Raw genomic sequence first — 288,358 nt, 5'->3', positions numbered from 1 at the left:
ATTTTTCACCTCGAACGAGGAACAAATACCGCATAATGTTCAAGTATCGCATAACTGGAACAAGTATCGCATAACTATTGATCAAGCCCTCTTCGGGCTTGATCAATAGTTTGGAATTCCACTGGAAGGCTCTTCATTATTTCAGTATCTTTTTCAGAAGCCAACACAAGGCTAATTCTGGACAAATATTTGTGCATATATATCGCTGTCCTCCCGTAGCCAGCTCGAGCTTCAAAAATAAGCCTGCTTTATTTATTGTAATCCTGAATTACTTCTGACACACGTCGTAACGCGGCTCTACACCGGCCATACGAGAAACATCACCCATATCAGGACGGCGTTCCAAGTCCCGGGAGGCAGTCGATAACAGACCCAGAAAAGCCGCCTGGCGCTAACTTATTTCGTGCTTTTGGAGTTGTGTGCAGCCTTGGTCAAAGGTAGCATGAAAGCGCCGTGGTGAGCTATTTCTAATAGACTGGGCACCACACAGAAGCGGCAGTGATTGATTGACTGCACATGTTTCGAATATCGATGAGCGTAACGTCGACGATAAACGAAGAGTATGCTGCGATAGTGTCCGCTCAGCGCCCAATCTTTGACAGATGATGATTTTATACGGCACAGTTGGAGGCTGTGGGGTTGATTGTTTGTTGGCCTGGGCTTCCATATGCCAATCGATGAAAGGCAACGTGCAACGGAAGATTGTGGCTTCACTACCTTTGCTTGTATAAGCGGAAGATGTCTTTACACTCACAGAAGAGGTTACTTAGAAGGGTTCGGTGACAGCGTGGATTTAGAAGGCCCGTGACATACGCTGGGCGTCTATTATTCACCTTTAGATCCGTCCGTCCTTCAGTAATTTGTGGCCACGTCACTGAAGTGAGAGCTAATGCTGGTAAGAAACGCTCCTCTGCACAGAGGCGCTTTCACAATACGGCTGAAAATTCGCAGGAAAAACGAATTTTTATTATTCGTGTTACTCCCCTGTTTCGCGTTCGCATCTGGTCCCATAAACGCGTTCTCGATCTACTCGAAGCATCGTATCTGGCTCCACACGGGTACGTTATACCTTAGCAGGCACACCATATTTGTCGTTTCTGTCGTTGTCAGCGCTTCCCGGGGCTCCTCTTCGTCCTCATAATCATCTGCATAGTCCACAGCTCTCTCAACAATGTAGGCATCGGACAGCGTTCCGGTAACGGGAACATCGGCCTCGTACAGAGTCAACTTGCCGTCCACGACCCCGTTCAGCAGGTAGTGGGAGCTAAGCGTTAGGAAGGTGACCTTAACAGCTGGCTGTAGCGGATTTTGCCTTGTGTCCTCTCTGTCAACACTTTGAGATATCCGGAGTCTCCCGAAAAACGTTTCGAGATAAAGGGGGGCCAGTACGTGCCTCCTATCACAGGTAAATTCACGGCGAAAAAGTTTCGACTTTACTGATATTTCGAGATATCCCAGTTAACGAGAGATTACTGTATATATACATGGAACGAGGGATTTCGAAAGAACACACATCAAAGATTCAGTCCTTATTGCCAGTGCTATTCGGCTTCTTGAATGTGCTTTATAACGCTGAAAGAGGTGATTGTCATTTTCGCGTGATACCCCGCACGGGGCACCTTGAGCAATCTTGGTGACGGTACTGGCGATACCGCGGACCCCGAGCCCCCAAACATAAGCTGGATCCAACCGTGGTGATGTGTTTTTAAGGTGAAGGGTAGAAACCTCTAACGGTGGCCGTCGGAGCCCAGGTCAAGCTCCGGCGGATGGGCTCCCTGTCTGTCTACCAGGCAGGGAGCTCCGGGACCTCTTTGGCTACCAGGGTAAGGTCAAAGAAGAAAGTACCCCCGTCTCCCTGCTTTTATACTATGCTATATGGCATTTTCTAAACCCCCCCCCAAACGTGATCGGCCCCCGAAAAGGGGCCGCACCGAAGTTTCCTTTCCACCACTTCCTAACTTGAGTCCTCCGAAACCGAACAACTATCCTCGGTTCATCGTGATGGAATCTGTAGACCAATCAAAACCTCTTGCTTCACAGTCTGTATTTCTCATTTCAAAGTTTCTTGACGGTATTGTTGGAAGGTCGTATAAGGCCAAAAAACAACGAACCGGTGAAATTCTTGTCGAGGTCAGTAGCCAGGATCAGGCCAATAAACTTCTTGCTCAAACCAGCATCGCCGATCTGCCAATCCGAGTCACGCCCCACCGCAGCTTAAACAGCTCCCAGGGCGTGATTTCCGAGTATGACCTGCTAAATGAATCTGAAGCTGACCTGCTGGAGGGCCTTCGTAGTCAGGGCGTAACAGCAGTCAGGCGGATAACCATCCGCAGAGACGATAAACAAATACCGACAAAGCACCTCATCCTAACCTTTGACAAGTCCATCCTTCCAGAATTCATCAACGCAGGTTACATCCGATGTTCAGTCCGGCCGTACATCCCGAACCCGCGGCGCTGTTTCAAGTGCCAACGGTTCGGGCACGGCACAAACTCCTGTCGCGGCCGACTTACCTGCGCAAAATGCGCCCAGCACGACCACCCGTCTGACAACTGTAACGTTCAACAACTTCTTTGCGTAAACTGCCAGGGCCCACATGCGGCCTACTCCAGAAAATGTGAAAAGTTCCAATTAGAAAAGAAAATCATTAACATCAAGGTCACTGAAAACATCACCTTCCCAGAGGCGCGGAAGAGGTTCGCCTCTTTCCCTCTGGGGAGGTATGCCGACGCAGCTCGCCGGGGGGCGGAGCGGCGTCTGGTTTCGGCGGGGACCCAGTACCGCGAGTCGGACTTGGTCCCGCCCCCGCCCCCCCCTGGGTTGCCTCTGGCAGCCCAACCCGCCTCCGCACCGCTCGCTGAGCCAGCAGCGGCTGTGGTGGCATCCACGTCCAGTGGGGATGCTGCTGCACCCACCGTTTCCCCCTCTCCACCGGCCCGAAGCACACGCGAGGGCCCGGACGAGATGGAGACGGAGGCAGTCGCAGCGACCCCCTCTCTCTCCTCACTGCCTGTGCCATCTGGGGTGCTCCCCACGCCTTCGGCACTGGCAGTGCAGGCAAAGAACACCCGAAAGGGTACCATGTCAAGGGGGCCCAGTCCGCTGGGCACCCCCTTGCCTTCAGATGACGACATGGACGTCGAGCCCTTCCGGCTTTCATCGCAGCGGAAGGAACGGGCTGCGACGTCCAGGTCAGTAGAGAAGGTAAGAAAACCCCTTCCAAGAGTGCAAGCCCCGAAAGACCCTACATAAATAGTCACACTCCAGTAGCTCTGAACACATAATAATGGGAAGAGAAAATATTGTTCAATGGAACTGCAGAGGCCTTCTGAATAATCTTGACGACGTGCATGAGATTCTGCATGCCAATCAGCCAAGTATAATGTGTGTCCAGGAAACACATCTGAATTTCAAACACACAAATTTCTTGAATAGTTACATGGTATACAGAAAAGACAGGGATGGCTGCACACACTCTTCTGGCGGTGTTGCCATAATCACCCGCAAATCCTTAGCATGCCACCCTGTCACCTTGAACACCGTCCTTGAGGCTGTAGCCGTCCGCACAATAATATTTAATAGATTGATAACGGTATGCTCCATATACATTCCTCCTGATGTTTCACTTTTAAGCTCTGACTTCGAGGCGCTGGTTGACCAGCTGCCCGAACCATACATCCTGACAGGCGACCTTAATGCTCACAACGCTCTTTGGGGCTCTTCTCGCACGGATGCCCGAGGTCGCCTTATAGAGAAATTCCTTACATCTTCAGGAGCATGCCTTTTCAACAATAAACAGCCTACATACCATAACATAGGACACAACACATACTCATGTCTTGACTTGTCGATTGGCTCCGCAGTTCTCTTTCCTCTTCTCGAGTGGGGTGTGGGCACTGACCCATACGGTAGTGACCACTTCCCCACCTCACTCACATACATAGGTAAAGGCCCATGCAGTCCATCTTCCCATAATAGGTTCAATGAAGCACGAGCTAACTGGAATACATTTACAGAGACATCCAAACTACACCACACATCCATAGGACACCTACACGTCGAAGAAGCTACCCAACTCCTCACGGCGCACATCCTCGACGCCGCCGAAAAGTCCATTCCCCACGCCTCTGGTGCCCCGCGCAACCAGCGGAGGCCGTGGTGGAATGAGGACTGTAGGCGGGCGCGAGAGGCCCAGAACAAGGCGTGGGGTATCCTGCGCAGGTACCCTACGTCGGGAAACCTTTTATTGTTCAAAAGGGCTAAGGCGATGGGAAAACGTGTGCGCCGTGAGGCAAAACGAGAGAGTTGGCGCTCATTCGTAACATCCATAAACTCTTACACTGACTCTCGCAAAGTCTGGACACGAATACGCAAACTAAAAGGACAACAGACACACAGCCTGCCCCTGGTCAGTACAACAGGGGACAAACTGGAAGACCAGGCTAACACACTCGCACAACACTTCCAACACGTGTCCAGTTCAGCACACTACACTAGCACTTTCATGAAACACAAACAATTGGCTGAAAAGAAGTCTTTACGTGATAATGATAAGTCAACCTCCTCTTATAACTCGGAGTTTTCACTCAATGAGCTGAGGACCACTCTGAGCACTTGTAAACCCTCAGCTCCAGGCCCAGACAACATCACATATACAATGATACAGCACCTACACTCAGACACTCTTCTAACACTCCTCCACCTATATAACAAGATTTGGCTTTCGGGGCACATTCCTCGCTCTTGGAGGGAGGCCATAGTAGTGGCTATCCTAAAGGAAGGGAAGGACCCTTCCTCTCCATCCAGTTACCGGCCCATTGCTTTGACAAGCTGCCTGTGCAAGCTCCTCGAGAAGATGATAAACCGTAGGCTCGTGTACTTTCTTGAGTGCAATGGTCTTCTCGATTGCTGCCAGGCAGGCTTCCGGGCGGGGCGATGCACAAATGATCAACTGGTTTCTCTAGAGGCCTACATAAAGGATGCATTCATTCATAAGTAGAGACCGGAAGTTTAGGCACTAAAAAAACGGGTTTTAGGCGCCTATTGAAGGCGCTCAAAATTGAAATTTAGGCATATATAGGCACTAAGTACTACCATATAGGCATATATAGGCTCGAATAATATTTACTCAGGCGGCGTATTTCAGTGCAATTTTTCGGTTTAGAGTAAACACAGGCTACAAACATCGGTATTTTGAAAATGCAATTTTATTTTCTTCATAAAACACTCAAGGGTGACGATTTCAAGATATCTAGGGTGACGCAACACTGTGCGAAAGGCTGTGGAAGCAGTGGCAAACAAGCACCATCTCCAGGTTTTCGGGCTTGAAGTTGTGCCTTCTGTCAGTCAATATCGTCTTGTACGCAGAGAAAGAACGCTCCACATCCACTGAGGTTAGCGGAGCGTACTTGTACTTTGGCACGTTGGATGCTTTGATTCCATCTGGAATCGCGGTATGTCCGCCGCTCAAAACCTCAGACAGTTCCGTCAGCGTCGAAAATCCGGGATTTCTGTCCAACACAGACTTAAGCTTCTCTATAGCTCTGTCAGCAACCGGTCCCCTGGGAGCACTAGCGAACCTTTCCTGTGCGTCCAAAATCAGCTGAATATTTTCAGTCAGCGTTGTGCCCGAACTTTCAAGTTTCTGTATTGTTGTTGCCAAGAACGTGAAATGGGCACACAAATAGGCCAAGTCACATGCAAGTGTAACATCATGTAGAACCTTCTGGGCCCTTCTCACGGCGACACTCTCATCTTCAGCAAAGCTGCTTACAACAGCCTTGACACCGTTTAAGTGTTGGTTGTAGTATTCCACTGCCGTCAGCCAAGTTCCCCAGCGGGTAACAACAGGCTCCGGTGGAAGAGGTACACCCGGCAGCTGCTCCCTGAAAGCACGAACGCGGGAAGGAGCCTTGAGGAACACCGCCTTCCCTACAGCTATCAGTTCGTTGACCGAACTGAACGACTTTCGTAGCTCTTCACACACCCGATGAATCCCGTGAGCAAGACAAGTGACGTGCAATAGTTCTGGGTAAAAAACCTTGAGAAGTGCACCAGCCTTAAGCATATAAGCTGCTGCATCTGTGTAGAGCAGCAGTACTCGGTCGTCGTGGGCTCCGGAGGGGTACAGAAGCTTCAATGACGAGTTCACGAAGCGGGCGATGGTCTCTCCGCTAGTTTTTTCTAGCTCTTTTGAGCAAACCAGGAAGGGTGTTGTTTTCTCTTCTGCGTCAAGCTTTCCGACTACAAAGTGACCGAGTACTCGTCCGGTGACATCTGTCGTCTCGTCCACAGAAATCCAAATGTGGAATTCACCGATTTCTCTTCTAATTTCTTGTAGCGTCTTCTCGTACAGTGGTCGCAGGTACTCCTTGCGAAGAGTCGACTCTGATGGTACCTTTTGTTTGCAGTACTTTTGCAAGAAATTCTTGAAAGTCTTGTTTTCGATTTTCGCCCAAGGGATGTTAGCAGCGACTAATGCTTCGCACAGGTCAGCGCTGAATTCACTTTTTTTTCCTTGAGCAATACTTTCAGCCAGGAACGATTGTCTTGATGTCGACGGCTGGTTGCGCAGAGCATTGGCTTGATGCAGTGCTGTTCTTTCATGCTGCTGCAAGTGGAACTTTTTTTCACAGGGTACCTGCGCGAAGAAAACAGTAACGAAAACTAAGATATTGCGTAAGGCACGTGAAACGTTGCTAGTGTACTTTTGCTTTTAGTCATGTAGAGTTGTAAACCTGACAATAGCTCAAGGAATGGCGAAGTTGGCCAGCTGCGCAATAGCAGGTAACCGTTTTTAAAATCATGATGCTTATACAACAATCCGACCAACACTGTGCCGGAAATTTTCAATAAGGAAGCCAGTTCCCGAATTAGGTTGCAAACATTGCACAACAATGAATAGCAGTTACCGTAAAAAGTTCTTAAAACGCACATTATTGGCAAGTTCTGAGCATTCAGAATAAATTTAGCGTAAGCACTGTTGGAGGCGTCACGTTTACGGTTGGTCCAGTGTTCACGTCAAGTGCATGATATCGTTAATTAAGATCAAGTGGAAAGTATTGTATTCTCACCTGCTTTCCGCAGGGTTGGCAGAATACTGTTTCTCCGTCGACGGTGTAGCACTGCGATCCACTGGTCCATTGCCGGATAAGGACACTTTTCGGCGTCTTAATCTTCGGCATTCGTCGGCAGGCTTCGGACGGATTACGGAGAGAGCAGAAACGCCAACTACGCTGACGTGCTGGCTGTAGTGATAGGGTCAATAGGTTTTCTCTTAATCTTGCCACAAGCTAGCCTCGCGCTGCCTCTCTAGGGCACGCTCTAGCCTCGCCCGCGTGCAATCTGCGCTGCAATATTCTCGACACCAAACAAATCCGACCTTTTTTTTTGGGGGGGGGGGGAGGGATTCGCGAGCAATTTGTAATTGTTTTGCATTGTTTAGAAAGGCTTTTCGAAATCCCGTCCGAGGTAAATAAGTGGGAAAGGGTTCAGATTTATTTGCAATTTTTTAAGCAGAAGGAAAGGCGTGAAAGTTAATGTTGCGCATCTTGCCGAGAGAGTAGCTGTGCTTTCCCGCAGTACCGTCCTGGCCTTGAGAGGTAGGGCTTCCATTGGCCGGCTCCCTCGCAGGCTGGCGCTTGCGCGCTATCGTTGGGGGCGCTAGCAGACGACGCGCCGACGGAACCCGCAAGAATCTTTTTATGCCGCTAGCATTCAATAAAAACCCTTAAAAATGCTAAATACAACGTTTTCAATTGCTCTCTTGTTTTCTTCCAAACAAGCCAGTGCGAACCCATTTCCAACGCCAGCGCGCCTCGTCATTTTCATTACTTCATACCCCCATTCACAAACATACTGTTTTCTATACTCGCTGCACGCCGACTGGTTGGGGGACAACGCGTACTCTTTATTTTCACCTTGCATGCCTTGCAGACTAAATTCGACGAGACCATTCCTCAAAACACGTGTTCTCCTGTCTGTGACAAAACAATTTATGCCACTGTTAGCACTGTATTATTGCGCGAACAATATATAGGGCATTTCGGGTAATATTTCCGTCGCTACGCGTCACTCTGTCAAACAGCCAGCGACATAAACCCAAAAACGGTAAAGTGAGATAGCGCTTAGAGATCGCCGGCTGCGTGAGTGACGAGAGCGACGGTGCTAAGAATACTTTAACAGGAGTGCGACTGAGCGGCAGCTGCCTCTGCAGACGTGCCCGTCAGTCACGGGGAGTCTCGGCGGGTCTCTGTGACTCCTGCCACTGATTGCCCGCGTTGTATAATTATCGAGCACGCAGCCAGTTTAGGGTGGCAAACGAGGAAGAAATGAAAAATACTGCGGCTAATGGCGATACTGGCAGACTACAAAAGGAAAGACAGGCAGCCAAAGCCGCTGCTAGAGCGAGAAAACGAGACCGCTGAGATTATTAGAACGCTAAGCATGGTTGGCATAGTGTAGGAAGAAGATGATGATATTTTTGTGGTTATACGCTTTACTGAGTGGGGTGAAAGAAACTCTGCGTGGCGGATGTCTGAAGAGAAAGGAATGAGCATCGGGCGAGGCCTCAAGTTAGCAATGGAGAGAGACAAGATGCTCATGCATTCCCATCAGTCCAACAATAGATTTCCTTTTTTTCCATCGAGATATACGACTGATTGAGGCAAAGTCTGTACTCGACAGCACAAAAAGGCATTTATAGGCGCTTAAAAGCTTGTATAGGCACGAACCTCAAAATAGGCACGTATAGGCACAATCAACTATTGCTTAAAATGTTCCCCTTCCTTTAGTTCATGCTTATATGTTAAATAGGCTCGATACGGACTGGAATAAAAAATAGGCATTTTGCCTAAAGTTCCGGTCTCTATTCATAAGCAATACTGTATGACAGTATTTTTTGACATTGAAAAGGCATATGATACAGCATGGCGCTACGGCATTCTTAGAGACCTAAAAGCTTTTGGTATCTCGGGTAACATGCTGAACACTCTTTGTAGTTACATGTCTTCACGAACATTTCGTGTCAGGGTCGGTTCGGCACTTTCAAATGTTCACGTGCAGGAGAATGGCGTGCCTCAAGGTGGCGTATTGAGCTGCACCTTGTTTATAGCTAAGATGAACTCTCTCCGAAAGGCACTGCCGCCAACCATATCCTGCTTGATGTATGTAGATGACGTTCAAATATCTTTCAAATCGTGTAACATATCCATTTGTGAACGTCAGGTCCAGCTTGGGGTAAATAAACTTTCTCGCTGGGCAGATGAAAATGGATTTAAACTTAATCCTTCTAAAAGTACCTGCGTTGTATTCTCAAAAAGGCGGGGCATCCTGCCCGATCCCGACGTAAAACTCTTTGGTGACTCGATTCCAGTAAAAAGAGAACCCAAGTTTTTGGGTGTGGTGTTTGACGAGAAACTCTCATTCATACCCCACATAAAACGACTTAAACAAAAATGCCTAAAAACAATGAATATTCTAAAAGTCCTGTCTCACCAATCGTACGGTGCAGACAAACAACTCCTGCTTCGACTTTATGCCGCGTTGGTAGGGTCACGGTTGGACTACGGAAGCGTTGTGTATGGGTCAGCCACAAAAACAGCACTTAAAATGCTCGACCCAGTGCTTCACTTAGGGCTTCGCCTGTCTTGTGGGGCGTTCCGTACCAGTCCTGTCCACAGTCTTTATGCAGAGTGCGACAAATGGTGCTTAGCGTACCAGCGAACTTATGTTGACCTCCTATATGCCTCCAAAATCTCATCAATGAATAACCATCCCTTTAAACCGGTTTTTAATGATACGTCCACAACTAAACTCTTTTTAAACCGCCCATCTATTGCTGTTCCTTTCTCGCAGAGAGTGAGGGACGAGATGACTATTCATGACGTCTCCCTCTTAGACACATTCAAATCATCTCACACTGATCTTGTAGCACCATGGCATCTTCGTCCTGTGGCATGTGACTTGTCTTTCGTACAATACAACAAGAACAGGACACCAAGAAGTGGGATTTTGCAGCATTTCATGCATCTACAGAATAAATACAGGGCTGCAGAGTTTTTCAGCGATGCATCTAAAACGTCCACTGCGGTGTCTTGTGCTGCGCATGGGCCTAATTTTGAAGCATGTAAAACAATGAATGTTAATACAAGTATTTTTACAGCAGAGGCATATGGCATATTTCTAGTTGTAAGTCACATAGTTGAACATCATATTCCTACATCCGTCATTTATACAGATTCGTTGAGCGTCGTCCGTGCATTATCATCCGGAAAGTCATCAAAAAACCATGTCATTAATCTTATCTTCAAAACGATTATGGTAGCTTATTCTTCAAACCTTGGGTTGACTGTGTGTTGGGTGCCAGGCCACTCTGGCATTGGCGGTAATGAAGTGGCGGATGAAATGGCCGCCAATGCTGCACTCCGAAACACAGTCGACATGGCAACACTACCTTACACAGACCTCAAGCCACACATTAGACAACAACTCCGTAAAACTTGGCAAGCAGACTGGAGCGAACAGACAGACAACAAACTACACGTAATAAAACCACACTTGGGACAATACATTACTGACTCACACAACAGGCACATTGAAGTTACCTTAGCTAGGTTACGGATAGGCCATACGCATGTAACGCACTCGCACCTGCTCACGGGATCTCCAAGACCCCTGTGTAGCAGGTGTGGGGAGGGCCTATCCGTAGTCCACATACTCATACAATGCAAGGCACTTGACACAACACGACACAAACACTTCAGAGAACTCTACAGACAACATATTCCCCTACACCCATCTCTGTTTCTAGGTGACGATGCCATGGTTTCTGTGAAACGCGTTTTTAAATATTTGTCAGATGTTAAGTTTTTAAACCTCATTTCCTATCATGCGTGATCATATCTGGCCCTATACACCAGCCATCACTATTATCTTTATTGATCTTACTATGTCCAGTTTACACATTTTATACATAGCTTTTGTGGTAATCACTTGTTTTCATTAAATAACTTCTCTGGCGCTCTTTGCCCTCGTCGGCCTTGCGCCATTAAACACCAACCATCATCATCATCATTTTCGCGTGATACGGGAATAAAGAAATGAAAGTCGAAAAAAATCCGCCGTGATCGGAAGCGGCATAGAACCCACGACTTCCGCATAACGCGTGCGGTGGGCTTCCAACTGCGCTATCCTGGCGGTAGATATTCTCTAGACTTCAGCGGGTGCTTATATTTAGGGAGGTTCGGAGACCGTTCAAATAGCACCGCCCATCGACAGCCGCGGGAGACGTGGAGCGTGTTTCGTTATCCGCTGGGGCCGCAGGAATAACGAAAGAGGAACGCGTAATCTATCCTGTGGAACCTTTCATTATTGTTGCCGTTTGATTTTTTTTTTAAATGCCGTCAGGTAGCGCGGGCAACAGCAGGCGGCGGTTTTCTGCAGTTGATGTAGTATTGTATTTGCTATCGGAAAAACCAAGTATCGGTAATTCTTTTAATTTAAGCATCGGTAATTCTTTTAACAATTGGAATCCATTTCGTCGGGGCAAAGAGGTCTTTTGGGTGAACCGAACTTGTATTTTGTCGTCATGGCCCCTTTAAGCGAGTTCTGCAGGAACAGAAGGAGGCAGGCAGATGGGGTCTCTTTCCCATATAAGACGGGTGCGAAAGCATCGGCATAAGCGTCCAAACCCTGAAAGGACGCGTGGGTGAGAGTGAACACTTCTATGCTCGTCATCGAAGTCGAGAGGCCGGGAAGAAAAGAAAGCGAGACTGACGCATGGAAGCGACAACAAAGGGTTCGGGTGGGGCAACATTAGGCCTGCGAAGCAGTCCTTGGGTCTGGAGTTGAGAAGGCAGCGCACGTTCTTATCCCATACAGGTCCTTTCAATTGCCCGGGGGTATTTAGGGGGAGCGCTGTTTGGGGCTTCCTTGCGTCCAAGTTTTTGGGGTTCATTCGTTATTCTCTTTGCTCACATCCAATGGGAGGCCCATTCTGAACTTCGCGAAACTTCTACCACTTGAGATGTTGTTGTAAGGGTACACTAAACCTAGACGTTTTCTTTTTATAGGTAAGGGTAGTGTGCTACGAGCGTTACTTGAGGAGAAAAGTTTTGGAGGAGACTGGGGAGTACGTTTGAGTACGTTTGAGCTATGGCTAAGGTGTTGCACTGCTGAGCCCACAGACGCAGGTTTTTATTTTTATGTTTTATTGTCGCTTTCAACATGTTATACAAAAACTTTTAAAAAAACATTTTGGTCCCATAGCTTGGCCGGATACTGTCGGGACTAACGGTTAGACATAACGCATAACTCAGCAATCGGTACTAATAGTGACAAACAAAACAGGTACAAATACATATAGTTACTTACACAATGCAGTTTCGGGAGCAAAGAAAAGCACATAGAATATTCATCAAACTGCACCACTTTCCTGTGGCATAAAACGCTTCATGGCCCAAGAAAAGTTGTGCCCATGAAATTTATTAGCCGCCGGCCGTATACATTTTTAGGAACCGGTAAATTAGCGGAATTGTTCGTCATACCTCTTGTACTAAGCGGCGGTTACTTAAAAATGGTTAGTAGTAGAGGGTCGTCATGTTTTATTATTCTGTGTATTATATCCGCAACGCCTATTACGGGAACAGAGTCCAGCAGAACTACGTTTACCTGTTGAAACAGCAGTTTACTAGTATCACCATCATGAAAATGGACTGAGTTTCAATGAACGTTGTATTGACGTTCCCTTGAGTTAAAAAAAGGTCAATTAAACTCCTACTTAGTCAATAAACCTTTTATTGCACGAACCCAACCAACATTTTATTGCTTTTAAGACGTTGAGTTCCGATGTACTTCATATAGCGCTTATAATTGAGTGAGCCACACTTCCTATCTTACAAACTACGGTCAATAGAAATTAATAAACGTTTTATTGCAAAAACGCAGCAAAGATTTTGTTGCCTTCAATGTATTGAGTTTTATTAGACCCCGTATTGCCTTTCTATAAGGTAAATCGAACTCCTAATTTGTGCGGATGCTACGCGGAAACTTTTTAGAGCTGCATCACTTTCTTGGTCCGTGGCAAAATCACGCTGACGCGGCGCGAGGGACAAAGGCTCTGTTTACTTTCTTGTCTGACTCGGGATTAATCGAGTTTCTTTAACCTTGGGATCTTCAGATTTTCTTCTCCTAGTGCACTAAATGTTTCTACGTTCCGAACTGATCTTATTTTCTTCTCCCTATTATTCATTGTTGCTGCGTACTTCTTCCCCTTTTGTTTTTAATTTTTTCGCCTCACTATGTTCACCCACATCTGAAGTAGCAAGCCCCGCCGTTTATGGGGCTAACCTCTTGAGTGTCCATTAAAGCTTTCTTCCTCTCTCTTTCTCTCTCTCTCATTTGTAGACTGTGGTCATTAGCAGAGTTTGGGTTTGGGCTAGTTGGTAGAGGTAATCCATGACTTCGTGTAGCGCAAAAAACTTACAAGAACCGAAGGAGGCCACGGCAACAAGCGCTACGGTGCTTTGTCATTAGCCAGGCAATAAACTTTTTATTACGGACACGCAGCAAGCATCTCATTACCTTAATTATGCGGAGTTTCAGTTGTCTCTGTATTGCGTTTCTGTAGCTTACCCACGGAGGTCTGCAGTTTATCGGTGCATGTATATGGGGTGCTATTGCGCCCCGTGCGCATGAACCGCAGTCGCTGGATAAACGGCCGTCGCTTTGTCGTGGGAGCACTTGGGAGCGGGAGCGCCTCCCCGCACGGGGCACCTTGAGCAATCTTGGTGACGGTACTGGCGATACCGCGGACCCCGAGTCCCCAAACATGAGCTGGATCCAACCGTGGCGATGTGTTTAAAGGTGGAGGGTTAGAAACCACGAACGGTGGCCGTCGGAGGCCAGGTCAAGCTCCGGCGGATGGGCTCCCTTGTCTGTTCACCAGGCACGGAGCTCCGGGACCTCTTTGACCATCAGGGTAAAGTCAAAGAAGAAAGTACCCCCGTCCCCTGCTTCTATACTATGATATATGACAATTTCTAAACACCCCCCAGACCTGATCGGCCCCCGAAAAGGGGCCGCACCGAAGTTTCATTCCCACCTCTTGCAACAACTGTCTTTTCAACAAACGTGAATAACTATTCTCGTTTTCTTGTGATCGAGTCTGCTGACCCAACGAGACCCGTCGCTTCACTGTCGGTATTCCTGGTCTCGAAAATTCTGCAAAGCACATTAGGTCAAAGTATGAGGCCAAAAAGCTCAGGACAGGAGAAATTCTTGTCGAACTCAACACTGAAAAACAATCCCGCACACTTCTTGCCCAAACTCGCATCCATGACCTGGACATCAGGATCACGCCCCACCGGAGCCTGAACAGCTCCCAGGGTGTGATTTCAGAGTCGGATCTCCTTACAGAAACAGATTCCGACCTTCTTGAAGGGTTAAAGGACCAGGGCGTCACAGCCGTGCGCCGCATCACGATGCCCAGGGACGATAAGATAATCCCCACCAAGCACATTATCCTGACCTTCGACCGATCGACACTTCCGCAATATATAAATCCAGGCTACATCCGATGCTCTATTCGCCCGTACACCCCGAACCCGCGCCGCTGCTTTAAGTGCCAGCGGTTCGGGCACAGTACAACCTCTTGCCGCGGCAAAACAACCTGTGCAAAATGCGCAGCGCAGGACCACCCCACCGACCTCTGATAACCTCACTTGCGCAAACTGCAGGGGCCCACATGCGGCCTACTCCAGGAAGTGCGAGAAATTTCATCTTGAAAAGAAAATAATCAACGTGAAAGTGACAGAGAACATCACCTACCCAGAGGCGCGGAAGAGGGTCGCCTCTTTCCCTCTGGGGAGGTACGCCGACGCAGCTCGGCGGGGGGCGGAGCGGCGTCTGGTTTCGGCGGGGACCCAGTACCGCGAGTCGGACTTGGTCCCCCCCCCCCCCCCGACCCCTGGGTTGCCTCAGGCAGCCCAACCCGCCTCCGCACCGCTCGCTGAGCAAGCAGCGGCTGTGGGGGCAACCACGCCTGCTGGCAGCGATGCTGCATCCTCCACTTCCGATCCAGCGTCCCAAACCACAGGCGAGGGCGCAGACGCGATGGAGACGGAGGAACCAGCGGCAGCTCCCACCCCCACCGCACCGCCTGCGCCATCCGAGGCATTCCTTAAACCCTCGGTGGTTGTGGGTCAGTCAAAGCGCGCCCAAAAGGGTGTGCGGTACAAGGGGCCTGATCAGTCAGGCACTCCGAGGACATTGTTGAGAAATAAAGAAGCGCAGGCAGGGGGCGACAGGAGGAGTATAAGAGGAGGAAGAGGAGGATCGGGGGTGCACACCGCCTCGCAAATCGACTCCATCACCGTATCGGAAGCCAGACGCTGGTCCTCTTTCGCTACACATTTTCTGGTGCCGTGAAACCCGGGAACCGGCGCACGAGCGAATCTAGGTTCGACGGCGCAGCGGCTCCGAGGCACGCGAGGCTTGGATACCTTCGCACTGCTTTATCCTGGAAGCCTTGCCCTCGGCCGCCGCCCCTTTCGGCTCGTGCCCAAGCCCGCCCTTGTTCCTTTGGTATTCGCAACCCCAGCGTCTTGCTTCATCGACTGGTGCCATGGACGCTCTTCGTATTCGCCGAGATGTCCTGCGAGCGACCGTCTCCGGGACCATGACAGTCCTCGACGCCTTGCTGCGGAGCCAGGCAGCAACGGCCCTTGACAGACAAAATGTCCTCGACCTTATTTTGCATGACCAGGTGAGCCTTCACCAACTCGACGCTCAAGTTCAGGAGAACGTGAAGGATGAAGAATTTGATGCTGACGTTTTGGAAGCCATCGATTACGACGAGCGTATTTGTGCCCTGAGAACGCGTGTACGCTTCTCTGCAAGCCAAGACTCTGCCGCAAGCCCCGTCCTTCAACCTCAGGCGTCCCTGTTCACCACCCGCATCGCAACCTCGACTATTTGCTCGCTCCCCAGGGAGGCCCGGCGGCCAATGGTCCCGGGTGACGTGCCGCCCGTCCGTGAAATGACTGGCACGCGGGTAGAAGAACAGGACAACGGCGACGGAGGCGCTTCGGCCTTTCAGAACGCCAAGCAGGACACCGAGGTTCTCAGCCAGGGAGAGAGGCTCCAGCAACTGCGCAGTCCTGCTGCTTCCGTGACTGCAGTTTCGGTTAAGCCCCCGCACGGGGCACCTTGAGTATTCATGGTGACGGTGAGTAGCGACACCGCGGACCCCGAGCTCCCAACATAAGCCGTGTCCAACCGTGGCGACGTGTTTAAAGGTGAAGGGTAGAAGTCGTAAACGGTGGCCGTCGGAGCCTTGGTCAAGCTCCGGCCGATGGCCTCCCTGCCTGTCTACCAGGCAGGGAGCTCCGGGACCTCTTTGACTACCAGGGTAAGGTCAAAGGAGAAAGTACCCCCGTCTCCCTGCTTTTATACTATGCTTTATGGTATTGTCTAAAACCCCCTCCAACCGTGATCGGCCCCCTAAAAGGGGCCGCACCGAAGTATCGTTTCCCCCATTGCCATCTTTGACATTTCCTGAACCAGATAATTTTTCTCGATTTCTTGTGATGGAATCGCTCAATCCAACCCACCCTCTTGCATCTCAGTCAGTCTTCTTGATCGCCAAGTATCTTGAAGCCATAGTAGAAAAATCGTATAAATGCAAAAAACAAAGGTCTGGTGAACTCTTAATTGAAATAAATGACAAGCAGCAGTCTGCAAAGCTTCTAGCTCAGACTAGACTGGCTGATCTTGACATCCGGGTCACACCGCATCGGAGCCTCAACAGCTCGCAGGGTGTGATATCCGAGACAGACCTCCTGAACGAAACCGATGCGGATCTCCTTGCCGGCTTGAAGGATCAGGGCGTCACTGCCGTGAGACGCATCACTATCCGTAGAGACGACAAGGAGATTCCCACCAAGCACATCATCTTGACCTTTGACCGCGCAGTTCTCCCACAACATATATATGCAGGTTTTATCCGGTGCTCAATACGTCCGTACATCCCGAACCCGCGGCGCTGTTTTAAGTGCCAGCGGTTCGGCAACGGTACGAACTCTTGCCGTGGCCGAACGACGTGTGCGAAATGCGCGGCGCACGATCATCCTAGTGACAACTGCCAATCCGATACCCTCACTTGTGTAAACTGCGGGGGACCGCATGCAGCGTACTCCCGCAAGTGCGAAAAGTTCCAACTGGAAAAAAAGATAATCAACATCAAGGTAACCGAGAACATCACCTTCCCGGAGGCGAGAAAGAGGTTCGCCTCTTTCCCTGCGGGGAGGTACGCCGACGCGGCTCGCCGGGGGGCGGAGCGGCGTCTGGTGTCCACAGGGACCCAGTTCAGCGAGTCTGACCTGGTCCCGCCCCCGCCCCCCGCTGGGTTGCCTCACGCAGCCCAACCCGGCACCACGCCGCTTGCTGAGGCAGCAGCGGTTGTGGCGCAAACCACTCCTGTCGGGACCGGTGCCGCTCCCGCCTCTGTCTCCCCGTCCTCCAGTGCGTTGGAGGGTACCGAGGTGATGGACACCACGGGCCCCGCACCGGCTCCCACCGCCACCGCACCGCCCGTGCCACCTCTGGCGCCCCGGACGCCCTCGGCGGTGGCGGCTCAAACGAAGGGCTCCCGATCGGGGACCAAGTCCAGGGGGCCCGGTCCGTCGGGCACCCCTCGGACATCCGACGACGAGATGGATGTCGGGCCGTTCCTGCCTGCAACGCAGCGCAAGGAACGCGTGCCGACGCCAAAGCCTCCCGACAAGCCAAAAAAGGCGAGAGTCACAGCCCCGAAAGACGACACATAAACAAACACACACACTCCAGTAGCTCTCACACTAAATAATGGGAAGAGAAAACATAATTCAATGGAACTGTAGAGGCCTTCTCAAAAATCTTGACGATGTATACGAAATACTGCATGTTAATCAGCCAAGTGTAATGTGTGTTCAGGAAACACATTTGAATTCCAAGCACACAAATTTCTTGAATAGTTACATGGTCTTCAGAAAGGACAGGGATGGCTGCACACACTCTTCTGGCGGTGTGGCCATAATTGCCCGTAAATCCTTAGCCTGCCACCCTGTCACTCTGAACACTGTCCTTGAGGCTGTAGCAATTCGAACAATAATATTTAATAGGTTGATAACGGTATGCTCCATCTACATTCCTCCTGATCATGCACTTTCGAGCTCTGATTTCGAGGCGCTGGTCGACCAGCTTCCCGAACCGTACATACTAACAGGCGACCTTAATGCGCATAACTCTCTTTGGGGCTCTTCCCGTACGGATGCCCGGGGTCGCCTGATAGAGAAGTTTCTTACATCCTCCGGAGCATGCCTTTTCAACAAAAAACAGCCTACATACCATAACTTAGGACACAATACATACTCGCATCTTGACTTGGCTATTTGGTTCCGCAGTTCTCTTTCCATGTCTTGAGTGGGGTGTGGGCACGGACCCATATGGTAGTGACCATTTCCCCACTTCATTAACGTATATAGGTACAGGCCCGAGCAGTCCATCTTCCCATAACAGGTTTAATGAATCAAAAGCAAACTGGAGCACATTCACACAAACATCTCAACTACACCACACATCCATAAAACACCTACACGTTGAGGAAGCCGCCCAACTCGTCACGGCGCACATCCTCGACGCTGCTGAAAAGTCCATTCCCCAGGCCTCCAGTGGGTCCCGCACCCCAAGGAGGCCCTGGTGGAACGAGGACTGCAGGCGGGCGCGAGAGGCCCAGAACAAGGCGTGGGGTGTACCCCACGTCACATAACCTCATTTCTTTTAAACGGGCAAAGGCTTTTGGGAAGCGAGTGCGTCGTGAGGCGAAAAGGGAGAGTTGGCGCACCTTCCTCACTTCCATGAACTCATACACTGACACACACATAGTCTGGACACGAATACGAAAACTAAAAGGACAACAGACACACAGCCTGCCCCTGGTTAGTACAACAGGGGACACACTGGAAGACCAGGCTAACACACTTGCGCAACACTTCGAACACGTGTCCAGTTCAGCACACTACACCAACACTTTCATTAAACACAAAGCATCATGTGAGAAGAAGTCCTTGCGAGACACTAATAAGTCGAACTCCTCCTATAACACCCCCTTTTCACTTCATGAGCTGAAGGTCGCACTCGGTACTTGTAAACCTTCAGCTCCTGGTGCAGACAGGATTTCATACACAATGATACAACACTTACATGCAGACACGCTTGAAACACTTCTTCACCTCTACAATAAAATATTTCTTTCGGGGCACTTCCCACGCTCTTGGAGGGAGGCCATAGTAGTGACTTTCCTAAAGGAAGGGAAGGACCCTTCATCTCCCGCCAGTTATCGCCCCATTGCCCTGACAAGCTGCCTGTGTAAGCTCTTCGAGAAGATGATAAACAGGAGACTCGTGTACTTCTTAGAGTACAATGGTCTTCTCGAGAGCTTCCAGGCAGGCTTTAGGGTGGGGCGATCTACGAACGATCAACTCGTGGCGTTAGAGTCGTATATTAAAGATGCCTACCTCCATAAGCAGTACGGTATGACAGTATTCTTTGATCTTGAAAAGGCGTACGACACTGCTTGGCGGTACGGCATCCTCAGCGATTTGAAGTCCTTTGGTATGTCGGGTAACATGTGGAACACGCTTGCCAGTTACCTCTCTGAAAGAACGTTTCGCGTGCGAGTTGGAACTGCACTCTCTAGAGTTCATGTGCAGGAAAACGGTGTTCCGCAAGGTGGAGTTTTGAGTTGCACTTTGTTTATTGTAAAAATGAACTCTCTTCGGAAGGATCTGCCACCAACCATTTCCTGCTCAATCTATGTAGACGACGTGCAATTATCCTTTAAGTCTTGTAACCTGTCTATCTGCGAGCGCCAAGTCCAGCTTGGTGTTAACAAGCTAGCTGGCTGGGCAGATAGCAATGGTTTTAAATTTAATCCTGGAAAGTGCACTTGTGTTTTGTTTTCCAAGAGGCGTGGCATCCGGCCGGATCCAGACATTCAACTCAATGGTGTCTCGATTCCTGTAAGAAAGGAACACAAGTTCTTAGGTATTATCTTTGACGAAAAGCTGACATTCATCCCACACCTAAAACAACTAAAACATAAATGCTTAAAAACAATGAAAATCTTGAAGGTTCTGTCGCACATCTCTTTTGGTGCTGACAAACAACTTCTCTTACGTGTTTTTACCAGCTTGATATGTTCACGATTGGACTATGGTAGCGTTGTTTATGGGTCAGCAAGTAAAACATCCCTCAAAATGCTGGATCCAGTGCTTCATCTAGGGCTCCGCTTGTCATGTGGTGCCTTCCGAACTAGTCCGGTCGAAAGCCTGTATGTTGAGTGCAAAAAATGGAACCTACAACGTCAGCGAGCCTACACAGACCTCCTTTATGCTTTTAAAATTTCATCCATGCCTCACATGGAGGAAAGAAAAGGTTAGGAGAGGCCCTGACGTCACATTTGTGAAGCCGAGGCCCGCCATGACTTGAGCCCACTGAGCCCAGCACTCTATCCCATCATCCTTTGCTATCTCCGGTTTGATTTGACTAACATGGCGTCGCCCTGCCCTCCCGCTTCGCAGCGAAAACAAGCTTCGTCGCTAATTCCTCGGTGCGATGTCATGTTCTAAGCTGTTGATTTCGCCTTCAATTTGCCCATTCTAACCCTCACCCAAAGTTTCAATCGAAAAACAGCCTTCGTTTTTTAGATAGAAGGACGATTTTCAGCTCTTAAGCCTGGCAAAGTAGCGTTTGTCGTCGTCATAGCAACAGGCTCGCCGGATGGCGAACGCATACGAGTTAAGGCCGCCTCCGACGGCGGAGTTTTCAAACTGGCCTAATCTAAAAACGTTTGTCGTAGCGACTGTACTGGTTTGCAAGCGTAGCGAGGCAGCCACGTACCAAGCGCCTTAAAATTTTGTCCGTTCTATTTGCCCAAATTAGGCCGCCGCAGTTGTAAACAAGTAAGCAACATTGTCCATGGGCTCAAGAAAAATGACGCCACTTCCTCCACACTTTTCGCAATGCATTGGGATGCTCGGGGCCTCTCCTGAGTTTCTTTCCTCCATGATGCCTCACCATCCTTTTAAATCAGTTTTTCATGATACCTCCATGACTGAACTCCTTTTAAATCGACCATCGTTCTCTGCGCCCTTCTCTTACAGAGTTAGAGAGGAAGCGTCAGAGCTTGCTGTCTCCTTTTTAGATACCATCCAAAGTTCTGTAACAGATTTCATAGCACCATGGCATCTCCGCCCTGTCTCATGCGACACATCATTTACACATGTAGATAAAAACCGAGCTCCCACATGTGCAATTCTGCAGCACTTCTTGTATTTGCAGGAGAAGTATCATTATTCTGAATTTTATACGGACGCCTCTAAAACTTCCACCTCGGTGTCCTGCGCGGCGCATGGGCCCGGGCTTAGTGTCACTAGAACTCTTAGCAGTAATACAAGTATCTTTACGGCAGAAGCTTATGGTGTACTTCTGGTTGTTAATCATATCCTTCAAAGCCACATCCCACAATCCATTATATATACAGATTCTCTCAGTGTTGTGCGGGCGTTTTCGTCTACAAAGTCTTCAAAAAATCACGTTATAAATTTAATAGTCAAGGGTGTTATGTCTGTGTATGTACGCAAATTTGAACTTGTTCTTTGCTGGGTCCCTGGCCACTGTGGTATAGCCGGGAACGAAGCAGCGGATCGAATGGCTGCTGCTGCTACACTCTCAAATGCAGTAGACAGAACCACATTACCCTACACCGACGTGAAACCACACATCAGACAACACCTTCGCACAACATGGCAAGCGCACTGGAATCAACAGACTGGCAACAAACTACACATTATAAAGCCACTCCTGGGAGCAGACACCACTGATACTCACAACAGACACAACGAAGTTACCCTGGCTCGATTACGGATGGGCCACACGCATGCAACACATTCCCACCTGCTCACGGGATCTCCAAGACCCCTGTGTAGCAGGTGCGGGGAGGGCCTATCCGTAGTCCACATACTAATAACATGCAAGGCACTTCACACAACACGACACAAACACTTCAGAGAACTCTACAGACAACATATCCCACTACATCCATCGCTATTTCTAGGTGACGATGCCAGTGTTTCTATGAAACGTGTGTTTGATTATTTGTCAGATGTTAAGTTTTTAAACCTTATATCATATCACGCATAATCAAATCTGGCCCTATACACCAGCCATCAGCATTACCTTTAATTGATTTCACTATGTCCGATTTACATGTTTTTATACCTACCTTTTTGTGGTAATCACTTCGCTTCATTATACAACTTCTTCTCTGGCGCTCTTTGCCCTCGTTGGCCTTGCACCATTAAACACCAACCATCATCATCAGTTTCGGGGAAGCCTCAAGGACCCTCCCGGGACCTCGGCATCGCTGACGCAGCTATCGTTTCTGAGAGAGCCGAGCGGCCCTGCCGTGAATCTAGCCTAGCCAAAGAGACTTCTGCTTTGGAGATGTCGAAGTGGCCCCAGACGGACGCTGGTATCACAGACGCGATTCTCACTTCGGAGACGTCAGTACAGCCCTTCCGCAACCCTCGCTTCGACGACTTTACTACCGCTCTGGAGACGTCGGACCAGTTCTGCCACAGCACTAGACTCGATGATGCGCCTCTTCTTTTGGAAACCTGTCGAGCTTCCCTGTTGCGACCTTTACGTCGGTTTCGAGTCAAATATGTTTTCATTCTGTTCAGCAACAAAGACGCGGTTCGTGCAGAAGATGGACTCGCGTCAGGGGATAATGAAGCGCCTGCTCCTTCGACGCTCCATGAGCGAGCTTCGACGCCGGAAGCGAGCTTCGGCCGCGCTCGTCAAGGCCCGGTGGGGAGGTATCCTCGTGGCGAAGCAGAACAGATGCTTCTATGGTGACGACCCCTTCTTCAGCAAGCGCAACTCGATTCGGGACGAGCCTTTGTACCTTGTTGGGCACGGCGAGAGCGAAGTCCTATTGTTCGCAGAGATAACGGATACGCGGATCGAACACACGTATTTCCTCATGGAAGCAGTATCAAACGTGGAGGCGACGGCAATGCCACCCCGCTACCGTGACGCTCTCTGGAAATTTGGCAGTATACATCATCTGTTTCCTTTCGATCCTCGCGGCTGCCTTCTGGCCGAAAACCGTGAGCACAGCTTGTTATCCCGGGTGACCATACGAACATTTGTAGTCTTCACTTTAAGATATGTCACTTGACCCAACAACCCAGCAAGCGCTCGTTGCCCGTGCCGCTGCCAGCTAGCGCCTAACGAACTTGGCGGCGGCGGGAGTGTGTTGAGAAATAAAGAAGCGCAGGCAGGGGGCGACAGGAGGAGTAGAAGAGGAGGAATAGGAGGATCGGGGGTGCACACCGCCTCGCAAATCGACTCCATCACCGTATCGGAAGCCAGACGCTGGTCCTCTTTCGCTACAGACATCAGACGACGAAACGGATGTCGGACCGTTCTTGTCTGCGGTGCACCGCAAGGAACGTGTCCCGACGCCAAAGCCTCCCGACAAGCCCAAAAAGACGCGAGTCACAGCCCCGAAAGACGACACATAAACATACACACTCCAGTAGCTCTCACACTAAATAATGGGAAGAGAAAACATAATTCAATGGAACTGTAGAGGCCTCCTTAAAAATCTTGACGATGTGTACGAAATACTGCACTCCAATCAGCGAAGTGTCATGTGTATACAAGAAACACATTTAAATTCCAAACATACAAACTTTTTGAATAGTTACCTGGTAATTAGGAAGGACAGGGACGATGGTGCTACATATTCCGGTGGTGTGGCCATCATTGCCCGAAAGTCCCTGGCGTGTCACACTATCCAATTACAGACCGTCCTTGAGGCTGTTGCCATTCGTACCATAATCTTCAATAGGCTAATAACACTATGCTCCGTTTACATCCCCCCTGATTTCCAGCTCTCGAGCTCGGATTTCGAGGGCCTTGTAGATCAGCTACCTGCACCATTTATCCTTTTAGGCGACCTCAATGCACACAATGTACTCTGGGGCTCTTCTCGCACGAATGCCCGAGGTCGCCTTATAGAAAAATTTCTAACATCCTCAGGAGCATGCCTATTCAATAAAAACAAGCCTACATGCCATAATATAGGACACAACACATATTCGCACCTCGACTTGGCTAGTGGTTCCGCAGTTCTTTTTCCATCTCTTGAGTGGGATGTTGGCACTAACCCTTATGGTAGTGACCACTTCCCAACCACATTGGCACACCTTCTTGACATCCATTAATTCATACACGGACACACACAAAGTCTGGACACATATACGCAAGCTGAAAGGACAAGAGACACACAGCCTGCCCCTGGTTAGCATAACAGGGGACACACTCCAAGACCAGGCCAACACACTTGCACAACACTTTGAACACGTGTCCAGCTCAGCACACTACACAAACACTTTCATGAAGCACAAAACGTCTGCGGAGAAGAAATCACTGCGTGATAGCAACAAGTCGCACACTTCTTACAATTCTCTTTTTTCAATTCATGAGCTGAAGTCAGCCCTGGCAACATGTAAGCCTTCAGCTCCAGGTGCAGACAAAATCACATACACCATGATACAACACCTACACTCAGACACCATTGAAACACTTCTACATCTATACAATAACATATGGCTTTCGGGGCACATTCCTCGCTCTTGGAGGGAGGCCATAGTAGTGGCTTTCCTGAAGGAAGGGAAGGACCCTTCCTCTCCCGCTAGCTATCGGCCCATCGCCCATACAAGCTGCCTGTGCAAGCTCCTCGAAAGGATGATAAACAAGAGACTTGTGTACTTTCTTGAGTACAACGGTCTTCTCGAGGGCTGCCAGGCAGGCTTCAGGGCGGGGCGATCTACAAATGACCAACTTGTCGCCCTTGAATCATACATAAAGGACGCTTTCATTCACAAACAGTTTTGCACAACGGTGTTTTTTGACCTTGAGAAGGCATATGACACCGCCTGGCGTTACGGGATCCTCAGTGACCTGAAGTCATTTGGTGTCTCAGGGAACATGATGAACATTATTGATGGTTATCTGTCCCAAAGAACTTTTCGTGTGAGAGTTGGTAGCGCACTATCAAGGGTTCATGTACAAGAAAACAGCGTTCCGCAAGGTGGAGTTTTAAGCTGCACTCTTTTCATAGTTAAAATGAACTCCCTTGGGAAGGCATTGCCACGTAAAATTTCTTATTCCATGTATGTAGATGACGACCAGGTATCTTTTAAATCAAGCAATGTGTCCATCTCTGAGCGTCAAGTCCAGCTCGCTGTCAAAAAACTTGCCAGTTGGGCAGACAAGAATGGGTTTAAACTTAATCCAGAAAAAAGCACCTGTGTTGTCTTCTCCAGGAAGCGTGGGATCCATCCGGACCCAGACATTACAGTTAATAGCGTTTCGCTTCCTGTGAGGAAGGAACACAAGTTTCTAGGAGTGGTGTTGGATGAAAAACTTACATTCATCCCTCACATTAAGCAATTGAAACATAAATGTTTAAAGGCTCTCAACATTCTTAAAATCTTGTCACACCAGTCCTATGGAACGGACAAGCAACTCCTCTTACGCATTTTTACAAGCCTAGTGGGGTCCCGATTGGACTATGGCAGCGTCATGTATGGGTCTGCCACAAAAACGGCACTGAAAATGCTCGACCCAGTGCTACATCTGGGTCTTCGCCTTGCATGTGGTGCTTTTCGCACTAGCCCAGTCGAGAGCCTCTACGCCGAGTGTTATAAATGGACCCTATATCACCAGAGGATTTACATGGATTTGTTGTATGCCTCGAAAATCATGGCCCTGACTAACCACCCTTTTAATTCCACCATTAATAACACATCCTCACAACAACTGTTCTTAAATCGTCTATCCATCTCTCTGCCTTTTTGACTTAGGGTAAGAGAGGAAGCCTCTGAGCATGAGGTACCCTTTTTAGAAATTCACAAGTCACCCATCACTGATTTTATACCACCATGGAATCTGCGCCCTGTGCTCTGTGACCTGTCTTTTACGCATCTTGATAAGAACAGGGCACCAAGAATTGCGATTCAGCAGCATTTCATGTATCTGCAGGATAAATACAGGGCTGCAGAGTTTTTCAGTGATGCTTCCAAAACGTTCACTGCGGTGTCTTGTGCTGCTCATGGACCCAATTTTGAAGGAGGTAGAACCATGAATGCAAAGACAAGTATTTTTTCGGCAGAAGCATATGGCATATTTCTGGCTGTAAATCACATAGTTGAACATAATATTCCTAAATCCATCATCTATACAAATTCGCTGAGCGTCGTCCGTGCATTAACATCCGGAAAGTCAGCGAAAAACCATGTAGTCAACCTTGTCTTCAAATCAATTATGCTGGCGTATTCTTCAAACCTTGAGGTGACTGTGTGTTGGGCGCCAGGCCACTCTGGCATCGGCGTAAATGAACCGGCGGATGAAATGGCCGTCAATGCTGCACTCCGAAACACAGTAAACATAACAACACTACCTTACACAGACCTCAAATCACACATCAGACAACACCTCCGCACAACATGGCAGGCACACTGGAATCAACAGACTGACAACAAACTACACGTTATAAAGCCACTCTTGGGAGCGTACACCACCGACAAACACAACAGGCGCAACGAAGTTACCCTGGCTCGATTACGGATAGGCCATACGCATGGAACACATTCCCACCTGCTCACGGGATCTCCAAGACCCCTGTGTAGCAGGTGTGGAGAGGGCCTATCCGTAGTCCACATACTCGTACAATGCAAGGCACTTGACACAAGACGACACAAACACTTCAGAGAACTCTACAGACAACATATCCCACTCCATCCATCGCTGTTTCTAGGTGACGATGCCAGTGTTTCTGTGAAACGTGTGTTTGAGTATTTGTCAGACGTTAAGTTTTTAAACCTCATTTCCTATCACGCATAATCAAATCTGGCCCTATACACCAGCCATCACCATTATCTTTAACTGATTTTACTATGTTCGGTTGACAGTTTTTTTTACCTACCTTTTTGTGGTAAGCACTTCACTTAATTAAATAAACTTTTCTCTGGCGCTCTTTGCCCTTAGTCGGCCTTGCGCCATAAAAGCCCAACCATCATCAAGACAAACTGCGTAGCAGGGCCGCACACCAAAGTTTCTTTGGTCCCTTTTGTTCCTTACCTAAAATTATGACTTCCTTTCTCTCTTATAATCTAACATTTGTTTTTATATTTCCATATCATTGCGCCATTTTTTCTCGAAATAACTACTGGTATTAAGTATTATGAAATAACTACTGAAATGAAATAGCTCCCGAAATATTATGTAATATCTAATGATATAAATAACTACTGATAACTACTAAAGTTACTACTGATACTACCGTACTAAGTCCCACCTGCATGCTTGGCTAATCGGTCTAAACAATGAGTAATGGAAGGCAAACATAGCAATTTGCATATTTCTCGTACTAACACTTCTCCATCAATTTTTTTGTTTGAACCATTCGCAATAAGAATGAGTTACACGCCGCAGATACCTTGAAATACAGAACTCCAGTTAACCTAGAACTTCCCCACCGCATACTTATTAGCAACGCTAACCAAATACTAGGTTACTGAATTCGTGGTTTCTTGAAAGTGTCATCGTCACTGAAATTGTTGCGCTGCAAAACTATGATACCGTACACACTCTTTATAACAAAATCCTCGAGAAAAAAAGTGGCTTCGGTATAAGCAGCACTTCGATAAAAGCGGCGTCATTTCCTCTCAGTGCGATACAATGGGGAATATGAGGCAGTACGAATAAACGGAAATTTTGAATAAAGCAATATCGTTGTAACCGAGGCTCACTGTACGTTGCCAGCTTGAACACGCACGTGCAGCATGGGACAAGTGCAGGGATAAATCTTGTAGCTGGACTCGAATTTGTCGAAATATTTCGGTTAGTTTCACTATGCTCCGCTACAATAGAACAGCGAGTATTCCTAGTATACAAAAGTATAATATTGTCCTCCCTGTCAGGTCTGTTCTCCGCCGAATCCTCCCATCAACTTTTGTATGAGTTGTATTATCAGACTGCGAAACGCAACAAATTTATCACTCGGCCACAACACTGATTTCATCGCTTCGACCGCAGTAACAAAGTTGAAGTTGACGTTTGCGACACTATTTCCGTCTTTTTCGCCCCGATATAGTTGAGAACAGAATCTCCGTTCCGACGTCGCTGTGCTGACGACAGCAACCTTCAAAATGTTTCAGTTAACATCGCACAACCGGGAGCTTTTTATTATATATTCGGATTTCCACGTGGATATTCATTATATTATCTAGAAAACAATGTGTGATCGCATCTTGATGACATTCTTTTGTTTTGTTTGCTTGTATTTCCGCACTGTTCCCCTCTTAAAGAGGCCATGTAGGCAAAACGCAAGTTTGGTTAATTCGAAAGATTGCCTCGTTGTAATCATACCGACCCCACTTGACCCCACTTTTAACGTAAACATCGCTAAAATAATATATATATATATATATATATATATATATATATATATATATATATATATATATATATATATATATATATATATATATATATATATATATATATATATTACGAAAAAAAAATGTAATGGCCGTGCGGCTCAATAGCTCATTTCCCGCACTAGAACATATGACGGACTATGCACAGCTGCGCGATTGGCTAACGCCAGCAAGGGCAAACCCAAGTTAAGCAGGGCTTATAAGCTTGCAGCACGGCTATTTCCGCTTAAACGCAATGCATACTCATTTTATAGCAGTAAGAATGAACGGGTTGACTATTGAAGTTAGGCGTAAAAATAGTACACCTATACATAGATGTAGTAGGACATACTGATGTAGTAGGACATCGCTCCTCTCCAGGCCAGTACCAATTTTTTCATGTATCACGGCCTAATAAAGTCGCTCCAGCGTATACAATGGCGCTCCACGACAGACCTTGTTTGTGTTGTTTTCTCTTTTCGCGCGCCACCACCCTACAGTTACTTTTTCTATGGGCCTTCTTCAGCTCGGTTGGTGTTGTCACTCATTAACAACGCATTCTAAACGTTATTAGCGGATGACAAGTAACCAAAACCCAGTTCCACCCAATGTGAAATCTGCTGATACAGCGGATCGAGCTGCGGGTTGTTTACGAATATTACGTTTAGTTTCGGCTTCTTTCTTGCGAGTAATATTAGAGTCTTCTTCGCGGCTAATTGTGATACAATTTGTTCAGGCCGTTCAGAATTCTCCGTAAAAGTATTTCCTCCTCCACCCCCTCCTCTGGTTAAAAAGTAATAAACTCAATTTTCAGAGTACGGAAAACGCATTAAAGGAGTCCAATAATGCGTGTGAATGCCACCTTGCTTTTGATGTATTGCCAAGCTCTCACTTGGAGTGCGTGGCCGAACTCTGTACACTTCGAGAAACAAAGTAGGGCGGGATGCGTCTTGGCAATGCTTTTAGCACCACCCGCGAAGGGCTGTGAGCATATTCTTGTACCGCCTTTTGGCGTCCATTCGGTGCCGTGAATGTCGCCAAAAAAAGATTACTGCTGATAAAATAATAGCGGCGGAAACCTTAATACCTTGTGTTATGCAAAAACAAATATCGCGGTCGGCGATGTGCATGAAACACTGGAAGAAACGTTTTAGTTTTACGGCCCTTGGCGTCTGCTCTAGACGTAAACGGTAATCGTACTCGCAATTTTACTCCTTGCACTAAAAAACATGCCATGGGTTTCTTGCTCGCTTGACTATTCGTACTGCAGAAATCCATTTCTCGCGACGCTCCTTCTCCCACGGCTGCCTGGGAAACCTGTACAAAATGATGCCAGTCTGCCCTTCGCGTTTGTGGCAGTCCTTTACGCAGCAGTAGCGGCGCTGCCAAATTCTTTCGTGCTGGATTTTGATCTTTTCGGACACTGCAACTTGTCATTATAACTAAGTTTCTTTAAAAACTTACGCAACACAGCATCGAACCGCACGCAGCGCGTGTTTTCACGTGCGCTGAGCGGCCGGTAGCGACATCCACTGACCCAAAGTTGCTAAGCGGTGGTGAGAGGCGGCGCTGCAGTCGCGGGCAAACTTCAGTGTCCGGTGCCTATAACGCATATCTGAATATTAGGAGGATGTGGCTGTGGTAAATGTACCGAAATATCCCTCCAGATCTGAACAAACATACGGCTACTGTATTTTTACCGCACACGTGACTCGTTTTGCTCAATAAGCCTCCAACTGGTATAAAACCAGCACGCGCCTATACACACGGTAGGCTACTTGGAATTCAACCTGCATTTTTTGCGCCCCATAGTGCATGTCGGCATACATTCATGCCACACCAACGTAAGGTGATGTGATACAAAAGTTTCGAGCGTTCGGCAAGGTTGCAAACAGTGTTTTACCTTACATACTATTACAGGGAATCCTAACGCCTAGTGCCAGAGACGATAGTTCCGAGGGCCTGCAATGTGTTTTGGTCTTGCATTTTCGCTGTTGCCGGTTATTAGCAGCTGGCTGTTCCCTTTGTTCGAAAGATTGCTGAACACAGAAGCTGACGCCTAGCACCGACTCTTTGCGCTCAATACAGGGCCGGCTTGGTAAGACACGGGGCGACGCCGGCAATGTTTCTTCCGGGGAAGTATGAAATACTATGCTTTAGATCACGCCTTGGGCTAGTGTATGTGATTTTATGTCTTTTTTATGATAAAAAGTTACGCACACGAAAATCTGGCGCGGACAAGCATTGAAAGTCAACCGAGCGCAAACAAACAGCTGGGAGAGCGAGCCCCAGCGAAGCAGACGACGAATTCAAGAATCCCTAAGCCGAGGTCACGGATACGCGCTTCGCAGCGCCGGCCGTGGTCGCGCTCACCGCCAATAATTGGGGTTTTATGTGGGGTAGCAGCGCTTGGGTTAGAAATTAGGAGGCACTCCTTAGCGAAGCACTGCAGAATAGCGTACACCGCACGGGCACTTCAACGTAATCGGTGGTCACCTCGCACAGACGATTTTCAAGGCAACAACTTTACATGGCCCGTTCTGAGAAAATTCGTTGTCAATGTTGTGGGCGTGCCTGCAATCGTATCAAAGATCCCATCGGCTGACATGTCAACACACCCACCCACGATGGTTATCCTAATGAATGCGGCGTTAGCGAACCCACCCACAATACGCATAAATCAGCCTACCCAAGACAACAGACAAAACAGGGCTATCCTAGCAATTTAATTCAATTAGAATTCAGATTATCATTATAATTAATTAGAATTAGAGCCCAGCCTTCATTCATCTTTCTACCATGCGAAATTCCTCGGGAAAATTCGCATAGTAATTTAATTAAGTCTGCTTACTTGCTTACTTTTTTTTTTATTGCGAAAGTTTGCTCTGCAGCATAAAACGGTGGAGGCAAGTGTGTTTAAATGTTACTTACTTACTTACTGACTTACTTATTACTTACTGATTACGTACTTACCTAATAATTACTTACTTAATTACTTGCTTACTTACTTACTTATTACTTACCTATTACTTACTTACTTACTTAAGGGGAAATTAAGTCTGTTTACGTGAATCGAAGACGAAAGCCTGACGATACCTTTTAAAGATTTTTTAATGCTGCATTGTGTTCGCGTCTCTTTCTTCGCGTTCGTTTCCTTGTCTTCAGGCGTGAGTTACTCCGACAGCCGCACTGAATACACTTCGCGCCACGACTACCACAGAATCGAGTTTTTCGTGGCAGTAGTGCGCTTGTGCTACTCACGTGCCATCACGTTCACCTGTCAGGTGATATGACGTGAGCGTCGCATGCGCACTAGGCTGACTCTAGTTTCACATCTGTCAGCATGCTGATATAGTATGGCAACACGTTGACCTCTTACTCTCGAAACCAGGGTTCAAATCCCATACGAACTGAAATTTCTTTTTCACTCTTTACAGCGGCTTCCATTTTTCGTACCGGCCGATCAACAATGCCAACACTGTAGGTTTGTCACATATTGGGGCTTTTATTCGCCTAAGTATGCACGCCGGTCCGGAATCATAATGAATCCAGTTAACTATTATGCGCAAATGCACTACGTCTTGCTCCTTTACAGAACCCCCGTGAGAATTGGGAAACGGGACGACCAGCTTGCTCCAATTCCGCTCTGTCCTTCTACCTTTAGAAGATTGCTTTGCGTCCTGCTGTATTGAGAACCGACCGGCTGTTTTTGACAAGCGCCTCTCTCGATAAACGATGGCCTTCGGGTGCACTGCGGGCGAAACGCCTATACAATGAACGGGCTGATGCACCCCTAAGCCTCCTTCGCCAAGGAAGATAAGGCATGTCGCATCGGTATTCTCGCAGTCATATTGTAAAAAATGAATAAAACGAAAATTCCGAGACAAAAAAAAATTGCACAGGGATATTCTAAACGACCTTTACTCCTCCGATGTTTCTGATTACGTTCCGGGGCTTACCCCTGCGATGACCCACTATTTTAGTTCATTACATGTTTCGTCTTCATGTTAAGCTCCAAGTTATGTTCGTCTTATTTGGCTAAAGGTACTTGAAACCGTGTTCGGCACAGTTGAACCTCGTTGTAATAAGCACTGATATAGCGAATTATCGGCTAAAGCGAACTAAATACAGACTTTGGTTGGTCACACTTAATTTCAACGACACTTATTCTTTCATAACGAAACTGAAACCGGGATAGCCGCGCGCAATATCGGATATAACGAATAAATATTCGACACGGAGTCTGAGAAGCTACTTGAAAAAAAACCCCGTCGTCCGAAAGTGCACAAGTATAAAGGCCGTTTTGTTCGCGAACACTGGGGAAAACTTCATCCTGTAGCCACCAGACGAAGATCACATCCTTCATCAAATAAATAAGGACGCAGGCCTGTATTGTCAGGTGAACTTCGTTCTGTTGTAATTTCACGTACTCATGTTCTGGTTTATTGAGGTTTAAATGAAACAAGCAGAAAAATAGGGGTTACCTTGTGTACAGTAAATTAGAAGCCTAAAAAATGCATTTTTCTAACAAGTATTTTTGCCCGAGCCAGATTTTCAATTTCCCCGAGCTGACTTTTGCCCCTACTGTTACAACGAATACCGAATATAACGATGTAATTTTCGGTCCCAATACTACTTCGTTAGAGCGACTTTCGCTATTCAAAAAAGGGCTATGGACTAGATGTATGAATTGGACTAGAAGTGTTTCTTCCTGCTAGGCTGCGTGAAAGAAACTTCTTAAAACCAAACAAAGGGTTTGCTAAGGAAGCTTTGTACTCAGGGTAGAGTCCCTACCATCTGTTGTCGAAACTACTGAAATTTGACTTTCCCTTTCTTTGTGTTGTTTCGGTAGTTTGTTCTTCTCACTTTCTGCAATTTTTATTCTGCAACTTTTCTGCTAAACCGTAGTCCGGCCTGCGCGTAGACATTCTGAATATGAATCAGGGGAAGAGTAGTTCTCGGTACTCTTCGGAGTCCCGTGGGGCACCTTTAGGCGCGTTACGAACCTCGACCGGCAAGCGGGCTCGTTATTTAACTTGTACGCTCAGTGTCAACAATCATGCCTACCCAGAAGGAAGGTCGAACCTTCGGGGAAGGGTGCAGCAGAAAGTAACCCCTCGTATTCGCTGTTGTCGGTAAAAGAAACAATAAAAAATTAAGGGATGCTTGGAAAGGCGAGAGCCCAGTTTTTTTATTATGTTGTCCTGCTGTCGAACGTGAGGCTGAAGTTTGCAGCCGCGCCCGTCAGAATTTGACCAGCCCTCTGGACAGCTCGCTCCGAAGCTCATTCTGCTCCCTAGCCATCGCCTTTTCCCGGCGCGCGCGGCGGCTCCCTTCCTTAGTGCCGTTCTCCTACCTTTCTCTGGCCCTGCCGTTTCAATTTCCTGGCGAGCAATGTCAGGCTCGCCTTTCCCGCCCACACTGTCCTGCAATGATGTGCGAGTGTCCACACCATTCGCAGACTCGATCAGCGCTTAGAGCGTCGTATGCGAAACTGGGACTGCATTCGTGCACCTCTTCGAACCTGTTGTTCCCAGAATGTTGCACATCAAATCGCGAAAACGTGTCCCGTGCGCTGATGGACTTTTTAAAGGACACGGGACTCTCGGAGGGGCTATGATGCTGCCAGTGCGGTGGGTGCATGCTGCGCGGCTTGTTAACCATCATTTTATTCTCCCTTTCTATCTTCTTTTTCTGTACATCCTCTTTTCTGTCGATCCTCCTCCTAGACTCAGGCTTGATTGATGTGCCCTCAACGCGAGAGGCAGTTATCGCCTGAGTCGACTTTCGTTTCTTTTCCAATAGAGCAACTCTCTTCCGGCTCATGCAACCTCCGCTTTTTTGGGATCACTTATTTTCTGCACCTCGAAACGTGCATGCTTAGGATTTAAGGATTTCTCCCTAAAGTCTAAAGGATTGATTGCGGGTTGAACACGGCCAAGCTACACCTGGGCTATGGGGCACGCAGTAGAGGAGGGCTCCGTATTAATTTTGACCACCTGGGGATCTTTAACGAGCGCCCAAATCTTGACACGCGGGAGTTTTAGCTTTTTACCTCCATCAGAAAAACGGCCGCCGCGGCCGGGAACAGAACTCGCGTCCTTGGGCTCACTAACACAGCGCCATAGCCACTGAGCCATCGCGGCGGGTGAAAAAAAAAAAAAAGAGTATTACAGCTACCCGTTGCGGAAATTCAAGCACGGCGCCGAGCGTCCCGCGCAACACAATACCGGCCATTCAACCGGCTCATTTGATAACGTGCCTGCATGAGCCTGAGTCCCGGTATGAGCCTGTCCGCACGTGTGGGGTCTCGTAACGTTGTGCTTACTAAACGGCGTTCCCGCCTGCAAGCGCGACAGTGCTCTAGAGTTCCGCGCTGCTTGTCTTTTTAAATTCGCAACGGGTCGGCTGAAAGTGTCGGGAAAGTTCGAGTAAGTTGCCAAGGGCCGAACGACAGCGGAAATGAGGCATAGGACAGTGCATCATTGTCGTCGTCTTTGTCGTCGTCGTCGTCAACGTCGGAATCATCATCATCATCGTAACCGTCATCATCAATATCTTTCTACCCCTCTTCCTCCTCCTCCTTCTTCTGCTTCTTCTTCTTCTTCTTCTTATTCGTCGTCGTCGTCGTCGTCGACATCGTCATCGTCGCAATCATTGTCGTCATCATCGTCATCACCAATAAACAACGAAGAGCAACAGCGGGACAGCATCGACAACACAACATCATCATAATCGCTGCAACACATTGGTGTAATTCTTTGCACACTTTTTTATGGCGGTATGAACGAACGCTGGCGGTGAGGTCACATCGAGGGGCGAATAATACATCTCTTGAGCCTTTAGAGGGTTTTGTTATTTATTTTACAATACTGGAGCTTCTTTTGAGTCCAGGTATGAGAGAGTATTTACAATTAAAAAAAAATTACGCCCACCTCCCCTCGCGGGAACCCTGGTGTGATGCGACGCTGAGGAGGGTTCAAGCGCAAGCGGAGAGCAACCGTCGACCGAAAGGCCGCCGGAGAGCGGCACACCAGTTATATGCGCAGCGCGCCCGAAGGAGAGGAGACCGCGGAAGAGAGAGTACTGCACATGCGCCGGCGCCAGTGTGTCTGCCGCGGCTATGACGCAACACAATCCAACACTATCCACTTTAATCCAATCCAATCTAATCCAATCCAAATCCAATCAAATCTAATCCAATCCAATCCAATCCAATCCAATCCAATCCAATCCAAGCCAAGCCAAGCCAAGCCAAGCCATTCGAATCCAATCCAATGCCCCTCGCGAGAGAGGGGCATCGGAGAGGAGAGGGGGTGAGCGGCGGAGAGGGCAGCTCGCGCGGCGAGGAGAATGGGGGAGGGGCGGACGACAACGCCGACGACGCTACATGGACAAGGCGAGTGAATGAGATGCAGTCGCATCTAAAAACACGATATGGAGAGATTAAAAAGATGCACTATTCAGAAATAGCTTTCAATCTTGCCAGGAACACTTCAACATTGGGGGCTATCAACAACTCTTCGGTAAATGATTCCAGGATGCTGTGATCCTTGGGAAACAAGAAAACTTCAACGTATCAATATTTGCAGGAGCAGTTCGAGCGGTTTCATATTAGCTTCACTGTTAAATTGGTGGGTTAGTTTGGATTTGTGTGGGCGACGTGTCACGGCCACTGGTGCTGATCCATGTCTCGACGAGTTTTGGAGTCTGTAGCAATAAGGATAAACTGTCGTTTGAGTTATACGTAATGGTCATAGTCAACGTCACCTTCAGGATTACAAACAGCGTCTTATGACGATTGAACTTGATTTGAAGGTTTCTTAAGCACGCAATACAGTAAGTAAGATTAATTTGTGTTTAGTGTTATTGCTTTTGGTGCTCAGACTACTGGTTCCCCTAACCGTGACTTCATTTCTTTCCGATTCCAGGTAAGTCATCCCTGTACATTTTCCTGAGGACACAACGGTCATGGGACAGTTGGATTACGTTTTTAAGTAAGTTTTCCAATCACGTACACAGAATACCAGTTTTGTGCCAGATAACCGGACAACCTCCTAGCAATATGCATAGGTACAAATGTTAATGCTCTGACAAGTTCTGGTAAGCTTCAACGCCAGGAACCGATTTCGTCGCGTGTGCTTAAGCATCGCAAGGCTCGTTGACTTGACTTTCATACCTTTGAGCAAAATGCGTTGACCTTGAATTGCAGCAACGTGCGCCAGTGGTTACACAAGTGATTCTGCTTGTGTGCCTGTGATCGTTATTGATGTTTGGTAAGAAACCTTATGTTGGTTTGTCTACAAGTAATTTATTCTATCAAATTCAAATGCCATTTTCTTTGCGATCTGAGAATTTAATTTTTAAGGACCAGCGGTTTAATATACGGACCGTTTGAAGCGTATGAGGCAACACTTTAATGTTTCAACTATGATCAAGGCGCGCTCCAAAATTTCCCAACATTTACCCGCATGCCGGTAAATTTAAATTTTGAAATCTCCTTTCGTGGTCCCCCTCCTTTCCCGCGCACACACGCACGCAAGTATACGTTACAATAATTTCCCCTTTTCCTGCCAGTTGCCCCGTGAGCATCAGCCACGGCTGGAAAGAAACGACAGATGAGGATGGTGGCACGGAACAGCTGGCCAGCCGCCAGGCATCCACTCTCACTGGCCTGCAGAGCCGCTTACCCATTAATCTTGCTTTGCGGCCCGGAAAAGGCGCTAATTGGGACTCCCTTCCGAGGCAGCGGGGCAACGAGCGGAATCCATTTGGTCAGCCTTTACGGCTCGCATTCAATATTTCTTTCAGTATCCTCGCTCTCGGGGCTCACCACACTGGCGAAGCGTACGTGATGTCGCTGCATGGGGCAACTGAGGCTGCACCTGCATGGTTGCAGTGGTTGCGCGCAAGGAACGGCACACATGCTATGGCGGCGCATAGTAAAAGGGGAATGACCCTTGCTCGTACTCAAACGTACTCGGCGGGCAGTGTTCTTTGTGTTGTGCTTTTTTGCATGAGGATTATAGGGGCGCTTCGAAGTTTTCCACTTTGTTTCTACCGCGCTGTCGGCGAAAAAGAACAAACAATTAACAAACAAACAAACAAACAATAGAGGTGGTCGCGTGTCCAGTGTGAACCGGGTTGTGTGGAAATACATGTACCAAAATTTTTCTGCTCTTAGTTACGTTCCTTTTATTTGGTGGTGCTATTACAAAAAAAAATTACACCATCTTCCCGCAGGGGAGATTGTGTAATTTTGCGTAATTTTGCTGTTTTGTAATTTAGCGTTTTGCGTGGATGGACGGACGGCGGACGACGTACGACGGAGCCAAGCGCAAGATATGCTTTGCATCTAAAACGTTTTGGGCGGGAGCTAATGGTGCATATGGCACAAAAAACGTATTTCATCCCGCTGTAAAGAATAATTTTTCAGCGCACGGGAGAACGCGACGAAAGGAGAACGCAGGACCAGCGCTTGTCCTGTGTTCTTTCGTCGCGGTCTCTCAAGTAGTAACGTTTTCCTGTACGTTAACCATATAGCCAACATTGACGCTCTGACAATCCATCCCACTGTTCATTAGGTTGTGGACGGTAAGACGTGTGGTATGAACGCTTTCTTCTGATCTTAATGAGTTGTGTAAAGAGCAGAAACATCATCGCGTTCCTTGTATTGGATAAAGATCTAGAAGGACATCGAAACCCTTTTTTTGGTAGCTAAGTAACTAAAAAGGGGATCACGGCCTTTGTTTGTGGAGGTTAAAGCAGCTTTGAGATTGTGCAGTTAGGACCGCAGGGTAGCTGAAAACGTGGCGTGTCACATTGCTCCCTAGCTCTGCAATAACACCTCCCGGACAGTCGGGACGCTGTATTTGAGTTGCACGCAAAAGAATGCACGCAAAATAGGTTTAAGAACACAGACAGACAGACAGACAAGAAACTTTATTGGTGGTCCTGAGAGACTCCGATGCCCCCCTTTTCAGGGGGGTGATGGAGCCGCGGGCCGCTCCCACGTTGGGACGGGAAGTCCAAGCTTCACCGCCGCATCGTGGGCTCTCTGGACAGCCCATAACTGACATGAAAACTCGGAGCTTCGTAGCGCAGAGCTCCACTCTTCGGTGCAGCTATTCGGGCCTCTCTGTAACGAGGGGCATCCCCAGAGCATATGTTCTACAAGAAAAATTTGCTCCGCCCCGGAAGCTTTACCGCTTGTAACTAGCCCCCATCGGCCATAGTACGGTCGACGTTGCTCGGGAAGTGAGTACTTCACTCTGGACTCAATCTTAGGTCGACGAGTTAGCGACATGTGTTCTTCGAAGTGCACCAACCATAAACGTCAGCAGGGGGAAGGGGGGGGGGTGCTAAAGGAGCACTAGCGCCCAGCCCAAGCTACACCAGAACTTGACCTCTAACCCTTGACCTCTCGCTCTCTCTCCCCCCCCCCCCACCCCCCGATGCAAAGTGTTTGCCAAGTCAAAAACCCACCGACGCCCATGGCACCTCGCAAAAACACACGCTGAGGCATGGCCGGTCGCTTGCTGTTGGCCTCTGCATTTTGCAATGTTTTGTTTGGGTGCCCCAGAGTGGCAGGACCGCCCTTCAGGACGCTTTGCGCTGTAACCGAGCACAAAGAAGCTTTGTGCACCTCGGTTATATTGCGGTTCGCTCTGCAAAGTTGGATATTCGGAACAATTTTATGGCGACGCTCTGTGATTTTTTCGCCTGCGGGTGGACGGGGGTAGGGTGGGGGGACGGGCGGATTGTAGACGAGGCTTTACTGCGGCCTCAGGTATTAACAACTCTCACTGCTTCAAATTTCTTATACCTCTAATCGTAATATTAAACGAAGTTACAAAATAAGGAGTTGGTGCAAAACGGGCCAACATGTTTAATAAAAACTTTAGGTGTTCAATAATTAATTACATTACATCCGGCTTATTTTCGCGCCATTTCCTATCTGTGTAGCGTGATACAGTGATAAGAACGCAAAACAATGACTAGGTAAAAAGGATTTGCCGCGCATAAAACTTCGCTGCAATTGTCGACGAAAGACGGTATTCTGCTCTCCTACGTACACGTAAATGTCTCTCTTCTTTTACCTGCCCATCTCTCACGCTGTTCCCCTATCGTCTCTCTTCTCCCACGATAAACACGGTGGAGGTATGCTCAAGTGAATTGAATTTTCCCGCGTTCCACTGCTCGCTCGCTATCTATTGGTACGTTTTATTACTGCAGGACCTGAAATGCCGCCATGAGGTCTAGGCTCTGGCATGAGCTTGTTTTTTTTATGTTAGGGGCAAAATATTGCTTTCGACAAGTATTTTTATTTAATTTGGCAGATGTCAAGCGCAAGTCCACTTTCAATCAAAAGAACATTGCCTAGCACCAGTTATGCATTGGTGTTTTGCCTCACGTATGCGTGGTGTTTTCTTTTTGCTCTACAACGTTGACATGTATGAAGTATGGTGACAGATTTTGTAGTTTGCAAAGGTTTTGCTTATATAAACTTCCACTTTGAGAATTCTTTTATCTTTTAGCTGGCTAGCTGGACCGAGGAACAGACATAGGCGCAGACACAGACAGACAGACAGACAGACAGGCAGACAGACAGACAGACAGACAGACAGACAGACAGACAGACAGACAGACAGACAGACAGACAGACAGACAGACAGACAGACAGACACTTTCGAATTTGAGTAGCCAAAGGAAGACTATCGTCTTTAAAAAAATGGCAGGAATTTTTTAACGCAGTTGACAATTTTGTGCGCGTATTTTGGCAAATGTTTTTATTGTTGTCGTCGGTGTTTTCTTTTTCTTGTTGAAATCAGACTTCGTTACTGCTCATTTGTATTTACGTCCAATCGTCGCTTTTTTTTTGTCTATCGGTGCGAATTACTTCGCAGGCTCCTTTACTGGTAAAACGTGTACGTGCTTCTTATCTAGCTTTCGTTTTTTCTTATTTTCGAGCCGCGAATCATGATTGAAGAAGGGCAGGCGTGACACACGCCAGAGCCTCCGTCAAATCAGAACTATGCATCGCTAGAGTGCCCCTGTTTTACTCGCGTGCCGTCCCGTTCACGTTTCACGCGGCACACCCTTTTGTTCCACCGCTACCAACGCGAGCTGGTAACCGGGGGGTAGCCCACTCGGCTTCTACTCGGAGAACCGGGTCCATTCCGGCATGAACTCAAATGTGCCTTGTTTACACCAAAGCTTTACTAATATCGTCGAGCGGTTTCGCCGTCGCGGGGAATTTGACCTTCATTTTGCCGTAGTAAGCCATTTGCCTGGCAACGCATCACGTGTCTATCAAGGACGAGCTCCAGCGTCGCTACGTTCGCTAGTCGCCGCCGGCACCACGGCCAGCTTGGCACATGCGCTCTTCGCAGCTGGGTCTCCGCCTGACCACGTGTGACTCGTCGCGCGCATGCGAGTTTGGCCATGGATGAGAGTGAGGCCAGGTCGTCCTCTCTAAGCGTTGCGCGAGAGTTAAAGGCTGTGAGCCATCGTCGGAAAGCTGCGTATGACCACTCCGTGGATATCGCCAGGAGAGCTGATTCACTGGAGTGCTGCTGATCACGAGGTCGCGGGTTCGATTCCCGGCCGCGGCGGCCGCTTTTCTGTTGGAGGCTTAAAGGAAAAATGCCCTTGTGTACAAGATTTATGCGCACGTTAACGATCCCCAGGTGGTCAAACTTAATCCGAAACCCTCCACAACGGCGCGCCTCACCGCCTGCGTTGCGTCGGTGCGTTAAACCCTACAATCAAATAAAAAAATCAATGATTCACTGGAGGGGGTCTGGAATGCCAAGCGCGCGAAAAGGGAAACCGAGGAACAGCGAGCCGTTCAGATCGAAAAACGCCTAAAGCAGGACGACAACCGTACAGAAATGCAGACTTTGGACGAATAGTATAACAATTACAGCAAAATCAAAGGTTAACCAATGGGAACCAAGACTTAACCAGGTTGAGCCAAGCTTTAGTTTTGCAGATGAAGATTTAGCTGAGCTAAGCAGCTGCCATTTTTTTACACTGGATGACGTTTTCTATACAGGATTACAACGCTCACGACGTTTCTTCGCAGAAAGAGGCACTTAAGGCTCTGGCCTTTATATTTGAGTCATTTCAGATCAAAGTGGTTTTCAAAGATATACTCGAATCGGTTATTCGGGATGCCTGCACATAGTGCACATGCAAGATCCACTATTGCTGCGTATCTATTCATTTCCTTGTAAATTTCCTTTACAACCCTCGGCTAACGCCTTGCCTCACGGGTTGTCCATTTACAAAGGTCCGGTGTTCTTTATATTATGGTGAATTTCGAAATAATTTAAGCTGATTTATTAATTATGTACGCTTTATAAGCCGCAGAAATTGGTCAAGGTCTAATTATACGACATTTATGCTGTGTAAACGACGTTTTCGTAGCACAAAGCTCGAGTAGTTTGTACCCACTATTTCACTTCATGGGAGGTTCACTTTAAGCAGGTTCATCGCCCAGTAGGCAGCGTCGGGTGAGATCATCAGAAAGATATGTTAGGGTTTATAAGGTTTATAATAGTCGAATAGATTTAGTTGCCTTTCTTGGGGGGGGGGGGGGGGGGGGAATCACGACGTAATGGGTTCTACTACGAAGCGGCAGCTTTTTTTTTTTTTATCGAAAGAAGCTTCAGTTCCGTTTCCGAGATTAGAAGTTCACGTGTTAGCTTTATTTGGTTTCTTTGAGATGTTTGGGGTTTGTCCTAGTTGCCATAGTGACCATCATTGCGAGCCGGAAAATGAAAGCTCCCAACAAAGGGATTTATGCGGCAGACTCTACGAAATACCGAATGCTCATGGAAAGACGCCTGAAGGCTTAACTGCGTTTCCACGTCTTAGCGATATTTAATCCTTGCTTAATCCCCCTCCTTCCCCCAATTTGTACAATTTGCTCGTTTTTCTTTACTTCCTGCAGACTATGGGCATGACGCTAACATTTCTAGGACAGAAAGTACCTCTTTATTTTAATTTTTCAACCAAAAAGAAGCTTTTGTTCGTAAATACTTCCTTATACGTCTATTTTGATACGAGGGTACGACTGCAGTTTCCAGTTCTGGTCGTTCTACGAATGGAACTTAAAAAGCAACTGGGCGCCAGATTTAAAGACTTTTTTTTCCGTAAAGATACCAAGACCAGCGTCAGGGATTTATTATATCTTTAATTATAAAATGTTTTCATTGTAACGATGATCTCTGCAAATTTGAGCCAGAAAATTCGAAAGGTTCAGCATTCGCTAGGCATCCATCAAAAGTTAAAAGCTGTGCGCACAATTTTGCCATTTCCGCAAGCACGTTTTTATTTCCAATTTCGCTGTGTTGGACAGCCCGGATTTATGTCTGCGAAATTGTGTATGATTGCCGACCAGATCTGATTACCGCAAAAGTCATCATTGGCTGTGAATATTTCATGTTGAAGGCAACATTTCATTAGTACCCCGGCTCAGTTTTTTTATAAATTTTCTCCTTCATTGATGTGTATTCCCGGTTTATTTCGTATTTTTGCCTAGTATGGCCCCGTTTTCTTTGTTTTATGCAGTTCTGGCCTTAAGCTATTATTTAGTGAAGTTTCTCCAAGCACCCCTTACGATCTCTTTTTTCTTTGCTCATTCTATCTACCAGAGAAATGAGAGCGACTTGACCTTAATTTCCATTGATGAATTTCTAACGAGTTCTCGTGTTTGCTCTTATGTGCACGCGTTTGTGTGTCTGTATGTGTGCGTATGTATCACCGAATGTATTTGTTCTTTATTTGCACTTTATCTGTTTTGCCTCAATTCCAAGTTAATGAGCAGTGCCGTATTACTTTTAAAGAATGAAATTTGATTCTGGCCTTACCAGAAAGCTCGGTGTTGTACTAGATGGTTCGATCCCGGCGCGGGGGCTGCCTTTCAGATTGAGGCGAAAAGCAGAAACGCCGGTGTGTCAAGATTTTGGCGCACGTTAGCGATCCCCTCCAGATGGTCAAAATTAACATGGAGCCCTCCTTTACAGCGCACCTGACAGCCAAGGTGTGGCTTGTACGCGCAAAATCTCCAAAACGTAGTCTTCAACTTTCGATAACGGCCTTAATACGAAACCGAGGGTAATGCTGACAGCCGTCAACCCCTCAGAAAAGTGAGCACGTGATGAATGTGGTGGTAAGGGCGGCAATACAGCAGAGAGCGTTGATAATCTATGGGTCTCAACGGCACGGGTGGTCACTGGAATAGGAACCTGGCTCCGTTCTACAACTCTGTGGAGTAAAAGCAGTTTAGCCGTGCTGTTAGCGGAGGCTTCTGACGTTCGGTGGGGTGTCAAAAGGCCGTGCGACGTCAGGGGTGGGGGAGCTTTCTAAAAGCTGAGCAACTGATGTACTCCTGTCCAAGAAGATGCAGTTGAGAATTGAATTCTCGTACCGCAAAACGATAGCACAACATTCAAGCCTGCTATGCATGCATTGCTGAGATAGTAGCGGCATGTTGACCGATCGAGTTAACTGAACGGTTAATACATTGCACAACGCGCTTCTCTATAGCAGTGATTTCTACTTCAACTGGCTGTATCTCGAAAGTGTTAACACTGACCTTTAAACCAACTTTTGGGGACAGAAATACTTGGCCCATGCTCCACAGTGGTGCAGTGGCTTTCCTAGAGGGACCGTGTAAGGCTTTTTTTCAACTTTTTTTGAAATTTTAAATGATTGCAGAACGTAGTCACCCAACACACCCAGTACTTGTATTAAAGGGTCGCGAAGTACCTCAGCCAAAAATTACTGCTCTATGCCAATCAGATAACTTGTAAACTCGTTCAAAATATTTTTTTCTCTTTCCCGGTCTTGACGTTCTTCGACGGCTTCGAATTACGTCACTAAGGTCATGTAGCGGCTGTAGGCCGGTTTTCCTTCAGTTGCAGCAATGAACGCTTTTTGACAGCAACTTCAAAAAAAGAGACAAGAACAAAGCAGAAATAAAAGGCGTATCTGGATCAAGGAGCAAATCACTCAGCGCCGCTCCGTGCTGGCGATAACTATAGCTTTCGCAGTGGTTCCACACGCGAAGGAAAGAGTGAAAGCAATTATTGAAAGTGTTGCAGGGTCGCTTTAATTTTCCCGGGACGCGCATTTGCAATCCATATTTCCTAGGGGCCCGCGCCTGCTTGGGGCACGTTTGACAGCACAAAACTACCCAAATCAGATAAAAAGCACACTAACCAAAATGATGAGGCACGGCCAGGGTAAAACGGGCAGAACAACCGAAATTTAAATAAAATTATGCACCTTCGCTTGGCTAGCTGTTGGGCAATCTAAACGAGCCAACTTAAAAAATATATGAATAAAAAACCCTCCTAATCGGAGACGAAATGACGCTGATGCCCAAAAGATTTTTTTTCCTTTCCGGCTGTCGCATGTATAGAGCTTGGCAGTGCCAGTTTACAAAAAAGATTTCGCTTTTTGTTTCATAGACGGGTCGAAGGTTTTTATGGAAAGTACGAGATTTAGGGGAAATCCCCAAGGTGGAGTAAGTTTCTATGAAGTAAAGTTTGACATCCACCGGTCATCCGTCGTTTGGCTGCACTCAGGTGGATGTCAAACCTTCCTTCATACGTTTTATGCTGTCCAGCAAACTCCTGGCTTCTAGGACAGAACGCTGATCACTCCCCTCTTTTTGTCTCCTGGCGACGTCGATGCGGCGCAATGCCTAGAAACTGTCAAAACAGGTGGCCTGGAATTGCCGCTACCCTAGCACGCTATCTCGTAATGACCCTAATGTAAGAGTCATCGTGATCTACGACGCTTACACTGCAGGCAGCGGCATGCCACTGAAAGCACAAGGAGAACACGCAGGTCCGTACCGTACAACGCTGCTTACACGCTCCGGAGCTGGCCGATCGCCGGCTCGTCAAGGGCGGCTTTCTTGGCGTTGACCGCTTCAGGCATGTTTGAAAGAAAAGGGGAAAGGGGTGAAGTACTTCCGCTCGATACGTTTGCTTGCTACTCCCTTCCGAACCGGTAAGCTAACGGAATGGCATCGAACAGGGAGAAGAATTTAAATGCGAAAGATATGACTTGTCAAACGCTTAAGGTGACTGTCGTCCGTCAGTACGAATACTAGTACCAAAATGGCCGTCGCTGTAACGAGGAAGAAATTCAAGGAAAACATATATGGGTTAGTGCGGAATTTAAACCTGGGTCAGCAGAGCAGGGGCCCACTGCGCTCACCACTGGCACCACAGTGAACAAGTATTAGCCTGGCGCGTGCCCCGTGACAGGGGAACGTCAGACAGACGGACGGACGGACGGACGGACAGACAGACAGACAGACAGACAGACAGACGGACGGACGGACGGACGGACATTTTTTTGTTTAATTAACAAAAATAATACTACGGTCTTCAAAAGCACCACGCACGGCACTACTAACGCTAACTTGTTTTTTGTGGGCTTGGGGAATCGCCCTCAGGGTTTTTTATTCTAAAGGATCATTTTTGAATGCCATGTGTTGACAACTTTCACCAGGTAAGTTCAGTTGCCACAGTTTCTTCGCCTCTTTTTTTTTTTTTTCGTGCCCTCTCTTCTGCACAATGTTTTTGTCCTTTTTACCCTGCTTCAACGAGTTGTGCTTAGTTGATATTAAGGCGCTCCTCTGAGTTCGTCGGATATCTTTCTTTACGTAACTAACTCCACACATTATTTTGGCTGCTGTTATTCTCATTTTTTCTTTTACCTAGTGTAGTTTGCTCGATAAGAGCAGATCTCCGTCTCTGTTGAGGCAAATGAGTATATTATTGTTGCGTTGTCCAGTGTCACTTTGGGAGCTTCTAGGGGTCTCTCTTTTCAACGGTAAACGTCGCCGATGTGTGCGAACACAGACATTGCTGATACGGCGTCAAGATGCCATTTCGGGAAGTTGATTTTATCGGTGTTCTCGAACTGTGCGAAGTTTATGCGGACCCAGTATGAATAAACGATGCCTGATTTGAATGCCGAGTGAATAATATTAAATCAGAAGGAAATATACACAAAGCAATTTGTATGGCAATTACTATTTTCCCTAATGAGAAGTGCAAACTACAGCCTTCTGGGTGACTGCGCCTAGCTGCGGCGTCTCACGAAGTGATCACCGCATGAGCGAACCTACGAAGGAGCGCAAAAAATTAGCAGTGGCTTAGCTCGGCTATGCCAGGTACGTAGCGTAAGCTAAGGTTCAGAAATCCAATCCAATCCAGTGCAATCCAGTCCAGTCAAGTCCAGTCAGTGCTCCACGCGCATGCGCAGCACGGCTCTCCAGGAGCCACGCGAAATGGCTATCAAGCGGCTCCGGCGCAGCGTCAGACTTGGCTACTGCGCAACGGAGGCGCACAGCTGGGGATGTTCCGGCGCCAGCGCGTCTGCCGCGGCTATGACGTCACTCCGCTGGAATGCACAGACCGGCGAATGTGCAGCCAATTCTATACACACCCGTACTTCAATTGGATTGGATTTCTGATCCAATCAAATCCAATCCAATCCAATCCAATGCTCCTCGCGCTTGCGCAGCACGGCCCTTCAAGGTCCACGCGAAACTGATCAACCTCGGCCAGTGTAGCTTACGCTACAATGTACTCTGGCGTTGTCTCGTAGCGCGTCGCCATGGGGACCATGTCTCGGCAATCTCGTAGCGCGTCGCCGCCAGAGAGAATGTGTCTCACCGTCTCAGAATACCGGGCCCCCTCACACTTTCGCCATACTTTCCTCCCCCGCTTTCCTGCTCGTTCCAGTGTCCCCCCTTCATTCGCTAGGTTACAACGAGGGGCGACGGTGTCGTGAAACCAACCACAGGACCGGGTGTTCAAATTCTCCGCAGTAAAACGTGCTTTTCATCGACCTCAGCGTGTTGGCCTACGGAATTCGTATTAGGCATGTTGAGAAAAGCGTTAAAAGACGTTGCACATAGACTGCCGTGCTGTTACATTGCATAAAGCACGGCATTATTCGTACAGATCACTTATATGATTTACGGCGGCAACTTATTTGCTGCTCAGAAAGACTTCCGTTCTGTCGCTATCTAGCCCTTAGTTTTGCGTATATTATGGCAAAGCGTGACATATCTTGCAAGAGATATCCTGGCGCCGCTTTAATACATTACTTCGTTTTACCAAGAACATTTGGGACGGGATTCCCTTTTGGGAATAGTCATACGCATATTTTTTTTCTTGGTATTCTTTTTGGAAATGCGAAACCTCGCAAGTGGATGAAAAGAAACTTACATCCGGGATATATTTTGCTGTAGTCCTTCACAGCTTTGTATCTGGCTTTGAAGTGAAAACCTGGAATTTAAAATTTCTAAAGTTAGAAATAAGAAGTACTCTAACAACACACCTAACCTGTTCAGATTGAGTGTTGCGTCGTTCAAGGCTTGCCTACAGGGCGGGACCAGAAGTGCATAAACGCTTTCTCTCTCTGTTTTCGCAACACTAAACTCGGCGAAGGCCGCCGTGAAGAATTCAAGCTTACGATCTAAGCCCGCGATTCCTGGAAGATGCGGCAGAATGGTAAGGTCGGCGTTTTCCCGGAGTGCATTTGTGTGCCGAAGTGACAGTTACAAATAAGTTGTATGGGTAAACCGCCTTATGCTCGAGCCCTAGGGATGCGCCGTATATAAATCACTCGCTCTTCCTCCGGCGAACCGGCGGAGTAGCGGCACATACGCTGCCTATGAGCTTTCCTAGGCGCTGAATACTGCATTGGTACAGGCTTTAACGCTGCTGAGCTCGCAAAGTGGGAACAAACAGGGGCTCTTCGTTGCCATCACCCGTGTGCTCTGTGCTTCAATTTTAAAGCAAAGCTTTCTATCTCTGCCAGCCAACCGTTTCGTGGCGTGCGCCACAAGAAACTCCCAACCAGGCTAAATAAAACCACTGGCACCGCCAGAGATCGAACCTGGGCTCAAACAGAAACGGAGCGAGACCCCGTCCTCTTAGCGACTAAGCAAGGCCCAGACGCGGGGGCGGGGCACAGACGCTTGTTTTGATCCAGCGGCTGAGGAGGGTGAGGGTGCTTTGGAGGCGACACATGAAACAAGAGTGACAGGGAGGCAGTGAGAGAGATGACGCGTGCACCCCTCCTCCTCGCCCTTCGAAAGACACTCCTCTCCCTTTTTTCTTTCCGCCGACGCACTGCCGGGCTACAGCGGCGGCATCCGCCGCCGCGGCCGACGCTGCTGCGTTCGAAACGCCGCCCCCGCAAATTCCAGGTATCGGCTAAAGCGGAACACCTCTTCAGTTCATCGCATGCTGCCATGGGGAGACCACGCAAAGCGAAAGCTGCAGAAGAGCGGGAATACAAAGCCCGACGAAAAGAACAGTATCGTCTCTCTCGAGAGCGCCGTATGCAGGATCCGGCGCATGCTGCTAGAGGCACGTGTGTGAATTCAAGTGACGCCACATGGCCATTTGTTGTGGGTGTCGTTTACAGCTTTGCTTCCCAACCACCTAACAATGTGGATTGGAGCCATTAAATTTCCTTGCTCGCTAGCTTGCCTAAAGGTTTTCAGTTTTTGTTTCTTTATCAGAAAAAAAAAGTATAAATGGTTTTTACAATGGTCATGCTACGCCTGAGGACTGGGGCGCCTAAAGAATGACTGTGAGCTCCGAAAATGGGCTTAGCCCACACTTTCCACCCATACGAGGAATCAAATGATGCCACCCTAAAACGCTAACGAACAACATAGCTGCATCGATTTTCGCGCTAACCAGTGCCATATATAGTTTCCTATTCCAGTTTTCAAAGATATAGTAGGATGCCCCTGCTTCCGCATCTCTTTAGGGGACCTCACATGGTTCGAAAAGTAGAAGCCAGGATGCGAATTGTATAAAACAATATTACAGCATGTTTTGTACGCAGCAATATAACTAAAACATGCGGATTACATTTGCGCTAATTCAGTATCATTTTGAATTAGAATTTGTGAACGACAACGACTCAGGACTGCGCCTCAGTTAAACCCCACGCGTGTAGCCAGAAGAGCACGGTAGGTCTCTCGGTCTCACCTTGAAATGGTCTGTGTAGTGGGTGTGGCTCGTATCCCTAACATTATTATTTATTAACCTCCTCTGCCCCAAGTCGACAAAATCCTGCCGGCGCTCTTGAGTCCTTTCTGTAGGGATTGTTTCCTTAACTTATCATAGATTACTTTGATTTAACACCCTCGCCTTTAGCCCCCCAAGCAGCAATACGGTACTATGAGAAATTTCGTCAGAGAACTATCTTCGATGCCGTCTCAAAGGAGCTTAGCGCTTCAAAGAAACAAGACACACGACAAGAAACTTGTGAGGCCCTTTCTGAAATGCTGCACCGGTGAGGTGTATAAGATTCCGCTGTCGTGCGGGAAGTCCTATATCGGCCAGACGGGGCGGTGTATCCATGACCCAGCAAGAAAACATGAACTGTCATTAAGAAATGGTGGGACTGCGCTCTTGCGTGCACATTGTGGACCTGTGATTGTGTGTTTAATTTGGATTTTGGGCAGAAGCCACGAGGCAAATTGGCGTGAAATCCTGGAAGCTTTTTATATCAAGAAATATGGCAATGATTGTGTCAGTGAAACTTCAGTGGCCCTCTTTTTTTCTGGTGGCTTAGTGCACGCACAGGCTGGTGTTATCTGTGTGTTTTTTGTGATTGTTCTTGGCGATTGTGCATTAAAGGGTTCACGCTAATGCTTGTGTTTCTTGCGCTGTATATGCGAAGATGAAGCTTGGTAATAAATCAGTTGAAGTTACGCCCATCGTGTCCGTATTCTGTCGTGTGTTGTTTTTTTGGAGCGCTAACCCCCTTTGAGACGACTGTAAAGAAACTAGCCCAGCAAAAAGTTTTATTAAGCTATCTTCGATGCTTTCAGCAGACCGAAGCCAGGGGACTAATTTCGATGAAGAACACCCACAGACCTTTGTTACTGTGCTGCTGTGTTAAGCGCCTTACGCCATTAGTTCAGAAAAAAAAGAAATTCCCTTTGAGCGCTGGATGTCTTCGCATGGAAGGTTGCTCTCACGTGGCGCCCCGCACACAGCCGCGTATATTAAGGAACACGCGACAGAAAGCATACCTCTAACTTACACGAACACTAAGGTATAAGCTTGGGCGTGTTGGTACGACATTCTTTTGAACAGCGCAAGTAGACGAGGACGAGAAGTGGACATGACATGACATGACAAAGACTTTATTAAATCGCCTGCAGTAGGCACCCCGTTGCCGGGATACCTAGACGCGGCCTAACGTCGGTCCTGTCTGGACCCTCTACTCGTCAGCGTCCTCGCTACTCGCCCCCAGGCTAGTCGCCGTTACCCCGAGGGGTGGCTGACGCCTCGCAGCTTTCACTCGATCGCTGTCTTTGGAGGGCCTCCAGGATCTGCTGGACGGCCAGGAGTTGGTCTTCCTTGTTATAGCTCCGCGCCGCGTCTTGAAGCCACGGCGGGATCACAGTCTCTGTTTCCGCTTCTGCTGGTCTTGCTGCACAATCCCACAGGATGTGGATCATAGTGGCCCGAGCCCTGCGGCACACCTTACACGTGTAGTCCGGATACTGTTCTGGGTATATGTGCTTCATTATGACCGGAGTCAGTAACGAGCCCGTTTGCAGCTGTCTAAATAACGCCGCCTGCTCCCTGGTAAGATGAGGGTGCGGCGGTGCCATTACTCGTCTGTTCATGCGATAATACTTTGTAATTTCGTTGAACGTGCCCATCCTATCTTTAGTTTCCGCCCACAGCTCTGCAGACAGGCTCGTTTCTGCTGCGCGGCCAGATAATTCTCGCGCAACAGAGTTCGCCGTCTCGTTGTGGTTGTCCGCAAGTTTAGACACATCTGTCCCCACGTGGGCGGGGAACCACTTCACTGTTACTTTTCTGCCCGTAAAATCCAACTCGGTGAGCACCCGCACTGCTCCACGACACAGCCTGCCCTTGGCAAAGTTCCTCACGGCTCCCTTTGAGTCACAGAGGACTGTCTTGGTGTTTGGGTCCGCGATGGCCAAGGCTATGGCCACCTCTTCGGCGCTCTGCGCCTCACATGTTTTAACGCTCGTTGCAGAGACTGTCGATCACCACTGCAGTGAAGGCTTCCCGGTTACGGTACTCCGCTGCGTCGACGTATCGGGTGCCAGGTGCGTTGGCGTGTCGCTCGATCATGGCTTTGGCTCTCGCCATTCTCCTCTCCCCGTTGTGGATAGGGTCCATGTTCCTGGGGAGGGGTTGTACCCGCGTCCCGCTCCTGATGTTAGCCGGTATGTCCTCTTGTCTGTTGAGTGGTCTACCGCTCGTTCCGGGCTCGAGTCCTAGCTTGGCTAAGATGGCTCGACCGGTCTTAGATCCCTTGAGCCTCTCCATCTGGGCGGCTCGCTGGGCTTCGCTGATTTCCTCGAGCGTGTTGTGCACGCCGAGGTCCATGAGCTTCTCGGTGCTTGCGCTGTCGGGAAAACCGAGTGCTGCTCTGTATGCTTTGCGTATAGCTGCATTTAAACGATTGCTTTCCGCCGCTTTCCAGTTGTGGTAGGAAGCGACATATGTTATATGGCTAACGGAAAACGATTGGATCAGCCGTATCAGACTGTCCTCCCGCATGCCGGCTTTCTTGTTGGCCACCCGCTTTATGAGGCGAGTGGCCGCTGTGACTTTAGTTAGGAGTCGGTGGACCGTCTCCCCGTTGGTGCGATTCTTTTCGATTTGAAAGCCCAGCACTCGGATCTTCCTGACCTCAGGAATCTCTTGTCCGTTGCCGGTCCGTACCACGATTCGGTTGTTGACCGTGTCGTCCTCGCTTGTCTTTAATTTCCATCTGGGTGGAACCACCAGGAGCTCCGATTTGCTTGGCGAGCAGATAAGCCCCGTTCCTTTCAGCTGGTCTTCGATGGTATCGACTGCTTGCTGTAGTGTTGACTCGATATGTCCGTCGCTGCCGCCTGGAACCCATAGCGTTATATCATCGGCGTATATGGTGTGCCGTACGCCCGCTAGCGACTCAAGGCGGCGAGCAACCCCAATCATGACGAGGTTGAAGAGCAACGGCGAGATAACCGAGCCCTGTGGGGTCCCGACGCTGCCGAGCTTCTTCTCCTCGAGGGTTTCGTCACCTGCTTGGATCTTTGTCGTGCGCCCCGTTAGGAAGTCCCTAACGTAGTCGTACGTCCGGGCTCCCATGTTCAGGGCGCAGACTTGTGCTAGAATTGCCGAGTGCTTCAATTTATCGAAGGCACTTTGCAAGTCCAGCCCCAGTATTGCCTTGTTGTCCTTGGTCCTGGTCTCGTCGTCCAGGATCTCCGCCTTTAGTTGGAGCATCGCGTCCTGCGTGCTCAGCTTGTTCCTGAATCCGATCATGGAGTCGGGATACAGGTCATTGTCCTCGAGGTATTCCTGCCATCTGTTCATCAGAACATGCTCCAGCACTTTGCCGACGCACGAAGTCAGAGATATGGGACGGAGGTTCTCGATACCCGGCGGCTTTCCTGGCTTTGGTATTAGGATAGTCTTGGCTGTCTTCCAGGTCTGGGGTAGCTTGCCCTCCCTCCAACACTTGTTGAAGAGAGCCGTCAAGCTTGCGATCGCAGCCTCGTTGAGATGCTTGAGTGCCTTGTTCGTAACATTGTCTGGACCGGCTGCGGATCGGCAGTTCAGCTCGTGTACCGCCGTCCGTACCTCCCATATCTCGATGTCTCTGTCCAGGTTCTCGTTCACCATGCCCCAGTAGTCTGGATGCGTTTCCTCTGGGTGTTCCGGTAGATACTTGTCGTTGATTCGTTTGTGCATCTCCTCCTTTCCCAGTTCCCGTAACGCCTTGTTTAGGGTCTTGTTCAGACTGTCTCTCTGGTAAGACTTCGTCTTTGTTTCGTCCAGTAGGTGACGGAGCATGGCCCACGTCTTTCCTACGTGTAATTGGCCGTCGGCTGCGCTGCACATCTCGTTCCACTGCTGTCGGCAGAGCGATCGGCAGTGTTTCTCGATGGCGTGATTTAGCTCGGCCACCTTCTTTCGTAGTCTCCGGTTGGTGCGTTGTTTCTGCCATCTCTTGTGGATGGAGGTCTTTGCCTCCAGCATGTGCGCTAGGTGGCTGTCCATCTTTACGATTTCCACATTCGTTTCAATTTCCTTGGTTGCTGCTGTGACGTTTCCCATGATCTCGTTAGACCACTCGTTCACGTCCTGTATCTCTTCCTCTTCGCTCGGTAATAGGGTTCTGTAGAGGTCCCAGTCTGTGAGCTTGTGGATGCGCTTCTCGTCCGATTTTCCTTTAAGCGGTATCGTCACCTCGATTATTAAGTGGTCGCTGCCTAGGTTGTGACCGGTGTTGATCCAAGATGGAGTTCGACCGCCTTGTGGTATTCTAACGAAGGTAAGGTCTGGCGTGGTGTCTCGGCACGTTGAATTGCCGATCCGCGTGGGGTACGTTGGGTCTGTTATGAGTGTAAGTCCCTCTTCCGTAGCATCGGTTTGAAGACTGTTTCCCTTGGCGTTGTTTGTGATGTAGCCCCATGCTTGGTTGTGTGCGTTGAAGTCCCCACATATGATTAGGTTGTCGTCCCTGCCGGCAGTTCTGCAAGCCTTATGGAGGAGTGCCTTGAATTTCTGCCTGCGGTGGCTCGGGCTGCTGTAGATGTTCATGATGAAGGTGCTCTGTTTCCGCTTCTGTCCGGTGATAACTTCTATCATCGTGTGTTCAATCAGTGATTTCTTTAGTCCTTCCCTTTCCTCGTACTTCAGTCCCTTCCTCACCAGGGTGCACACGCCGCGTCCCTTGCCGTTGGCAACTCGGCTGGGCGGGCTGGCGTAGGTCTTGTACCCTGGGAGGTGGGTCTCCTCTACGAGGGTCTCCTGAATCAGAATGATGTCGGGCTTCCTGGTTGAGTGTCGAATGTGCTGTTGTAGGACTGCCTTCTTACTTGCGAAACCGTGGCAGTTCCATTGCAGACCACGAGACTGTTAGCGTTTACTGTGCTGGTTGTGCTGCGGTCCATGTTGGGTTGCTCATGCTTAACTCTTCTCTGAGTTGTTGTAATGCTGCCGCCATGTTCTGTTGCACGGCCGCTGCTACACACTGGTGTACTGCTGCCGCCACGCTCTGCTGCACTGCTGCCGCCACGCTCTGCTGTACAGCTGCTGCGATGTTCTCTTGCATCGATTCCGTTTGGCTTTGAAGCGCTTGTTCCAGTCTTGCGAATCGTGCTGCTTGTTGAGCCTCGTTCTGTGTCATGCGTGTTGTTATCTTCTCTATACTGTCTTCCGTTCTGTCCATTCTGTCGGCGAGCTTGCGTTCCTTGAGGAGCTCGAGAGCTCTCCTCTTTGGCGCCGGCTCTGAGGTTGGTGATGGTTTCCCCGCTGCCTCGCTGTTGTCTGCGGTCGCTGGAGCCGCTTGCAGTATCTGTGGCACTTGCTGTTGTTGGCTAATGCTCTTCTTCATTAATTCTATGGTCTCTGTTAGCTTCCGTTCCAAATTTTCAATGGTTTTGCGCTGTTGCGCGTTCTCCCTGGTTAGCCTCTCCACTGTTTCCTGTAATGCCCTGTATGCTCCGATTTCCACGCCTTGTCCGATCTTCCCGCTGGCCGGGGTGTTCGGTCCTCTCGACGTGCTTGGCTGTGGCTCTGCTTTCCTCTTTCCGTTGTCTTGGGCTATTTGGCTCCAGCTGACTCTGTCTTTTGACTTGGATCGTCCACTGCTCACGTCCCGGCTAATGCTGACGCTTGCTAACCTTTCCGATTTACGGCTTAGCGAGCGGGGCGCTCGTTCCTGGCTTTTAGCTCTTCCGTTGTTCCCCAGTGCTGGGAAGCTACTTGGCGCGAGATTTTCCTGTTCTTGCCTACGTCTTTCCTCCTCAGCCTCCTTTCTTGCCCATCTCCTTTTGGTGACCACGTACGGCGTCTTGTACTTGTTCTTGCATGGCTTGCTTCCGGTCGGGTGCATGCCGTTGCATAGCTTACACCTCGGTTTGCAAACCTCCGCGTGTCCTTCTTTCGGATTCTTCATTCCGCAGTCGAAACACACTCGTACATTTGGAGTTGGGCATACGTCTCTTCTGTGGCCTACTTCTCCGCAGATTGTGCAGAAATCAAAGTGTTTGCGATACAGACTGCATTTCATTACACCCGATCCGTAGAACACCACGTTCGGTACCTTGTCGCCTTCGAAGGTGACGATGACCGTGGTTGTAGTTCCAATTCGTCTAGCGCCCGTTACTGTTGGATTCTTTTCCGTTATGATCCTTTCCATTATGTCTTCTTGCGTGTGTTGCATTGGTACTCCTCGGATTACTCCTTTCGTCATGCTATCGGGGGCCGTTGCGTATGCCCCTACCTCGTGTTTCTGTCCTCCGATCACGATCTCTTTAATTGTAGAGTACTTGCATTCTCTAGAAGAGTCCGGGGTACTCACAATTACGATGTTTTGCTCGTTGTTGGGCAGAAAGGTGTCTTTCGCCAGTTCTTCTTTGGTGATGCCGGCCGCTGCTGCGATCGCCTCTTCGATGATCGCGATGGGCGTCTTCGCAATGCACAGTCCGCCTCGCGGGCGCACGACCACTTTGTTGTCCTCCTTTGGCAACACGTTGGGCATCCTTGCTGCCATCGTTGCCGCTGCTGCTGCTTTCCTTGCGAATGTCTTCGTGTCCGACCGCGTCTGGGGCGAGGTTCCCGGCGCTCGTTCCTCCTTGGGCTTTTTATTGCGGCTGACTACCTTCCAGCCCATCTTTTCCAAGTACTCCTCTGTCGTCACTTCCTCTCCGGTAACCTCCATGCACATCCGGCCCGATTCGTCTACGATCGGGATCGATGACTCCTCGGGCGACGAGGCCGTTTCCATCGCATCAACCATGCTTGCGCTCCTCGGTGGCAGTTGGACGCTGGGGAGCCAGCACGTGCACGTGGCGTTCGGCCACGGCGGGCTCCGGTGCACGCGCAAGTGGCTGCTATGCTCGCTCGTGAGTTCTATTGACAGTTCTCTATGTTCATGGCAGGCCTCGCTTCAGAAATTCAAATCGTCGTAAATATTCTTGCAGTCAACTCACCGACTTGAGAATAGGTTTGTTCGACGCCGCTCGCAGCGAGGAATCGGGAGGGGCCCAGTAATCCACTGGATGGCAGATTTGGCTGAAGATTGGGCGAAATTTAACGGGAGCCCACGCACCGCATGTCAACTGGACAGGACACAGCGCAGTTTTGACAGGACACTGCGCTGTGTCCTGTCCACTTCTCGTCCTCGTCTACTTGCGCTGTTCAAAAGAATTACACGAACACTTCCATGCAAGAACAAATCAGGCGTGTTTTTTTCTAAATGAGACAAATACACCTAAAGTGAATTTGAGAAAAGAGCGGAAGTTTTTACCAGACCTAAATGCAACGCTGTAAAAGCTGTTATATGATATGTTTTACGTGTCAGGTTAGGGGAAGTTTATGGCCAGAATAAATTACAAATTATGAGGTGATTTTGAGCAAATATGAGATGATAAGTCTGGATTTGGCTAATATTAAATTTAAACACTCAAAATACGTGGCATTCTTATGAAAACTTTATTTAACTTCATTTTCAAGAATGGTGTGATTCAGTTTTGACGGAAAAGGCATTTAAAATATGCGACAGAGCTTCAAGAACATACTTTATTAAAACGGGCTCAAGAACTGAAACCCTTCCCGTTCCACCGAGGTATAACGGGTAAATTAAATACATTGAGAATGGATGTATGGATTTAAAATAAAAAAAACGTAAAAGGTAATTAAACAAGATAATTACGCAGAAAATGACTTACTAAAGAACAATGGGAAATACAAAAGATCTAAAGGCTATTATCGCGTTATTTGCCGCTGACTTTGTTTCTGCGTGTGAGTGAAATTGTGACAAAATATTTGAGGGGTTAGTATTGTTGAATATTAGCGTAACTAGTATTGTCATTTCTTCTAAAATTTTTAATGTTTTCGTATGTTTTATTAGCTCCGGTTTCCTTCTTACGAGATAATTTCTATGGATATCAAGAAGTTGTTCTCTGTGTTTGTTTTTGGGCAGTCCTGTAAATAGTGATCAAAACTGTCTGCTGGTAGGTTACATTTACATATGTTAATATTTGCAATGGCGAACCTATGAAAATAAAACGGAAATCTACCGTGTCCAGTGATAAACTGTGACGTGTAATAATTGGAAAAAGTAAACCAAATAATAAACAGCCTAGGAAAATTTACAGCATACAACTGGGGGCTTACCAGCAAACACCTACAACAAATTTATATCAGAGCTATAGAAAGAATCATAGTTTATGCCGCTCCAATTTGGTATAAAAAACAGGTACTAATAAGAAAAAAACTAAGAAGTATTCAAAGAACAAGCCTCCTTAAAGTTACCAAAGCATTTAAAACAGTATCCCATCCGGCCTTGAACATCATAGCTAATGTCCCACCAATTCATCTGACGATCGAAAAAGAAATCGAAACATTTAACATACTTTTTGCCGGAAAAATGTTCATCTGGAAAAACCGCGCTTTTACGGGAGACCAAATAAGTAACAAAGCAGATACATGGCCGCTGCATCCAGCAGATAAGACATCTTTCGCCTATCTTACCCAACCAATTTCGCAGACAGACTTTGTAGTATTTACAGACGGCTCGCAAGATAAAACCGACATAGGAGCAGCTTTTATAATTCTAGACAAATCCGGCAAATTAGTAGAAACCAAACAATACAAACTTCCGGAGTACAGCAATAACTTTGAGGCAGAAGGAATCGTGATTTTAAAAGCACTTGAATACCTCCAAACTAGCTTCAAGGGCAACGTACAGTTGTATACTGATAGCCTATCAACCCTAAAAGCAATTAGCAATCCAAATTATCGGAACCCAAATATATTTAGAATTAAAGAAATGCTAAACAAAATAGCAAAACAGGTCAAAATAACGTTAACTTACATTAAAGGTCACAGTGGCAATGTCGGTAACGAAATAGCGGACGAAATGGCTAAAAAAGGAGCAAAATATGGCGAGAAAATTGACTGGCCAATTTCACTACAATTTATCAAAAACAGCTTAATATTAACCTAAGCTTCAAGAACAGTACAACTATACATGGAGAGCAGGTGAGGCCTCGTGGCACCATTAGCAGCTCTTTTCGAATTCTTCCGTAGGATAATTTTCTTTGGCATGTCTGCAGGCACTCACGAAGTAAGCAAGCTCTGAACTGCGTTGCCGTGAATTTCCAAACCGCTGCATAACGAGGCTGCTCATATCTTCTCCTTCAGCTTAATGAAGTGTTTGTGCCTTCAGAGGGGGGATTCACCAGGGCTTTTAGACGGCGGCTATTTAGTTAAGTACTAAAATGGTGAATATTGCAGGATAACAATAAATGCAACCAGAGTTACTCCGTACGGCCGGCGGAGACAAGATGAAATCATTGTTTCACATCTGTCAGTTTTATTTCGTTCACTTCGTCGTCAATATCCGGGGACAGCTCTTTCACCGACCTTCCAATTGCCGTGTGAATTCATGATAGGCCAGCTCCGAAAAGAAAAAAAAAAGGTTTCTGAAAACACCCACGAAACAGACTGAACGGTCAAGCCAAACGCAAACTCCCATTGGGCAAATGGATTTGCCTCATTTTGATCCGTGAAACAACTGGGTCTCGCCCATTTTCGATACGAACTAAGATCTGCGTACATGTTTGCACGGTGTTATCTCAGCCGTTTTCTTGCCACGTCGTTTTTAGGGGAAAGCTGCAGGAATTTTCTTGTCACTGCAGTTTTATAGGACTTAGTTTCGCTTTCTGGATCTGAAAAAATAAAATGGGCGCTTAAGAGATGAAGACGAAGTAAACACAAAGAAGCAGTGTCTACTTCGGCTTCGTCTCTTTAGAGCCCATTTTATTCTTTCCAGTAAGCGTGAACCAACTATCGCCACAAATGTTGTTAATTCTGAATCTGCCTCATTTCAAAAAGAACGCCGCAAATCTTCAATTTACGAAAGCTTCCTTTAACACCTTCTTTAACTTAGCTCCACTTTTTAGCGCCTGTGTCTCCCAAGGAGATAATTGGTACGCCTCGATTCTGCTCTCTGTTATCGTCTGAGCCTTGTAATATACGCAAAGCCTTTGGGGCGTAAAATGAAAAGTGTGAGAAGCAACAAGAAGAAAAGCATTCTAGTAGTGTAGGTAGGCAATTGAGAGGAGTTTAAAAGGATTGTGAGCATTGAAGACGACCTGTTACAGCGGATTTCAATGTGTTTGTGTAGTGAAGCCGGTGACAGTCTTTCAACTTGGGGTACAGCGGGAAATAACAGGGACACAAAAAGAAGGAAGTGAACAGGACAAGCGCTGAATTTCAACTCTATTTAATGGAAAAGAGGTCGTACTTATACATACAAAGAATCCTCCCCTCCCCCCCGCCATGTGCGCACACCAGTCAATGACATACAAACACGAACAAAACACTCCACTGTTGACAACGCACCCTTCTTAACACTGGAACACCTTATCTCAACGAACGCACCAAATAAACAAATTCTTTTTCGTCCAGGACAACTTCGTGCAGGACAACTTTCGGCCGAGGTCACTTTGTTCTGATCTGCTCTAAGAGGAAGCGAACAGGAAATCAGCAAGCAGTAAAAAAGGGGGAGAAAATGGGTGAATGCATCTGATGACACTGCCGAAAGGTACATTATGCCGACGTTGGGATTTTATTCCACCTTGCCTTCTTTTTTGCCCTTACTGTCTCATTCGACTCTTGCTTCTTTTGTTGGACTGATTGGTTTCCGTCTTCGTCAGTGTTATCAATCAAGTACGCTTGAAATGTGTAAGGTAGTTAAGGATTGCTGTCATTTCATGGCATTTTGGTTGCTTTGTAATAGAACTTTTCCTTTTTCTTGAACTGGTGTCTTTATATAGGCAAAACATTTAATTTCTGATGTTTCCGTAGAATATTTTGGAGCGTGTAGGTTCAAACGGTTATACTTAACGCAATAAATAGGGCCTGTTGCTAGCCGTCATGCATGTTCTCGTAGAGTGGAAAGTTAGGGATAGACATACGGTAATGTGCAGTGACAGGATTTTACCGAAAAAGCGCTGGCTGATTCCTCTGTGTGCGCGTGTGTGCGTGCGCGCACTTTCGGAGAAAGCATAAAAAAATGTAATGTTGCAGGAACTTATCGGGCAACAAATCTGGAAGTTAGGGGCAGGGGGGGGGGGGGGGGGGTTGAGGGGGAGGTGGAGGGGGCTTGCTGAAGGCATGAAGGAAAGTATCTTTTATGTGTGAAGGACAACTTCGTTTTTGTTGACAACAACATTGTCGACTTCGTTGCTGCGCCATTGTCCTTTATACAACTTCCTCGCTCCCCATTAGATCAGATTTAAAATAAGTAGACGCCAGCTTTTAAAGCAATGTTGAATTTCCCTTTGCGGCTTCGACCAGTGTTTTCAGAGAAATCCTGACATAACTGTAACGAAGCTGTGTTCGATAATGTATTACGAGGGAGCGCGTTTCGCCGTCTTTTGTTTGCTATCTAAGAGGGAACACGAAATGCCATTTGTTGCTGAAAAGCCTCATTGTGTTACGGTGTTTCCGAACTTATTTCTAGCGAACGGGGAAGTTCTTTTTTCTTAGCTATATCGGCACATTATACGCCCTGGTCCGCTTCCAATTTTCCCTCGGTGATTTTTATGGACGATCAGAAGCGTCTTACAATACTATGGTCACTGCATCGGCTTAGAAGCAGTGAGGCGATCAAGCTGAGGGATATGAGGGATGGGTTCCACAAGTTAGCCAATGCCTTAGCATACTTTTGCAATTGATCGTTATTTGCAGATGTCCACGCATGCGCGGATAACGCATTGGGCCTGCTGTGCACAATGGCTAATTGCCCTTAACCAGTTTAATTGCCACTTTGGCATGCTGGTGACCATGATTGCCGTTCGTCCTGAAGGTTCCCCATAGAACGGCATCCGGTTCGCGCCCCCCTCCCTCCCCCCTTCCCATTCTTTTCATCCCCGAAAAAAGATAGCGCAAGTTTTCTGAGACTCGTGTCAGGATTCGTGCTTTGAGCAGTAACGGTATTTTGGCGATGATAGGGCGTTGATAGGGCCTGGCCATAATACGGCCGGGGTCTCTACTTAGGCCAATTAGTAACCCCGGATCCCAACCATGACATTTGATTGGAGGGTTTAACGCGCCGACGCAACGCAGGCGATGAGGCACGCCGTAGTGGAAGGCTCTGGATTAATTTTGACCACCTGGGGATCTTTAACGTGCGCGGAAATGTCGAACACACGGGCGTTTTTGATTTTCGCCTCCGTCAGAAAAGCGGGAACCCGCGTCCTGATCCCGCGGCCGGGAATCGAACCCACGGCAGAAAGTTAGATGGGCAAATGAGATCACGAAGTATGCGGGGATAAAGTGTTCGCAGTTAGCATAGGACCGGGATAATTGGAGATCTGTAGGAGCGGCATTTACCCTGGAGTAGGCACCCAGAGGCTGATGATGATAAGGACGTCGTGCGAGACTGTCAATAATCTGTCCTGCGAGTTCCAGATTTTTTAAATTATTGATTTCCTGCGGCTGTTTCACTCTGGCCCATGACCATCCGGGTGATTTGATTTTAGTTCGTCTAATCCCTTCCTTTAACGAAATATCCGAGATGAAAACAAGCGTTTATACAGTGCAGTATATAGCTTCTTTACCCGAAAGGCGCACCGGTGTTGCCTCACGAAAGGTCTTTAGTATTTGCACGATTTTAGCGCACATCTATTTTCTTTTTTTTTTTTGCTAAAAGTTGCCTTGAAATTTGCCTGCGCGTTGCCATCTGGCTCGAAACCGAAATCGGCTTTGACTGTTGCCTGCTTTCGTTTTGATGCCAGCAGAATCTGAATAAGCAAGTTTATGAAGCACAACAAATTTAGTTGCAAAGTTGCGTGCGTCAAATAAAATATATTCGGCCGGGTACGTGGTGCCGTGTTTTCCATTTCCGTCTTTGAGTGGTCTTCAAATTATTGTTTCGAATTAACGCAAACAAACTTAGTATCTGCGCGTTGCCGGAGGGGTGCGTTAGAATTATGAAAATACTTTATTATTATCTACTAGCCCTATATCTATTGGTGTCAATGTTATCTAATATTCAGTTATAATATCTGTTATTACTGTCTACTCGTGTTAATGTTATCTATTATTTTCTCATTTGAACGCAATAACAGGGCACCGGAACCTACTGTTTCCGTGAATCCCAATCGAATCCCAGCGCTACAGTGCAATCAGGGAGCTGACGATGCAGCGGAAATAATTTGTGCCTCATTTCCATCAGCATGAAAGCGGTCTCCCGGCTACTAATTTCGAACATCCCACAATCCCTTATACGTCCAATTGCGGCTCCCCGGGACATTCCCTCCCCCTCTAGTCTGCTGTGCTGCCGACCCGACTGTGCGGCTGACCAGCCAGGCTACACTTGTAATCAGTGAAAAATCGATTCCTGAGCTGGCGGCGCGCTGAGTAGAGAACTCGTTTCGCTGCTCTCGGTCTCCGCTTCATCGACTCTTTCTTCCTCCTCTACAATCAGCTACGGCTGGTGGTTAGCTGAAAGTACTCATCCATTTCCTTCACGCTATAAATCTGGGGCCTTCCGCGTGCTCCGGGTTCTCTGCCCCGGAACGCATTTCTCCGCAGCAGTGACGTATAGGAAGGTATGCGCTCGACACATTCCCATTTCAACGGTGCAATTACAGCAAGTTTACTGTAGTTCCTACATTATTCGCGGCCGCAAGGAGAATATTGGCAACAGTATTAAGTCGCTGTATCGAATTATCGCAATGCACAAGGTTTATTTATTTATTTATTTATTTATTTATTTATTTATTTATTTATTTATTTATTTATTTATTTATTTATTTATTATCTATTTATTTATTTATTTATTTATTTATTTATTTATTTATTATTTATTTATTTATTTATTTATTTATTTATTTATTTATTTATTTATTTATTTATTTATTTATTTATTTATTTATTTATTTATTTATTTATTTATTTATTTATTTTACCCTCAGGACATACAAGCCTCTCGCTCCAACACATGTTCCACCCGACCATGTATCCAGACAGATGCCCATCCTACGGAGGACACGCAAACCTTTATCGCTCTACAAGGGAATGCCCCTAACCCCCCAGCCAATTTCCTAAACCCAGCCCCTCCCCTTACGGATGGGAAGCCGCTATTTCCAGCAGAACTTTGGACGACCAGCGCGGATTGATCGACCGGGAAAGACGGATTGCCGCAGCAAACGTGACCCTATACTATGGGCACCACCCTCTGAGGGCTGAATTATCTGTTTTTATAATACATTTTCCCACGACTACTTCTACTGCTACTATAATTATCAGAAGGAAGAGCACCACCTTTATTTACCAATTTTAACCCTGTAGCAAAGGAAGCCTATTGGAAGGTTTTTCAATGCTGCCACCGTGAACATCCAAAATGATGGCGCGATTTGATTTCTGCTCGATCTCCCTAGCTTGCCACAATGGGCCGTTTCGCCTCCTATGTATGTTCTTGCTCCGTATTCCGGGCTTACTCTTGAACTGCGATTTAAAGCTTAATAAAGTAGCTACGTCAAGAAATCTCTGCGCAATACTGGACAATGTGGTTAAAGCAGCGCTTTTTTTCTGGGAGAAAAAGGAGTGTTCCAACTTTTCCTACAAAAAGCGCGATTTTTGTTGCATATTTGACATAATTTTTAGTTTTGACCGTAGGTATTGCTGCCCTCTTCCTCATTTATATACAAAATATCCGCACTTCGCCCTCCCGACGTGTATTTGTGTATCAACAAACCCCGGTACCAGTTTCTTCAAGTGCTCCAGTGAACGCGATACATCAGTGTAAAAGTGTCGCGAATTGGGCCAGTTGGTACAGATTCATAGTGGCGAAACAGCGCGCAAAAAACCAGGACAGAAAGAATAGGACAACAACACGAGCGCTGACAATTAACTGAAGTGTTCATTACACAAGGGAAATATATAAGAACGTGTGTGACCATAACAATCTTGACGTAATCTCACAAGTGCACAGATCAACCAGTCATACAACATCTGTCCAGATAGTCTACTTCGCAGTCCAGTAGCGATATAGACGGGCAACTAACACAATCTTCTGAATTCTTTTCCATATAAAAGGCTTCCGCGATCTCCCTTGTTCTCCTATCTTTGTGAGTCATCAAAACGGTAGTTTTATTAAGCAACGGATAGCAGTTGCAACTTTTACAGTGAGATGATACATGTGATGTAGGCGTGCCCTTGAGGGTGTTTCGATGTTCTCGCAAGCGCTCATTGAGGCATCGCCCCGTTTGCCCGATGTACTTCCTTTTGCATTTCAAAGGAATGCAGTACACGACATTGCATCGGCACTCAACAAACTGAGCCTTGTGCTTAACACCACACCCCTTCCTTTGGGAGACACCTTTCCTGGATAGCTTATTGTCGATTCTGGGTATAGGCCTCTCCAATTTATTCTTCGCCGAGTATACCACGTCAACATCAAACCTGCCAGAGGAGAAAGCTTCGCGTACTGTTGCACAATGGCGGATACTACAACGGAGTGGCTCTGGAACTTTCTGCGGCCAACCCTTCCGATAAGAAATAAGGTCAGCGCCCGTGAAAGAGAGGTTTTGGTGCTCGGCGACTGTCAAGTTCCTGAGTCCCATCTTCGTCTACTGCGGCTTGGTCCGAAGTTCTGCATGGAGTCAGCCCTGAAGCCGGTGGAGAAGCTTGCCATGGCCAGGTCTGTCACACAAAGGGTACTACCAGATCAGGATTCTCTTTGTCTTAGAGAGTGTGTCGCGGCGGTGTCCAGGGATACCACGAGGGTTGTAAATGGGCGCCGGTTGAACTCCTTGGTTGATTACTTTGATAATGACCTAAGGTTGTTAACAGCAGATAAATGAGGATTCTTTGTTGTCCTTCCTGGCGATACATTTGGTGTTAAGGCGCTTGCTGCTATTGATAAGAATTTCAAACGGTCCCCACTGAAACCTTCCAGTGTGAAGAAACAATGCGTTGCGCTGCTAAATGAATTGAATTTGGATACCCTCAGCACTTGTGTTAGCGGGGCAAAGAAAGGCACTCTGGAGGCTTTCTTTTCGCCCAAAACCCATAAACAAGAAGGGTGATAATTACGGAGCGGGGTACTTGGCAGGGCGCTGTTTCTACGTTCCTTCAAAAGCAATTGCGTGTTTTGGCGATCGAAGATCCTTTTCTTGTGACTGGCTCTGAGCAAGTAGTGGAATATTTGTCTGCTCAAAAACCCATAGCGAATACTCTGCTTTTAGTATTGATGTCGTAGACCTCTTTTACTCTATTCCCTATGGCAGTTTACTCACTTGTGTTAAACAATGTATTACGGACAACAATGACGAACAGAAGTTTATTGACAGTTGTGGTATGTCTCTTGGAAGCTTTCTGAAACTGTTGAACTTTTATTTGAAGCCCACCTTAGTTTCTTGGGAAGAGAAGATTTGCACTCAAAAGTCTGGTGTTTGTGTTGGTTCGCGTGTGGCTCCTGTACTTAGCAATATTTTTTTGAGCAGCCTGGACTCTGTCCTGGAGAAGCCTCTGCAAGACCTAGTTTTCAAGGCTTTCAGATATGTCGATGACTATCTCTTGCTCGTACAGACGTGCAGTTTTCAGCAACATGTGAATAAGGTCTTGAAGGTGTTTGAGGATAACAGTCATGGTCTGGCGTTTACAAGTGAGGTTCCCCAAGATGGCGTCATCCAGTTTTTGGACTTGAAGCTCATCTTCCAGGATAAGCGCGTCTGCTGGATGTATGACCCAAGGTCTAATAAACCCCTGTTGAGTTATTCGTCTTGCCACTCTAAAGTGGTAAAAACAGGGATTGCTGTCAATAGCCTGAACTCGTCTCTCACAAAGCCCTGCGTCCACACCATGCGTACTAGTTTTGCGCATCAGATAGATAGATTGAAAAAATCTGGCTTATCAGATCATACCCTTGTGTTTGCTGCAAAACAGATGTTAACAAAGTTAAGGCAGCACGGAAGATATGCTATTGAAAAAGAATCGCGGAACCGGTGTGCTGTTATACCCTATCTTCATGCAATTTCGCATAGACTGAGAAAGATAGCTGGAAGGTTTGATGTTGACGTGGTATTCTCGGCGAAGAATAAATTGGAGAGGCTTATACCCAGAATCGACAATAAGCTATCCAGGAAAGGTGTTTCCCAAAGGAAGGGGTGTGGTGTTAAGCACAAGGCTCAGTTTGTTGATTGCAATGTCGGGTACTGCATTCCTTTGAAATGCAAAAGGAAGTACATCGGGCAAACGGGGCGATGCCTTAATGAGCGCTTGCGCGAACATCGAAACACCCTCAAGGGCATGCCTTCGTCACATGTATCATCTCACTGTAAAAGTTGCGGCTGCTATCCGTTGCTTAATAAAACTACAGTCTTGATGACTCACAAAGATAGGAGAACAAGGGAGATCGCGGAAGCCTTTTATATGAAGAAGAATTCAGAAGATTGTGTTAGCTGCCCGTCTATATCGCTACTGGACTGCGAAGTAGACTATCTGGACAAATGTTGTATGACTGGTTGATCTGTGCACTTGTGAGATTACGTCAAGATTGTTTTGGTCACACACGTTCTTATATATTTCCCTTGTGTAATAAACACTTCAGTTGATAGTCAGCGCTCGTGTTGTTGTCCTCTTCTTTCTGTCCTGGTTTTTTGCGCCGTGTTTCACAACTATGAACATCAGTGTACGTCTCTCAGTAGTTTAGATAATTACCCCTACGTTGAGATTCATAATTCTGAAGCGGTTGGACCGGTCTGGAACACTTGCAGCTTCTCCTGAGCGGTCAGGTTTTTCTGTACAATCAGTCTACTCAATCGCTTATACCCGCGTGCGTTCTTTTCTTTACTCATATAAATTTCCTAAGCATCTGCAAGAAGTCTTAAAGACATGCGAATAGGCTTTGTTGCGTCATTGACACTACGTGAATGCCAGGCAACGTCTGCCGTGAGGTTTGTGGCTGTTACTAGGATGTCTGTCATGGCGGGAGAGCACAGAACGCCGAACTAAGCTAAAACATTTGTGCGCTAGACCGTTGGGCCTGAGTAACACCGCAGCTTTCACCAACAACAACGTCACGATGTGAGCTTCGCTGCTGCTGCAATTTCCTCTTGCCAAGCACGCTGGTGTTCTCTTTCAATACATGTGTTTATTGTTTTGTCAAAGTTCGAACAATGATGTTCCTAGCAATGAAGTAGATGTTTTCATAAGGTAGAAGCGGCAGAAACCACCAGAAAACCTCACATTTGCATATGAGCAATGGATAAATCTTTCTAGCGTAAAGATGCCGCCCACCTGCCCGTAGGCATGCAGCGATATGGCAGGTAGAAAAGGCGATGGGTGGGCAGCCGCATAACACCTGCGTTTTTGTCCCATCAAAAAGCTTTTGCGTCTTCTCCCATGCAAACATTTTAGTGTACCGCGTTGAGGTTTCAGAATAGAATACTTAACCGGCAGCTGTGTCCTGTATGGCGTTACAAAACAGACAGGATGGAAGCACAAAAAGAGACAGTAAGAGCGTGGAAAGGAAAAGAAGTATCCCTAGGCAAGATAGACTCCACAGCGAAGCAAGCATGCCAGCCACGACGTGCGTGTGTTTCCGACGACGTACTTAGTCGCAAATGAGGCCCCCTACGGCTGAGGGATAGTACACCGCGGCTGCCTCTGCTCTTACACCGAATCCGGGAAAAGAAGAGGAAGAGGTTCCGGAGGAAGTCGGGAGGATGCAGGGTTGTAAGAAGGAGAACGTTGGGATGCGGTGTCGAAAGTGCGTTCTACTGGCTAAAATGGTGGTTTTTCGGGACAACAAAAGAGGACTACGTCGGTGCCAGAAGGGCTACATGAGTGTGGGCTGGCTTGTGCACATCTTTGTCCTCGCCTTTTGGGTAAGCGACCGCCTTCGCCTTACGCGGTGGCCGAAACCGCCTGCGAAAAGTGGGAGTACAGAGGTGTGTCCAGACGGCATACTCTCTCTGTAAGTATGATACCTTACGACGGCATTCCGTCAATAGCGCCGATTAAAGTACTGTAGAGAGGTCTGTGCTCTTGCGTGTGTTATGGCTGCTTTGAATATTGTTTTGAGCTCGAAGAATACAGTTTTATGCTAATATATACTAGAGGGAAATCTGGCGCCACTGTCTAGGGGAACCGCGCCTAATCGACCGCTCCGTTATGTACTGGGAAGGTACGTTCCACTAAACCTTGGCATGGCTCCCCAACAGGCTTTAAAGTTGCCTCTGGCTGCAAAAAAAGCAAATTTTTTTTCTGTAGAATGTTAGTGTAATTCGTTTTGTTATTATAATATTGAACCTCCAGAGAGACTTTGTTCTCAGGGATTACTTAGAAGCTTCATGCAAGATGAACAAAAAAAAAACGATGCTCTCCTTTTTTGTTATTTTTGGTTTCAAGGCAACAAAGAAACCATGTGGCTAACCAAGCCAAGTGTGCGAGGAAAGTCGCTAGCTGCAGTGGTGGCGCCCACGACGGCGCGCGAATGCAGCGCGAGATTTCCCTCTAGTATGTATTAGTATGAAACTCTGTGGCTTGAAGTACGCTTCTCGACATAATATTATCGTAGCGCTTACCAGAAGCCCTTATTCCGCGTTTTTTTTTTCGTTTTTTTAGCGATATTTAGTCAGGTGCTCCAAAGCGCGATGTGTACGGTTCAGAAAAAGGGCGCAAGCCCTGGTAATGGCATTGGCCCTTTAATGCGTACGAGATTTTCTGGAGGTACAGCGAATCTACAGCCCCATTAAGCTGCTTTAAAGGAGCACTGACACCAATTTTCGGCGTTACTACTATTGCACAGTTCGCTTCCTTCACTCAACATAATACCCTGGCTGAAACATGAGCGGCCTGCGAGGCGAAGAACATAGTTCAATTGGATCTCATTTAACGCGCCGACGGAACAGCGCGCGGAGCGTCACTCAGCAAATGTACTTCAGCGTGAGATCACCCTGTGAAGCCAAAAGAAGTGACTCGACAGCGTTCGTCAAAAACTCATGACGTCACTTCCCGCGCGGGGCCCCACGAGCCGCGAGCGGGCGCAACGCCGAGGACGTCCGCACAAAGCGGTGCAGTCAGGCCGGGATTCTGTCATATGCGCCGTTCGGGATGAAAGCGCGGGAATTTGAAACAAACGATTTTCAGGCCGTTCAATGTAATTAACTATCGCGCGCTTAAGTATTTGAAGTGCTGTTTCAGGTTCGCCAGACCATTAGGCATCGATAAAAGCAATAAAAGTGTAACATAAAATTTTCGTGTCAGTGCTCCTTAAAGGGGTCCTGAAATACCTTCCGCCGATGCATGGATGTACATGCACCCAAATAAAGCAATGCATTTGCAATCTCCTCCCGCAAGAATTTTGTTAAAGCGATGAGTATTAGCTGAGAAATCGTAAATCAAAAACCGCGCATTATCGTCGCTCCGAGTTTCCTCCTCCTTTCGACTTACTCTCCGCTGTTGACGGCGCCCGAGCCTCGCCTCCCATGATGCTGCGCTCCGCAGCGGTGACGTACTTCCGCTATTGCGCTGCTCAGACTGTCGTCTGCTACGGGCAAGCTTTGTTGACACCATGAATCCCGCACGCACTCCGCTCAAGGCCGGAAAAGCGAACGAAAAATCTGGCCGCATGTATGCGGCGGCCTGGCCTTGCCCTTTCGCGGTGTACGTTGCTGGCGGCACATGACTTTTTATCGGCGGCGAACTCGCAGCCGCACGGGGAGGGTCGTGCGCTCGTTCCCTTGATGCACCGCGCACTGTTTATCCAAAAAGCGCCGTATCAGATGTGGCCCCGCTGGTGCCGGGTCTTATTTTGCGGCGGTGGTAATTCCTGCCGGCGGCATGTGAAAAAGACATTTTGAACCGATACAGAACCCGTGCACAAAACGCTTCAATCATGTGACCAGTTCAGCTTAGGGCGACGCGTGGTGGAGAGCGGCAACGTTGGCAAAACATTCTCCGCCGCGGCTCTGAGCTTTCTAGCGCTGGAGCGAGCGCCATTTCTTTGACAATCTCAAACATCGGTTCCCTTGGCAACAAGGCACAAACCGCTCCAGAAGTCAGTTACGGTTCCGTGATCCCGGTTCTGCTTGGGGCCCCACCTCGCGACATGTGGGCACTGCAGGCGTACCACCCACTCCTATTGGGAAGGGCGAGATGCGTTTGGCATTACAGGAGGCGATGGTGTGTGTGTTGTGGACGACTTTGTTTCGCGATGAAATGCGACGTTGTGCTTCTGCGGGTGGATAGTTCTTCCCATGGTCTGGATAATCTTTCTCGAGCGACGTACGACTCAACCTCGCATGGGGTATGTGCAGTGTGCGTGGCTAAAAGCCATCGGCTTGTGCGCCAGAGTTAAGTGACTTGCTGTTCGTCCCCGCAAACCGCGCGCGAGGTGAGTACCGAATTTACGACTGGCAGGAGGCAACCCATCCTCTGTCAATCGTGGTTCAGACTTTCAACGCATGTTGTGACGTTGTATTCGTTAGAAACGCATCTCTGGATTGTTTTGAAGCTGAATAAAATGTATGCGTCAAACCCGGGCATTCGGCTCAGGGCGTTCTCTGCGATTGCACGAAAGAAGTGCCACGGGGCTTGAACGCTTTCTTTATGGAACATACTCAGGTAAGAGAATATCCATGTCGTGTTGTGGCCGTGTTGCATTCAATACAAACGGTTAAGCGTTTGTTTTACACTTGTTTCGTTCGTCGTAAAATGCCCAAGCACTCCGGCACTCCGCTGGCAGATCAGCCGGCGAGCCGACGCTGAGCAGACGACTCATCTCTTTGCCGGAAGTGCGTGAAAAAGCCGCCCAAAAGCAGGATGTCTAGCTCATGACGAACATCTGGGAATCGATGATGTAGACATGTGAAGATGGCGGCGTCCAAAAACACGAAGGAAAGGGTGAGAAAAAAACGACAAACTTTGCAACAAAAGTGTGAGCTTTCCGCTGCGCTTAAAAGAGTAATACTTGGCACAGAGGACGTTGACGACCCAATCTAACGGTTGCGCTAGTTCATTTAGTGTGCTCAAAATGCCTTTCAGGGCCTCTTTAAGCTATGCCAAAGTTAGAGGTGTCGTTATTCCCAACCTGGAAAGGACGCTTAATTCTGGTTGCTCACCGCTTGCCGGAATGCCGTGATACTCATACCAATGTAATAAGACGTTAAAAAAAACACACAACGTTTCTGTTTGCGCCAAAAAAACTGTGTGTATCTATCATGTGGGTGGCTGTTCCATCGTCTGCTTGGCCCCTTGCGGGTATATATGCCGGCAGACGTCGGGATCAAAACAACATCTTCACCGCAGGTGGCTTATGTTGCCAGGTCCAGGCGCTCACGTGGGAACATTAGGGCATGTTCTCTACTTGAGAGAACCAAGGACACGCTTTGAAGTTGCCAGAAGGAAAGAACGCCCGTGAAATCAAGTTCAGTTGCTGTCAAAGGTTAAAGCTGTGGTCAGCGAGGGGAACTTCATCGTTCGTGCAGTCATGTTAGAACATTTTTTTTCTAACCTCGTTGATGCGTGCAAAAAACAGGGGGCGCGACTCTGATTACATTTTGGTTCTGTTAACCGATGGGTGGAGGCTTTTTCGTGGGAGAACAATGGAACACGATGGATGTCATATTTTTATAATGGAGTTTCTTTTTTTGTAAGTACGAGAACTATCTGAGCTTAATAGAATCCGCCTGCTATCTCGCGAATGAACTCGAGTCAATCCTTTATTGCTCGGCCCGATGAATTCATTTGTTATATTCTTAGGAAATGGGTGTTTCTTAAAATGCCAGTCTGGATCATTTTCACTTCCTCTTTGACGCGGGCTGGTTACCCTTTTTAAGTGCACAGCACTTTAGGGACTCGCCTTGTCGTCGCGTAGCTCGCAAGCTGGACTCAAGTAGGGCGACACGGCGTTCCGTCGCCGCGGCGTGAAAAGAAGCTTCGAAAGCCAAGCGTTTTATATAGTCATCAGCGGTTGACACTCGTGAACCGCTGGCGCTTCTCATACATATCCCCATTGTTTAGCGCAAAGAAAACAGCAGGTACATTTGAGGCAAAATACACATAATTAACCGGCAGAGCCCGCGTCCATTTAGTTAGGAACGCTCTTTGGGTTGGTTTTTACGACAGTAAGCGAAACAAAAGTGGCAGTGCAACGCAGGCACGTGCGGAAGGAAAAGCAAACACAAAAAGAAGAGAACTCCCGCTGGCGAAGTTTCAGGCAGGGGGCGCGCGAGCACTGCGAAGGCGGGAAATTTGAATTGCATTGGGTGGTAGCGGTGAGCGGATAACTGCGCTACAGCCCATTATGGCGAATCGCTGCTCTGCACTTCCGACAGCTGTCACGCTGAGCGGAACTGCTTAAATTTTTGCTTTCATTTACAGTAGCTCTAAACAAATTCCTCAAACTGGAGTCATACATCATTCTCCCAACGCGCATTTCGCACTGCGTCACCCTTCCCTCCACGTCTCCTGTTACCTCAGAAGAGCCGCTACCTCTTTCCCAATTGAGCCAACGCCTGGAATCAAGCTTCCTACCTCATCTATGAGATCGCCTGCTTATCAGCCTTTACTGATTATACAACCAGTCAGCTTTGCTAATGAAAACAAGAGCAATGTTCTTTGTTTTGCTGTAAAATTACCCCTTATATAATACTGATCCTGTAGGGTGTTAATGAAAATAAAGTGAAATAAAATGATATAAAATAGCTGCTCTTTCACGGCACAGCAATCACTACAATGGCGCGAAAGTGTTTCGTAAGTGCGTTTACGAAAATTTCAGGTCAACGACTTCGTAGCGGCAAGTACCAGGACATGTGTAAGAAGACGTTATTTGTGTCTGTGTCGGTCCATCCGGCTGCGAATAAATATCCCTCCACCTGTTCAGGCTAATGTTTGATCAAAGGGGCTTTTCTGTGAGTGCTGTTTTGAGATGTACGTGTTGGTGACCGGAGTAAACGGGCCCCATTTGGCCCAGACACCACAGTCGCCTTCCAAGTTCAAGAGAGCATAAGAAAGTGCAATAAAGCGCCCAAACCACTGCTGTAATTGGTTCTATTTTGCGTATGGGCAGTGACCTTGATGAAATATCCCTACCACAGTTCAACCTCAAAACGCACTCTCTGAAATGGCAAAGCGGAGGGACTGCTGCGATGGTTACCACGTTCAGAGTACCGTGCATTGACCTTACTTGTCTCAATGACACTCTTGGCTTCATCTTAGAGCAGTGGCGTAGCTCCTTTCAAGACATCAAATTGTGTCTTTGTTGAAGACGAAGCTTTGTATGGTGAGGGTCCCGTGCACATTTCCTTTGCGTGTGAAAAAACGCTTCGTGACAATGTAAACAGTGTCACGAATGCTCGGCAGAAACCGGCTGTAACACTTGCTCTCTCAGTACTTTCCCCACAACAATTATAAAAAAACAATGGGCCGTTTCGACAGTTTTAACGTTATTACGAGTTAAATTTACTTTTTATGATTAGTTAGTTCACAATTAGGCTTTAAACTTTAAAGAACAGCCGTCGGCTGCCTATACATTCGCATATACGACAGGAGTATTGTTACAGAAAGCAGCTGTAACCGTGGTTGTACCAGAACTATCCTGAAACTAGTATGTGACAGTCAGCCGCTGCATGACTCTACCAGTAAACGTTTTGTTTCCTTGTCATAATTAGTTCACAGTGAAATTGTAAACGTTATAAAATGTGGTCTGCTGTTCATATACGGGTTTCTAGAGGAGTGAAACAAACAGCCACATGTTTGTCTGCCAGATTTAAACTCCAGTACTTCCAAGTTTAATTAGGTAATCACCAATCCGCAGTCCCTGCCATTAATACGTGTACATTCCCTAATAGTGTGGGGGGTGAGTGTTACAACTTCGCTTGTTATTGAACTTCAATGGCTCTAATTAAACTTGACGTTTTATTATTCCCCGATGGCTATCTTTTGACAAAATGAAAGTTCAATGCTGTCTTCGTGGTCCCCTTAAACTAAATAAGCCCTAAAGCGTAGCTTACTTGGGGGCTTGAAGACCATCATGCGTCTATGTAGCGCGCTTAAGCGAAGCCGAACATCAAGCACAGCGACGTGAAAATAATTCCACATCTGTCAGTGTCCTATGCTAACGCTTATTCCTCGCGGGGGTATAAGTCAAAGCTGAACATTTACGTGCCTCAGCAGCTGCTGCTAGTTCATCAAATAAGCAAAATAAGCAGGTTTAAAACTGAGTGTGCATATCTCCACGTGATTAGGTAACACTTCCCTGATGATCCGGTGATTTGTGATCCCACACTATCATATACACGGAAAAGGGAGCCCGCAAATGCGCAGGCAGCAAACATTGCGATCGGCCGAGGAATGATATCTCAGGAACCACTGTCCGAGCAACAACGACATGGAAGGCCCACTAGCACGCCTTCCAGGAGCCCCCACGCATTCTCGCTGCTATACATCACGAATGAGGAATGATGCCTAGGAACATTGCCATTCGCAGCATATCGACTTTTCCATTTTTCTTTGCCGAAAGAGGTGTGTCTGATCGCATAAACAGGCACGTTCTCTTTGTTACCATTTTGAAGGCGGTTGTTACGGGAACATGCCACGTGCATGCATTGTATTATTTCGTTCACTACGGCACAATAAGAGTGAAGCATAATTTGCACCGAGCTTCTGCGGCGGTAGCCCCATCCGCCGCTGCTCGTGAACAAGATGCGCAAACATTTCCGACCTCTTCGCTTCCCGTCAGTCACGCTGCTGCACCCGGCGTACCTGGTCTATGGTGAACGTGAAGCGGACAAGGTGCACACAACAAGATAGTCTCTGTCAGTCGCATGCAAGAACCATGACTTCTGGTAGGCGTTCCTTACACCCCTAAATAAAAAACTCGAGGCGACACGTGAATGCGAGAGCGGTGTATCGGACGCGTCTCTCAGAATTCCGAATGCTAAACTTGCACATTGGTAATACGTATGTTCCAACGGGAAGGCCAGCTAGACGGAAAAAAAGAGTGCGGAATGGACACCACGAACAGTGTTTAGGAAACAAAACACCAACAAAAAATTCACAGAATTGTCTACTAATGCGAAGCATTCTTATCCTGCTTATCTTGAGTGTTAGTTCTTTGCAGCATTTTTTTTTCTATATCCTCTCCGACCAATGATCTCAATTTACCGTATTATAGCTTACAGGTGGAACTTTGCGAAATCCGATTTTTTGTTGAAATGCAGGGCGTTATAACTTGTCATTTTCCATACTTTTTTTACATTTCTCTTATTTTTAGTGTTTCCAAATTTCGTTGGAATATTCATCTCCATTTACGCTATTTTAATGATTACATTTGGAACTTTCCTGAAATCTCCATTATTGTGGAAATGCAGGGTGTTTTGCGGTTTGCCATTTTCCATAATTTTTTATATTTTTCCTATTTTTAGTTTTTACAAATTTAGTCCCGCAAATTAGCTCAATTTACGCTATTACAACGACTGCAGGTAGAACTTTGGCGACATCTGCATTATTGTGGAAATGCAGGGCGTTACACGGTTCGCCATTTCCCGTAATTTCCTATATAGTGTTAAATTTTTGTTTTTCAAAATTTTGTTCGACCAATCATCTCTATTGACGATCATAACGATTACAGGTGGAAGTTTCGCGAAATCTGCGATATTGTCGAAATGCATGGCGTTACATGTTTCGCTCTTTTCCCAATTTTCTTATATTTTTCTTATTGTTTAGATTTTCAATTTTTCTTGCGAGCAGTTATATCCTTTCGCGCTATTATAACGATTACAGGTGGAACTTCCGCGATAGTACCGGCATTTTTGAGGAAATGCAGGGTGTTACACGGTCCGGGCTTTCGGTGTACTGTGCAAAGAATGCAACGCACTGTTGCGCTGCGGAGAATACGCGTTGGGATGGCCCTTACGCCGTCTGTGACTGCCACTTGGCCATCGCGGTACCGCGGCCCATACGAATCTACCTGCCCATTCTGCGACTCCGCCGTACAGAATGGGAATGTCCAGCATCTGCTGTGGAGCGGCCCGGGACTGCATCAGATCCGATTACGGCACCTTCGTGCAACCGGCCTCCACCCTGGCCGCCCTCCAGACCTGCAGCGCTGGGTTCATGGACCATTTCGTCGGCACGTTTTGGACTTTATACGCGAAGCAAACGTGTTCGAGTGCCTGTGAATCGTGCACCGTTATGCCGCAGGGCAAACTTTCGAATAAGAAAAAAGCAACAACACACTACAGGACGAATGATGACTGCACCGAGCCTGTGCGTGCACACATGCACTGCAGCCTTATTGTGGAGCGTCGTCAAAGATGGAGTGCCCTCCTGTTGCTCCCCAGGGGAGATCATTTGTCTATATTGTTGTTAGGGTTCTCCTACATCGGAAGTACCCTTCATTTATACTTGGGTGACAACGCCGCAGCCTTTTGTACCATTGAGGGAAGAAACCGCCTGAAAGTACATAATTCCGTGCTATACGTTTTGCGACGCCCTAGCGCTCGCGTTGAACGCATGTATCAAGTGTCACAGTGAAAGGGACGTGTTGAGCGTTGCTTGTAGAGGTAGGCTGTTTGTTGGAGTTCCATGAACTGGGTGAACGGGCACAGACGTAGCCGTAAGCGGGTGGTAAAAGGAACGTTGTTAGTCGATCAGCGAGCCGGCAGTCGCACAAATAACCTCCTGCCGGGGTAGACTCCCGAAAAGGCCGACCGTCAGAATATGTTGAAACACCTATTGAATCCCCATTTTACGTGTGTACCTGGGAACTGCGGCTCTGCTGCATCGCAGCCACTTACCCAGAAATCAAATGAGCTCTCTTATGATGAGCAATGATGCTGATTTAATTTCAGTTGAATGAACGTAGCGCCATTTTGCATGCACAAAAAATAGCGAAATCGCAATTTCTGAGGGTCGAATTCAGCTTTTCTTTCGAAGAGAACAGTGATTGTGTTTGAGTAATTCGACATCGCAAAACATTTTTAGGTCTGGGTGAACATTTATCGCTAGTATAAGAACATACAGAAAGAAACTGCGGGGTTTACGTCGCGACTAGAAACGGTTGGGCAAAAAAGTTCCGAAGTCACTTTAACAACACGCCTCAGAATGTAATCTCATCACTACGGTATTTTGTCATTTTTCCTCCACAAAAGATATCCTTGCCGCGAGTAGGTTGCGAACCGGCGGCCTCCGTTGGCACCGGAACGTTTTTTAGCCCCTTTAGCATCTTTAATGACCGCTGCCGTCGTTAAAGAAGACCACAAAGTTTAAATAATGCCTTACTTCAATTAGGAGCAGTAATCAAAAATGCAGGGCCGACGTGTGGCGGAAAAGGAAACTAGCGCCGTCACCGGGGGAGAGGAGGATTCCGTATGTCGGACCTACTTTTCATCGAGCGGCCGTGCTACTTATATGCTGCTCCCAGAAAGACAGCCTTGTCTTGAATATTTGAAAGTTTAAGTCTTCTTTTAACTTATTTAGGACCGTAATATAGGGTCGGCGCCTAAGTTATATTGTCGCAAGAAGACGAAGAGGGCAGTATAACATACCGCTGCGCTGTCATTCGTAGTCAACGAAGAAGCTGCGTGCGTGAGCAGCCTGCACGGATTATGTAAAGGGCGCCATGTAAATAGTGTATATACACCGTTTCCATAGCTCATTGTTCATGTCCCGTGTACTGCAGCCCTGTAACATCACAAAAACGGTGTATTTTGCTTTGTTTGAGTGCCTAAAATATCAATTCTAATATTTCCTGTCGGTTGAAGTTTTGGTTTACACACTCACAGGGCATGAACGGTGTCGCGTATGATTCCCAGTCGAGGGAGATGTGGTTCTCGGCTAGCTAAAAGCCTTTCTGCTGCTCACGCTCCACTTATGCGGAGCGGGTGGTCGGGAGCGGAGCGTACCGTCAAAAACGGTCAGCCAAATCTCTCTAACCCGAGACGGCTGTGATCGCCAGACGAGGGGACATGAAGGCGCCGGCCTGAACGGAACTAGCCGTGACGCCACGGTTGACATTCGAAATGGTGCTTGCCGCTTCATAAGAGGCATCGCTCGCAGCCAGCTCCATAAGGTATGGGAGGCCGCCTGAGCATTCAAAAGCATTTCTCATTCAGTCGGTGAAAAGCTATAAAAAACCCACCAGCTTCCTCGGCCAGAGACACGCTTTCGGGGTCGGCCATATAAAGTTTGGAGACGTAAAAGCTACCGTTGCCAGCGGGAGAGCGCCTATAGACCGCTCAGGTGCCTCACTCCTACTTTGTGACGCAATGGCTACGTCAAAAAAAAAAAAAAAAATGAAAGCGAAACGAGAGAGAGAAGTGCCAGCTTTATTTAATTATTTCTCAGCAAATAACACATGGTTGCTCGTCGAACAGAAGCCGAGTGAGCTACGAGACGTATCATTTTTCAGTTAAAGCAAAATTTCATTCATCCTTTAGTGTCCCTCAAACCCTGAACACTCAAGCGTCGCAGTAATACCGCCGCCGTTACAGCCTGCTTCGTCACTTTCGCCAATTGGGGTAGTCACGGACGTCAGTGCATCATCACTGTCGCATCACCATTCCGTAGAAAAACAATTCGCACAGTTGGTCCGCACATACACACGGTCTCACCAGGGCTTCACAGAACTACTAAGGCGTGAGCTGAGCGTGTGAAAGTTCAATCTAGGGGATTTATTTAGACTACTGCCTTTGATTTTCCCGCGAATGTTCCTTTCTTCTGTTTCTACGCTGGCCTCCGTGCCTGCATTTCCCAAAAACTTCCCTGAGTGCTAGCCGTTCCTCCGGAATACCAATCGAGCACAATACGAGCGTCGGTCAACACGCTCATTGAACCGTCGCCCCTGACACCGGTCACGGCACAATCGAAAAGAAATGGTAATGCGGCAACGCCAGCGTTCAACACACAAAGAGAAAGACCAGGGCGACAGTTGAAGCCTCTGACGGGGCTTCACGCGAATATAAACGAATCACGCTTTCGCTTATGTCTTGTGCGGAGAGCGGAATTGTCGCAGGCGTATCTTATTTTTTGTCTTGCTTCGAAGTCCGATTCGAATTGGAATAGAACGGCCATGTGCGATTTGTTCTTTAGCCGAAAGCGTTACTCGGCTAGATTGACGCACCGTCTGGCGTCCGCAAAAAGCGTCCACAAAACACCCAAGACTCAGCGCGACTGCACGAGTGCCTAACGAGGGTGACTGGCCTGGGCATTTAGTCATAGTAACTGAGAAAATATGGAAAATTTACAAAAGGAAAATGATGATGATGAGAATGATGATGCTCTTCTTTCCCCCGTGTTATCATATCATATCAATTTTTATTTTCTGGTGTTGAACCCCATGAGCATGAGAGAGAGAGAGAGAGAGAGAGAGAGAGAGAGAGAGAGAGAGAGAGAGAGAGAGAGAGAGAGAGAGAGAGAGAATTAAAGCCGTTCCACTGAACGTGACAGCTGTTGGAAGTGCAGAGCAGTGATTCGCCATAATGGGCTGGGGCGCCGTTATCCGCTCACTGCTACTGCCCAACGTATATCAAATTTCCCGCCTTCGCAGTACTCGCGCGCCCCCTGCCTGAACCTGCGTCAGTGGGAGTTCTGTTCTTTTTGTGCTTGCCTTTCCTTCCGCGTGTACCGGCGTTGCACTGCCACTTTTTTTCGCTTGCTATCGTAAAACCAACCCAACCGACGTCCCTACCTAAATAAACGCGGACGGTCCCGCTTAATTAAGTATATTTTGCCTCTAGTATACTTGCAGTTTTCTTTGCGCTAAACAACGGGGAGATGTATGACAAGCGTCAACGTTTCGCGAGTTTCGAACGGTTGTGGCTATTTAAACCGCTTGGTTTTCGAAGCCTCTGCGGGATGCCCTATGAAGGGTACGGCGGGCTCTACTTGGGTCCGTTATCTCTCTGCGCCGCCTAATTCCGGCAGTCGCTTGACATCGAGCGCTACAGCGAGCTACGACGACAAGGCGAGCCCCTGAAGTGCTCTGCACTTTAAAAACTTTATTCAGAGTTGAAGGGAGCGTATTTGTCGTCGGCGTCTTCAGTACAAGACCCGGCCGGTACGGCCGACTCTCTTCGCTCTTTCAGACAGCAAAAGGTGCGTGTCATGGCAGGAGAGTTAGCCAGGGTTGCACTCCGCAAGTTGAATCAAGGTCCAAGCAGGACACATGGCAGCACAGGAGGCCTTCCTCACAACAGATTCCGATGGCCCCTCGAGGCAGCCCTCATTGGACCGCCCCCGCTTAGCTGCCCCCATGAGAACCCCACTCTCGCACTCGGAGTCAGACTGCGTAAGCGCCAGAAACTGAAAAAGCCACGCCTCAAGTCTTTCAGACCTCCAGGCCATCTCAACTCCTTCCCCCAATCTACACAGAATATTTACTGGAACAAGCTCTTTACGAACACCTACACTGCGCCACAGACCACTCCAAAACGGTGTTATGCATGAAACGACCTCCCGGTTTGTGAATGCTGTCACCACATCATCACAGCCCATTTCGACAATATCATCTTGCACTGCCCCTAATTTTCTCGCTTTCGTCCGTTCACTTCTCATTACGACGGCACAACTTCCTCTCACCCCACATCACTGTTACACGACACCGCCTTCGGCAGTATCATAAATGCCACGCAGAGCGGCCTAGAATGGGCAATATACATGATGTGCCAGAGATCCCTCTTCAAGATGACCTTCCTTTTGGACTGAACCCCCCGTCCCTTTCCTTTCCTTCGTCCCCGGCTGGCAACAGGTCGTCTTTGCCATTCAGGCTCGCGACAACAGCAAGACGCTCGTGGACAGTGGCCCATCCCCGCAGAGGTGTATTGGGCAATGTTTTATAGGATGGCTAATAAATCCTATCATTTCATCAAATCGACAACTCAATCAATCAATCAATCAATCAATCAATCAATCAATCAATCAATCAATCAATCAATCAATCAATCAATCAATCAATCAATCAATCAATCAATCAATCAATCAATCAATCAATCAATCAATCAATCAATCAATAAACCCTTCGTTCAATGAATGAAGGAATGAATGAATGAAGCAATCAATCAATCAATCAGTCAATTTTCTAGAGGACAAGGGAAGTGGGAGGGGCGACCACAAGAAATCCGTCGGGTACTCTGAATCCCATGTACGAACCGGCCCTGACGCACGGCAACGAATACCCGCATAGTCACCCGTTCCCTCGATGGCGCAACGGACTACGTTTTGTAAGCACGAATGTACACTTCTTCCGCTAACAGGGAATCAGTGGGGGCCAATTGGCGCTCATAGCTGGAGTGGGAAGCGCTTAAACTTTGAAGGGGTCCCCCTTTTCCCCGACCAGTTTTAAGCGCTTTCCAATCCAGTTCTGCTTCCGCTCGATATACCGTGGTTGGCACAGCCGATCTATCTGCCATATTTTTTATTAGGACCAGGCCATGTCAGGTTAGTGAAGACAGGAATGGGAAGCACTTAGTTCGTGTTTGTGCATTCAAGTTGGGCACCTGTCACAATGTTCTATGTTCTGATGAATGTCTACGAAAAATTACTAATCTCAAATTTCGGGCTTCTTTGTGTCTCTTTGCAGGTGAGTCGCCACGGCCTCCTTCCCCGATACGCAGCGCCTGGCCTCGGTTGCAGGATGTGAATTGATGGACCCTGGATTGGGCGGAACGTATGCGCAAATCTCACTTATGATGCCCTATCCGAAGGGCCACGCTGAGGGACCATTCCAAATGTACCCTGCGCGTCTTGATTGATGCGAGGGGAAGGGAAAAGCGCCGTTGTTTTATGCAAACCCGTGGCTAATTTTGGACAGGCGCTATCGGAAGTCTAAAGTTATTCTGAAGCAGGTTTTTGCCTTTTTGAAGCAAATGGTCGAGGCCAATTTCGAAGCAAATATTTTGGAAGAAATTTTGGTGAAGATAAGAAGTAAGTAAGTATATGAAGTATATCAAGTACCATATGAAGTAACAAATGCTGAACAGAAATCTTCATTGTGTTCAGGCGTGGTGCGATAAATGGGGAATGAAGCTCAATGCCAAAAAATTCGTTTTTATGAACATAACTAACAAAAAGAATAAACTGTCCTTCCCTTACAATCTTCCGTCACAACAGCTAGAACAAGTATCAGAATTCAAATATATTGGCGTCACTATAACAAATAGCTTAAGCTGGAACAAACACATATCAAACACATGTGCAGCTTCTTTCCGAAAACTTTGCTTCCTCAGACACAAGCTTAAAAAGGCCCCAGCAAGCGTTAAGCTACTCGCCTATACATCCATAATTAGACCGCGGCTGGAATACGCCTGCACTGTATGGGATCCTCACACTAAAAGTAATATCAATGCTCTTGAAATGATACAGCGTAAATCCGTCCGATTCATTTTTTCGAAATATCGTCCAAGTGACTCGCCGACAAGATTAATGGAAGAGCATGGCATTCCAACACTTCAAGCACGCCGTCAAATTCAAAGGTTAAAATTTCTGTTCTTGCTTAAAAATAACAAACTTTCACTTAAACCCGAGGAATTCCTTCAGCCACTAACTTCCCGACAAACACGGCATAGACACCTCGAATCTTTGACTCCGTACAGCGCTCGTACTAACATATTCAAGTTTTCCTTTTTCCCGCGTCCAATTACAGATTGGAATAAACTAACTGAATCGGCTGTGACCAATATTCACTCCCTTGAACAACTGGAATTATGAATGGCATTCTTTTTTAATTTTGATGCATTCTTGTGTATGTGTACAATCTATTTCTAACAGTGTGCCACGTGTATTGGTATTTTTGTAACTTTGGTGCATTCCTGTATTTGTTAAAACTATTTTGATCAGTGTACCATGTGTATTGCGCCTAAATGTTTTTTTTCCTTGTGATGCCCCTCCTGCTTGGGCCCTTCAATGGGCTTGCAGTATGTTTTAAATAAAAATAAAAAGTGGCGTAGCCAAACCATCTGTCCTTGCTTTGTGAGTACCCTGTTCTTGTCCAAATTGCTGTGCCTGTGCCATTAGAATATCATGGTAGACTCTCGTTAAGACGAGCTTTCGCTTTGAAGACGATGGGGTCTATAGAGGCGTCACAGTCACGGTTAGGGGGAAGCGTAAAATGTGCGCTGTAAAAAATTCAGGCCATGAACGCACAGAGGCGCTGGACGAACACCTGAACTAAGCCATGCACGTTTGACCGGTGCTTCACTCAGAGATTTAGAGGCAAAACGTCATAGCCTAAAATTACGGACACAGCGTTATTACATCCTGGGAGAGTTTCCCAGTGATGTCGTGGGATCTCGTGTCACTTCGTCATCTGATTCCCACCATCGCGCGATCATAAAAACACTTTAGGATTACAACTGGCCTCGAGTTCCGCTGAACTCTAGTTTATTTACCATATATAGAACAAGCAAAGACTCGACGTAATTCTTACTTCTGCTGTGTTTATTTGTTCGAGCTTGAACTAAGGTATTAATAATGTTGAACTTTCTGAGGACCCGTCTGGGACCGAAGCACGCAACTTCCGAAAACCCTTGTTTGCTTTTTTTTATTTCCGTGGTACTTTATTATACTCGACGACTTATTTTCCACCTTTGGTCTATTCTGAGCCTCTGTCTCGGATCCTTAAGTTTGCATTCGCTAATATCGATTCCTGAACGCTGCACGCCGCAGGCACAACGTCTGCGAATTGCTGTAGTGTTGGGGGTCTAACATTGTTCTTTGGCTATGCTGGAATAGTGGGGAGGGAAATAAGAACACGAGACAATCCAGACAAAACCAACAAACAAAAAAGAAAAATCGAGAAACATGAGACGGCGAAGTGCAGCCGCTCGTTTCCTTAGCCGCGAAGCCATGATGAGACAGCCAAGAGCGTGTCTTCGGCTTTCATGTTTCCCTAACCTGATTACGGGAAGCTTACGTCCCTTCTCGACCCCCTCCCCTCCCCCTTCCATACGCTGCCGGTTCGGAAGTGCTTGGTTGTTTAGACGATCCGACTCCTTGTAAACGGAAGCGCTGCTTCGCTGAGCGTAACCTAATTGGGCAAGTACCACGCTTCGGACTACACACGGGGCTGCGACGCAGCGTGGAAGCATTTTATTACCGCTTGTGATAACGCCGCAGAAGATGCATGCCCGCTAATTGTTAGGTACGGAGTGTCTGGCTCTCGGGTGCTTACAATGCGGAGATGCCGTACCAGAGCCCGGTAGATTAACAGGCCTGAGCTCAGAATACTGAGCGCTAATAAGCAGATGTCACACCGACTCACACGTCACATTGGTAGCCGTTTTTGGGTGAATTCCGCATGCACACCGGACCGTTTTCGGCGGGGATGAATTCTCATGCCGTATGACGCTATTTGCTGCGTGCGGGAAGACGTTGGGGATAATTGCGCGGAGAGCCATTATGGGTGGCTGCGTGAGAATTAAGCCCCGGAGAATACGTTCTGGCACCCGGGTACCCTGACGACAGCCACTTTCGCATGGTACACTGAACAACGAATATGGGCCTACTAGCTTGACGTTTATCGTTCTGTGCATGGCCGTTTTAATTGGGTTGGTGTTGTGCTGCGCGCGACATAGCATTGCGTGCACCCACGCAGGCAATGAACGTGCTGTGAGACTGTTTGTAATCGCATTTTTTCTTGACAGATTTGCTACAAAAAGTTATGACCCACCTTCACTGACCTAATGTAGCGACCGGTAATGTTAACAGCGAGACTGGCTGGTGTTACCTAGTCGCAAAGCTAAGCTACATTGGACTTCTAGAAGCCAGAAGATCGATTTGCGCAAAATGACTGGCTGAGCGGTTATCTATTTGCTTGCGCATGGCTTCGGTATCCCTCGTGCGGGCTTCTGGTTTCGCCCGGCGACGATGTACCCGTTTCCGCCAACTCTCTCTGGCACTCCGGACGAGCGGTGGCTTCTTCCAGAGAGCTCGCGACTTTACGGATTTTCCGAACATTCGAAAAACGACTGCCAAGCGCACTCGTCTACATATGCGCGCTCCTTCGAACTATCTGTTGGGTGCGTGCCCTCCAGTTCGCCAACTCCTCACTCCTCTCCTTGGCTCCGCCTACCTGCACTTGGCGTCCGATCCTCCTCTCCCGACTGCGCTGCACCTGTACTTGGAGATTGCTCTCGCCCTCGCTATGCTATGCCCTCTTACATCACTCCGTCCGCGTTACACGCCTCGACCAAGAACAGCTTTGCTGTTTGAAGTAATGACGTCTAAACAAACAAACTCGCCCTGTCAAATTAAATTTTGTAATCCTGGCATAAACCGTATAGAAAGAGCTTTCGAGTATACGTACCTTTCATCGTAAGAGACCCGGAATCGGCCATAAACTAGGTCTGGCCGGCGGTGTACCTGTATCTTGCAAAACTAACAGAAATTTGCGCCGCGAAGTTCACTTGATATCCATGTATGACTGCACTTGTATCACTAAGCCTAAGCAGCCTGGCCCGTAACAGACACGTTTGGAACCGGTGCCTCCAAATTGACCCATTAAGGTCAAATGTGCCTCCAAATTGACCCGTTGAAATTGACCCAGGCCCATTAAGAGACTTGTGTAACGGACGTCTTGCGTTCTCTACGTTCGTCTTTCTACTCTCTCGTTTCTCACGTCCGTCGTGAAAAATGAGAAGTTGAGCCTACCTCTTTTTCGATTCTAAGATCGCAATCATGGTAGAAATTATGATCGCCCGTTCCTATTTTTAATTTCGCTGTTATGGTTGGGATCATGGTCCCATTTGTATATATATATAGAGAGAGAATTCTGGCTATGATGGCGACGATGCATCTTGAAGTACGTGCTCCACGGCGCATCGTCATAACCCACTGGCATCGCCATCGCTCTTTGTAACTGTCCCCGATGACGACTGGTCGTGAACTATGCATGAACGGACTGATATTTTTTTGAGAAAGGTAACGTTCACTCCTTGTGATTACGACAACAAAATAACGAAAGATGGAGCAAAAGTGCCTTTGTTTTTTGAAGAGTCCTCTTTTCCCTTTCGCTTTTTTTCTCAATTACGCGAAGTAACTTTACATGGTTCAGGCTGCGAGTTTAACGGGTAGGCGTAAATACGTAAGCGGTGTGTTGATGATTAGAAAAAGGAAGCGGCTCGCACGCGCAGGGGGACACGGGCCTAGCTCGCGCCAAGGGCTCGTGGCAATTGGGTGCTGATCAGCGCAGCGAATGGGCGACTGGCGGTCTGGCTCCCTTCTTTCGTCGCTATCCACGACATTCTGGTGCCGAAACCCGGGAGACTGAGGCCACAAGAAGTGACCTGATGCGGCGCAAACTTCGAGGACGGTAGGCCTGGGGTCCCCTGGAAGCTACCAAATTCGGCGAGCCTCGTTACCGAAGGCTGTCCGCCTCTTGCGTTCGTGCCTATATCACCCGGTCGGCGTATTCCCAAACCTTATCCCGTAGGGACCCAGGCCGACCACACCTCCTAAGCAGGGGCGCAGCCAAAGAGATTTAAAAATTGCAATTTTTTACCCTCCTTGGACGCAGCACCGTGACGTCTCTACCTATGTGTGCGTGACTTCATGCGAGGTGGATTTTTTTCCCCCCTCCCCTCGTTTCTACTGCTTGGCAGGCGGCCGATGGTTTCGCTCCGTGGGCGGGGCTGGCCTGCGGCGCTCGGGAACCTGACGCACATGTGGTAGAAGCTAACCTTTTGTACCTGAGCCCCTGATCTCTCCACGCTCTTCTTGCGCACCTGCAAGTTGACGCTGACCTCCGATGGTGTTCCTAAATAAGCGCTCGACTCGGTGCTCGAAGTGCGCGCGCGCGGATGGACGCTTTCACGTGCATGTGGCAATTATACACGGTCCGGAAAGCAAACATCCTCATTGAAAGCTCATTCTACAGCACACAGAAGGGTATACAATTGAGTTGGGTGCTCTTTCACTATATACACAGCTCAAATCACTACTCGGTGCTGCAGGTAAGGATTACAAGAAAGGCAGCCAATTACCCATGACTACATTTACAAACTGTCCTACTCTGGCGAAATATTACAGCTACACGAGCTGCTACATTTTGGCACTTTCATGAGCACTATTACATTGAATTTCGTAAACTTTAACTTCATTGCATTATTCGTTATCAGGAACAGTGCCACTAAGGAAAACATTGATATTTTGTTAACAGCAATGGAAGGTGTGAATCGTTCTTGCAAGGGTGATACATTGATAAGAAAGACACCAGCTCAAACGTACACGTTTTACACCCGGTCATGAATTCTGCATAATTTACACTGCTGGTCATAACAATTTAGGGAAACAATATCGAAAATATATACCAACCAAGGGCTAAGTAATAGTTGGATTGTACAGCAACTGAAATACTCGAGGAGTTTGATATATGTCTTCTGTACAGGGCTATTGACGACAGTCTCTTCACTGAAGCCACCAGGCCGAGTTTGATATCAGTAATCATGCGTGCTACCACTCACGCTGTTGCCAATGTCGATTAGTTATTTTTAACAATTTGTGCTTTATGCACACAGAAATTTTGCTGCATAAGATACGTTATTTATAAATAGACAGCTCCAGCCGGATCCGAATGGCGCTGTTGCCCCCCCCTGTAATCGGCAAGGCATACCAAATCGTTACCACTTAATTTGGCTCTGTCCATTATTCGACCGTAATCGCCACCAGCTTTTAACTCTAGGTTCCGCCCCTGCGACTGAACAGGAACATGTTAGTCGGGTCCGTGACGATCCCACCGCACTAGAAGCAATTACCGAGTACGCACTTGAAAACAGACTCTACAAATTGGTGTAGCAGCCTGGCCGATTTTCCCGTTCGGTATACAATGTGAACTGTCTGCAGCGTGCACTGTTTTCAGTGTGAACCGCATTGTCAACAGTGTGAACTGTAGATTTAAGTGTGAACTGTGCGTTTTGGTGCCACTGACTGACTTTATTTGTTCATTTTGCGATTAGGACCCCAAGACTGCAACTGTGTTCATTGTGCGAGTTGTGACTTTCCCCTTTTCTCCTCATCCTTGCTCCCCCAGGTCCCCATGGCCTCTCATTTAATGCAGTGTTACACTCACTCAGATACGTATATTCTTTTCGCGGGGCTAATGAGTAGTTGCCCGTGAGCTTGAAGCCATGGTAGTGTGCAGCAGAGACTAAGCTAAGTAAAAAAGTTATCTCCTTGGCGTACTATTTTTACGATAGTGATCTCGGAGTCCAAATAGCTGCAAAAAATTGTCACTTTTAAAGATCCGCTGATGGGTATAGATGAGCAGTTTGTGTCTGTTTGCTGCGACGCATTTTTAGCTACCAGATATATATATTTCTGTAGTGTCTGGCCTTTTAATTCGCCAGCATTGTGTCACAGCTCGTGCCTCAACTGTAGGCCACAGGTACGCAAAAAAGTATACAAATGTATAAATAAGAAATACCAGGAATAAAAATATAAATAGCATAACACAAGTTGTCGGCGGAGCGAAACCATCGGCCACCCGCAAAGCAGCCTAAACGAGGGGAGGGGGAAAAAAAGAAAAAATCCACCTCGCATGAAGTCGCGCACATATAGAGACGTCACGGTGCTGCGTCCAAGGAGGTTAAATATTGCACTTTTTTAACCTCATTGGCTGCGCCCCTGCTTAAAGGGTGTGGTCGGCCTGGGCCCCTACGGGATATGGTTTGGGAATACGCACCCGGTCGCCTCCCTCCACGCCGTCCGCCATGGAGGAGCTACGCCGCCACTATGACATTGTGAGAGAAGCTGTCACAAGTGGCGTAGCCTCCATTCAATAGCTGCTGCAGGATCCGCTCACGTCGACCGGCCAGATCCGATAGCACCTGCGCGCCGTAAAGAGCAGGTACGAGGAATTGAAGTCCCTCGATACGTGCATTCGTGAGATAATCGATGTGGACGAGCTGGAAGCCGATTTGTTCGAGAACTATGAGTACGACGAAAAGATCGTCGAGATCCACACGAATGTGTACTTCGCGAGACCCTCCGCGGTTCCTTCGCTAGTTCCTGCTCGGAGTACCGGAGCGCCAAGCCATTACTCCGCAGTCATCCGGCACGGCAAGACCGCGGTGCCCTCCGGTGACAGCAGGATAACCGCGGAGGCTGACAGAGAGGCAAAAGTTCCCGCTACGTGTGAGCCGTGTGTTTCAGTCCTACACGACCTCACAGTAGCCGATGAGCCTGAACATCCGGAACAACCAGCAAAAAAGGTGACAGATTTTCTCGAGGGACGACTGAATGTACCCAGCAGCCTGCCTAGCGAAGACTGGGACGTCCTCGCGGGTGGCCATGGAAGCGGCCTCTGCAAGAACTCTGTGACCACAATGTACGATGATGCGACCGAACCGCACCCGTCCAGCGTGATGTTCTCCAACGGTTCGGGAGTCGCTGCCACTCGTGAAGGTTCCTTGCTGCCGAGCACGTGGTTGTCGGGCGTCGACAGCTGGTGCCGTTCCCGCCTGCACGACGGCGGCCGTGTTGCTCTCGGCGCCGGCTTCTCCGTTGGCATCTCCGCTATTGTCAGCGCTTCCTGGGATTCATGACTCTAATCGGCGCAACGGCGCTCCGAGTTGGATCACACGAGCCGTCAGGTGAACATGGTCGCGGTGACCTCGTGATTGGCAACCGGGCAGCGCCAACTGCCGCGCTTGGCGGCCCCCTGGGAAGCTCCTGGAAGCTATACCATCTGCTGCCACGATCACTGTTCCTGAAGCGTGAGGGCGCAGCTCACGATCAAGATGCGTGCATACTAGAAATGGTCACCTTGAACTAGCTACCAGCCAGGCTCCCCTGCACTGGATACGCGCGTGCCTACCACGGGCAAAAGACTGAGCTTGTCAATCTGAGGCGACAGCCAGAGAAGGGCAAGTTCCCATACGATCCTGGCGGTTACGGCGGACCGGGAGGCGACCAGGACGGCGACAGAGGGACTGGGTATCACCCTAATGCCAGCAATGACCTATCTGCTTGCTCGCCAGCCTAACCTCGCCATCAGACACGCCAAGATGTTCAATGAGTATGGCGAAGAGGAGCCCGGGGCCGTAAAGGAAGCTTGGAGGAGCAAGCTAGACCAATTTTGCGAGATTACCTCGGTGTGTGAGTGAAGTGATTCCATGGTCTTAATCTTCGAGACAAACAACCGGATACTCCAGGCAAACGAATTCTGCTACAAGCGCCTGGGAAGTTTGGTATCAGAGCATTTCATACTCACCCTGGAAACAGGGTGCGGGAAGCCTTGATGTACTATTACGAGCAATATGAAAGGGAACACAGGAACGCGTACAAAACACGCTCAGACCAAGCTATGAGTGATAAGCAGCGGCCGCCGCCGGAAACAAAGTGGAAAGGGGGACGCTGTTATAACAACTGTTCCCATTCCCACCGTGTGTCTTATCGGCTGTCGAACGACACCATATTACTAGCGAAAGAACGTAAGCTGCTGCTTTCTAGAAATGCCAGCGTAGTGGGAGTGCCAACTGTTAGTAGAAGAGCGCCCTCCTCTCCCCCATTGTTTTTGACAGCGCCATCCGCGTATCGCTCCGAGTCTGTTTCGAGGCTGTTTGCCACGCGTTCCTGTGTTCACTTTCATATTGCTCATAATAGTACAGTACGGAGCAAGGGTCTTTATTAATGGTCTGAGTGAAACTTTTTCATGGAGTTAAGAACATTATACCCTGTTCCTTCACCTAGGATCGTCAATTCGTTAGTGGACTAAGGGTGCACGACAATGTACCCACGTTGGTGCTAGCTACACGCATACTTCTTGATTTGGCTGCTACACTTCTGTGGCACCCACCGCGGTGGCTCAGTTGCAAAGGCGTTGTGCTGCTGAGCATGAGGTCGCGGGCGCGACTCCAGGCCGCGGCGGCCGCTTTTCTGATGGAGGCGAAAAGCAAAAACGCCCGTGCATACGAGGTTTCGGCGCACGTTAAAGCTCCCTAGGTGGTCAAAATCAATCCGGAGCCCTCCACTCCGGCGCGCCTCATCGCCTGCGTTGCGTCGGCGTGTTAAACCCCACAATAAATCAATCAATACACTTCCGTGGACGTGCTCCACCCAACTTTGTATACGTAGTGCCGCCTCTGACCACCTCTATTGAATCAACGCACTTGAGGTGCATTTGTGTTTCCCCGTGGCTTCTGCGCACGTTTGCGGCAAGGTGTGTGTGTTGATGATTATAATAAAGAAGCGGTTCGCACGCGCACGGTCGTGGCAGTTGAGTCCTGAGCAGCGCAGCGTACGGGCGACCGGCTATCTGGCTCCCTTCTTGCGTCTCTATTTGCGACACGGTCTTCGGGCATCGCCTGCCAATTTTATTTTCGCCGACAGTCGCGGTCTGTACTGAAAATTTTGTAACTAAACCGCTGAAGGCGATGAGCCTGTGCTATCCAGGGTGCGTTTGCGAAATTCTCGGCCCGTATTTAGGGAAGCAGAGTGTTTACACCTGTTCGTATACGTCTATAGCGAGAGTGTGTTTGTGGCGGCTGTGGGTGGCGGGATGGGGATCTAATAGGATCACGCCAATGTCACGTCTGCCCCGGCAATTAGGAGCCACGATCTCGCCAATGTGTGATTTGAAACTGCATCGGAGATGCTTCCCACTCCATATATTTCAGTGGCACGCGCGTAGTTTTGGTAACTGCGCCCGTAGAGGCATTGCGCGATGCCCGTTTGGCGTAGGATAAAGCGGTGACACGACGATATTCTTGATTGATTGATTGATTGTAGGGTTTAACGCGCCGACGCAACGCAGGCGATGAGGCGCGCCGTAGTGGAGGGCTTCGGATTAATTTTGACCACGTGGGGATCTTTATCGTGCGCCGAAATCTCGTACACACGGGCGTTTTTGCTTTTCGCCTCCATCAGAAAAGCTGCCGCCGTGGCCTGGAGTCGAGCCCGCGACCTCGTGCTCAGCAGCGCAACGCCTTAGCCACTGAGCCACCGCGGCGGGTACGACGATATTGTGATGACGATGATGATGATTAAGGTTCTAGTGGTGCGACGATTATACCTATTATGATGATGATGTTCATCACGATAGTCCTGAAGTTTGGGTAGAACTATAAGAACAGCACAGAAAATAACGGAGAACTAGATCGAGAATAAAATGATAAAAAGAAGAAAAGGAAAAAACTAGGTGGAGTGGTAGGGGAGGCCCAGGAATATTCTTTTTCGCCAACTTTTTTTTCACCCACATTCAATCGTCATTTTAGTCAACTTCATTACTGCATATTTAAGTTTTTACCGAATGAATGTGTTGGAACTCGGTTAAATCTGTGATGATTAGTGAAGCCCGTGCAGGCATGAAGAAAATGTTAGATATTATGATTATTATGAGCAAGCTTCACGCGGAGCAAGGGTCACAGGTCCAGAGACTTAAGGGCGTTGATAGCAGGGCACTCAGAACGTACGAATTAATGTCAATCTTTAAGCGTTACTCCGAATATTGGTCCGCAAATTTCACGACGTTGCCAGAGCAATGATGGTATGAATTGATAGGTTCTTGTTTTTTTTTCCTTCGAATGCACTGTCCTTTTTTATTTATGTGCACCCTTTTAGGATTTAATGATTTAATGAAGGTATCTTCATTTTCAAAGTTAAAATTGGACTTTTCAGAATTGCGACTTTAGAGGGGAAGGACAGGCCGATGTAGGAAAAGGACAGGACTTCGATTTGTGCGCGCAACTTCAATTCTAGTTCCTCGAAGGGTTTCAAACATAAGCACACGCGGAAGCATCCCGTTTTGTCGGAGGCTACCTTATGGAGCTTGTTCCTCGGGAGACCGCCATCATTGCTAATGCGTTCTGTTCCCTGGAAGTTAGCGAAAAAGGAAGAACCTCATCTTGAACCTAGGTTAAACAACAAACTCACGGGTAATGTAGTCTGGCTTAAGAATATGCCTGCCACGAACCTTAATGAACTGTCTTGTATGCGTAATAGGAACAGCGTTAGCACACAGTTCTGCCAACGCCGGCACGGCGATGTTTGCACTACTGCTGCTATTTATTTTAGGCTGCCCGCAGCAGAGTGGAACGAGGACCACCATGAACATAGACTTCAGGCTTAGGGGAGAGCTTAGTAGCGCTGAGCTAATTATATGGAGTGTGCAAGTCGGCAATTAGGCGAATTAAGAAATCGGGCAGGGTCTTTTCGCTGTAGCGATGAAAGAAGATTACGGTAGGAGCTAAAATAGACAACCAGGCGAGCTTTTATTTTGTTGAAGGGTTTGCTTTATTTTCCAGTATCCGTTTACGAAGATTGCCACTTTCCTAATGGCCCGGCAGAGTTGTGTACATTTGGCGTTGTAAAACGTGGAACGTAGTTTGCACTTATCTTTACTTTCGGTCATGGTTAAAAATTGCAGAAGATGCCGAAGGAGGTGGCCCAGGAGAAGCGAGCCATGTAATTAATCAATCGCGTAAAAGCACTTGCCTTGAACAACCCTTCTTCCTGTCTGATAAAGGAAGTTGTGACCAGAGCTTCACGAGCTTCACCGCACGTCAAAGAATCCGTGTAACATTTTTTGAGTGTTGAACAGGATAAAGTTCAAAAACTGCAGATACACGCAGATTTATATACATGTATGTTCTTGTTATGCAACTGCACAGGCAAGCATTTCGCGGATGTGCGCCAGTTGAAGTCAGCGCTTTGGCTCTGTCACAGAAGCTCCACACAGAATTTAAGGTTTTTCTGAAATATTCGTGTCCTCATTTCCGGGTTTTGTTTAGGCTTGTTTCCTTCGCTGACTGCATCCCGGTGAATGCGGCGTAAGTGTTTGTGTTAGTTTCATAGTTTCAGTCTGAATGGGTCCTGAAACATAGACCCCCTTCCACCAATCCTCTCAAAGCTGCAAGGAGTGGTTGTAGAACCCGGGTGTCGGAGAAAAAAAAAGGGGGAGGGGAGGGCGGGAGGGGGTTCCGCACAGTTGTACACAAACGAAGCGAGAAGACACAAGCTTTAACTCGCCGCGGTGGATTATTGGTAAGGCTTTGTGCTGCTTGTCCCCAAAACGACGGTTCGATCACGGCCGCAGTGGCCGCTTTTCAGATTTAGGCGATAAACTGGAACACACGTGTGTCGAGATTTCGCCGCATGTTTCGGCTACAGGTGGCCGAAACGTCCGCCGAAATTTCGCCAAAATTTCGAAAGTGCGCAAGCGCTCCGAAATTTCGGCCCCAGGTGGCCAAAATTAATCCGGAGCCCTCCAGTCCGGCGCACCTCATTCCGCAGGTGTAGCTATGAGGTGCGCCGAATTAGACAACCTCTAAATTAGAGAATCCCCAAACCTCCAATCTCCAAATCTCCAAATTAGAGAAAAAAGACTGATGTACATAACGACCGCCCCGACAATGTTTGACAATGTATGACATTGTCCGGTATGACAATGTTTTAACAGTGTTGCCACCACATTTTAATATGTGAAATGTTTACCGCTTCCTGAGTCGTCAGAGACTTGGTTCCAGTCAGTGCATTTAGGGCTAGTGAAGATCATATGTGTCTCTATATCTTCGTGCACATATACTCGAGAACCCGTTACAGGAAGTTTTGCTCTGCGAATACTTAATGGTCATTTTTTTTTCTGTGCAGGAATATAACTGGCATAAGCAATATTTTAACGTCACGTTCTCACTTTTCTCATCTTGCTTCGATCGCAGTAGCTACGAAAGGTCTTATTTATCAGTGGAAGCGGACGTGAACGAGTTCTTAACTCTTGCGTTTTCTCCTTTTCTTAGGCCACGACGTGACCCGCTTCCTAAATTCAAGCGCTGCTGCTGTCTTAGAATTTCTAGAGTCCTTACTGCTATATACAGAGGCTCTTCATCGCCGTACTGTGTATATTTGACGAGAATGCCGCATAGTCTTTGGCTTAAAAAAGCTTCATTCTTATCGACCTGACTGGGTCCTCAAGGCGTGCTTTCAATTCAGAAAGGGTCCTCATTTCACTCTTGAACTCTGCGTTCGAATAAATACGAGCAACTTTGTCGAACGCTGTCTCATTCCGGAGGTCAACCGTATGGTTTTTCGATAGTGGCATGAAGCAAAGACATTTTTTCTCTGAGATTTATATTATCATTCTTGTTACATTGACTTCCCTACAGGCGTGTGTTTTGAGTTCCTAGTAAGGCGGGCATCCCGCTCCCAAGGCGGACATATGGTTCCCAAATGGAAGTAACATGCTGCATGCCAATTAATTTTTTTAGTCGAGAAAGCACTGCCAGAATTACACTATGGGTTCGATTATTGCCGCCGCTGAAGTTGCTTCCTCGCACGTATTCCGGAAACTCAGAGGCATGGGCTAAGTTCGTTTCTAATAAGCGCCGTTATTTCAATCGCATCTCGCTGTCCTCCCGCTGTGGTCAATCAATCTATCAGAGTTCAGCACCCTTATTGTCGCTAGACGTAGAAAAAAAAACACAATATAGTCGGATGGGTGTAATGTCTACATGGTGCCTGGTAATGAAATGGGTCTACGAATAGTAATAGTCGGCCGCTAACAAAATGAGTGGAGCTGTTGACGGTGGGCTGATGGCTGCAGATGTTATGCGGAGAATATCTTTGATTTGATTTGTTTTGATTTGATTTGATTTGATTTTTATTTCTTGGCAAAAAACAAGGGGAGGCTGAGACTAAAGGCAAACGTGGCCTGACAGAGGCCTCAGCCACCCGATTTACAGCGTACATAACAACCCGTCTGTTCACAAATTTAGGCATCATAGCACTATCGTAATAGAGAAATAGCACAGAGCAAAGTCATTACTACACTTCTTATGTCTATACAAAGCATAGGTCTCATGTATAATTTAGAATTATCTCATCCGCAATTTCTTGTTCATATCTTCTCCGTCTTCCAAGCCGTGTCGATTTCCGGAGGGAGATTAGGGGGTGAGATCATAAAAAAAGGAGGCCTTCTTAGACATTTACAGGAACACGACGATCTTCCAGCAGCAACATACTGGAGCCTATTCGAAAATGTTGACGACATCGCCCCTTGCGGTGATATTAGAGAGTTTTAGCTAACTGTTTTCGACGGTCCGCTCCGGTATCGGCGGCAGGCTCAGCGCAACCGGAGCCAATGCCATTCGCGGCCAAGCGCGCCACGCATGCGCAATGGGACTCCCGCTCGCTATCGGAGCGGAGCGGACCGTGAAAAACGGTCAGGTAAAACTGGCTATTGTTTTTGCAGTTTGCTGCCTGCACTGCCAGACAGGAGAATGACAATTGCCTTACAAGCAGCACCAGACACGCCTGCACGCTGTTTGCGCAGGAGGGTCACGAGCGTTGTTCTGTGTTATCGGGTAAAGCCGAAATCACTCAATAAACGGACCAGGAATTTTACGCCGTCAGTTGTTTAAAACGAAAAAGGCATCGGGCAGCACAAGGCAGGGATATATAACATGAGGTCCTTGGCACTTGCCTCATTGTTTGGAAACGAGGGCCGTAACGTCATTGCGTATCGGCTGTGGCTGCCTTCGATAAACTATTCCTACGTCGTTCACCTTACGCGCTTTGCACGCGTTCTCCCGCTCACCCAAACATTTTCATACGCGCGTGCATTTGCTATGATCAGGGGGAGTTTCCTCTGGTACAGACTTCAAACGACTGGCGTTATAAATTTTGATACTGCTTTAAACAAACAAACCACAGAAGCCTAACTCTAGTTGCGTTTGGGGATCTCGTCTCAAACCCGCGAACAGCCGAGACGTGTCTCGAATCGAACATCGGTGCAGACTAAAGGAAGATGCTGATCACGCCTCATTCCTTGCTGCTAGTCCCGGGGGTATAAAGTCGGTCCATCCAGCAGGAGTGTGGAATAGGTGCATATGCGGCAGTGGTCTGCGTTGAACGCGACGGGCGGGGGACCGAAGTAGGCGGAACCGACAGGGGCGACAGCAAAAGGATCCGAGCCGCAACATTGCTCCCCGCGGACTCCGTCTCTTTGAAGGCGTTGTTAAAGCAGAGCACGTTGCTCGCATGTAGGAAGTGAGCTCCGCGGTATGGCATACGCGCTTCTTTGCCCTTTTTTGCCTCTTCTGTTAATTGTAGGTCTTTAGATTTGTTGACACTGCTCCTCTTTTTACAGTGAAGCTGTTTACGGCTGGGGTTTTGTTGGATTTTTTATGTTCGCGAACCACCTTGCAGCAAACCTAACTTTATCGGGAATGCTCAACTACAAGCGGTTGGACCTCTTGCATTATCAAAGCTTTCCTACAAAACAATTATATGACAATTGTCTACTAATACGACTGTATCATTACAGCGAGATTCATCTGCTTATGGCTATTATTTCACAGTGAAGTTGTAAACGTCACAGAATAACCGCCTGCTGTCCATACAAGAGCATCTTAAACTTTCCTTTGTAGCACGATGGCTGCATTTAGGGGGAAGTCACACTTTCCTTCTCATACAAGAGCATCTATACGGGAGGTGTATGGTTAGAGAAAACAACTTTCACTCTCGTTTTTCGGCAATGTCCCCTATAAATGACATTGCAATTGCTCACTATAAGGCGGTATCATCATTGCGCCTTACTCTATTTACTTGCTATATACGAGGTCGTCCCTGGGTTCAAAATTGTACGTCACTTAGCTCTGTGTGTCGTATGCTAAACAGCTTCCCTCGCCATCCGCCTGAATAGAGTGGAGTGGCTCATTATTTGTTATGCGGATCATTATTTAGCTACCTACACCGTGATAGGCTTTTTTGGCTGTGGTGATTTCGCAAGAGAAGAAGAAGCTAAAACCGCTCCGCATGTCCACGTAGCGGCAGTGCCCAATGCTTCACCCTCGCACAAAAGATAGGAAGCAGTCGCTCAAAACAGCATTAAAAGTGGAGCGCTCCAGCCGCAATAGCGTTAATAAATTCGCCGCAAGCCGTTTGTAAAGACCGGTAGTCAAAATACTGAAAAAAAGAGAAGTAGTAGTAGTAGTAGTAACTTTATTTTGCCCAAAAGTTGTGGTGATTGCACCACTGAGCTGTTCGCTCAGTCACCTAGACAGCGGGGCTCCGGGTGTTTTGGGAGCTCGGTGTCAGCCAACTGGGCGAGGGCTTCTTGCACGTGGGGAGCTGGGCTAGATATGGCAGCCTCCCACTCTGTTGAGGATGATATGTTATGAAGGATGGGATGATTTCTTCTACGTGATGCGGGTATTAATGGGCATGACCAAATGATGTGGTGAAGTGATGCTCGTTCCACAGAACAAAAGGGGCAAGCGTCGTTATATTCGCCAGGATATATGATCGACATGAATTGCGGAGTGGGGAATGATAATGTTTGGAGCTGCCTGAGGACTGCATGCCTTCGACTGAGCGATGGATGCGGTGGTGGAAAAATTGCCCGATCCTGGCGGAAATGGTCAAGAATATCGCCGAAAGTATGGAGGCGGTCCTTATAGCCGAAAGGTTGCGGGATATCTTCAGGGGTCCTATGAGGCTCTCGGCGAACCATATCTCGAGCAGTCTCATTGGCTCTCTCATTTCCCATCAGGCCAGAATGTGCCGGTGACCAGATGATGCGGAAGGTCCGGCTATGAGATGTGGCCCCTTGCGAGAGGGTTGCCAAGGTTCTAGATGATACCCTGCCGTATAAAAAATTTAGTACGGCCGATTTAGAATCGGTTATGATGTTAAGATGCGGAGACCGGCTGTGGGCTATGGCTAGACCGATTGCCATTTCCTCTGCCTCTGTGCAGGAAGTGCAGCTTACAGATGCTGTAGCGATGGGGCTCCCCTTGGAGTCGACCACCGCTAGTACCGATGCATTCCTGTCTTGATATGGGGCGGCATCGGTGTATACCACAGGAGACCCCGATGGGTGTTGTTTGGCAAGGGCCTTCGCTCTTGCCTCACGGCGTTCCTTATTGTGGATGGGGTGCATTCGCCTAGGCGTTGGGGACACTCTGATGACATTCCTCAGAGGAGAGGGAATGGCAACAAGTCGCGTGTAGTGTGGTGTTTGGGGTACCAGGCCCAAAGACCTCAGGATGCACCGACCGGCAGAGCTGCGAGAGAGCCTCTCTAGCTGTGCGGATCGCTGTGCCTCTATGTGTATCTTGAGGTGCAGTAGGTTTGCAGTTGATGTGTGTTGGGAGAGGCCGAGCGGTCGCTTGTGTGCCGTACGGATGAGGCTATCAACTTTCTCCTGCTCCGTCTTCCGCAGGGTGAGAAACGGCAATGCGTATGTAACGCGCGAGATGACGAAGGCCTGCACCATCTTTATGAGGTTGGACTCCTTGATGCCCTTGTGCCACGTCGAAACCCTGGAGATGAGTCGGGTGGTTTGATATACCCCCTTCTCGATCTCTCTGAGTGCATCTGTATGCCGTCCATTAGCATTTAGGCGGAGTCCCAAAACCTTTATGGAGTGAACTATGGGAATGTTGGCTCCTGATGATGTTACCAGTTATCGTCCTATCGCCCTGACAAGCTGCCTGTCTAAGCTCTTTGAGAAGATGATAAACAGGAGACTCGTGCACTTCTTAGAGTACAATGGTCTTCTCGAGAGTTGCCAGGCAGGCTTCAGGGCGGGGCGATCTACCAACGACCAACTCGTTGCATTAGAGGCGTATATAAAAGATGCTTTCCTCCATAAGCAGTACTGTATGACAGTATTCTTTGATCTAGAAAAGGCGTATGATACTGCTTGGAGGTATGGTATCCTCATCGACCTGAAGTCCTTTGGCATAACGGGTAACATGATGAACACGCTTTCTAGTTACATGTCCGAAAGGACGTTTCGCGTGCGACTTGGAACTGCACTCTCTGGGGTGCATGTGCAGGAAAATGGAGTGCCACAAGGTAGAGTTTTAAGTTGCACCCTTTTTATTGTAAAACTGAATTCCCTCAGGAAGGCATTGCCACCGTCGATTTGCTGCTCCGTTTATGTAGACGACGTACAATTATCCTTTAAGTCTTGTAACCTGTCTGTCTGCGAGCGCCAAGTCCAGCTTGGTGTTAACAAGCTAGCTGGTTGGGCAGACAGCAACGGTTTTAAATTTAATCCAGGGAAGTGCACTTGTGTCTTGTTTTCCAAGAGGCGTGGCATCCGGCCGGATCCAGACATTCATCTCAATGGTGTCTCGATTCCTGTCAAGAAAGAACACAAGTTTTTAGGTATAATCTTTGACGAAAAGCTCACGTTTACCCCACACATAAAACAACTAAAACATAAATGCTTGAAAACAATGAATATCCTGAAGGTTCTGTCGCACATTTCTTTTGGTGCTGACAAACAACTTCTTTTACGTGTTTTTACCAGCTTGATAGGCTCACGACTGGACTATGGTAGCGTTGTCTATGGGTCAGCCACTAAAACATCCCTCAGAATGCTGGACCCTGTGCTTCGTCTAGGGCTCCGCTTGTCGTGTGGTGCCTTTCGGACTAGTCCAGTCGAAAGTCTGTATGTAGAGTGCAACAAATGGAGCCTAGAACGTCAGCGAGCCTACACAGACCTGCTTTACGCTTTTAAAATCTCATCAATGCCTCACCATCCTTTTACGTCAGTTTTTTATGATACATCCATATCTCAACTTCTTACTAATCGCCCATCAGTCTCTGCTCCCTTCGCTTTCAGAGTAAGAGAAGAAGCGTCACAACTTGATGTCATGTTCTCAGACACCATCAAAACCTCCGCTACTGAACTTCTAGTACCGTGGCAGCTTCGCCCGATATCATGTGATGTATCTTTTACAAGTGTCGAGAAAAACAGAGTGCCTAGAAGCGCGATCGTGCAACATTTCTTGTCCCTGCAGCACAAATACAAGTGTGCTGAATTTTACACAGATGCTTCAAAAACTGCCACAACTGTTTCCTGTGCTGCGCATGGTGGTGGTACCTTTAGTGTCTGTAGAACTATGAATAGAAATACAAGTATCTTTACGGCAGAGGCCTATGGCATACTTCTTGCAGTTAAACATATTGTTCTAAGTCGAATTCCGAAATCTGTAATTTATACTGATTCTTTAAGTGTTGTGCGTACATTATCCTCACAGAAGTCTAAAAACCATGTGGTCAATGCTCTCATTAGTACTATTACGTCTGTGCATGCGTTAAACCTTGAGGTGACCGTGTGCTGGGTGCCAGGGCACTCTGGAATTCCAGGTAATGAGACCGCAGACCGAATGGCGGCCGCTGCTGCCCTTACAACTACAGTTGACATAACAACAATACCCTACACCGACCTCAAATCACACATCAGACACCACCTTCGCACAACATGGCAAGCGCACTGGAATCAACAGACTGACAACAAACTACAAATTATAAAGCCACTCTTGGGAGCATACACCACTGATACTCACAACAGACACAACGAAGTTACCCTGGCTCGATTACGGATAGGCCACACGCATGCAACACATTCCCACCTGCTCACGGGATCTCCAAGACCCCTGTGTAGCAGGTGCGGGGAGGGCCTATCCGTAGTCCACATACTAATAACATGCAAGGCACTTCACACAACACGACACAAACACTTCAGAGAACTCTACAGACAACATATCCCACTACATCCATCGCTGTTTCTAGGTGACGATGCCAGTGTTTATGAAACGTGTGTTTGATTATTTGTCAGATGTTAAGTTTTTAAACCTTATCTCATATCACGCATAATCAAATCTGGCCCTATACACCAGCCATCACCATTACCGAGAGCTTCCAGTGTCAATCACTGTCAGTGTCTCAGTGCTGGGCATACGTGTCTGGTCCAACTTTTCCTCTTTTTTTTCCCTCTCTCTTTTTTGCCCATTTCCCCTTTCCCACGTGCAGGATAGCAAACTAGGCTCTAGCCAGGTTAACTTTCCTGCCTTTCTTCTACATTCTTCCTTCCTTCCTTCCTACTATGTCCGATTTACATGTTTTTATACCTACCTTTTTATGGTAATCACTTCGCTTCATTATATGACTTCTTTTCTGGCGCTCTTTGCCCTCGCTGGCCTTGCGCCATGAAACACCAACCATCATCATCATGTGGTTACGGTTATTATCGGTGGGATTTTATGATTTTGTTTGTAGATGAAAAGCTCCGATTTTTGGGGGGAACACGACAAGCCGCGCACGGCTGCGTACTCCTCAACGGTTTGGGTTGCCCGTTGCAGGGCTTCCTGGATTTGGCCGTCGGAGCCTCGAGCAACCCACAGGGTGATGTCGTCTGCATAGAACGGCTTGCGCTTATTATGCACCAATGAAAAAAATGTGTGTGTTGCTGTGGGCCTTGACGGGGCCACCAATCGGAACAAGTGAATCTCCCTGAGCTTCAAACGGCATTTGTAGTACTCATTGGCCGATTCCTTGAGTGGGCATCGCTAGGTGCGGGTATTGGCTGATAGTGTTAGTCAGCAAAGCGTGACGTTAGGCCTAACGTCCGGCCGTCGCACACCAATGAGGACGTCAGGCTGGCATATACCTGCTGGCACATGCAGTTGGGTACTTGCGTTACGGTCGTTTTTTGCGCCGTATCATAGTCGCAGTGCCAACGCTTTTTGCAGGATTTCGCGCTAAAACTGGCTTTCAAGAAGCCTTCTTTTCGAGATAAAAGTTCCGCGATTACGTCCTAAAGATTGACTAGACAAATGAAAGTCAGTTAAATGATGCGAATGAAGGGTACAATATGTTTATTGCCCAGTTTAAAAAGTTGTTTTTCGCTATTTTGCCTTCGAAGCCTCACCGAAGAAGAAGCAATACACGTAGGTTATGGGTGACAACAGAATTAAGGCACGAATTTAAAATCACTGACCGTCTTATTAACGGTTTCTTAGTGCACGAGCACTTGAGGAAAGTAATTCATAAACAGCACTCAAACAAGTTGACCAAAAAACTGAGATGCGTGCGCATAGAGTATCACGTTTCTTTTCTAAGCGTTGAGCATGGTATATATATGATTTACTATGGTCTCGACTGAACACACTCCGGCACAACGGAGTACCGGAGTACAACATCGCACCTTCGAAGTTACAAGTCAATGGCCGAGAATTATACGGCAAAAATTTAGCCGATGCATTTAACTCTTCCTTTTGTGAATCTGCCACGAGAAGTGGCTTACCAGACGCCTTAGAATACATTAATACTCCCAAAAGCAATTCTGTATTTTTGCAACCTACTCACGAAATAATGTATGTAAACCAGAACTTAAAGAACCGTACATGCCGCGATATTGAAGACGTCCAGCTGCGTCCTTTGAAATACGTCGCTGGTATCACAGTGCCAGCTCTTGTCCACATATTCAATGCGGGCATAACAACAGCAGTCTTTCTGCAAGGACTGCAGGTAGGGAAGGTAAATGTCATACGTAACAAAGGTGACCGAAATGATTTGGGAAACTGTAGGCCGGTGTCTATATTACCAGTGTTCTCGAAAGTCTTTGAACAGCTCTTGCGCATGCGCTTCAGGCCTAATTCATTGAAAAGTATGACGAATTGCTTAAGTCACATCAAGTTGACTTCTGTAAAAACAAATAAATTGAACTGGCCCTTCTTGCACAGAGCGAGTTTATTCTTGAACAACTTGAAAAGTCTAACGGTTGGTGTATTTGCCGATTTCTCAAACGTTTTGGGCTTGGTGGATTACGGTATCTTGTTACAAAAATTAGAACGATGTGGCACTCGCGGTACATCCTTGCAAATACAGATACTAATCCCAGAGGAAGGAAGTTGTTAAAGGGCACTCACACTAAAATTTTGTATTTTTTCTTTTTTTGCGGTAAGTAGCTAATGGCCTATTTATCACGTGTGGAAACATTACATGTGCAGCTTTCCCGCTCATGGCAGTCCTTTCAACAGCGATTACTCTGTAATTATTTGTGAAATGTAGACCTTTTGTTGCGCAGCTAATATTGGGGGTGAAAACTTGCTTTGTGCAGTTTCAAGTCTCGCACGTTGCACGACTAGGTTCCTGAGCCATGGATATTATCCCACAGAAATGCATAGGGAGTAAGATATGACAGCGAATTACACACAAAAAAGTCAGAGTCCTGGAACGTAGTTTTAGCGTTTTCATCTTCACGTTGCCCTTTTGCTTCATGCCGAATATTACTTTCCTGAAGTGGTTTTGCTAGGTTCCTGAGAAGTCGGAATTTTGAGCGAGAAAGCTGCGTATGATTTGCTTTAGCACGCGACGGCTGTTTAATTAGAGACGTTTTAAATGCAGCCAGTCACAGTATCTGTGTCACCAGGTGCCGCGAAAGGTTGGATTTTGTATAAACAAAGCTGTCCACGTGATTGTCGGATGTATATCACAGAGCAGAGCTGCCATAGCACTGTCGCTTCCGCGTCGGCGGCAGTTTGTGCTAATGCTCCTACGTACTGATCTCAAAAACTGCTTTATTAAAAAACTTGGCTCCAATCCACGCCGTGAAGGTGGTTTGCCTGTGTTTGTCTCTCTGTCTTTCTTCCCGTCATTTTAGCGCTCTTAGAAGACTGCTTCGCTTCCCGCTGGGAAAGAACGACAGTGGCCAAGCGTAACCTACAGCCACTAGAAACGCGTAGCTTATTTAGTAGGTCTAGCGTATCCTAGATTCACAAAATAAGCGACGCTAGCGTAACCGAGCGTGACCCTGTCGAACCGGCGCGCTGCCTCGAAATCCTCGAAAAGTAAACAAGGATATCATGGTTCCCAAGCGGTGCCCGAACCATTTCCGCCCGTCAATGTCGGCCGCACTAGAGCGCATCAAGCTGGCCACCCTGGTGTAAGGCACCAAAAATGCTGCTGCCGTGTGTCACTGTCGTTACTCTTAAGCGTACCTTATGTAGTAAAGGTGACATTTCGTCCAGAATGCAAACCCTTCACATCGTAACCAAGCAACAAAGCAAGCACGAGGAACATGCAATTGAAATATCTGAAAAAGGTCCGAGGGGAGGCCTTCGCCCCAAAATACGGAGGAGAAGCAATGTAAACCCAAACGAAAGGCGTAGAGAGGCAAGGAGAGGGCCAGCGTCTGTTCTCGGCTGGCGCTTTATCAAATTACTCCCGTGGCCCGTTCTCCGGCCGGTCGATGTAGAGGCCGGGTGGTGAAGATGTCGCGGCAGAGCCCTAATGCGGTCCCGGCGTAGCGGATGGTTTTTTCTCGGCCTGTCTGTTTTATGCTTGTGCGCAAAAGCACGCCCAGAGCAGCTGTGTGCATCGTGGTTCCCTAAGTAAATCAGGTGTCGTTGAATGCGTGGTCACGCCGGCGTGAATTAGGCACGCACCAGCACGCCTATGTTCTTCTGTAGTTTCTCCTTCTACGCTCGTCCTGCGTGGGGGAGTCGGCTACAAGGTCACGCTCTGCTCTCATGGGTTCTTGAATATAGCCGCTTCTGGCCGGAAAGTAAAAGTAACTCGGGGCTATACTTATTATTATTTTTTTCTTTTTTTATTTATTACATACTGCGGATCATTGAAGGTCCATGCAGGGTGGTTGGTTACATAGTATTAAAGCATTAAATACAATGCGAACATGATTACAAAGAAACAAAACAACGAACATCACTGAGAACGATACATTGGATCTGTAAGGGAATTCCATTCGGCTATGGTCCGAGGGAAGAACGAGAATTTATATGTGTTTGTTCTAGCAAAATACGGTGGTAGGGAATGAGGGTGGTGATGGCGCGTTTGTCGAGTTATTAAAGGGGACAGATATAGTGTGACGTCAATGGCCAATTTGTTGTTAACAAGTTGAGCTAGAAAATCCAGGCGGAATGTTTTCCTTCGTATCTGAAGGGGTGGAATATTGTTAGCTACCATAAGGTCAGAGGGCATGCAGCTACAGGGAAACGCTATGGACAGGACGGGATCGAGACAATGAGCTAGCTCGCTTTTTCATCTGAGGAGGGGCGTAGTGCCCTGCAATGCCCGCCTCGCTTATGAAACTGCTATGCGTCGTTGTCGTCGTCATTATCATTGTCGTCGTCAGAGTATTCATCCTCATCGTCATCGCCGTCGTCTTCTACAACAAAATCATGAACATCCAACGTGTGTGTCCACTGCAAAACGAGGGTCTACGCCAAAGTTTCGTAGGCACTTATATTGCGATTGTTCCGAGCCCATTACTTGCCTCTGCTATGGGTAATGGGTGGCTATGCGCTGCGCGTAAAAGTGCTTAGGTGCGTATTGACCCTACTATATTCGCCAAGTATGTTTTCTGTGCTCAAGGGTTCGAAAATGGGCGATAGGCAAGATGACCTATTCTACAGTGGATTATCTGAAATTTTGAATGTTTTTTAGCTCTCATGAAACACATAATTTATCCAGTTAATTCCTATTGAAAGCTTCCACGTACAAAATGCACGTGAACGAAAAATAAATTAGACGACTTAAGCATGGTTCAGCATGCTTATTTACTGGAAAATAGCAGTGTACACCAAGAGAGAAAATTGCGCACATACGGGGCAACGACTGCGGCATCTCTGCGACATCCAGCTTTACTGACACCGACAACGAGGAGGCATGCGGAACGGAATACCAAGAATGATCTTTTGTCGATATATTTCCGTATCCTTGTGTGAAAGTCATTGTAAAGTCAACCTGAAATTACATAATTTTTTTTTTCAAGACGATAGTCCTTGGTTTACTTAAACGCGGAAATTTTGGCCTGTATGTCTGCCTGTCTCTCTGACATTCGATCCAGCCGCCCGGAACTAAGGTTATAAATACTTGAACAAGACGTTTATACAGGCAAAACGTTTCCAACCTACTATAACTTGTGTCAGTATACATAGTTGTGAATGTTGTGGAGCAAAAAGAAAACGTAACACGTATTTTAGTTCGAAAATCAATGCACAATTGATATTTGCGGTGCTCTTTAAATTAAAAACATGGCGCCTTGATTTTTCCGATAGCAAATAAAAAATACGTTTTGAAGGAATGTTGTGACCCAAAAAATACAAACAGAAATTGGTTCCAATCCACGTTGTGAAGGTGGTTGGAAAGCAAAGCTTTAAACGACACCCACAACAATCTCCCACGCGGTGTCACTTGAATTCACAAACGTGGTTCTACAAAGAGTGAAACCAGAGATTCTGCCCTCCGTTGCCTGGAATTCGCGGGGGCGGCGTCGCGAACTTAGCAGCAGCGTCGGCCACGGCCGGGCTATAGCGGCGGACGCCGGCGCTGTAGCCCGGCCGTGAGTCGGGAGAAAGAACATGGAAAGGAGCGTCTTTCGAAGGTGAGACAGCGGAACCTAGCCATCCTGATGTGCCAGCTTAGGGCTACAGCACCGCGTGACACAAGCGCAGACACCGAAACAATTCAGCATGTGAGCTTAGTGATTCCCATTTATACCGATTCAAACAAACTAGTTTATTAAGTTTCAGAATTGCGAGAAAGCTAGGGAACTTTTATTATCGCTATTGATCAGAACCAGTTGCTCATTTCGGCTATTGTAATACTTGTTAAAACACAACCGAATTGGTATTCACCAATTTAGAAAACGGAGTCCCATTCGTGGCAAGCAGTGCGCAAAAGGTAGCATTTCTCTTGCGGCCACATGTCTGTATATGGTCTCTAGATTCTGTTTTCCCGCCCTGAAAACCAATCCTTAGCGTATGTTTGCCACACGACCACTTAATTCCGTCGGGTCCGGGTCGTCCTGCAGGTGCTGTAGAACAAATCAAGCCGTACGAAGGCAGCGCGCAATGGACGCGAAGCTGCGCCAAAACAGGCCTAAAAGAACCGTTTCTAAACCCGACGACAAAGCCGTACCGCCGACGCCGCCACGGGCGAGCAGGAACTTCAGCGCGGGGAACGCTGGGTAAATTCGCCGCGCCATCTACAGTGTGCTCCATGAATGAAATCCTCCGCCCTCCTCCTCCCCGGCCGCCGCCTGCGCCTCGTTGGGAGTTTGTTGTCCCGCACGCCACAAAAGAACCGTCGGCTGGTAGAGCTAGAACGCATTGCTTTGAAGTGGTCTCTGCTCGCCGTCGGGGTGGCATGCCAAGAAGTCCAACAGTAAAAAAGAGTTCCAGCATATGGCGCGCGAGCAGTGGAGCGTGCAGGAAGCGGACTGACTTGCAAGAACTCCCACGGTATTTATTGTGGGAGAAGCAAGACAGGAGGGGGGAAGCGTGCGGTGGTGGGCGGGAAGACAGGAGAGACATTTACGTGGCAGGGGTGGAAGAAGACTATCGTCTTTTGACGACGTTTGCTGCGATGTGAGCAGATACGAGGCCATTTTTTTTAAAGCGAAGCTTTTTACCTGTACCCCCCAAGGGTTCTGTGGCGACCGTTGGTGTCGACAGAAATCTCCCGCTAACTAATTAAAGAAGTTAGCGGCACCGCCAGGAATCGAACCGGGAACGAATAGAGAAACGGAGCGAGAGCCCGTTATGTTTCGGATTGAGCTACGAGCCCACGCTGAGACAGGGGAGAGAGACGGTTTACTCACGGAGCACATCTGCGGGTTTACTCCTGTGTTCTCGCTGCATGCCACGTGATAGTGCCACGCGACCTCTCGCGCTGTTGTGCGCTCCGCCGACGCCACGTGTTGCGGCCGTGTGCGCTCTTTGCGCATGCGCTATGAGTCCAAAATAAAGGAAGCTCACACCAACGCATGTCACCTCACTTCTCCTCCGTCTCTGCTGCCGATCACGTCGCCTCCATCGGTGATGGCAGATACGGAGGAGAAGTGAGATCGTCTAACACCGGGTTTGAGCTTCCTTTTATTTTATGTATAAAAAGAGTTTCCACTCATGTGCTTCCTTAATACAACTCAACCAAGCACCATTCATGGATGATGCATTGATTTGACCTTAGCAAAGAATATCTCTCTGAAGTAATAAAGGGTGTGGTTAAGGGCATTTCACTTGTGTTTGGTTACACTCTTTGTAGAGCCACTTGTGTGTGAATTCAAGTGGCGTCGCATGGGTAACCGTTGTGGGTGTCGCTTACAGCTTCGCTTTCCAAACACCTTCACAGGGTGGATTGGCACGCATTTTTTCCCCTTTACGCCTCCGTTAAGATAATTCCTGTGCACCAGTCGCCTAAATACCCTCTAAATCAACCAATTCATTCATCAGCACCCCAGCGCACTCCGGCGCCCAATCTATGCCGCGAACAAAAGAAAGTGACCGCAGTGCTGCAAAGTGCATACATTTAACCGACAAATGTGATCTGCGGTGTAGCAGTGCGCTGCGCAGAACGTCGTCATGCTGGCAATGCGTGATGACACACTGAAGAACAAAAATTCTCGTCGATCGTAACATCGGCATTGTTGTTCGCCGGAATTTCTTGTAGGCTGCATGAATCACTCAATCGAGTGCATTGCGGTGAAACTGAACCACAGGATCTCCTTGGAGTGTATAGCTGTCGGGTTAAAAACCGACGTTACGGCGCTGCGCCGGACAAAAAGGGTTCATTAGATATGAATTAGCGATGTCTTTCATCGGTGACACACCGTTCGCCGAAGGCGTTGTGCTGCTGAGCCCTGAGACGCGGGTTCGATTCCCGGCCGCGGCGACCGCTTTTTGGTGGAAGTAAAAAGTGAAGACGCCCGTGTGTTCTATATTTAGACGCACGTAAGAGATTCTCAGAGGGTCGACATTAATCCGGAGCCCTCCACGACGGCGCGCCTCATCGCCTGTGTAGCGTCGCAGCGTTAAACCTCATAACCAATCAATCACACCGTTCGCCGGTTTTGGTAACTGTATTTCTTCGTCCGTGTGGTTGTTTTCTACTTTCTCGTGCGCTCTCATTCTCTTTCTCCTCGCACGGCTCGCCTTCTCGTGAACGTCGCGGAGTTAAAAGACTTTCTATTGGTCATACAATTCCGGCTCACTTTATAAAATGAGACAGTTAGAGAGATGGCCACCCTAGGCGGGAACCTTTGCGAGAACCAATATATAGATATACGTTTCGCGTCTCTGCAGCAGAAAATGAAGGAGCGATTTAGTTTTTATAACGAAGAAGTATTTCTTGGAGGCTATATAGACGCAAAAAGTTTCTTCTGTGTCTCTCTCCGTCTGTCTGTCACCGAAGTTAACCGCCCGCCCACAAAAGATATGAAAAAATTCTTAACACGAAGTATATGCAAGCAAGGCTATTTCAAACTACTGAAACTGCTAGTGTGTGTCATACAGGTCGACATTTTTCATATGACAAAAGTAAGTACATAGCCGAGAGTACAAGCTTTCTTCAAATTAACAATACACCCTGGATTGTGTGCTTGCTACGATAGCAAGAAGAAAAAGAATGTGTTAAAAACGGTGTTGAAGGGAGGCGAGAATAAAAAATTCACGCATCTCCACGAAGGGAATTATGACGAGTGGGCGAAGCACTGGGGATCGTTCTTACCGTATATCACCGTGACATTGCCCATTCGCGCATGTAAATGAGTGACAAGGCGTGTGTACAGTATATACAATTCCGATCCAATCCCATACAATACAATACAATACAATACAATACAATACAGTACAATACAATACAATACAATACAATACAATACTATTTAATCCAATTCAATCCAATTGAATTCATTCCGATCCATTCCAAACCAAATCCAAATCCAATCCAATTCATTTCAAAATTCAATCCAATTCAGTTCAATCCAATCCAATCTAATGCTCCTCGCGCATGAGCAGCACGTCTATCCAGGAACCACGCAAAACTGCACACCCTCTCTCTCTCTCTCTCTCTCTCTCTCTCTCTCTAAGCTTTTGTAAATCTATATTAACCTTTTGTGATCCTTTTGTTCACAGATGTTTCGATTTACGCGGTGCTGTGCCGTGAGCACGGACGCCGGACGCCGGACAAGCCTCGGCGTTAAGGTGCTTCACCCCTTATAAAATCCCTAAAACAGGATATGAAGAGCTGCCCAGAACACAACACAAACAACAGGTTCCAACAGATAGCGCGCCACTAGCGCCAGCGGGAGGAAATTGAAATAAATTGACCCAGGCTCCATTCCAGTCATCTCGGGAGTGGCGTGAGGGGAAGAGAGGGGAGGGCGAGGGGTGGAATGCAGGAAGAGGAGACATATTTACGCAACAGGGGTGGCAGGAGATGGAATTTGTAGTGAAGAATGCAAATATGCGGCCAACATTTATTCTACAGCTTTAGCTTTTCCTGCACTCGCCAAACGACGCAACTTGCATACGCGTAATAAATGTGCGTTGTGGCGAAACAGAATGGCTTCCAGGAAAGCGCGAACTGCGGAATTTCGCGCTGAGTGTACGCTTGTTTCAGCGTTTTAGCGGCTGTGCAGCGTCAGTTCTCCGAGGAGGCACGGGCGGTGTTGCCAAGCCTCGGTCAGCAGAGACGCTGTTGCTTGCGCCGGCTGCTCCGCCGAGGGTGCAATCCCTCGTTGTTTATCTACGTTTCTGTGACGTCCGAGTTACTATTCATGTCTTACGATACGGTGAACCCAATGGAAGACGTCTTTTGTATCTAACCGAAGTTGTCTCGCTGTACTAGCACAAACGAAAGTTCAGGTTCGGCAGAAGGTTCTTCATTACTATAAGTCTACACTTCAAGCGTGTACATCTATAGGTCTGTACCTCTATCAGTATAACACTTTGTAGGGATACTTACAGGTATAGATATAGGTATGAACATAGGAGCAGTTCTATAACTTTATAGGTGTTTACACCTTGCAGGCGGGAAGCAAGGGCAAGACGTAAGTAGGTGGCGTATGAGTTGCTTGACTGATGAGGCCGGACTCATGCTCCCAGCGAAATAGGAATAAGGTTATCTCTAGAACATCCTTATCGGATCTTTGATGTGTTTATCGGATGATGGTGCTCAACTTTTAAAATGCTTCGGATAGATGCGTGTTTTAGGTTGCAACGCTCGCATTGTCAGCGCACAATGCGCTCCTATTTTGGAGCCGGATGTGGAAGGAAGATGGTCTTCAAATACTTGAATTGCAATTTTTTAGGCACCGATGTAAGTTATAACGATGTAGCGGTGCAACGATACGATACCTCATAAGCATTCATGGACTTTTCTACTTGTCCATTCTTCGAGCGGCCGAAGCTGGTACATGAAGCGAAAGAATAAAGCTCCTTTTCCTTACAGTTCAGCTGCATCAGAACCCAGCCATGCTAGCGTTGATACGAAAGGAGGGGGAGGACGTAGTCAAAGCCAGGCTGCACCTCAGTCACGGAACCTGATAGAGAGCTTGGAGAATCCTTGTTCGCCTAATGGCGTTCTCATTCAGGCGACATGGATGAATGGGCCAACACCATCAGGTGACGCTGTGGTTTGGAGCGTCCTACACCATGAGCGCTCCAAGCGAAATGTGGAACCTATCTAGGGGAACCTTTTGTTGCTGTTGCCGCGTGATGTTTTTTAATGCCGGCAGCTAGCGCGGGCAACAGCAGGCGACGGTTTTCTGTGGTTGATGTAGTATTTCATTTGCTATCGCAAAAACCAAGCATCCGTGAAGTTTTTTATAAAGGAACATTGCAAATCCCACTCATGCATTTATTTACAGCCTAATATTTCCGTAATATACTGTTCTTGTTCAACAATGTTGACAAGTATGAACATTGACACCAGATTTAGATGTTTGGATTTGGCTGTGGGCATATGGGACTACTGCGCAACTTCAGTTTTAGTTTGGTCGGCTGGCTGAATCGAGTCACAGACAGACATGCAGACAGACATACAGGCCACAATTTCTGCGCTTAAGTAGCCCAAGAAACACTATCGTTGTTAAAAGTCGCTGCCAAGGGTTTCCTGCAAGCGGCCGTCACACACTTTTGCTCCGCGTTGTGCGTCCTGTAAAGCGTGCTCTGCCTTTTACAACAAAGTTGTTTGGAGAAGCCCACGTCGTGCTGCTTGTTAGTGGTTTGTATTAGTGTCATTAGCTGACTTTAGCTCGTACGTGGATCATTGCTCCGTTCGCTTGAATGGCTGTCCGTGCCTATTTTTAACAGCAAAGTTGTTTAACAAATCGTAATTTTCTGCGTTCGTAGTTCAAAGTACCGAGAAATTGCCGAGCGCGCACATATGAGCGCAAGCACGTGAGCGCGGGTCTCACGGTGACCGCCCCGCAGTTAAAAAAAAAAAATTCGTGGGCTCGTGCGTGCGTGCCTCTCGGCGACTGTTTAGCGTCCCCGGCGCATGTTGTCAAGCCAAGCATACCTACTTAGGGGTGCTGGCCAATATTGCGGCGACCGCCCGGCAGTTAACAAAACCAAGACAATGCCGAGAGCTCGTGCGCCGCGTGCCTCGAGGTGACCGCCCAGCGTCCCCGGTGCATGTTTTTCAAGCCAAGCATGTTTGTCAAGCCAACCGAATTAGGGAGATTGGCAAATAATCCGGCAATCGACCGGGAGTTAAATAATACCAAGAAAATGCCAAGCGCTCGTGCGGACTTGCGTGCCTTGCGACGACCGCTACGCGTCCCCGGCGCACGTATCAAGCCAAGCATACGCACTTACGGAGATTGGCCAATGTTGGCCAAAGAAGTAACTCTAGCGTTCGCCGTACTCGTTGCAACATTTGCTCGGAAGGATTCGAAAGGCTCCACCGTTCGCCGTAATCGTGGCAACACTTGCTCACAACGAGAAAGACATGTCATAGCATACGCACTTCCAAGGTGATGTCCAATGATTATCCCTTCCCAAACAATAAAGGACGCTCACACTTATAGCAACAATGATGGAGTAAAGGTCGTTGCGGCCGCGAAGAAGTAAATCGGCTGTAATCGTCGACTTAAACCTTCGCGACGGTAGTGAAGGCTGCGTGCAGCGTCCCTACCTTCAAGTATTATGCGTTAGTGTGAGCTTCCTTCATTTTCTTTTAAATGCAGAGCATTTCTTAGCCTCGCCTGTTCCTGCGTCGGACGGTGTCAACAGTTCCGCGTCCGCAGCAGGTGCGCCTCTCCTTCCATCCTCTCTCTCAACAGCAGCTGGCACGCGCATGCGTCGTAGTCAGCCCGTTCGCTCCGTCGCGGTCTCGGCGTAACAGGTGCGTGATAGCAGCGCGGTGGGGCGTGGAAGGGCGCGCGCTGCTTGCGCATGCGCGCTCTCCCCCCCCCCCCCCCCGTACTGCTCTCCCTCTACTGCGCGTGCTGCAAATATAGCGGGCTAGCGGTCGCTCGTGTTTCAGTCACTGCGTTGCTCCTTCCTTCCTTGGTTGACGCTCGTGCCCACGTTTACTCGTGTCTGCTACTCCAGCATCACGGAAGAAGCGATGGAAGCAACACTGCCTTCAACCAGTACTGAGGCCCCAATGCTCTGCATTTACTCGTGTTCCCCTCGCGGGAAGGCGCGGGAATTTTTTTTTGTCTGCCTGGGTCTTTAACGGTGTTTATCAGACAATATCGCTTGATGGACTGCTCTCAAATGTTTGCTCTACTGCTTGCTTATTGAAGTGCCTGCACAGTCAATGTAGAAGCATGTGCTGTCAACCGCAACAGTGATAGGATTTCCTGTCCTGTCATGTCCCTCTATATTTGGTCTAGGCTAGCAAAGAATAACCATTTTTGTAAACGCTTTTATCGTTAATGAACAAGTTTGGAGCAAACTTGTTCACTAGTTTGCTCCAATTATCGCAGTGTATTTGCTGTTAGGCTAGTTTCCTGTTTATTTATACAGGGTGATTTTCCCGTTCTCTGAAGCTGTACTTCCCCCGCTTTTATTTTGAATATTTTTTTTCACGTTTTTTTAGAAATTTGGCTAGAAATAATTTTCGTGCCCTATTCTTGTGGTAATTGTTTTTGCGCCACTCTATATGGAGTGATCATTTAATGAAATAAAAAAAAGACATATGCCAGTTAAGGCCCCTGACAAAGCCTCGGCTTCAGCGCTTAACGACTGCTTATTCTTCAGCCAGAAAACCTCGCTGTGGGAAATAGGGCCAATTTGTTGCGTGCAAAATAATGGGCTGTACGCGATCCCCAAACGACGCACACCTCATTAATGCGCCATGTTGCTGCCAGCGCGCGCGATACGAGCACCGGTTGCGAGGAACGTTGCACATTTACAGCGTCTCCTCTAATCTAATACTCCATTTTTACAAACTCCATCCGTAGGAGGCTGCGGTCTTTCGCACGGGGCTGCACCATAAACACCCCTGCTACAAACGGGGTGAGATGGCCTGAGAATTTGGCGCTACGCGCACGTGTTTGATAATGGATGAAATATGTAGTTGGGCGTTGAGCTTGTAGGCGAGCCCTAGCTTGGCCGATGGGCTATATACGAAAGTATTCGTGCAACGCTGTGTTGAGTGCGGAGTCCTAAGGCTCTTTCTTTTTTTGCCTTTGTTTAGTTCGTGGGGAATCGTTTTGCTCCACTTCTATGCCTTGTTGCTTAATGATGTTGATGATTATGGAGGTTTATGGCGCAAGGCCAACGAGGGCAAGGAGGGCCAAGGCTCTGTTGTTTGGTTGTCTTGCGTCCTTTTTGTTCATGTTACAGCAAGGTTTTGATTTCATGTAACATGATCGCCAAACGCTTGCCGTTACCGACTGAGTCGTCTCAGTAGGAAAGGCGCTGCACTGCTGAACACGAGGCCACGGGTTGGATTTTAGGCCGCGGAGGTTCATCTTAACGCGAAGTATTCGTTTCCTCACTGATGCCGTTGTCCTCACTGATGTCCTCAGTGATGCCAATATATTCAAACGATGAATAAGGTGATAGAGAAATGCGCGGAGTATCTCGCTTTCCGTCCGCTCAAGATGGGTCCTAATGTGTGCAATATCTAGTTTAATTTCTTCATGAACATGCAAAATAGATTGAAACATTTCATTCGGTGAATGCCGGTGTCGAGTTCAATGCCACCACAAAGATAAACTTTACACGAACAAAAACAATCATAAAGACATTTCAAGCAGGCTTGTGGGTACGGCACAGTTATTAGTGTAGGGAATTCATCATCATCGTATTAATAAGCGTCATCATCATCATAATTATCATAGGTGCCAGGAGGGGCGCGTCAGCTGTACCACGCGCCTCACAGAGATCGAACGCGAATGAAGAGCTGGACGGGCGCTTGTGTCCGCCGACCCTCCGAGTACAAACCGGGCCGACGCTTAAATAAATGTGTGAAGCCGCATCCACTCCACGCCTGCTTACTACACTAGAAATCTATCATCACTACATACTGTACAGTTACGACTAACCTGTAGGACAAAAAGACGGAGCACTGTGACCGATCTGCTCACAGCGCTTTCGCCGCACCCACAGGACGCTGGGCGGGATTTATGAGGCTTCGTACCGGTGGCGTCACGAAGCCATGCGTGAAGAAGACATGCGCTGGTTGAGGTTCCAAGATGATAGTGTTGACTGAAAGGTGCCTTTCATTGTGATTGTCTTGCATAGTTTTCTATGGTGGTAGGCAGCGGTAGGCAGAGGTAGGCAGACTGGCATTGAAGCCCTATTCACTATATGGCCATGAGAGTTGTTTAATCCTGGTATCAATTGCCTGGTGCGGCTGAGCGCGTGGGCGTAGCGCTTATTGCGTCGTATTTCTAGGGAATATTGTGCGTGTCAGCAGAGAATGTGCATTGCGACAAAGAACAAGGATTAGTGCGAAGCTGTTAAATTATGCGAAGCGGCTTCTCGGCAGCAAAGTGTGGCGTAACATTTGCCCAAATATCTATTTGATGGGTGATTGCGGAGCGCTCTGACCAATTGAAAATTATTTCGAAAGCATGCCCCGAAAGGGCTGCCCGGTTGCGCCTTGCCAAACGCTTCGCTGCACGGAGCACCCACGTGACATCTTTGATTTCACTGCTCGGGCTATTCTTTTGGGCGCCTGCTAAAACGAGCCCACCGTTCGGGCTCTGTGTCCTAGATTTAGCGTAGTGAGTAGTAGAGCTGACGGCTTGGGTTCGAGCACCAGCAGATTTATCTCTGATTTTTTTTTTATTCTGAATTTTTTTTCTAAATGTATTTTTTAAACTCAAATCGACGCGTTGTTTTTTTTAATAATGGTGATTTTGTATGTCTTAGGTCGCTTTAGGTTTGGGGTGCAGCCACTGACCACGTTTAATTAACGTTCTGCAACGCGCGAACAGACATGTCACGTGGGTGCTCTGTGCAGCGAAGCGTTTGGAAATACGCCGGTAGCGTGATGCTCGAATCTCTTCCGAATCGCTTTCTCACAAAGACGAAGAAAAAGCTCGGGAAGAAGAGAAATAATATGTGTGGTTCTGAAATTGCCGTCACATAGAGCGATGTAATATCGGCGAGTTTCTGTACTGCGTAGGAGCGCTTTGCTCGCTCTGTGGTGTTAGATTGAGTCCTTGTGAAGCCAAAAGAAAAACTGTTAGCGCGCAAAGCTTCGTGTCTCCATAGCTTTGTACCTGAATGACTTGAGCCCTCGCTTCGTCCGTTGCCGGCCTAGTCGAAGAAAAAGCCGTGTTCAGCACACGCCCCCAATGTTGCTGGAAGCAAAAAAAAAAAGTGTTATTACGGTTGAATGGGAACCAATCTTGCTGATCTTTTTCTCTCACCCACACCGCAAACACACGTTTAACCCTGTTTTGTTCTTCGAAAGCTTGTGGTATGGCAATACTGTACCCAGAAGGAAGAAATAAACAAAACAAACATCGAAGAAAAATCGAAGGCCCAGCGCCGATAAGCGGATGACCGAGGGAAGGGGCGCGACGGATCAGAACTTTCAAGGCGCCTTAAGCCTCGCCAGACACGGCAACTGCTCCTGCCCACATCGAGACCTGATAGATTTCTCTGTGTCCCTAGATTACTCACTAAGCCATTGCTGCGCGCTCAGCGGTTATCTCTCGGTTGGATGCGCTTTCCGTTGCGGTGCTGCCTCAATTGCGAGGATTCGACAAATTGCACTTTTCATGTAAAACGTTTCGAACAGCCCATCACTGTTTGCTACGCCGTGTCGACACCGGCTTTGCCCTCGCTTCACGAGGTTTTCTCCGGGCCACGGTTTAAACTGCGGAGCGCATCGATTTTCTTCCAGCTATTGCATCAAGGGAGGGGCGGTGAAGGGGTTTCGGAAGAAAAGAGCGGCAAGAGCGATTTCGGATGCACATCGCCGACGTCGGCACTTCACTCCCCCTCTTCCCTGCCGTACTCTCCGGCTGTCGTGACAGCTACAAAAAACCTCCCTACGTCCTGGTGTTTGTGGCGCGCGTTTTAATTTGCGGTTGCTCCGAGCAGCCTTCTTTAGCCGTGATGGATAAAAGGGTTTCTGCGAATGAAGACAGGTATACAGTTCGCAGAATTTATGCCTCTCTAGTATGCAGCCAGTATACAAAGGTTCCGTAGCTACGTGCACGTTCTGCGGACAAGCGCACACTTTATGTGCCCAGGCTCTATTAGGTAGTTTGTACAGGTGGGATGTGGACGCGAGGTGCGAAATTGTTTCCGCCATTTATAAATGTCGCTGAGAAAATTAAAAGTGTCCACAAGATGTATGGAATGCCCTCGACCACGGAAAATGCGTTCGTGCACGCAGTCTTTGTTGTAATTTTTATTGCCACGACAAAATTTTCTGGCTTGCAGAGAACTCAGAACACGCACACACACGCGCGTGCGCGTGGATGCATGGATGTGTGCGTGTAAGGGTATATTGGCGTAAACATAAATGTCAAAAGGACAGACCCTCCCTTTGTTCACCTCTATTGGGGTTGCATGGTTTCGTTGATGGTAGCGGCTACCACAACGTTTTTTTTTTTTTTTTCACGTTTAGAAAACTCGCACGGATGGGATAAGAACACTCCGTATCTTCATTTTCTGACCTCCACGGGGGAGACAGTGTAAAGCTAGTCCAAGTATAGTGCAGATTTAAGGTGCCAAACTAATGAGGAGAGACTGTTGACAATTTATGAGCGTATAAACGAAAGTCCCAAATCGTCATAAAACTCATGCAGTTATATGAACTCTAATGCGTTTTAAGAATGTTCGGTTGCTAAAGTCAAGAAAAACCTGGCGTGAAGCCTCCAGTGCCTCACGTTGCGTGGTCTACAGGCCAGCGAGAGCCTAGTCCGTCTGAAACTCGCGCTTCGGCCCACTTCCCGATGATCGCCATCCGTCATGTGTTCGACCTTGTGTGACCGGTCGAAAGCCCGGATGGCCCATAGGCGGCAACGAGGAGCGCTGGCTCCGGTAAGCCCTCTTCGATGCGGAAACGCCCGGTGCAGCCGCCCACGGGTGTCGCTATCCGTTTCTATAATTCTAGCTTGTCACCGTTCTTCGCTGCACTGACCCTCCATTTTTTTCTTCGCTGTCGTCGTCTATCCAGCCTCCAGGATTAGGACCGGGGTCACCGGGGCTACGGCTGAACCTGACGTGGGAGGGGGTAATGCATCAGAGATCTGTATCGCGTTTCCGTTTTTTCTGGCGTTGGATGTGATGTACTAGATAAAAAAATTTACGAAACCGTCTCTTCCGGAAACAGAGGTGCACGTGAAGCTGGACCTCAGTGAAAACGAAAACGAATCTGTTCTGCGAAAATCAAAACGCAAAACCAGTGACCGACCACAACCATTTTGTGAACCTCACCCGATCGCATGGTAGAGCGAACCGAGCGCGGCCTACCCATACCGCAAATGACGCCGAACTGGCTGACGCGCCTTCTCGTTGGCGTACCTGTGGTGTGGCGTGATGCGCCGCGCATGGCGCGGAAGCGCGAGCTGCGCCGAGGAGTGACCGTTACGGTAGAGGTGGGAGAGAGAGAAGCGCGAGACACATGGACGACTGGTGCATGCGATTCGCATGCGACTGATCGTTATCACGGCCGCCACAAGTCGTACTCATGAATTTGGGACACATGGTCTGATGCGCGCGTGCGATGCGTCGTTGGCGCCGCTCCGCCCACTGTTTTTGCGCCATGGTTGCCTCCCTGTTTAGGCGCACTCACACCGATTTAGATATGAGCAATAGAAATCTTAGCAGGGAAAGAAAACATTTATCAACTTGAAGTGAAAATGACTAGTGCTATTACGTTATACATTACATTTTTATATGTTAAGTACAGTGGTGTGTGAACATTTAGCACCCATTCCGCTCGTCCAGGCTGTAGGTACCGCTGGCAACATGTGTCTACCAGGCGGAGAGCGCACGTATAGTGCCTAGAATATACTCTAGGCATTATATTCTAGAATATATTCTAGGCACTATGGAGCGCGGGCCGGCGGCGGCGGCTGAGGCGGAGAGCTGGTACCCACAAAATACTAGGAATTGCCACTGGCGCCACGTCGGGGCTTTGAAAGAAACTTTCTCAGCGATGACACCTTCGGGCTCTCATTGGCTGTGGCCGCACAACGACCGAAACGATGGCACGACTGCATCTGGCTTGCCAGTCGCACGTCGTTAGCCTCCTCCGACCAGAGATCGACGCCAAAACCGGTCCTAATGATCAGACGCGTGCGAATCACATGCACCAGTCGTCCATGTGTCTCGCACTAGGGGGTCCCAAGGAGAAGGGCTTTGCGCGACGACAGCTACGGCGCAAGCCATTGTGGCGTGGTCTGGCGCGCCATCTGCGGCTGCGGAGGAAGGGAGATGGGGGTATCCCCGCGCGGGTTTTAGGCGGACGACACCGACGGCGCAAGTATGTCAATACAAGCTTCGCTTGCTAAACTATTCTCCATGTGGACAGGAGGGACAGGGATGGCAGCTTTTTTCACCGGTTGTTATTTATGCAGGAACGCATGGTGGGAAAAAACAGGAAGAAACGTTGAGCGTTTATAGATTGAGCTGACTAAATTTTGAAACGCGGGCTGTGTGAACGTAAACTTCAGCAGACAGGACAGCGATCTCGACCTTGTACCCGCCACGCCATATACATACCGCACGGTGGGATGCACGGATTTGGGGCGTCAGAAATATGGGCTCTCAATGAGCCAACCTAGCTGTGTGGGAGTATTAGTGTCCTTCACGGACCATTTGAATATTGCCGCAAAACATGCATTAGGTTTTTTGATGTTCTCTTTTTACCGCCGAGCTGCGCCAGGTCGTGTTATCTGTATCCCAAGTGAGGATCGGGTGCTGTTCTTTATTTCTTTTGCCGCACGCGTTATCTCATTTGATTGCGAGAATGTTTCGTCAGTAGCCTAGTCTTCTTTGATCTAGGGTGTTCTCGATGTAATTCGATGGTTCCAGAAGTGATCACGCCAAAAGATAAATGCCCGCCGAGCAGACGCTGCGGCATTCGATTCGCCGAAGCTCGCCTGCGCACGTCATTTTGTTGACTGCTGCTTAGCCGACTGTGTATTCTTTGAGTTGTTTGGGGAGCATAAGTTCGCTCCAATAAACTCGCTTTTCATTCAAGACAGCGCCGTCGTCTTTGGCTACGTGACAATATTCTCTTGCTCATTATTTTTTTCAGTTCGGAAGTCGACTTCAGGACTGCTGAATGCCACCCAAAATGCTGACCCACGTTATCTTAACCCAAAAAGATGTGCGACATAAACCCCCACAAAAAGTTTACGAGGAGTGAATTTCACGTTGTGACTAAGTTGAGGGTTCTGCCAGTTGAGATAACGGCTTTGCAGTGCGATCAGGTTAAGAATGTCACCATGACACATTGGCTGCAGTTTCCTGCATGAAATTCTGCGGTGCGTAGGCGGGGCTGCTGCAACGCAGAAATCGCAAAAGGTTGGCTTGGAAAACAGCTGGCGCGATGAAGCTGTTTCTAGAGAGAAGATGTTTCTTCCTGGAGAAGGAAGCGAACAAGGCGACCTTGTGCCTCTTGCCGTCACCCGCGTATGTACAGAAGCGCGGACTCTGATCGAAATATAGACAAAATACGCCAGTGCACTGGTCCAGCGGCTGGGCACAGAAATTGCGTTCCTTTTCCGGTCGCGTATGCCGGTGGAGAAATCCATTTGCATGATATAAGGGTATCAGGGCGCTGTCTCTCTAGACGAACGCATGTTGACTGCCTGTGTTGGTTGTTCCCCAGAATTCGGTGCGCTGCTGTTTCCATATTTCACCTCAGCGCTGTGCCTACCCCGACACCTAACCGAATGGAAGCTCGTGTACCATGGGGTCGCCACAAACAAAATTTTACCGTGCACAAGACTTTTTCTGAGCATCACACAAAACCCCGCCAGGAAAATCACTTACTTTGAACAGTCTACGCCCAATTTCACTTACGCCCTGTATTGCAAAACTGATGGAACGTATGGTCCTGCATCATCTCACTTGGCTTATTGAACACAGCCAATACTTTGACTGACTATGACTGGGTTCCGTGCTCACAGGTCAACACAGGATACAATGCTGCGAATCCAACAAGAGGTGTACGCATATCCGAGTGCAGCCCAATTTAGATCAATCGTGAGCCTAGACTTCCAAAAGGCGTTTGATGCAGTTTCTCACTCTGCCATTCTTGAGCGAATCCGGATACTTACGCCAAGCTCCCGACTGTACAACTACATTCACAATTTTCTGTCCACACAACTTCACTTTCTGGTTTTAGAAGACTACCGCCAAACCCCCTGGACGCCTACCATGGGCGTTCTTCAGGGAGCTGTCCTTTCCACTACTCTTTTCAATTTAGCACTTAGCCCCCTGCCTCGCCTGCTTCATTCCATTCCTAATTTCTCCTTTAGACTGTACGCTGACGATATAACCCTATGGTGTTCTACAGGCAGCCCAGCTGAACTATCCGACACACTTTAGGCTGGCATTGATGCTGTCCACCCTTTTGGGTCAAGCGTAGGTCTCACACTATCTCCGCAGAAATCTGAGTACCTCGTGGTCACTGACGAGCGTTTGCGGGCTAAAGCTAGCGACCAATGTTCTCATATAGAACTCACGATTGATGCCACCCCTCTTTCACGTAAGGCCCGGCTGCGCGTTCTCGGCTTTGACCTGCAGGTTGATGGGAAGGCCTCACAGTGGCTCAGTCGATGTAAGGTTCAAATTACCCAACTCACTCACATAATCGGCCGGCTGACCTGACGTCGCCAAGGCCTACGAAAACACGATATTATGTGACTTGGGAACTGTCTAGTATATACTCGCATTCTTTACACCCTTTCATACGTAAAATTAACGTCATAGCAGCGATCCCAGCTTGAGCGGCTCCTCAGGCCTGCCACCCGCCTGGCTCTAGGGGTACCTAGATACGCCCCCCTCGCTAAATTGGAGGCTGCTCAGCCGTTCGCATCACTGTCAGATAAGGTTGATCTTCATTTGGCGGCCCAACACACTCGTGTCCAGCTTACGTGACATGGTCGTCTTCTTCTATCCTCACTTCACTACGAGGTATCGTCATTACCCGACATTACACCGACATCATACCCCACTTGGTATCCCCTCCCTCGCGTAACAGTTCCTACCATTCCAATCAACGTATACGCAACCTCACATCCAGGACGTCGTCGAGCTCGAATATGCACTCTTCGCTACCGCTACTGTGATCTAGCAACAGTTACGTACACAAATAGCTCTTTCTCTACCGAAGACGCACGCGGGGCCACAGTAGTGGTTCGTCCTACCCACCCGCCCTTGCAGAAAAGATAGTCGGGTGTTCCTTCCGTCCTGTCTCTCGAGGCTCAAGAGATCGCTGACGCCATCTTATCCTTAGACATTCCCGGTAACCACGTGATTCTCAGCGACAGTCAGGATGCTCTCCGCTTGTTCCAGGAGCAGTTGCTTCCCATCAATATGATGCGTACACTCCACACTCATCTGACCAAACACAATGGTTCTAGTTACGTGCTGGACTGGGCTCCTGGTCACGCAGGTGCCCCGGGCAACGAGCTGGCGCATCAGCTCTCCCGTGCTCCGTCCCAACCGGGACACTCGGAGACGACCTTGGCCAACCGCTTTCCACCCACCCACGCAGGCGCGGCAAGCCCGTCTACATCGACGCCAGACTGTGCACGAGTTAGTCAGCAATATTCAGACTCTACCATCTCCCTCTCACGTGTTACCCCGGGCAGATGCTTGTCTTATCCGGCAAGCGCAAACGGACAGCCTCCCAACCTCACACATACTACATCAATTAGAAGGCCATCGCAGCCCTGCACGGTGTTTTAAGTATTCTGGCTTTTCCAACACGCCGCATGTTCTTTGTCAGTGTTCTTGGTAACGATCACTCTCAACTCATATTATATCCCGTTCACCTCCTCCCTCTTTTCTCCAAGACAGGCTCGCGCCGCCGGAGCGAACGAACCGAGTGGCCTGGTGGCGAGCTCTGCTGGCTCACGTTCGTCAGGTCCTCCCGTCTGTATAAATAATTATTTGCCCTTTGAGAACCCCGGACTTTGGGGGTCTTTTTTGTGTATGTGTGTGTCAATAAAGTTTACCAATTACAACAGCAACGTTCAGTCATCATCATCATCGTCGTCGTCGTCGTCGTAATAATCATTATCATCAGAATACTCAATACCATTATCAACATAAATCAGCATCAACACGTCGCCATCATAAGCGGGTAGAGAGCGAAGTTTGTGCTCGCCTCCCCATTCAGCCCTACCCCTCCTTTCCTCCGCAACGACCTACAACACCACAGCCCGTAGGCGTGCTTCAAGCATTTAGGGGCGGGAATGTTTTAACATTCCGCGACATGCTCAAGCGATTGAAAAGCAGCAACGCTTTAAAGAAAGGAATACATTGCTGCTCGCATTCCTTCCCTTTCTTCATGAACCACATTCGGCGCAAAATTCACAAACGTCTTCGAACCGCGTTCTTTCGGAATAAAAAACAAAACCCAGCTCTAATCAGTGTTAAATCTTCTGAAACAGCGAAGCTGCGGTTCTTTTATGTTGGTTCGAACGTCAACGGTCGCTCGCACGAGGAAAGCAGCACCGTGGCCGCGCCAATTCTACGGTCCATGCAGATGAATCGGCAGCTAGACGTCAGCGGGGGGAGCTGCCTCCCCTCTCCCTCCCTGGGCGGGAGGGAGACGAACTTGCTCTTGCGAGACCACTGGGACTTCTATTGGTGGATCTGGGAACTGGTTTCTGCGAGCCCACCGGCGGCGAGACGACTGCACCCTGTATCGGGAGTACCCGAATTCATTACTGCTGCCTGGCTCTACCCAGACTACAACACAGACAGCAGTGAATTTAGAGCAGATTAATGAATTGGTGGATTTAGGGTAGATCTGCCCCAAATTCACCAATCAAGCAGACGTCACCCTTCCGTTTCACACATCCCCTACGGTGCTTATAGGTCCACTGCCACTCCACTGTGGACACTCCTACTGATCACCACTTTTCCCCCTCAATAGCAGTCTTGCGAGAACCGTGTATATTAGTCGCCCTCCTACAAAGTTCCTTTCCAGTGTGCACCCCTTCGCTTGAAATTGCCTCCAAAGTTCACCAAACATAGACTGCACCACCTATTGACTGTTCGTTCAATTAACTCACAGTGCTCCTCTTCATGCGCTTCCCAGTAACCCTTTGCTTTTTTGGATCATTTCATGTCACTTAATTCCATTTATTTGTTGCTTAAGGGCCCGAATGCATTACATAAGAGGAGGGGAGGGTAAATACATGGGGGGGGGAGATAATGTTCAGTACGTGAATGAGTACAAGAGAAGTAAAACTGTAGAATGAGGCTAACATGCATCAGTCAACAAAACTAACAAATAAAGCAAATAAAACAAAAAGTAATAGCGATTATGCAGGTACTAAGAACAAGCATAACGAAAAAACAAATATTAAGGGTAAGCAAGACCGAATACAAAGGCTCAAACTGGCACATAAAGCGCGTGAATCAGGGTTGATGTCAGTAGTTTGGAAAATGATTCTGCAGTTTTTTTCGCAATCATGTTCGGTCTGCACGGACCGCATAACGCTAAATTTTCCCATAATGCTAAATTGGTGGGTAAAGAATTTAAAAGGGTGATTGCGCCAGGGATGAGTGAACTCGAAGATGCTGATGTTTCACCGGCTATCTGTGCTATTGTGTGGCTGTTATTTAAGCGCTCTGACGTTCGATGGGGTGGTTTCAATAATTAGGGACTCGATATCAGGTGATTTGACCTCACTTTCTAAATACGCGCTCACTGCCACTACCGCATGCTCTCCATTTCCCTCCTCAAGAAACACTGAGGGTTATGTAACTGCACCGGGTGGAGTATAGCTGCTCCGGAAGGTGGTGGCTGTGGACGCCTTAGTTTGAAAATATTTTAGACCAATTTCCCGAATATTTTCCGGCAGGTTGCCTACTTTCTAGGCGGTCAGAAAATCAACATACGTGATTTTTTTACTCCAGCCGACTCCGCAGCATCCATTGTCAACGGGAGTACGGCCAGCGACGAACCGTGAGTCGCTTGCGACACCAGCGCCCCTTGAGTCGATACTCAACTCCACTCCTTCCCGCATTTTGCTCCCGTCTTCCCCACCGTATTGTTTCGCATCCCATCTACGCACGCTTGCTCCGCTTCGCATCGCGCGGCGTTCGGGCGCCTCTCGCGACGAAATACACATGATTGCGCTTTCCCACAGCGGAGTGCGGGAAATTTGCTCGCTGGTTGACGGCCACAGCGAAGCTCAGCGCCCGGTCTCGGGAGGATAACAGAGTCGACGCGGCTGCTACGCAACGCCGAAGCGCTTGCTGTCTCGTGGATTACGGTCTGCGTTCGGTGCGGTGCGGGTTTCTCCGAGTACGGCCGGCTAGTTTGACTCCGATGCGGGTTCTGGCTCTGGTGTGGTGCCTGGAGTGCGGTTTCCTGCGGGGCCAGTGGTGTTTTGTTCGGTGATTCGTTTAGTGTGTGTTTGAGTACGTGTCACCCTTCCTGTGCTCGCTGTGTGGAATACGTTGTTGGAATACGTGCTACCGCGTGTTGATCGTCGAGGATCAAGTGCTGGATGCGATGTCAACCAGTTCGCCAAAGATGCATAGGGCGCCGCGACCAAGGCCAGTGCCGACGAGGCTGCCTCTCAAAGGACGTCGCCACACCCTGGCCAACGTCTTACGGTGAGTGGAGGTGCACGATGATAGTCTAGGCGCAGATGTGGCCGTATGGCAACGACATGGGCGCTCACATCTGACTGAAGTTACTGCGGCAAGGAAGGCAAAAACGCTAAAGGAAAGGCAGGAATGTTAATCAGGCTATAACCCAGTATGCCATCCTACACGTGGGAAAGGGGAACAATGGGGAAAAATTAGGTTGATTCCTGTGTCATAGGAATCGGTAAAACACGAAAGTGAAATTCGCAGTTAAATCTCCAACTGAGCATGATTTGGAGGTCCGCGCCAGCTTGTGGCTGTGCTTTGCGAGCGACGTCGGGCTGGCGGGTCGCTTCGGCAATGGTGTACTGGCGTCATTTTCATGACGGATATGACATCAGTGAAATCTGGGTGTATCCCAGCATAAAACACTTTTATGTCAAAATATAAAACCCGAAAACGAACAAACCTAAGTATAACGTACTTTTTAGTACGAAAGGTTGCTTCCCTGCAAGAAGACCCTGTGTGCAGGAGTGCACCCTTACAGGCCGCTTGTTTCGTTGTACTGGCATCATTTACGTGACGGATATGACGTCAGTGAAATCTGTGTATTCCAGAATAAAGCACTTTTGCGTTAAGAAGAAAACAAACAAAGAAGGAGAAATGTAAGGATAGAGCGTAAAGGGATGCGCCAGCGTTCGGACACTATAAGCAAAAGAGTTCAGTTAGTTGGTAGAGGGTAGTCTTTTGTTGTAGAGTCTTCTGCAGAAGTCCGTCGTTTTTAAAAAGCAGAGGAGCGCTTTCGTCGCCTTGTTTTATCGAATTGACGGAGAGGGCCAGGGCCCAGGATTTTCTTCTTAAAAACGCCCGCCGAGCGCCTAGCTTCCGTATAGCTGAAGAGAGCTGACTTCTTTTCGATGAAAAACGGTGACACTCGCATAGAACATGAAATTTGGTGCGTCGCAGACTTCACACGCCTCACTTGCTGTCATTCGGATCAAATAGGAGTAAGCATTTGTGAATACGACTCCAACCCAGAGTCGACAAAGAATGGTCGCATCCGACCGCGGGAGGCGTAATGGAAGAAGACGCTGAGGATGCGGGTCCACGGCATTAATACGAATGCTCGTGAACTCTTGGGTAGTCCATTTGTATAGCGTGGTCTCTGGGGCAATTTTGTGGAGAGTCCTAGCGGCGTCCGTCCTGGATAACGGAATGGATGTGGTCTGCGTTTTTTGCTGGGACAGACGGGGGCCAACGTCCTCACTTTCTACAAACATACCGAGTGGCGCAAATACACAACACACACGAATGAAGACACGGACAGGCGCTACAACGTGCCCAGCAACATGTTCTCTTGAAGTCCTCACTTTCATTGCCGGCAATGCCGCAGTGTCTGGGAAGCCACTGGAATGCATTGTCATGACTAGTTTATGCAGCATGGTCGGACAGCAGCTGTTCATGAGGTCCAAAGCGCAGGTCTGACTGGAGTGATTAAAGCGCAGGCTTTGAGTAGCAGAAGATCGCCCATCTTCTGCGAAGTGCTCCTGCAGCTCGAACGTCGGATTTCGCAGTCGGACCATGATTGAGCTGCGTTACTTGTCGCAACTCCACAAAACAAACAATGGCGCAAACTACAGGCGAACAACCGCACGTGCCAACCAATCTAATCCTAAGAGTTCTTTAAAACCAATAGGTATTGCGAATAATAAAAAAGAACACTATCCTTGATTTTCTCAGGCTAACACGGCGACTTGAAAGGAACAGTTAAAAGCGCCGTTACTCGAAAGCAGAAAGTTTCCGAGGGATACTGCTGTGCATGGGAGAATACATGGCGATCGCGAAGCGCACATTGTACCTACTCTTCCAGTAACGGCATGAGGTGGACACCCCATCAAGGCGGCCATCGCATGACGGCCGCTGTGGCTGGCAGTCAAGCGGTGGCAGGCGGTATATCGCAAGATTACATTAAGTGCCGTCTCGATCCGGAAAATCATGTTTGGAGAATGACATTGAGATGGCGTAGATATCTCCCCCTTTCAAATTTCGCTTAGTGGAAGGCCAGAGTCAGTTATAGGGATATTTTTGAAGCACGGCTACCGGCTGTCGCAGGTGCTGTCAATACGCTTAACTTCGTGGGATCTTTTTTTTTTTTTTTTTTTTTTTTTTTTTTTACTAATCCCGTGGCGCTCCAGTCCACCAGGCAGGAGTGTACATTCAGCTGTAGGTTCCCTCTCCTATCGTCTTCATTTTTCGTTGCTTCGTCCACTTTTCGCTAATTCTTTTATTTTGATGCTCGTTTCTTCGGTCACGCGCTCGAACAAGCCGTGCAGATTCCGTATTTCGTGCGTGACGTTACTCGGTTGGGCGGCAGTCAGACGGTCACGGCGCGTGGTTTGTTTTGACACGCCCGCGTGGACGGTGTGAGCGAGTCCGTGCCGAAGTTCACTTCTGCACCGCATAGAATACAGTAAAAGATAAGACTGTTAAGGGCGAAGCACCTTGAGGCTGAGGCTTGTCCGGAATCCGGCGTCCGTGCTTGCGGCACAGCACCGGTTAAATCGAAACATCTGTGAACAAAAGGTTCACAAAGAGGTCAACAAGAACAAAATAAAAGGTTCACAAAAGAGAAGAGAGAGAGATACAGATACAGATAGAGATAGAGAGAGAGAGAGAGAGAGAGAGAGAGAGAGAGAGAGAGAGAGAGAGAGAGAGAGAGAGAGAGAGAGAGAGAGAGAGAGAGAGAGAGAGAGAGAGAGAGAGAGAGAGAGAGAGAGAGAGAGCCGTGCTGCGCTTGCGCGAGGAGCATTGGATTGGATTGGATTAAATTGGATTTGGGTTTGGATTCCAGGTCCGGAACTGAGTGAGGTGGACTGAGCATGTCAGCCCGTCGTCGTCGTCCTCGTCATCGTCGTCGGCTATGGTGGCGGCGGCATGGCGCGCTGCAACCGGTTTCGAACGTTACACCGGCTGTGATTGATTGCCTTCTTCTTCTGTTATACCACTCGCGCTTCGCACCATGCACCTGTCCCCAATATTCACCTCCTGCTCGTCTCACAGATGATTCAAACGCGGTACTTACTAAGGAATGCTTGTCGATAAAGTGACTTGACATTTAATACTTAATGGTAGTTATTTTATGTTTTCTTCTGCCATCAGCACTTTGCTGGCTCGGCGTTCGCAACTGGCTCATCCAATCTGGCGTCGTGTTGTTTGCATTTTGCCCCCAATAATGGCGGATCGGTTACTAGGAGGGAGAGTAGCGCATGCGCAGAGCGCTTCTGAAAAAAGGTCAATTACAGGCACGCGGTGTGTGTTTCGGGGAGTGGGGACAGCAAAATGGGGAAATTAAAAAACAGTTTTAGAAGGCCATTTTTTTCTTAAATTTGCGTTTTTACCTGCAAGAACTGACCACAACTAGCTGCTGGGAAATAGATCGATATGTATTACTAATTGGCAAGTATGCATGACGTGCGTTATAAAGTGCAAGTTTATCCAAAGTTCAGATACTTTACAAAATTCGTTTGGACTACTGTGTACACCATTTCGCAACGTAAGCGTGACGGTACAATGCGAACAATCGAAATTTGCCGTCGCATTTTCTGATGTCCCATTCGCCTTTGAAATTGGAAAGTAGAAATAAGTTCCCAAGTCAAGTTGGGCACGAACGAAAACGGAACCACTTTGACTTCTACCTCATGTCTGCAGAGCACAAATACTTTCCCACATCTGTTTTATCACTCCTGCATATAAAGGGACCATTATGAAGGGACCAGGACACGCTGGGATCATTGGCAACGAGTTGGCAGACGAGAGGACCGCTGCTGCTGCGTTCAGAAACACTGCAGACATAGTAACAATACCCTGTACAGACCTCAAGCAACACATACACTCTAAGAAAAAAAGGGTAGAAAAAAGGAGGAAATCGAGGGTTTTCTCCCCCGGACCAGCGAGATTCTCCCTTTAGCTAATTACACGTAGCGCCCTCTGTACGGCCTCTACGAAACACCGAAACGGGGGAGGAAATATTCTCCCCTGTCGTCTGCAATCTGCTGTCGGCACCGACGCCGAAAACGAAACCGTTCATCGTTGCACTGTGGCTTTCGCCGATCGGGCGCATACAACGACTATGAGCAACACCTCCCCTGAGATGTGCTGCTTGCTTGTTTTCTCGCTGTCTTTCTTTTTATTATTACCATGTGCCCGCCACGCTAACGCACGGCTCGCCAGCCGTGTGTTTGAAGCTCATTCTGTGGGCACCGCTGCATGCTTGCTGTGTGCGACTCGCCTGCGCCCTGTTCAACGTTACCACTGCATTTGTGGACGTTTTATGCTGACGCCCAAGGGTAAAAGAGGTCAGCCATGATAGCAAACTGCCCCTTTTTTCGTCAACGAGCACGGACCGCAGCATATTGAAGCATCAGTTACCAACAACAAGAGGCCCCCATTCAGCAACATCTTGGCTGAATGGTTGCCAGACCAGCGGTGCGCTCTACGGTAAAATAGCGAAGGCGAGGCAATAAGTATCATTACCCAAACATACCTGCCGCACTGTTTCGTGAAACGTTTTTTCTTCTTTGAGCTATTTTACTGCTTCTTACAAAACCTCAAATTAATAAAAGTTTGCAATTGCACGAGTTTTATTTGATAAAATAACAAAACCCACCTAAGGCTTACGCACTGCCGTGGGGTATCGAAACAAGCAACGATCTCCCTGTTCCTACCTGCATTCTCAGCGATCAGCGTTATAAATACTTTGTCGCCGTGTCAATGTTTAGTTGTGGTCTGCCAGTGCAGTTAACTGGAACAAGTGCATAGGATTTTGGCTCGGTGACTGGCAAAGTGGGCCAGTGTTTTTCGAGAACATGCCTTGGACGACAACTCCGGCCAGGTATCTGGGCATCCCCTTGAAAACTACCAGGATGCTAGAGAGTACTGGGACGGAGAAACTGATAGAGTTAGAGAGAAATTAACACAATGGGGGGGGGGATCTGTCAATGTTTGCCCGTGCATCAGTATGTAATGTGTTTGCTGTTGCCAAGGTATGGTACGTCCTACAGGCGATTTGTATGTCAAGAAGGAACATACAAAAGCTGCACAGAGTGTTTGCGGTGTTTTTGTGGGGCTCAAGTTGGGAGCGCATGAGTCGAACTAATTTGTTTCGGTCGGTGAAAAGTGATGGATTGGGACTGGCACACTTGTTTATCCGACAAATAGTTTCTAGGTTTATGTTTCTGAGAGATCAGAGAGATTGGTTTCTACGTACTGTGGTACAAGTTCGACTACGTGATGTCATTCCAGACTATGTAGTTTCAACTTCTGAAATGCGATGTGTACGTGTGCGTGGGTTCTTGCGCGAGGTGGTGGATGCTTTTAGGATTTTAAGGGTTAGGTTTTCCTCGGAGTATTTGAGTAGTGTACCGCGGAAACGTTTGTACAAAGATATGATTGATGTGTGTCTTCCTGTTCCGGTTTATCGTCAGTTATATGCAGTGGGTTCAGGAAAAGATGTTCTAAAAAGAGTGAAACGAATGCCAGTACGTTCATCTGTTAAATCTTTCTTCTTTAAACTTCATAGCGGCACGCTTCCCGTAAAACCCTGGCTGCAGAAAAAAGGACTATATGTACACCCGTGGACACTTAACTGTAGACTATGCCAAAAGCTGGAAACAATTGAGCACATCTTTCTGGACTGTTGGGATGCGGTGTTTCACTGGGACATCCTCCAACAAACCCTGAAAAAAGACTTACCATTAACGCCTTATGGCATTCGCTTTTTGTCCGTAAACAATGACGGAGGCGTTCCCTATGATATGTTCATGGCACTTAGTCTGCATTCTATGTGGAAAACTCGCATGGCGGTTCAAAATGCCGAAGAGGATGCTTGCACAGTGCGAGAGTACTTCATTGAAAGCGTTGCTTATATAAGAGAAGTTTATCGAGTCATGCCGGAAGAGCCTGAGTGGTTACCCATTCTGGATGTTCTAGTGCAATTTAAGATGTTTTAAGCCACTCCCTTCAGCCGATTGGTGGCTGGAGCTAGTAATTTGTGTACTGAACAGTGCGTGTTGTGTTGTCGCCAAGCAGGAAATAAAGAAAAAAAAAGTTGTGGCTTGTGATCATGCGGACATGTGTAAAGTGTACTATATGTTGTGTGTTGCGTGTATTGTGCGTTGGCAGTGCCATTAATGAAGTGTATGTCGCTGTGTTGTGCTATGTTTCTTCCCAATATGTGCCCGCCCACATGCGGCCTCTGTGATGTTGGCTATAATAATATACGTGATCCATAAAGGAAACCAAGGAAACACCTTGATGTAAGTGCCCACTGATGGTGATGCTTAGTAGCTGCCCCTCCCTACCCCTACTTTTTTTTGCGTCATCTACCGGTCATTTTAAAACGTTTACGATTGCTTTACTTCGAGCACGCCAGGGCGCGAGCATTGTCATCTCCTCGCTCGGACGGTTGCGATGGTTGCGACAGCGGCGGATACGTTTTTCGTGTTGCCTGCATTGCCTTTGCGCTGAGATTGCAGACGATCCGCGTTTTGATGCATCGGTTGTAGCAAGGTAAGGCGACTAAGAACAACTGGTTGTTCTCAAACGGCCGCACTGGATGCTTGTGATCTCGAGTACGGTGAACGGCGGGGTTACGAGCCTTTCGGAAATAAAGGCGGCATTTTGAAAGCAATCGGTATGACTTCTACTGTGTTTACGGCGGCGCGTTCGCTCTGAACGCGTAGGCGGGGCGCGCAGCGAGACGAATACAAGTCGCGCATATACGATTGGCGACATCGCTTGCTAACCGCAGTTCTGGTGCTCGGTAGGTAATTTATTTGTTATTTTAGCGCATTTTAAGCGCACACAACCACGGTAACCTACGTATTTGTACTTCCTAGATCCTCAAACCGATCAGCTCGCTAGGCCTTTCTCGCATGACAAGCCTCGCTTGGGTGACGCTGCCACGGGAGGAACGCTCCTCCATTAGCTCACGAAAGGGGGAAATCTTCCTCCACTCCTAGGGGTAGAAACGCGCTCCTCCCTCTTAAAGGGAGAACCTTTCTACCTCTTAGGGAGGAATATATGATACATTCCTGTTCCACCCTTAAGGGAGAAACTACCACACCCTTTTTTCTTAGAGTGTATGACAACACTTGCGAGAACATGGCAAACACCCTGGAGTGAACAGACAGACAATAAACTACATGTAATAAAGCCATACTTGGGAGGATACACAACCTATTCAGACAACAAACACACAGAAGTGACCTCAGCAAGATTACGGATAGGCCGCACACATCTAACACCCTCCCACCTGCTGACTGGATCACCAAAACCGATGTGCAGCGGTTGTGGAGAGGGCCTATTCGTAATCCACGTACTGATTCAATGCAAAGCACTTGACACAACACGACGCAAACACTTCCCATAATTATACACACGACATGTTGCGCAACAGCCGTCGTACTTTGTGGGAGACGAGTAAATGTTTTTGTGAAACGTGTTTTTTAGTTCCTCTCCGACGTCAAATTTTGACATCAAGACCTGGCCCTTTACACCAGTCATGTTCATCGCCTTGTGTTTTACTTCAAGTTTGTTTTTACTGAAATGCTTTTCTTTTAATTTCACTATCATGAAATCAATTCCTTTTGGCGCTCTTTGCCCTTAGTCGGCCTTGCGCCATTCAAATGCACGCATCATCATCATATAAAGGGAGCAAGAAGGCAAAACACAAGTTTGTTCATTAAAAATACCACGTTTTGACCCAATGACAATGATACTAATTCTTTTGCAAAGTTAGAGAGAATATTCCAAATATTGGACAAAACACATCAAGCAATGGCGATTCCCCGGCCACTTTTTGGTGAAGTCACGATGACGTCGCAGGATATTGTTCGTGCGACTGGCAGGTGCCAGCCAAAGGCTCCGCGGAGAAACATCACTCGGAGGTTGCAGTTGAACCTTAAGTATCAATTATCGGATCACTTGAATATTGGCGCACAGGTACACACTCACAACTATGGTGTCAGTAATGACCTCTACTACGGCACTCTTCCCCATACTGCTTCACTGATTTGCCAAATTTTGAAGTTTTTAAAATTATTTCTTGCGTTTTCGCTAAAAAACCGTCTTTCGCGGCTGCAATAGAGCTCACTAAGGCTACAATCCAATTCACGGACAGCTTGGTAGACAGCTTACGAAGCAGTCTAATAAGACGTCTAGAGGAATAACAATTGCAGCTGCGCAGCGGTCACGAACGCAACACCAAAGTAGACGACAACTTCGTAGCAGACGTGTTGAGAAACGCAAGCCGCAGGTTTCGTAAATAATGTTACCGTTATTATTACAAATATTACGGCATTAAAAAATTAAACAAAATCCTCTTAACCCTAGTATAGTATACTAAATATTCCTAAAAAGAGCAAGTTAGTTCGTCACAACGTTAACACACAAAAAGGTGGTGCTGGCCTTACTTGATACTTAGGACTTGATGGTAGCCTTAATCGTTGCTGACTTCGACTTTGTCTCTTCCAAGTACCCTTCGTTGACTGTCTCGTTCGAATTGGAACGGAGCTTAACATGGCGGACTGTCCGCGAAGACGGCAACGAAGCCGTCTACGGGGTAAATTGGAAAGCCCCCAAAGTTACGCAAGGCTAGTTCTTTCAAAATGAACCAGGTTGTATTGTGGGTTCATGACCCTTCAATTTCTTTGCGGAGATGCGACGTTCACGAACCCTCCGAAATGGCACAGTGTATATCGTGTGTCGCAACTGAGTCCGTGTTCATGGTTTCTACACCCAGCCGCGGCCCGAAGTTTATCTCGCCAGTGCGGAAAAGAAGACCTCCACGGCGTGTGTTAAATATCCCCAGGTGGTATACATAATCCGTACGCACCAAACTCTGGACCTCATAGTCGAGGGGTGACTTCAGCGCCCCAAGCCCTAATTAAAATTGATGCGGGATATCTACCTCGGGGTCTACGTTGGAGCTCGCGAGGTAGCCGATGTGTACCTTCAGCATCGACACTAAGCCCCAATGAAAAAAATGGCTGAAACCCGCCGTGGTGGCTCAGTGGCTAAGGCGTTGTGCTACTGAGCACGAGGACGTGGGTTCGATTCCCGGCCGCGGCGGCCGCTTTTCTGATGGAGGCGAAAACAAAAACTCTCCTGTGTACGAGATCTCGGCGCACGTTAAAGAACCCCATGAGGTAAAATTTAATCCGGAGCCCTCCACTACGGTGCGCCTCATTGCCTCCATTGCGTCGGAGCGTTAAACCCTATAATCAATCAACCAAAAATGGCTGAGGCCAAGCTCAGCTAAGCCCGGATATGGCAAGCGAAAACTTGGCTTATCCTGTTTAAGTTTTGGTCTTACTTGGCTAACCTTTGATGTAGCTGTAGTTATACTATTCATCCAAAGCCTGCCTTTGTCTACGGCTGCAGTCCACCTTCCGACGTTTTGCGAGCCGACTGGCTCACTTTTCCTCAGTCTCTGACACTAACTTCGCGCGCTTGGCATTTCGGACCCTCTCCAGTAAAGCAGCTCGCCGGGCGATATGCGTTAGTTGGCCAGACGCCACTTGCCGAAGATGGCTCAAGCCTCCCTCTTCTGCGCAACGCTCACAGAAGACGGCCCTCCCTCGCTTTTATCCGCGGCGAATTCGGCGTTGCACTTTGCCGTGCGCGCGGCGAGTCACTTGGTCACGCGGCGACTCAGTTGCGGAGAGCGCATGCGCCTTGCCGGCAGCGGCGGCTACTAGAAAACGCGGCCGTCGGCAGAGCTCGGCCCTCCGAGTCACGTGATGCGTTGCAAAGGATACGGTGCAGCTGCGGTCAAGTGAAGGTCAAATTCGCTGCGACGGAGAAACGGCTCAACGAAATTAGTAAAGCTTTGCTTTAAAACGACGCGAGATTTCAATCACGGGGACTATCCCGGAGCTCCCGAAACATAATGCTTGGTATCTGTTCGGTAGAGGGCACAGGTCGGAGAAGTAACGACATCGACTTCTTTCAAATTTGTCGCGTAAAGCCAGGCGTGTGCATTGTGCAAAATGTGCTTAGGCGGATTTTGACGCGTTTAATTATGCGTATACAGATGAATTACTTCGCTGAACGCAGGACTACAGAGCGGAGAACACGTGGTTAAAAACATTTGTGTCGACTAATAACTGCTCTGTGTGAGGGCTAGCGTAAGCACGCACTCGCTTAGGTGGCTGGTCTCCTTCCTTTAGGGCTTTGTGTGTGCCATTTCGGGCGTTTGTTATGACCGGATGTACAACACGGACCGGATAAGATAGGAGACATGGTTACTCGATCCTCCATATTTAAGTTGTAAGCGCGCACGGGGTGCTTCGTCAGCCTGCTCTTCTCGCAGCCGTATGTGGCGAGCGTGCCTTCCATTTATGTACGCCAATGCAAGCGAAGATATTGTTTCATTAACGCCTGCGCCATGATCTCACGCGGAGAGAGCGAGCGAACGACGCGCTATATTGACCCGTATCGACGGCAGGCGTGCATCTTCGCGTTGTGCATACCTGGCTTTCGATTCCGCTTTCTTTACTCTGCTTTTGGCGTTTCTTTCTGTATCGCCTTCCCTCTTACTCCGTATGGTCCCTACCCTTTCCTCCTTCCCGTTCCTTTCTTCCCCCGTCTGTATTGTTCGGCCCCTTGGCAAATATTGCCTGCGTGTATTGACAGCCTGTGCTTGCGTCAGCCTTTTCTGGCGGCTTTTCATGCGCCATTTGCCGTCGCTTTCCCGTGCGATATTTGCGTAAGGACTCTAGTTCCACTTCTAGGTTTTTATGCTTGGATGGCTAAAAGCTAAAATCTGCCATTGGTTGATCTCTGCTCTGCCGGGAAATAAGTTGGGTGATTCCAGAGAACTTGCTTATAACAAGACACATCGACTATTTCTGAGCGCATTGCGGCATGATTGAGTTCTGACACCTGTCTGAGTGATTGCGAAGCCTTGTGGTTATTTTTTGTGTGAGTGGATATGGTCACCCCGCTCTAAAGGGCCAGTCAACAGGAAAAGCAATTTAGTGAGAGGCGCTCAGTTTGTGATATATTCCGTCGGGAAACTGATAAATCGGCATTACTTTTTTTGTCTACAAGCTTCTGAACAAGTGTGACCCTGATTGGATTGAAAAGAAAAAAAAAAACGTCAGTTAAGAGCTGGTGTATTCAGAGCTTGTGTATTAAACAAAGCTCGTCGCGGCCTTTTGGTGTTTTTACGTACACGAAGCATTTTATTTTGTTACAGTGATGTTCCAGTGTCACGAAAAGAATGACCGGTACCGAGGTTAGCGCATCACAGTATGATTCTCCAATTCATCAAATGTCGCGGCTGCGTATAGGCATTTCCTAGTCAGCACAGCCAAGCGACGAATGGCGCCATCTAGGGGCATGTTTGAAGCTATGTCCACTTGTATGTGACCCTCAATTTCATCGCTCAGAACCGCTTCGTCTCGTGGTGTAGTAGTTCCGCTCCTGCGAAGCAGACATCTTAACCCGGGTTCAAATCCCGTTACCGCGTTCTTTTTTCATTTTCAAGGGTTTGTCATATTTGTATATTAACATTTGTTGCCACGCATATAATCTATTTATGACATATCTTTATGCATTATAAATGGGATTTAGTGTATTTTCGTTGCCTTTTGGTCCGTTTCAGCTACTGCTTCTTTTTTTTTTGCCCCTTTTAGGTCGGTTTTGGCTATTTCTGTTGAATATGTTTCTACGTCGTCGTTTTCAACCATTGCAGGTCCCTTTTGGCTGCTATTTATTTCAGTTCGGGTGGTTTTGTATGCTTTAGGTACGTTTATGCTGTGATATAACCCCCATAAGCAAGCTCAAGTGACGGCTGGCTGTACTGACTATGAAACGCATATACGCGTCGCCGGCTCTGGACTGGTTTGTATGAGCCCTTGGCGCATTCAGCCGCCTTCTTTTCAGGTCAAAAGATAGAATCAGCCATAAGGTTGTAGTTATAAAAAAATGGCGAAGCTTGTACTTGTGATGCAAAGCTGGAGAAACGGCAGATCTGGCGGCCCCTCTCCCTTCGTCGGAGACCCGGCTGTTGCATCGTCATCATCATCAACAGCCCATTATGTCCACTGCAAGACGAAGGCCACTCCCACCGACCTCCATCCGCTCTTGTCCCGCAACGCTCGAGTCCGTTCGTTGCCTCGGATTTTTTCAACTTCGTCCCTCCATCGACTAATTCCTCTCCCTCTTTTTCTAGATCCGTTCCTCGGTGTCCACTCTGTCACCGATGGCAGTACACCCATTGTCATTTCGGCTATTAACCGGGCCAGCGCAAGTCCTTTTTTTTTTTCTTTATTTGAACTACGGTACCATCTACTCTAGTTCGTTGTCTTATCCAGGAAGCTCGTTTCCTATCCTTAAGCGCTACTACGAATATTATTGGTTCCATGGCCCGTTGAGCCGACCTAAGTTTGCTTTCAAGTTGTTTAGTAAGTCGCCAAGTTTCAGCTCCATACGTCATCACCTCACATTTATTTCCGAACTTGCCGGGGAAATTTCTTCATGACTGGCAGGGGTGGATCGTTTCGTCGTCAGGCTGTCACATTTCTCCCAAAAGGACCGCGGTAGCACGCTCTGGAACCCGCTCCCCACCCCAAAGCCAATGCCCGCGCTGTGAACCCTATGGAAATGCTGTGTGCCCGGAAAATGATGGCTCACGCCGGTTTCCTAAAGGGAGGGATCGATGCTTGATTCCGAGCACAGAAAACGTCCTCCTGATTTCCAATTGGCTGCATATGTTATTGTTCGCCACCACTGCGAACCCTGTACCCCTCGGGCCTTCTCGGTTGCCCAGTGGTTATGTTGCAGGTTTCAAGTCGTAAAGGTCTCGGGTTCGATTCCCGGGACTTCGTTCACTACATTTTCTTCTTAAGGCTTCGATGGGTTTTAATACGCCAGTCGGATTTGTGTCGGCCTAAACAGGCTCTGCTGTAAAAATGACAGGGGACTAACAAGAAGGAGAGCTTTTTACAGGCACGTCGCAGCGTTTTATTCAGTCTCCGCTTCACTATCATACTTGCAAGCATTTCCTTCCGCCGTTTTTCTAAGTGCTCTTTGGTTAATTCAAAATTATGCATGAACTGTCACCGCTTACTTTGGCTACAAGTATAATGTGAAAATATATTAGATGCGAAAACTTGTATCTTTCTCTCTTCCCTTCCTTTTATCTATGCAAAAAGGAAATAAAGAGTTATGATGAGGTAGTAAATAAATTCTTACACCAGAGGCCACCGTCCCGTGAACCCGTATTTGAAAGCGTCTCTTGCAGGCGCAATAGTAACCGATGCGTTGATTTGCGATGTTCTAAATAAAGGTAATTCGTTTCAACCCTTGTTCGAGCTTTACAAAGGTACCACAAAAACGAAGTACCAGTTCGGTTCGCTCAGAGTGTTAACTCTCAGTTAGCCCACTGGCAACTGTCTTATAGTATCTTTCTATCTGCTTACATCCTGTAGCCTACAATTTGCACGTTGCTCAATATTTATTTCCTGCCTTTTTTTAAATAAAACTATTGGTGGCCCGAGTTGGGTTGAGTATGCTACGGAAGGCTATTTCGTTCTAATAAAATAGGGTTGAATAGTGTTTTCACGGCCTTTGTACAACAGGTGAGTAGCGACGGTGAACTTGAAGGGCGGCAAGTGTTCTCACCTGCTAACCACGGTAGTCGGTGTATTCAAATTACAGAACTCCTAACCACGCCCATACAGTCCCTTCGAAAATGCCACCAAAAAACAAATGGGAACCAAAGGAGCAGCGTCTGGCTGAATTTACGGTAACTAAATGAATGTCCTTCGAATATCTACAGGGGGAATTAAAAGAAATGCGAACAGAGCACAGCCTCCGACGCATGCCACACCGTCTGCCTGCAAAGTCCGTAAACTACGCGCATGCGCACTTCTTTGAGAGCGTTTGAGAGTGTGGCCTACATTTATGGGAAATGCTTGATCAAGAAGCGACGCCAGTTGTTTATTTTGAGGCGTCTTTTCACGCTGCGTGGCCACTGAGCAGGTTGATCGTTGAAGGGCATCATGCTAGCTGCAATCAGCGTTCTGCGCGCTTGGCCCCCCACTGTACTAGATAACATAACGCTCAGTGGCCACAGAGCATCAAAAGACGCCTTAAATTAAATGACCGGCGTCGCATCTTTATCAAGCATTTCCCGTAAAAGTAGGCCACACTCTCAAGCGCTCTGAAAGAGCTACGCATGCGCGCAGTTTACGGACAGTGCAGCTAGAGGGTGCGGCGTGCGTCGGAGGCTGTGTGCTCCGTTGTTCGTATTTCATTTAATCCCCATGTACATACATTACCGAAAAAAGGGCATCTTCATGCATGCGTGTTCGTGAACTCAGCGCCTTGTTTAGTTGACAGCATTCTCCACAGCCCCCCCATTTTTGTTTCCCTCGCTCTGCTGACCGCCGGCCGCGAGGCCCTTTAGCGTTCCTGCTCGCCGTACTTAACGGCCGACGCCGTCAGTGGCGACGCCTCAACGCGCACGCACGCTGCAATGTTGACCAACAGGGGCGCCGCGCTCGCTGCGTGCTCCATTGTAACAACGACACCGGAGCCCCTCGCCATGGCTCGAGGGCTACGCGGAAGGCAGACAACGAAAAGGTCTAACAGACGAGCACGCGAACAAAGTGGGGATAAAACAGCAGCCACGAGAGGGCGGCCCGGCGCGAACTTCGCGTACTTCGCGACCCCGGAAGTTGTGTGCAGCCTTGGCCGTGAAAGGAGTCGTGAACATTGCTACGGAGCACTTCGTGTAGACGAGGAACTGCGAAGCGGTAGCCAGAGGATGGCCGCCGTCGCTACGGAGGCGCATGTTTCGAATGGGAGCGTAATGTGAATGAAACAAAAGAAAGGCAGAAACAAAGAAAGAAAGGAAGAAACAAAAAAAAGAAAGAAAGAAAGAAAGAAAGAAAGAAAGAAAGAAAGAAGGAAAGAAAGAAAGAAAGAAAGAAAGAAAGAAAGAAAGTGAATGAAGGAAGGCGAGGGAGGAATAATGGAAGGGAGAGGAAAACACAATGTGTGAACGCAAGAGAAAAAAGAACAAACAATAAGAGTGAAAGAAAAGAAAAAAATGAGAGAAGAATGCAAGAATGAAAGTAGGAATTAACAAGAAAGGAAAGGAAAGGAAGGAAGGAAAGAAGAAGGATCGAAAGAAAAAAACGGAATGAAGGAGAAAAGAAGGAAAGAAAGAAGCAGGGAAACAGAAAGAAACCGAGAAAAAAAGAAGGAAAGAAACAAACAAAGGAATGAATGTAAGATTTTTCTACTTGGCCCATTTGCAGATATGTCTGCAGTAGTGTCCATGCATACCGCCTTCTTGACTGACGACGCAACGACACAGTGGAATGCTGCGGCGTGATGGCAGTACGCTACTGCTGATGATATATGCCGATAGCCAGCAAGCTCTCTTCTAAAACAACGCATTTGCCTGTGAAAATACTTACTGCATTAACGCAGTATGGAGGAAGTCTCTTCGTGGGTTTGCTGCAGGTGCAGATTCAGGATCGCCGTAGCAGATGCTGGTCGTCCAGCATTCGGCTTTCCATAGCTGGGGAATTTGATCAAGAAAAATTAGCTCTGTATTTTTATTTGGAATGCTAGCACTTGCGGCACATAAAATATTACTCTTGCGGAGAAAAGAGATGCTCGTTCGCAGGGAGATTTCTTGCGTATTTCTTGTGGACGCCCTGTTGAATCCTTGGCCCGAGATATTTCACGAGACTGGGGTCTTAGAATCGAAGCCTTCTCATATGCGCACCCGTCTGACAAAAGCGCGTAAATTAATTGCCCTATGTGCAATGAGTTAGAAAATTCATTCCATCGCAGGAAACGTGAAATGAGTTCCAAACGCAGGTTGCATTGCGTAGAAAAGTAAAAAGCATTAGTGCCTATATACATCGTAAGGAGAAAAAAAAGAAACATCCCCCTCGCGAGGGGCACGATCAAATGCAGAGCATTTCCGCGGGGGGCGTGCCTGCAAGTCTTATGGATTACTTATTGGTTGTTGTTGTTGTAATTGTTGTCTTCCAGCGTAGACATTGTCGATGAAGTCGATGGTGAAACGTGAAACGTGCCGTGAACCCCCTGCCGCGGCTATTACGCAACGTGGAGAGGCTACGACGCAACGTGGCGCGGCTATGACGCAACACAATCCAACACAATCCACTTTAATCCAACCCAATCCAAATCCAAATCCAAATCCAAATCCAAATCCAAGCCAAGCCAAGCCAAGCCAAGCCAAGCCAAGCCAAGCCAAGCCAAGCCAAGCCAATCGAATCGAATCGAATCGAATCGAATCGAATCGAATCGAATCGAATCGAATCGAATCGAATCGAATCGAATCGAATCGAATCGAATCCAATCCAATCCAATCCAATCTAATGCCCTTCGCGAGAGAGTGTTATAGCGCCGAAATCGCGCCACCACATGAACGCGAACCGAACGCGGCGAGAGAGGGTGTTGCGAGCGGAGAGAAGGCGAGGAGGACGCGGGGGAGAGGGCGCACCTGTGGCCGACGGTTGAATGAGTCAAGGATATAAGGCGCGTGCGTAACCTTCCATTCTGTGTCGGCTCCGTGGAGCAGTCGGTAAAGTGCCGTGTACCTTGCGTTCCGCCCGCAGAGTCGTGGGATCGAAACCTGGCGCCGGAAGGTATTATTTCTTTATATAGTGTGGGGTGCGGACTACGTAGTGATGCGGACTACGGACGCCAACGCGGGTGACATCGTGAGTTACTAAAATGCTCTGCATTTAAAATGGGTGTGCAAAGCAAACCCAATATTCGTGAAACGGTTTTTTCAAATCCTGTCGACGCGTTACGCCAAAGCGACCTTTTGTTCGCAGACATGTACAACGCCTAATTTTTACTTCCCTGACGGGATTTCTTTTTTCTCTGTTCTTTGTATTATAACGAACCTCCGAGCACGTCACAAGCGCTCCAAGTGTCCTCCGGGGTGCGGTTACTATCCGTCCGCTTCTTCAGTCCACGCTGCACCAAACTGCGTGCTCAGCAGGGAAACAGCGTTTGGCCTTCGGTCCGAGCTTGAGTAAGTGCCGGCTGCCCTCGGACTCTCGGAGCAGCGGCTTGCTTGCTCGACCACGCGAGGCCGAGATCCGAGCTCCTGCGCGGCGCCGATCCGCGGCACGGACAGCCGTGAAATTTCCTCCTCCCTTCTAACATCCTCAACCGCCTCTTTTGTTGGCTCAATCTCGCTCGCGGATCCGATGCAAGCACACGCACGTTCAGGACACAGGTTCACCGCCGGCGCTGATAATGTCCCGTTGCATTCTCCGATAAAGGCATCGAACAAGTAGAAAACGTTGAATAGACAATGAATACGTTCATTTATTTGAGACTGGGGTAAGAGTAGCAGGATTTGGGACAGTGGGGGTAGGATACAATTGGGAGTAGGTATCTTATAGTCACGCATAACGTAAAGGGCGGGAGCCAGATTACGGCCCCGCTCTAATGTAGCCTTACGTGTAAAATCACCAATGACTGGAACGTGCTGAGAAGACCAAGCGGCATGCAAAAACATGCTTAACAGGATAGAAAGTTGGGCGAGTTGGTGTTGATTCGTCTTTAAAACAGGCCAAAGATGCATTCATCTTGAAAAAGATTCGTTTGGAAAATTCATTGTGATAATCTCGACGGATTCGTTTTGAAAAACTGACAGAAGGATGCAGTCATCTTTCGGTCAGTTGGCGTTGACGCCGAGTTGGCGTTTCTGGGACGACACGTGCGGTGATAGCACAATATACCTGATAGGTCGTGTTTTTTTTATGTCTAGTGTTATTTCTTATTGATAATCTCTGTATGAGTGTTATTCAGTTGGGTTATGGGGTTCAGCGGTTGCACTATATATCTCTGTTTCTTAATAAATGTTGCCAGTGGCTGGTAGCGCGACATCCGGTGTATTTATTTGCTTGGTCAACGTCTTTTCCGCGCCTGTTTTCAAGACGAAAAACATGCTTGCCGTAATCGGCAGCTATGCTTCGCGCTAAGTCTAGTGTTGCTGACTGTTGCGTTTTTGGACGTTTTCGCAACTTCCTGTCAGGTCCATTCAGCCATTTTTCCGCCAAACGTTAGGCGATTTCGAACTTTCTTGTTGCACTTGCAATTTTCAGCCCAATGAAGCCACTGAACTATAAAAAATTGCTCCTTCATCTAACGGGTAGTAATGCCACCATTGGCTGCTGTATTGCATTTATGCAGCTCTATCTGCAGTCGGAGAGCGGTAGAAAATGAGACTTATCAGAGGATGACAGAGCATGAGCGGCGTGCAGGCAGATAGGGAAGACGTCATAATTAAGAATGAAGCGTTCGCTATCTAGGCAGGGAAGCTTTCCTCCATTATATGAAACTAGCTCCTCCATGATCAGCATGGAGAAAAGAAAGGGAAGGATGACTACCGGCGTGGAGTTCTATACTGATATACGATGTCTGGAGTTGAACATCGTTATAACGAACACTGATATAGCAAATTATCGGATATAGCGAACTAAATACGAACTTTGGTTGGCCACGCTGTCTTTCAATGACACTCTTTTATAACTAAACTGAAACCGTGAGAGCTGCGCGCGATAGCGGATATAACGAAGAACAATATTTGAGCAGGAGCCTGAGAAGCTACTCGAAAAAAAAAAAAAATCGTCGGCCGTAACTGCGGAAGTGTGAAGGCCCTTTTGTTCGTGCGACTGTGGAGAACGTCCTCCTGCTCAGTGCTGTGAGTAGCCACCAGACGATCACATCCTTCATCGGAAAAGTCGCAGATGACATCTACGTTTCGGCCTTAAGATGTATGACGCGCTAGCGTCACTTCGGTGTCGAGGGATCATTTTGGAGGGCAGTTACTGCATTTATCATTTAAGCTTTCCAAGTACTGAAGTTCAGGGATGAGTCCTAGGCTAGCCTCAACGGCTTTAATCACCGCGGCACAGGAAACTCGGAAAACATCTACGCATGCTTCGCTAAAGATATGGGAGTGAATAGTTGCAGCTGCGGGGTTTTGGTCAGTTCGAGAGAGAAATACAGCGTCAAAGTTTAAAAGCGTTTATCGTGTGGCCTCACAAAATGTTTTGGGTTTTTATAAGACAGACAGAAGGAGGGAGGGGAGGAAGGTGGGTGGGAGGGAGAGAGGGAGACAGTGAAACATATTTCCTGAGTAAGATTTATTGAAAGTTGAAGAAAACTTGACGAAGAGATGCCAGACCTATAAAGTAAAGCATAATTATAGGGCCCTTGAATCAGCTCACGCTGATTTTCAGGTGACAAGCTGATGAGAGAAGCCTGTCATGCATTGAAATAGGTTGGATATGTGGTGTTGCTCATATGAGTTGCTCACCCCTGAACACATTCTTGGATATGAGCAGCTTCCACTGAAAAGAGTTTGTGTTTCGCCATCTTTAGGATAATGTCGAACATTTCCTACCAAGCATCTTCGTCATTATTTATTTATGGATATATGTAATGGCTTGCATCCTGAGCAAATTGTGCGATCTCTAAGCAATGAGATCTCCGTGTGGCACGGGGAAGGATGGCGTTCTTAGACGTAGGATGGGGAGACGTTTTCCATATTATTCGGCGACAAAAGTGCAGTAGTTGTGTTCGACAGGGAGCACGATATATGCGAGTTGGAGTGGACCTTGATCGGCGGCATGGCTCCCTTCCAGACCCGTGTCCGTGTATTAATGTAATGTGAACTTTTATAGTTTTGGATGTTGGAATCTTTATCAAGCGTTCAAGCGGTTAGCTGCTCTGCCTATAGCCAAGACACTATAGGCCGATTTAGCGTCTGAATTGATGTTTATGCATCTATTTGATAGTTGCGCTATCTGGAAAGGTGGAGGGCGGGGGAGGGGGGGGGGACTGAAAAGAGGATTCAATTCTTGTCTGCATGAACGTAATGGAGTTACAGCAATCACTACGGTGCTTCTTTACGACAATTGGTGCCTTCGTACTTTCTAATGTCCCGGCGTCGGCGTATACTGTTTTCTTCATGGTTTTGGAGCCTTCATCAAAGGAATTTAATCCTTGCATGTCGCCTGTTCTCGCGTATGTTTGGATCGGTTTTTCTGTAGGGGAGGGCTGTTATGGAAATTCGCTGGATCGGTGACTTATTCATCATGGCGTCCAGCCTTTTTTCCTGGAGGTGTGACTACATTTTATAGGATCGCGGTATCTGGTATCTGGCTGGTATCTGGTATTCGCGATATCTGGTATCCCATCGCAGTATCTGGAAGCCTCAGTTTTTAGCACAGATGACGTACCTCCGTGGACGCTTGATGAGCACGGCTGATAGCGGACGGCTAGGAGTCACGGCAAAATAAAAAAATGAGCCTAATAACGCTAGCGCGTTAATAAACAAGGACTCATGCCTATATTGTCAACTGAGCATTGTTCTGCTTTAATTTCAGGTACTCATGTTTCGGTTCATTCAGGTTTAAAAATAACAAGGAGCAAGGTTCGGGTTACCTTGTTTATAGTGGACTCGAAGCCTCAAAAAAAACATTTTTGTATGAAGTATTTTTCCGCGAGCCAGATTTTTTATTTGTCAGAGCGGATATTTATCTCAGTTTTTACAACGAATGTCTGGTATAACGAAATAATTTGTTGTCCCGGTACTACTTTGTTATAATGAGGTTCGACTGTTCAAATATTAAAATGTATAGCTGGCAGAGTTGTATGGAGATTCCGTTGGCGTGAGACAATTAGTAACTTTCCCTCGTTAACATGGAATAGAGATATTAATCTTGAAGCAGATGGTGCGGTCTGTGAGGGAGGGTCATCCTGCGAAACAAACAACGAAACACAGGCACGTATAGTTATAATTTGCGGTTGCGCGTACTTCTTAGTTAATTAGCTAAATGAAACTTGGAAGGACTGTATTTTATTCTGGCAGACAAACCCGGGTACCTCACTTGTAGATGATCATGCATATTGACAGCAGACGGTAATTTCCAGATATTTGCAACTTCCCTTGGAAAGACGTAATCATAAAAACTTATATGAAACTCGGAGGACTGTTAGAGTCGTCTGAGTGGGTAATTGCTACATAATTGTTTTCAGTTCAGTTTTGATTAAACAAAGGTTTCAGTTTTTTTCTCTATTCTCTATAAACTCTCCCTCCTCCTTTTCTCAGATTGTTTACAAAAGGGTACAGATGATCCTAAGAATATGAAAGCGTGTTTATTCATATCGAGGCGACTGAGTGGAGTTTTGCACTTCGTTGCACTTTTGCGGCTCGATCTGTTTGTGTCGAGTTGCCAGCGACGTCACCAGGATGATTAAGCGGGTGCGTCATGAACAGAATAAACAAAACGTTTGTAGAAGCAGGCGTAGGCTACTGACAGCCTGTCACGAAATCATTGCTTGCGCGTTAAGCGCCGAGAGCCAGCTTTAATGCCGAGTAGACGTCATTGACGGGCTCTGTGTAAACAGGAGAGGCGGCAGTAAAGAGGGGTAGCGGTAAGTGGCGTTGGCAGGGGTCCGGGCTGGCTGAAAGCGATGGGGCCACAGGTCATGCTTTCGACAACAAACTTTCTCCCAGTATGCACCCATTTCGTCCTGCGCACTTGCCTACGCTTTCACAACAATGAGTTGAGGTTTGGGACAACAAAAAAATATTCTTGCTGCGTCGGAGAGCCGCAAAAAGCGTAAGAAAACACAAATTCTAATCGAAATTTATCTCAGCTAAAGAGGTTTCTGTGGGCGATCTTGAAGGTAGCGCACTTTAACACGGATACAAGGGAAGAAACGACAAACCACAGCGCTTCCCTTGTGTCCGTGTTAAAGTGCGCTACCTTCAAGATGTCCCATATGCATTACCAACTAGCCCAGTTGTCACTTCTTCTTCTGTGGGCGACACTGCCTGAATGCCTTGCTGCAGCCGAGCGCTTCATAGCGTAGGTGGGGAGCTTTGAAGTGTTTCAAAGTCGCTGTTTGGTGTGAGTGCGTGTGTGCATGTGCGTGCTCATGAGAGAGAAATGAGATGGAGGAAGGCAGGTGAGTGGAGACGGAACCAGTCCGGTGCACAGCCGGAATATTGATGCGACGAAATCGTCCCCTCGTTCCCAGGAAGCCGCATACTCTAAACGGAAGTACTCTGAATAGGGTAAAAGGTACTCCCCCAAGAAGGAGTACCTTTTAAACTCCCTTAAGGAAGAGAGCTTTTTCAGACATTTAGCGGAGTATATCTTGCTCTTTATTACTCCGATAAAGAGAATATGCATCAAGCATGATGGACATTCCGACTCCCTGGCTCTTATCACCTGCGTCGCTCCCAGCGGCGTCGATTATGAGGGGCTGGGAAAGGTAGAAGAGAATGGGAGAAAGTCAATGTGCGCAATGTTTTCAGAGAACGCGGAGATAGGGGGGTGAAATATTGCCATGGTTCCCGGGAAAATATTGACTTGGCTGCGCTGAGGCCGCTCTCCCTGTCATTTCTCTGCTAAACCACTGTTGTTCGACGGATGGCCAAGTAGCGTCGATTGGACGACCGCGTTTCGACTATACGTGCTAGGAATAACATCGGACGGGTTGACTGTTTGCCGAGTCGGTATCGCATATTCAAGGTAATGCGTTTTGGTTGTCGTCTACAGTGGGCCCTTGTCCTGCGCTCACCCCGTTAGAGAAATTGAGCTTGAGGCTGTACTTGATATCGACTCCCAGGCTCTTGGCCTAAAGGTTTCCAGCGATGTTGCTTATACAGTAGCAGACAGATCTTTCGGACCTGGAGTGGGACGAAAAATTGTCCGAATAAAAGAGCAGTCTGAAAAATCCGCGTACCGCAAGATCAAACTTTCTTTCTTTTAAATAAAACTGAAGAGGTCGGGCAAGGTTTTTGCTCGATTTCTCTATTTGTATCTCTGGAAGAGTGAAGTTTTCTTCGGAAAAGTTGGACAACTGAGTCAATGTGTCGGTCATGTCCTCCGTTGATGGTTGCAAAATTACATGCAAAATTATGGTCTTTACGACCACATGGTCTCTAAGATGAAAGTTTGTTACCTCGGCGGGAGTCAGGCTAATCGTCATCCAATTCGATGCTAGCCAAGTGGCTTAGGATTCAAATGACGTCGTAGTGGAGTCGCATCGTGTCTGTGTCGTAGAAAACTTTGACCGGAATATTGAACGTTTCGTTTTATTAGTCAGAAATATCTGTTGTTCATACACATTCCTCTGTGGGACAACTGGCGGTTTCTGAAGAAAGTCCGGAATATCCAGCAAGTCCGAATTTTCGGTGTGCGGAATTACTGTAGGCTAATATAGCTGATGTTCTGTGGATTCGGCGTATCCGTTAGGAAATTGGGGGGCAGAACGGTTAAAAGTTTGCTTTGGTTTGTGACCCTATAAAAAAGCGCGGTAAGAAGGACGACGCAGAATAAGGACCCACAACCGTGGATTCTTAATCGGCGTCCTTTTTCTTACATGAATCAAAAGCGGCAAAAGAGCCTTGCGAGAAAGCCAACTTTGTCGCGAATGCTCAGCGAAAACGGCTGTAGCTCTCTTTTTAGCAAAGCGAATCAGTGGCATTTGGCAGCTAAGACATCTCTATCTCTTGTATGCGTTTCATTTTCTTGTTATAATTACTCACTGCCATTACCAATGATGAGAAAAGTAAATCCGCGCACAGTCTCTAGCCATGTCTGCGATTGGCATTTTTACAGATTCACTAGAGATTCACTTCGCTTATGGCGATTATGACGAACGCTGGGGGGTTTTTTTTGTTTGTTTATTTTGCCAACTTTGGCCAATCTCCCTAAGTGGGCATGCTTGTCTCGACTAACGTGCGCCGGGGACGCTGGGCGGTCGTCGCGGGCCACCCACTCAGGAGCGCTAGGCATTTTCTCGGTTTTGTTAACTGCGGTGCTCACATGCGCGTGCTCCGCAATTTCTTGGTGTTTTTAACTGCGGACATAAAAAATTACGATTTGCTAAACAGCTTCGCTTGTAAAAAAAAATATTTTTGTTGCTTTTGTTTCCCCGGGCAGTAAAAATCACCAGCAAACTTAAATTCTCGGAACAAGTAAACGTGCAGTTGAACCATGGTGTTCAACATGGTGTTCAATGACATGAAATACCACGGCCCAAAAACCAAACAATGATGTCTGTTCGATTATCGTTCAAGCTTGCATTCCTGATTGGAGGGGGGATCTGGATACTACGTGAGGCCACATATTGTACAGACTTTTCCAGCTTCATTTCCCAGGAAGTAGCCCTTGTTAGCGCCGAATAATTAGCATACTCGGCCGGTTCATTTCGCTGCGCAACCGCGGCACATTCCAGATTTTTAAGCGATTTTCATCGGTTTTCTTCGACCTGGGTCAGAAGCAATTTATCACTAGGCCGTGCTAGCGCCGAATAAATGGCACACCAAGGCGTTGGACTAGGCTAGTTGGTGCATGTTTGAGTGGATAAACAACCAGCGGTGAACACAGGACACAGAAGAAAACGACTGGACAAGCTGGCACTAACAACTGAAACGAACAAGGTACTTAAACGCTTAGAAATACGTTTTGGCAACAGCATTGCGCATGAGTGAATAGCCATGCGTCGCATGAACAATGATTCATACGACGCATGGCTATCGATTCTGAGCGGGCACAGCTAACAGAATCATATAACTGTGCATGCGGGAGACACACAAGAAGATGTGAAGATGTTATTAAGGTTTAAACAGACTCTTCAACACTTTCGATAAGCGCCTTCACACTTTCCTTCGCATATGGAAGCACTGCGAAAGCTATAGTTATCACCATCATGGAGCGGCGCTGCGTGATTTGCTCGTCGCAGCAGATCCGCCTTCCGTTTCTGTTTTGTTTTTGTTGAATTTTTTTAAAGTTACGATTGAAGCAATTGAAGAAAAGCCGGGCAATAGGCGCTACGCCGATGTAATGACGTAATTTAAGCGGTTGAAGAATGACAGGACGGGGGAAGCGAGAAAAATCTTTCGAGCAAGCTTCTAAATTATCTGATGGGCATACAGCAGTAATTTTCGGCTGAGGGACTTTGCGACCCCCAAATCTGAGTACTGGATGTGTTGGTTGACTACGTTTTGCAAGCATTAACTGAACCCAATAAGTGGTTAGGATGAGACTCGTTTAATAAAGAGCGTTTCGTGTTTTTATCTGCTCGAAATGCTGCGAGAGAGAGAGAGAGAGAGAGAGAGAGAGAGAGAGAGAGAGAGAAAGAAAAAAATATTTTTATTTCTCCAGCAGAGGCTGACGTGTGGGCCTCGTTCCCAAGTCCGGGATGCCTTGACTTCGGCTGGCCGTTCGTGCTCGGGTCACCAACTTAAGCTGGATATCCGGATCCGGGCTGGCCAGGGAATCCCTCCACTGCTCGAAGGTTGGGTTGGAAAGGGGGGGCAAGTCTGGAGTTCGTTGGCACTCCCATATGATGTGGTAGAGGGTGCCAGGCTGGGGACAGGAAGCGCAGAGGGAAGGTTGTTGGGTAGGGAAGATGAGGTGGAGGCGGGTATACAGCTGGAATTGAAGATAAATTGGTGCATCTTGAAGAATGCGTGAGCATTTCATGGCTCTCGCTAGTAAACTTGAGGCTCGACCCCACGCCTTGCTCCGGCTTCCTTTCTCGCTGCCCTGCGCAGATACCGATTTCAAGCCGCCCTTCAACTTGACGCCACCCAGCCACGTCGGCCCGTTGTCAGTTGGTTTCCTTCACGTGCTCTCACCCACCTGTTATTTTTTTCTGTACTCTGACATCGCCTCGCGGTTATCGGAGCGACGCCGAAGTTTTGCCAACATGCTGACACAATATTACAGGTGTACTGGTGTAGTGTCATTACGGGTGCCGGCGGACGCGAGCCACGTGCATGCCACCCGGTGCAACAACCTTTTAAAAACTTTCCGCAGTTGTTTGTTGTTCTCACCGAAATCCGCTCGAGCGTCTTGTGTTTTGTACTGCGTGTCCATCTGCACCAATCGGCGCACCGTGAAGGAAGAAGTTGAACGGGGGCACGTGATCGTTACGACCATGCTGTGAGTGCACGGTTGGCTGATTGTCGTATTCTTTTACTTTCTTTTCTCATTTTGCTATAAATTACGCGGATATTGATGACATCGACGGGAATAGGAGTCCATAAAAATTAAATAAATTGTAACGTTCCGTAAAGAAGAAGAAAGAAAAATAGCGTTGTGACTCACAGCCGGCTCTCCGCTCGTAGGGTTTCTTAACTGCCTGACAACACTCTTACATTTCGAAAAGACCGTCGCGTTTACCTTCTGTCAACAAACCAATCAATCAGTACAACAATCGATCAAACAATCGGTCAATCAATCTATTACCAATCAATCAAATATAACTTTAAAGTAGGATTATAAATTATCGATTGTTATGAGTTATTTAACAGTAAGTGAATCCAGTAAGTGTTATTACACTAAGTGCTATTACAGTGAATCCATCAACCAATGGATAAAATTAAGGATCGGTAAATTTAAGCGAAATGAACGTCACAAATTGACCTCTTATGACAAAATACAGTGGTCATAAAGCCTGAGCTGACGGTAATGTTGAGAGATGTCATATTCGGCGTTCGATATGCTGAGTTCTTGACATGGAAGGAGTCGTTGTCGTGAGGCACCCAAGGATGCATCTTGGTTTATTCTAACAAAACAAAAATAATCCCTTGCCTTTTCAATAATTTCATACGAAGTGACACCTCATCGTAGGTACATGGAACGCCTCTAGTGACAATAGTTCACTGGTGATGTATGGCTTGGGAGCGTTTTCGACAGCCGCACTGCTGAGCAGGAATAGGACAGCGGTGCAGCCGCAGATTGTAATTGGTCATGACGGCTCCAGTGATCAGCCTGAGCACATGGTCGGTTCCAGCAACGTATAGCGAGACGAAGTAATAAAATGCACGAGCACGGCCTGGAACAATTAACAGACCGAAAGCAAAGCTACGACAATGCGTTAATTACTATTTGCTTTTTGGTCACCCAATTTATATATACACTTCCCTCCCCGGAATAGAAAAAAATACGTAGCGTTCTTGTCTGAAACGACGATGAAGGGCACGTGCCGAGTATCCGCCTCTTTTGCCCATTAGGAGCCGAAAATTAAGAGTTTTCGGCCCAGGACAGTAATGAAACGCGGCCGCGTTTAATTTGCCCGGACATTCTCTCTTTGCTGCAGCAGCGTTCTTCATACAAACTTCTCTATTGAGGCTCGTTTCTACGTTTATGTTAGCTCACTTTAACTCCTCCTCACCCTCTACTTCTAATTATAAATGCGCCGGTACTTTAATGACTTCGCAAGCCAGTCCTACTTCGGCACCACGTTAATTGTTCCGGGCCTCCGTGTTTGCCAAGAGCAACTACGCAACTTTTTTCCTCCCTCTCCCCCCAAAGCTCCTGAAGAACCTTAAATGTATTCTTTCTGTATTTCTAATCCTTTTTTCTCACTGTCTCTTTTTTGGGCGTCATAGAAGTTTGTTTCGCAGCAACACACATATTCTATTGCAAAATGTGCCACCCGAAATGCGTAAATTTTATTTATTTTAACTTTTTAGGAGCAGCCATTCTGTCATTGGACTGTGCTAGCGGCTGTATAACTGGCGCAGTCGATAGGATCATCGGAGAATATACGCAGCACAGCGATAACATGCCAATATGTCACCAATGTTTATTGAAGGAAAAGTTTTGTAGACCTTTTCATCCTTAAGCTCAAGTAAGTCTAGGAGAACTTACGGACAAGGGAGCGCATTTGCAGTTAAGTCTTGCTGTCGGCTGCTCCATTTATAGTGCCCCTAGCACAACCAACGGATAAAATGGCTGCTCCCAGGACTTAGAAGGAAAAATTAGCTCCAATCTACGCTGAATGTGATTGGAAAGCAAAGCTTTAAACGACACTCACAACAATTTCCCATGCAACGTCACTTGAATTTACACACGTGGCTCTACGAAGAGTGAAAACAGAGATTCTGCCAGCCGTTACCTGGAATTCGCGGGGGCGGCGTCCCGAATGCAGCAGCAGCGTCGGCCACGGCCGGGCTAGAGCAGCGGACACCGCCGCTGTAGCCCGGCCGTGAGTCGGGAGAAAGAAAACAGAGAGGAGCGTCTTTCGAAGGGTGAGACAGCGGAACCTAGTCATCCTGATGGGCTAGCTTGGGGCTACACCACCGCGCGACACAAGCGCGGACACCGATACAATTCGGCATGCGAGCTTAGTGATTCCCATTTATACCGATATAAACTGGTTAGTTTAGTAAGTTTGAGAATTGCAAGAAGGCTGAGGGAACTTTTGTAATCGCTATGTGTCAGAACCAGTTGCTCCTTTCGCCTGTTGTAACACCTCTTAAAACAGAACCGAATTGGTATTCACCAAGTTAGAAAACGGAGCGCCATTCGCGGCAAGTTTCTCTAGCGGCCAGATGTCTGTATATGGTTTCTACAATTTTGTTTTCCCGCCCTGCAAACCAATTCTTAATGTATGTTTGCCGTACGACCACTTACCCGTCGGGTACGGGTTACCCTGGAGGTGCTGTCGAACTAGTTAATCAAGCCGTGCGAAGGCTCCGCGCATTGGGCGCGAAGCTGCACCAAAACAGGCCAAAAACAACTGTCGCTAAAGCAGACGACAAAGCCGTACCACCGACGCAGCCACCGGCGGGCAGGCCCCGCCCTCTAGTGTACTCCGTGAGTGAAACCCTCCGCCCCCCAACCCGCCTTACCCCCGGGCCGCCTCCGCCGCGTTGGGAGTTTGTTGTCCCGCAAGCCAAGAAAGAACCGTTGGCTGGTAGAGCTAGAAATAATTGCTTTAAAAAGGTTTATAGCAGCAAAACCAAAAAGGGCGTTGTTGTTGCGACGTAACATGCGATTGTTCGCGAGATGGCCGTTTACGGCGCTTGGCGTTCTCTCTTTTTTCGAGCTTTAGAGATTCACTGAAGTTTTCGGCGGCCACAAAGTCGCTTAATGGAGGATTACATGAATGGAACTACACAATGGAGATGGAAGAAAGACCTCGGCAAGTTTACTTCAGTGTCGTCCTTATAATAGCAGCCAAGTTGAATTTCACGTATTCATCGACTATTCCCCTCTTACCATTCCCCAAATCTTCTGATAGGAAAGACTACTTGAAAATGTGTACTACGCCGACAGTCTCCCGCAACAATGTTTTCTTTTACGTTTCCGTTTTCTGGTTTTCTTATTGAAGCAGTAGTTGTTTTTGGAGAGATTTCATAAATTTTTATATCACATAGCGGAATTGGGCGCAACGCCCAACAGAGTAAAGACATCACAAATGAGGAATAGCAAAATATTTATGCTGTCACGTTTTCACGAACACATACATCCGCTCACGCTCAAAAACTACAGGCGACCTGCTCAGCGCAGTTCGCCGTCCCTAGACTTCCTGGCCTGGACACGAACCAGGTACGACTCAGCAAATCTTTAAGCGGTGTGCGCGGGATGGTCTGTGTCGTTGTTTTGCGAGCAAATCAGTGCGAGTAAATGCGCGGCCAGGAAACCGTGAAAGGGTGCGTAATCGGCTTTCTTCGACCACTTCTGCTTTGATCCTCGTACTGGTGTTGGAATGCGTAACCAGCACCAGCGTCTTTGAACAGAAGAAAACAGTACGAAGTGTTCAGGCGGGAAAAAAATTAGTAGTGGCTTAGCTCTGCTATGCCAGGATATACGTACCGTGAGCTAAGGTTCAGCAATCCAGTCCAGTCCAGTCCAGTGCAGTCCAGTCCAGTCACTGCTCCTCGCGCATGCTCAGCACGGCTCTTCACGAGCCACGCGAAACGGCTATCAAGCGGCTCCGGTGCAGCGTCAGACTTAGCTACTGCGCAATTGAGGCGCACACCTGGGCACGCGCCAGCGCCAGTGCGTCTGCAGCGGCTATGACGCAACACAATCCAACACAATCCACTTTAATCCAATCCAATCCAATCCAAATCCAAGCCAAGCCAAGCCAAGCCAAGCCACGCCAAGCCAAGCCAAGCCAAAACAATCCAATCCAATCCAATGTCCCTCGCGCTTGCGCAGAACGGCCCTTCACGGCACACGCGAAACTGCTCAACCTCGGCCAGTGTAGCTTACGCTACAAAAGTTTGTTTAGCCGATGGAACTTCAGTGGGCACTGCGCATGCAAGATGGCAAGGTCGGGGGACTCCCACCGTGCATAGCATATACCGCGTGTGTAAGCCGCTCTTGCGGCAGTTGTATCGGAAAAATGGAATGAAGGCGCAAAAAATACAGCAGGGTGCAAACACTGAGAGCAGCTATATTGAGTGATTGCAGTGCTTCCTGTGTAGTTGGTATCACATTCTGACGCTCTATCACACATAATTTCTATTAAACGAACGTTTATCTACAGTGTACACGTTACAGGCTTCTTTTATGGGCTAAGACTGCGGTACGTCTGCCCAGTTAACTGTTTCCAAATGCAGAATTTTCTGCTCATGGTCCAAACTTCAATGCAGCCAGAACCATGAGCGTGCACACAACAATTTTTTCAGCAGACGCGTATGGAATTTTACTGACTGTACGACACATTCTTGAAAATCAAATTCCCAATTCCATCATCTATACAGATTCTTTGAGTGTTGTCTGCGCACTGTCATCGCACAAGCCCCCCAAAAACCACATAGTTAATCTTGTATTCAACACTATCATGTCCGTGTATGCACAAAAGCACGAGCTGGTCCTCTGCTGGGTCCCAGGACACGCAGGCATCGCTGGGAATGAGTTGGCAGACGAGAGGGCCGCTGCAGCTGCACTCAGGAACACTGTAGACATTACAACGATACCCTACACAGACCTCAAGCCTCACATAAGACAACACCTGCGCAGAACATGGCATACACACTGGGACGAACAGACAGACAACAAACTACATGTAATAAAGCCACACTTGGGACGGTACACATCTGACTCACACAACAGACACACGGAAGTCGCCTTGGGTACGCTGCGGATAGGGCACACCCATGCGACGCACTCGTATCTGCTGACGGGATCTTCTAGACCCCAGTGCAGCAGGTGCGGAGAGGCCCTATCCGTAGTGCACATACTAATCACATGCAAGGCACTTCACACAACACGACACAAACACTTCAGAGAACTCTACAGACAACATATTCCCCTACATCCATCGTTTTTCCTAGGTGACGAAGCCATTGTTTCCGTGAAACGTGTGTTTGAGTATTTGTCGGACGTCAAGTTTTTAAACCTCATTTCCTATCACGCATCATGAAATCTGGCCCTATACACCAGCCATGCTCATTGTCGTTTTGTGATTTTACTTTTGTTTTTGCTGATTTTACTTAGTGTTTAAGGTTTCACCCCTATCATCGACTATTGTTTTGGCGCTCTTTGCCCCAGTTGGCCTTGCGCCATAAACATCAAACCATCATCATCAAATGCAGAATTTTCCCCAGAATCTTGAAATCATAGCCTTAAGTATCTTGATCATGGCTGCCTGTGAAAACGGGGCTACCTGTTCGCGAATATGGGGTTGGCTGCCAACGCTATTGTAGCAAAATAATTTGCTGTTACTTCTACTCGTTTTTACCGTTTCTGTTATGACTTCCCTTCCGTTCGGAGTGGTGCATCCGACTCTCGAATGCTGAACCGGATCCAACCGCCTGGATCCGGTCGAGCCCAGGCATAATGCACAGCTGGTGCAGAGAAGTGCCGATAAGGCTTCCTCTTCATACCCTGACCCCGTTCCGGAGATTGGTGTTGAAGGCGCCTGAGTAGACCGAGGTGCTTTGTTTGCATTTGGGATATGGTGGCGCCTAGCAGCTCTTATGCAAATACTCTGGGGAGCAAGCACTCGTTTAGTGGCTTCACGGCACAGTAGCTTCCGGCGTGGGCGGCGTATCTGGCTTGTCGACTTGCTACGCTACACTCCATATTTTCCTGTCTTATTTTTGATTTTCTTTTATCACGCAATGCCTCGTGGGTGCGGTTACAAAGACTAAACTGATTTGCCTGTGTGTACATACATACCCTGTAAGCGGGGGGGCAGCTAGTTTGAACAATGAAAGATGAAGATGTGGGTCGCTTATTTCTGGCATTCCCATTCATCAAGTGCGTGCGTAGCACCTCGACGTATGTACTACTGCTGTACTCTCAAGAGACGGAGAAAACGTGTAAAAAGAAAGCTGAACTGATTAAATATTACGGTGTGTGTTAAGAACTTCCTACGAACTTGGAGGGAAAAGCCTAGTTCAGCCTTTTGTTGGTCTGTTCTGGACTTTCTGTTAAAGTTTGCCGCCACGCCCGTCACCACTTGACCAGATGTCTGGACAGCATCTTCTGAAGCTCGTTCCACTCGCTTGCCATTGTCAGGAGAATCCTGTTCGCCGCCGTCGGTATACCTTCGCTTCTCAAGACGGCACGTAATGAACATGCGACAGCGGCCTACTCTCCTTTGGTGCAGCTGCTTCCCTTTCCCGGTGTGCGTGTGCGTTTGTGTGTGTGTGCGTGTGTGCGTGCGTGCGCTTGTGCGTGTGTACGTGTGTGCGTGTGTGTGCGTGTGTGCGTGGTTGTGTGCATGTGCATGTGCGTGTGTGTGCGTGTGTATGTTTGTGTCCGTGTGTGTGTGTCCGTGTGTGCGTGTGTGTGTGTCTGTGTTTGTGTGTGTGTGCGTGTGTATGTTTGTTTGTGTGTTTGTGTGTGTATGCGTGATTGTGTGCGTGTGTGTGTGCGTGTGTGTTTGTTTGTGTGTGCGTGTGTGTGCGTGTGTGTGTGCGTGTGTGTATGCGTGTGTGTGTTTGTGTGTGTGTGCGTGTGTATGTTTGTTTGTGTGTTTGTGTGTGTATGCGTGATTGTGTGCGTGTGTGTTTGTTTGTGTGTGCGTGCGTGTGTGTGCGTGTGTGTGTGCGTGTGTGTATGCGTGTGTGTGCCTGTGTGTGTGTCCGTGTGTGCGTGTGTGTGGTGTGTGTGTGGGTCCGTGTGCGTGTGCGTGTGTGCGTGTGCGTGTGTGCTTGCGTGTGTGTGTGCGTGTGTGTGTGTTTCTGTGTGTGGGGGTGTGTGTGTGTCTGCCTGCGTTTGTGTGTGTGCGTGTGTGTGTGTATGTGTGCGTGTGCGTGTGCATGTGTGTGCGTGTGCGTGCGTGTGTGTGCGTGTGTGTGTTTGCGTGTGTGTTTGTGTGTGCGAGTGTGTGTGCGTGTGTGTGCGTGCGTGTGCATGCGTGTGTGTGTTTGTGCGTGTGTGTGTGTGTTTTTGTACGTGTGTGTGTCTGTGTGTGTTTGTGTGTGTGTTTGTGTGTGTGGGTGTGGGTGTGTGTGTGTTTGTGTGTGTGCGCGTGTGTATGTGTCTGTGCGTGTTTGTGTGTGCGTGTTTGTGAGTGTATTTGTGTGTGTGCGTGTGTGTGTATGTGCATGTGTGTGTGCGTGTGTGGGGTTGTGTGCGTGTGCGTGTGTGCGTGTGTGTGTCCGTGTGTGTCCGTGTGTGTGCGTGTGTGTGCGTGCGCGTGTGCGTGTGTGTGTGTGTGTTGTGTGTGCGTGCGTGCGTGCGTGCGTGCGTGCGTGCGTGAGTGCGTGCGTACGTGCGTGAGTGCGTGCGTGCGTGCATGCATGCATGCATGCATGCATGCATGCGGTTGGGGTTGGAGTTGGATGGGTGGAGGGCTTTGCTATGCGCCTATTGGCAATACTTTAGAAATTATGGGAAGCAGACTGTTTCGTGCCTCTGTTCCGTGTATGCATAGACGTCTAAGGATATCTTGATTTCAGTTTCTCATGATACCATTTTTTAAGGCAGGTCAAAGTAATGACCCTTCCTTATTCCAAAACTACGCGAGGGAAGATTATTCCAACACCAAAGAAAGACAGAGATGGAGAAGAAAACTGCCCGTTTTATTTTATTTTCACATCATTGAAGAGCCCTAAGAAATGCCACTGTCATGCAGGGCTTTCCTTCTACCTCGGGCGCATTTCTCCACTAACGCGAACAGCAAGACGAGGCAGGAGACGCCACTGCACGTAAATCTTAAACACGTAGTTTACATCGTACCAAAACAAAAACATATCCGTAACCCTTCAAGCAGCCCGAAGCAACGGCGCCGAGGTGGACGTCAGGCGCTTCCAGCATTTCTTTACGTGTCTTTGTGAAACCCTTAGTAAGTCAGAGAAACAGTACTGGCTAGTGCAGGAAGCGCGCAGTGAGGAACAGTAAGTCCAACGCTTATGCATCGTTGCAGCGACCGCACCGACCTCTTGGACGACCGTGGCGCTGGCATCTCCTGGATCCTAGCTATCGCTTTCCTTTCAAGCTCAGTTCAATGTTTCTAAACAGCAGCCTTTCTGGCCCCCTATGCGGTTGAGGGTCGCCTGTCGTCTCATTTTTTCCCCTACAGCGCTGTCGTCTTCTTTTCTTTCAGTTACACTTTTTTAAATTCCTCAGATGTTATCACATGCGTATTTATCCTGAAACATATTTCTTACGGGCGAAGCCCCTTAGGCGGTCGGCTTCTAATATCGTCGTCGGAATCGTCTGATGTCGTCACGGTATGAAAACACCGGGACAGTCGTTTACACCTCGCGCTAGAACGCTTGGTGCTTTAAAGACACGAGACTTTTACAGCAAATCTGTATACCTCTACCCCGCCCCCCCCCCCTTCAACGCTTTAATTTCCGTTGGTAAAAAAGCCAAGGCGCCAAGAAAACACTTATACACTGCATGCTTCAACCCCTCCTCAGGTTTCACGTTAGTGGAGATGGCGCGGGAATTTTTTTTCTCAAGGAGTTGTTCTGCGGTCGTTACTTTGTTTTCGCGTCCGTGATCTCGACGTCGTCGCCTAGTCCTCTCCTCACTTTTTTTTTTGCTTGCGTCTTCTTCGAGCCGCTATTGTGGCACGCATTTTAGTTCCAATTTTATTTTTATCATGTTAGTCGTCTGCATTTCTCCCGAATTTCGTCTGTTGTTGGCTCCTCCGTTGTGTCACATTTTGTGTCATGTTTTTTAGAACAAGAAAAGGAAATACAAGAAGTTTCCGGCGGGGAATCAAAAGCGGGTACCTCAAAAGTAGGAGGAGGGAGTTTGAATGGAAGCGTCAGAGTAGAAAAGCTCATTACGCTTAGCACGAGGCGCCTGAAGAAGATCTCGAGGGAGGCATTACAAGTACCAGCAGCAGCAGAAAGATAAGAGCCACTCTAATTTGCATATTTCTGGGATTAAAAACAAGCATCTCAGAAGAATTGGACTGGGTATATTGAAGAGGAAAAAGAAATCTTAGCCGGAGGCGCGTACAAGCATTGGTGTTGATTACTTTTGCTTTTGCCTTCACCTTTGCTTTTGGCTTCCTTTGGGTTTTTTTTTGGCTTTAAAGTTGTCTTTCTTCCTCTAAACTTACGCTTTAATTCAGCAAGGTTGAGAACGATCATTAAGATAGTAGATGAGGCTAGTGCATTAGGTGGCGTAGCTTCATTGCTTTTTTTTCTGAGCGAGACTTAACAAAGTGTACCAGCGGAGAAAGTGTATGCCCCAATTTTCACAATTTATTTTTGTCCCGTTAACTGCGACGACATCCGCAGCCTTGAAAAAGGAACAAACCACACCCAGAAGGAAACCAAAAAAATGTTTTGTTTAGAGGGCACGCCAACAAGAAAAGCTGCGTGTAAGTTTGATAATTAAGCGTGTTCATCCGACATGTGAGAAGGATGAAGCACTGCTTTATTTGTTGTTTTTGTTTAGTGTTTTTTTTTTTTTTTGAAAACTCTTGACTGGCATTGTGTAAGCTCGGGACATCTGTGTTGTTTGATAATTTACTCCACGCTCTTGCGCAGTGGGCGTTCCTATTTTATACAAAGGACCGGGAATTTCTTCATTTGCTTTTTTTTGTTTGAAATGTCGTCTACGTTTTTGAACTGTACCTTGGGTAACGTTTTCCTTAAAATTAGAAGCCAAGCTGCACTCTCGTTATATTTCGTCGAGATAGAACATACTAAAACAGTGATACTAAAAAGCAAAGCGCGAAGACAGGGTGGGAGTGAGTCAGGGCGAAGAATCTGGCTGCCGGGTGGTTGTCAAGGGAGCTTAGTTAGAGGCAATGATTCTTAACGAATTCTTGTATATTTGACATATAATTTATGTGTTGCCTTCTGGACATATCCGGTGAAGGCGTCGTCTAAGATTTTCAATTTTCTCTCACGCTATGCGTCGATCCGTCATGGCTTCGCACAGCGACTTACGCAGCGTTATGACTTGCAATTTGCGAGACTTCTGTTACATCTAGCCACGTCTGCGGCTGCAAAGGGGCACGTCCACCAAAACAACAATTTCCGAGGTAGCCTGTGCAGTGGTCTGCGCCAATATATTTAAAATCAAGCTTTAGCGATCTCGTGGAGCCGTTTCGTGTCGCGGAGAATTTGACCTTCATTTAACCGCAGCTGCACCGTATCCTAAACACATCATGTGACTCACCGTGCGAATACCCGACGACGACCGTGATCGCTAGCCGCCGCCGCCGCCGCTGCCGGTTTGACGCATGCACTCTCCGCAGCTGGGTTGCCGCCTGACCACGTGACTCGCCGCGTGCGTACGACCTTCGCCATGGATGAGAGCGAGCTCGGGCCGTCTTTTCTGAGCGTTGCACGGTAACAGGAGGCTTTGAGCCGTCGTCGGCAAGAGGCGCCTGACCAAGCCGCGGATATCCTCCCGGCGAGCTGCTTCACTGGAAGGGGTCTGGAATGACAAGCGCGCGAAGCTATTGCGTCGAAGACTGAGCAAAAGCGAGCCCCTCGACACGCAAAACGTCAGAAGCGAAACCACAACCGTAGACAAAGGCAGGCTTTGGACGAATAGTGGAATAATTACAGTCAAATGAAACGTACGTTATCACCTTTTGTCTCCATCAGAAAAACGGTCACCACGGCCGGGATCGAACCCGCGACCTTGGGCTCATCAGCACAACGCCTTAGCCACTGAGCCACGGTGGCGGGTTTGTCGCATTTACAAAGGGACGACACTCAACGCGCTAGCTGTTCATACGAACAAAGACACGCGGTAATCAAGCGGCGCAATCATTAAGGATCTCCCGCCGTCGCTCTATCATGCACATTTTGTTATTTACACGGGGTTTAGGAAGGGGGGGGGGGACGGTGTAAAAACGCAGGTTTGTTGTTCCGTGTTGCAGTATAGTAAAAAGAGAGAAAAACCAAGGTCTCAACGATTACCCTGGTAAGGAAGCGTGAGGATACGACAAAAAAGACTCTAGGTAGAAAAAACACATACCCTCAACAAAACAAAAAAAACATTTCACTATCCAATCAAGAATCTGACTATCAGCGCCTCCCTCCACGGTCGGATTTTGCGGAAGCCTAATTAATGCCTTTAATTAAACTAAACCTTGCAGCGAATGCGACGGTTTTGTGAGCCTCGTTTTCGTTTCGTTTTACATTCCGCGGTCTGCCTATCCCCTTGTATTTTCTTTTTTTTTCATTGTCTTCTTTCTTTCCTGTCCCTTTCTTAAAATTCGTGACATTATAAAAATGATGCAAAAGAAGCGTAATGATAAAAACTCACGAGCTGTTGTTCGAATCTTATCACCACATTTTGCAGTTGCGGATCGTTTTGTGATTATACAGCACTTTTTCTGTGTCCTGTGATCGCACATTCTCGGTGGATATTTCAACAGCTGTTGCGTGGTTACGTGATCTTCACAGCGCCGGCATTACATAAGGTACCCAAGGTAACGAAAAACAGCAGTTCGACAGTATTGCCTCATCTGAGTGAGGGAGGTTAGGTGACTTATCGTATCAGTCTTTGTTTATGCCCGCTTTCACTAATGACACCTTTGGATACCGATATATGCGGAGCACCTAGTATACATAGCTTGCACGTGGCGCCTCTACCCCCCCTTTTCTTGTGCCCTGCTCGCAGCTGCCTTAGCGCCGTTAGGGGTAAGAGCACCAGATAACTTCACTGCCTTTCACCGTTCACGCTGTTCACCAACACGGCAGCTATCGTGACGTCAATGCAAGCTATGTATTGCATAGTTTGCACTACGTCACGTTAACTGCCATGTTGGTGAACCACGCGAACGGCGAAAGCAGTGAGCTTATCTGGTGCTCTTATCTCGAGCAGCGCTAGGGGAGCTGCGAGCAGTGCACAAAAAGGTGTGGTACTGACGTCACGGGCACGCTATGTATACTAGGTGCTCCGCATAGCTCATACCAAAACCTACAAACGAATGCTCGACGAAGTCACAATTCATACTGCAGATGTATCTTCACTTTTCTATTAACAGCTAAGTGGCGGAACATGTTACAACCCAATTTGCAAACCTGGGGCGGTATTCTCGACTTTGGTCCCTTTTGCGTCCCTTTCAAAAGTATCCTTTTTGGCAAGCCCTGATTGGCTAAAAGCAAACAACCGGCAGTGACGTAACGCAAGCGCGGCAAACCTACTGGCAATGCCCACTGCTTAACCGGAAGTACGTCACGATGAAAGGGACGCAAAAGGGACGTTTTCAAAAGGGACAGTTACGAGAATACCGCCCCTGATTTCAAGTTTCTCGGTAGCACAAATGCATGTTTTTGTCCTTTTGTCGTACGGGAGGCTGCAACAACTAGGGAGTATATATTGGCGCCATCAATGCGTGCGAATCGGGTTCTTTATTATTTTTTGCCAGCGCCCGGCTGTTCAAGATTATTTAATTCCGGGCTGCAAGTTGGACATTCGTTACTTTTGCTCCTTTTGTAGCTATAGTCCGTGCCGGACTTTCTCGTTCGATGTTTTAGTTGCGAAATTATTTCCAGCTATCGATTACGTAAAAGTGATGCAACACTGGTTGCTATTCATTCTGCGTTCCCTCGTACCTGTCGCCGACTTGTGTGGTATTTTTCGCGCACTTGTGATGTACAGCGGGCATTGCGTTAGCTTCAACGCGAGGAGATAGTTTCTCGCGGAGTATGGCATCTTGCTATTTGTGGACGCAGACAGACACCACTGTATAGTGGCCTAAAATTAAATGCAAGATTGGGTTAGCTAACCACTTATAGACATAGCCTATTGGTGTTGCCTAAATTAGGGTGCTTCGTAATTTGAAGTGCGAGGAAAGTAGCCCATCAACGAGTAAGTGAGAAATGTAGACAGATGATGATGATAAATTCTTTTATTAGGAAGGGGAGGACCGAAGGTCGCTGGAGGGGGAACAGGGGGAATAGGGAGGGGGGTAGAGGCCCACTAAATCACGCTCGCCAGGCCACTGGCAACGCCAAACTCGGCTAAGGTAAACAGGTGTTTAGCATGTTCGAGAATGTCCCTATGTAATGCTTCCATAGATAACCGTTATATCTGGGCTATTTATAACAACCTACTCAGCGGAGAAAAAGAAACGCGTATCACGCAGAGACAAAAACAACTCGGACCATTGGCGTCGACGGTCGTCTTCCTTTGTTTCGGCCCCCATCGCTCTGCCGACAGGGGATTTCAGAGCGTTCTCTTTAGCGAAGAATGATGGGTCTGAAGAGAGCTTCTCCGAAGCTTCTTTTTTCTTCTTCTACGCCACTCCTTTACTTACCCCGCCATCCTCTTCTGTTGATCCTACGAGTCTATTCTCGCGAAGTTCTGCTGTCCCAGGCGCTCTGCTGTCTTTAAAGGCTTTTGCTTGGGACTGTGCCTCCCCTTGGCGGCCAGGGGATCCCTACAGCTCCGTGAAACGAAGCCCGGGAGCGGTAAGCGGTTCCGGTCTCAGATCTGCCACTGCTGGCGCTAAAGCAAACTTGCCTCCTCTTTGTTGTGCCGGAAGTTGTTCTCCAAGGACGTTCCTCATATTTTTGTTACTCTTTCTCAGGGGTTGATGACTGTTGAAATAGTGACGGCTTTTCACTTTTTAACAGCCGTGGGCGGCAGCTTCGAAGCGGGAATCTCTATACCGCTCAAGTTTTTTAATAGGGAACCGTGCTGCATAGACATCAGATGAGAGGGAGAGAGAGGTGTTTTTGGTTGAGCTGATGTATTTACAATGCTGCTAGCTTTTGAGGACTGTACTAGGCACGGGAGGTGAAAAATACAAATTGGTTGTGCAAAAAAATAAAATCCAGGAGTCGTCAAAAGTCGTTCGAGGATCTGCATCCAGTAACACTTCGGGAGAAAGCGAGTTCTATTTGACAAGGGATCGCACAACAAATGAAAGTTTAAAAGACAGAGAGAGAGAAAAAATTCTTCAATGAGACCGAAGAAGTTAGCCCTGCATAATGCTGAGCTTGCTACTTCAGATGGTTAGTGAACTTGTTATGCGGATTAATAGCTAACACGAATAATAGAAATAAGAAAAGAAAAAAAAAACGAAAGAAAATCCACCAGACAGACACACGCAGCCACAAACAAAAAAAGCCGCAGAGGCAGTCACAGGCTGGAATCGAGTCCAGAGCCTCTAAGCAAACGCACGAGAGCTTTAAAACCCCCCACCGCACTGTCTTCGCTGTTTCAGGTGCCTGTTCAGTGTCCTCTCGTACACCGCAAAGGGGACACGGAAGTAATGCCACCAGACCGATTTTGCTAAGAAAGCATTTGGTATAGGCTACTTTGAGGCACATGCGATGTATAGCACACTCTGTTTTCCTGGATAAACCGTGAGTTATACGAAACGTATATCCACTTGCGGTGCGTATGCCAAGCAACATATCGGAGATTGGTACGAGCCGACATGGTGAAGTTCATCAATTAATTTTAGACGAGCTATTGTTCTACGTCTAGCCAATGGTGGACGGTCAGCCCTATCGAGCAACAGTGAAACATGTTGTATTTTTTTCTTCGGCTATTCGAATCCTAAAATTTTGGCCTGTCTGTTTCTGTCTGTCGCCTAAACCACCCGGAAAAAGGTAACAAATTTAATAGTGAAAAAAAAAGAGTATGATTGAGGGGCTGAGAAATGTTTCAATTCCGCCCTTTGAACGTAATTTTGAATTGTTAAAGTTTCTTCTAGGAATTCACGACGAGTACATTATGATGCAAGGTTAATGGCTATTGAAATGTCTAGATGAAACAAATAAAATTTAGAATGAAATTGTAGAATTTCGTGGGAATCCTAACCTCCTTGACGAGTGTGGCTTCAGTGCGAATTTTCCCGCGACAATCTATGTATAAAGTAGTGGGCGAAATTGCAAAAATGAGATTTCATTATGATGTGAGCGGGCAAAAAGTGACCGTTCCATGTAATTATTGAGTTATAGCAGGAATGTCAAGCTTTAATATTGAAGAAAAAAACGGGACCGAGGCAACAAATCTGTACTTCGCCCTACAATTATAAGGCAATGGATCAATAGGGCTGGAAATACGTACAGCCTGAGCCGCTGCATGAGAAAGCTGGGAGTGGTCAAGGTCTCATTATCGAACGGTTTCCCGTTCTACTCGGTTGGTTCCCGCGAATTCAAACCGAGAATAGCATACGTGGCGGCGCGAGCTGCAGGGCATTGCCGTTATCCTTCTGGTATTCCCACAGGGTCTACGCATTTCATCGCCCTCACTGCGCTTATTTTTACATGTTGAAATGTTACTTCTCAGCGCCTTTCTTATGTTCACAAAAATGACATAGAACATGAAAATGACATAGAACATAGAACATTTCATAAAGCCTTTCGCCTCCTGAGCCGTTGTCGCTGGGGCAAAAGAGGCCTCGGGAAAACCTTTCAGCCTGGAAACCTTTCTGTGTTTTTAACAAGACCTTTAAGGCAGAATTCGACGTCGAACTTGTTCAAAAGACTTTAAGCTTAAAATAAAAAGAAACAACGAACACCCACTTTCAGCTTTCGTACTTTACCCATTCTTTCTCTTCCCCATTCTTCCATTTTCTCGTTTCATTTAATTTTCGCGCGCGTGTTAAAAACAGATTTGGCGTACTTTTTTAGCTGACGACCCCATGATTTTTCATACGCGAGTTCTGAATTACTTAACAAAAATCCAATTTTCGCACCTCATTTCAAATCACGCATAATCACAACCTGGTCCTCTCTTTATATAAGCCATCCTCATTGTCATCTAGTTCATTTCACATTTATTTTCCTGAGAGTCTTCAGTATATACTTTCTCACCACTATCATTAAATAACGATTCTTTGCCACTCATTGCACGTAGGCGGCCTTGCGCCAAAAAAATGCACTCATCGTCATCATGTCTTTGCGTACTACAGAGTTCATAAAGTGTAATTGCGCGGGACGAGCCACTGCTGCGGTACTGTCATTTTTAAAGCGGAGCTTTCTTCGCTCTTGTCTCGGATTTACGGGGACATGCTGCAATTGCTTTGTCTACTGCTTGCTTGCCGGGTGCTTCGCGGCGTGTTAGAATACCCCAGCTAACGCTGGCTTCCCCTCATCGCGCCCGAATGACCGCGAAAGCCGTTCGCGGTGCTGTCCCCGCGCCGTGCCGGAGGGTCCGGCCGGGGAAGCGACTGGCCGAGGGATACCGGGCTCACGCATGCATCACGTTCGCTGAGCTTTCAGCTGGCGACGTTTTTGCCACCGAGGTTGAGACGTTGAACGTTCATCGTTACGTCTCGCATTTCCCTACGCTTTTGCGGCTCCTTACGCCAAGCGCAATAACACCATAAAATGTGACATGCAAGTTTTTTACTTCTACCATAGGCCATAATGAGGGCTTCACGTTACGTCAAGTGCGTGATATCCGCAAATATTTTGCACTCTTTTAGGGCTATGTCTGTCCGGTGTCATTACTGGGCGCTTTAAACGAGCCAGGGGGCTTCTTGGTGGCACCGTCGGTGGAGGAGAAAGTGGCAGTGTTGCTATAAGTTCCCTACACGCGATTTTTCGCGTTACCCTGACGTCATTGATAATGATTTTATATGTAGCGATTGACTTAAGATACGCTTCTGCGTCAATTGCGATGATGATGATACGGTCGGTAATGACGTCATAATTGGCGTTAAAGATTTGCTCCCGTTTCGCGCATAAAAGGTCGTCTTCATGCCAGTGACGTTGAAGAGGGCTAACCATGTCCTTTGGGTGCTCTTCAGAATTTCCACTCCACAAACCCGAGTTGGCGATGACTACAAATGCTATTGCACTAGAAAATAAGAAGAAAAAAACAAATCACTCTGACTTTTCTGAGAAAAAGGTATCGGCTGAAGCCGGATAAGAAAAAGAAAGGTTCGTGTATTTAGCGGAGTTCTGCAGGGTGGAAGAATTTTCTCCTTCGAAAGGACTGTCGACCCGACTATGCATACCTCTATAGAAAGTGCGCCATGCAACACTAACCTTCAAGTTGGTGCAATGGTCGGTCTTGTCGTTTATTGTCTGCCTGGTAGCTTTCATGGAGTCGGAAGACAGAGTAGTTTGTGGGCGTCGTTATTTTTGGACGAGGAACAAGTAATGTTCGCTTTCGGTACGTCGAGGTGCTATGCTAGTGTAGAATGCACCCACAATCAGCTACGATGATCGGATCTGCGTGCTTAACGGTGACATTGTTTTGAGTGGAAATTTATGGGCATGTTTCTGAACACGACTTACTTTTAGTATGTGCAGCGCCGATCGCGCAGCAATAATGTATTTATCACCCATGATGCACTAAGTACGTAGGACCTAGGTATAAACAAGGGCAAGCTAGCCTGTTAAAACATTTTAGGTCGCAGCTCTTGAGCCCCCATTCGTAGTTTTGGCCCCGGCGTAATGGAGTGAACGATCTGTGGGCACCGCGGAGTATGAAAGAGAGTGAACGCGGAGACTGAATGATGGTGGCGGCGAAGAGAACGCGAGGAGAAAAATGAAAAGAGTTCCTCAGAAGCATGAGGAGGAAAGCAGAGGAGCAGATTAGGGGGCGATGAAGCACAGCGCTGCATGAGCGGAGGTTTTGAGGCGGCTAATAGATGGCGTTGCTATCCTTGTTCATGATCGTTCTATCCCGGAGCCGACCGCTCAAATTAAACACTAATAATGGTTTTGATAATAATAGACCCTAATTCGCACCAAAATGGGACGAAAGTAAAGCGATACAACTGTCGTAAAAGCAATTATTCAGTCAATAAGTCTTCGAGTATTCTTCTTTATGTCTATAATTCTTCTTTACTATGAGTTTAAGTATAAGTGTAAGTATAAGTATAGTTCTTAAGTCTTTAAGTATGTCTTCTTTCGTGCGTTTAAAGCACGGAAGCGGACCAGTGCCCCAGGATTCTTCATTTATAAAGTGAAACTTTTACAACATACCCAAACCAGGTTTTACGAAATATTTTTGTGAAACCAATATTTCGATTTTCGACCATTACCCGGTGTAGATGGCCACGTGACACCAAAGGGAGAAGGTGAATGAAATAGCGCACCGTTGACCTAAGCAATGCGAAAACGATTGTATCTAGGCATTACCGTTCAGCGAGCCGTATTTTTTTGTACACTAGCCGAGCTGTTGTGGGTTTCGTAAATTGTGGTTAGAAATTGCGCTTGGCGAATCTGTTTATGTTTATCGAGTTGTAAATATGGTGACTAGATAAGGTTACAGAGTATTGGAGCACTGCTTTCTCCGACTGTTCCGTGCCGCCGCCTTGATGATTGGTCAGTTTGCATCGCGTGGTAATTTGTTCACTGCGACGGTTCATGGGCGCCGCCATTTTGTTGTGTCTGCGTTTTTTGTCCTCAAGTATGGTAATCTTAGCTTGTACTCCCTGATGTGTGGCTGCGCGCGACTGGCGTTGTTCCGAACGCGAATCAAAGATACTGCGCCTCGCACCATTTCAGCAGCAGAAGTGTGTCCAAAGGTGCCGCTTCGCTGTGTCTTCGGCAGTGTTGTTTCGAAATTACCTCGTAAATTTTAGCGGTGAGGCCGCAGAAGCGGCAATCTGGCAAAACTGATCAACACCAAAATGGCCACCGCTACTCATTGCGTGCCTCAGTGTAATCTTATGTAATGACACTAGTTGGAACGATACGCAAGTTGTCCCGATGCGTAGGTTGGTCGTTTCAAGCTTGTCAAAGGCACTTGAAATTGTCCACCGCGTTTAGTATTTCGCTTGTTGCGTGCCTACTCAACATTGCTTTCGGCTTACTCGGGCTGGCTGAACTTTCTCGGTACAGTTCCTGAAGCATTTTCTGCAGGTCTTCTGCCATGTTAGGAAAGGAAATGTGAAGTTTTTTTTTTTTTTTTTTGCGTCTCATTGCAACAGTGAGCCATGGGATCAGTGAACGGCAGAAAAGATACGTCTGGGTGCTTTATAACGATTTATATTGGTTTTGTGGGTTGGTTTCTTTTCGTCTGTGCCACATATCACTACCGTTTTATCGCCCCTAATCATGGTCGTCACCATCGTCATGACGACAAACCTTCTTTGTGCATAAACTTGATTTGATGGTTGTCTGCGCACTTTTAGTAAGTGACATTGATTTATTGTCGGTTAATCGCGTAGCTTGTGGTAAATTTAATGATGCAGCCAACGTTAATTTCTTCTTTTTTCTGTTCTAGGTAAGTCACCTGCACTGCTTTCTTCCGAATCCAGATGTTCTGGACTGGCCAGTTGACGTGAAGTTTGCTTCATACGTTTTTAAGGAGCATTGCATGTTCGAATGATGTGACGTACCATCTTATCCTTACTGGTTGACTGGACAGCGTGGTAATCGCAAAAACAATCGCAAAAACAGTGTGTACGCGGAACTGTTAATTTTTAGGTTGCCACAAGTATGCATACGTTTCAACGAAGCGGCCGATTCTCCTTGTGTGGTTAGGCCGCACGAGGGGCGTTGACTGGAATCTATACCTCAGTGGGGCATGTTGTGCTTAAAAGGGCCCTGAAACAGTGGCTCAGGAGGTTGCTTTACGACTTCAGAGTGTCATTTAATCACCGTCGTCCTTTGTGGCTTGGGTGGCATTTGTGTGGCTGCATACTGTCGCCTATTTCAAATGGTTCATGCGGCACCACTTCGTTTCCGTGGCAGTGATAAAATTTCTGACAACCACCAGGCCTATTTCATTTGTCATTTTGGAAAAATGAAGGACAGAGCATTTATGTTCTGCCCAGGAACTGCCCTGAGCTGCTCTGGATGGGCAAATAAAAGAGACCTGCTCTGAAGAGCAGTGTAATCGAAGTAAAACAGACACACAAGAACATGCAATACGCGCATTCAGTAGAAAAATCCCGCATCGAGCTGTCATAGCGTCTGCAGTACTTTATGCATGAGGCAAGTCAGAAAACTCTGAGAATGCTTTTAGTTTGCGCGTGATCTTAACCTATTCGGACCACTGCCTTTTTTCTGGGAACCCACCTGTAGGGACGGTTCAGTTTTTATGCGTTTTTTTATTTTTATTCTGTTTTAAACATTTTTAACTCAAAGTCGCGCTTGAGTAAATCTCCGAGTCTGTTTTTTTTTTCTGTGGTTTCAAAGATTGACTCACTAATTTTTTTCTTCTGATTTTCGTAATCGTGTTTTCGTGTATACTGGTGAGTCCAATGCTTCTTACCTGCCTGCGTACATCGAAGTTTGAGCTATTTTCACTAGGCTTTGCTCAGATTAGTCTTCAAAGAGCGAGCGCGGACGGGGGTGAGGAAGCTGAAACAACGAAGAAATGAGCGATCGTGTGGTGGGTGCTCACCGAGTAGCTTCAAAAAACAAAGATGGAAAGAAAACATTGCTACAGAAATACATAAAAAAGGAAGACTAAATTATTTGGGTGTTTCAATTCCGTCAGCCCTTTCAACCCCCTTTCTAGTTCCTATCTAGTTACGCGTATTTCCCTCCCGTTCACCACGGCTCATGCGTCGGCGCCAGCTAGAGAGAAGCAAAAGATGAGGATGTCGACCCTAAGTGAGTTTCCCATCGGGAGGAGACAAGCATCCGTTCTCACCGGCCTGGGATGATTGCTTCGCTATTAATCCCCTTTCGAGTCCCGGAAAGGCACTAATTGGTACGCAATCGGTGGGCGTGACGAAAGGAACAATGGCCCTATGGCGAGCCCGTTCCTTCTTGGCCCATTGTTGCCGGCAACTCGCGTGCTTCCTCGCTGAGTAGTGTAGGTTCAACTTTTCGTTATTGTTATTTGTATGGTTTCGTTTCGACACCCTTGTATTGATGAAAACTAACTAGAAATACCCCATTCCGTAGTTCATGAATAAAGTCGCATGGTATTCTTTTCTCGATAATATTACTTTATAAAAACCATGGATGTATATAATCAGTGGTTTGGAATTACCGTTAGGTTGATGAGACAAAATAGGCTCCCGAGTGTGCGTAATACGTAGGGGTGGTTCTGGAACCTTCGGTACTAGGAATCTTCTCCCAGTAGGCACTATATTTCGATCCCCCCGCCCCAGGCGAACTCATGGAGTCGGCATTAAGGGTTATCTGCGCCCGCCTCCCGCTACTGTGAGGCCCTCGTCGCCTTTAAGGGTGATGCTGGCAGTTTCGAATGGGCATTTTGCACCAAGCACACAGACTTTTTTTACACTCCAAATTCCTATGGTATTTTCCAATCCGACCTGTACACCGATATTCTAAGTGTCCTTTTTTTGGCACGACAAACTCGTGTCGCCAGTTGCAGTCGAATGTAGGGACAGTTTCCTCGTCAAGCTGCCATGTAGTGCAGCTTTTTGTAACTGCCTCCTCCTTGTATGGTAAAAAAAAAATAAAGTTTGATTTGATTTGATTTGACTACGTTGGGGTGTGATCAACGGCATCGTGATAAGACATCAGAGCCATCGATAGCCAAAAAAATAAAGAAACGACGCCGCCAACGCAAGCGTGGAGGGTTCTTGGCCCTAGTGATTGTGCCATATCCAAATGTAACCGGCCTCTGTTATGATTGTCTGACCCGGAGAGGGGAGTACGAAACCGTATATATGAAAACGTGCTAGATTACATGAAATCAAGCAGGCTTTCATATTACCTTGTACTGTCTTGCGGCTGACACCTGTGCAGCTAATTCAGCACTATTTTTAGTGGTTCTGACCAGTGCTTTGGTTTTTACTGGTTAGGTAACAGCGGGATGAAAAGAAAGAAATTTGACAAGCGGCCGCACCCCGAGGATGAAGATTCAGTGGAGAGTGGGGTCAAACGTAACAGGATACAGCTCCTCGTGGAGGATTAAAACGCTGGGTGTGAACAAAATATTTAAAAAGTACTCGAGTAGGCCGAAGAGAAATTCTTGATGGCCTCTCGTGGATCCGGAAAACAATTAAAGTGAAGCTTTAGTGTCCTCACTCATGCCGTTGTACGCCAATACGCCCTGCAGGGAAGCCAACTTTCTCTGGTTCCCACGCGTTGTGAAGGCGGCGTCTATTTGAGCGCTCCATTTCGACAGTGTCGAAGCGAACAACAAGCAGCAGGTGCCGATTCGTCCCGTACACCCCAAACCCAAACGCTAGGCCTACGGAGTGCACACCCGAGAGTTGCCCTGGGTATTCTAGAAAAGTGGTGCGTACCACCAGATTAACACATACTCGCTGTGTGGAATTGGACAACCAGAGAATCCATCATAAGAATTAGTGCGGAAAATTGGGAAAGTTGCTGCTGGGATAACTGGGGCATGTTTTCGAGGGCAAGAAATACAGAAACCTAGAGAAGAATATGGGCGGGACCAGCGCTACAATCCTAGCACCAACTTTCCCAACTTTCCGCACTAATTAACGTAGTTTCTAATACAATGGGCCCCGTCCTTCCTCCTCTATTGCGTGTAGGTAGCGTTTGTGCCTTCCGTACTCTTCTCTAGGTTCCGGGTTTCTTCTTACATCAACGCACTGTACCATTACCAGTCCTGCTTGGGAATATGCTTGGAATATTGTAACAAGAGCAATTTTAAAATGTTCCAGCGCAAAGTGGGCAAAACTGCGCCGTTTAGGCTAGCAAAGGAGCTTGTTCCCTATACCACATAATCAACAATGTGCACTCATAGCCAAATTAAGCGAACGGAAAGTTCGAACCGTAACGCAGTTCGCAGGCATTCTAAAAGCGTAACCACCATAATAATTTTTGTAATTTTTCCAGTCGATAAATATTAGACCGTAAAAACTCCGCTTTTAAGCTTTCAGGATTGCAATGTTCAATTTGCATTTAAGTTGCTTGTGACTGTACGCTTCGGCTGCAAGGCAATGGTTGCCAGCCGCTTCAGTCACTTGAAGTGTCACTGACATTATAACAGTCATTGACACAACGGCCAGACTGGCCGTTGTGTCACTGACTGTTTGAGGGAACACCAGCTATCAATGGACCTCTCCCGGGGTACGTCACGCGGCGGCCGTGACGTCACGGAAATCGCACGTGCTGGGTGTGGCCGGGAGGGTGGTTGGCAAAACATTCGGACCGGCGCGCGGCGCGTATGCAGTGAGGCTGCATTAGACGCGCGCAAAAGTGGAATTTTAAGTGCTAATGCACTTCTTAAGCGACCCTGTACCTGCGTCCACCGGCGATGTCCGCGCACGTGGAGATGGGCGCGCGCAGCCTGGCCGCTGACATGGCACATACCCACGTGGGGGATTGGCCAGGAATCTCCTCGTCTTCCTTGGCAACGGGGGGAGATGGGCGCGCGCTGCCTGGCAGCTGACATGGCACATACCCACGTGGGGGATTGGCCAAGAATCGGGCGTGAGAAGGGCTAATGCACCTGCTTAAAGGAGTACTGACACGAAATTTCAAAGCTGAGATCCGCTCTAGCAATCAAGTACAACGACAACACAAATAGGTGTCTGTGAATAAATGCATCTTTCTTTCTTTGTAGTTGGGTGTGTGTGTGTGATCTCTCTTTCGCGAACATTACCGAATCGCGCAAATTCAACTCGTGCATTCGCACTTTCACATTCTTCCCCTCGGGGAAATGCGGGGAATTTTTTTGTTTACGTGTTGGTTTTCTGATGCCGGTGGGCTGCTGTGCTCTCGGCTAGCCAAATTTTGCGAGCAAAAGCAGCGGCATCAGACTTTTCGGAGTCCCCACAGAGGTAAATTCGGCGTGTATTGTGGATGCGCGCAATGTTCCGAAGAGGCTGGCAGCCAAAGCAGCGACATATAGTCTGCTCTTACTCGTAGCAACATTTCGCATTTTCGAACTTCAGCTGTTCTCCAAAGCGCAGTCATACCGTCTACATTGTCAGTCCGCGCTGATTCATGCAATGAAATGATACTGTTTATCAATCATCTGCTATCATGCAGCACCAGCAGAAATTTGCTCAAGTGAAATAGGGGGGGGGGGGGGAGGGGGAGGATGGGCAGACGGAAATTTTCTTGCTGCGAAATATTGTCATGTCTTGAGGAGGTAGAACACTGTATTAAAAACACAATGAATGCCTAACCTGCTTAGGCGACGCGAAATAAATGTTTCGACGAGGGACCCGCGATAGCCGCCTGCCGCCTGATCGACAACGACAAGTTTGGTCTTTTGTTATGGGGGGATCTGTTCAAGACGAACGAAATTCATTGCTTGTAAGTACAATAAATTTTTACCTTGATCAATTATATTCTGCCTTGAGGATGCCGGAAAACTGAGATGCTTGCCGTGCTCACATGTAGCATTGTGCCTTCGGGGCGAGATGGGCCGCTCACGCGACTCAGAAAAGGTGTTTGCCCTTAGCGAACAGACTCAGTGAATGTATTCATTTGTTGCGGCCTCCCGATGCTGGCGTATGCAGCGGGCGTACATGGACACTAACTTTAACTATCATGAAATAATGACTACCGAAAATATTTCAGTGCACTGTCGCAAGATATACGCACTAACCATACGTGGCTGCTATGTTACCCTCACAATGACGATGAACCATTTCGAGATTTCAGTGGGGTAAAGGTAAGAAAACAATCGGTCAATCTCGTAGAGAACGACATGATCGCGATATTTTTATTGGAATAATTTTTGTCTTTTGCTCTTCATATTTTTGTTGCGTTGCTGCTTATTTTACTATTTAATCCTTTCATGCTTTACCTTTCCTTTTTCCCCTCGACATGAAATCGTGTGTACGCCACTGTCTCCGGGCGACGCAAAGAGACCGAGAACAGGGAGCGTTTAGCTGCCTTAGGCACCGCGCTTAGCTTAAAGCGGACCTCGAAAACAACAATAAATTAGCTTTCCTTGGTATGTGTCCGAACACACAGAATCTTAAAAAAACATGTTGGGATGCGTCGCAACAGCACCAACCTTCAGAATGACTCGTTTAGGCTGTTCTGCCGCGCACTGATTATCCGAAAGCGTCGCCGTTCAGTTGACCGTACGGTAAACGAAAGTGTTGCGGAGGTTGTAGATGCGGAAAGCTACATGGAGGTGCGACGGCCACAGCTAGGATAGCTAGACCCCCACCTGCAATGTGGGAAGCCAGTGACAGCCCGAACCAACGGCACATCATCGTTCCTTTCGGGTGCCGCGCAGCCAGGCCGTGCCGTCGGCGCAGGCGCTTTCTGCCAACCGCCACCTCACTTCGCGGCCGCCAGCAGGCGCCACCCGTCGCGCACGTGCGCTTAGTGACGTCATGTTGTTTACATACAGGGAGAGGTCCATTAAAAACAAAACAGGGTCGCATCTTCAACGCCATTGTTTTCCCTGTGAGGACGGGCCATGTCAGACGCTGTTGAATGAAACGAAAGTGCTGAGCAGAAGGCCGGAAAGAGTCACCCGCGAGTTGGTAGAAACTTTTTTTTATTCGTAAAAACCATGAAGATTGTGTGAGCGAGGCATCTGTTAAGTTTGGCGGAGTTTGAATTTTTGAACAGGATGTTGCATTGATAAAAAAAAGAGCACAAACTAGCTCCTTTGTACGTATGTGCAATAGATGGTATACAGTCATGTTCGTTTTTTCAATAGAGCTAGTTTTGAGCCTGCGCCCGTCCTGGCCCTTCCTTTTTGTCTTGTCTTTTACGTGAAGTTTTTCAACCCTTGAAATGCAGTATCAACTAGCCCAACAACACGCTGTACTAACCAGAAAGTATTTCTCGAAACAAGGATGGGGCTGCAAGTGAGTGCAGTCAGCCCACGCCCGTGCCAACAAAGTGCCAGCTACGTTTTAGTTTCATTGCACAGGCAGCCGCCAGTAGTTTACCGGGGAGTTAAGGGGGCAATTTTGGTTGCACACGTCTTGAAGCAGGAGCAGACCCTTAGCGGTCTGCGTATACTACCGTATAATTATTCAGTAGTCGATCTTCATCCTCAGTATAGCGGCCTTGCGTACATGTCGCGCGTTTGGGCTAAATGCACCCATCCGGTGTGCAATGTGTGTGTCAATGGCTTTGGGGTTGCAACAACGAAAAGGGAAACACCCCTTGCCCCTTCTAGTACTGGGCGCCACGGCAAATGAAAACTGCTACATACCTTTTGCAACCCTCCCAAGGCTCATTTTATCGACTTTATTCTTAGAAATCCACTAGAAACGTCTTGATTTCTTTTTGTTCTGGTCACTCGTGTTGTCATTTTTATATGAGCTATAACAGTAGCCCTTTCCCTGGAGACCATACTCATAAAAAAATCCTGGGCCTGCAGCTTAGATTAAAGTCGGCCAAAACATGATAGCACGCCCCATGAATACGGGTTTCATGAGTGATCAAAGCGTTTCGCCTTAATCCTTACGCGCTTATTTCTTGTACCGAGCTTGTACACATTACTGTTCCTACGCGTGCCATGTCTCGTGCTCTGTAAGTTTGGTTTACGGAAAGATAGCGCCCTCTATCCGAGAGACGTGCTTCTGTAATAGGTTGTTCCAAGCTGATGAACTGGAGAAGAACTGGTAAGCCGGATGGTATAAATGTTATTCTCCCAATAGCTGCACACCGTTCCGAATTCTCTGCGTTATTGGGGAAAGGGTAACCGACTGCAACAAAGAAGCAATACATAAAACGAGGATTAATATCTATTAGAAAGCAAAAAACAAATGTGTGTAATGTACTCCACGCGTCCAAAGGCACGCGCACTTCCGGGTCATTGTGATGAGCGGAACGCTAGACAAGCCTCTTTGTTCGTCTTCCGGAGAGGTATTTCTGCTTCCCCATTTTTTGTTTGTCTTTCGCCTCCTCCTTACCTTCCTTGTTAGGTTAGTGCTAGCAATTACTGGAAAAAAGAAGAAGAAACAGTCTGAGAAGACGTTCTTGCCTTCGCTTCTAGTATCTCTTATTCGCGCCAGCTGAGGCGTCCTGTTTCTACACGGTAGAGAGAGCTTCATTGTGCGCATTGCACTAATGACGGAAGCCTGTACAAACACTAATGTCCTTAAGATTGTGTTCTCGGCTGGAAATTGGCGAATGAAACAAGAAAAGTTCATTGCTGTGTCCTTGTTTGTTTCGCCTGAGTACATTGCGTTGATACCTGAGAGGAATCAATTGTCACGACATGATTCTTGGCTGTATAATATTGTTACAGCGCTAGTTACAGAACATTATACCGCCTCGTCATGTCCTACCGTAACGTTGGATACGGAAGTTATGTGAAAAGCCAAACGGATGAACGGTACTGGCCGATTCCATGATCTCGTATGTGCCATTCAATAAAGAACATCATCGTCATCATCACTTGGCAAGTACTGTAGCACGTAGAATAGAAAGCAGAGGAGGGTTCTGGCTGATGACGGGGTCGCTAACTCTATTTTACAGCTTAAGGCACTATTTCCTCCACTGAAGTATGGATTTTAATTATTGACCGTATTAACGTTTTTTAAATTGTTTGAGTGTCCGCTGCAGGGCGCACATTTTTTCATTTTCCGTCTGAGGCCTGATCTTTTCCAGGGCATTCTGTTGCCGCGGTTCCAGCACCCCTACCTGGAAATCGCACAGTCATGGCTTCAGCCACTTCATGCAGAGCTTACTCGGCTCCCCCTCGTGGTATTAGTGTGTCGTCTGTGGAAATAAATTTTGATATCTTCCCCCCGAATGCAAAGATGTTGTCGGCCCGATTCCTCAATGGTTTTTTGGAGGATCATTTGACCACTTTGCATTCGCACATCGTCATTGCTATCGATGCCTCGCAAAGTGTCGAGGAGGCTGGGGTCGGAATATTCTCTCAGTCCCTCGATTGGTCCTTTTCAATTAGGTTACCTGATTATACTCCTATTTTCCAGGCCGAATTAATGGCAATGATTTTGGCTCTTCAAGTACTTCAGCATAGCTTTTCGGGGGTCGTCATTGGTTGGGACTCCCTCTCTATGTGTACCGCATTAACATCCGAAAAAGATGCTTTAATTATCCGCGCATAAAGGTCACTTGTTCCTCATCAGCTTCGTGAGATTAGGTTGGTGTTGGTTTAAGGACCTACAGGAATCTCATACAATGAAGTGGCGGATCACTTAGCCCATCTGTCGATTGATGGCCCCTTGGTCATGCGATGTCTAAATGGCAGCTTTCTATTAAGGGCGGAATTTACGCGTTTACAACTGCTCCAGACTGATCGGCAAAGGCGCCCTTCTCTCATCTAGGGATTATAATCACCTTCGTCATTCATAAAAGCCGACGCTTTGTGAATCAAAAATATGCGAAGTAGAGATCACAAACATTTGATGTAAAATTCCCCCCTTAAATTTTTACCTTCATAAAAATGCTCTGGCTACATCTCCGGAGTGCCCTTTCTGCGACGAACCAGAAAATATAGAACATTTTACTTTTGTCTGCCGCAGCTTCTACCCAATGCCACGCACGCATATGGAATCAACATTTAATAGGCTCCGCCTTCCGCTATCTACTTCCGATGTTCTGTCACTAGACACTTCCACCCTAGAAAATAAAAAAAGTTTGCCGCAGTGATGTTGTGTCCGCCCTTCACTCTTATGTTCCGGCGACAGGTCGTTTTCCCTGCTAGTCAGCTAAGCGTCCGCATTTGTTTAATTTTTTTCTGACTCTACTTTCATATTCTAAAAAAATATTTTGTATTCTATATTTTCTTTTCTAATTTGGGCAATTAAAATAATATAGGTCACATCCTGATTAGGTACAAAGCTTCTTGGCTAATCCCCCGCGTGGATATATGCCATGTTCTGAGGCAAGCAACCAACCAACCCCCAATACCAGTTATTTCTTCGTTCCCCGTGGTGGCTGGACAGGCCACGTGGAGTTGAGACCACCGTGCTGGTACTTCCCTGTATTTTCTGAGGGTTTTAGTATCTATAACTCGCACATCACAAGAGCGTCTCGTCGATGTCGCCGCGGTTGTTGGGTGCCGAGAACCAACCGCCGTTTTGTGAAGAACTTCGCCGCCTGGTAGACTGTGCATATTAATTCAATGTCCTGCCTGTTGGGGAATTTGCCCACCACGTCGCCCCACAAAATAAAGACGCGCCACAGCCGTTCTCACCTCGGCCCTGGGCTTTTTTCTCCCGATCCGACCCAGGAGACCTGTGTCGATGACGTCTGTTGGTTGCATGATGCGCCTGACCAGCTCCATTCACTGGAGTGCAGCGAACAGTAACCCCGATTCAGCAGAAGTTCCTCCCGTCGTTTATGACAGCTATGTGCCGGCAGTTTAAGCAGTCGGTGAATACCTACCAAGTCGATGTACCGGCGCTTTTACTCGCCGGAAGAGCCGTACATAAGAGTGATGGCAGCGCATTCGCGGTTGCCCTGGAACTGGAAGTTCTCCTGGAACTTCATTTTGTACGCCAGTAGGAGGGAGATTGCCTTCAGGGACTGCTCGCCCTTGCCCGCCTAGGTGGTTAGCCTCCTCCGGGGAGCCCCTGCACTCGAAGAGCCCAAGGAAATCCATTGTACTAGCCGTAGATGTCGCCGCATATCTTGAGCAGGGCTTCCAGCTCAAAAATCGTCGACTAAAGAATATATCGTGCGACGTGAGGTAGAGGCCGCTGGCCTCCACCTCCGTTAGCTGCACCTTCTTTCCTCGGCTGCATTCCCGGATTTGCAAGAGCCTGGAAATGGTGCTGCCTGCGTTCATGTCGCCCTCTACCATTTTTACCAGCTGATGACAACGCCCCCACCATTATGCATTGAAGTTATTGAAGTGACTCGTACATCTTTACGACTACCCTCGATATATTAAATTACGTGGTGAATCATTGCATATGCACTCTTCTGAAACCCCCCCACACTGGCCCTAGGGTCCGGATGTGACCTTTCAAAAATGCGTAAGTGTCCCTCTCTAGGCTGGACCCTAGTGTTTATACCTCCATACACTAGGTTAGAAATTGTGTCCCTGTAATTATCCATAGGCTGTTTGGGAGTGGCATTCTCGTCTACGCTCAGTAGGTAGGAAAGACGGAGCTTGAACCACGGTTATTTTATCCGTAGACAATTGCTACTGCTACCGTTTCATCTCGCTGGCTCAGTCGCAATGTTCAACCACGACGAACATCATATCAACGCCCTTATAGACAACAACTTCACAAAATCCTTAATCCTTTCAACAGGCGTGTGTTGCGTGTTCGTTGCACGTTAAAGATTCCTAATGTTGAGCTGCGGAGCACGAGGTCGAAGGTTAAATTCTCTGCCGCGGTGGCCACTCGGTGCGTTAAACCCTACAATCAATTCATTGTAGAATTTAATCGGAAGCCCTTCACTACGGCGCGCCTCATCGTCTGCGTTGCGTCGGTGCGTTAAACCCTTTGGTTGATTGTAGCGTTTAACGCGCCGACGCAATGCAGGCGATGAGGCGCGCCGTAGTGGAGGGCTCAGGATTAATTTTGACCACTTGGGGATTTTTAACTAGCGCCAAAAACCCTACAATCAGAGATTCCTAGGTGGTTGAAATGCATCCGGAGCCCTCCACACTATGGCGTGCTTCTAGCCCAGCTGCTACCTCGGCGTTAAAAACCCCAAAGATAAATAACTGCATTCAAGCGAACAGGTGAATCGTGACGGAAAAATGAGGACAGCACGTAGCAAGATATTTATTATTCGTTCCTTACGAAAAAAAGCGGATGGTCCGTATAAATGAACCCTCTTGCTTTAGTAGCACGGAAGGCATTGCGATATTCACTTTTTCTTAGTAGTACTTTGACAGCTGCTTGTGGTTTTATAGGATTAACGAGGCGATGGATTGTCTGATTCTGTTGTATCTTCTGAGCACTATTGTCACTACATAGTCAGGCTACTGAAAATTGTCGTCCTTTCTCTCAAATTTAACCGTCATCACAAGAGTCATGACTGGCGTGCGCCATCATCATCATATTAATAATAATTGTACGCCATCATCTTATTCAAACACTTCTTACTCGTCATTACATTCTTATTATTCTTCATCATGAACTTATTTTTAATACTTTTCTACTTCATTACACCATCATATTATTTTACTATTTAGTAGTCATATTCTTATTTATCATTCTCATTGATTTATTATTATTACATCATTACACCATCATATTTTCCTACTTCGCACTCGTGATTATCCTCATACCATTTATCGTCATCAAGTTCTTATTTTATTATTCTACTTTCTAATAGTCATCATCATCACCACCATCACCGTCACCACCGTCGCCGTCATCGTGGCTATGTTTCTGTCCAGTGTAGGAGAAACTCTCTCCCATGTTCCTTCAGCCGTTCCCGTCTTGCGATGCCCTATTCTCTTACTTTAAAATTTCTAGTTTCAAAGGCTATAAAATGCTTCGCGCTAATTTGCGTACTTCACTTGCAGAGTCAGTGCGTAATGGCCTCCTTTTTGCTACTCTAATTTTGCCTCGTACATGCGCGAACACCGTCCGTATGCCTGTTTTTGGGTGATCAAATCTTCTAAGCCAAAGCTTTATTACTCTTTTTGTTAACTCTGCCTTCATTGCCGGCCCTCCTTAATCCGCACGACACACAGCAGCTCAGCAAACTTTTTTTACGCCCACCTTGCGTAATCCTGCAAAGGCAAGCTTGTCGGAATAATTAGACGATGGAGAAAAGAGAAGTGGATGAAAATAAAAGTAAGACAGGATTGGGGGTTAAACAACGCAGGTGGATAACAGCAAGGCAGGACCCAGAGGGGAGAGGAAGGGATGCAGGGGCCGAAGTCTAGGATAACCCCAAACTGTACAACCTCTAGACTCTCTAGAGCAGAATGCCTAGCTGATTTCTCGGCTTTATAACTTCCTGACAAGCCACGACGCAGTGCACCTTCCTCTTTTATAGGTGTTTGAATTCCAACCGTAGCGGGAAGGCTGTGATGACCCACCTTGGCTTCGGATTGGGGATGTTCGGGGGTGTGAATCGGCCATTGATGCCTAAGTGTAGTGCCGCCTTGGATTTCATCTCTGCCAGCGATCTTCGTTGGGCCACTGTTTGAACAGCGGCGAGCATCGATTTTTCATCTGGCCATTTCGGTTCTTCCGGAGGAGAGGAGGAGAAAGGGTTTGAGGAGCGGAAAGGCATGGTGAGGTGTTTGCGCCTTTTGAAACGGCGCACTGCCGAAGTCAGTAATTTCTCTATCTTTACCGCTGTGTTTTTCTTCCCCCGCTTTTCCTAGCGCTTAAGCCGGCCCGGTAAGGCATAATTTTGTATTGCGACGTGATTTGTACCGCTTTCTTTAAGAGTAGAGTACAAGCCGTGAGTTCAGTGTTGCAGGAAAAAGTACCAAAAAACTGCGAGGGCTCGTAAGCGCGCGCCCCGCGCTGACCGCCGAGCGTCCCCGGCATGCGCAGTGCCTTTAGCAAAAAAAAAAAAAGTGGCAAAAACCATCAGGAGTGAGAAAATAGACAGATTTAGTTGGGCGCGCGCTCCGGACGAGCGTACGCCCCGGCGGGGCGGCTCGCGACTGCGCATGCGCAGTACGCTACGTAAACGCCCTGGCGATGCGGTGCTACGCACGCAACGGCTGGGAGCGTATGCTCCGGGGCGCTTGCGGGGCGCTGCGGACCTGCTGGGAGGCCCCTTGCTTTCAAAATGGCTGCTGCCTCGGCGATGTCGGCGGCCGGTCGTGGCAGGTGGTTCCCCGACTGAAAACGCGGACCGTCGCGTGTTTTTCTCGTTAGGCGACAACGTTTCAGTTCCAACAGGCATGCAGACCAGAAATGAGCGACCAAGGACAACCTGGATGGCTCCCGAAGCGGGCGGTGGTGTTTGTGTGCGTGTCGCGGCGGTGCAATGCGCGCAGTGTTGGTGCAGATTGGCGGCCTCCATTTAGGGAATTCAAGAATTTTTGCCTGCGCCGTCGTCGCGCCCTCGGGTGCGAGCCGAGGACGTTGCGCTACCGTGTGAAACGTGAAGGATTTGTAGTTGGACTCCACGAATAAGAGGAAGTGAGTAATAGGAACGCATCGTGTATCTTATTGAGTTGCTACACCCGGGTGAAGTGTAGCACTAAACCGCCCTGCCAGCCTACCCGCTGTTTCATTTTGTGTGTCGCATTAGCGTCGCATGCCATGCTCAGTTGTATTTGTCGCATGGTCCTGCCATATTTCAGAGCTGAATAAAGTGAGTATCCCGAGCACTGCGTGTTGCTTCAAAACTTCGGCGTCGCGCGGTTGAGCAAAACAATCGCGACGGGTGTATCACATTTTTCCCTAATACTGAATCAAGGTAAGAGGGTATTTTTTATCGTACTTGCAAGATTTTTACAATCGCAACCAGCATTAACGCATTGAAAAAAAAAAAAAAAAAGAAACGCCGTCCAGCTACGTTTGCCTTGGTTAGCCACGTAAAAAAGTTAAATTTGGGTACTTCGCCTTGGGTTCAACAGGTGGCGCCGCAAGGTTAAATTTGGGTACTTCGCGTTGGGTTCAACAGGTGGCGCCACAAGCGTTAGCGCACGCTACGAAAAACGCTGTACTAAAACTACCCATGGCGCGTCGCGACGAGCGTACGCTCCGCTTTACGCCCAGCAATACGCTAACGCCCGGAACGCCCAACTAAATCTGTCTAATGACCAGCGCTCATGAGCGCGTACCTCCCGGAGACCGCCAAGTCCCCGGTTCGCGTAATGGCTTTAGCAAAAAAAAAAAAAAAAAGGTCTCCAGCGCTGTCGTTAAGCGCTACCGCGCATGTAAAAAAGCTCCAGCGCTAAGGCTAAAGATGAAAAGACACACTGCTTGGGAGTAGTCACCGCGGCCGCAGCATTCTCTAGAAGCCATTATGGATAATTCGAGACATAGCTACGAGTGTGCCACTCCTTCCTTAGACGACTTTCAGATCCCGCCACCGCTGCCTCGAGTCAGTGACGAAGAGCTCGTGGAAGTCCACAACGCCGAGGATGACCTGGCATCCACCGCTCGCCGCAAAGCAGACGACGACCTCTTCGATGCATATGACGACCATTACTGGCACTGCAACTATGAAAATAATCAATGATACTGAAACTTAACTATGTTCCCGGCAATGCTCAGCAACAACAGCTTCGCTATTCCAGCATTAAGCGTAAGTGCAAGCTCCCCTGAATTGTCCTTTTGCGCCGCCCATCACCTGACGTCAGGAACATCCAGTAAACGACTGATGGCGTCAACCGGCGTAGATTTTAGACGCGATCAAAATGTCTACATTTCAATGCAAGCGCCTATAGCCGAGTTGAAAAAAGCAAGGCGATGCGCAGCTGTATTTAATGAGGTAAGGGCTTATGGGCCACCGCGTTCGTCAGCTAATTCAAAAAAATCGCCCACAACATGCGGATTAACTGCCGTAACCGTTCAAAAAAGCGTTGCTAACTGAAAATAAGGACTCTTACATCTTCTTTCGTGGTACCTATCGTCATTACGTGCACAGTTAAAGTTAGAGTGCAGGGTATTAGTTAAAAATAGGTGTACGGCACCGTAGCTTGAAATCTATGACCCCTAGCTGCGCAAGGAGTAAAAGTGGTACGCGTATTTTGGTCCTTCTGAAGCTTGTTGGTATTTGTTTGGCTTACTTTCACCTGTAGTGGAGTTCGTGCAGGGCCCGTAATAGGCAGGACCCAATAAAAGAGACACAAGCAGAATGAACGTGAATAAATAAATGTGAGCTTTTCCTGGTGTGACTGCAAAACAATGGGAGGCTTCACTTGTCAGAGTGAACTGTATGCGTCGTACTTGGGAGCATAGAGTTTCATACTATTATATTTTCTAGAGGGAAATCTGGCGCTGCAGTCGCTGGCCGTCGTGGGCGCCACCATTGCGGCTAGCGACTTTATTCGCCTACTTGGCTTGGTTAGCCACATGACTTCTTTTTTGTCTCGAAGCAAAAATAAACAAAAAATGTTAACATTTTTTTTTATTTTTAAGCTTTCAAATATTCCCTGGCAATAAATCTATTCGGACCTTCAAGTTTAAAATAACAAAACAAATTCAAATAATCTTCTGCAGAAATATTGTTTCTTTTTTCAGCTAGAGGTCACATCTAAGTCCGTTCATTTGTCATGCCAAGCACAAGTTAAACGTGCCTGCCCGGTACATGACGGAACACTCGCTGAAGCGCGGCTCCATTAGACGGTGGCGCCAGATTTCCCTCTAGTTTATATCAATATGAAACCGTGCTTGCGAACGCGAGGACCGGCCGCTAGTTGACCTCCAAGAGCAAGAACATTCATATTTATGTACACAGAATTAATATTTCTGCCAGGTTCGAAGCCTGTGCGTCCTTGATGCTGATAAGCAAGCTAAGGTTTTCAAGAAAATAGCAATGGCTAAAGTCGCACTCAGGTTATTCCATCTGCCAACCATGTTGATATGCATTAAGCTGGTTTTCCTTGAGAATGGTGTGGGTTGAGACCAGTCATGGCCATAACACGATGTTTTATGGGAAATATATTACAGCCCTTATCACGATCGTCTTCTATTATGCTTTTACTGCACCCAGCCTACGCTCTGATGACAGTACAGTAACAACACAGTTAAAGGTGGAATAAGTATGATTAATTGAAATTAGGAAGATTAAAAGGGATGAAGGTAAAATAATAAGTTGGATTACGGTGGGTCAAAATGGATTAGGCCAAATTATGACGGAAAAAAAAGTGTAAAAAGGAAATCAAATTTCTTAGGATGGAATAAGGTGTGTTAAGATTGATTGCCAACGATAAAATGGCGTGGTGGCTGAGTCTTCGTGTAGACGCGTGTATAAAAGATACCCGTAACAATAGCGCGCCAAGCTTTCACATATAAAGTAGGCGCAAATATTTCAGTGTTCCGATAATTTGTTTCCTATCTGGGGTAAGGGGGGGGGGGAAGTAGTTAAGTAAATATAGTGGGGTCAAGTCTCGTTTCCTTCCTTAGTGGAACCATATACAAATTCCCGATTTGCGTCAAGGTCTAATTTAGGTCTCCACTTAACTATATGTTCTTGCTTTACGTGCACGAGTATACTTTAGAAAGACGATCTGTGGACGTCTTGCAGCTGCCACCTTTACCGCAGTTACGGTCAGCTGCAAAGCACGTTGCTTCAAGATTATTTCGCAGAAATGACGACCCTGTAAACATCTGTAAGAAAAGAACTCACTTGAACCGAACTCAACTGGGCTTTATTCAATCAACAGCGGATTCTCTCTAATTTAGGAACGTCATCTTGCATCCCTTTCCCCCTGAGGAGCTCTTAACCGCAGCCCACCAACACAACGCGGAGATACTTAAGGTACGCATGGCATGGCTTTCTTTTGTGTGGTCTGGCAGCTAGTCCATAAAGAATCCTGCTGTTTGCCAGACATCATTCTTTTCTGTAGCACAAGTGTGCGAACAACCCAGATAAGTGCACAAAGTGAAGATCTGCTATTACATATTGGGCTCCCGCGCATCCCCTCTCTCTTCCTCCTCCTTCGCGTCCCCACGGACGACGTCTCCCGTGCACTTCCTTTTCCGGATGTCAAGCAATAAATACCCGGCAGCTCTGCGTACCGCTTCGTGTTGGTTCGGCGAGGGTCGTTCTTCCGCCCCGGCGCTATTGGCGTCTCCTCCGGAAGGAAGTGAGCAGAAGCCCTACTTCCTCTCCTTGTTTTTTCTGGCACCAATCTTGGCCTCTCCTCTGTACTTTCAGGAGGCGCTGGTCGCCTGCGAGAGCCTTTCCGACGTTCTAGCGATGGCGCGATATGAAAGATTTGGCAACACCGCATAGGCGGGGGGAGCCTGTGGGCACCGGTTCAAGGGCGTGTGGGGGTCATAGCGGATTAGATATTCTTCCGTTTCCTCTGGGTGCACTTTCCGAAAGTAGCTATCCAAAATGATGGAGCTCGGAGGCTGAACCTTCTAAGCAGACACAATGCTAAAGCTTTGAACTCGAGGAGCTGCTAACCTTAGCTCGCCGTTTGGTCTCCCTTTTCCCATCTTTCTTACCCCTCTCTTCTATCTCGCGGCTGCTTGGAACGTCGGCTCTGCGTGTTTACGTAACCGAGAGGACCACCGCTGGTGCCTATTGGCAGCCGGTGTCAACAAATAATTTATGTCGCGTGTTTATTGACCTATAGGAAGTACCCGGATTCCTTTCCAGCGGGGTGAAGACATCAATATCGGCAGCGTTTATTATTAGTTGTACCCAGTCTGAAGTCGTCGATCCATTCTTCTAAGCCCCATTTGCGGAGTCCGCCAAATTGATCGTCGTGGGATACGTGTGGGGTTTTCTCTCTCGTTTTTGATGTGAAGCGATGGTTCTGTAGCTAAAGAAGCGGATTACAGGCTAGAATCGCGTATCACCTCACACGTTAAATAGAGGACGACCGTGTTGAATTTGGCTGAGGTGTTGCCTATTATATTTCGCAACCACCCTCTAAAGAGGACTAAAAAGCAGAAAAAGGAGAACAAAAAGGTTCTCTTGGAAACGATTATCGCATTTAAACTGGTCAACACTTCGCCGTAGGTACTGGTCATGTCGGAGACAGGGCAGATCGAATAGATCGGTGCGTGATTGTGGGTTTACGTTTTTGGCAGGCGGGAGCAGCTGCAATTGGACCTCATTACGTTGAATCTAAACGACGTACATGGTTCTTGGATATTTATTATGTTAACATATGTTTTACAGCTTGCTTTGAGCAAAGCGTGCCCTGGAAGTACATAGGATAAAAAAAATTGGCGCAGCTGGCACTAGTGACGCAAGGCTGGAGAAACATCTCAGCTGGCGGCCGCTCTCCCTTCGTCGGAGACCCGGCTGTTGCATCTCACATTTATTTCTGACCTTGCCGCTGAAAGTTCTCCATGACTGGCAGGCCCGGATAATTTGGCCCGCAGGTTTTCACATCTCTCCCAAAGTGGGCAGCGTGAGCATGACCCTCTAGAACCCGTGGCCAAATCCAACACCAACGCCGCACTACTTTCCCAAGGGAAATGCTGGGTGCCCGGAATGCGACGATAATTAAGCTAAAAAGCTATTATGTCCAAAATGATTTGAGGCCTGACTGGTGCCCTTTTTTCACAGGTGTGCATCGCCACCCCGTTACTAAAAAGAAGTGTTGTCAATGTTGTGTTCCCTGATTTCCGGACTACCCGTTTCACCCGGTATATTAGGCGACACAATTTCTAAATAGTTCTTGTATATATGTTACTCTATATTTGAATTAATTATACTGAATAAAAAGAGAAAAAAAAAGCTCAATCGGATAGGCGACGGTTTCATAACGCGAGGGACGCAGGTTTGATTCCGACCACGGGAAGCGTTTCTTTCCTGTTAAAGTTAAAGTTCTCCGCCGCTGCTAACACCGTACCCCTCGAATCTTTGGGGTGTCTCTGTGGTTACGTTGCCGGTTTCACGTGTAAAGGTCTTTGGTTCGATTCCTTGGTCCTCCCTAACTACATTCTTTTTTCTTGAAGCGGGCTGTTTGCCTCCTGGCCACTTTCGATCACATTTCGAGGTTTTTTGATGCGACGGATGGATATTGCTAGGCGTAAACAGCTCAGCTGTCAATAACTTTTGCACATAGCCATTACGGGCACAAACACGTTCAACGCTCTGCTGGCTTCTTGGCGGATCAACGAGAGCACAGCTAAATTGTAACTTAGAAATATTTAAAGTTACTGAAAAACGGATGCCAACCTCAGGCTATGTCTTGCTAATCTGTTCTAATGAAGTGTAAAAAGTACAGATAACTACGTGCTCTCTATAGTCATACCGTAATCTTCTTCATCCTGTAATCCGCTATCCACGCTTTATTTCTCCGTCTCCCTCTGGCCCCTCAAGCAGCTGGCCAATTCTTATCTACGCCTTGTCGAGGTTTTTTCCGTTTTATGTCCATTTCCCCATTGCAGTATCACAGTGCAGCGAAGCTATACAAGAAAATTCCCCCGCATTTCCCCGAGGGGGAGAATGTGAAAGTGCGAATGCACGGTTGTCGGCCCGCTTGCGGCGCTTGCGCTCGGCCCCCGCAGCCCACCGCCTCGCCGCCTTCTCTTCCATCTCTTCCATCGGGTTTGTAGTATCACGTGTACACCACGCAGTTATCAAGCCGCTATAACGCCGCTGAGTCGCCAACGCACGCCGCTGACGACGTAGTTTGAATGCGTTAAAGATATAAGGCGCGTTACTCACACTGATATCAGCGTGGCTTCCGTGGCTTAGTCGGTAGCGCGTCGCGCTGCGGCCGCAAAGTCCTCGGATCGAAACCTGGCGCCGGATGCTGTTTCTTTTTTAAATGTAGAGGAGCACTGCGGACGCCGCCGACGCCGCCGCCGCCGCCGGCGGTGGATGGTTTGGGGTCGCTTATAAAGAGCATTCGCTCTTAAAAAATAGGTTGATTGATTGATCGTAGGGTTTAACGCACCGACGCAACGCCGGCGATGAGGCGCGCCGTAGTGGAGGGCTCCGGGTTAATTTTGACCACCTGGGGATCTTTAACGTGCGCCGAAATCTCGTACACACGGGCGTTTTTGCTTTTCGCCTCCATCAGAAAAGCGGCCGCCGCGGCCGGGAATCGAACCCGCGACCTCGTGCTCAGCAGCGCAACGCCTTAGCCACTGAGCCACCGCGGCGGGTCAAGAAAAAAATAAGTGTCGGCAGAAATAGAGAGATAAGGAGAGTCCGTGAGACGAAATGAATTGCTTCGTGGCGCATGCAGTGCGCGTACTATATAATATACCCCCCACGCTTCGAGATGTCATCGCACGTCTGGACTTGACAGGTTGGTAAGTGCATCCTCTCTCTCCCTCGCTACCTCTCGCTTGAGTACTCAAAGGCTGTTTTATTTCATATTCTATGGCCTTCTAGGGTTTGAGTGGTAGAAGTGCGCTCACGGCAGGCAATCGTGTGCGAAGTTTCCCCCATCTCTTTGAGAGCGCGAGCTTTATTAACCCGGGGTCGAGATTCCGTTTGAAGTGGTAGATTTGATCGGCGGTCTCATAGTGCACACTTGATGCGAACCCATTTAAAATGAAGGTTGAATAAGTTCAATGACGAGAAAGTAGTAATGAAGCTGGAAGGGCTTCAAAAATGAGCCATGCCGACCTTCTTAGCTAGTGTTCTCGCCACCGCTCGAAGTTGTCCTTTGAGCCAGAAACGTTATGGTTCAACTGGCCCTGACAACAGCGGACTGGTGCGTACAGCTGCGCAGCCTGCCGTGCTATCACTTGCACTGCATAAGGAAATTTGCGCTCCTAGGGCGTGCGTCGTTCGAAAAAAACAACAAAATCGACATCTCTGCAAGATTCCCGGTGTAAATTTTCGAGAACATCAATTTGATGCTGAGAAATGGCTAAATGGGTCGCACTACCCCTGACCTATTATTTATGGCGCATTTCGCTCCGTTGGCGTATGATTCCGTGTATATTACGGCTAAGACAAAGTTGCCATACTCCTTGCTCGGTATGTTTTGGCGTTCATATTTTATTAGATTTTGTTGACAAACCAATTAGCTTTAGAACAATGGTAGAATGCGTCGCTTAATGTCTGATTTATTTCTTGCGGCGCTGTTCGTTCCACAATACCTGCGGGTCCGAATCAGCTTGTCCGAACTGTTTTCCCAGCACCGAGGTCTTCGAACATTCGCGAGGTCAGAGGAGACCAAGAGAAGAAACAGCGTTCCCTATCAGGGCTGACATGTCCTGTAGTATGCAATGGGGGTCCTTGATCGTTCTCGGCAAACTTGTGTTTGTGTGAGAATGGCATGGCTCCAACCGAGCTGGCCGTACCATCTTTGACAGGAGAGAGAGAGAGCGAGAGATAGCGAGAGAGCGATAGAGATAGATAGAGGGGGAGAGAGAGAGGGATGGCGATAGAGAGAGAGATCGAGAGACAGGGAGAGAAAGAGGAAGAAAGAAAGGGAGAGAGAGAAAGACCGATGCAGAGGAAAGAGAGAAAAAGAGAGATATAGATCTGTAGAGGTACAGAGAGGGAGAGAAAGAGGAGGAAGAAAGAGAAAAAAGAAGGAGAGATATAGAGAACTAGAGAGAGAGAGAGAGAGAGAACACTTCGTTATAGTCGTTTACTTTTATGACGTGGGGGATGCCCCTAGTCCAGGAATCCAATCTACAGGGCGCCGGTGGCTACTCTGGCGATTGTTCGGCACTGCTCGTTGTAGTCGGCGCCAGACAGGGCCTCACTCCACTGCTCTTCTGTCAGAGAGTGTCTGTTAATTTTATTGCACCCTGCTGCCGTAGGGTAGTTAGTGGCTACTTGGTTGCACTTGGGGCGCAGCTTCGGGTATTGGGTTGGATAAACTTTGTGTAGTCGGGAGAGGTGAGGGAAGGTGTTCGTTTGGATTGAGCGGAGTGCTGTTTGATCCTGTCATTACAACTTAGTTACAGCTTTGCGGCTTAGTTGCAGCTTGGTTCCGTCTTTTTTGCAAACAGTAGCCCTTTTTAGGCTACCTAAGGTCTGGCATCGCACGTTAGGTCTGTCTGTCTGTCTGTCTGTCTGTCTGTCTGTCTGTCCCAAGTTGCTACATAACACAGCCCGAAGGCTGAACGTAACCGGGAACTGTCTGTCTGTCTGTCTGTCTGTCTGTCTGTCTGTCTGTCTGTCTGTCTGTCTGTCTGTCTGTCTGTCTGTCTGTCTGTCTGTCTGTCTGTCTGTCTGTCTGTCTGTCTGTCTGTCTGTCTGTCTGTCTGTCTGTCTGTCTGTCTGTCTGTCTGTCTGTCTGTCTGTCTGTCTGTCTGTCTGTCTGTCTGTCTGTCTGTCTGTCTGTCTGTCTGTCTGTCTGTCTGTCTGTCTGTCTGTCTGTCTGTCTGTCTGTCTGTCTGTCTGTCTGTCTGTCTGTCTGTCTGTCTGTCTGTCTGTCTGTCTGTCGCAAGTTGTTACATAACTAACAGAGCCCGAAGGCTGAACGTAACTGGGAACTGTCACTCTTCGTTGTGCCCCATAGACCAAGCTAGAATTGTTAATAACGTCACCACGGAGGCGTAAACATTCACTGCGCCGAACGCTCGAGTTCAGCCACCGCGAAGGGCGGCGAGCGGTGAATCGAATATAATCAGAGATGAGGGGTCCTTGAGCGGACTCCAAAGTGGTTTAAATTGCCGCAGTGACGGCGACCAAGCGAAGCGTAGCCGAGGAGGGACTCGGCGGCATAATTGTGACGTCAAGCTGCCTCGTCTGACCCTTGAAGACAGTATACTCGACTGCACGTCTGATGAAGTGGACGCCGTCTCCTCGTTTACGCCGTGGAGCCGGCTCTATCGCGGACGTGCGGAGTGCGCTGAATTGAAAAGAAGCTCCAGGGTTAAAGAGCCTTATCTCTGATAATTAAATCTCAACTGGGTGGTAGCTTAGTTACAGCAGCGTGAGTATTCCTATTGCAGTGCCAAGAGAGCATTTTCAGCTATTCGTATAGCAAGAGCTACCATGTGCAATTCACTTGTGGAAACGTAAACAAGTGTACCGGTGTTTTTTTCGTAAGCTTTACGAAGCGTTTCAGCGCAAGGCAGAAACGAGTGTCCCGGTGTTTTTTTTTTTTAGTACGCGTTACGTTCTAGCACCAGGCGTAAACGAGTTTCCCGGTGTTCTAGTAACGTGACTACATGAGACGACGATTACGACGACGACAGGAGGTGCCAACACCCTGAGACACTAAGGGGCCGCGCCCCTAAAACGCGCTTTGTTTTTCGCATTCATTTCGATCTGCGACCCGGTCAATCGTGTTTTGTGTCGGACACTGTTTGGCTCCGCTGCCCAACATCGTTCTCACCTTAAATCGGGGTCAACTTTTTTTTTTACCCTTTACGCGGGAGCATACGAGTACGGAAGGAAGCGTACGAGCGCGATGCAGCGTGCAGACTCCAGGGCGCGGTTGGGCGATTAATCAGGGCGTTTCGAGCGGCAAGAGCCCGCATGTGCGAGCACGCACACTGTTAATCCGCTCCGCAGTTTAGCGCCGCTATAAGGCATGGGACGTGCACGTCGTGCAAAGCGCTTTCCATGCAGTGTAAACAAGGTTTTAGCATTTAATCCAGGCTGCAGCCGTCGTGTCTTGGAGTCACAAAGTAACGGTGCTAGAAACGCACTTTGTAACCAAGCAGCAGCTGGCAGCCCTAGGAAATGCGCTATAATGGCAGTTCTGCTTATGGAGGTAATCATGGAGGTGAGAGAGAGAGGAAGAAGAGGGAGGAGGAGGGAGAGGAAGGACAGCCCCAGCGCTCGGCCAGTTTGATATACTCCGCTGTCACAGGGTTAATATTCCTGTGTTTTGTAGTCTCATATTACTGAGTTTTGAAATAAGATCTTTCGTTCTTTCAGATAGTTTGCCAATTTCTTCTTTAGGTTAACCTCCTCTAGCAGCTATACTTCGTGATTATAGTCGTTGGGTTGTGCTCTACGAATGGCGAGCATTATAGGACGCGTTATTGAAACAACGCATCTGTTGCTGCGAGAGCGACTGGAAACATGAAAGTCATTCCTTCCGCCCTTCTTGATAGAGACACGCTTGGGTCGCGTCTAGACGGCACCGCATAAAAGCCTATCGTGAAACATGGATTTAAAGTTGTTACCGTTTTAAGTTTTAAACATATAGTGCGACTATAACTGAAATCTACAAGGACTAAACTTTAACAGTTCCATTAAAAGCCGCATATTATACAAGAGCTAATCTCTTGTAGGCGTAGTTTGAAAAAGAGCTCATTATTCGCCAAAGCGGGCGAAGTTTAAATTAGTAATAATTAATCATGGAGCTCCTTTCTCTAGATGTAATTTCTCGTTCATAATAAAACCTAAATAAAACCAACGATATTTTCTTCCCATCACAACCTTGCGGTATTTAGAAGTTGACTACCCAACTCTGCTGTACAAGAGAAATGACTTATTAATCTCCTTCCGCCGCAATTTCCGCCGCACACTTGTATTGCTCGTCTTTCCTCAAGATTATCTTTACTCCATTTTATAAGTGTGGATATCGTGTAGCGGGATTGTTCTCATATACCGCGAGTTTTTCAGGTATCTGTCTCCCCTTACATCTAGTCAACTTTTACTGGGGAAACGAGGAACAGCAACATATTTTGCTTTTTAAACCAACACTGCTCCAAAGAAACAGCAGGCGCTCAAATTATTTTCTTCCTTGTGGATTGTAAATCGAACTGAATAACAACAGAGGGAATACAATCACCATCTGTGGAAAGAGCAGCAGTCTCATGAAAGCTTACATTGTTGCTTAGAGAAAGCCTTAAGCCTTTTCGGCATTTTGTTTCATTAGCCTCTTAGTCAACGTGTGGTGGGAAGACATCACATTTTTACGCATATTTAAAGCACATTTTTGTTAATCCTGGAAGGGTTTCTTTATTATGGCGTCGTTTTTTCTTTTTTTTTGTGGGGGGGGGGGGTTGGGTGTCAAATTTTGTGGTGTCACTTTCCGATTTTAGTTCGAGCCTTGTAGTTCCCCCCCTCCCCCTTCCCCAAACAACGAAAACAAAACACGTCGGCACTGAGATTGATTATGAATGAGTGCTATAAACAGGCCTGCCCAGTCAGTCTACTGCAGTTGCATCACGTCTATACAAAACCGGGTTTTTACTCTGAGAAAATAGAAAAAAACAGTACTAATGATGGGACAAAGCAACAATAGAATCACGCAACGCAGCGCCGTTGTTGGGTTTCGTAGGTCATAGCCAACAGGAAAAGAAAACCTATCTTCTACACGGATTCTGGGGGCAAAAAACCGTTCACAAAAAGAAAATGAAAGGAGGAATTGCGATCTTACTCGGTGGGTGCTGAGTCGCAAAGCTGACGGCAACTTCATTATCAAATTTTTCCTACAGTGCGTCTGTGTTGGTGGTTCGTTTTTACATTTGGTCGCATGTGACAGCAACCAGGTGGTGTTTATTGCATTTGGTCGCATGTGACAACAATCGAAAGGTGTCGCATTCTACGAGGTCATCCGCATTGGCTTCGCATGCATGCAGCGGTGTGAGCGACTGCCGTCAGTCATATTTGTGCATCCTGTGGTTTTCTGCGCAACGCAGCATCGTAACCCGTCCACGCGGTTGGCTGGGCTTTCTGGTCTTTACAATTTTGGGGGACGGCGACCTTATCTTAGTTGCTATGCCCACGCGTTAATTAAAAAAGTTGCGGGTTACACGTGCGACCTGGCGTGACGTCTCCGTTAACGGGTACATAGCGATGCGGGACAGCGGTTTGCTAGCGACGTGACGTCAAGCAAGATTAATCTCTACGTAGGTGGCCCCGCCGGTTTAAATCCCTAAACATAAACGAAACGCGTTCGCACCGCAAGCTGACATCGCTGTTCGCAACATTCACCGCACTTAAAGGAGCCATGAAGAGAAAACACAAGTTTGGTTCATTCGAAAGATTGCCTCGTTAGAACCATAACGACACCACTTATAACGCAAACTTCGCTCAAATAAGCTACATAATTAGGAAAAACGGGAATGGTCATGCGACCCACCAGCTCATTTCCCGCAACAGAACCTATGCCGTCACATGGGCTAAGCTCTGCGATTGGCGGAGGCCGGCAAAAGCAAACGCATGTTAGGCAGGGCTTACAGCTTGCATAGCGAGCTAAATGCCCGTGAAACATACTGCACATTCTTTTTATGACAAAGAACGGTGGAGTAAACGGTTGAAGGTCCGAACGAACTCGCAAGCGTGTGCGCCAATGCGTACGAAACTAGCGCGCCGGCCGAGCTCGACATCTCGCCGTCGCGCAGACGAATTTTCGGGTTCGAGGCTCTTCGGGGCCAACGAACCGTTCCAGCACGCACAGCCGCGACCTTGCTTCGTATCGTAATCCCTTCACAGGAGGTTGGCCGTCATATCGCCAACCAGCAAAGGTAAAAATAGAAACGAGGGGAGTAAGGAACAGCAAGAAGCGACGAGATAGTGCCAGTCGTCGCGTAAGTTTCGAATGGTGTTGGTTTGCTGCTGTCGTTACGAGCTCGTTTCCAGTTTACAACCACTGAAAACTTCAGTTTGTTCAGTTACGGCAGGGACCCTTACGTTAGCTCACTCCTGGAACATGCTGGCGCTCGTTGCCGACTTCGTCAAATCGCTCTGACCTTGGGGAAAAAAATGCCGTAAACACCGCGCATTGACGCTCGTATCTTTCTGGTCGAAGCAGAGAGCTCGCGCGAACGGCTTTCCATACACGACACCGGCCAATTGGCATAAGTGATACTGCTACTGAAATTGAACTATTATTAACCGTAATCAAAATACGGCACATACGTACCAGTCTATATTCGTCCGTCGCGACGGGGCTGACGAGGCAGCGGTGCCGACGGCTGGGCGTTCGTCTGTTGTGGCTATCGTGGAATGGTCGCTTTCCCGTCCACCGCGTATCCCACAACTCTTGCCGCTCGTGCACTTAGAAGCATTGAGCGTTATTGTGGTGTGAGGTTGTTAAATGCAAGCCCGAGCTCCTCGGCGAGAGTTTTGTTCTCCGGATCAGGCGATTCCATGACTAGGGCTGCGGGTGCACTAGGTTTTACTAGTATTTTTAAAATGGCCGCCGTCTCGATCGACTCCCGCGTGTGGGTGCTATATGGAGTCGACATACTAAGTATCTGCTTCATGGACCGGCTCTATGACGCCATTGTACACGTCACGGAATGTTCAATTTTAGCGGGAGATTTAAAATTTTGGCTTAAATTGCCTTATTTATCAGTGAATAAAGCATCATTTGCTTCCGGGAAAGCGCTTGGGGTACTATGAAACACCTAATCTTTCGAATAAAACAAACTTTTGTTTTCTCTTCATGGCTCCTTTAAATCGAACCGGGTCGACCGTTTCAAATCCAACCCCTAGGCGAGGAAACCGATAAGATCCTTTCTCCGCCTTTTCCCCCGGAGTCCACACGGCGGCCCGGAAACTGCCGCTCGCGCACATTCGCTCGACGGGCCGTCGGAGGCTTTAAATATCACCTCGCCTTTAATCGCGCCCTGTTGGGTGCTGGCGTGGCCGCATTAGCATTTGTATTCGCTCCGGCCTGTGCCGGGAGCGGTAGTTCAATGCGCACGTGCCTCCGTTGACCAACGGTGCGCAGTGCGCTCGATTGGTATTCTGGTGGAACGGCAACGTCGCGACCGCTATGAACAGGGCAGCAACAGCGTGGGGGACAGTGTAGAAACTGGAGAACCCCCTGACACACACAGAAAATCACGTGACAGAAACGACAAGAAGTCTTGCGGGATCCTACCTTTGCGCGCTCTACTCTCTTATGCGCGGTTCTTTGAAGCTTTAGAAAAGTTACTTACAAAAACGGCCAACCTTGGGCCGAATTATACTGATCCGAAGCGCTTTGGACAATCGTGAAGTCAAAATGACGGGAGAAATCACCACCTCCCCACCCCCGGGGATATTGGACACAACATAAAGGAGAAGCGAGCCAATAGGAAGCGGTTTTCGTCCCAGAAGTGCGTGTCGCTGTTTTGTAAACACCTTCGGGGACAATTTCATAACTTTCAAATGCTGCTAGAGCGAAATTAATGGAATGTGTATATATACAACAAAAGCATTTCTTTTTATGTATTGCCATGGGCAGTGTCATCACTGTTCATGTTAGTTGACCCTGTTTAAATGCGTTTGTTTTTAAACTTTGTTCAGTTATAAGGAGCCTGGGAGAGCTGCACGCGGTACGGCTGTTTTTTAAGGCGGTAAATTTAAACGCTGAGTACACTTGCTGCAAAACGATGTTGTGTCACAAAGGCACGACATTTCTTCTCTTGGGACGAAGAGCGACGTAAAGAGAAGTGCGCTTTCTCGTGCAGCTTCTAGGGGAGCATTCCATAGTTTTTCTAGACTTCAGCGCCCACTCCAGAGTGCGGTAAAAAAATTGGCTCCACTCCACGATGTGAAGGTGGTTGGAAATCAAACCTGTAAACGACACCCACAATTGCCCATGCGACACACTTGAGTTCACCCACGTGTGGCCCTACAAATAGTGAAACCAGAGATTCTGCCGGCCGTCACCTAGAATTCGCAGGGGCGGCGTCCCGAACGCAGCAGCGTCTGCGACGGCCGGGCTAGTGCGGCGGACTCCGCCGCTGTCGCCCAGACGTGCGTCGGCAGAAAGAAAACGGCGGGGAGCGTCATTTGGAGCTTTGGACAGCGGAACTTATCCATCCCAATGTTCTAGCTCGGGGCTACAACACCGCCCGACACAAGCACGGACACCGAAACAATTTGGAATGTGAGCTACTTACTGATTCCCATTATACCGATTTAAACTAATTAGTTTAGTAAGTTTGAGAATTGCGAGAAACCTGATGGAACTCTTAGAATCAGAGCCAGTTGCACATAGGTAATTATTGATGTCGGTTAATTAGTTAATTAAAATTGTTGAAGAATTGACTGTTTTAGCATTTCAACAATCTAGCCAGTGTTTCAAGACTGCTCAAAGCATAAGTTAACCGGTGCTGGCGTCACTTTGTGTGAGTGCTGGATGTATCTCATTCACTCTCTTCACCGATCAAGTGAGCGTAAATTAAAGGTCTTGCGGACATCTACGAACACTACCAATCTTCTCTTGTGTATTGCATAATGTGCCGCTCAGCGGAGTGCCCCGTCGCCATAGAGCGGCCTTGACACCGCGTCTGAGCATTGGTCGGCATGGCGTCCGCAGAGAATTACATGAGGCTGCGATGGAACGAAAAGACTTCCCCCGGATGTCGCGCGAGAGTCGTCGGTATTTTGTCGAAGCATCCCCCTCCGGATTGCTCTTGCTCTTCTTCTTCATCCCAGGGGAAGACATTATCTCCGCTGTTTGTTTGCCGACAGGAGGCAGGAAGTGGCCGCCCGGTCTCGCTACTTCCTTCATTGGCTCGGCGGGAATTGCCCAGCCGACGCTCAATAGGCGTCTCCGGCGGAAGGAAGCGAGGGAGGCCATGTGTGCCTCTGTTTTTCTTAGCGAGCATTTTTTCCGCTCTACGGATCCCTGGGAAGATACTGGAAGGCCTCTGGGAATCCCGCGTTTAGACGAAGACACAATATCGGATTAGAGCTGGCGCGATGACACTTGCATGAGAATTGGCTAGCGGGTTGGCTTCTGGAGTTTCGACACTTGTGTCGCTTTCTTTTTCTGTTTTGTCATTTGCAAGCATGTAGCACCATTTTCTTTGACCTGCTTTATTCTCTTACTTCCAGCTCCATCAAACTTTAAAACAAAGCCGCTGACTATGTTGCGGCGTTTGGGCCTTGTTATGTAAAGCAGTGTTTGCCCGCAACTTATTAGGCTTTGAGGCCGGGTTTTAGGCCGCTTTTATTGTTTATTGGCTTAGCGCGGTTACACGCCCTCTTTGCTCCGTCTTTACATCGATGTGCGGCCCGCTGTGGGTGCATTAGGGGCTACTGTCAACGAATGAGTGGTGGTGACCGTTTCTCCAATGACCCGCCAAAATGCGGCGTTCCTTCTTCTTTGGTGGGACAGCTAGTCGATGTGTTCTCTTGTGGGTAGCTGTGCCCTGTCCCAAGACGGCAACACATTCTTAGACGTGGCCTTACGTATTTCTTCACGGGAGGTGGCTGAAAATGGTACGGAGACCATGTATTACTGTTTATTCTAGACGGAAACTAGAGGTTGTTGTCAACCACCGAACTCTCTTCAGTGCTTGTGTTAAAGCAAATGAGAAAAGCGCGACAAAAGGGCTGACATGTTTATGAGATGTGCAGTCCAGCTGGCTATCGTGGACTAGAAGGCGTGGATACCGGGAATAAAAAATATGGCATGCGAAAATGGGAAGTGGGAGCGGTAATGCGCGCACACTTGCAGTCTCATATTCTATTAAGGTGAGTCGTGTAAACCTGCATCTTTGTATGACACTGGAGGAAGGGCTTGGTCGCCTTCTGTGAAGTTGATTGTAGGAGCCGATGTATAAAGTACCGTGAACAGCCTACCGTTCAATCAGCTCAATTCTGCATCGAAGACGTTTCTCTCTGGTAAATACTGGAGGCATCGACATCTTTGTGGCCACTTCAGCCACAAAGGCGTTGCACGGGCAAAGATGCCCATCGAGATGAGGGAGGATTAGGCTTTCGTGAGAGATACTCTTAACCCTGATCTGCAAAAATAAAGTCGACTGGAAACGAGGCAGCCTACACCGAAGGTGGCGCTGCAGTAGGGGATCATGGAGTAGAGGCGACGATTCCGGAAATCCGCTGTTTTTCATTAATTGATGGTGGTCTTGCACGGAAAAAGAACTTAGCGTCCTTACTTCACCTGTCGGTCCGTAAGAGCGACAGGAAGATGAAGCGGTCGCTTTCGTGACAGTAATTAAGCAAGCAACGAAAGGATCGCATGAAGGCGAGGACTGCGTCGTGAAGAGAAAGTTTATGCCGCCGACGACGCCGGAACGTTTAACGACTGTCCAGCGCTAGCGGTGACCTTGAACATGATTGCCAATCCTCGTACGAAATAGCATGCCACACGACAGAATCTAGCGGCTTTGTGCAACTGTTTTGATGACGATAGATGACGATAGCCTTTCTTAAACGCAGAAATTTTGGTATGTCTGTCTGTCTGTGACTCGATTCAACCAACCGGCTCAACAAAAGCTGCGCAATAGTCTTGTATGCGCTCAACCAAATGTAAACGTCCACGTCTGGTGGCAATGTTCACACTTGTCAACATTGTTGAACAAGAAAAAGACATTGCGAAAATATAAGGCAGAAAATCAATACTTAAGTGACACTGGCAGTGTTCCTTTATTAAAAAATTCATGGACGTTTGGTTTTTGCGATAGCAAATGAAATACTACATCAACTTCAGAAAACCGTCGCCTGCTGTAGCTCGCGCTACCAGGCGGCATTTAAGGAATCTGACATTCATAGTAACGAAACGTTCCACCAGATGGGCTCCACGTTCCGCTTGGAACACTGGTGGAGTAGGGCAACGTCGTTCTATAAAGATTGCAGTAGGGTGCCTCGATTCACGCGCGTCTCTGCCGTACGGCAGCGCTGGCATCGCGGCACCCGACTTGGAGCAGCGAAACGCAGTAAATTAAAATTGACTTGAGCAGATCTCTAGCTTATTATCTTTGGAGGAGCGAGACGGAAGGGGAACAGCATGAGAGGTGAACGCTAAAGAGAAGGAAGGCATGTACTTGGCAGGGGCACCAGTCGGCCATCGTCTTTCGTCGACATTTGCATCGAATGGAGCGGATACGCGGCCATTTTTTCTCTTACCCTACGCACACTTATGAGAGATGAATGAGGGCGTAATAAGATTTCAGCGTCTATTACTGTCTTTGACACGTTATTAGATATATGTATATATATATATATATATATATATATATATACAGAGAGAGAGAGAGATTTTTATTACTGCAACAGGTCCGGGGCCATTGCCTGATTCTTACTGCGTATCACTTTGCCGGGGCCTCCGTTAACGCGCATTGCGTTGGGAAGACATCCTCACACTAAAGAAATACGTATTTATGCTCCCGAATGCGAAAGTTGCCATCTGTAATGTATACAACCCGCAGGTGCCCAGTTATTCTGGACAGAAAAATTCAGCTTATTTTGAAATCAAGGCACGTGTTTCCGGGAAACAGTTATTTCTGCGTGACTTGGAAGAAACGACGTCGCGAACGAGGCTCGAATAGAGCGGCCACGGAAACAGCACCTGAGAAAGCACAATCTAAGGAGTGCTTGGCCACCAGGGAACCCAAATAACGAGCCGCAATCTGACAAAAAGAGAGAGCTAAAGATTAACTGGTACTTGTTGATCCCTACGGCCATGAGGGTAATTCAATGCTATTTACCGGCCACGTGTCGGGAAACGACAAAATTCGCATCGCGGACTCGCGCTTCTCCTTTCTGTTCCTTCTTTTCATCACGCCAGAATAGTAGAATAGCGGCAAAGAAGGGCTGAAGACGCAAACAGATGGTATTGTGACTGGGCCCTCCATCGGCGACGAGCGTCGTGGCGGCAGGACTGGCGTGGTTCTTGAGGGAGATTTGGCTCCGATTGCGTGACCAGGAAGAAGCCAAAGGAAAATTTATAGGAGTTTAACCTCTGTCCACTTGAAGGGCGTGGTAAAGTAGCAGCAGTCGTTGTTGCACCGCTACTTCTTGGTGCATTTTCACAAGCTCGTGCCTCGTGCCTCGCGCTCTCATTTTTCACGATTCTGTATAACGCACAATGATTTTAGCAGCGGAGCGGTTGTAGGACTGGTCCTGGTATCGTGTCACTGTCCCTCTCTGGAGCAGGCTTCTATGCTACGAAAACCTAGTTACCAGCATAGAAATAACCCATAAAAAAATCTCACGGCCATCTCCACTAATGTGAAACCTGGAATGGGGCGAAGCATGCACTGTATAAGTTTATTTTTGGCGCTTTGGCGTTTTTGCCAACGGAAATGAAACCATAGGAGGTTGAGGTATACTGGTTTGCTGTAAAACTCACTTTTATTTGAAGCACGAAGCTATCTAGCGCGAGGCGTAAACGAGTGTCCCGGTGTTTTTTTGTTTTTTTTTGGTACGTGGTACGTTCTAGCGCGAGGTGTAAACGAGTATCCCGGTGTTTTAGCACCGTGACTACATGAGACGAACAACTTACGGCGACGACAACGACGGACAGGAGGCGCGAGCAGCCCCAGCCCCTAAGGGGCTCCGCCCCTAAAAAAATGGTCCAAGCGCGTTCATATTTTGATATAAGACGAGTTAGAGCGCCCCCTGCCCCTTCCTGAAAAAAACGTTTTTCTAGCAATGCGCTCTCGTTCAGAGGAGAAGCCGATATTAGGAAGGTCAATGTAAGGTTTTTTTTTTTTTTTTTGTAAGCTAGGTTTCCCACATTCTGTGCTTCCCAGATAAATATTTTCCCCCTACGGAGCACTGGACATTGATTGGCGTTCAGTGGATCGGTTGCAACCGTTTGAAACATGCGTAATTATACCAATCCGATCTCGCTGTCATTCCGCTGTGGTCACTTATTTCATCAGAGCACAACGCCGCTGAGTCGTCGCTAGACTGCGACTCAACAATACCACCAGGTGACGTCCGCAAAGTGTACTAAATATCTCGGAACAACATCGTTTCGGCCGAGTACTCGTAATGTGCCGCCGCCTCTCCGCTATTGTCAACGGTCTGCTGGCTGATGAGCTCATGCGGCGTATGCACCGCATAATGAGTATTGATTTATCTCGTCCGTAATTGCCTTCCTGTTCGTTCTCCGTGTTCCCAGTACCATTGATTTCTGGCGGGGGCGTGAAAAAGGGAGAGATTATGAAATGAGAAGTAGATCTGTTCAGTGGCCCGGCAGTATACGACGATTTCCCGGCAGCAAAGTACTGGATGCTACGAAAATATCGACAGTATCATGCGTCCCGTTGGTAGTACTCTTTCATTCTGACTGCTGCCTGCATTGCGGGTTCCTTAGCTAGGGCGGAGAACGTCGGTCGCTTAAAATCACCAGATACACCTGAAAACTGCTTGCGTGGGAGGGTTACAAGAGGGGCTTTGATTTTCGGCTAAAATCGGAATAAATCCATAAACGGCGGGCAGGAATGTATAATCAGGTTATTGGCAACTTGCCTCATTCAGTAAAAACGTGCGCCGTGACGGCAGTGTGCGTCGGCTCTGGATACCACTGAGCAAAAAAAAAAAAAAAAATTCCCCGCATTTCCCCGAGGGGAAGAATGTGAAAGTGCGAATGCACGAGTTGAATTTGCGCGGTTCGGTAATGTTCGCGAAAGAGAGATCACACACACACACACAACTACAAAGAAAGAAAGATGCATTTATTCACAGACACCTATTTGTGTTGTCGTTGTACTTGATTGCTAGAGCGGATCTCAGCTTTGAAATTTCGTGTCAGTACTCCTTTAAGCGGGTGCATTAGCCCTTCTCACGCCCGATTCTTGGCCAATCCCCCACGTGGGTATGTGCCATGTCAGCAGGAACAACAACAAGAATGAGCCATGGGGACGCGGCCAGGCAGCGCGCGCCCATCTCCCCCCGTTGCTAGGGAAAACGAGGAGCGCGCGCACCCGCAGCTGTTGCTATGCGGACTACGGCGGCGGACGATTCAGGCTCGCTTAAAGGGAAGCTGAAGCGCTTTCCAAAAAATTTGAGTTAGATTAACAGTTATATAGTTTCTTGCGCGCTGATTCCGAATATCACATTTAAATTTATCGTACATGAGTCCAAGTGGCATTTATCTTGCAAAAAGCGCGGCCCCGTTTGAAAGACGCGCGCTTTTCGTCTTTTGACGCCCCTGATTGGTTGCGGCAGTCATGACGTCAGAGGAGGACACCCTTCGGCCGCGCGGGTTGTCAGAAGCATTGCGAACGATCGCACGGTTGCCTTTGCGGCAATTTAGCTTGCAGTTTAATTTTCGCACATGACTGGAAGTTTGTTTTATATTTTCCCGTGCTGTTGGTTCAATTATCTTGGAGCTTAAATTTGCTTTACACGACAGACAACCCCAAAGAAGTGACTGTGACGTCGACTAGTGGGTTCCATCAAAATATTTTTGAATTAGGCAACCAGCATAGGGGGATTTTATACCTTATGTTAATATTAGGTACTGCCTTAACTGTTTCTTATTATACACAAAACCATTTATGCCGAAGATTAATGGGCGTTTTCTAAACAATGTACCAGCGAAAAGCACGTACGTGCACTGCGCGAAAAAATAGCGTTCATACGCTGTAAACGTATATGCGAGACACATCTTGCCGGTACACGCATAAACCAACAAGCAGACTCGGCTTCCGAATTTCCTTTGTTCGTTGTCGCCCACCATACTCATCCCCGTACACAGACCCACACGCGCGCGCTATTTCGGCAGCGGCGCTACGGCGCCTCCGCGATTGCTAGCTGCACTTCGATGAGTGGCGTCTTACTGCTTCACATGCATTTATTCTGAAAACACTGCATCATACTAGTGCCTGCTCAGCATTATTGGCTGTAGTAGGGCTTGATTTTCGCTTGTGCGTTGCGCATTCTGCTACAATATTACGGCCACCTCGTTATAATTAACAGACCAGTCGGACAAGGCAGTTACGTTGTAGTTACGTTACTTTAGGTAACAATCACCAAACGTTTGTGATAATGAATCGTTGGCCTGTTTCAGCATTACTAGATTTAAGCATTTACCGCGCTAGTCGGACAGAGGCCGTATATTTACTCTTCGCTCCAAATTTTTTTAGTATCATCATTATATATATCACCGACTATAACTGGAGCACACTTGAGGTTCAGTGACAACAAGTGCTTGCCAGGTTATAATATGCAGCCACACGGAATCATGGACGAAAAATTAGGCCCCCGCAGTCAACACAAATTATGGCACGGTGGTGGTTCGGAGTGGTGTTTTTTTTTAATTCCAGACAAACATCACCTTATCGTGACATGCATACTTGCAAAATAAGTAATCTGGTTGTTTTGGTTCTTTTACTTTGTAAGAATACTGTTTAATTACCTCTTAGCCGGGAGAGAACTTCTATCAGGATTGGCCCCTTGTTTTAGTTTCGCCAAAAAATTGTTTTTTTTTAACACTGTCCTGAGCCCATAGGGAAAGAAAACCGACGCGTTTAACGAAACAAGTATTTCCTGAACAAATGTGACTTGGTTTCTGGAATGGAACGAAACATCCCCGGCCAAAGTTCAGCAGTATTCCCCATCTTTCTTAAATCTAGAATTTAATGTGAACATTCACGTCCGTCGCATAAAAAAAAAAAACCCGCATTGGAGCGGTTTACATAGTATTTAACGTAGTATAGTATATTTTCTGTCATCAAGCACAGCCACCTCGGCTGTCGCTTCCGTATGTTATCAAGCATCCCGGCGTGGCATTATTCTGCTTAGGAATACGGCATGATAACGTATGCCTCGTTTGGCGTTCGTGCATACTTTTTGAACACGAAAATTGTACAAATGAGTGCTATCAACCACAACAACAACAAGTATCATTCACAAGCAAACACGGCGAAAAGAGCATGGCCGAGGCGGCCGATTCGGCCGGAAGTCCAGGTATGACGTTTTTCAGCCGGTTTTCGCCCGCGCTCTGCGGTCTTCCGGCATCGCGCGGCGAGATGGGGGCGGGGCATCGGGCCACTTTTGTTTGCTCATTGCGCCGCTTCTATTGCATATATTGCGAAAATATTTCGTACACATGAACTATTCAATGTGTACTTGCGGCTAGTCAACTTTTCTTTTAATTCTAAAACCGCTTCACCTTCCCTTTAAGAAGTGCATTCGCACTTAAAAAATAGCAGTGGCTTAGCTCGGGTATGTCAGGATATACAAAGCGTGAGCTAAGGTTTAGCTGGTTATTCTTAGCTTTCCTAATTGTCTAGGATTAGCTGATTATCATGCTTGCTGCTGCTAAAACGATTTTCAATCCAATCCAATCCAATCTAGACACGGCGGCGCCGGCTTTGGTGCACCAGCTGTGCGCCGTGAGACGTCACTGCTCCTCGCGCATGCGCAACACGGCTCTCCAGAAGCCACGCGAAACGGCTCAACCTTGGCCAGTGTAGCGGACACTACAAAAGGCGCACATTGGTATCTGCGGTGCTGGAGGATATTAACAAATATTTTGGAGTGTTAAAATTGTGTATGATGGGCGGCCTATTTTTAATTTTGTACAAATAATTAGATCAGGTACCAAAGAAGTCTACGTGTTCTTCGCAATGTCTGGCGAACCTCGAAGGAAGGAAGGAAGAAAGACTTTGTTGAGTGCCTGCAACAGACACAGTGTGTACACTGCGCCCGGACGTAGCCACTCGTCGATCCCGACGTCACCCCTACTCGGACCACACCTTCGCTACTCCCTACGGGGTTGGACGCCGCTGCCCCGTAAGGGAGGGCGTAGCGGACCTCGAAGCGTTTTAGTTGGGGCCGGGTGTAATTGTTGAAATTGAACTTGTACTTTCACCGCAAAGTGGCTCATATCAGTTTTTTTTTTCAAAACATTTCGGCGTTTTGCGCGCCCCACTTACACCCAGGCCGTACCGTAGTGGATGATGGTTAAGGATTAATTCAGACCACCTGGGGGATCTGTAGCGTGAACCGAAATTTCCACGCTAAATGCGATAATTGCACGCTACATTTGCACGCTAAATTTGCATGGTCAATAAATTTGCACACTAAATACACGCTAAATGTTGCACACGAAAAATTGCACGTCAAAATGCGATTGCTAGGGTAAGTGAATCTGTCTGTCTGTCTGTCTGTCTGTCTGTCTGTCTGTCTGTCTGTCTGTCTGTCTGTCTGTCTGTCTGTCTGTCTGTCTGTCTGTCTGTCTGTCTGTCTGTCTGTCTGTCTCTCTGTCTGTCTGCCCGTCCATCCGTCCGTCCGTTCATCCGTTCGTCCTTACCACCCTGTGTACAATCATCCCGCGAACATATTCACACAGCTGATTCCATCTAAGGGAAGGGATTGGCAAAGGCGTGGTAAAAAGGTAACAAGCAACCATTAAACAAAACAATGAAGAATGTTTTAATAAAACTTCACCTGTCACGTTAAAGTTCGCTACGCCCATGTAGGGTTATTGGTGAAATATACCAACAGCTTCGCCCACACCCACACACCCTCACGGAGGTTCAGTGGCTAAGGCGTTGAACCACTGAGCAGGAGATCGTTGGTTCGAATCCCTGTGGCCGCCGGTCATTTTTGTGGTGAGGAAAGATACGTAAACGGCCCTGTCTATTGATTTTGGCGCTAAATTAATGGTGTAAATATGGTTATAATTCCAACTATGCATTCACTCGGGCGTGCCTGGTAGCCCTGGTGTATATCATGAAATATTGTAATTCGAGCACATCTTGGCTCTTCCCACCTCTTGTAACGCTGCGGTATTGGGACCGAGCTATGCATAATCAAATTCAAAAATTCTAAAAATATTCTTCCTGAATCCAGAAGACGCTGGGGATGTGGGCTAACAAGGCGACACAATCGATGGACAACTTAGGAAGTCCAGAAAACAAGCCAGTCGTAACCAACACATCCCTGCCTTGTTTCGATATCGTTACAAGCCACATCGTTGTGTACCTCTGTACTTCTCCTTGTTGTACGTAACCGGGCCTCGTTGAGGGAAATGACGCACGACAGAAGACCATCTTTTCAGGCAGGCCTCGTATTCGCGTCTGTTTTTTCAGTCAATAATTCCTGATCCCTGTGGAAACTTGGTATGCCCCAATAGCGTTGCTACCCCTTTTTCTTTAACGAGCCATCGTATATTTACTGTGTGACCTCAGATAACAACCTCAACGGCGCAGTAGATTTAAAAGAATGCCGTCGCAGTCTCTAAAGCTAAAAATAAACATACCAAAAACGAGAAAAAAAGAAAAATAATGGCCTCCTGTCCTCTGCCGATGGTGAACCGGCACTGCGCATCGACCCTTAAGGTTTGTGTCTCTAAATACCGGCTGTTGAATCTCCTGATGGGTATGCGCCACTCAATCTCGATCATCGTGTACACCGTGCGAGTAAAGTGATCGTCCCCGCTAAGGGCAGCCATGGCCCAGGCCTGCCTTGCGTCGTTCTTCCGCTACACCGGCTTCATGGGAGCACCATCAGCATCGGACTTGTGGCTTTTTGCGACGGACCAGAAGAGACGGCAGTTCAAGAAACGGCAGTCCACCGTTAATACGGCGTTCGCTCGTCGGTCTCGTTGAGGAGCCTTCGGACAATTATGTTCGCTTCAGTGTGCGGGACGATCTCTACTCCCGCTGACGACGTCTCGATGGGCGTGGTGGACCACAACGTTGGACAAAAACCAAAAAGGAATCACTAGCACACCGCAGCCGCACAACTTGGACGGTTCCGTTGCCGGTGCTTTACTTAGGGAAGCAGGGAGTTAGGGAAGCCGGGAGATTTAGTTAGGGAAGCCGGGATATTGCGCAAATGCTGTTATGGGCCTTACTGTCATTGAATGTACGGCCCTTAGATTAGGGACCCGTAATAAAGATTGAGTGCACCAGATACTTTCCTTAACCGCTGCAGCGTCGGTGTTCTTGGGCGCCCTAGTATGACCAGGCTATCGCACTTACAAAAGCGAAAACTCACAGAGCATTCCGTGCCCGTAGAAGAACGCTCAAAAAGGGTAGCTGGAGAGGGCGTGGGAGTGTAGAACTCAAGCTGATTTTCCAACTGTGAAATTTCTAAAATGTGATGGTTGCGGATACCCTTTCCATGATCGAAACAGCGTTAAAAACTTTCTGGTCACAACGATAATACACTTGGCTCTTGCCACAACGCTAGCGGAGGGTGTCACCCACAGATGGCTTTTAAAAACAACGTTATTACCGTAGGTGTATTTCGCGACGTCAGTGTATATTCGAAAGCTTTGCCCAAAAAGTGATTAGACGAGAAATGGCGATTGTAGTTTATCAGGGGGACTGATATATGCGCGAAGCGGCTTCATGCTTATATTCAATACAGAGCTATGTATACAACGAACGGAGACGGAGAGCACATCCGTCACGCCATAGAACAGTAGGCCGCAAGGTGGTGTCCTTCTCACCACCCTTTTCGACGGGTGCCTCGTTGGTCTCCCGAAGCTATAGTACCTGCCACAATGAAGAGCTCACGGAATGTTGGGGAAATCGACGTCTGGTCCACCGCAAGGAACCGCCGAAGCATTCTAAGCCGGACTACGGCTGGCAATTAAACAAATTGGCACAGCAGCGGAAAATGCATTTCCTCGAGCTCGCCTGAAAACCACAGTTCGATGGAATCCACAAGACGCGACATCGAGGGATACGCGTTAAATATTTCAGGCGGCACCATTCCATACATCGGTGTGCCATACTTTTTTTGGCTGTTATCGTCCACGGACCAAGGTAGTGAATGTTTCTTAGCCGGAAACCGGAAAAAGAAAAGCTGAAGTCTTTGGAGCTCACCTCATGGACGTTTTAGGCACCGCATGAGGTTACCTGTTTGTTCATTGCCACGAGTCGTCTACAAAGCGTTGTTCGCAGCTACAAGGGGGTATACTACGTCACAGCTTTACTTCCCTCTGCGTCCTTATCACAAGCAACATCAAGCAGCCAGTGGCCCTTGAAGCCGCCAAGGATTACATTTGGAACTATCACGAAATCTGCATTATCGTGGAAATGCAGGGCGTTACACGGTTCGCCCTTCCCCGCAATTACTTACATTTTTCTTTTTTGGTTGTTTCTCACATTTTTGTTCGAGCAATTATCTCCATGTTCGCTATTTGAACAATCACAGGGGGAACTTCCACGAAATCTGCATTATTGTGGAGATGCCATGCGGTATACGTTTTGACATTTTCCGTTTTTTTTTATTATTTTGTTTGTTTTAGTTTGTCAAAATTTCGTTCGACAAATTATCTCGATTTACGTTATTCTAACGATTACATTTGGAACTTTCACGAAATCTGCATTATTGTGGAAATGCACGGCGTTTCACGGTTCGCCATTTTTCGTATTTATTTGATATTCTTATTTTTCTCGATTTTCAATATTTGGTTCAACCAATTATCTTTATTTACATAATTATAACTATTACTGGTCAAACTTTCGCGAAATCTACATTATATTGGAATTGCCATACGGTATACGTTCTGACATTTCGCGTAATTTTTTATATTGTTATTATTTTTTAGTTTTTCAATATTTCGTTCCACCATAAAATCTCCATTTACGTTATTCTAACGAATACATTTCGGACTTTCGTGAAATCTGCACTTTTGTGGAAGGGCAGGGCCTGTGGTGGTACTCGGAAAAGAATGCTACGCATTAAAATTCCCCGTTTCCGTTTGCACGCTACTGCTCACTTGCCTATACACCTCCCGCCAGCTCCCGCTCTTTCACCCCCTGAACCCCCATCCACCAGTGCCGTCAGAAAACCGGCCTCTACACCTGGTTAACCTCTCGGCATTTCCTTTCGCTTTTCTCCTCGTAGCGTCCTCCCGTTAGTGATGTCCAACAATTGCTAGCGCCGAACTATCAAAGTCTCATTCAAGCCAAGTTGTTATCATTGCTATTTTTTACGTGGTCAATAGCAACAGTACCGGCACTTGGCACGAAGTCAACGATGTCTCTTAGAACGGGAAGCAAGTGGGCTGGTTGGTGTATGCTAAAAACGTGAAAAACAGCGCGAATTGACGGGACGCACAGTACAAGTAGCGCCGTATGTATGTCTTCTACTCTGCGTTCCGTTAGTTCGCGATGTCTTCCACGTTTTCAACAATGTCTCTACCGGCCTTGGGTTACTTCGCCCGTCAGCACATATGGTTGCGTCATCTCGGACCCTTCCACCGCAAGTGCCGCAGATGCGCAACCCTACACATAAGCAGTAAAGGTTTATTAACTCCTAAACTCATGAATGAATGAATGCCGCCTGAACAGCGGTGACAACACAACACAAGATACGAGACATTCCGCAACCACTACCGAGCAAGCTCTCACCGCTGCCGTTTTAAGGGATGAAACGTTCCAGGCAATTCGTTTCACGTCCACACGTACCACCCTGAATACAAATCCTCTCCATCATAATCAGTCAGCAAAACAAGAACGAGGCGGACCGACAAGTCGCGCGCGAACTGCCGAAGGTAGGAAACGCATATAACAAAGAGAATGCGTAGAGAGGCGGGGAGAGTGCCGGGGCTACTGTTCGCGAGTCGCATGTTATCAAATTACACATGTAGCGGCTGGGGCTGCGGAGTCGTGGTGGTAAAGCCCTAACACGCATACGTAGCGAAATAGCGAAGGCGTTTTTCAGTATTTGTTACCCGGTGATGTGGACTACGAGGACATCGGTATGCATCGTTTTCCTGTAAGTAAATAAGGTGCCACGGAATGCCAAGTCACGCTGTTGCGAATTGGCAACGCGCAAGAGCACTCCATTCTTCCCTGCTCCTTTCGTTCCGGTTCTACCTTCGTGGCGCGCGGAGGAATCCGTTAGAAGCACGGTCTATTGTGAGATGCGGCTAGAAGAAAAATCGGGACCTCGCGAAGACAGTGGACCTTCTTCTTTTTTTGTATTTTTTTTTGTGCGCGCGCGTGTGTGTGTGGGTAGGTGGGGGGAGGGGGGCACGGCTGCGCTACCGTGCCAGTCTTGCTCAGATGCTGCACTGTGTGCGCGACAAGCTGCTGCAATGCAGTTGCCGTGTTACAAATAACAAGGAGCTTCAACGCGAGAAGAGTTCCTGAACAATACATACAACGGATGCACCCCCTTCCTTAAGCAGAGGTCACTTCAGATTTCCGGCTATAATCTACTTCAGTGGAGATGACCGGCACCTTCACAATCGATAAGGGCGTTTGAGTCAATTTAAGCACGTTGGATCGAAGTCGTTCGTAGGTATTAATGGGGTTTACCGTTACTTGGCGTGACGGTTTATACTTGCAGAATGAATTCATGATTGGGCAAGTCAACCCGTGTAACCGTTATAATAGCACAATCTTAGTACTTTTAAAATTGATGGAGCAAGAACATAAAAAAATTAAGCAGTTACACTCAACGTGAAAGCTGTCGGCAGTACGGAGCAGTGATTCGCCAGTGTTTCTGCTATGATATTGTGAGTTTGTGTTTGTGGTGGCGGTGTCTTTTTTTTTTTTTGGAACGCCGCCTGTATCACATTACTGGCGGCGTGCCCCTGCTGTTCTGCTGATGATGATGCTTAGTGGCTCCCCCTTTGTAACGAGGTGGTGTTGCACAGCGGCCTTAGTCGCAACGCCACTCTACAATCCCCTCACCAGAAAAATCACCTGCCAAGTAGGGCTGTAGCGCCCTCTCTTGACTTGTTTCAGTATCAGCATGGCGTTGATACTGAAAGTGCGCAAGAGAGGGGGCCACAGACCCTGAAAGGCATACAATGAACCACTTAATTGATTTTAAGTGCGAATGCACTTTATAAGCGACCCCAAACCATCCACCGCCGGCGTCAGCGGCGTTGGCGTCCGCAGTGCTCCTCTATATTTGAAAAAGAAACAGCATCCGGCGCCAGGTTTCGATCCGAGGACTTTGCGGCCGCAGCGCGACGCGCTACCGACCAAGCCACGGACGCGATGGTGATATCAGTGTTAGACGCGCCTTATATCTTTAACGCATTCAAACTACGTCGTCAGCGGCGTGCGTTGGCGACTCAGCGGCGTTATAGCGGCTTGATAACTGCGTGGTGTACACGTGATACTACAAACCCGATGGAAGAGATGGAAGAGAAGGCGGCGAGGCGGTGGGCTGCGGGGGCCGAGCGCAAGCGCCGCAAGCGGGCCGACAACCGTGCATTCGCACTTTCACATTCTCCCCCTCGGGGAAATGCGGGGGAATTTTTTTTTCATTGTTCGTGGGTAATTATTGCGTTAATTCGAGATTTTCTCAGTGTTTTACATTATTTTGTACACGTTTTTGGACTAGCAAAGGCAGCGTCCGTGTCAATGGCGCAATGCAAAGATCCTCCTCTACATTTTGCATGAGGAGCGTGCGCCTCTGGGGCAGCTCACGGCATTGAAGGAAATTTAAATGACATCGCTCACCTTCTGTTGGGCATCCTCACCAAATACTGTGTGATCTTTTACAGTGTTATTCTTTCATGTGTTGTGTATTGTCAAAGCCAGGCAATAAATAAATACAAAAAGTCTCTGCGGCGCACTTGTATAGACATTAGCTTCGTAACACAGGGTACCATGATTGCATCCCGACAAGGGGAAGCGGTTTTCCTTTCGACGCTTTTCTCTTTGGGTGTGTGATGCTCTGACCCCGGACGAGCCACGACGACAAGCTGGTTCCCTAAAGTGCTCCGCCCTTAACAACACATGACACAATGCGCTTTCAATGCACTTGTGTACAATACAAAGGCCTGCTTTCTACAAACACTGCGCGAACATTGGGATGCATTCTACCTTCATACTTTGATACGACTGCTCACACTTCGTAGTGCTGCATCTAACCGCCTGCTTTGCCTGCCATAAATAAGCGACTTTCTTGCGACCGGCTACCACCTACTAGTTGTTTTCTCGCTCTGAACCTGCGAACCTTGGCGGCAGTCGGAGTGTGGTTGATAATTATAATGAAGAGGCGGCTCCCACGGGCACGGGTCCAACTCGCGCCTAGTGGCTCAAAATCAGCTCAGCGAGCGGGTGACCGGCTGTGTGGCTACCTTTCCTGCGTCACTATCCACGACATTCCCCACGCAAATAGCAAGGTGCATACCGACACGCGCAGAGCACGACATGCTGCAGCTTGCTTAGCCGAAAACTACTCCCTTCTCTGTTTCGCTTTTAAACCCTTCATGATATAAAACGGACACCGCACAGGGCTGTGACGTACATTAAATGCCTATCATGACACCGGTGGACTGGTTGCGGGATGGAGGGAGGCGAAGAGAAACGAAGGCGCCCTGATACTCTGGGCACTGTTAGCTGAACTTAAAGGAAAAACAAAGAAAAACAAAAAGCGGCGGCTGAGGTGATGACCTAAGTCGTTTGGCGTCGTCATCTCTTGTCCCGCTTTTTTACTACCTGGCGACACGAGATTCCTCAGGACTTATCCAGGACTGATGACTCTGAAGGGGATGTTAGCGGTTAATTTCCCCCTCCTCTCTTCACATGCCCTTTCCCGCATCTCCACCTTGAGCCTACCTAACGAGTTCGTTCCAACGATGTATTTTACTTCTGAGCTCGATGTCTGCCCGTACTATGACCCCGATTACTCCTGCTGTACTATGACCCCGATTACTCCTGCTGTATACGGTAAATATGTTATGTCGTTGTGCATGAAAGGCTGCGAGTGGTGACAGGTTGTTCTCCTGTTAGCGCATTATCATTGAGATTAACCACCGAACACAATAAAATTGGTTACTGAGGTGCGTGCTTTGGTTACTGAGGTACAACACACACTCATTTTGGTAATTATCTAAGTAGAGGTGTCTATTTCATACGGAAATGACCGCTTTTTTTGCACACGATCTTTGCTATGCATGACCTTTCAAATGAACCTCCCTTGGCTATCTGGGTGGTGTGGGAACTGACAGTGTGGAAGGAAAATTGGTGAATCCCAAAAAAGAAAGTGACTACTTGATAATGCTGCAGAACCCCGCTAGTCGTTCGCTGAAAGCTCCAAGAATATTGCTGGCACCTTGCAGGTGATACGTTGACAAGAACGAATGTGCGAATGAGAACGTAAATTTACGGCGCGTTTTGTCTTCTTGTGTGTCCGGCATTTTTAAAGACGATAGTCTTTCTTGGGCTATTTCAACGTGAAAAGTTTGGTCTCTCTGCACGTCTGTCTGTCTGTTTGTCACTCGATTCAGCCGCCTGGCCAAAGTGACGTTGGCAGTTTGAGGCAAGTGTCAGATGATGTCATGCTGGCCTGCTCTGGGCTTTCTCATGTGGGCAGAGATTAAAATAAATTTAAATAATGTTATACTGAAGGGCTACTGTTGAAACTTGCTGGAAGATATCTCCTGAAAAAATAGAGGCATTTTACGTAGTTATTTCAGCTTTGAAATTTTGTGTCAGTACTCCTTTAAAAATGGGTTAATTTTTTTTACATGCAATTTCATACTGCTAGCTGGTGCCAACATCAATCCCAGTGCAGGATATTTGGTGTGCGCGCCTCGTCTCATAACGTTGTCGCAACCCGTCAAAAGGCATATGGACCCCCCCCCCCCCCCCCCCCCCCACCCCGTTGTGATGTCACCATTGGAGGCTTCGTCTTGTCTTGATGTTCTCGTCTTTCTGTCATTGTTGTCCTTTGATACGTCACAAGGGATTTTTATCGAGCGACGTTCATCACATCATTCGCCGGAGCTTGCATAGTAAAGTGCAATATAAATTTAACTAAGATGAAGTAAACGAACAAAGCTCATGCAACCAAACCCAATCTAGCTCAATCGAATGCACAGCTACGAGGCCAGGTCACGCCTTCTCGTGCAGAATGCAACCCAACGCAAACCTAAACTTAAAATTTGCTAAAGCGATCTACTGGGAGCTCCAGATACAAATGGGGCATTGATATCGGGCTATACCATGTAAAGTTACATCATAGATATTTTAGGCTCCCGCAAAAAGTTGGCAAATGACGTGCTTTCAAGGCAGGCTGTAGATGAGATAAACCAATTTGAAAAAAAAATCCTATGAGGTAGAGGGAATGAATAGAGAATAGATAAGGGAAAAGTAGGCAAACAGAAGAGAAATGTATTTTTGTAAGCGCAAGAGAGACAAAATCACTCCATCTTTTTCGCACTTTTACTCCCGTATTAACGCCCCCACTTTGACGCAACGCATTTCTAAATCGTTTTTACAGACGAAAGTCTTTCTTGGGCTGCTTGAACGGAGAAGTTTTGGTCTGTCTCTCTGCATGTCTGCCTGTCTGTCTGTCTGTCTGTCTGTCTGTCTGTCTGTCTGTCTGTCTGTCTGTCTGTCTGTCACTGGATTCAGCCAGCCGGCCAAAGTGAAACAGACGCTGCACCATAGTCTTATATACCCAAAGCCAATTCTAAACGTTTAAGCCCAGTGGCAATGTTAATACTTGTCAACATTGTTGAACAAAAACAAGACATTAGGCTAATATAAGGCAGAAAATCAATACACAATGGACATTTGCAGGATTGCTTTAGGGAGGCTTGATTTTTGCTATAGTAAATGAAGTACTATGTCTACTATAGAAAAACATTTACTCCGTCGACTGCTGCCGCCTGTGCAACTATACCTTCTGGTGGCGTTTTAAGAAATCAAGCGGCAACACTTACGGAAGGTTCCACTTCATAGGTTCCACGTTCCGCTTGGAATGCACGTGAAGTAAGTTAATGTGGTTCTATAAACGTTTAAGTAGGGCACCTCGATTCACGCACGTCTCCGCCGTACGGCAGCGCTGGCATAGAGGCACCCGGCCTGGAGCAGTGGAACGCGGTAAATTTAAATTGACTTGAGCAAACCTCTAGCATGTTTATCTTGGGAGGAATGCGACGGCAGAGTAACAGCAAAAGAGGTGAGCGGGAAAGCGAAGGAAGACATTTACTTGGCAAATATTGACGAAAGACCATCGTCTTTCGTCTACATTTGCAGCGAAAGAAGCAGATGAGCGGCCAATTTTTTGTTTCTACTTTTTCTTTCATATTGCAGTCTCCACGGAGCCGCCGGAAAGAGGGCATTACGAAACCGAATTCGTTTGCGGGATGTTCAACGGGTGACCAAATTTATTTATTCTTTTTTACGTAAAAGCGTTCTTTTTTACATTGGCAATCGCGAGACGGGCCATTCGTTTTAACCGCTCCGGTGGGAACAACTGTGGCAGGGGCCTTTGCGCTGGATGTGGCCCTGAATCGACGGCTGTCTGGCTCGTCTCTTTTTTTATTATTTCACGTCTTCTGCTTTGCAGAGCCGTAAGGCTTGAAGTTCGGCCACCGCCCTTGACATTCCGTTTTTTTGCGTTTTCTATTTGTTTTAAATTGTTACTGCTGGTACCAAAGGTTTATTGCCCTTATGGACCCACTCTACAGCCGTTTTGCAAGCACCCAAGAGTGTATTCGCTATCGATCCCCGCTTTTTTTTTTTCTAGATTTCGAAAGTTGCCAAAGGAGCGTGCGTAAATGATACATTTCGGGCGCAATACAAGTCACGCAAGGGGCCGTCGGCTCATTCTTCGCGCTCCCGCATAGCGTGAGGGGTTTATACAATATTTGTTTTCTTTTCCCATTCCAAGTACGGCTTCATATTCGAGTACCTTTTTTTTTCTTCTTCAAAGCGGCGTTTCTATACAGCACCAGTGCTACGTACCCTTTAAGTTCGTCCGAAATATCTGTCACTTGCGTTTTTGTAGGGGTTAGCCTGGCCGGACACATCTAGGCCTCTTCAAGAGTAAAAAAATTAAAGTCGTTCCACTCAATGTGAAAGCTGCCGGAAACGCACAGCAGTGATTCGCCATAATGGGCTGTAGTGCCGTTACCCGCTCACTGCTACCACCAAATGCAATTCAAATTTCCCGCCTTCGCAGTGCTCGCGCGACCCTCTGCCTGAAACTGCGCCAGCGGGACTTCTGTTCTTTTTGGGCTTGCTTTTCCTCCCGCACGTGCCGACGTTGCATTGGCACTTCTGTTTCGCTTGGTACCGTAAAAATCAACCCAATGAGCCCTCCTAACTAAATGAACGCGGGCGCTGCCTGTTAATTACGTATACGTTGCCTCAAATGTACCTGCCGTGTTCTTTGCGCTAAACAACGGGGAGATGTATGACAAGCGCCAGCGGTTCACGAGTTTCGATCGCTTATGACTATATAAACCGCTTCGCTTTCGAAGCCTCTGGGTTCCGCCACGACGACGGAACGCCGCGGGGCTCTACTTCGGTTTAGCGAGCGAGCTATGATGACAAGGCGAGCCCCTAAAGTGATCTGCACTTAAAAGTCGCCAACCCCTAAACTCAGGGCGGGGGCGACACTGTTTTGTCTGGCACGCACGACAAGGCCTCGTCATCCCGTACACGGCCGTTTGACTGCACCCCAGGGCAGTTGTTGTCAGGGTGTTGATTGGCCGAAGAAACGTGACCGTGCCCACCTCCTTTTCTTATGCGTGCCAGATCGGAAAATACGGGCTCTCGCTGTCCTTTCCTGTCGTGAGTGCGCGTCCCTGTCTTTCGTGTGTAATTGACGGTGCTTCTATAGGAAGACCACACACCTTACGCCTCAGTTTTGCGGTTGTAATAACACGCCCTGTCTTCTTCTGCCATTGTTGTTACCACTCCAGAAGAGGCATCCGGGAGTGTTCAATATAGTAAAAGATGCTACAGAGCGAAATAAAACACGGACACAGAATTCAAGACGACGGTACGAGCGCTGTCCTTAGCAAGACATACGAGTGCTGCACTTTGCGCACGCCATGAATTGTTGTTTGTATAGATTGTGCCAAGTGCATTGAACGCGTGCTGATATGGTTGTGTACTGCCAGAGATTAGAATTTTTGTTGTTGTTATGTTAACATGAAGAATGTGTATCAAAGGTGCGAGGTTCAGCGTATTAAATTTAGTTAAAATTAAAAAACTCCGCCCGTCCCGTCGTCTTTCTATGTCTGTGTTTTATTTCGCGTTGTAGCATCTTTCACAGTGAACAGCCAACTCGCCCAACAGTACACTTTGTTGTTCAGTATAGCCTGTCTCGCCCCCTAGACAGTCATTGATCAGGTCTCAAAATCATGTTGCTGTGCTGTTGTCTGTCTACAGCTGTCTCGCTATCGCTAGTGTTTATCCTCCGTGCGCGTGAGTCGAACTTCGGACGAGACTGCAATATGGCATTGTGCCGTTTCTGGTTTTCGGAAACCGAATGTAAGGTTATCCCTCTAAAACCGCTGGGCTATCTGTTCTAACGACCTGATTAAAAACGTGAATGAGTTACTTGTGTTCGATGCTGTGCATAGTGGAAAGTTTTCATTTTCCCAGAGTGGGGGGCGGGGGGTGATTAAAATTAGTTCGACAGATTTTTCATTTAAATTAGATGCGTGTATATACGTGAAGACCACCTTTACACTGAAGTGATGTGCCCGGGGAGTCATAGAATTAGCTGGTAAATATTGATGTCGGTGGGTTAACTAACTAAACGTGAATAATTAACTTTTTACTGGTTGCAATAATCAGGCACGTTTGTATTGAGAAGTTGGGTGCAATCTTGCGTGTACGTAGTTTAATTTGGCAGAATCCTTCTAGCGCATCTGCACTCCGAGATATCGAACTGCGAAGTTTAATTGTCGTTCGCATGATAGCGCATGCAAAACCGGGAACACCCGCGCAAATCTCCTCCTCCCTTTTGTTCTTTGTTTCGATAGTGGTCCCGAGTACTGCACATTGAGATAACGCTAGCAAAGACTGAAAGGGTGCCAGTTATCACTTTCGCTATGCCTCCACCCCGTTTTCAAACTAAACACCGTACACAGGATTCACGTCACAAAAGGGAGGAGCTCTGCGCTCGTTCTCGCTGATCCCCAGCTGATCAAAATCGATCCGGAGCCCTCTACTACGGCGTGCTTTAAGCCCATGTGTAGCATTGGGGCGTTAAACCCCATATTCTGACCGTGATTATGATTTGGAATAAATGCGGCTTGGCCTCGTATTGATTACTGAATGAATTATATCTATCTATGACCTCTGAACTAAGTGATGATGCGTTATTCGCTAAGAAGCGTAAAATATTACAAGAGGTTATATTTTCTTGAGTCATTAGGATGACCTACTGGAATGAGTCGCAATACTGCCACAGAATACTCACGTGCATTTCGCAAGCCGCTGATAAAAAACTCTTTGGAAGGGGTCACTGGGGACTGCAGCCTTTTTTCGGGCTCAAAAAATCACGAAAAGCAATTTAAAGTGAGGAGAAAGTATAGCAACATATTTATTTCCTGAGCATAAGCCATTCGGAACATTGGAAAATGATAATTTGTGGGCTACATCCTTCCCTTTAAAAATATAAAAGAGTGATTCCTGTGTGAACATTTAATTGTTTTTTGTGTATATATACAGTCGAAAGTTAAAAAGTGGAATACAAAATAGGAATGACGCAGCCGCCGCTGGTCATTTCAGCAGGCTTGTCTTGTTATGGTCAGAAATAAATGAAACTATGAATAAACGTCGGGCGCATCCACGCCAAAAACGGTGCAGTAAGCTTTTTTCCACAATACTATTTTAAGTGAAAAGGTTGAACAACTTCAAGAAAACCTCAAGTCATGTAGGTAACGAAATTCTGGATTTTCACATTGTGGAAAGAGGGTAGCGTCAGCATCGCATTCCATACTGGATTTAGTTTTTATTGATGGCCAGATCGACACCTAAAGCGTTCAAATTGAACATGGGATACTGAACCACAAACTTGTTCGTGTGAAAATGAGTATTGATGGTGGCTTGCCACGCGAAAAAGAAAGCTTCGTACATGTGCACAATACATGTACAATAAGGCTTATGATAACAGCATAATCGATTACTTGTCTTTCGCTTTGGACGCTTTCTGTCACGAAAGTGGCGTCAATCAGATGTGGATCAGGTTTAAAGAAGTCGCCCTGCTATGTGTCACCAAATTTATGCCCTTGCAGAAAAAAGACGAAAAGAAACGAAGTCCTTCGATGAATAGGAAAATTATGCATATAAAGCACGCCGTTAACTGCCAGAGCCATAAAGTAAACAAAAGACCAATCAAAGATAGGCAGTTTATCAAGGCTCTTGGGGGCTGAACTGAGCAAAGTTAATGGAAGTATTAAAAAGAAATATTACCAAGATATGTTCACCTAATCAACTTTCGTCACCATCAACTCATACCCCTTATCGCTACCCCGAGGCAAAATTACCGCTCTTAAATATATATATATATATATATATATATATATATATATATATATATATATATATATATATATATATATATGATTACCGACATTTATGAATGCTCCCGCGTCACTTGTCCCAGAAAGGAGAACACTCAACACGTGTGCATTCGAATTGGTGACTGACTGATCTTCTCTCGCTTGCCTACATATCAAATTTTTCCAATCAGTTTTTATTGCCTGTCCCAATAATAGTGCTGCACCGACCCCGCTTGCTTCACAGTTATCAGTCATGCCGGCTGTTTAGATTGCTTATGTAGTCATGGTATCGTTATTGTTCAACATAAGCGTAAAGTATTCTATCGAACCGGAAGGCATGCGGAATGATTTTCTGCGAGGTATGCGGAATGGGTTACTCACTATTTATACAAGATATTTAAGGCCTCAATTGGCGAAAGCGCGTTCCAGACGACTGGCTTGTGGCGAAGGTTGTGCCAACGCATAAATGTGGAGAACAAAAAAAAATTTCGAGCTATTAATCTTGACAATGAGAAAGGCGTTTGAAGGAAGAAGCGCTTATAGATATGATGGCAACTTGTTTGTAAACCATATTTCATTTCACTTCATTTCATTTTTTCCACAATGCAGACCTTCAAAGGTCCACGGTATAACTAAATGCGCCCAATACTTATTCTGGAAAGTCGCTGGCCGAAAAAACATCGGCATCAAAAAGAACTTCGACATTTTGATCTGGCACAGAAGTGGACAACTAAGAGCATCAAGAAAAGACTCTCAGATCAGCACAGACTGCCTCTGGGGCTTTTTCTGCGTTGTTTGGTTGGTTGGTTGAGAGAGAGAGAGAGAGAGAGAGAGAGAGAGAGAGAGAGAGAGAGAGAGAGAGAGAGAGAGAGAGAGAGAGAGAGAGAGAGAGAGAGAGAGAGAGAGAGAGAGAGAGAGCTCTATATTAGGAAAAATTTCGTCATTCTTGCGTGTTTCGCTTTGTTTACAAAGCAAGAAACGCAAATGCTTGCGGAGTTGTTAACTAACTAACTAACTAACTGACTGACTGACTGACTGACTAACTGACTGACTGCAACGGCTTACTTGCACGAATGCTTTGCTGTGTGGACAGCCAATGCACTCGCCATTTGTACAAGTGCGGCACGCAGACAAACAGCTGGCTGGCGCCGCATCTTTTCAAAGTGCTACGAGTTGTGCCGCGCCTCCGCCAGATGACGCCATGGGTACCGCGACCGAGAGAAGACGCAGTGAAACATCCCCCTCGCGAGGGGCACGATCAAATGCAGAGCATTTCCGGGGGCGCACGACGTTAAGTAGTTTGCGTTACGGTAATGTTGTTGCACTTGTGGCAACTGCTGACGAGAGAGCGCTCGTCAGCAGTAATTTGAATGAGTCAACTATACAAGGCGCGTTCGTAGCGTCCCATTCTGTGTCGGCTTTGTGGCGCAGTGGGTAGAGCACCATGTTCATTGCGTTCCGCCCGCAGGGTCGAGGGATCGAAACCGGGCGCCGGATAGTATTTTTTTATATAGTAGGGACAACGACGGTGCGGACTACGGCCGTCAACGCGGGTGACATCGTGAGTTACTGAAATGCTCTGCATTTAAAAGTCGAAAACTACCGCCTGATTTCACTCACTTGTGTATGCTGCAAGCTTCCAGAGCATATTATATACAAGTCTATGTACGCGTATTTCGAGGGCAAAAAGTATTTTTTCCAAACCAGCGCGGCTTCCGCCAAATCTGTCTACAGTAACTCAACTAGCAGAAGCTGTCGACGACTTCACACGTGCCTTAAGTACCGCTGTTCAGAGTGACGCAATATGCCTCGACTTCTCGAAAGCCTTTGACAAGGCTCCTCTCACGAAGGTAATTAATAAATTAGCCCACCTAGGAGTAAATTATAACATAATACAATAGATAAACGCATACCTGACACATAAAACACAATATTTTGACATGAACGGCTGCAAATCCGAGGCGCTCAAGGTTACCTTAGGCTTACCGCAAGGTTCCGTAATAGGGCCGATACTATTCTTAACTTGTATCAAACGCATTACAGGCAGCATAGATACGGGCAATACGGTGCGACGTTTTGCAGATGACTGCTTAATTTATAAAGAAATACACAGTGAGGCTGACTAGAAATCTCTTAGTAACATTCCTGAAGATGTCACCAATTGGAGCACAGAATCGAAAATGGAAATAAATCAGACTAAAACAGTTGCTTTGCGTGTGACAAACAACACTAAACATGTTTAAAATTTCAACTACACTTTATGCTCTAGCCGCCTGTCTATTGTGTATGCAGTAAAATACATAGGTGTAACAATATCCAGCAATATAATTTGGAGGACCCACATCGATGCCATTAGTTCAGAAACCATTTGCTGTGCCCCCGTCCTTCCCAGGCAACACCGTAGGGGGCTCGGGCCTCCGAGCCCACCCGTGGTGGAACGACGTCGTATAGTCGTACAATCTGTGGGAAGGCAGGCGTGCTGTAAGAGGGCATTCTGAAAGAAATTTTCGCTACCAGCGCCTATCGACAAGCTCTTCACTCCACAAACACGTCGTGCGTCATAAATTTCTACTTAGATCCCGCTTCGTAAAGCCACTGAGCTGCTATGCCGGAAGGCGGATTCTTTCAACTCAGCGTGGTAGAGTTGAAAAAAGAAGTTCTGTAGAAGTTCTGTTCGCAGGGTGTCAAGGTGTCCTCATCTCGGAAGTCCTAGGTGAATCTTCTCTCTGCACTCCGTAGCGGTGGCAGAGCACTTTCCTTTCTTAGTTTCTATCTGCTTTGTGAGCAATCTAGACGACACTACGCTCAAGAGTGTCTTGCCACCCCTGAAGACCAAGAAGAGTAACGTAGCCTCGTGGACTTCATCGAAAAGGCCATCAATGGGAGCCAGAACGTAGGCACCCAGACTCCATGAAGCTCTCCGACAGAGACATTTCCCTTCATTTTTCTAAAAACCTAAAAATAAAATTCTGTCTCTTTCTCTCTCCGTCTTTCAATTTGGAGCAGCACAGTGAAGCCTCACTACAGTTATAGTAACCCCTCCGAAGTCATCCTCTCGCGCTTCATTCGACATCACCGCGCCCGACGTGCCCAGCGTGCGGCGTATACCTACCACATAAGGTTGCTGTATGGGAAAATAACACTCTTCCTCGCAGCGTATTCACTGACCGGAGCTCAAGTCGTTTCTCTGTGCCTTCATTTTTGCTCGGACCGACCTTTGGGTTGTGGGCGACATTGAGGATGCAAGTCACAGGCAACTGCAACGTGCGACGGCGAGTAATTAGTGCTGCACTTTGATCGTATTTCGGCGAGTACATGTAGAATTTTCAGCGTCGCAGTTGCTGTGCTTTTCGCGCCTACCCAGCGAAAAGGCATGGGAACAGCGCCTCACCGTCAGGTTTTGTGAACTCACAAAATATCTGACCGGGAAGTCAGTTAGATGTACTTAGTGCTAAGCAGGCGAAGACGAAGTATAAATACACACCACATACATATGCCTGTATGTGGTGTGTGTTTCTCCTTCGTCTTCGTCTGCTTACCGCCCCTTTTATTCTTTCCAATAAGCATGAACCAACTAGCTCAAGTTTTGTTAAGTCCTTAGTGCGAGTGTCTGCTGTGAAGAACACTGAATGGCAGGGCGTTTTAAAACAAAAAGTGAAGGTTGAAACACGGAAAAGTCCGCGTTCTTCCCTAATGAAACACAATGCATCGGTAGCGATCATTGGGATAGTTTGTGTGGGAACCACAAACAACTAACTACCCAACTTTTGGCTTCATCTGCAATTGCTTTCTCACTGTTTCTCTCAATCGCATTTCTCAGGATCATACTAACCGCGCTGTCATTTTCCTCTTTTTTCTTTCTAGGTGAGTTACGCCGCCCGCTTCACACCCGGATGCAGTGTGCCTGGTGGGACTGGATGACGTGAGCCCAGACGTCGTACCATTGCAAGCACCGACATAATTTTTGTAGCGAGAGCTACAATGGCCGTATTCTCGCCGTTTCGCTCTGATCGGTAGCCGCACCTCGGCTCCCTAGTTGGCAGCGGTTCCCAGGGAACTTGTGGCGGCTAGGGAACCAAGCGATTTCCTAGCCGCCGCAAGTGGCTGCGTGGCTCGCGGCGCCAAAAATAAAACAACAAAGAATAAAAAAATAATAAAAATAAAAAAAATGAAATTTACGATTAAAAAATAAAAAGAGAAAATAGAAACAAAAAAAATACGCCTATCTTCCCGCGAGGGAACCCTGGTGTGATGCGACGCGTTGGGGGGTTCAATTGGTGTTTCCGTTGGGTTGATTCTCTAATTCGCATGAAACGTGTTGTAAACGCGTATGATGCATTTTCATCACATCAGGGTGTTCCTATACGCGGGTCGATGGGCGTAATTGTTGTGTCACACCACTCACTGAAGGGACCGTCGCTTCCATCACGTCTTCATCGGAAGAATCAAGTCAAGCACGAAGTAGTCAAGCACGAAGTAGTCAAAGCAAGGTCACGTCAGTGCGACAGCGAGCACTTGACTGAACCCCCGCGGCGCGATACCCGCTTTATATTCACGGCGATTGAATGAGAGGAGACAACGGAGGAGAGTCGCGCATGCGCGCACTTGCGCGCACCGGATCAGTTGTTAACGCAGCGAAACGCGCGCCAAACAAGCGCGCCAGCTGTGGTATGCTAATGAGCCGGAGTGAGAGTGTTTCACTCAGCTGTGGGAGAGAAGGACGGAGGAGGGATGCGGACGGACGCCGCGACGACAACGCAGGAGGGACAAGCCCGAGAGCAAGAGATGCGTCGCATCTAAAAAATACAAAACGCGATAAAAAGTTTTAAAAATAGGTGAAAAATTGTGTATTTACAAGGGGCGGCTCCGTCGTCAGGCTTCGTCGTCGGAGCGAAATCAAGAGGAGGCAGTGAGCGAGGAGGCGGAGGAAGAACGAGCCGCACGCCTCGAGAAGCGTCGTAACCGTACGGAGAACCAAGCTAAACAGTAACATTAACCACACCCCTCGCTACATACACCCAGTCATAACTGAGTTAAGCCACAGCCAGTTTTCGTTACATGGTCGGAGTGAAAGCTTCAGCTGGTTTTTAAAAGCAATTTTTTTTCTTTTTTCTGCTGGTGGTCCCCAATGTGGTTGTCTCTCCTCTCTTTGTGCGTGTTTTGTGCCGTCTCCCCTCTGTCGGCAAGAGCGAAAGGACTTGACGCTGCCGTCGCCAACGTGGAGTTCCCTGAGCAATGTCGGGGGAATGTCTTTCTTTCCTCTTGACCGTCAAAAAAACAGAGGGAAGTTGACGCACTGCTTTTGGGCGAAGACGATTTGAAGGAGGCAAGGCGGTGACGCAATGAGCAAAATTGAACGACTTTGTCGAGAGCTACGGCTGCGAGCGGTCGCACGAACACTCGCTCCCGTGGTGATTTTTGGATGCCAGAACCCCACGCACTTTTCAGCCAACCGTGCGGCAGTTCCGCGCTTTTTTTGCCTCCGGGCCCCATCAGGGATCGTGCCGCGATACCCTCATGCGCTACGACGCCTTTTACTTGTAACCAAGGTAGCCTTTTTTCTTGTTCGCGCTTCGCCGTCTTTTGTAAATATCTGTACATTCTTGTGAATAGACGTTTATCATTCTCTACCTCCTGAGTTATCGTCATCGGGTACTTCACACCCATCCACGGAGACCCCACCCTACCTCGACACGAAACGAAACTTTACTCTGAAAGCCTGATGTCTCCTGAAAAATTCTGGATGCGTCCTTTTTCACGGGTTGAAATATTGTTTCAAAAAACCCGTGCTCATCCCTTTTTTCGGTTACCGTGCGTCTTGAACTCGTTAGCATCGACCGCGCTTGAGGAGAACACCGCCCACGTTACACCTGTGTCATGCGGTTCTCAAAGCCCGCTTTATCTTAAACTGCCATGGTTTATGGTTTCTGACGCTTTTTTTAAGAACCAGTGAGAAGCCGAAGTGTATTATTGCCATTTTCTTTGCACATCTAGCATCTTGCGAAACGCTTCTGGTAGGAAGAGTGATACGCGTTTGTCAAATGCGCTTTTAAACTCTGTCATTGCATATTGCCACTGGTCAAAGATTCGCAGTTTCTGACACTCCTTTGCCCTTCTCAACTCCGAAGTTTTCAGGCCCGCAATTAAGGTATTTTTCCCGTATCAACGTCAGCACCGAGTGCTGTCAAACTGTTCTTGATGCTTCAAAGCATCTCAGGACACACCCGTATGAGAATACCGCACTTTTTTGCACTTAGGTCTTCTTCTTTTTAATCTGGAAACAAGTTTGCCCTTTTCACGACATGTGATATTACCTTTTTGTCGCCACCAAAAGCTGATAAATTACCACTTGAAGCAAAAGAAGGTGTTTTTGAAGGTCGCAGTAGATAGTCCGCTGCCAAGGAGCTCTTCATGTTCAATCGCTGTTGACTTCCGGCTCTTTTCGCTCCGAAATCAACATTTCAGGAAAGCACGTCACACCAGCGACCGGCCAATGTGAACGCCGCGTTGGGCTTCCTAAAGTGAGGCTTTCTAAAATGCCGTGGATATGCTGCCTGACCCGGCACCTTCAGGCCTGGCTTGCCGGGTGGGAAAATTGACATTTTGACGGGTCTTGCTTGACGTGACGCCAGACGTGACGTGTCACGGACTCATGACCTCATGACGTAGATGGCCTCGCCTCTTTGGCATCACAAAATGGAAATGGTCACTGTCCGGTTCCTCCGCGCCTCTTTCGGTAATAACGTTTCAGAAAATAGCGGCAGAATTGACTTTCATGGAACACCCCTACAAACTTTGACACGAACGGGCACGATAGCATGTTCGCGGACACGGACATATGCCCGCAGCATAGGCTCTGAAGATTTTTTCAGGCAGGAAGGAACAAAATTTTATATATATAATTTGAGCCTTGTTTCATAAAGGTAATTAATAAATTTCCATAATGGGGAGAGGGGTATTACATCAGATCATAAACTGTAGCAGTTACAAGATGTAGCATACCGTAAAGAACGATTTTTTTGCCGTATGATACTATAAAAAGGTTTTAATTTTTCGAATAAGAGTTACAGGGTGCCAAAAAAAATTCATAAAATCCTCATAATACTGGAATGGTTTACTAGACGTGGAGAATTTGATTACGCTGGAGAAAACCTTCGAGAAAAGTTTCAGCGTAAAGGAATTATATTCGGGAGCTATCAGTGACAATGGCTACGGCTGCTCTCACGACAACGTCCTGTGCAACCAGTCACTAGGTCACTTGACATTTGTATAACGGGTTAGAAAGGGCTGGTATTATGCGAATGGTACATTTTATTTGCAGCACAAAAAAACCCGTCTAATAGCAGGTTTCCGAGCCGTCTTTATCCAGTTATAAACTACAAAAAATGTTAAAAAATGCGCGCCGATCTACCCTGCGAGTGCGGTTATAAAGCGAGGCTGTAGAAGAGGCCCACAACGATTTCCCATGCGACGTCACTTGAATTCACACACGTGGCTCTACAGAGAGTGCAACCAGAGATAAGTGAAATGTACTTAACCACACCCATTATCACTTCAAGGAGATATTCTTTGTTAAGGTTAAATCATTACATCATTCACGAATAGTGGCTGGATGAGTTGTATTGGGGAAGTACAGGAGTGGAAACTCTTCTTTTATAATATTAAAGGAAGCTCAAACCAGGTGTTAGACGATCTCACTTCTCTTCAGTCTTTCCCGCGTCCGACGGAGGCGACGAGATAGGCGGCAGAGACGGAGAAGTGAAATGCCATGAACTGGTTTGATCGCAAGGCGCGCACACGGCCGTTACGCGTTCCGTGGGAGGAGCGCACAGCGGCGCGAGAGGTCGCGTGACGCTATCACGTGGAATTCAGCGAGATCGCAGATGGAAAACACGCAGATGGGCTCTGTAAGGGCACCGTCTGTCTCCCCCGTCTCCGGGCGGGCTCGTAATTCAATCGCTAAGACAACGGGCTCTTGCTCCGTTTCTCTATCCGTTCCAGGTTCGAGTCCTGGCAGTGCCAGTAACTTCTTTTATTTGTTCGTGGGAGTTTTCTGGTGACACAAACGGTCGCAACAGAACCCTTGGGGGGTACAGGTAAAAATGCTTCGCCCTAATTGCTGCTGTTTTTTGTAAAATTATTACGTTATCCTTCTGTTCTTCAGGACCATTGAGCTACCCCGCAGGGGTGGCTTTGATTGCTGTCGTGAACACTTCTCGGGCTAACAGATCTAACCCGGGTCTTCAGTTGTTTCTCGTCACACCATATCCCAAGCTGTTCCAATTTCCTGCTTGTCCAAACCGAACTCAAGTACAGATAAGCTGATAATCCACCGTCATAAACTTTTCAACACTGTCGCCGCTTCGATCACTTGCCGTGATATTTTAGAAACAACTAACAAGAAATCCGCTCTGGTACACATTGCGAGTACGTTTTCCCTAAGTATCAGCTGCGGGAGTTTGGTTTTTGTATCAGTAATAGATGGGTGTAGGCAAGTTCGTGGAATGTAGTTCCATTCCCGGCCGTCTCGCCACTGCGACGACTGCACGTACTTCATGTGCGACTCGACAGTGCTGGAAAGTAGGGATTAAAAGGAAATTCGTAGGAGCATTGTGTACTATTAATAAGTCACTTAGACATCGTGGAAGGGTGCTGTTGTGTTTACAGCCGATATACTTATACCTCAACAAAGTGGCGATTGGGGTTGGTGGGTAGGTTTTGAATTGCGGAAAAAAATACCGCACGAATAGGACGAAGGAAAAGTGAACAGGACGAAGTGCTTCGTTCTGTTTTTAATTCCTTCGTCCTGTTCGTGGGCTCTTTTGCCACCATTTAATAGGATTCAGTACTATGGAGTGATATGAAATAAAAAAAATTAATACAGTTTTTGAGAAACATTTTTCTTTAGAAAACTTGACAATCCTGAGGCGATAGAGCCCGTGCAGTCAAATAGTTTACTTTTAGGTCCGCATTGAAGCCCAGGCAAGAACAGCTCAAGAGAGGACAGGAGCGATTGACTCATGCTCTAACACTAAGCTACTTACCTTTTTTACCATAGAGCACACACCTAGCGCAACAAAAAAAAGGTACCTAATCCTAAATGAGACATGCGGAGCGAAGACATCTCGCGCGACTCGCTTTTTCACAACTGTTTTTTTAAGAAGCTTAACTATGTACCATAATCTTGCAGTAGCTTTCAAAGCTAGCGATTAAATTAGTTTTGCTTTCTCCCTACCTTCCTTGACTTCCTTGGGCTCCTTCCAAAAACAATACACATTCGCGTAGTTGCTTCTTGGCGCAAGAAATGTTTACCCTTACATAGCCTATGAAGGGAGCGTTTCAATTGGAACGTGCCTCCTACTCCTTGCTGGGCTTCTTTCTAGCACTCTACTTCCACTTTTATGAACAACACGCGTTTTTTCATGCTTGCGAAAACTAGGAGCCCCGGCATCTGGACTCGACGGCCGGCTGTTTCCGTAATAGCTCTCATTCGAATTTTGTCCAGCCCGTATACGCGGGCCTCATTCCTATATTTTGTTGAGTAGTTCCAGACAGGCCGCCTCGAACCTTGTTTTTTTTTTTGTTTTTTTTTTTGCGACGTTTCCGGGCTTCATGAAGTCAAGCTGCGTCCACTACTCTCGAACTGGATCCCCATTTCACTTAGATTTGTAGTTTCTTAGTTTGCGGCAGTGAGGGAAAAAAATACAATTGACATACGGGTTTCCCGTTCAATCCGCAATCTTGCTTTCGCCGCGCTGACTGGTAGCTGGCCGATCTGCTTGCTCGTGCGTTTACTCCGTTGTGTGTGCCCGCAAGCTGCTACTCGATGAAGCTATGGGGCTGGCAAGTTCTACGCTCCGTCTCATAACATACCCAAAGGGATAAGGTTGCAGCTTGGGCAACACTGAAAGAGTCTGCTTGGAAATATCCATGTTTTGGAAAATGGCTCTGGTCTGTGCTAGTTGGTACATCTTCGGTGGGAATCAGCTTGAATACAACGAACACAAAAGGAAGAGGGAGCAGTGTGTCGTGTTACTCCCTCTTCCTTTTGTGTTCGTTGTATTCAAGCTGATTGCCACCGACCATGTTTTGGACCGCAGTTGAAGCTGAAATACACTGCGGTGGCGAGTAAAGCTAACATTGGTGGTGAATCAATCTTATTTCCAAAGACTTCCCCACAGCGAGGAGTTTTTTTTTTTAACACGAAAGTGTTTTATTCACGGATACACGAAGGTTTCGCTGACGTTATATCCGTCATGGATGTGCGCTAGTACAACAACGCAAGCGGCCTGTAAAGGGTGCACCCGTGCATAACAGGGTCTTCTTGCGGAGAAACAACCTTTAGTACTGAAAAGTACGTTATACTTAGGGTTTTCGGGTTTTATATTTTAACACGAAAGTGTTTTATGCCACGATACCCCAACATTTCACTGACGTCATATCCGTCACGAAAATGACGCCAGTGCACCTTTGCCGGAGTTACCTGCCAGCAGGACGTCGCTCACGAAGCACACCCACAAGACAGCCGCCGACCCGCAAATCATTCTCAGCTGCAGATTTTGGAGTACATTTCACTTTCGTGTTTTACTGAATCCTATGACAGAGTAATCAACCACAGTTTTTTTTTCATAAAGTGTTCGAGCACGATAATTATTCTGAATGGCGCAGCCCGAAGGGGACGTTTTCGTCCGGAGAGCCGTGGAGCTTCGTCATTTACGGTAACAAAGTAGAATAACGCGTCCTTGTGACAAGGAATTGGCTTCTAATATCTGCAGGGTGTATAGAGTACATGTAGTTCTTGGCAAGCTGAGCAGATTTTTCGCATTCTTTAAATAAACCCTCAGCCTAATCTTGTCCTTTCTCTTCACACTCTGGCAGATGGCAACCGCTGAAAGCTGCCGAGAACGAAAATCAAATGGAGCTGCAATCTAGAGAAATATATAAAAAGTGTACCCATTAAATATCTAATATTGCCTTGTAACTGATGAGCCATGCAACCTGAGCGAAGCCAACATACTGTTTCTGGAGCATAATTATGAAATACAACCATTCAAGCAAAATTCGGACTGATAGATGGCGCCACAGCGTTAATATTTGGCACCGAAGCTTCGATGCAGTGTATACGCCATACGATGTTCTTTAGCTCGGAAGTAGCTGGTCCACAACAGGGAAGCGAATATGAATGGAAAAGATACCCACAGTAACAAAGGAGAGCAGTTAAATTAAATTAGTTGAATCATAACAACATGTCTCCCAAACGACGAAACACTTTTTCTCTCAAATATTTCCTCAGATTTCATAGAGAAAGGTTTCGGTTTCATTTTTAGAGTAGTACTACACCAGGCTTGCAGATCACGTTCTGGGGAAGAACACTTCGCGTTCTGATTTTTCGAGGCTAGAAAGCTGCGAATCGAGTGCCGACTTATGAACGTGCGACACCAGTTTTGCCCCCACGGTGTTGAAAATATTTCAGCAAGACAGTTTAAGCAGCGTAAAAACAGGCGACGATGACAGCACGCCGCCATCTTACATCCTTTAACCGCAAAAAAATTTAAACATAATAAAGTTAAGTACCGCATTCACACCACATAAAGTATCTTCCATTCGTTGCAGCCGAGTTTCGGAGGAGTTTTAAGAATGTACCACTTGAAGAGGAGAGCCAACAACGGCAGACAAACCTTCTTATTTCATAACGTCAGGAGAATTAATGAAACTACCGGAATAATTGATCTTGATTGCCTTCCCTGCTTCTTGAGAAAGAAACAAAAACTTCATATTAGAAATTATCGTATGCTATACTGTGTAACTTCCAATTTTATGTGCATTTGCACTGTTACCTTGTGGGCTAACGTACGGGATAGCAGAGTACCCCGGCTAGCTGTGCTAGAGAACGCTACGCACCGTACACTAGCCCTGCGGAATCCGTAGACTCACACACGGGTTCGAGTACTCACATGCGGTAGACAGGCTCCGGCAATCCAAAGTGAGGCTTTATTGCCTGGCAGATACAGTGCATACACCAGACAACACGACTATCGCTCGCGGGGAGACAGTGGCTCCTGTCGCTCGCTCAAGCCGCTGGGCTCAGACCTCGATATCCGTCATCACGGCCGCGGGAGCAGGGGAGGCATCCCGAGGGGACCGATCAGGGCAGAATCTCTCGGCAGAGTCCGTGGAGCCAACTGGGTTCACCGTCATCGGGGCATTCGGCGTAGGCACAGCCGAGCCAACCGACTCCGACCGAATCGCCCAGTCGACTCCCCGGCGGAGCGCCCGTTCGTCCCGCAGATCAGCTCGGAGGGGAGAGGAGATCTTCCCCAAGTCGGGGAGAGGGTGGCGCGAAGGAAGGTGGCAAACTGGTCCTCCTTCCCCCGCGCCCTCGCGCACACGTTCGCGGCGAGCCGGTTCGGCGCGCGCACGGGGTCACGAAGAGGTCATGACTGACGTGACGCGCCGGCTTCCCAAAATGGCGGCTCCCAGCTCGCGAAAACATGTGCAGGCGAGGCGTAGGGAAACAAGGGTCCCCACAACCTTAACTATTCATATGTTGGTGTTTTTCAATCTGCTTTGTATTTGGTTTTTACATCTTATTACGAATCTTGCAGACCATGAATATTTAGATTATTCTACAAATTTTTAAACTTTCGAATTGAATAAAATTTTGGTGATACATTGCTAAATGCCTTCCACATTATCCACTGTCCTAATACTTTGTTTGCGCTTTTGTTGGCGCAGATATGTGTAGAATTAACCGAATCGAGGTCAAGAAAATTAAGTTGTATGTAAGTGTGGGTATCTGTGCGTCTTCTTCTGCCAATATAGAGCCGGCTGAGTACTTGTGTATGTCACAAAGTATTTTTCTTTTTAATTTGTTGATGTTTTATTAGGTGTGTATTCCAAGTTTGAGATAATGCGAGATGATGTCTCGAGAGTGCTTTTTCTATGTCTTTCTTGAGTCACCATACGTGTTCCATGTCCCATTTGAAGATGTTGCCGTGAACCATGCGTTGGGTGTTCGCTCCAATGAGCTTGTTTTTTTCTTCCAAGACAGCTGTGTCGTCTTTGGCTACGTGAAATGTCTGCTAAATCTGCTCGTGTGGGAAACCGGGTAAGGTGCTTCGTAAAGCCGCTTTAAACAGCGGCTTTTTGCGGCTGCCCCCTCCTTTATAAAAGGCAAATAAATGGTTTGATTTTACTTGATTAGGAAATCGCGAAGTTGAAATACGTGGAAATATAAGCCGACAAGATCCAATCTCGTACACTACAGAAATTTCAAGCGGTTTAAGGTTTTATGTGTGGGAGCATTCCATCATCATCACCACCACCACCACACCACCGCCGCCAGCATCATCATCATCATCCACAGCAGCAGCCTACTCAGGTCCACTGCACAACGAAGGCCTTTCCCACTGACATCCAACCGCCCCTGTCCTGCGCTGTTCTAGTCCACAGTCCGCACCGAATTTCTTTATTTCATCCCTCCAACGGTTTACTGGCCTTCCCCTTCTTCCAGGCCCAACTCTTGGTATCCACTCTGTTACCCTTATTGCGCACCGGTTGTCGATTCGACTCACTACATGGTCAGCCCAAGTCCGCTTTTTTTTATTTGAACTATGATATTGTTACGAGGCAGATGCGGGCTATTTACACGCTGTGCTTAAAAGCGATCTATTTTCAAAGAATGAGGCGTATAGTCCGAAGCCGAGGATACCAGCGTAGCTCGAGCCAGTCTGTCTCTGCGCGACCTCTTCGTCTTCGCTTCGGCTTGCCTTGCGCGACCCACTGATGCGGCACGTACCCATAGATGAAATGTACGATGGATTGACCACCAGGTGATCCAGTGCATTGCCATGTGAAATGTCAAGAGGGCCGTGACATGACCCCCCTCCGGCGGAGAAGCGCCGTCTCGGTGCTTTTTGAAATCGAGGGTCAGAGAACAGGTGGGGCCGCTGAGTAATACGCCTTGAGGCGGCCGACGTGGACGAGTTGAGCTGATGGGTCCAGTGACGGTGAGGAAGGAGCGGCGGGAACAATTTCGTACGTCACAGGTGTGACCATATGCTTAATCCGATAGGGGCCTTTGAAGCGAGGCAGCAGTTTCTCGGAGAGACCAATGCGGCGGCAAGGGGTGCTGACAAGAACCAAGGAGCCGGGCGTAAAGTGGGCGGTGCGGTGTTGCTCATCATAGCGGTGTTTCTGGGAAGACTGGGAAGCCGCGAGCTTGGCACGGGCAACCTGGCGGGCGACATCAGCGTGAGCGACAGCATCGCGGGCATATTCGGTAGCCAGAGGTGTCGCACCAGGAAGTAGGGTATCTAAGGGAAGAGAGGGTTCACGGCCGTAGAGAAGAAAGAACGGTGAATAACCGGCGGTGTCATGGCGGGATGAGTTGTATGCGAATGTAACATACGGCAAAGTGACGTCCCAATCCAGATGGTCTGCGGAAACGTACATCGCGAGCATGTCGGTGATGGTCTTGTTAAGCCTTTCCGTCAAGCCATTAGTCTGGGGATGGTAGGCGGTGGTCAGCTTGTGCTTCGTGTGGCAAGAGCGGAGGAGGTCGTCAACAACCCGAGACAGGAAGTACCGGCCACGGTCGGTAAGGAGCTGACGGGGAGCACCGTGTTGTAGGATGACGTTGTGAAGCAAGAAATCAGCAACGTCGGTGGCACAACTGGTGGGGAGAGCACGCGTAATAGCGTAGCGGGTCGCGTAATCGGTCGCAACAGCGATCCAGCGATTTCCCGAACGAGAGAGAGGAAAAGGGCCGAGCAGGTCCAAACCGACCCGAAAGAAAGGTTCGGAAGGAATCTCTATCGGTTGGAGCAGTCCGGCTGGGCCCAAAGAAGGGGTTTTCCGACGCTGGCACAGGTCACATGCCGTTACGTAGCGGCAGACTGATCGGTAGAGTCCGGGCCAGTAAAATCGCTTACGTACACGGTCGTAAGTTCGTGCGACGCCAAGGTGGCCAGCCGTCGGCTCGTCGTGCAGCTGATGGAGGACGTCAGATCGGAGGTGTTCAGGAACAACGAGAAGCTCGTCAGGGCCGTCTGCGCGAAAGTTCCGGCGGAACAGCACGCCGTCGCGGAGCAAAAACGCGTTCAATGCAGGGTCTGACGGCATGGTGGTGAGACGTGCAATGATCGACTGTAATGATTGGTCGCGACGCTGGTGGTCGGCGATGTTGAGAAAGTCAGTTAGTGCAAGGACACAAGAATCAAGGTCGTTGTCAGCTGTATCAGGTTGGTCGACCGGTTGACGCGACAGGCAGTCGGCGTCGCTGTGGAGCCGACCAGACTTGTAGGCCACGGAGTAGTCAAACTCCTGAAGGCGCAAAGCCCAGCGACCAAGACGACCAGTGGGATTTTTCAAGGAAGCAAGCCAGCATAGGGCATGGTGGTCAGTTACCGCAGAAAAAGGCCTTCCGTATAAATATGGGCGGAATTTGTTCACGGCCCATACAAGAGCCAGGCATTCGCGCTCGGTGATCGAGTAGTTCCTCTCAGAAGGTGACAAAAGGCGACTGGCATACGCTATCACTCGTTCGAGACCGGCGTGTTTCTGAACCAGTACAGCACCTATGCCGTGTCCACTCGCGTCCGTGTGGACTTCGGTTGGAGCGGAGGGGTCAAAGTGCGCCAGAATAGGTGGATTAGTGAGATGATTGACGAGTGTTGAAAAAGCGGAAGCTTGCTCAGGGCCCCAGGAAAACGGGTTATCGTGCCGAAGCAGATCCGTGAGGGGCCTGGCAATTTCAGCGAAGTTCTTGACGAAGCGCCGAAAGTAGGAGCAGAGCCCCACAAAGCTTCGAACTTCTTTCACCGATCGAGGAGCAGGGAAGTCTTTTACGGCTCGTATTTTGTCGGGATCAGGTTGGACTCCGGTAGCGTCGACGAGGTGCCCAAGGATCTTTATTTGGCGACAACCGAAGTGGCACTTTGACGAATTTAGCTGAAGTCCAGCTCTGCGAAAAACTGCCAGGATGTCGGAAAGGCGATGCAAGTGTGTCTCAAACGTGGGAGAAAAGACGATAACGTCATCCAGGTAGCATAAGCATGTCGTCCATTTAAATCCCTGGAGAAGAGAGTCCATCATCCTTTCGAATGTGGCTGGCGCATTGCAGAGCCCGAACGGCATGACCTTAAATTGGTACAGTCCGTCTGGTGTTACAAAAGCGGTCTTTTCGCGGTCCATGGCGTCGACTGCAATTTGCCAGTACCCTGATCTCAGGTCAATGGACGAGAAATACGACGCGCCATGCAAGCAGTCGAGGGCGTCGTCAATTCGAGGAAGTGGATAAACGTCCTTCTTGGTTATTTTGTTTAAATGTCTGTAGTCAACACATTTAGGCTAGGCGCACCTATAAAGATGACAAGGAAGAAGATGGGTGCGGGGTGCAGCGAGCCTGGGCTCGGAATGGCTGCCTGTAAATAGTCGTGTAAATACATCGCTTCATCACCTCATGGTTCGTGTCATCTGCCGCCGCGTTACATTTGGTGGAGTGTGCGGGTTCGTCATCCCCATCCTGGCCCCAGCACCGCATCGCATCGAAGTGGACGCAGCCGCCAAGGACAACGAAGCCACGCCGGGCCGCCCCAGCCCAGTCGAGACCAGAACCAGACGATGTCCCCCGCCCCGTGTCCCCAGCCCGCAAGACCCGAACGAAGACCAGCCGAGACGAGCCGACCAAGACACGCCAACGATGTGTTCCCCCGCCCTTCCGTCCGACGTGGCTCGAGGACCTTTGGTGGTTCGTCACGGCAGACGCCGTTGCTGTTGCTGGGCCAGGCATTATCAACGTCGTCATCCTCATCCGTGGCGGCAAGTGATTCGTCACTGCATTTTTCATCTCATCCGCATTCAATCGCCAATTTGCCTCGTCGTCGACCGGGACGGTCCTCATCGACCGGGGGAGGTGATGTCACGGGACTGGACAATACCCGCGCAAGCTAGGCGCACCTATAAAGATGACAAGGAAGAAGATGGGTGCGGGGTGCAGCGAGCCTGGGCTCGGAATGGCTGCCTGTAAATAGTGTAAATACATCGCTTCATCACCTCATGGTTCGTGTCATCTGCCGCCGCGTTACAATATCTTCTGCAGTTTGTTCTGTGATCCATGTAGTTCGCTTCCTGTCCCTGAGTGTTAACCCAACATTATTCGTTCCATTTCCCGTTGAGCTGACCTAACTTTGCTTTCTAGTTGTTTAGTAGTGTACAAAGTTTGAGCTCCATCATCACCGGCAGTATCCGCTGGTTGTAGTTTTCCTTCTGAGTGACAGAGTTAGAACGTTTAAACCCCGTGTATTGTAATGTTACAAGGTGTGGTTCATGTCGGGTACGTCGCGATTCCGCATTCGCAAGTTCGCCATTCGCAGTCCCTGTTGGCGCATAGTAACAATTTAAGGGCTGCTATGAACTTTCTGATACCTGAACCTTTAAATAAATGTCGATGTTATCGAGGTTTTCGAATTTTTGGAAATTATCCAAAGACCACAGAGAGTGATGGGAGAGGGAGGGGGGGGGGGGCGGAAATGAAACCAGCGATCTTCCCATTCAGCGAATTCATCCGTGGGTTTTCGTAAACCTTGTTACACAAAGCCGGCTCATTTCGTGCGCTCCTTTGTCTCGGAGCATCTCAGCGTAAGCCCGGATAACTTCTTTGTCAGTTATCGCTAGCGATCCGCGCTTGAAAGGCCGACACCTATTGGTCCCCCCCCTCCCTCCTTCTCTTTCCCTTTGTTTCATTGTAATGCCTGGTGCTTCCGTACCCTCCTCTTTTAATACAGGAACACAACGACGTTGACTAACTTGAGTATAGCGTTCTTTTGCGAAGCTCGCACCGCCAAGCTTATGTCGTCGTAAGATTTCTTTGTGTGAGATAGAAGCCTTTATTGGTAAAGAGGGCTCTAGGCCTGTTGGGGGCAAAGTCCCCTTCGCTGGGATGTGAGGGAGTTTCTTTAAAGGCGCAGCTATTGGGGGGGGCTTAGGGCTTCATTGTGCATGCGCAGACAACAGAAAGTTATTTTACGTCCCGCCTTTGAAATGAATCTTGCGTGCACGCCATTTTTAGTTGCCGCAACACATTTTATTCATTGATTGAGCAGTTCAAAGCGCCGACGCTACACAGGCGAAGAAGCGCGTCGTGGCGGAGGGTCACGAATTAATTTTGACCACCTGGGGATCTTTAAAGTGCGCCGAAATCTCGAACACACGGGAGTTTTCTCTTTCCGCCTTCATCAGAAAATCGGCCGCCGCGGCCGAGAATCGAACCCGGCAACACATTTTATTTGGTTCTTCCAAGGGGCTTTTCGTATCCATTCAACCGCTTATTGTTTCTTTGTTTTTAAACCTTTAGGCGAGTACCTCACCCTGCTTTGAAACGCTGTAGTATAAAATGGAGGATTCTAAAAAGGGCGCCGAAATTTTACTAAACCGCGCTTTTGCCAGCATTTAATAAGTACCCCCGCGAAGCTTTTTTTGTCTAAATGACAAGTATACACTGCGGGGGAAACAAAAATACGCCCGCCAGCACTATGGAAGGCAGCTACAGGCGCCATGGGTCAACCTTTGCTGAAATAAAGCATGCTGTCTTCTTCCACGCGCTTTTATTGCACCCGTTCTTTCGCGTTTGACATGTGTCACTTTGTGAAAGTAATAGGGATTTAGGCTACAAGTGTTAAATCTTATTTGCCTCAACTCGTTTACATAATAAAAGGAGCCCGTATCCTGTCTCTGGCAAGCCTTGCCTAAATGTTTGTGTATGGGCACGAAAAAAGACTCTAAAACTACTCATTTTTGTATCACTTATACTGTGCTGACTACATTTTGTCTAATCCAATTGTGCCACTTGTGTCACCTTGCATACTTTTAAGGACTGAGTTTTATTCACTTGCTTAACACATGGGTAACTATGTTAATTCTTTGTAGGAGGGCATAACTAGCTCCATTTTGTTCTTCACAGGGCTTTGCTGATTAATTGTTGCTTACCTTCAGAACGGTGATTTGAGGCATGTTAGGCCTGTAGGCGCAGAACAAAGAAACCATTTAATCACCCCATGTGCTGGAGAGAAACTTAGCTGGGAAAGTTCTGCGAACGGAGATCATTTTTCGAAAAGCAAAGTTGAGCAAAATATTACTACGGACAGAGGCAAAATGCATTTTAGATCGTTCTTCGTGTGTTGATTGTATTTTTTTAGATTTTTCGAAAGCCTTCAACAAAGTGTCTCACAAATTACTACTTCATAAGCTTCAGCAACTAAATATTGACTCACATTTATTGAAGTGGACTGAATGCTTTCTAACTAACCGATTGCAGTTCGTTTCAGCTAACGGTCATAACTCTCTACCCGGCCAGGTTCATTCAGGTGTACCATAGGGATCGGTTCTTGGTCCCCTCTTATTTCTAATATACATTAATGACCTTCCTTCTCTTGTAAATTCTAACGTACACCTTGTTGCCGACGACTGCGTAATATTTCGTGAAGTACTCTCTTATTATGACAGTGCCACTCTTCAATCTGACCTCAATGTTGTCGCTAACTGGTGTAATTCGTGGCGTATGGAACTAAATATTAACAAATGCAAAGCTATGCGAATACCCCGCTCTAATGCCACTACATTTTTTTACTATCTAAACGACACTCCGTTAGAAGGTGTAGAGTCGTATAAGTATTTAGGTGTCCACATAACCAGTAACCTAACCTTGTCCCTTCATATTCAAAATATAATGAACACCACTAACCGCATGTTAGGTTACTTACGACGATACTTCTATAACTCACCGCTAGAGCTTAAATTACTACTGCTCAAAACACTAATTCGACCAAAATTGGAATACGCTACGAGTGTTTGGGACCCTCACCACGCTAATCTAATTAACGCACTTGAATTGGTACAGAACAACTGTGTTCATTTTATACTATCTAATTATAACCGACGTGCAAGTATAAGTGCCATGAAGTCATACATTGGGCTTCCATCCTTGTCATCTCGCCGAAAGATTTCTCGCTTAACCTTGTTTCATAAGCTTTATCATCATGTTGCTCTTCGCGATGAACTAATCCCCCGGCCTCTGTACCTTTCTTCTCGCATCGATCGTCGTCACAAAGTGGGTTTTCAGCCAAGCAACACGAAATCGTTTTGTCAGTCTTTTTTTCCGCTTACATCTCGTGAATGGCACCACCTTCCCGAAGATATTGTTACCATTGCCGATAACCATTTGTTTCGCGCATGCGTAGCAAAGATTGTATAACTAGGAGCAACGTCATGTATCTTTCTTGTTAACAATTACACTGTATTTGTATTCTGTATTTCTTTGACTTGTAACCACTACCCTCTGTAATGCCTCTGGCAGGCCTGAGGGTAAAATAAATAAAATAAATAAATAAAAATTAGTGATTGTGAAACGTGTGTAAAGACAGGTGCGGTGCGGCTGCGGTGAAAGCACGGCTCCCGATTGCGCGTTGTAGCGATTCCCGTATCGTTTTCTTTTTTATTCAGCCGGAGCTTATATGTCTAAAGTTCTACGTATTGCTGATGTCCGACAACAAAACTACCCAGGCTCCATGTGTCATCGAAGCGCGAGGCGTGGAGGAAAAAGAAAAAGAAAAACGTGCCGGTGTTTGCGCGGTCACCAACGCGATCGCACACCCTTCAAAACATTGTTTTTAAAGACGTTAGTCTTTCTTGGGCTACTTAAACGTCGAAATTTTGTTCCGTCTGTGTGTCTCTCTGTCTCGCTTAACGGCGTTTCATTTTCATGCTCAAGGCCCTTTCTTTCAGCGCTTAACTTAGTTGGTGTGCCTGGTATTCAGTAACAACTGCAATATCATCTTGTGTCTAGTTGTGATCGAAGGATGATAAGAAAATGGGGGACGCTTCGGTGGCTGGTTTTACCCGTCGACCATCAGTGCGTCCTTGAAAGGCTGCCGAAACACGTCCTCTTTCACGGCCACCCGGCGATAAACATCAAGTTGAAGAATTTTTTTATATTCCACAATTATCTCGGCTGAACTGTAAGCTTCGATCTGTTTACTAGTGCGCCGTTATAAAAAAAAAGTGTTCCTAGTTTCCTGGGTTTGTAAAACGTGTTTTTCGCGTTATCATTTCTTTATCAGAATTCCATCATTTCTCCACACCTGTCCCTGGCCGCGCGCCTGGCACGATAACAACGTGACCCTACCCGTTGTGCCAAACAATGCCTGTGGAAGAGACCAAAATGGCCGACGGGTTTTGAGAACGCTGCTGGAAAGCATTTAACCCGAGGTGACTTGGAGACACAAACTAACAAATAAAGAAAGCCACGCTATAACAGGTATCTTTCTTCGATACCGCTATATCTCGAGAAGAATCTCATGAATTTTTGTCTAAGAACATTTCCCAGCAATTCTTTTGTGTGAAGTGGCGAAGGCACGAAAGAGGCGTCGTGCAGATATCGAACGGAGCGTTTCTGTCCGCGAGGAGCTGCTGTTTCGGGTTTGGAAACTATGAAGCGGACGCCTTTTGTCGCTGCGACGGCGAATATTTTGTAACAACGGGCGTCCCGTCCTGTCGATGTGCGCCCGTCGCGTCGCAACAGGGCAATTCGATCGTCCTTTTTAACGACCTTTAAACTTTGCGAGACGTGGCAGGTCCGTTCCCACAAAGATGGGATTGAGCTGTCCTTGATGTTTCTACAGCGTAGCCTTTTTGAGTGGGCCCATTGAGGCGTTGTGTTATTCTTTAAGCCGGTAGGCCATCCAGTAACTGCATAACGTTATATTGCCGGTACAAAGCTGGCGTGGACTTTAATCGGGCGATAAAACGGGCGTTATTACGGCTAGAGTATAGACAATTTCAGTGGTGTTGGTGGGGCATCTTTAGAAGCGATGCTGACGCCGAGAATGACTCGCGCGTCAACAGCCACCGATTTACGAGGAGTGTGGTTGGGACGGTGCAAAAAAGACTTTGAACAAAGTTTTACCCGACGTATTTTCTGGTAACATCCGAAATTTAGCAATATAATTAAAAGGGTGCTAACCATATTTTTCGTAAGCCTATTTTGTTGGTCTTGTATGTTCTAATAGTTGCCTTTGGGATTCGAAGGGATCGCGGTTTTCAAGGTATAATATCAAAGGTGCCTACAACGTCGCAGAAACGAAACGCGGTAAAGAATAAGTTATGAATAAATTTGTTGAACGTGGGAATGATCCTGCTTGATATACATGTACGAATAAATGTTTCTCGTGTATACTGCAGACCAGACGATGCTTCACACTTGAAGCCAACATTTCACAGCGCTCCACACCACCTTCTGGCGCCAAAGCGCACTTCACAGCCAGAGGCCCTTGCTTGCCACCATATTAGGGTATACTTTACTCGGGATGTACCGTTAAAGGGTTACAGCCGCGTCTGCCGCGTTTTTCTGTACTGTATGCCGGCAAAAAAAAAATAAGACATCTTCTCTTGTCAGAAAGACGGATGATAGCCACGGACAGCCACTTGTCAGAAAGACGGATGATAAATTTGAACCTTTAAATATTCCTCCCGTGGGCACTTTCGTTGCACTAAATAACAAGCAACCTACAAACGTGGCAAAAGCAGCCCTTTGGTATATTTTATAGTGTCACCACGAACTTTTTTGTTTAAGAAAATGTGTGTTGAGACACCGTGAAAATACAATTCCAAGGTTCAAGCCCATCGCTCACTGAGCTATGGTGCCTTAAACGGAAACCGTGAAAGGCTCTCTCGGAGAAAGCCTGCTGTAATGAAGCCGCGCGACGACAGACATCGCTTTTGTTCCTGAAACACGAAGCGCAAACACAGCATCCGTGACTTATTCTGGCCCCTTGCGTGTGTTCAGAAGGTCCCGCTGTGAACCAAATATGCAGAGAAGCCGGCCCAAGGTCGGGTCCAGTGGCCTCGTGCGGAAATTGCGTTTCTTTTCTGGTTGCGCATGCGAGTGGAGAAATAAGCCTTTTGTACATTGTAAGGGCCCCAGAACGTCGGCTCTTTCGCAAACAGTTTCTGTCCGCTGATGTTTAGGACACCGAAGAAATGTGCGAGGTTCACTGGACTCGCGCCTCATGTTGCTTTTTGGTATTTGACTCCAGTGAGCTGCCGATATGCCTATACCCGAAGCCACAGTCGTATAGGCGTGCATAAAGGGGTCAAGACGACAAAATATTCGTTTAACTAATTAAAGAGCGCTTTGTCCCAATAAAAATCATACGTATAGTCTAGATATTAAGGAAAACCGATGAAGCAGGTTGTCCCTCACCGGCCAATTTCTGGTCGAATCGTTATAGCCTTGCTCATTGTTTTCACTGACGAGTGCCACCAATTTTGTTTTGAGGGCATAGAACAATACATTTATCGCCAAAATGTGCGCTGATTTCGTAAAACCAAAACATAATCCCTGTATGTTTTTGCTTTTCCTTTGTCCAGGTTATCCCAATTATCCCGAATGCGAGTTCCACGGACCACGTTCGTTTGTTTTCGCTAAAGCTTTATTTGACATTAAACTTGTTATGCGATCCGGATTAGTTGCAGCTTCGATTCTCCGCTTGCCGGGAGCACCCAACCTGGCAAAACACGGAACTAGACGATCTGCGGTCCTTGTTTTATTTGCGGTTTCTTCTATATACAGACACAAAACAATCTGTTCGTACGCCAGCTAAGGATAGCACATATGTTGCTGGCTCCACGGATTGCTTCTTTTGGAAAACGTTGTTTTGTTACCAGGCTTTAGATGCAGATCCAATAATGTGAAAGCGATTAACACGGCGTGTAAACATTTGTGCCTGCAGCGACCTTTCCTTATTCACGGACAGCTGATGCCCAAATTGAAAACTTCATGCGTTGGGAAAGCCGGCATGAAACTATCGTTGTTTGTTGTCAAAACACAATACGGAGTAAAACTTCCTTTCAAGCAATACGTACTGTTACGCGTGGTAAATACAAACATTTTAATTTAACCTCCGCCCCCCCCCCCCCCCCCCACCTCCCCCAGCCGTTTGTTTTAACACAAATGGAAGAAGCCCAGCGGGGGGGTTGAATGTAGAAATCAGCGGGTAGAGTGGGTACGGTATTGCCACGAACTAAAACCCCCAGCTATCAGTGTCAACAAGTGCAAGCAACAGTTTCGTAGGAACGACGTCAAAGTTCACTACACATAACAATCGCCAGCTGGTTGACAGAAGAATCATCGGCCATTCCACTCTTGGAAGGTGTTTGACCAGCGAAGATGTCTTGGCGACACTACGGTACAACAGTGGGACTACACATACCTCCAACTTTAGTTGGATTTTAGAGCGAAGCTTTCCTTTCCTCTTCTCCAGTGCTGATGATGCTGCAGCTGCTTCTTTCTGGCCGGATGCGCGGCTGCGTACGCTGCCCGAGATAACGCACCCCGTGTCGTATCTCTAGTGCCGCCAACGCCGGGCACCCTTTCACAGTTTGTAAGTTGTAACCTTACCCAGTGCGCTGCTGGGTTCTATCTTACAACAGATAACGCTGGCCACCTGACATCACTTCCGTGTTACCAGGAATGTTGCCAGCAGAAAGTTGGGGGTGCTTGGGAAGGTACGTTTGATACGGCTGGCGTAGCCGTACCGCTGTTGTGGGGCTGGCCGCAAAGCGTCAGGGGGATCGAGACGTTGAGTATCTTTCGCTACGTCTGTTACCCGTGCAATAGTTACTGCTTATCATTTTCAAAAATCAGCAGGAATGCCACATAAATATTACACTCTGAAAAGGCCGCATGCAAGTACATCCGCCAGAAGCACCCCACAATGAAAGTTTCCTGTGCGTCGATTTCCACCCATTCGTGGGATCCGCCATTTTCTTTTTCTGTCCGCAGCGTCGTCCCCATCTCGGCGTCGTCTCTCGCGCTTGGCGTCGCGGGCGGCGAGGCTTTGGGAAACGGACATCCTGGTGTGTGTTCTATAAACACGCGGTCACCATCGAAGTCGCGCGACATTCAAAATTAGACTCGGACCTCCAGCTTACACGTATCATTACTTGAATACGCATCTTGAATAGATTCGTTTATTGTAGGCACCGTTTGCGAGAACAACGTATCAATTAGCCGTCAAGCTTGTTCGTCTCATTACGTGATATGCATTTAGAGTAGGTTCGTCTTCAATAGGCACTATTTGCAAGCTGTCTGTCCTCGGGAACAACCGCCGTCATCACTCGATAGAAATAAAGTTTACTCATGTCTTTCACCTAATTTTTTTTTGCTTTCATGTCGTGTGCTAATAAGCTTCGCAGGTCATCTAACTTCGCTGAGTTGAATGACTCATCATTTTAAGAGCGGAGATTTTGTACAAGTAGTGGAGATTTTATTCGTGGTTGGAGGAAAAAATACCAAGAAAATGTCGAGCGCCCGTGAACGCGTCCTCGCAGCGACCGCCAAGTCCCCGGATCTCGCAGTGGTTTTACGAAAAAATATCCCCCCATCTCCACGAAGTGAATGATGATGAGAGGGGCGAAGCTAAAATGCTTATCGGCAAAACCGTAAAACATTAGCCAACACATTATATAAATACTCGACTCGTTGTTATAGGTCTTCTTGACGGCGCGCACCGTCTGAATGAGTGAATGACATAAGGCGCGTTCGTAGCCGTGCTCGCGTCTCGGTTTGTGGCGCAGTGGGAATTGCGCCACGTAGCTCCCGTCGCGGACAGAGAGTCGTGGGATCGAAACCGGGCGCCGCCGCGTCAAGACCACCACCCCTCGCTCGCAAAGCTTGAGACTTCCCACCGCTCCGTTGACAAGCCCGTCGACGACGTCGATGTTTGTGGTGATTATGTAGGGCTTGTTTGGGACGATGGGAATCTCCATGAGTAAGTTGGCGAATTCGGTGTGTGACATTTTAGCCACCTCAGCCGTCGCCTTCTGCAGAGCGTCTTGTGTCGCGTACCCCCGGTACGTGTCTTGAGCTCGCAGGCGACGAACGACAACCTCTTCTTCTTCCTCTCCTCCTTGTTGGCTAGCAACGAACGCGTTGAACGTTTCGACCTCTTCGGCCAATCTTTGGTTGGCCAATCCCTAAGGGGATCCTGCCACAATCATCATCAGTGGTATGTACACGGCAGCAACGAGGGACGGGACAGGGCCCGAGCAAGAGGAGCTTCGCCCCTAAAAAGAAACTGCAGCGCTGTCGTCAAGCGCTACCGCGCATGTCAAAAAGAACTTAAGCGCTAATTCTAAAGATGAAAAGACACCCCACTTGGGAAGGGCCACCGCGGCCACCACTTTCTCTAGAATGCCTTATGGATAATTGGAGACATGGCTACGAGTGTGCCAGTCCTTCATCAGAGAAAATTGCAGATCCCGCCACCGCTGATTCGAGTCGGTGACGAAGAGCTGGTGCAAGTCTGCAACGCTGAGGATTACTTCGCATCCAGCACTCCCCGCGAAGAAAGACGACACCTCTTCGATGCATATGACGAGGATTACAGGCACCGCAACTATGCAAGTAAACAATGATACTGAAGCTTAACTATGGCTATTGGAATTTTCACCTACAACAGCTCCATCATTCAAGTTTTGCCCGTGAGTGCAAGCTTCCCTGAATTTTTTTTGAGATCCCTTTTTTGTGGAAGTAGAAAAATAAGTGGGCGATGTTCCGGTAAATATTGAGTTCCCTCAGAGGTCCATATCAATCCGTAGTCTTCCACCATGATCCACCCCGCCGCAGTGCTCACGTTACTTGAGCGCATAAAATTTCGCAGACTGTCCTCATTTCCATTACTTCTGCAGTTCAGTGTGAACACTTCATGTCACCTTATTTTTTATCTCTTCCTCTTTTCCCCCTCTCTTTCACCTTTCTTCTTTTAGGGCCTTCATTCCATTTACCCCATCCCCGCAGAGGAGCATGTAGGCGAATACATGCCAGCAGACCTCTCTTCTTTCTTCTAAAAAAGAGCTCTCCGTCTCTATCTCTCTCTCTGTCTTTGCACTTAACAAAAGCAACAGAAGGTAGCGGATATTATTCGCACACGCTTTCGAGCAGGGCGACTTGCTTTTTTTGCAGCTATCTAATATCACTCACGCGCGCGCGCGCGCACACACGCACGCGCACGCACACGCACGCGCACGCGCACGCGCACGCGCACGCGCACGCGCACGCGCACGCACACGCACACGCACACGCACACGCACACGCGCACGCGCGCACGCACACGCACAGGCACACGCGCACGCACACGCACACGCGCACACGCGCACGCGCACGCACACGCGCACACGCGCACGCGCACACGCACACGCACGCACACACACACACACACACACACACACACGCACGCACACGCACACGCACACGCACACGCACACGCACACGCACACACACGCGCACACGCACGCACGCGCACGCACACACGCACGCACGCACGCACGCGCACACGCGCACACGCGCACACGCACGCACGCACGCACGCACGCGGGTGCGCGCGCACAATGCCCTCGCTTTAAAATGTATCCAAGTTTTATTTGGTCAGTGTTCCCGGGTTCTCCTATCACCGTCGTTTGAACTGCAGAATATCCGCCATGGCCTGCGGCATTACAAGTACCGAGCAGCTGATATTGAGCGCGGCCGTTCTCACTTTTTCCAGCTCCGTGGGAAATGGGTGTCATTGTTCAGAGAAGCGAGATGCTATTCTAGTGCCGGACGTTCAGGCCGCACTGCTGTTTTAGAAATCGCCTTGCGGCGTTTACTGTTCTTTTTTTTCGAGATAAAGTAAAACGCAAAACAGGACTGAATGAACAGAAAGAAGACACCACACACCGCAGACTAACACAGTCTACGCTGTGTCGTGCCTTCTTTCGGTTTATCTGGTCCCTTGTTTGCGAACTTTATTCTATCATGTCCAGTAAACTAGCCCATCAGGTTGCTTGGTCGGGAGCAAGCGGAGGTCTGCTTCTGACAGTATTGCTTTCTTTGTTTTCGCTGGCGTCAAGCACCCGAACTCCCTATAGCTCCAAAAAGACCAATAAAAAATGGAGGTGTCAACGACGTGCCCTACTCCACGGGATCTTTTCCAATTTTCTCAACAAATGGCCCGGAGGATGTCTCTCCGCAGGCGGAAAGATATACGGCTCGTCTTTCACTTTGATCGGACAAGGTCGTACGTTCGCTCTTAAAGCTTGAGTCTTGATTCCTGTACGTTTCACGCTTCGTCTCGGTAATTGTATACGCTTCAGAAATGTTGCTAGGCTGCAGGAAGGAAAATTAACTGCACGTGTCCCGATGCGCGATTTGTGCGAAGATTTAGGGAGCACAGACGATAAAGCAGAACGTGTAACGGGCTAGTTGGACTTTCTTTGTCATAAATTGCGAAGAGAAATCGGCTGACTGAGCAAGCGAAGAAGGGAGCAAGTGATCAAATAAGCAGCCATTCCGGCAGCAATCCCTATGTGGGCGCGACATGTCGCCTTACATCTGCGATGATGGCGAGTAGGGGAAATTGAGCGACGGACTCATGGATATCGATGAGGGAAGGTTCAAAGAGCCCCGTGATCGTCCGGATTGTTGCACGGCGTGGGATATTGTGGTGGGTGCCTAAATGTTTTGAGCAGAAACGCAAGTGGGTGAGCCGTTCCTTTGTAGCAGGAGGCGATTTCAGTCCTGGAGACTCTGGGAACGTGCGGGCAGTTGCGACCTGGATATGAGGGGTACCTGATCACCCACGTCTCGGCTATCCCGGCCCTCCCACTGCTTAGTGGTTGGATTTGAAAGAAGGGTAGAAGGGGTGAGGTTACGTTGTATACCGTGTGGTATAGGACAGGGTATAGGAAACTTGGAGGCTCACTAAAAGGGTTCAACTTAAATTGAGGACGACTCAGCGAGCAATGGAACGGGAGATGATAGGTGTAACATTAAGGGGCAAGAAGAGAGCGGAGTGGGTCAGGGAAGAAACGCGTGGTAAGGACATATTGGTAGAAATTAAGAAGAAATGGACGTGGCCAGGGCATGTAATGCGAAGGCAAGATAACCGTTGGTCATTAAGGGTAACAGAGTGGATCCCTATAGAGTGCAAGCGTGGAAGGGAGAGGCAGAAGGTTAGATGGGAAGATGTAATCAAGAAATTGGGGGGGGGGGGGGGGGGGTGTTTGGAGATTGGTCGCAGTGAGCAGAGGACCGGGATAATTTGAGATTCGTGGGCGAGGCATTTGCCCTGCAGTGGGCGTAGATAGGCTGATGGTGGTGATGATGATGATGATTACGACGACGACGATGACGATGAAGATGGTGATGATGACGATGACTATGATAGGACACGAAGGGGTGGACAGTGTCTGCTGCAGTTGGCCGGATTCTGTGCCGTATAGATTGCAAAAAGACGGTGAAAAAACGTTGATGCTAGTTTTTTCTTTCCACACTGCTCCACCCCCCCCCCCCAAAAAAAAAAAAGAAAGCAATCAAGATGCTCATCTTCTCCTTTCGGTTTTGGCACATCACATTACCAAACTGTGGCTTTAGGGCCAAGTAAACTCATCTAGTGATGAGAAAGCTGGTTTCACAGTTGTGCAAATAGTTACAGAAACCCTCGTGCCTCTTCTGTGAAACCAGATAAGGTGAACTATCCCCGACTTGATTTCATTGTTCGCGCACGCGCTAAAGTAAGTTAGGTCGTAAGGCCTTCCTCCAGAAAAAGGAAAAGTCATTCACCAAACTGCCCACAGAGTGCCGTCTATCCCTGGGATTTGCAGGGATTGTTGATGCTGCCTTGTGTAGATTGTTGTTTTTCTACCCATTTTTTTTTTTGCGCTGTCTAATTCCTGCGCCTTTACGTGCTGTGCGAAAGACGGGTGGATGTTCCGTTCAGCATTCAGAATAGCGCGCCTGCTTAGACCTTCTGGCGGGAATATTGGACTCGTAGGAGTAGTGGCCCGCTTCCCCCTGCTTGCATTTCAGCAAGAAAGAAATCGCAAATTTCAAGGAAAGTCAAAGCGGGAATTTGAAAACAAGTAAGACACCATGTGGTTGGGTCTACGGAATCGTCACCACGGAATCAGTGTTAGCTTAGGGCCGTCTATTCCTCTGTACAGGTTTTATTGCGGCCTCTTTTTTTCCCTATTTTTACCGGGCTGAATGGCGCGTCCTTCTATGTCGCTGGATAATTGATATCAATCGTTATCGCCTCAACGGCGGTACTGGTTTGGAGCGATGGTATTTTCCTGCGCGTTCATTATTACAGCTGTCATGTGAGCAGCTCTTCATTCTCCTTTTTAACAGTTCTCTGTTATGATTCTTGCAATGCCCGACAATCGGGGTTGCGTTACACCGATCGGGGGGTATTTTTTATAACAGGTTTAAAGTTGGGAAGAAAGAAGAAGGTTGGAAAGCAAGAGAGAGAGAGAGGGTACAAAACTCACATATAGTCGGGAAACCGATGACATTGGTCTAGTTTACAGGTAGGCATGTAGTCCAGTTCCGTGCAGAAAGTTTATTACGAACCTGCAGTATTTGTCTTCTTGCTTCCAGCGGTTGAAGTCATTCGGTTTATCCCAACGGAGACCAGCCCATGTGAGAATATTGTACCGAAGCGCCCTGATTCAAAATTTGAATTAAAAATGTTTTTTTTTTCTTCGTGTAATTGAGGGAAGACTGGGACTAAATGCGCCGACGGCTTGATGGTCTGCTTGGCATAAGCTGCAGTCGCCGGAGCCGGACACTTGGGGCAAGTTTCTGGGTCTCTTATGGAGAGTCCCCGAGTCCAGGTTACTGAGGGTGGGAGCAGCATCCTAGCCCGAAACCTCCCGAGAGAACTCCTTCCACTATGGAAAAATAACGGGGGTGGGGTGGACACACGACGGAATTAGGTCACGTATGTCTTTTCTCAGGAGAGATTTCGGGTTCAATAGACGGCCATGCGAATAACCAGGAAGGGGACTAGGGGAGGATGCAGGCAGGGATGGAGAGTGGGAAAGATGGTCAGATAATTGGTTGGGGATATTCTGGCCATGACCCGGTACAAGTGCATATCCTTCCTGAATATACGAGTACCTACACACGGAGTTGGTAGTGCGTTGAAGGAGTAGGATTAGTCGCTGATACAGTCGCTGATACATTTTTGTTCGAGTACCCCCCGCAGCCAGGACCATGTAACGCCCTGCTTTCGCAGAAAAATGCAGAATTGGCGGAAGTAACACATCTAGTCGTTATAATAGAGCAATAGAATAAAATTTGTCGAACCGAATTTCCGAAAAACCAGAAAGTAAGAGAAATATAAAAACTAAAATTTGACAAAAATGAACTGACGAAATCAGAAGTGCTCATCTCTTATATGTCCTCCAAAAAACGAAGACAAACCAAGAAAATGCGCAAAAGAATGAAGGGAATACAAATAAAAATAACGAGAACAGACTAACGCTTCACTACGCCTTGCATTTGCGGAATAATACATGGTTGACGAAGTGATGATAATCGCTGTAGTGGCGGAAATATACTTCATTGGCGATGAAAAATACAAAACTTCAGCACAATAACATAACCCAACTTCTTTGCGTACTCATAGCCAAATCTCTCCTAAAGAACTCATGATCTAGACAAAACAGCATGAGAATTATTGAAAGACATTAGCTGACAATTTCCTACACTTCGGCTGATTTTTCTACTCTCTGCCTACGCGGGATAAATTTCTGTTTCAAAGTGAACCAGCCCATCCTAATCATAAAGTAAGTCAGGCAACTACATAGCGCAAAAGAAGTGAGGCAATTCCAAAAATTTCTACAAAAGGTGAGACTGGTTGCCAATTCGGAACCGCACTTCGGAAATCTCGTGTATTCAGGTTCGGGGACGAAATGAATACACAGCCGTTTGTTAGCTTTCTATTCTGTGTCTTTGGTTACGGTTGCAGCCTCCCGTACTCTCGCACGGCGAGCTCTTCTAACGAACCCTATTCACACTTTTCGCCGACATTTCACGGACGTTCATCAAGGCGAATATTGATTTTTTAGCCTGGAGCGACGAGAATTTGCCTTGCTCATTATTGATGTCCTTCCGCCGTCTTGTTAGAGAAACGAATCGCCTAGAAGTGTCCTCCCCCGTCTCTTTTCTTTGTAACTCCACTTTTTTCTTTTTTTTTGGCAATATCATCTTTTATGATGGCGCGGTATCTATCCCTCATCGTAATTATTAGAGAAGTACATACCCAACACGATTGGCACAACCTCCTACGATTCATGCGGCTCAAGATAGCTCCGTGCACTGCTGATTAGGAATTTTCAAGCTTCTTAAGAGACACTGAAGACGAAACAGACGTTGGTCTAAATAGATAGGTTGGCATCCCCAGAAAACGAATATACAAGTCTGTCGGGCAGTACCTTCAAAATAATCTCGTAAATAATATAAAAAATGAACGTATCTGTCGCCTAGCAGAGATGTCGTAAACGGCTACTGAGCGGATGTTTCAAGAGTCACGTGACGAACAATAGAACTAGAAGCTCGCACAGAAGCTCCAAAAGAAATACGTAAAATCCTTTTTCGTGCCCGCTAACTTTCATATATCATAAGAAATTACAAATGTACGGGTATAATTGAAGCCATGGCGTTTTCCGCAAGCTGCCAAGCCGCGCACGGATGGCGGTTGCGATGATTATTCCAGGTTCAACTTAGTCGCATGCCTACTACCTCCAATTTTATACGTACACCAAGGCTGCGCTACGTAAGCCCATCTATCGAGCCGTAAATTTGAATAGAGCGTATTAGAATAGAGTACGCTACTTTTTTGGGTTGTTCGCGCGTACGCTAGGGGCTTCGGTATGTCGTTGTTTACATCATGGCGGCAAGTAGTGCGTAGGCTTTTCATGGTTGCGCTCTTCTGTGGCCAGCGATATGCGTCAGATAGAAGATGTTTTTCGCTACTGTGTTTTTAAATTTGCAGCGTGGTCTGCCCGTTGCCCTTACGCTGAATTGCCGTTGCGCTGAATTGTCGTGGCATTGTTCGCAAAGAAGCTTTGCCCGAAAGAAGCTTCGCAGCCAGACTGGCGGCCGAAGCTGTGCGTGTATTCCGGGCGCGCTCGCTTCGCGATGCAATTCGACGGAGTGCTCTTGCGGGAAGACTGCTCCTACTATGTTCGGAGTTTATCACTAGCGACTATTCAACCCCGCATCGGGTATGTAGAGAGTGCGCGATAGAAACCTTCTCGGCTTGCGCCGGAGTGATTTGGCTTGTTGTTCGGCCCGTATATCGTAAGACGCGCTTACGACGAGCGGGAGGCAGTCAATCGCCCGTTAGTTTCGCGCTTAGAACTCAAATCCTATGCCGTGATTGTGTGTCTGTTCCAAACCCAGTTTTTGATTGTCTTGCAGTTGAATAAATGTGCGTCCAACCGGGTCTTTTGGTTCCGGGCGTTGTGTTCAGTGGCGCGAAACAACTGTAATTCTTCAACTACGGTGTGTAGATAGGTAAAAAGATATTTGTATCATATTGTGCGAATTTTAAAGCGAAACTTTGTACCTCCCCCCCAGAAAGAACCCCCAGGGGTTCTTTCGCGACCGTTGCAGTCAACAGAAAACTCCCACGAATAAAATAAAAGAAGTTGCGGGCACTGCCAGGAATCCAACCTGAAACGAACAAAGAAACGGAGCGAGAGCCCGTTGTCTTACCGATTGGGCTACGAGCCCATGCGTAGACGAGGGAGACAGACGGTGCACTCACCGAGAAATATCTGCGTGTTTATCCGCTGCGTTTTCGCGATAAGCCATGTGACGGTGTCACGTGACCCCTCGCGTCTCTGTGCGCTCCGCCCATGGCCAGGGTAGCGGCCGTGTGCGGGCGTTGCGTATTAGCTAGGAGTTAGTAAAAATTAAAGGAAGCATCCGCCAACGCATGGCATCATCTCACTTCGTCTATGTCGCTGATCTCATCGCCTCCGCCAGCGGCGCCAAAGGAGAGAGGATAAACCTAGCACAGGGTTTGAGCTTCACTTAATTTTATAAAAAAAAGAGTTTCCACTCATGTTCTTCGCCAATACAACCCAACCAACCAGGTCGTGGGTTCGGATCCTACCTGGCGGGCATTTTCTCTCCACTTTCTTTCTTTCTTTCCAAATTCTTTATCTGTTTCAATGACCCACCACATCCCCCCCTTTGCTTTCCGAGGTTTTCTTGACTGCCAAATCTTATTTCTGTCTTATTTTCAACAAGCCCCTCATTTCCAATTCTGATGGCCTGTCCTAACTATACGCCCACACTAAGTGAACTTGGTACTTTCCTCCGTGTGGACTGACCAGCCGGATGAACTCAATGTGGTCCATTACGGACGGCCTTATAAAAGTTATGGGAGGATGGTCGACTACACGCCTTGCGAGGGAGGCTAGGGTTTTCTCCACTACTGGTGATTGCCAGGCGCTGTGGCTTGGTTCCGTTTTACTGGCCACTAAGGAAAACTTAATGGTGTGAAAGTGATGAAGACATCCGATGGAACGCCTAAAATGAAGTCTCTTCGCGCAGTTTTATGTTGAAGTATTAGCGAAGCTAAGATTTATTGTACCAATCGGGTTACGCTGGCGATGCAGTGGCTTTTTTTTCTAGTCTGGCGTTTCAGCAAATAGGGGTCGTATCTGCGTAGGACGTACGTTATGTTAATGGGGAAGTCAATAAACAATATTAGTCTCGCGCGTTTTATATACTGGGTTATGCCTTGGTGGATGGCATGCTGTCGGAGGATGTTGCAGAAAGTTGGCTTTTTATAGCTGCAGCCCATCCGAAAGGCTACGTATAAATGTTTTCCATTACAACTCATGAGCAGTGACACGCATACGGTTTCAATTACGCCACATAGAAGAGTGAGGCCTCTAAAGATAGGCTCATATACAGTCAATAAAGCAGACAGCTCGTTTTGAAGTCGCTATTATTTATAACTTTTGTGGGTTCTACGGACACACACACTCGCCCGTACACATACACAAATGAATGCACGCACACAAACACGCGAGCACGCGCACCCCCACCCATGCGCGCACACGTCTTTGAAATTCTGGAGGATAAAAACAGGTGTGACAACCATAGTTTGCGACTTCATGAGTAATAATGCAAGTATTTTGTTTTGCGTCTCCAAAATAAAGTGTCGAGCGGAAGGGATGAAAGGTCGACTTAGGTTCCAGTCAGGGTATATGCGTGTAAATACGGTAGGACATATACAGTCAAGCCCGTTTATAGTGAATTGCAATATGCACCGCGATTAGTTCGATATATCCAATAGTTCGATATAGCCGAACCCGCCTATAACGAGCTAATTGTAACGAGTTCGCAACCCGCGGGAGCCACCCGCCCTCTCCCTAACGAACACAGTACAGTAGCCATTAGCAGACCAAAATAATCCATTTATTGCAAGTATCAAAGCTACTTTCCGCCTTAACTGCCCACGTCGCAAAAGAAAAAAAAACGGTGATTTTTGTTTTCGCTTTCGTTTTGGCGGCTTCAACTAGCATAGCATTCTCTACACGAAACATTGTTTGCACCAGTTCGAGTACGCGTCCTCAAAAATCTAAGAAGCATTGGCGGAGCACATCGACTGCCGAAAGCGCTTCATTGTAAGCGTCGGAAGGATTTCACTGGCGACATCATCGGGAACGTTGGCGAGCTCTTCCCACAGTTCACCGATACTGCTGTCTTGGTCCACACTCACTGATTGGGCGGGTTCCGTTGCGAGTCCCGGGCATCGGTAACAGTTCCAGGAAGTATTGGGCGTCACGTCGCTCCGTGCGAGGCGCAATGTCTCAGTCGCGGGTCTTGCTCCCTGGTCGCGGCCAATCCACATCTCAATCGCCGCGGCGAGATCATGCATTTCTGCGGCATTTCTAGGCGCCCAGAGTTCGATATATCGGATGTGAACTTCGTTATAAGGAATATGTTTCCCATGTATTTCCGTAACTGAATTATTTTTGTTCGATATATAGCATAATTCGCTCTATCCGAGTTCGTTATAGCCGGGTTTGACTGTACAGCTTCAATAGAAAAATTCTTTGCGGTGACGGGCCTTCGCGTGTAACGTGGGCTAGCGTACCGTTAACTAAAATAATGTATGAGATTATAAAATCATGCAAGAAGCCTTGAACGGAACATTTCAAATGTCACTGAACGTTTAACCCTCTGACCAATGCCTGATATGCGGGGGCCATGGCATAGTAGAGGGATCTAGAAATGTCCAGACGATCTTCGCTTTTTATACCTACATCCAACGTAGTGTACACTGACAACTCTCTTTTTAACACGAAATTTTTATTTCGGGATACACGAACATTTGTGTGACGGCATATCCGTCACGGAAGTGACGCCAGTACAACGAATCAAGTGGCTTGTAAAAGGTGCACCCCTGCACACAGGGTTTTCTTGCGGGGAAGCAACCTTCAGAACTAAAGAGTACGTTATACTTAGGGTTGTTTGTTTTCGGGTTTTATATTTTAACACAAAAGTGTTTTATGCCGGAACACACCAAGTCTCTTCACAGTCTATCTGCCGGGGCAGCTAGTCTCTTCACAGAGGAAGAGACTAGCTGTCATGGCTAAAGGGGGCAACGGGCCGGCGCCTGGCAGGTGAGTTGAGACGCTGCTAGTTGCACGGAATAGCTGTAATGACGATCCTCTGAAATCGTCTCTGTCTTGTCAGGAAGCTGCATGTGCTACGCAACAGTCATAATGGGCACCGAGCCAGACTACCTGTCTCTAATATTGTATGCTGCTCGCGGTCGCATTGATTATTACAGGATGAGAGAAACGTGCGAGAGCAGGGAAGATAGTATATAGGTGGACGTAGAGACTCTTGCGATCGGTGGGTGAAAGCTGGGGTCCTCGTTACCGCTGTAATTTGACATCTCGGCGTTGCGGTTTGTTTTTCATGTCGCCTGTCTGCTAGACCATTCCTGTTCGAGGAACGGCCAAGGCATGTCAGTTACTAGATTGCTTGGAAAGTTGTTTCTCCTTCGGTGATCTAACATACCCCCATTTGGGCAAGGCTAAAACTGGAGCTAATTGGTTGTACACAGTGCTGAATCGCGCTGATTTAAGTGTTAAAAACAGGAAAGGAGCAACACACATACACAACAATCCGTGATCCCCGTTTGGGATCGGTCCTGTAGGGATTGGCCCATTTCTTGGTCAATTCCCTTTGGGGATTCTGCAAGGTACGGGACAGCATTTGAGGTCTAATACGTCCACCTCATAGCATATAAAATAAGTCTGTAGAATTCAAGTGAAGGAAGCTTCTATGGAAATAAGTACTGTATTGGAGAAAAATTATAGATTGATGGCATCGTTAGGAAAATAGAGAAAAAAAAATTTTCGGACGAGTTAACAGGACAGGCGTCGTTTACGAAATGTACACGTGAATGGCCCAACCTCACTAGTGTGCCAATACCCGGGATATCACCCCGAACGAAGGCAGGACAGGCATTGACAATGTACGGACAAGGCGTTGAATTAAAGCTGCGTGTGCTTGTAGGTGTGTGCATGTGTGTGCGTGTGTATGAAGTGAGTGAGTGAGTGTGACATGCCCTGTGTAACCGAAATGTGTAAACCAAAGAAAATGAAGGAAACTCCCACTAACGCGTAAGATTTGAAGGTAGTGAGGCTGTACGCAACCTTCACGACCATCACGAAGGTTTAGGTTCCAGATTGCAGCCGATTTGCTTCTTCTTCGCTGCCGCAACGAACTTTACTCCATTACTGTTGCTACAAGTGTGAGCTTCTGTTTTTTGGAGGTGATAATCATTGCACATCACATTGGAAGGGCCGTACGCTATGACGGGTCTTTCTTGGTCCCAGCAAGTGTTGCCACGATAACAACGAGTGCTAGAGTCTTTTTTGTTCGGAACAAGGGTTGCCACAATTATGGCGAACGCTGGAGTCTCTCGGTCCGAGCAAGTGTTGCGGCGACTACGGCCAACGCTGAAGTTTTTTTTTTTTTTTTTGCGATTTTGGTCAATTTCTTTGGGTGGGTATGCTTGGTGTTACAAACGTGCGCCGGGTGCTCTGGGCGTTCGACATGAAGCACGCACACACGAGTGCTAGACTTTTTCTTGGCTTTGTTTCTATTTCTATTGCTATAACATTTCTGGGTGGCCGCGAGGCCCGCGCTCACGTGCGTGCGCTCACGTGTGCGCGCTCTGCAATTTGTTGTTAAAAATTTTTAACTGCGGACACGAAAAATTATGATTTTTTAATCAGCTTCGCTGTTAGTACTCCCTTTAAAAGAGTTCGCAGACGTATCGACCTTTTTCCCTTGAAAGGCTGCTGCAAGGGAGTCGGCGTCAGGTTCGAAACTTGGGAGGACGTGCGAATGAGTTCCCGACTCAGCATCGAAGTTAGCAGAGCGGGACTAAATGAAAGGGAAAGTGGCGGCAGCGAAAGGACAACAAAGGGATCCGGGTGACGCAAAGTCGGCCTCTGCCCCGTAGTTGGGAAGGCAGTGCACGTTCGTAGCACAATTTGCAGCTCGGCAATCTCCTGGACACCGCGACCTTTGTCTGAGGCATCCTTGCGTCTGGCGTCCTTTTGGCGTTTGCAATATGTTTTTTTCTCGCATTCTATAGATGGAACAATTTTGATCCGCGCAGAACTTTTCCCACTTCAGATGTTATTGTAGGATTGAGCTGGACCTAGACTTTATCCCATTTTAGGAAGATTGATGTATCACCAGCCCTGCTTAATAGCGCATTGTTTGCGACGTTCCTCTGCCGTGTGGCGGCGGCTATCGCACGCCCGATTACGGGGCTTGAAGGGAGATTTGCAGAAACTGTCATACATTTCGTGCAGCTTAGAGTACATTACAGTTATTCGATAACTCCATCATCGTCATATCATCATCATCATCATCACAACCACCAGCCAATCTACGCCCACTGCAACTTGTAGCCCTTTTTAATTATGGAAGCATTACTCCGCTGTATGCTTTGTAATTTTGGTCCTCAATCGCGTCTGCGCCTGCGCTCCTGCGCGCGAAACTCTATGCGGCGCGCCAGCTGTGCGCCGTGAGACGGCACTGCTCTTCGCGCATGCGCAGCATGGCTCTCCAGGAGCCACGTGAAACTGCTCAACCTCGGCCATTGTAGCTCATGCTACAAAAAATATCGGCGTTGGTGGAGCTAGAACTCAGGGCGTTTGCTCCAAAAGCCACGATTCAACCACTTTTCTACCGAGGCAGAAAAACGAAGCCTTTTGAGCAGTTGCATAAAATGAGTAGAACAGTGTTACAGGTGAAGCAGTAGATGGCACCTGGTGCTCACACGAAATCCTGGGCTTGTGCCCACAAAGACACAAAGTTACGCGTATCGTGATGTTCACTGAAGAGTGAAAGGAAACGCTGCTGTCTCAACGCGAACGGGAACACGACCCACCTCCGCGTGAAACGCCTTTGCCTGCGAGATGCACACGAAGGGACGGGCGGACAGACGGACGTCCAGGAGGCCGGGCGGAGGGGTGGAGAGACAGACAGAGGGAGAAGAAGGGAGGTACGTACACAAAGAGAAGGCAGTTGAATGGTTGGACATGGAGCAAGGAAGAGACGCATGAGAGAGAGAGAGAGAGAGAGAGAGAGAGAGAGAGAGAGAGAGAGAGAGAGATAGATACGGAGGGAAACAGAAAAGAATAGAGATAGAGAGATACGGACGGACGGGTGGACGGAAAAAGGAAAAGCAGAGAGGAACGGACGCAGAGAGAAAGACGTGCATACTGGCAGGGAGCGAGAAGTATGGACCGGTAGAGAGAGAGAGAGGAAAACAGACGAGCAGGAGTGAGAGACACGCGAACAGGCAGAGAGAGAGGGAGGGAGATATGGACGGGTGGACGGACGGACGGACGTGCCAAGAGAAACGAATATGCGGACGAGGTGAGACCGACGGATGTACGGATTGGCAGAGAGAAATAGAGAGAGCGATGGACGGATGGCTGGCGAGAGAGAGGAGAGGCGGACGGGTGGGCAGAGAGAGGAGGGACGGATGGGTGGGCGGAGAGAGGAACAGAAGGGCAGGGAGATGAATAATTTAAGGGCAGAAAGAGAGACAAAAAAGATGAGCAGCACAGAGAAAGAAAGGTGGATAGGCCAACACAGGGGGTAGACAGAGAGAGAGAGAGAGAGAGAGAGAGAGAGAGAGAGAGAGAGAGAGAGAGAGAGAGAGAGAGAGAGAGAGAGAGAGAGAGAGAGAGAGAGAGAGAGAGAGAGAGAGAGAGAGAGAGAGAGAGAGACAGACAGACAGACAGACAGACAGACAGACAGACAGACAGACAGACAGAGGGTGAAAGACGGATGGACGGACGGAGAAATGAACAGGCGGACACGACGGAGAGAAATAGACGAATAGGTGGGTAGGGAGAGAGACACAGACGGACAGGAAGAAAGATTGACTTACTCGCAAAGACAGGGAGAGACGGACGGCGGGGGATAGACAGAGAGAGAGACGGATTGATGGACTCGAGTGAGAAACGTACCAACGGACAGAGAGAGAGAGAGAGGGGGAAGAGAGAGAGAGAAGTTATTTCTACTTAGAAAAGCACGTATTGTAATCACGATTGCATCATACCTTTAATCTTTATTAGCAATAAAGCCTGTTGATTTCATATTTTGTGTGTACATTTCAGATAGACATTGCTGGTTCATCGGGTCGCGTTTAAGAAGACAGCCGAAGAGGCGCGCACAAAGTACACATAGCTTGTGCAAGTGCCACCGCACGGTGGATAAAGGAACGACCGGCGCCCAAAATAACCTTTGCTTCGCCAAGCTGGGCAACACAGCTTTTCGGTTGGCAACACTGAGGGAAAATTCAGAGTGAAAGAAACGAGCGATAACACGCGGTTGGCCGCCTGTCTGGTAAATTGCGAAATTACGTCTCCTCCGCGTTGTGAAGTCCCCGAAACTTTCAGCTGCTTCTGCCTGTCCGTTACAGTGGAGCTGAATCGACCTGGTCACACGCACCACAATTGTTGGGATACGGCGAAGCTCATGTATCGACGAACGTCGCGGTGAACAGGCCACTGAGACAAAAAATTATTCGTCCCTTTCTGGTGGTGCAACGTTTCTCAGGGTACTTATTTCACCCCCTTATGTTTCATGATCACCGATATTTCCACAAATTCGTTATTGCGGAATCTTCTTGCGGTTACAGCCGCCTAAAATTGGACCCGTAACCCCGAAACGAGCGTAAACAAAACGGACTTTATTACACAACAGTGACGGCGCCAGCATAGAAGTTGCGCAGTTCGCTTTAGATAATCCGTCCGGTTGCTTAAACGCAGATATTACAACGTTTACAACCGACTTCAGTGCCCGTTTCAACGCCGATGTAAAGGTCTCCCTCTGTCAGAGTGGCGCCATCACCAGCCGTTCTCTTTTATAACAACGCACTCAAGCGGCCTTTCAAAAATGGCAACGACGAAAGCCAGACAACCTTTCGTACCTGGTTCGTTGGAAGTTTTCCTTTCACGGTATTCCGGCGCGCAGACGTCGCTACTCTGGTGGCGGAAAACACTTGACCAAGAAGTTGTCCAGGAGACCACGCCGGCTGCGGCGATTATTCATCAACGGCGAGGGAATTGTAGCACCTGTTGCCATGGCTCCAGCCAGATGCGTTGATCCGGGATTAGTCGTGTGAACAGGTCGTGCCTATCAGGAAGGGTTTTCTTGTAATGATCATTCTTATTTATGTATGTTTGATTCTTTTGCGCCCTACCTTTTAATTAACATACGTTCTAGTGACACGCTCACGTTTAATGTCTGAATCGGATTTAGTTCCGGCCGATGGTCCATGTCGACTCCATTACGCACTAACACCTTGATTGATTGATTGATTGATTGATTGATTGATTGATTGATTGATTGATTGATTGATTGATTGATTGATTGATTGATTGATTGATTGATTGATTGATTGATTGATTGATTGATTGATTGATTGATTGATTGATTGATTGATTGATTGATTGATTGCAGTGTTTGACGCGCCGACGCAACGCATGCGATGAGGCGCACCGTAGTGGAGGGCTCCGGATTTATTTTGACCACCTGGGAATCTTTAACGTACGCTGAAATCTCTTACACACGGGCGTTTTTGCTTTTCGCCTCCATCAGAAAAGCGGCCGCAGCGGCCGGCAATCGAACTCGCGTTCTCGTGCTCAGACGCACTAACACCGGTGCTATCGGCAGCTGTGGCGGGACAAAATTACTCGCGCGAAGCATCTTGTGTGGCCGGTGGTGAAACGAAAGGTGCGTCGGAAAACAGCATGCACAAGCGGCAACGACACTTCCGGAATATCAACTGAGCAAGAGTTTACGAGTTCGACTCCCTGTCAAAATGGCTATTTTTCTCATGGAGGATGTAAGCTTTCTGCTGTGTAGATATTTCCAGGCACGTAAAGTGTATCCGGCTGGTCTCAATTCTCTCTGCTTTCACAGCTCGCTGCGTGGAAGGCTAAAATTCCGTGATTACGACCGTCGCGAACAACTAGTGCCGCGTGCTTGGAACGGACACCAGCTACATCACGTATCTATGCGAGCGTATAAATATGCGAATGTTCCTCGCAATTTTGATGTGATAAACGGCGCTGTTACACTCTGTCGGTATAAAAAAAAATTAGGGTAATGAAAAACGGGCACGTCACACAAGTGTTTCGAACTCGTAATGTCATTGCTATTTCATTTTAGCGAAGATATTCATCTGAAATTGATCAATATAACAGTGATTTTCGGTCACCTGGTGTCCTGTTCTACTTAGGTGTTTATAGTTGCCCCTTTTGTACCAGGTATGAACGTAAAGTGAGTAGCAAAGAAAGGAAAGTCCGGCGATAAGCACTGGCGTCTAGAATCCTTCACTGTCACGACGATGTTTATCCAGGGGTAGAATACTGTCACTGTCGGGCGAAATTTCAATTCGGGCGCATACAGCACCTATTTACACAGTATCGGGCTGCCCGGGTGACAAGGAAGGTAATAATGAAATCCGCTTTTAAAGGCGATAGTCTTTCCTGGGCTACTTAAACCCAGAAATTTTGGTGTTTATGTCTGTCTGTTTGTACGTCTGTCTGTCTGTCTGTGACTCGATTCAGCTGCCCGGCCAAAGTGAAACGAAGTCTGCGCAATAGTCTTATATAACTCACAGCCAAATCTAAACGTCAAAGTCCTGTTTATGTGTTCATACTTGTCAGCATTGTTGAACCAGAACAAGACGTTACGCGAATATAAGCCCGAAAATTAATACACAATTGATATTTATGGTGTTCCTTTATAAAATAATTCGTAGATTCTTGATTTTTGCGAAATGAAATACTACACCTACTGCAGAAAAAAATTATCAGAGTCGCCTGCTGTTGCCCGCGCCACTATGGCTTCCGGCGGCATTTTAAAAATTCAAACGGCGACAGTTACGAAAGGTTCCACTAGATAGGTTCCACGTTCTGCTTGGAACCCACGTGGACTAGGGCAACGCGGTTCTATAAGCTTTCAAGTAGGGCACATCGGTTCACGCGCGTCTCTAACGTACGGCAGCCCTGGCATCGAGGAACCCGGCCTGGGGCAGTGGAACGCGGTAAATTTAAATTGACTTGAACAAACCTCTAGCGTGTTTACCTTGGGAGGAGAGCGACGCAAGAGGGACAACATGAGAGGTGAGCGGGAAAGCGAAGGGCGGCATTTACTGGGCAAATATCGACATAGATTATCGTCTTTTGTCGACATTTGCGAAGAAAGGAGCAGATACGCGGCCAATTTTTTGCTTTGTTCTTACCCTTCCAGTTTCTCCGGTTTTTAAAGCGAAGCTTTATTTCCTTCTGTCGCGGAGTTTTGAGCGGAAGCTGTTACTGTTTCCTTCTCGTTCCCTTGCTCATGCCACGCTGTTCCTCCTCGCCTGCCACGCTGGTGCCAAGAAGAAGCGTTGTGGGTTTCTCACGAAAGCACCAGATGGCGTGGTGGACTCCACTAATTGTACCTTGCCGCCGCCGAGGCGTCGGAAAGCACTTTAACACGCGCAATAAAAACTGCTCAAAAGCCGTAACAGCAGAGTTCAGGACATACAGATCCGAAAGAATTGTCGCGAAGTGCAGAAATGTGTTCGCTGACAGCGAATCGGTATACATGTTTTAAATCGGCGATTTGATTGGTTGTGGGGTTTAACGCGCCGACGCAACGCAGGCGATGAGGCGCGCCGTAGTGGAGGGCTCCGGATTAATTTTGACCACCTGGGGATCTTTATCGTGCGCCGAAATCTCGTACACACGGGCGTTTTTGCTTTTCGCCTCCATCAGAAAAGCGGCCGCCGCGGCCGGGAATCGAACCCGCGACCTCGTGCTCAGCAGCGCAACGCCTTAGCCACTGAGCCACCGCGGCGGGTTAAATCGGCGATTTCTGCACGCGTATTGAGCAGCACAACAATGGCGTCACCAAGGGCCAAACAGTGACAAACGCACTTTCAGAGCATGCGGAGATGGACCACAAGATAAACTGGGGCAATGCACGCATCATAGCCACGGTATAGAATTTTGTAGCCGGGCTCAATCTCGAATCAATAATATTTCAGACAGCAACCAATACAATCAATAGATCGTCTGGCACTCTAAACGGCGTGTACTCGCGAACTTGACGTCATGCGCTCAACGGGTTTCTACCGATGTAACTACCGATGTTACAACTACCGATGTAACAGTCATATCGTGCAGTATGGACGTAAAAAAACGGTGTTTCACGCTGTTCGGTTGGCTGAGACGTCAAATTACGTCATTATTTAAAGATATTACGACAGTTGCGACACAAGTCTGAACCCCGCCTTAGCCGTCGATCAAAAGCTAACAAGGGACCCGTACGGATCACGAAACGTCAATTTTGTTTCAACATTGGTGAGTGTGCTGCCTTTTTATACAAATGCCTTTGCCTGGCCAGACGGTAGCCCGTCGAACTCTCGACTAAAACAGATTTTTCGAAATGAAATAGTTTGTTCTAGTAGGCGTCATAAGTTAGAAGCACTTTGGCTAACAGTACGCCGTTTATATCAGAATTGCGACGCGACCTACTCCAAGGTGAGACAAAAGAAAGACGCGTGGCGACGGGAGACATCATGTTTATCGTTAATTGCGATGCGTATTCTACCCTTTAAACCTGCCTTGTTTTAAAACGCCGTGCTCCTCCAGGCCCTCGTGAATGATTTTTTTTATTACATGTGCGTCACGGGCGCCTTTGTTGTCGTTGATTGTAACACAGAAACTGGAGAGAAACCCGGAAGTAGAAAGGTGCGCTCATTGAGAGGCGGGCTTGGAAAGCAGTCCCAGGTAATCAACATGATGTGGGAAAGAAACACGTGGAGTCATACACAACCCCCTGCTCGATGGGGGGCAAAATTATAATAAAAAATCACCCTAATAGAAGCAAGCCTGCCTCGACAGCTTCCATTACTTATCTCTTTCGAGGCAGGCCCAATTAATGCTTTAATTAAGCGCAACATGAATGAGGCGCCTTTCTGGGAAGGGAGCTTCTATGGAGAGCCCCTTTTTTTCACATCCCGAAATACGCACCTCCCCTCCACATCTTTGTTTACTTCTGCGCTCAATAGTTATTTTTTCTTTTTGTCCCTTATCAGTGATCATACAGGGAAGGTTGCGTTCGGCTGCAGCGTAATGAAACTTCGAGGGTTTTTAAATAACGTTATCTTGCTAATGTTCACCTTGATTTAAGATATTTGCGCGTGCGTGCTTTCATTACTCGCCCTGGTTAAAAAAACGGTCCTCCGCTCACTTCGTGCAAGCGCAGGTATTTCATTGCTGAAATCTCATTGGCGCCTGTGTAGGGTGCGGAGCATTTGGGAATAATAGTCGCGACTCCACACATTGTCGACATCTATTGAATCGTACGCGCACGTTCGGTTCTTGCCCGACGACGGTCGTGTGGTTACTTAATTTCCTTAATGCGAAACCATGAAGTATTGCAGGAAGAGAGAAGTATTGCAGGGAAAGAAAGGAAGAGGAGGAATACACGTCCCTGTAAACCAGTTCGCTTGGGGAAGAGTCCTTATTCCAGGATCCCTTGCGACCATTCGGCTTCTTGAGCCCTCTTCACCAGCCAAAGCTGGTCGTCAGGTTCCGAGCTGGACAGTGCTCTCTCCCAGTGCTCAGGGGAGGGGAAGGGTAGGGGAGGGGGGTAGGTAAAAAGACTTGCTTGACCGCATTGCCTCTTCTGACTGAGACAAGCAGTGCGTGTTACCCTGGTTTTTGCTCGCGACTGGATTTTAACCTTCTTCATTCGGCTATGGCTTATGAAACAAATTTATCGTGGTGCGGTGGTATTGAACACTCTCGGTATTAGGTCCAAGAGATTTAAATGAGCGGCTTCTGGGCGCGCTGCAAGTGTACCACACCGAAGCTCGATTGATAACGTCTCATGAAATTCCTAGAGGATAATATGAAAGGTGGGCTGGTTGGTGCGGTGGAATATCATGCCCTCCTATGGATTTCTTGCTCAGCACGTAACATCTGCACTGATTCCGGATACTCAGTTGGTCAGTACTGCAGCGTGAGCAGTCTGAGCTTCTCTCGGACTCTGATCATTCCTAATAAATATATTTGGGGAATAATACAACAGCGATGATGACGATGATAGGAAGAGTGGCGAAGAGTTAGTGATGACTTTCTCCCAGTCCTGTAATTACTTGGAAAAGCAGCGCAGCCTCGGTCGCATGGTGTGCGCGTTAAAGACTCAGTTCGCATAGCTGCGATCTCACGTCCGGCTGAGGGGCGCTTTGAGGGACATTCGGTGCGCTGGAAACCGCGCACATTTACATATGAGGTGGTCCTTGCGTACGTCTGGAAGTGAGCCGATTGGGGAAGTGGCCTGTTTGAGCTTGAAGCGGAATAGCCTTGTGTAGGTGCCGTTCAGCCACACGCTGTGTAGAACCGCTTCGACATGCTTAATAAGTTCATGTGGCATTTTGAAATCCCAATGTCAATTTTTATTTTTTTCCCAGTCGCCTGGAATCGCAAGCCAGTTGTGTATCCCAGAGTAGGCCCATCCGTTTCATAAAGTACCGTTCTCTCTTTCCCCCATTCGGCGACGCTGGATGGCGCGCGCCGCTACTTATTTACGGACCGGGCACTAAGACACGTACAGACATAGGCTCAAGACGTGACACGTCTAAAATTTCTGCTCTATTAAACTAGAGCAGGGACTTAGAACCACCCATAACTAAAGTGTCACAATCGTGCTCCCAAAATTACCTTTCCTCTGTCCTGCTCTTGTACGCTTAAATACAGAAACATCAATTTAGAATGCCACTGCAACGTGGTCTCTTGTTCTTTTAGCGTAGATACAAAAAAATGCTTCGTTGTTCCAGCGGGGTATTAACAACTCAGGGTAGATGGAAGTACGATATATGGTGAAGCTCGCTATAGCTCCGTTTCACAGGCGTTCTGTGTAGGCAATATCAAAGGACACACTCCGACACTGCGGAGTGTATAAAGCTGTGCTACTACGGGTTCCATTTGATGTTGCGCTATTTTGAGCACCCATTCACTGACCTAACACACTGCCGTGACCGTGATTAACAAGAGTTGTGGGCGGAAATGTCCCGAAGCCACAGTTTCGGGGGGAAGTGGTGGTGGTAAAACGAAGTCAGAGCAGATTGTTGGTGTAGGGCACTCGAGGACGAGAGACTTAGCGGGGCGAGCAAGACAGTTTGTCATGGCGAAAGCGACAACTCCAGTCGTCGGCGTCGACAGCCTGCTTCCTTTGTTTCCAGTCGCCGACGCTCTGGCGACAAGGGATTCTACGCTTCTCTCTTAGTGAAGAGCAATGGTTGTTGGGATAGCTTCTCCGCAGCCCTTCGCTTTCTCCCCGCCCCCAACCTCGCTTCCTCCCCAGCATTCCTGTCGAAGCTACGAGTCTATTCGAAAAAAGTGGCCGTCCTCCGGGCGCGCTCCTTTGTTAGGGGCTTCTCTTTAATCCTTTTTCTTGGCGTAGCAAGTCGTTCGAGGTATGCGCAGTAGAAAACAGAGTTGGGGTGAGCTTAGGTTTCAACTAGTTCACTGTGCCAGAGAAACAGACTCGTGTCTGTCGTTTGGGGAGCTGTCTACCTCGGTGCTTGTTTTTCCTTAGAAGAATGTGAACGCTAGAAGTCCAATGCTTTGTCACTACGCAAGGGGATGTAAACGGCAAAAAGCTCTAGCGATCGCACACAAAAAAAGCGCTAGCCTCTACACTGTTCAGAAGCTGTAATTTTGAGTTTTGGGTGCTAACAGTTCAAGGCGGGCCTTTGCAACGAAATGCACAATAGTTTAGTTTGCCCCGCAGGGACGTCAACGTGTGCCCAAGCCGCCTCGCACCGGCGATTTTTAAGGCATCTGCGTTACACGGCACGTTCTGCGAAAATATGTCGTCAATGTTGTCTCTGTGACTACAGTGGCAGCAAATATTCTATTGGCTGTGATGTCAACCCAAACACACGCAATTATCATACCATAGGCTCCGATTGCAGCCTACCCACATACGGTACCTACAACGCAGCATACCCGCGACAGGAGCACACCAAACAGGACTGAACTGGAAACGTAATCGTCATCGAAAGCCAACCTTAGCTCTTGCTTCTACTACGAAAAATTCCACACAGAACTTGAGGCTGCTCAGCGCTTTAAAGGCAAAAGTATGGCGACATCTATGAAAAACTTGTTTACTGTTCTACACGGTGTTTCGTTTTTTCGTATTTCGGCGCGAATGTTTACGAAAGGCAGGCTGCCCACACTTTACAGTACAGCAACCCCTCAATCAAACTTTTTTTTCTGGCTGGGATATCATTTGTCCTAATCAGGTGCCCTCACGTTCACCTGTCACGTGATAGGCTGTCATCGTTGCACGCACTACGCCCCAACTCTTGTATCACCGATTGGAGTGTGTTTTTGTAGAGTGGTGGTGCCGCACTAGCGTACTACTGTGGAGACGCGCGTTCAATTGCCATACAAAATGAAACGTATTTTTAACAGCGGAGCTGTTGTGCAAGCCTTAAGTTCGCTGTTGCAGGAAAAAATAGCAAAACATTTGCCGTGTATCTGCTCCTTTCGTCGACCTTTTGTCATGGTATTTCGTCGGCATTTGCCAAGTAATGCCTCAATTCGCTTTCTCGCTCACCTCTTGTGCTGTTCCTCTGCCGTCGCACTCCTCCCAAAATAAACAAGTCCCATGATAAATAAGCACAAGTCATTTTAAACTTACCGCGTTCTACAGCTTCAGGCCACGTACCTCTATATGCCAGCGCTGCCGTACGGCAGAGGCGCGTGTGAATCGAGGCGCCCTACTTCAACGTTTATAGAACCACATTTCCTTACTTCAAGTGCGTTCCAAGCGGCACGTGGAACCTAACCAGTGGAAACTTTCGTAAATGTTGCCGTTTGATTTCTTAAAATGCCGCCAGAAGTTATAGTGGCGCGGGGGACAGCAGGCGACGGAGTGATTCTTTTTTTTTTTCTGCAGTCGACGTAGTATTTCATTTACTATCGCAAAAATCAAGCATCCATAAAGGACTACTGCGAATATCCCCTGGTGTGTTGATTTTCTGCCTCATATTTGCGTAACTGTTGTTCCACCGCTGCTAACGCCCTGAGGTAGCGCGGGGGTAATGAATTTGGCTCCTGTTTTGGGGACCCGGGTTCAAATACTATAAGAACTCAAATGTGTTTTATTTGTTTGCCCGTCACAGCAGCGTCCATTTTCGGTACCTGTCAAAAACTGCAATAACAACGTCGGGTGTTTGCATAAATGGGCACTTAAGCGCATTAATATCAGCGTTTGAGAGGGGGTAGCCGCAGTGCAAGGCTTCCGGCAAGCGCTTTTAGAATATTATAACACGTTTGTCTTGCATTTGCTTAGGTTAAACCAATATTTTTCTTTTTTTATTTTTCCCAACTTCGACAGTCTGGCATTACGACGAACAGACTGAACACCACCTAAAAAATAATTTGCCTACATTGGGTTTACGGCATTGTGAACTATTTCGCGATGTACACAACGGAAGCACAATGAAATGAATTAGCTCGCGCTTTTTGATTTAATTCTGGTTGAGGCAGTTCACACTATGTGCCTTGTTAACCCTTCTCTATTAGATTAAATGCGGGTAGTGTTGCAATCGCCACTGTATGGTGTTGTATTGAATGCCCTTTCACCTAACTCAGGCTCGAACTTGCCAAGTAAAGATTTGACCAAAGCCCGCTGCCAGATTCAAGACCAACAAACAGTTCTCTTATAAAGCAACCTTAAAGCCGCAGAACCACCGGACGCCTTAACTACATTACTCAATTCAACCGTATTTGGTTGCACTCAGGAAAACAGAAGTCATTTGGTCGAAAACAAAAGTCAAACCAAAACGTGAAACGAGACGGTCATTTCGGAACAAAAGGCAAGACGGAGAAAATGCTCACGTTGGCTAATGTACGTCTTGGCAATAGCCTCGGAGGCAGCCATACATTTTTCCCGCCTTTTCATTGCCCTGTGACTACCGCTTCGCTTCCTGTTAGGGCATACCGGAACGAAGTGACCCGGAGCTACATCCTGCGCGGCCGCGTTTAGCTACGGGAAGGTCTTAGGAGGATTCCACAGCTCCGATGTCTTGACAGGGTGTCTGTCCGTCTTTTCCGGTAGTGCGGAAGGTGCTACTAAAATGAAGCGGCAAGAAGGAAGAAGGCTAAAGTAAATTAAGGTGGACACCCGGTGGAGAAGGTGGCTCAATCTCCGAAGACCGAGGCAGCGGTTGCAAGGTTGCGGAACTGCTCTGGCTTGTCCAAGAGAGAATTCTCATGGATTCCTCAACTCCCTGTGCTTTGAACAGAAACCGTCAGCTGACTGCAAGATCCAACGCCCGTAGTTCGTCCCCCCTTCCCCCCTTTTTTCCTAAAACATGCGACCTCACTTGACAGCCCCGAGAAGCGCCTGTTCTTCTTGCGTTGCCGACGTCCTTGAGAAAACCAGCAGGCACAGTGCGCAACTACTTCAAACCAACATGAATGCACCTCTGCGGAAACGGGCAGTTCGTGTAACGAACATATAAAAAATGTGCAGCCATTCCGCTCTGTGGAGATGCACGAGACGCGAAGTACACCCCACAGGATCGGCCCAGGCTGTATGCATTTATGTTCATTATGTGGTAATGGTAGGGATTGATTACTGTGACATACACTGATTGGTTTGTTGACAACATAGGAGAGAGTGTAATGGCCTACGCACGAACTACATTACTCAGTTCAATCGTACTTGGTGGCACTCAGGAAAAGGCAAGTAATTCGGCCTAAAACAAAAGTCATACCAAAACGTGAAACGAGACGGTCATTGCAAAACAAAAGGCAAGACGAAGAAAACGCTCACGTTGGCTAATGTACGTCTTTGCATTAGCCTCGGAGGCAGCCATACATTTTTCCCACCTTTGTATTGCCCTGTGACTACCGCTTCGCTTCGTGTTAGGGCATACCGGAACGAAGTGACCCGGAGCTAGATCCTTCACGGCTCTTCAGGGCGCCCAATCACGGCGACCAAAGCCTCGTGCAAGGTGTCGTCAAATTGGAGCAGTAGTTGCTCGCACCCGACAAGAACTTCAAACAGTCAAAGCTCACTGCCTTTTTTGCACTCGAATTAAATTTTGCTTCTCTGAATACATTATGTTTTTATTCCTCGCAGTTTTGGCGCAATTAAAGATCAACTGCTTTAGTTTTTCTTGACTGAAAGCTCATATCAAAATACCGCTTATAACAAAATTTTTCACCGTCCCGCTGACTTCGTTACAACGAGGGATTACTGTATATTGAAAAGTACGTAAAAACATTTAAAGACGTGCCCGCCGTTTTATTTGGATCCTGAATACGCCGCTGGAAGTTTTAGTTCGGGTACAAAAAACGCTGTACCCGACAACGGCGGAATGCCAGCGCTACGTCAAAAGTGTCGTGACGCTAAAAATGAGGGTTCGGGGGAAGGGAATCTCAAAATGCATATTCACCCGACATGGAAATAAACAGAAAGCTCGACAAGAAAGTGCTATAGGTGCCAGAATACATGAATCTTGCATTGGGAGCAGTTTTGCTCATCTCTGGCATGTGGGAGACTGGTAGAGAAGAAGGGACAGCGCAGCCACGGAAGTTTCTTCGCTGTCGGATTGAATAGTAAAAACACCGCAAAGCTCAATGCGAAAAATCAAAGCGGCACTTGGTGATAACCAAGGATAAGAAAATAAAAAGAGATCTCCGCCGCTCAGGGAACCTCGCAGAAAATGTATGTATCAGACGCTTCTTTTTTTTCGATTTTATTTTTGTCTTGAATCTTACCACAAAGTTGAGAACGCTGTTTGAGGACGCTTTTGAGTGCCAAGTTGGCGATAGCTGCTCCTTTTGACCTGGAAGATGACGGATTAACTAGACCATGTGTATTTAGAGCCCCAGTCGTGGCTTGCGGGAGGCCCTCCAGGCAATGTAAAGGTGGATGAAGATAAAAATTTGTGGCGTCATATTTTATTTCTACTCATGAATAACAGCGCAGTAGGCAGATCACGTTTCCTGGTGTGTTTTATTTGAGCAAAATTTGTCGTTGCCTAGACGAGTGTTTCTCCCTGACAAAGCGACTTAAACATATTTCATTTGTGCAAGTTTCTTTTTTTAACACGGGGCATTCCGAGGCTCCTCGCCGAACACTTTCGAGGTACGCAGTGGCTCGTCCGCAGCCGGGTGTAAATGGATCGGATTGGATTAGATTGATTTGTATTACTGCTTGCATTAAAATATTTTGCTCTTTACGAGCGTGTTCGCCTGGCTGCTGTGGCAAACTAAACACACTTGATTTTACATGGAGAACGAAAGAGAAAGAAAGAAAGGGGGAAAGAACGATGTTTAATATGTTTGGGTATGTCAGCCGAGCTAGATTGTCTTGTCCAGTTCCGGTATATAACGAAACGCACCCGCGTGCTAGTTAGCGATTTAGCTGGTGGTTCTGCAGAAGTTAGCGTAGTAAAGATGGGTAAGATCGCAGTTTGACACTAGCAGCTACAGGAGCTTCGGAAAGGGTGCGGGGTTAAGGGGTCTTGAGCCCCCATCACCCCTCCCCCTACGGTCTAGTTATTAGGCTGAGCCCTTCTTGTCTGGCCACGAATAGACAAACGATTGCTCTAAAATAAAAAAAAATAGCTGTAGGTGTCCGAAGTGCGAGGCTCAAACGAACGAGTAATTTTTCCAGAACAGACGACCGATCTGCCAAGGCTAGTCGTTGCGTAACTCCCTATTCGCCTCGTTTCTTTCGTCTTTTAAATTGTTGCTGACACATTGCTTTCACTAGAGTAAGGGATCTCCTTTCAATAATTTTATTCGCCATGTCGATTGTATCACGCGTGAAGGGGCTCGCAAGCAAAGTTCGATTTCGACCTTAATAATTTCGTTATGTTGGATGTTTGCAGTCAATAAACAGCTGTTACTCAAAAAAAGTGTTTGATTGGAGAATCGAAAAGCCATAACCAACCACTCCGAAAAAAAAAATACGCATTTCAGACGAAGGAAAAATTCACCCGAGTTTCTAGGCTTGCAAGCTATAATGATAATCCATTGCCTTGCGTACACAACCTTTAAAACACTTCCCAAGCCTCTGAGCACACAAGTGTCGTCACGGTTATTGAATCATGTTAGCAGTAACACGCACTGCCATGTGGGGAATGACCTTGGAAATTTCTGATATTAAACTGGACTGTACTGGATTGTACTGAATTACACCAAAGTAGCTCGTAATATGACGTCAAAGGAAAACCGGGGGGGGGGTAGGGGGGGGGAGGGGGCTACCAACGTATTAAGCCACCTGCGCAATTGTTATGGGCCTAAGTGTGTTTTTCACACCTCACGTACCCTGCCGGATATCACAGTGGTACTTTGTCCAATTTCCTCCTTTTGGTTCGGTTGCGTCAGCAGGCGTGAAAGGCATGGGCAATGTTCGAATAATAACTGGAAGGCAGTCTCCTTCTCAACATTTTCACGATGTCCTGCTTCTCCTAATGTTCACTTCGTATTCGCGATCCTCATTAGAGATGAAACTCAGTTTTAAACAAAAATTATTGCGGTCGCCTTGGGTTGGTGAGAAGGAAAGGGGTGATTTACAGTAAAGCCTCGTTCATAACCAAAACACTTTCTTCTACGTTCCGTTTTATTTGATGTATTTCATGACATCTCTGCTGTGCATAGGAAGCAAATCGTATTAGCTTTGAACGAAATATCGCTTATAACGACGCCATCCCAGTCTACCAAGATTTGGTTGTAACCAGGGTTAAATGTATCTACACGATTGATATATTTTTCCCGCGCACTGTAACTGAATGGAATCAATTACCAGCATTATTAGTAAATAGCATAGACTCAATTGACCATATTGTATCTTGACTTGTATTGTTAAAGTGTTAAATTTCTTTTTTAATCATTGTTTGAGTTATGTCCTTAATCTTCGCGCTTTTCATGTTCTTGAACTTCTATTGTCCATATTACGAACTTTGTAATTACGTCCCTTCTGCTTGCGCCCTTCACTGGGCCTGCAGTATTATGTAAATAAAATAAAAATAAATATTTTCGCACATGTGTTCGTTTGCTCTGACTTCAATCTATGGGAAAGGTTTGAAATCACGGCTAGAACTACAATCACGGTCAAGAATTCGAATCCGCGAAATACACCACTTAGTAATGCCTCCGTTGGGTTGCCCGGATTTGTCGCACTTGTGGTCCACGCCGCCAAGAATCTATCGCATTAGCCCTGGCCGTTCGACTGTGCTATCGCCGTCAGAGTGGCAAAAAGTAAATGCTGCTGTCCAAGTGCTTCAACAGCTGGTCATCCGGTCTTACTATGAGCAACCGGCCAGGTCCGCCCTTCCCTCTACCCATTCCTGACTACAGGTTTCTGAGCTGTTCGAGCCGTATTTGTTTTTGTGCCAAAGATCAATCTGAAAATTCAAAATATGAGGTTACGATTTATATTCGCTATTTCTTTAGAATTTGCGCTAACTTTACCTCACTCGGTCCAGCTATATTGTTCACTTAACCGTGGTAGTGATGGAATAAGCGTTTTATCTGAGCGGTAACGGAGGGGGTTGGGCCGCTTTAGTTTTGCGGGGACATCCTCAGTCTAGGAAACCGTGGGCATGGGTGGCCAGTTGCGCCCGGGATATCAGCCCCAGCTGGCCACCCAGGTCGCTGCTATCGAGCGGCTCCTCCCACTGTTCAGGAGTTGGATCGGGAAAGGGGGATAGTTGAGGTGGGGTGGAACTCCCATACCATGTGGTATAGGTTGCATAGGGGTTCGAAGTGCTAGCGTTTGGGAGAGTACTGCGTAGGGATGATAGCATCAAGGCCGGTGTCGTCGGGAAACGTGTTTGTCAGGAGCCACCCTAAGATAAGTGGCGTTTTTCAGGTCATTGTACGCTCCAACTGAGTACTCTCACTGCAGGAACTGCAACCCATAACCACATGCAGGAGCGGGAGCCTCAGAACCTGCCTTGTGCTAACTTTCGTTTGTTTGTTTGTTTGTTTGTTGGTTGGTTTGTTTGTGTTTTGTAAGTATATAAGCATGTGCGTGGGTGCGTGCGTGCGCGCTCTCTCGCTCGCTCGCTTTTTCGGTGGTACAAGAACCCTGACCCGATAAAGGCTGAGTGATTTCGCAGTAAACCAAGTACCGTGCGATGTGCACTTCTTACAAGCGAATCAAATAAAATAATAGCGTTGGTCACACACAGCGAAAGCAGCACAGATTAACACACATGCACTTACCCACCCACACATATATAATGCCTATCTGCGAGCTTGGCAATGCCATAGTGTGTACACAAATACCCGCCGGAGAAATATGTAAATGTAATATTCTAAACAATTCTTGCGGTTTTTCATCCGTGACGATATAATAGACATGTATAGCTGGCGAAGTAATTATAAAAGGGAATAAAATAGACCGAAGATTACGTATAGTTTCATCATGTTTTATAATGAAGTGACAGCCTGAAACTCAGTTAAAAATCATATATAGAAGGCTACAAAAAAAGAGTAGCAAAATACGTTCTATTGAGCCGCTGAAGTGCGAGTGCTTCACTATTCCCGGAAGCAATGCGATCAGCGGGCAGCCTTCGCTCTGGTGACCAAAAGTGTCTGGGCATCCAGGTCGCTGCTGGTCACCATGTTCTCCCACAGCTCAGGTGTAGGAGGGGGGATAGAAGAGAGGAGAGTTGGGGTTTTGTTGTGAGGAAAACTTGCATTCGGGAAGAGATCGCGTAGGGAACATACGACGGAGGCGGACTGGATGAGGAAGGGTATTGCTCTGCAGTCGGCGAAGTAGAGATCCTTGTTCTTTCGAGGTAAGGACTGCCCATGAGTTCGCCATCGCTTAAGCCATAATTCACATGAAGCACCCCATCATAACCACAGATTCTAAAGCGGCCTGCAGATGCTTCTGAGTGGCCCGTTCAACCTTGAAGCTACTTTCCCAGCCTTACCCCGCCGGAAAGTCAACTTCATCTGAACTCCTGGACGTTTTTCACTGACAGGCAATAACTTTGATCACCAGCAAGCCTGCGCGCTGTCCTTCCAGCCTACTGAGAAGACCGCACAGTCCGTCCCTCTTGTTACTATATTACCAATTCGAACAACGACACTTCCCTCCCCTACAAAAAAAAAAACAGATCAGTTATGGCAGTACAAGCTCACGGACGTAGTTACGAAACGTGGCGAGGAATCCTTAAAAAATCCCAGGCCGTCTCCACTAACGTTAAAGCAGTGGAGGGGCGAAGAATGCAGTGTATAAGTGTATTCAAAGACTGTAAGTCTCTCTTTTGCCACACGACGCGTGCTGATTGGGCACCGGAGAAGCGCCGGTGGGGAGGAGAAATCGCGCTCTTGCTGAGGCGGTGGCGTACTTTCTTGCGTTGAACCAGTTTAAACAATTAGATAAGAGGCAGACTGGCCTTAAGTTACCTTTGTTTCCCACGCCGTAGCATGCGTTCTAGCCAGAGGCGTTGTAAAACGAGTGTTCGGGTGTGTTCTTTAGTACGCATTTATATCCATGGAGATGAAACGTTCTAGCGCGAGGCACTGGAAAACGAGTATCCCAGTGGGTTCTTTTAGTGCGCGCTGCGTTCTAGAGTGAGGCGCTGAAAAAATTGGGCCCATCTCCCCGCGAGGGGGACTCCAGTAATGCGTCGCATAGGGGGTGGGTGTATTGCGTTAACGTTTAGTGTTTGGGGAGTTGGTGGTAGTGAATGCGTTGTATCAGCAGCTTCTTGACGTAGTTTGAGTGAGTCAAGGATATAAGGCGCGTTCGTAGCCTCCCATTCTGTGTCGGCTTTGTGGCGCAGTGGGTAGAGCACCATGTACATTGCGTTCCGCCCACGGGGTCGAGGGATCGAAACCAGGCGCCGGATAGTATTTTTTTTATATAGTGTAGGGGGAGGGGTGCGGACTACGACTACGGACGTCAACGGGGGTGACATCGTGAGTTACTGAAATGCTCTGCATTTAAAACGAGTGTCCCGGTGTTTTAGTACGGTTACTACATGAGACGACAGGAGACGCCGACAGCCCGATTCCCTAAGGTGCTTCGCCTCTAATGTATTTAGGTACTCGGAGTATATGACTATGTATATGCAATCTCAACATAGCAGAACAATTTAGGCAAATATGTCGAATTATGACAAGTATTGTGTGTGTCGACGCTTGCGGCATTTTCTGTGATATTAGAAGTGGGAATGTGATATTACGTGAATGTGATATTTAAATTGATAGTGGTTCACAGTTTAATGCACTACGAATTGAACCCACTGAAACTTTGTGACGCCATTCTGAATTCGGTTGGATGTTTTTTTAGTAACCGGTCGCAATTCGTTTCTACTAATTATAACTCTTTGCTCAGCCAGGTTACCGCGGGGGTTCCCAAAGGAAGTGTTCTGGAGCCTCTTCTGTTCCTTATTTCATCTAACAAGCTTCATTCTCTTATATCCTCCAATGTCTTTTCTTTGCCGAAAACGAGCGTTATTTTTACTTCAATTATTACAAATTACAATTTTCAACTCTTTTCAATCAAACCTAAATATTCCAGGGAACTGCTGCAAGGAATGGTAATGGAACTTGTCGTCAATAAATGCAAAGTTATGCGTATATCCGGAACTGCTAATTAAATGCGGGTAAATTGCCAAAATAATATTCCACGTGGATCAGCATTCAATTATAAGTATTTAGGAGTTCATAATTCAGACAACTTAACCTAGATGGTGCGCACCTAATACGTAATTAAAATGGATAATACTTGCACAAAAACATTTCATCGGCCACGTCCACCTTTAAACTTCTTCTACAAAACATTAATCAGATCTAAAATAAAATACGCCAGAACACTATGGGATCAGTATTACGACAATTTGATTACCGCACTCGACCTTGTTTACAATGATTCAGCCCGTTTTATTTTTTAATTATAACGGCACGGCAAGTGTAACATCAACAAAAATGGTTTTAACCTCCATCTTCGTCATCCGGACGATACCTTTTTCGCCAACTTTGTTTTGTAAGCTATATTACCATGCCACTCTTCGTAAAAAACCGCTTTGACAGCCTCAGAACGTGTCGGATCGCATCAATCATAATCAGAAAGTTGGTGTTTCATCATTCAACGTTAAATACTTTGTGAGTATTTTCTTTCCAAACATCTCTAGAGTGAAAGGGCCTCCCTCCCATATGGTCTCATCTGAGATAATCACTTGTTTCTTCAAGCATTAGCTGGGATTGTAAAATTAGGCATAACTTTCGCGTTTGAAACAAATAACTGTACTCTTGGGCTTGTGTATTCGGTAACACGCACTGATGTATTTAATGCGTCTGATAATCAAAGTAAACTAACGGAATAAATAGCAATATCAACCACAGAAGCAAAGGGAGTAAGAGACACAATAAATTTCCCAAAAACGATCATTGATTTTAATAGATGAACACTTTTTTGACACCAGTATCCGCCGCCCGTAAGCTTGCTGCGGAAACACATTTCGTATGTCTGCATGCCTGTCGATCGAACCGATCTGTCGCGAACTTCAAACTGTTACGTTTTACTAATTAAGTCGCGAAATCGCTTATTTTCGGTTCTTCAACATACCTCTTCTAAAACCTCCACGTGGATTCTTGTCTGGAGCTAGCGCGATAAATAAATATTTCTATCTATCTATCTATCTATCTATCTATCTATCTATCTATCTATCTATCTATCTATCTATCTATCTATCTATCTATCTATCTATCTATCTATCTATCTATCTATCTATCTATCTATCTATCTATCTATCTATCTATCTATCTGTCTGTCTGTCTGTCTGTCTGTCTGTCTGTCTGTCTGTCTGTCTGTCTGTCTGTCTGTCTGTCTGTCTGTCTATCTATCTATCTATCTATCTATCTATCTATCTATCTATCTATCTATCTATCTATCTATCTATCTATCTATCTATCTATCTATCTATATATCTATCTATCTATCTATCTATCTCTCTCTCTCTCTCTCTCTCTCTCTCTCTCTCTCTCTCTCTCTCTCTCTCTCTCTCTCTCTCTCTCTCTCTCTCTCTCTGTTGCCATGGTACCGCAGTCAATGAATACTCGCTCTCTGTGAAGGAGTGCACGCTATTCCAAGTGAAGGCGCGCCCAACTTGGCGTGTGGGGGGTGGGAAAAAATTTATTGCGAATACAATAAACCCTCTGGATAACGAATTCCTCAGGAAAAAAGACTGATTATATTATAAGCGCCGTTTTATTTAAAAAGGATATGATTTTATCGCGGTGTAGTGGAGTGAGTGTCATGCAAATCGTCGAATAAAGCGATCATTCGAATGAAGTGATTTCTTTCTAGCGAGGTTTTACTGTGTTCGATATGACGTCGCGGACTCATTGTATGACGTGCTCGGGTCCAGGGCTCCAATGGCAGACGCTACCCGGTGAGCACGATCAATCAGCCATTGTTCGCACGATTGGGCAAGTCACTGCTAACGACGCACTCACCGCCTGCGGGCATCGATATCGCAAACACACCATTCCGTGCCATCTACGATGCCCCGCAGCTCAAATCACCGCGTTGGTTACGCAACTCGTGTGGCCGGGTTGATGCCCGTGGGCGCACTATTGGGAAACATGCCCACCAGTACTGTTTTTTGCACGGTGTGCATGCGTCATTGGTGTTAGGCGCGCAGTAGTCTCTGTCTCGCCTGGAGGCGGTCAATGATTGAAGCCAACAACTTCGTTGCTCCGCCAGTGTTCTTCTACAACTTTGTGTCTCGCCGTTGGAACAACGTCACGAAGGAACATCTGGGTTTTAAAGAAATATCGAAATTTCTCCTTGCGCCTTCCATTCCTGCTTTTGTAGGAAGCCTGACACAGGACAAACGTGATTAAAGCGAAATACAAAAAAAACGAATGAAGCTCACACTAACATGCAAGACTTGAAGGTAGTGAAGCTTCAAGCAGCCTTCACGACCATCACGAAGGTTAAAGTCCGTGATTGCAGCCGATTTGCTTCTTCTTCGCTGCCGCAACGATCTTTACTGCATTTTTGCGGCTGTAACGGCGAATAAGAAGCGAATCTAAGAAGCAAAACGAACGAACGAACAAAACGCGCACACTTAAGCTAGACGCCCGCGGGTGCAACGTCTACCATATCACGTGTTCTCCGTCGAGCACGTCGCGTGATTCCTCTTCTTACAGTCACAGCCGAGTGAGTAAGCTGTTTTACCTAGACTACTGGCTCCTAGTCGTAGCCGAGTGGGTAAGACGACTGACTCTAACTCCGTTGATCTGCCAGACACAGGCTGTTTGTTGTTGTTTGTAGGGTTTAACGCGCGAGACGCAACGCCGGCGTAGAGGCGCGGTGTAGTTGAGGACTCCAGATTAATTGTGACCCCCTGGGGATCTTTAACGTGCTCGGAAATCTCGTACACACGGGCGTTTTCCCCCATCGCCTCCATCAGAAAAGCGGTCGCCACGGCCGGGAATCGAACCCGAGTCCTCATGCCCAGATACAGGTTCCAATCCTGCGGGTGCCGGTGACTTCCTTTGCTTAAACTGCTATACTGCGTTTTGTGAAACGCCAGGATCAGCGAATAGCTGAACAGTTTCGCTGTTTAGCACTCCCGCGTCCCGAGATCGCAAGGAAATATTGCTGCACGCTAAACAGTTGAATTAACTGAAAGAAAAAAGTTGAATTGTCACCTTCCCGAGCTGGTGGTCAAAGTTGCCATGGGGTCGAGAGGTTCCACATCGGGACAGCATCCTATTCCACCCCTTACACTTCTCCCCATACTCTCCAAAAGATGGATAATATTTGTCTCACGCAAATTAGTATTGTGGCCTTCAAAACGTAATGAAGACATTAATGACGATGATAGTGGCGTTGTACCTGCTTACCAATAATGCGGCTCGCGAATTCCGGACGTCTCGAATTATTCATTTCTTGTGGGTATTTATTTACGCTGAACAACGGCTGTCGGTGGTGATTTGTGTCCATTTCGTCCTGCCCTTTTCCTTAAGGAAATATTGAGTACGATAGGCAGTGCTTCAACAGTGCGGGAGCATGGTTGGCCGAAATCCGCATCCGAGTTGTCTTACAACACGTGTAGTGCATGAGCGGCTTAAATCCAAGCCTAGCAGCATTCTCAAGCCTCCTGTTCCTACAGCCACTCGTAAGCTAATTCTAGCGCTACGGAGCAATCAATGAGCTGGCGACGCAGCGGAAATATTTTCTGCCTCATTTCCATCAGTGCGGAAGCCGTCTTCCGGCTTCTAATTTCGAACATCCCAGCATCTCTTATACGTCCAATTGCGGCTCTCCGGGACATTCCCTCCTCCTCCGTTCATTTGTGCGGCAGAACCGAGTGTGCCGCTGACCAGCGCGGCTACACTTGTGATCAGGGAAAAATCGATTCCTCTCTTCGCCGCACGCCGAGTAGAGAACTCGTTTCGCTGCGCCCAGTCTTCGCCTCTTCCATTGGTGTCTGTAGTCGACTACGCCTGGCGGTTAGCTCAAAGCCCTGCGTCCATTTCCTTCGCGGTTATAAATTGAGGGCCTCCCGGAAGAGTTTCCGGAATCGCCCAGGAGCCGGGGCAAGTTTCCGGACAGTTGCCCTGTGTATTAGCGCTACTGAACATCTTAACGGTGGAAATGATAGTACGTACCACTGCAGTGTACTGTTGTTTCTGTTTTAAGAGCGAAGCTCTTTAGCAGATCATAATTTTTTGTGTCCGCCGTTAGAAATACCGAGAAATTGCCGAGCGCGCACGCGTGAGCGCAGGCCTTGCGGCGACGGTCCGGCAGTTAGCAAAACCAAGAAAATGCCTAGCGCTCATGTGTGCGTGCCTCGCGACGACCGCCCAGCGTCCTCTGCCCATGGTTGTCACACCAAGCATAATTACTTAGGAGATTGGTCAAGATTGGCAAAAACAAAAAAACTCCAGCTTTCGCCGATATCATGGCAGCAGTCGCTCGGAACGAGAAAGACAGGTCACCGCGTACTCAAGGTGATATCCAATAATTATCACGCCCATAAAATGAAGGATGTTCACAGTTACAGCAACAGTGATGGAGTAAAGGTCGTTGCGGCAGCGAAGAAGAAGCAAACCGGCTGCAATCGTGGACTTAAACCGTCGTGAAGGTTGCGTACACCTTCACCACCTTCAAGTCTTACGCGTTAGTCTCCGAGCTTCCTTCATTTCTGTTTCGAGGCACACGCCATGGTTACTCAGAAGCGAAGGCGTTATGCTGCTGAACGCAAGGACGCGGGTTCGAGTCTGGTCGCGGCGGCCTTTTTTCTGATGGAGGCTAAAAAGCAAAAATGGACCGAGATGGACCGTGGACCGTGGAAATGGACCGTGGACCGATATTTTGTCGCACTTTGCGGAACCCCGGGTGCCGAAAACTAATCTGGAGCTAGTCACCACGGTACACCTTGTAGCCCGTTTGTAGCTTCGGGGCGCAAAACCCCAAAAACGTGACTTCAGGGGCAGCAAAGAAACTATTGACGATGGTCGATTACTCGCACTCAAGGAAGCTTCCCGTACGCAGAGTACGTATACTCGATTGTGGATGATGTATCGGCATCGAGGGATTACTGTATTTTCAAGTGTGCGCTTTGAAAGCAGAGCCTTCCCTAGGTGCCACTAGATGGCACTTCTCTTCCACACTTGGGGCGGTTCCGCTATGCTAAGAGGAAGGTACGCACGAGAGCCTGTTTCGATGCCAACATTAATGAGGCCTGAAATGGACAAGATGCTTTTATTCAACAAAGCGTGCTATATTCAACAAAGTATGCAATTCAACAAAGTATGCAATGAAGAAATATTTTGCCTCGTGGTTCGTAGCAGCATGGGACGTGGGAGCCCAGGAAAGCGCAAAAGCGCTAGGTAAGTGGTAACGTTGCATTCGGTTTCGTCTATACCGCTATACGTCACCGCTGCCTTGCTTGCTTCCGGTTTATTGGACGCAAACAGCGACTGTGGCAGCCTCGGTTTGCGTCATGGAATCGCTGTGCCAGAAATGAGTAGGAGAAATGCGTTGCTTGATTGGCGATTTCTCAGAAATTAGGGCATCTTTCGGCACCGAATTAACGCTAAAATGGCTATGAAAGTTGAGACAAACAAAAATTGAAACA

General features: G+C 47.6%; 1 long non-coding RNA gene across 1 annotated transcript; it reads right to left on the bottom strand.

Annotated features, from left to right (window-relative positions):
- Positions 1-5,189: 5,189 nt before the first annotated feature.
- LOC144162801 (uncharacterized) lies at positions 5,190-8,872 on the bottom strand. Its single transcript, XR_013320771.1, has 2 exons — positions 7,074-8,872; positions 5,190-6,640 (listed from the first exon to the last, which is right to left on the bottom strand). It is a non-coding gene; the product is annotated as an uncharacterized LOC144162801 (long non-coding RNA).
- Between the last annotated feature and the right edge of the window lie 279,486 nt (positions 8,873-288,358).

Source organism: Haemaphysalis longicornis, unplaced genomic scaffold (genome assembly GCF_048455015.1).
Source record: "Haemaphysalis longicornis isolate Haplotype H1 unplaced genomic scaffold, Haemaphysalis longicornis Haplotype H1 scaffold_12, whole genome shotgun sequence".
Taxonomy (NCBI): domain Eukaryota; kingdom Metazoa; phylum Arthropoda; class Arachnida; order Ixodida; family Ixodidae; genus Haemaphysalis; species Haemaphysalis longicornis.
Note: the sequence above shows the minus strand (reverse complement) of the source record. Positions and strands in the feature narration are given on the sequence as shown.